At 39.6% G+C, this 259,787-nt stretch overlaps 2 protein-coding genes across 5 annotated transcripts; both read right to left on the minus strand.

Annotated features, from left to right (window-relative positions):
- Positions 1-15,597: 15,597 nt before the first annotated feature.
- LOC121330914 (ubiquitin carboxyl-terminal hydrolase 22-like) lies at positions 15,598-203,570 on the minus strand. 4 transcript variants are annotated; one of them, XM_041277881.1, is made up of 15 exons: positions 202,356-202,394; positions 201,329-201,361; positions 152,611-152,731; positions 130,164-130,296; positions 102,082-102,195; positions 101,327-101,428; positions 41,563-41,729; positions 40,264-40,411; positions 37,994-38,099; positions 34,644-34,802; positions 21,830-21,956; positions 21,434-21,525; positions 20,746-20,808; positions 18,298-18,447; positions 15,598-16,664 (listed from the first exon to the last, which is right to left on the minus strand). In XM_041277881.1, exons 4-15 carry the CDS (start codon positions 130,273-130,275, stop codon positions 16,622-16,624), a joined length of 1,383 nt encoding a protein of 460 aa, XP_041133815.1. In that variant the 5' UTR covers positions 130,276-130,296; positions 152,611-152,731; positions 201,329-201,361; positions 202,356-202,394; the 3' UTR covers positions 15,598-16,621. The 4 variants fall into 4 exon arrangements, with proteins under 4 accessions (XP_041133815.1, XP_041133814.1, XP_041133818.1 ...); XM_041277880.1 differs by lacking the exon at positions 152,611-152,731 and having other exon boundaries at positions 202,356-203,570; XM_041277884.1 differs by lacking the exons at positions 130,164-130,296; positions 152,611-152,731 and having other exon boundaries at positions 202,356-202,442.
- A 47,946-nt stretch (positions 203,571-251,516) lies between these two features.
- LOC121330979 (transmembrane protein 11, mitochondrial) lies at positions 251,517-257,233 on the minus strand. Its single transcript, XM_041278027.1, has 2 exons — positions 257,131-257,233; positions 251,517-252,371 (listed from the first exon to the last, which is right to left on the minus strand). The coding sequence occupies exons 1-2, from the start codon at positions 257,175-257,177 to the stop codon at positions 251,858-251,860; spliced, it is 561 nt and encodes a 186-aa protein (XP_041133961.1). The 5' UTR covers positions 257,178-257,233; the 3' UTR covers positions 251,517-251,857.
- Between the last annotated feature and the right edge of the window lie 2,554 nt (positions 257,234-259,787).

The following is a 259,787-nucleotide window of genomic DNA, read 5'->3' on the forward strand; positions in this document are numbered from 1 at the left end:
GCCATGGTGTATGACTTTTGACAGTAAACTGTCTTCAGCAACCTCATCTTGTTAGCTGAGTTTGGCTGTTCCTCACCCAGTTTTATTCCTCCTTGTGGTCAGGTGCAGTGAATGAATCAGGTCCACACAATCTTTCTCCCAAAAACAGTCTGTGTGTTTTTAATAATAACAACACAAATAAGTCCACCCCTTTACCAGAGATGGTATTGGGGAGTACATGGCAGCTCTCTTAATTGAAATAAAAAGTAAACAAAATGGAACTTTGTCCGTCCCCACGTTCTCCGTGCATGCAGTGCTCTCGGTCCTGAGAAACGTGGTGCCGTGAGTGATGCAGTGCGGTGCTGTGATGTGCTGTGCAGGGACGTGCTCTGTGTTTTACCGGTCCGCGGCTCACTCCTCCTCTGCAACACAAAACACACGTAATCCCCAAACAAACAAAGCAATACAGGCTCCGGCCATCTGTTTTCATTCTCAGCGCAAGCCGGAGGTTTTGACGTAGCTGCTCCCCTTTGTACCCAGCAAACTCCTCCCTGCAGTCACCGCGTCGCCATGGTTTCCCTAATAGAGGGCTGCCCCACAGCTGACTGCAATGGAATCGTCTTGAGTACTTGCAGCTACGCGCCCCTCCTAATATGGTCACCTTCCGGTTTCCACCTACCACCGAGGCGGCAGCTCTAGGAGGCAGCTTACCTTCCCCCTTACACAGCGCCCTTTCTAATCGGGAGGGAGATTTATAGCATCGATCCTTTCTCTCTCTATCACACTCCTACACAGCTGTTTCTGTTTCAGTTAATGATCGTGTTTCAACCTACATATTGAATTGATGATTATTAGCACCTGTTTGGTATAATTGTTTAATCATACACCTGACTATATGCCTACAAAATCCCTGACTTTGTGCAAGTGTACCTAGAACAATTGATGCTGTTTTGAAGGCAAAGGGTGGTCACACCAAATATAGATTTGATTTAGATTTTTCTTCTGTTCACTCACTTTGCATTTTATTAATTGATAAATATAATCTATTAACATGTCTATTTTGAAAGCATTCTTACTTTACAGCATTTTTTCACACCTGCCTAAAACTTTTGCACAGTACTGTGTGTGTATGTGTGTGTGTGTATATATATATATATATATATATATATATATATATATATATATACACACACACACACACACACACACACACACACACATATATATATATATAGTACCAGTCAAAAGTTTGAGTACACTTCCACTTGCTGGAAACTAGGTTTTTTCATAATTGACAATGTTTTACATTTCTGTAAATACTTGAAAATGAAAACACATGTTACAATATTCAAAACAAAACCTAAGGAGTATCAAAGCAATGTTAAAAAAAAATGAAAATTGTCTCTAAATCTTGGATTCCTCAAAATAGCCACACTTTGCCTTAATAACAGCCTCACAAACACGAGGCATTCAGTTAACATGTTTCAGTAGGAAATCACCCGACATGTCTTCCCAGCTCTTCTGCAGCAATTCCCAGAGATGACATGGCCCAGTCTCCAGACCTCAATCCCACAGAAGTTTGTCCCATACAAGTTCTGTGGGATTGAGGTCTGGAGACTGGGCAGGCCAGGTCATTAGATTGAGTTGTCCTTCACTTTCCTTCTTCGCCAGATAGTTCTTGCACAACTTTGAGGTGTTTTAGGTCATTATCTTGTTGAAGAATGGACTCCCAACTAGCCGTAATCCTGATGGAATGGCATGCCTCTGAAGTATACTTTGATAGCCATGCTGGTTGAGCTTGCCATGGACTTGGTAAAGATCACCAACAAAGCAACCCCAGACCATGACACTGCCTCCTCCATGCTTGACAGTGGGAACCACACATGCATAACTCATGCGCTCACCCTCTTTGCATCTTACAAATACTCAGCGGTTGGACCCAAATATTTCAAATTTTGAAAAGATTTACATTTTCATTTAAAAATTACATTTTTGAATGCAGTTCATTCATGATTATCAGCTCATATAAGTACACGTATCATATAATGAAATATTAAGTGTGAATAGACAAGTTTATACAGTTAAAAGATAGACAATCATGAAAAACCTAGTTTCAAGCAGGTGTAGTCAAACTTTTGACTGTGTGGTGTGTGTGTGTATATATATATATATATATATATATATATATATATATATATATATATATATATATATATATATATATATATATATATATATATATATAGTGCCTTGCAAAAGTATTCAGACCCCTGACCAATTCTTTCATATTACTGAATTACAAATGGTACATTGAAATTTCGTTCGGTTTGATATTTTATTTTAAAATACTTAAACTTAAAATCAATTATTGTAAGGTGACATTGGTTTTATGTTGGGAAATAGTTTTAAGAAAAATAAAAAACTGAAATATCTTGCTTGCATAAGTATTCAACCCCCACATTAATATTTGGTAGAGCCACCTTTCGCTGCAATAACAGCTTTAAGTCTTTTGGGGTAAGTATGCTTTGCACACAGTGTTGGAGTGATTTTGGCCCATTTTTCTTGGCAGATTTGCTCCAGGTTTTTCAGGTTGGTTGGACACTTGTGGACCGCAATTTTCAAATAGTGCCACAGATTCTCAATCGGATTGAGATCAGGACTTTGACAGGGCCACTGTAGGACATTCACCTTTTTGTTCTTGAGCCACTCCACTCCAATCAGGGGTCAGAGTAGTCCAAACAGTCCAAGTCATGCACAGGTATTCAATAATTTCTTTGTTCTCCTTCTCTCTCAAACCGATCCAGCAAAAGCTGTCTCGCCTCCAATCACACACTGTCTTAATGGGTTTTAGCTGTCCTTTAAATATAATTGGCTGGGGTTTGATTGCTCTATTAATGCCCTATTAACAACCCATTAGCACCTCATCACATTCCTCCAAAAACACCTGCTGCAGGTAGTTTTCCTCGTCAGGCTTTTGTGATGTCGGCCATTTTGTGTGAGGACACAACCCCGACAAAATGTCTACCCGCACATACCTCCCATTTATTACCTCACCCTTGAGATTGCCACACATCCTCCCCCTCAGCTTCGACCCATTTGGAAAAAAATGCATGTACCCGAGATAAACCATCAGCATTGTTCATCTCCTTTCCTGTCTATGCTTAAGGGAAAAATTAAATGGTTCAAGACTTAAAAACCAACGCATTACTCCTGCATTTTTGTCTTTGGATCGGTGCAGTCATGTGAGGGGGGCATGGTCACTGATCAGGGTGAAGTGGCATAACCTGCTTTTATTAACTGGTTTTGGCCAGTCTCTTATAGCCTCCATCGAGATCTGCGGTTTTACTACTCCCCTTCCTATTACATACCCGAAGTATTTTGCTTCCTCCCTACCTAGGCTACACTTGGCTGGGTTGGCTGTTAGCCCGGCTTCATGTATGGAGTTTAATACGGCTTGTACTTGGGGTAGATGGGACTCCCAGTCAGTGCTGTGAATAACTACATCGTTAAAGTATGCTGCAGCATAGTTTTGGTGGGGCCTCAGTATCTGATCCATCATCCTTTGATATGTTGCAGGAGCACCCAGTAACCCAAAGGGCATCACAGTATATTGGAACAAGCCATCTGGCGTGGCAAAGACTGTCTTTTCCCAGGATCTCTTAGTGAGTGGGATTTGCCAGTAGCCCTTTGCTAAATCTAGGGTAGAGATATATCTATCCTTTCCGATTTTCTCTAGCAGTTCATCTACCCTTCCCATGTAGGCATCAAATTTTGAGATCTCATTCACCCTTCTAAAATCATTTCAAAACCTCCAGGACCAATCTGGTTTGGAGACCATGACAATGGGACTGCTCCACTCACTATTAGATTCCTCAATTACCCCTGCATTCAACATTTAAGAACATAAGAAAGTTTACAAACGAGAGGAGGCCATTCGGCCCATCTTGCTCGTTTGGTTGTTAGTAGCTTTTTGATCCCAGAATCTCGTCAAGCAGCTTCTTGAAGGATCCCAGGGTGTCCGCTTCAACAACATTACTGCGGATTGCCTCTCGTGTGCCTCTGGAACTCAATAAGGCCTCATATTTATCTTTACCCCTCGGTCGGAGACAATATCACGTGCCACTATTTGTGTTCGACTGGGTATACCTGAAAACACCTCCTTATTGTGCTCCACCAGTGTTTGTACCTCTCTGTTCTGCTCAGGGTTGACTTTTAACCTCTGGTTTCCCTTGTGGTGGAGTGGGGTAGGTCACTACTAATGTCTCCCGCTCAGGGGGTCGACGACCTGGCTGTCGTACCCTATAATTCACCTCCCCTACTTTCTCCAGTAGCTCATAAGGGCCTTTCCAGGTTGCCAAAAACTTACATTCCACTGTGGGAATTAATAATAACACTAGATCCCCTGGATGAAAGGTGCATAGGGTAGAGAATCTTTGGTGTTCTTGAGCCTGCCATAGATGATCTCTAACAATTGGTGTGACTGTGGCTATCCTGTCGTGCATAGCAGTGTTGTGCTCAGTTACACTGTGAAGTGATGTAGCCTCATGTTCCCATGTTTCCCGTGCAATGTCCAATATCCCTCAGGGGTGTCTCCCATACACGAATTCAAATGTTGAAAACCCCAGTGACACCTGTGGTACCTCCTGAATCGTGAACATCAGATAGGGCAACAGATAATCTCACTTCTTCCCATCCTTTTCTATTACTTTTCGGAGCATAGACTTAGCTTTCTTTTGAACCTTTCAACTAAACCATCTGTCTGAGGATGACAGTCAGAGATTCGAAATTGGGTAATGCATAATAACTTGCACAGGTCTGTCATTACTTTTGACATAAAAGGAGTCCCTTGGTCTGTCAGTATTTCCCAGGGAATACCCACTCTAGTAAACATCAGCATTAACTCCTTGGCAATCCCTTTAGAAGCCATGATACATAATGGGATTGCTTCCAGGGTACCTGGTGGTGTAATCCATGACTACTAAAATGTATTGATGGCCTCTAGCGGACTTGGGTAAGGGTGCCACTAGGTCCATCGCTATTCAATCGAATGGGGTTTCGATAATCGGTAAGTTAACAAGAGGGTTCCTAAATGCTAGTTTGGGTGCCACTAATTGACATTTGGGACAGCCCCCACAATGCTACCTGGTATAACAGGTAATTCTTTACCATAAAATAGGGATAGGTTTTGGGCATTTCCTCATTATTGATGGAGGCTCTGTTAACTACCTTCACACTCCCTTTGGCGTGATGCAGTATAGGGTCCTGCGCTTGCGCAGTTCCAAATTTTGTGGGGCATTCTCCTTTCAACATCAAGGGGGGAGAAATCAACAAAAAAACAGAAGGGAGACCGCATCAAAACAAGAACAACAACTCCGGTAAGACAACCATTAAATGTATTTATCTAAATGCTAGAAGTATCAGAAACAAAATTCTAGAACTTGAAGCTACTGCACTAACAGGTAACTATGATGTGATAGGTGTTACAGAAACGTGGTTATCTGAGAGTGATGGGGACGAATATAATATTTGTGGGTATACACTGTATAGGAAAGACAGGCAGGACAGAAGAGGAGGAGGGGTAGCTCTATACATAAGAAACAGTCTTGAAGCCCAGGTGTTAAACCTGGACAAAGAAAATAAAACCGAATCAATATGGGTCAGAATAACAGACAAAAATTCAAAAGGCATAATAATAGGAGCATGCTATAGACCGCCAGATTCAGACGGTGAGCACAATAATCTGTTATACAATGACATTAGAAATGTGTGTAGCAAAGGAGAAGCCATACTAATGGGGGATTTCAACTTCCCCCAAATAAAATGGGAAAACCCGGTGGGTAGCGCGAAGGATGAAATAGAAATGGTGGAAATGACAAATGACTGCTTCCTAACACAATTTGTGAAGGCACCCACTAGAGGGGAGGCATGCCTTGATTTAGTCTTTTCAAATAACGAAGATAGAATAACTAAAACAGAGGTCAGAGAACCACTGGCAAACTCAGACCACAACATGGTCTCATTTGAAGTGTTTTTTAAATCCCCAAAAGTAAAGACTAAAGCTAAGGTTTACAATTTTAGAAAAGCAAACTATGAAGGCATGAAACAGAGACTAACAGAAGTAGATTGGAGTAAAATAGAGAAAACACCCACAGAAGAAGGATGGTTGTTCTTCAAAAATGTAGTACTAGAGGCGCAAAACAATTATATCCCTAAAGTAGACAAATCTAAATGTAAAACTAAATTGCCAAAATGGTTTAATAGATCAATTAAAAAAAATATTCAGCGAAAAAAGGCACTTTACAGAGCATTAAAAAAGGACCAAAAAGAAAGTACACAGAAAGAGTACACAGAACTGCAAACGCAAGTCAAAAAGGAAGTTAGAAAGGCCAAGAGAGAAATAGAAATGAACATTGCTAAGGGAGCTAAAACCAATTCCAAAATGTTTTTCCAATATTACAACAGCAAGAGAACATTCAAAGAGGAGATTAAATGTTTAAGAGATACAAATGGCAAAATCGTAGAGGAAGAAAAAAAAATAGCAAATATGTTAAATGATTACTTTTCACAAGTTTTTACAAAGGAAGATACTGACAACATGCCCCACATGTCATCCAGTTCCTATCCAGTTTTAAATAACTTTAGCATAACTGAGGCAGAAGTGTTAAAGGGACTAGGAGCTCTTAAAATAAACAAATCCCCTGGGCCGGATGAGATCCTCCCAGTAGTACTCAAAGAAATGAAAGAAGTAATTTACAAACCGCTAACCAAGATCATGCAGCAGTCTCTTGACACAGGGGTGGTACCGACAGACTGGAAAATTGCAAACGTAATACCGATCCACAAAAAGGGAAACAAAACTGAACCAGGTAACTACAGACCAGTAAGCCTGACTTCTATTATATGCAAACTTATGGAAACTATAATAAGATCCAAAATGGAAAATTACCTATATGGTAACAGGGTACTGGGAGACAGTCAACATGGTTTTAGGAAAGGGAGATCGTGCCTAACTAACTTGCTTGATTTTTTTGAGGATGCAACATCGATAATGGATAATTGCAAAGCATATGACATGGTTTATTTAGATTTCCAGAAAGCTTTTGACAAAGTCCCGCACAAAAGATTAATTCTCAAACTGAACGCAGTTGGGATTCAAGGAAACACATGTACATGGATTAGGGAGTGGTTAACATGTAGAAAACAGAAAGTACTGATTAGAGGAAAAACCTCAGAATGGAGTGTGGTAACCAGCGGTGTACCACAGGGATCAGTATTAGGTCCTCTGCTATTCCTAATCTACATTAATGATTTAGATTCTGGTATAGTAAGCAAACTTGTTAAATTTGCAGACGACACAAAAGTAGGAGGAGTGGCAAACACTGTTGCAGCAGCAAAGGTCATTCAAAATGATCTAGACAAGATTCAGAACTGGGCAGACACATGGCAAATGACATTTAAGAGAGAAAAGTGTAAGGTACTGCACGCAGGAAATAAAAATGTACATTATAAATATCATATGGGAGATATTGAAATTGGAGAAGGAATCTATGAAAAAGACCTAGGAGTTTTTGTTGACTCAGAAATGTCTTCATCTAGACAATGTGGGGAAGCTATAAAAAAGGCTAACAAGATGCTCGGATACATTGTGAAAAGTGTTGAATTTAAATCAAGGGAAGTAATGTTAAAACTGTACAATGCACTAGTAAGACCTCATCTTGAATATTGTGTTCAGTTCTGGTCACCTCGCTATAAAAAAGATATTGCTGCTCTAGAAAGAGTGCAAAGAAGAGCGACCAGAATTATTCCGGGCTTAAAAGGCATGTCATATGCAGACAGGCTAAAAGAATTGAATCTGTTCAGTCTTGAACAAAGAAGACTACGTGGCGACCTAATTCAAGCATTCAAAATTCTAAAAGGTATTGACAGTGTCGACCCAAGGGACTTTTTCAGCCTGAAAAAAGAAACAAGGACCAGGGGTCACAAATGGAGTTTAGAAAAAGGGGCATTCAGAACAGAAAATAGGAGACACTTTTTGTCTGGAATCAACTCCCCAGTAATGTTGTTGAAGCTGACACCCTGGGATCCTTCAAGAAGCTGCTTGATGAGATTTTGGGATCAATAAGCTACTAACAACCAAACGAGCAAGATGGGCCGAATGGCCTCCTCTCGTTTGTAAACTTTCCTATGTTCTTATGTTCTTATGTTCTTTTTCTAAACTCCATTTGTGACCCCTGGTCCTTGTTTCTTTTTTCAGGCTGAAAAAGTCCCTTGGGTCGACACTGTCAATACCTTTTAGAATTTTGAATGCTTGAATTAGGTCGCCACCTAGTCTTCTTTGTTCAAGACTGAGTTTCATTAACTCCTATATTCCATAAATCTTTACTAACTTTTTCTTATCAAACCTCTTACGAGTTCACGTCCTGTTATATATTCCATAAAGAGCTGAAACTTACGTTTTCCTTTATCAAACCTCTTAACGATCGAGGCCAGACAATATACTGTTGTGCATAAGACTCTTCCAATTTCTCATCCCTTTGGAGAAACTCGTAGAAAAAAGTAGAACTCGAAGCAGCAGGTATCTCCAGATTTCCTCCTCGCTCCTGGCTGGCTTGCCACTGTAAGAAATAATGAAAGTGATAAATAATATTAGTTTTGTCAACTATATATGTTTATTGGTATAGCGTAGAATAGACAATTGTATTGAACAGAGTTGTGTCGCGTCACTCTGGGTAACTGCAAAAACAAAATCTGGATCACAAAATATCATTACCTAAACTTGCAATATCACAACTTAAACAGAAAAGAATGCAGCAATACTGAGACTGCCCAAGAAAACTGCACGCCACTTGCAAGAAAGCAAGCTGGCAACAACTGCAAAGGGCTTGTTACGTGCCAAATACACACAAAAAACTCCCCCAACTGCAGAAACAAATCAGACAAGGGAATGCTAACAAGAGCATCACCAAAATTCCTTACAAGGTTCAGAAGTTCTTTGACTGCAATGTAAGACACATATTGAGTACAAAAAGAAGGTAGGGGGTAAACGAATGTCTGACTCGCGTTACTGCAGCAAACTGCAGGCAAGACAAAACTGAGATTTTACAAGTATGGAAAACAAAATACTGCAACTGCCATAAACAACCTGCAGGGGAGCTGCAGAACAAGGCAGAGTGCAAAGGAAAGGTATGGACAACAAATGGTTTTTATGGGGTGAATTCGAGACAGGATTTAGGAGCGGCGTGTAACTTGAGACATTAGAAAGACTCTGCAAAGGCATCAATACCCTGCAGAAAAAACACAACTGCACGCAAAAAAAAATTCCACAACTTAAAAGGAATGGTTCACAACCACAACTTCTTCGACAGTCTTTTGGGTTTTGGTAGATGTTAGGGTCATGAAACAAGGCATATTGTCTTTCAACCACCCTGTAATTCTTAACATCTTGTTCTACAGTCAATCCACAACACTTCAATCAACGTGTCACCTCACTACAACCTTTGCTAATATGTTCAAACACTCTACTGTAATACAAATATACCCGTCTGCCTCATCAACTTCTTAATCACTCTCTCCCCTAGATAGTCAGACTTACCATCACTCTTCACACTCTCACCATGCGTCACTTACTCCTAAGAGTACTCCCCACACCGCCAACTCCTGATTCACCTCACACAACTTTTCACTGGTGTGTGACTATAGATTGTTTCTTATTAGTTGATATAGGTAGAAATAGACAATTGTTTGAGTTGGTGTCACTCCTCTGGGTTGACACCCCGAACAATGCATTCACTTTAGTTTTGTAGATTCCAAAACACACCCTTTTAATGATGTCATTTATGACCCCTCCTCACTATACCTGTGTACTCGTGGCAAGTTTCCAAGCCTCACAGACATTCCTTTACATCTGTTATCTCTGAGATTCTCCCATCCCCCATACAACCAAGAAGAGCAGAACAGACAACCAACAGACAATAAATACCCACAAATGGTCATATTTGCTCTCCCTCTAGTCAATCTGCAATTTATTGGGACATACCCTGCATTCCAAAATACCCCACCTAAGCTCTGTGCTCAATATCTCTCCATTGAAAGTAAGCCTGTCTCCCATACATTCCAAATATTCTAACAATATGAATATGGACTATCAAATTTCCTTACAGTCCTGAACTCAAAAACCCAAAATACCACTCCCAGCTTCTTTGTTCAATCTGTAACAGAAAATAACATAATAATATTAGAAAAGAATGATCAATTCTAACACAAAAACGATTACAAAATTCCTTACACATATGCAGACAGGCTTAAAGAATTAAATCTATTCAGTATTGAACAAAGAAGACTACGCAGTAATCTGATTCAAACATTCAACATTTTAAAAGGTATTGACACAATGTCAACCCAAGGGACTTTTTCAATCTGAAAAAAGAAACAGGACCAGGGGTCACAAATGGAAATTAGATAAATTCAGAACAGGAAATAGGAGGCACTTTTTTACACAGCGAATTGTGAGGTTCTAGAACCAACTCCCCTGTAATGTTGTTGAAGCTAACAACCTGGGATCCTTCAAGAAACTGCTTGATAAGATTATGCGATCAATAAGCTACTAACAACCAAACGACCAAGATGGGCCGAATGGTTTGTAAACTTTCTTATGTTCTTATCATCTATACAGGTATTCCATCCCCGGCGAGGTCCCCAGATATATGAAATATGTGACATGGATAGGTATGACTACCTCCAGAATATAATAACTAAATGAGCCTTTTCAACACATAGTAGCACAACAGAGAAAAAGACGTCTTTGACGGTAAACTGCAAGTCTACCTTCAGAGACCTAAATAAACAGAGAAAGTTCTAAAATGGGTTAAATAACCAGATTGAACAAAAGACAGTGCTGCTCCCCAGTGGTCACTCTAAGTGGATCATTCAGAACTAGAATATAGCACTCTTTTCCTCAAAAAATAATGTAATTGATAACGTAATTCCTGAAGTTCTTAAATAAAAGTACACTGCATTAAAAACAGGGTATTAGAAAACAATTGAGTGTCATCAGCTTCCAGCTCTAGAGGGCATTAATAAACATTAGATCCCTGCTGGAATGTAACCCTGATCAGCCAATTATATTCTGTCAGCTCGACTGGAGCTCAGACACTATCTATCAACAACAACAAATGGACTATTCAGTAATATTACTTCTTTCAGGTATCTGGCACTTTAGATAAATTATAAGCAGCTCTGGCAATTAAAACAGTTATTTGCTTAATAAAGTGTATATGGATATGTATACAGAGCTGTGTGTGTGTGTGTATATATTATATATATATATATATATATATATATATATATATATATATATACACACACACACACAGCTCTGGAAAAAATTAAGAGACCACTGCAAAATTATCAGTTTCTCTGGTTTTACTATTTATAGGTATGTGTTTGGGTAAAATGAACATTTTTGTTTTATTCTATAAACTACTGACAACATTTCTCCCAAATTCCAAATAAAAATATTGTCATTTAGAGCATTTATTTGCAGAAAATGACAACTGGTCAAAATAACAAAAAAGATGCAGTGTTGTCAGACCTCGAATAATGCAAAGAAAATAAGTTCAGATTCATTTTTAAACAACACAATACTAATGTTTTAACTTAGGAAGTGTTCAGAAATCAATATTTGGTGGAATAACCCTGATTTTCAAGCACAGCTTTCATGCGTCTTGGCATGCTCTCCACCAGTCTTTCACATTGATGTTGGGTGACTTTATGCCACTCCTGGTGCAAAAATTCAAGCAGCTTGGCTTTGTTTGATGGCTTGTGACCATCCATCTTCCTCTTGATCACATTCCAGAGGTTTTCAATGGGGTTCAGGTCTGGAGATTGGGCTGGTCTTGATCTGGTGGTCCTACATCCACACCTTGATTGACCTGGCTGTGTGGCATGGAGCATTGTCCTGCTGGAAAAACCAATCCTCAGAGTTGGGGAACATTGTTAGAACAGAAGGAAGCAAGTTTTCTTCCAGGACAACCTTGTACTTGGCTTTATTTTTTTCCCAGAGCTGTGTGTGTGTGTGTGTATATATATATATATATATATATATATATATATATATATATATATATATATATATATATATATATATTATTATATTTTTTCCGATTAGGTGTGTGATCTTTAATGAACATTTTCCGAAAACTTTTCTCAGCGAAAGGGTACCCTACAAAAAGGTAAATGTAGGTTTCAAATTGTTGTTTTTTAAAAAAAAAAAAAAAAAGAATGAGAATATTGTTTTGTTATAGCGACAGTGCCCTTCGAAGGCCCTCGACTTTTGTTAGCGTGCTCTCCTTGGCTCGGGACGCATAACTCTAGTCGTGGTCAATTAACACACAGTAGAGCCTTCATGGACAGGTTAACCATAAAACCTGACTATAACAGGGTCTTGCTTCTCGTGTGTGTGCATTCGCTGCTGAGTGACAGGCAGGAGATTAAGACAAGGGGTTGAAGTTGAAACACCGGCACAGGCGCGCAGGATTTATTAACAAACAGAAAGTGAAAGTAAATAAAAATGGTCATGTGACGCTACCAACGATGGTAACACACAGAGGACTACTACAGGAAGCTCTACAAAAAGTGCAAAATAAAACACAGCACAAAAAACTATCAAAATAAAGGTGCCGTAACAACGGCATGTGCTACACCCTAAGGCATTGAGGTCCCGCTTTATACACCTTGCTAACTATACATTAGTGGGATTTACAATCCCTGAACTAATCTTCTCTGTTCAACCACACCCAAACCCTGACTCCGACTACTAGCAGGGCCGTCGGCGGTTTCTCTTCTGTGCCGGGTCACTCTCACGGCGATCAGGATTACGCAGCCAGGTGTCCATGTCCAGGTAGCACGATCTTTTGCCCGTTGTCCGTGGATTTGCAGCAGCCCCTAGATGAACAAACAGGACCTCTTTATACCTGACGCTGTGCTGGAACACACCTACCTGCTGATTATCCCCAGCTGGCAATCACACACAGCAGGCAGGCTATCCCAGGATCATCAGGTACTTCATTAAATTAATTACAACAATGTACACACTTATTTACAATATATACACACAAAACCCACTCTTCATGTGCAGGGCTCCTGCCCTGCTACACTGACATTTGCATGAATTTAGCTTTTTACAGTTATATTTCGAGCCTCCTGTTTTTCGCAAACATGAAATAGCACAAAATAAAACTAAATGCAACATATAAAATGAAATGCAACCTATAAAACAAAAAATGGAGAGCAAAATTGCTCAGGTGAAGTGCTTGTGTAGGAGGCCGTCTTTATTGTCTTCCTCATCATACTCTGCATCTCCTTCATCTTCTCCTCCTCCTTCTCTGTGGAAGAGGAAGAGACAGAACCACCAAGAGATTGGTGAACTCCGAGCAGCAGGAGAAACTCTGGGCAGATGTTTCCCATCAGGGCACAGTGCTTGTTGAGCGAGTGGGGCAAAGGGAGTAGGGAACCTCCACATAAATATTTTGGAGCTGCAGGCAGTATACCTGGCCTTGCAAAATGTTTTGTAGGATGTTCAAGGGAGATGTGATTGAACACTACTGTGGTGGCTTATATAAAACCACCAGGCCGGCCTCAGGACTCCCAGTCTCCATTGTGTGGTCTGCAAGCTTTTGCTCTGGGCACACGAAAACCTCCTCTCGCTGCATGCAATACACTGTCCAAGGTGACAAAGAGGGCGGCGGACCTCCTCTCAAGGGGAGGTCCCAGCACCTCAGAATGAGGCTTCACCTCCAGGTGGTAAGCTTCATTTGGAGCTCCTGAGCAACCAGCAGTGGAGCCGGCCCGAATGCCGCAACCTGCACAGTCAGGTGCGGGGGACATTGTGACATCCCGATCCATTGAGCCTACAGCTCTGGGTCTGGACCTGAATGGCTGCATTTGAGCTGTCTGGGGCTTTCTAATATGGTAACTGACACCCTGAAAAATGCCAGAGCAGTGTCCTTGTGTTCCCAGTGAGGGTACAAGGGGCGCGTCTTTCAGACGTGGTGCCTGCCTCCGGGTTTTGACCCCACGACATGTCCTATGGCAGTATACTGCAATTTTCAGGACCTGTTTGACAAAGGGAAATCCCCTTCTACATTAAAGGTCTACATTGCAACTATATCAGCTTGCCATGTCAAAGTTGACTCCTCGGTAGAGGCTTAACATGGTGTTTGAAGCACTCACGAAGCCTCCATTTGAGCCCTTGCTGTAAAGCTTTGTAGGGTATTTTAATATTTGTCTTTTTTTATCGTTTATTTGCTATTGCAATGTAAGCAAAGGCAGAAGCTAAAGAACTGGAATTTTTTACACAATTTTCCATTTTTTAATGCAACAATAATTGCAAAGTAGAATTTAAAAATTGCAGGGCCTACATAGAATTCAATAGACAAAGAAAATATTTAAGAAATATTTCAAGAAAATATAATAAATTGTAGATCTTTGTCCTTCAGCACCTGCCTTGGCTATTTAAATGTAAATATTAAAACAGACATTTTTGTCTCTATAGCCTTGTGACAGAAATATGAGTTCTGGTGATAAATCTTCCTCCCGACCTGTGAGGGCGCTAAAGAACGAGAGGAGAAGTATCTGGAAGGGCTGGCCTGACAGTTCGTTTCCAGGACCGGGAAGTGGGTCAGCCTAGAAAGAAGCGAGACTCTGTTGTAAGACCGTATTGACTTGAAAGGTAAATGAGAGGCAACTGCAAGTAATAAGGCAGCTGCAACAGTTTACCTAGATATCATGCAGGATTACATATAGGGGCCAGGGTAACGCTGATCTTTTCCTTCGTTTGGGTTAATGCTAGGAGAGAAGGACTGAGAGAGGAGCTCTCAGAGAATAAGAGAAAAAAGTGTTCCGTGTTGTGTGTTATTTCTGTCTGTCTGTAATTGTCTGTCTTTGTCGCACCACTAAACAGTTAAAGCACACCTCCGGAGCTGTCGCCACAAAAGCACTATCCGGAGCACCACTGCACAGAGCACCTGCACGTTTGGATTCATCCAGGACTGATGACCGTGCCTTTGTTTTCTGTTCAGGACTGTGTTGTGTTATTCACGCTCCCCGCGCTTTACACATTGTTGTGTACTGCTGGGGATTTATTATTTGACGGTCGCCAGACCTGGAAACGGCACAATAAACACTTGTTCACTAAATTACCGTTGTCTGCCTGTCACTCCTGCATCGCATCACCGCTACACCTGTTCCCCTTACCAGCCACTTTGCCACAAGCCTGCACATTTTTTATTTCTTAACCTGGTCCTTCTATTACCTGGATAGAATAGTGCAGATGTCCTGACAGTCCCAACATATTGATCATTAATCTTTGGAAAATTCAGCATTTACTATACTGCAGAAATACAGCTTTGATATACATTATAAAATGAAACTACAAATATAAAATAGCTGAAGGTAGCAACACTAAAGTATCAAGTTCCTTTTCGTTTAATGACAAGGTCCTATTTATAACAATAGTGTGTGTGTGTGTGTGTGTGTTTGTGTGCATGCGCGGGGAACAGGGGGAGAGTGATCACAGACAGAAACTTAAACTATTAAAAACACAAGCCTTCAGCTGCTCTCTTATCCAGTTTTAATTGCATGCCTGTTTTACAAGTACTGATTCAGTACAGCACTGTATTGTTGTACTGCATATAACACACAGATAGATACACTGGTGGGATTAATACTGATCAATCAAGCAAGAATGCACCATTCAAAGCATGAGCAGCCCTGGTTCCACTGTAGTACAAACTGTAATAAATGGTGCATTTGAAACAATAATACAGTTTATTTTTTCACATCCAAGTGATCAAATTGCATTGTAATACCAATATGAAGACTTTTCACGATGAAAACAATGCCAACTCATTACAGTTTTTACCATGACAGTACACATTTGAAAATCTCTCCTGAAAAGGGGTAGAAAAAAGTAAACAAATTCAAATGAAGCTCTCCCACCTCCCTCCGACTTAAAAAACTAAAAAAGCAAACAAAAAAACCAAGGGCCCTCCACAGTGTGAATCTGCAGTCCATCGGAACATGTCAATATTGAAAGCCTGTCCGAGTTCAGCCTACATTTCGGGTTCCAAATTAGTTTTTTTTTAAAAAAAATAGATGTCTTTCTACGAGTTTCATATAGTATTTCATTACTAAATTCACAAATAAAAAGGACTTGCAAAGTCTTTAATAATACCATTGTTTTTCTGATTTCAGACCCATATTCATAAAAAAATATTTTTTTCTTATTATTCTTAAATGCTTGGCGAGTTGGAGATGGAGTACCTTGGGGAAAGAAAGTAAAAAATAAAAACAGAAAAATCAAGTCTGTGATTCATGAGATGTGCCACTCCCAGGGTCTGTCTCCTCTTATTTCTCTTTCTCTCTCTGTATGTCTCTGCAGTGAAGGTGAGGGTGACCATCTTCTATCAACATGCGATTTAGTCTCCCAACCCTGGCAAAAACCAGGCATCGTGTTCTTGCTTTCTTTCCTTCTCTACTGTCAAGTAGGTACTGGTCGCTCAGTGCTGACTTTGTTTTCTTTTTCATTAAGAGTTTCAGGTAGGTTTGTGTGTTGTTTTGAAGGCTTTCGCTTTCTCAGGTTAGGCTACTCGTATTCAAGGAACTGTTTGTGATAAAATAACAGATACCTGTAAAAACATAAAACAATGTATAGAAGTTAGTATGCGAGTCGTAAAGGTATTCTACTGCATTTAAATGAGTGCAAATTAGCATGCGAGTCGTAGAGGTAATCTACCAGAATTCAAAAAAAAAAAAAAAACGGCACACTGCTTGTTCACTTATTTAGGACCTGTACTTCATACCAGGTTGGGCAGTCGTCTGCCCTGGCCAGAGCCTTGACACTGGAAGGCTCGTCATGAAAGGTGCTATATAAAAAATATTTCATTGATTGACTGATTATATTTAACATAACTGGTACAGAGAGGAAGGCAGAGGATCGCTCATCAAGTTCAAACCAGGATTGTCCTTACTACTGTGCCCCTGCTTGACATACATCCACTATCATGTCTCTCTTGAGATCTTTCCCCATTTCTGGTAGGCTATTTGCAATTGTGCAGCTCCCACAGCTTTGCACCATATCACATGATCTACCTAGTTTGAATCTCCCATTCAGTGTGATGCCAAACACAAATCGTGTAGACAGGACCCAATAAAGTGGCCAGACAGTTTACATAGTCATACACCGAATCTAAATCGCTTACCTCTCAACCTCATTTTACAGGTGTGTTTTCTTTATTTTTTTTCTTTTATTTTTTAAAGGCTTTTAGAAAATCAAATACAATATAGTGTATGACATTTGCTTCAGTGTCATCATAAAGCCAGATGAAGTCTTTCTTCCACTACACTAAATTTTCATCATTTTTTTTCATCATTAATACTGTTAATTTCAGCACTCTCCTTTTGGCTTAATGGCTTATTGGTTGCTTAGTTGTAAAAAAAAATAAAATAAAAAAAAAAATACCTGAATTCTAAAACGTTGCCATGTTGAAGGAACGAGTCTTACAGCGCTTCAGTACAGATTCAGTCTCAGATTCTGACTACAACAAATATGATTCGCGGGGGGAAAGTTCAGACTAGTTCAATTACCACATTATCAGAGTGGGGGGGGGGGAGTTTATGTTTTAAAAAATGGGTTTATGAGGGGCTCCTGAGTGACGCATCCAGTAAAAGCACTCCGTGCAGATGTGCCCTATAGCCTGGAGAATCCAGGCTATGTCACTGCCGACAGTGACCGGGAGTTCCTAGGGGGTGGTGCACAATTGGCCAAGCGCGGCCCGGGGCAGGGAGGGCTAGGTCGGCCAAGGCGTCCTCAGCTCTCCGCGCACCAGCGACCCCTGTTGTCTGGCCGGGCGCTTGCAGAATGCCTGTAAGCTCCCCAGGGCTGCATTGTCCTCCGATGCTGTAGCTCTGAGGTGGCTGCACGGTTAGTTTGCCGGTGACCCCGAGGGGGGCATCACATTGGCTCTGACGGTCATACTGTTGATTTTATTGCATTCTAAAAACCTAGAAGTGGCCCTTGTAAAGGTTTTCCCTTAGTAAAAGTACAGGTAAAGTGTAATAAAGCATAGTGAAAGCATGGTAAAGTATAGGTAAGCCTTGTAAAGCCCAGAGAGGAAAAGTAAAGCATTTTAAAAAACATGGCAAACCATGTGAAACTATAGTAAATGCATAGTACAACCATGAGAAAACTACAAAATTATCATGCACATTTACTGTGGTAAACTTCAATAAGGAAAGCGTCTAAGAACAAGAAATGCCTACCCTTCACTGTCTAACACATCCTTGATGCTAGCCTTGGTGATGATTGCATCGTCACACTTAAACCACTGGTCCTTGTGCTGTCGGATGAAGCTGGTATAGTGGCCACTCTCTAGTGTTCCCTGATGATTGACGACTGCAAACAAGGAATACCTGAGAAGAAAAAGTTATAATGGAGCAGTGTATGCAGGTAACATGCCAAGGAAATCAACAACACATGACAGGTTTCCTTGGTAAACCAATTGAAATGCGACATAAGATCTGTAGGTTATTTCAAATAATATCTAAAACTTAAAGTGTAGAAGCATGTTGTGGCAGTGTGGCAGGGTTATAGTTCTGCCAAAGCACGGTTATGTGTGTGGGCAGATAAAATCCTCCTCGCAAAAACATGTAGGAATGTTGCTGGAGTCAGGAATTGAATAAATTATTAAATGATTAATTAAGGCTCCAGCCACAGGTGTATAACCAGGGTGATCACAGGTGTTAGTGAGTAATAATTAGGATTGATGTTGACGTAGAGGTGGAGGTGCGTGTTTTGTGTTCTGTGCTGTGCCGTCCCATCCTGTGTTATTTACATCTGTGAGTGTTTTGTACAGAGTTTTTGTTTTGGCCCTTGTGTCTGTTATTTTGTTAATGTGCTTTTGTTTGTGTCTGTTTAGTGTTTTGCTTACTTATTTATTATTTGATTAAATGTGCGCATTAGTGCTTGAAACTTGCAGCTTCTGTGTCAGTCTCCCTTCCTGGTCGTAATAGCCTGACCAGTGACACTGTGCCAGAAGTGGGATAGTGCCCCTAGACCAGGGGACCACGCAGACCAGGACTTAAGTTTTGAAAAAAAAAAAAAAAAGGAAGGTGGTCCGTGGTGCCTCACATGTGTAAATACTGGGCCCTACAGCATGTGCTGCCCCTTTCAGGGTGAAGGGGAGTTACCACCTGCCACAATCAAGAAGGAGGGGAGGAGTGGCCATGGCTGGAGGCGAGCAAAAGAGCCAATGTCATCTCAAAGGCCAGAGAAAGAGAAGCTGCCTGCCCAAGTGCCAGAAAGGGAGGAGCTGCCAACCTGCCTGCCAGAAAGGGAGGAGCTGCCTTTCTGTCTGCCGAAGGGAGAGGAGCCGCTGCCATCTCCAGGGCCACAGAGGGGGTGCCACCATCGCCATTGCTGGAATACCCCGTCCCCTGCAAACTACATGGCAGGAGGGCCACTGGGACGCCTACTTCCGCATTTTCGAGGTCTCGAGTTGGTGACCCACCTGTGGAGAATGGGGGCACTTTGTGGTCTACTGCCCCCTCCCAGGGGAGGAGGAACCACGGCCAGAGGGCAGCTTGGACGCCTACCTCATCGCTCTCAAGGTCTCAAGTGGGTGCCCAGTCTGTGGGGAGTGGGGGCACTTCCCGGTCAACCGCCCCCTCCTCCAGGAGGTGAAGGAGAAGGAACAGCTGTTGGAGGGCCCTGCGCTGATGTCAGCATTGCCGCTGTGAGTGCCACTGCCGAAGTGCCCAGAGCCGCTGCCATTGCCGGAGTGCCTTGCGCTGATGTCAGCGCCACCACAGCTGGAGTATGCAGCACCACCACCACAGCCGGAGTGACCCGTGCAGAGGGCAGCATTGCTACTACCAGCGCCACCGCTACTGTCGGAGTGTCCTGCGCTGACAGCATTGTCGATGCCACCGCCACATCCGGAGTGCCCAGTGCCGCTGTCTCCAGCACCACAGGAAGAAGCGCTGTTGTCTCCAGCATCACAGGGAGAAGCACCGCTGTCTCCAGCATCACAGGGAGAAGCGCCACTGTCTCCAGCGCCACAGGGAGAAGCTAAACAGTCTCCAGCACCACAGTGAGAAGCCCCGCTGTCTCCAGTGCCACAGCATTGCCGCTGTCAGTGTTGCCATGGCTGGCTACAGGTCCGGAGAAGCCAGCCTTTCCGCTGTCAGCATTGCCACTTCTGTGTCTGAGTCTCCCTTCCTGGTCATAACAGCCTGGCCAGTGACGCTGTCATGCCACATATGTATTCAACAAGTATGCCAGTGGGGTGTGGCATGTGGAATTTAGTCTAAAGTCACATGTACAAGTTAAGCTGTAAGAGTTAAATCAAGGTCTGTTCAATTACTTTCCAGGATTTCTAACACTGACATTCTCTGGACTTTTTCATGGGATATGTCAGTTGGTAATAATCAGTGTTGCACTTACTCTGTTAAATACAGCTAATTCATGCCAGTATTGCCACTTTCTGGTACGATAGGAAAGTATAAGTAAAAAAAAAAAAAATGAATTCCCTAGTTGATTTACCTATTATATGTGAATAAAAGTATATGAATAAAAACAGGATTATATTGAAAATATATATTGCTGCAACATGAACACCACAGGATACAGCAAGTAAAGAAATGTGTTTCTTATAAAGTCCCTTTTATGTTATAAAGCACTTAGATAAATCCAAAATAAATGGTACATACTTATTGTCATTGCTTAAAGTGTCAATTGGTTGTTGATACTGGCCATTCATTCGGCTTTCTTTACTGCAAAAAAACAAACAAAAAAAAAAAAAAAAAAAAAAAACACAACAATAAAGTGTGGTTCAGTGGCTTGAGATAGACAGCACACCAAGGTTTTAATTTCCAAGTTTTGCCTACCAATTGTAAAAGCTAACAAAGTATATAAGCACAGTGCCATTTCCTCCATCAAAGAACACAAGCACATTATTAAATATCAAAGTAATACTCGGGCCGATCAGGGAAGCAGCTGCTCTGCTTCTGCTCTTTGTGAATCCACACCGTGTAGAACTGGGGAACTTAACCTGTACCTTTGTCACATATGCAAAAACAGACATTTCCATATTACACTAAAACAAGTTTTCTATTAATAAATGTATGTACCAGATGATAACTCCTGGGTGTAAGTCAGTATTTTCAGATGCTTGCCAATTTGGTTAAAAAATTAATAAATAAATAAATCAGTAAATACTGACTGACAGCTTTTATAAAACCTTGGAACTTTTGAGTAAAAACCTTGCATATAGTACCCTTAAATCTTTAATTAACTCCTATACTAGACAAAATATTAGCAGAAAATAAAAAATCAGTGCTAGCCATGGCCAATGGAAGAGTGTTTCAGCTTCTTAATATCACAGCAGCGACACCCCACCTAGAAGCCATGAACGGAGTCATATCCAGCTCGAGCGGAAAGGACACGTAGGTGGTGATCTTCCGTCTCAGTTTTGCAGAGTGTTCGAACCGCTGAAATACAGAAAAATCATTAAGTCAGAGATTTCACTCAAAGAAAGAACTCTACACATACCCACAAACAACCATCTTGTTATCAAGGATAGATACATAAACTAGAATGGCAATTCAATGAACAATACAGTTAGCCTAACATTCAATTCTACCATAACAAAATGGTCTTCAATTATTCCGAAATTGGGATTTATAAAGCAGTTTTGCTTAATCCTTGTCTGTCTTGTTTAACGAGAAGATTCACTTTGAAATGATCATCATATTGCTGTCCATGTGCAGAATGAAAGTGTAATCCAATACTTACCTTGAGATGAAAACAGGCTACGATTGGTAGCTTTTTCATTGTGAGCTGTTTGGTTGATTCTTGGTAACTATGGCAACCACTACATTTGATTTTAGCACTACTTCCTAGATGCTCTGGCCTTGTAAACCTGGAAAATGAAATGATAAAGCATTTATTGATGCGAAGCAGGCAATATAAGGATTTTCAGATCTACAGGTCGTAGACAATATATTGCAGCCCAAGAGACAGATCACAATATAATAAATTGCATGGCCCGCAAGCTTTGGCTCTGGGGCACACGAGAACCTCCTCTCACTGCAGGCAGTACATTTGCCCAGGGCCCAGGTAAATATGGACTGGAGAGGAGGCGTATAGTAGGAAACTATGGCCCCTGAGGGAAGAACTATAGTTACCAACAGGGGACGATGATGCCCAAAGCCGCAGGGTGAAAATGTTATGCACTAAGTTTTATTGCCATCCTTGCGCTTGGTTGGCAGTTGTTTCTGTGTCCAAGGTGGCCATTCTGGAGAAAGAGAACTGCAGATTTAAATCCTTGTCTTCCTTGTAGCAGTGGCTATCAGTATTGGCTGTACTATGCCTTGTACTGGCAATTATGTGCCCAATCCTTGTAGGTTGTCAAAAATAGTTACATTTTGGGGTTCAAATTCCAATACAGCATGTATTAAAAAAACAAACAAAAAAACTATTATAAACATTAGAAACCACCAGAGAACAATAAAAAGACCAGCTGCAGTACGAAGGCATATAGAGCCAGAGGGGGTTGTAACTGAATATTACAGAAAGGTGCCATTTAGGAGACATTTGGAACACCTGTGCTTTTATCAGGTGAACCACTCAGGGACCCCTGAATTATTTTTCTTTTTATGGAAATTTTTACACAGTGAGTTGATTCTAGGGAGGCAAAGAGATCTATTTCTGCTCTTATGAACCTCTCCCAAATGAGGCTCACCACCTCAGGGTTAGCCTCCACTCTGAGGCGCTGGGACCTTCCTTGAGAGGAAGTCTGCCATCCCGTTTATGACCCTTGTGTACTGCCTGCAGTGAAAGCAGGTTCTCGTGTGCCCAGAGCAAAAGCTTGCGGGTCATGCGAGGGACACTGGATGATCTGAGGCGACCCTGGTGGTTGACGTAAACAACCACTATTGTGTTTTCTGTATGGACACACACACACATGCCTCCCTCAAACCCTGAGCATAAAATGCTGCAAGGCTAGGTAAAATGCCTGCAGCTCCAAAACATTTATGTGGAGATCCTGCCAAGGGTTCCACATCCCCTGCACCCCCCTGTCACTACACACAGCACCCCAGCCCAGACTGGAAGCATCCTTGGTAATGCCCTCCCTTCTGGTGACAGCCCAGTGCTACGCCGAGGCGTAGATAGGCAGGCTGTTTCCACCAACAGCGTGCCTTTAGACAGTGACAAGACACTGTCAATAGGTGGTCACAGGCTGAAAAACCATGCTGTTGAACCAGGCCTGCAGAGGGCGCATGCACAGGAGACCCAATGGTAGGGTCTGAAAGGCTGCTGCCATCAAGACCAGAAGTTTCTGGAACTTCACTACCGTGAGGGATCTGTTGAGCTAAATAGCTTTAAACAGATGGCTATTCTCTGCACTCTGCTGCCCAACAGTGAGGACAGCATGAACCAAGCACACTCCTAGCTTGGAGGCTCTCTGAGAAGGTGTGAGGTGCCTCTTCACATGATTCACCATGAGGTCCAACAGAGGAAGGTAACAAGTACCGTGTGGGCGTCTGCTTGTGCTGGAGATTAGGCACAAAAATGGAGTACTCTGATGCCTTGAGTCTCAGTGGGGCCAGGATAGCTTCCATGCACTCTGAAAAGGCACAGGGAGTTAGAGAGGCCAAGTGACAAGAACAGAAAGAAATGAACTACATAAGAACATAAGAACATAAGAAAATTTACAAACGAGAGGAGGCCATTCGGCCCATCTTGCTCGTTTGGTTGTTAGTAGCTTATTGACCCCAAAATCTCATCAAGCAGCTTCTTGAAGGATCCCAGGGTGTCAGCTTCAACAACATTACTGGGGAGTTGATTCCAGACCCTCACAATTCTCTGTGTAAAAAAGTGTCTCCTATTTTCTGTTCTGAATGCCCCTTTTTCTAAACTCCATTTGTGACCCCTGGTCCTTGTTTCTTTTTTCAGGCTGAAAAAGTCCCTTGGGTCGACACTGTCAATACCTTTTAGAATTTTGAATGCTTGAATTAGGTCGCCACGTAGTCTTCTTTGTTCAAGACTGAACAGATTCAATTCCTTTAGCCTGTCTGCATATGACATGCCTTTTAAGCCCGGAATAATTCTGGTCGCTCTTCTTTGCACTCTTTCTAGAGCAGCAATATCTTTTTTATAGCGAGGTGACCAGAACTGCACACAATATTCAAGATGAGGTCTTACAAGTGCATTGTACAGTTTTAACATTACTTCCCTTGATTTAAATTCAACACTTTTCACAATGTATCCGAGCATCTTGTTAGCCTTTTTTATAGCTTCCCCACATTGCCTAGATGAAGACATTTCTGAGTCAACAAAAACTCCTAGGTCTTTTTCATAGATTCCTTCTCCAATTTCAATATCTCCCATATGATATTTATAATGTACATTTTTATTTCCTGCGTGCAGTACCTTACACTTTTCTCTATTAAATGTCATTTGCCATGTGTCTGCCCAGTTCTGAATCTTGTCTAGATCATTTTGAATGACCTTTGCTGCTGCAACAGTGTTTGCCACTCCTCCTACTTTTGTGTCGTCTGCAAATTTAACAAGTTTGCTTACTATACCAGAATCTAAATCATTAATGTAGATTAGGAATAGCAGAGGACCTAATACTGATCCCTGTGGTACACCGCTGGTTACCACACTCCATTCTGAGGTTTTTCCTCTAATCAGTACTTTCTGTTTTCTACATGTTAACCACTCCCTAATCCATGTACATGCGTTTCCTTGAATCCCAACTGCGTTCAGTTTGAGAATTAATCTTTTGTGCGGGACTTTGTCAAAAGCTTTCTGGAAATCTAAATAAACCATGTCATATGCTTTGCAATTATCCATTATCGATGTTGCATCCTCAAAAAAATCAAGCAAGTTAGTTAGGCACGATCTCCCTTTCCTAAAACCATGTTGACTGTCTCCCAGGACCCTGTTACCATATAGGTAATTTTCCATTTTGGATCTTATTATAGTTTCCATAAGTTTGCATATAATAGAAGTCAGGCTTACTGGTCTGTAGTTACCTGGTTCAGTTTTGTTTCCCTTTTTGTGGATCGGTATTACGTTTGCAATTTTCCAGTCTGTCGGTACCACCCCTGTGTCAAGAGACTGCTGCATGATCTTGGTTAGCGGTTTGTAAATTACTTCTTTCATTTCTTTGAGTACTACTGGGAGGATCTCATCCGGCCCAGGGGATTTGTTTATTTTAAGAGCTCCTAGTCCCTTTAACACTTCTGCCTCAGTTATGCTAAAGTTATTTAAAACTGGATAGGAACTGGATGACATGTGGGGCATGTTGTCAGTATCTTCCTTTGTAAAAACTTGTGAAAAGTAATCATTTAACATATTTGCTATTTTTTTTTCTTCCTCTACGATTTTGCCATTTGTATCTCTTAAACATTTAATCTCCTCTTTGAATGTTCTCTTGCTGTTGTAATATTGGAAAAACATTTTGGAATTGGTTTTAGCTCCCTTAGCAATGTTCATTTCTATTTCTCTCTTGGCCTTTCTAACTTCCTTTTTGACTTGCGTTTGCAGTTCTGTGTACTCTTTCTGCGTACTTTCTTTTTGGTCCTTTTTTAATGCTCTGTAAAGTGCCTTTTTTCGCTGAATATTTTTTTTAATTGATCTATTAAACCATTTTGGCAATTTAGTTTTACATTTAGATTTGTCTACTTTAGGGATATAATTGTTTTGCGCCTCTAGTACTACATTTTTGAAGAACAACCATCCTTCTTCTGTGGGTGTTTTCTCTATTTTACTCCAATCTACTTCTGTTAGTCTCTGTTTCATGCCTTCATAGTTTGCTTTTCTAAAATTGTAAACCTTAGCTTTAGTCTTTACTTTTGGGGATTTAAAAAACACTTCAAATGAGACCATGTTGTGGTCTGAGTTTGCCAGTGGTTCTCTGACCTCTGTTTTAGTTATTCTATCTTCGTTATTTGAAAAGACTAAATCAAGGCATGCCTCCCCTCTAGTGGGTGCCTTCACAAATTGTGTTAGGAAGCAGTCATTTGTCATTTCCACCATTTCTATTTCATCCTTCGCGCTACCCACCGGGTTTTCCCATTTTATTTGGGGGAAGTTGAAATCCCCCATTAGTATGGCTTCTCCTTTGCTACACACATTTCTAATGTCATTGTATAACAGATTATTGTGCTCACCGTCTGAATCTGGCGGTCTATAGCATGCTCCTATTATTATGCCTTTTGAATTTTTGTCTGTTATTCTGACCCATATTGATTCGGTTTTATTTTCTTTGTCCAGGTTTAACACCTGGGCTTCAAGACTGTTTCTTATGTATAGAGCTACCCCTCCTCCTCTTCTGTCCTGCCTGTCTTTCCTATACAGTGTATACCCACAAATATTATATTCGTCCCCATCACTCTCAGACAACCACGTTTCTGTAACACCTATCACATCATGTGCACTGGTTTTATGGGGATGTGGAAATAAGTGTTTTTGAGGTCCACCGTGGTAAACCAGTCGTCTGGCCTGATTGACTGCAACAGCTGTTGCATCGTAAATATTTAGAACCTCCTTCGGCTCATATACAGGTTGACCAACTGGGAGGGGGTCTGTCATGTGAATAGTCTGTTTTTGCAGCAGAGCTGCTACCTCCTGAGACACCACCGTAGTGTCCTGTGGGTCCATAACTTAAGTTACTGTCACGCCCCGAAAGGGAGGGGGATTGTGCCTGAACTGCAGTGAGTAGCTCGTCTCCAGATGGGAGAGCACGTCATCATGCTGCCAATCTGCACTCGTAGCCGCCTGGGACCCCAAGGTGACAGGCCGGGCAGGCGTTGCCGATCTTTCACGCAGTAACTCTGAGAGCACCTGTTGGAACATTTTATTTAGATATGAATCTGGTCTGAATTTGGTCTTACAATACAACTCACAGAATGGGATAAACATTAAGTCATGTTCTGGTTAAATTCCTACTTCGACAGCACGTTGACAAAGATCTTGCTGGTCACTTTGTCCTTGCTAGGACAAGGCTGACCTCCAGGACATTTTGGCCTCTCCTTTGATGTCCAGTTCTAACATGAAAGGCATTTGCCATTTATGGTGGATCATTGTTTTTGTGTTACAGGTACCAGCATATTGTTAAACATCTTTACAAAGTAGATATAAAACAGGTTTTCATAGGAAATTACAGTCAATGTTATGGAGGGTTATAAAAACTAGCTACTTCAAGAGAAACTGGGTTGATCCAGATGCTTTGAAGCTAGGGTTAATACAAATGGACAATTAACAAAGAGATTTATGTCTTTTTCTGATTGGTTTAAGGAAAAATCATGATTTCATTGAGAGACTGCATTTAAACTGAGAATACTAAAATGTTCTTTGTATTGCTCTGATCTGTGCTTGGAAAGAGGATACCTGCAAACTGTTGTCACCACGTAACCTTTAAGATGTCTGGTTGTAACTTTGCAACTCAGAACTTTTATCTTCAATAAACGATACTTAGCTGTACTCGAAAAGAAAAAAGCGACTTCTCCTTCCTTTCTTCTTTTATTTCTTATCTCAACAGCACCGTCCCTTGGTGGGAAACTGCTGCCCAGAGCTTCTCCATCTGCTCCAAGTTCACGATCACTTGGAATGGCGACTCTACTTCCAATTCCTCGCAGGAGAAGGAGAGGCAAAGGAAGATGACGAAGACCTGCGTGGGCTACTCTCCTGGGTGCATTGTCCACTCTCCCTTGACACAGAGCCATGGGAGGGGGGGGGGGGGGGTGTGATGTGGAAAAGCGCTGTGCAGAAGTGAGGGACGTAGAGAGCTCTGTAGAGCTGCAGGAGAGTCGGTTCTCCAGCGTGCACTTGGAGAAATGTGCACGAAACTGCGGTTCATCAGTGCCTCCTTTGCGGGCTCTGGCCCAAGGCAGGAAGATCATCTGCTGTGCTTGTCCTCAACAGGCAGGCTGGCCTTGCATGTCACGCAGGGATAAAACCCAGGCATTATGCAAATAGCAATGCAGTGTACAGTAACACTGCCTCAGTCTGCTTAAAGACAGCAACGGGGCGGATCAAGACCTGAACAAGAGTGGGTTAGTGACCTCTGTACTGGTACAGGTCCACTGGTTTGCAGTTACTGTGGGTAGCACTGTACAGGGATCCCCACCTGTGCAAGCTAATGGCAAAGCCAATCAGTCAGTACTCACACAAGACTGAGGGAAGCCTGCTTGTTAGAATAAACTAACAGCTCTGTTAGAACCGGGACGATACCGAGTCGGTCCAATACCGGGTTTGGTGACTTTAGCGCTGGGTCAGTACTGTACTGGTGCTGCAACCTGGTCCCGGTTCTAGCGCCTGGGTCAGTCATGCATGACCACGACCTTGGACCAGGGTCCCAAGTGTTCACTATGACCCAACCCTTGGGTCGACACTAGAGACATGTCATGTCATCTCTGTGGCCAGTACATAACGGGTCCCACCGTGTTCGCAGTCCCTACGGGTGGACACGTTGATGCCCACCGTTTGCGGCTACTGGCAAGTCAGTCAAGGAGTGTCATTATGTTAAGTTTGATGGTATACATATATATATATATATATATATATATATATATATATATATATATATATATAGTGCCTTGCAAAAGTATTCAGACCCCTGACCTATTCTCTCATATTACTGAATTACAAATGGTACATAGAAATTTCGTTCTGTTTGATATTTTATTTTAAAACACTTAAACTCAAACTCAATTATTGTAAGGTGACATTGGTTTTATGTTGGGAAATATTTTTAAGAAAAATAAAAATATCTTGCTTACATAGGTATTCAACCCCCACACACTAATATTTGGTAGAGCCACCTTTTGCTGCAATAACAGCTTTAAGTCTTTTGGGGTAAGTATGTACCAGCTTTGCACACAGTGTCAGAGTGATTTTGGCCCATTCTTCTTGGCAGATTTGTTCCAGGTTGTTCAGGTTGGTTGGACGATGCTTGTGGACCGCAATTTTCAAATAGCGCCACAGATTCTCAATGGGATTGAGATCAGGACTTTGACTGGGCCACTGTAGGACATTCACCTTTTTGTTCTTGAGCCACTCCAATGTCGCTTTGGCCTTGTGCTTGGGATCATTGTCCTGCTGAAAGGTGAATTTCCTCCCAAGCTTCAGTTTTTTAGCGGACTGAAGCAGACTCTCTTGCAGTATTTTCCTGTATTTTGCTCCATCCATTCTTCCTTCAATTGTAACAAGATGCCCAGTCCCTGCTGATGAGAAGCATCCCCACAGCATGATGCTGCCACCACCATACTTCACTGTAGGGATGGTATGTCTTGAGGCATGGGTAGTGTTAGGTTTGCGCCACACATAGCGCTTTGAGTTTTGGCCAAAAAGCTCTATCTTGGTCTCATCTGACCACAAAACCTTTTCCCCACATCACAGCTGGGTCACTCTCATGCTTTCTGGCAAACTCCAGACGTGTTTTCAGATGGTACTTTTTGAGTAACGGCTTCTTTCTTGCCACCCTCCCATACAGGCCAGTGTTATGCAGAGCTCTTGATATGGTTGACTGGTGCACCATTACTCCACTCCCAGCCACTGAACTCTGTAGCTCCTTCAAAGTGATTGTTGGCCTCTCTGTGGCTTCTCTCACAAGTCTCTTCTTGTTTGAGCGCTGAGTTTTGAGGGACGGCCATTTCTTGGCAGTGCCTGGGTGGTGTGATGCAGCTTCCACTTCCTGATTATTGATCCAACTGTGCTCACTGGGATATCCAAACACTTGGATATTATTTTGTACCCTTTCCCTAATCTATGCATTTGTATTACTTTATCTCTAACTTCTGTAGAATGCTCTTTGGTCTTCATTTTCCTTCAGATTCACAGCCTTACCAATGATCCTTCAACAGTGGGGTTTTTATCTAGAAAATGTGACAGGAACTTTAATGGTTCACAGGTGGAGGCCAATGGTAAGGTAATTGTGTCCTCGTTAGGGCAATTTCTTTCATCGGTGCAAACTGGGAGCTTCCACAGCACAGGGGTTGAATACTTATGCAAGCAAGATATTTCAGTTTTTTATTTTTCTTAAAAATATTTCCCAACATAAAACCAATGTCACCTTACAATAATTGATTTTGAGTTTAAGTGTTTTAAAATAAAATATCAAACAGAATGAAATTTCAATGTACCATTTGTAATTCAGTAATATGAGAGAATTGGTCAGGGGTCTGAATACTTTTGCAAGGCACTGTGCACTGTGTGTGTGTGTGTGTGTGTGTGTGTGTGTGTGTGTGTGTGTGTGTGTGTGTGTGTATATATATATATATATATATATATATATATATATATATATATATATAATATATTTGCGAAAAGAACGATCTTTTCTAATTTAGACAACAATACATACCAGTAAGGATTGTTATGTATGTATTTGTCTGCAGCCAACAAAACTGTATCTCTCAATCTTGTATTTAAAGAGGCTGCAGCCAACAAAACAATTCCATACCAGGTTGTGCACTTCCATCAGTATGGAAGACTCAAATGTCCAGTTTTGAAAGGAACACGTATTGTAGTAAATTCTTTAATTAAAGAAAAAAAAAACTGTATAGTACTACACCTGGTTAAAGAAATCTGTTTGCAAGCCATTCTTTAGGTCAAAGTTGCACTTGCTTGCTCACCTGGGGCCGGTTTTTCCAAACTTTTAATCGTGATAACAGTGATCCAGATTTGTAATCCTATATTTTGTGATCAAGATTACTTTTATCTAGATAATTTTCTGGTTTTTCAGAAAATGTCACTGCTGGATTACATTTATCCAGACAACAAATAATCACGATTACAAAATCCAGTTTTTTGAAGTGGGCTAGTTCTTAATTGTGTATAGTTTTATTAGGCTTCCAAACCAAAGACTGGGAAGCCTATTGTTACTGTTAAAGTTTTTTTTTTTTTTAATTATTTAATTATTATTATTATTATTATTATTATTATTATTATTATTATTATTATTATTATTATTATTATAATTATTAATTAATGTTATTTTTTTTCTTCCCAAAACTTTAAACTGCTGCTGCTTCAAGGCTGTGTGCCTGATCAGGTTCTGAATTGGCAGGTAGCAAGCTGGACACATTGGCTGTCTGAGGCTGAAAAATTTTTGCTGCTGCGTCCCTGCAATTGGCGTCGTGACGCATTTTTGACAAAACCTTTCGAAATCTTCTTCTTGGGAACCGGTGAAGCGATTGATCTGAAACTTGGCATATATCATCAGCATCCAAACTCACATCAAGTTTGCGAAGCAGAAGTTTCTGCGATAAATTATGTCAAAATGGCAGCCACAAATCTTAATGAAAACATGCCCTTAACAGCAAACTGCTGCTATTTGAACACCATTTGACCAATGAACTCCAAACATGGTAGTTATTGTCCCAGTAACAATGGAATACAAATATGTCAAAATGGTTATGTTTTATAAAACAAGATGGCCACCAGGTGTATTTTTACGTCTGAAATTTAATACTCTCTGTTGACAAACTGTTTACTTGACTAACTCCAAACTTCACAAGCATCATCCTTGACTTTTAAGAAACTGGTGTTAAACCGAAATGGCTGTAAGATGCATTTCTTCTTGAAACCTCATGAAATCTTCTTCTTTGGAACCATTCAAGTGATTGATCTGACACTTGGCATATATTGTCACCATCCAAACTTGCTTGCAAAGCAGAAGTTGCTGTGATACAATTCATTAGTAAAATTGCTGCCACAAATTTCACTGAAATGCGCCCTTAACAGCAGATTGCTTTTATTTGAAAACCGTCTGACCAACAGACTCCAAACTTGGTAGACATCGTTCCGGCGACAGCGGAATACAAATATGTTAAAATGGTTATGTTGTGTGAAACAATATGGCTGCTAGTCTTACATTTTCTTCTTATATACTGCTTCAGTTTAAAAATGGTTCACTTGATTAACTCCAAACTTGAAAACCATCGTGCCTGTGTCGGTAAAACTTACATTTTCAAAAATGGCATTTGTGCGTTAAACAAGATGGCTGCCTGATGCATTTGTTGAAGTTGCTGATTTTAAACTTGGCACATTGAGAACTAAACACGCTTAGATGGGTACTGATACTGGGGCTTGGGAGCCATAACACTGCCTGCAAGCTAAAGGCCGGGAAGCCTATTGTTATTGTTAAAGTTTTTTTTTATTATTATTATTATTATTATTAGGCAGCGACCCCAGGCGAAGCAGAGCCCAGAGCAGAGGAGAGACAGGCAACTCCAGGCAATGCAGGACCTTCGGCACCCCCAGGCAAAGCGGGACCCCCGGCAACCACAGGCGATGCGGAGCACCAGGCAGCCCCAGGTGATGCAGACGTGGCATCCTTGGGTGGTGCGAGGCAGGGTAGCAACAGTCCCTCGGAAGGGGACAACGGCAGTGAACCCTCGGGAGGCGACTGCAGGAGAAGAGCCAGGACTAGTGGTGCTGCTGGGGTTAGCCCTCTTCGCAGCTGCTGCGACCCAACGGTTTTCCCCCATGCTCCCCTCAGCAACCTATGCAGGGGATGCTGAGGACCAGCATCAATCTGCCCTGGTCCCGCCAATGATGAAGGGAGAGGCAGCTCCTGCTTCTCTCCCTCTAGCGGGGGTGGAGACAGATGCAGCTCCTGCTGCTCTGCTCCTAGTGGTGGTGGAGACAGAGGCAGCTCCTGCTCCTCTTCTCCAAATGGTGATGGTGGTAGAGATAGAGGCAGCTCCTGCTGCTCTGCTCCTGGCGAAGGCGGCAGGGGCTCCTCACCTACTGGCGGCGAAGACGGCAGGGCCTCCTCCCCTTCTGGCTGCGAAGGTGGCAAGGGCTCCTCCCCTTCTGGCTGCAGTGGGGGAACCAGCAAGCATACTCCCTCTGCTGGTAGAGGTGGGAGCGGCAAGTAGTCCTCCCACGGCGGTGGAGGTACCACCAGCAGGTATTCTCCATCTGCTGGTGGAGGTGGGAGCTGCACGCAGTCCTCCCACGGTGGTGGAGGCTGAACCAGCAGGTACTCTCCCTCTGCTGGTGGAGGTGGGAACGGCATGTAGTCCTCCCATGGAGGTGGAGGTGCAACCAGCAGGTATTCTCCCTCTGCTGGTGGAGTTGGCAGGCAGTCCTCCCACGGCGGTTGCAGGTGAACCAGCAGATATTCTCCCTCTGCTGGTGGAGGTGGGAGTGAAAAACAGTCCTCCCATGGCGGTGTAGGTGGAATCCAGCAGGAATTCTACCTCTGCTGGCAGGTACCTGGGCAGTGAACGTTCGGCCTTCCCCTTTTTGGGCTGTGGACGCACCGCCCCCCCCCACCTCCTTGGGCTATGGATGCACGACTCCCCCCTCTTGGGCATCTCCCACTCAGGCGCAGGACATTCAGGCTCCTCCCACTCAGGCGCAGGATGTTCGGGCTCCTCCCACTCAGGCACAGGATGTTTGGGCTGCTCCCTCTTGGGCTGTAGTGGGGGTGGGCACAGCACGCGTTTCTCTGGTGGGAGGGGGCAGTTCGCTGGGAAATGTCCCCTCTCCCCACAGATGCAGCAGCAATACTGCACTCCCATGCTGTGGAGGAGGGCTTCCCAGGTTCCCAGCTAACCTCTTGTGGTTGTGGCTCCACCTCCTCTTCCTGAGGTGGAGAGTGGTAACCGTCGGCCAACACGTGGCCCGCCTTGCCAACCTCAAAGTACCACTCCTCCCCACTCAAGCATGTCAGACAGACTTGCTGTGGCTGTTGCTTCCTCCAGCTCCTCTTTCTTCTTCTTCCTCCCATCTCTCCTCACCCTCCTCACTCCAAAAAGTTTATAACAAAAAAAAAGAAAAAACTGCGTACCTCTTCTGCAATACCTCTTCCAGCCTGTGTCCAGGAGGGGCTGGTGATCCCACGAGTGCCACCACGTGTGGCAGAAAATGGCATTGCGGTGACGTCAGGCCAGAAGCCGGAAGAATAACAAACAGGCAGGTAAGTACTGCAGTTGAAAAAAAGAGACACGTGGTGCGCCGTTTTATTTAGAACACAAAAATAAAATATTTAAACAAAACAAATTCACTGCTCACAGAGCACAAAAATAACAGATTTAACAAACCAAATAACAAACACAAATAGGTCAGGCTGCGCAAATCACCTTCACTGTTCCTATAAATGTTTTAAAATTAATCTCTCCTCTCGCTCTCCCGTTCTCCACTTCTCAAACCTGGAGTGCAGAGAGCTGCAGGTATTTATACAGGTGACCATCTCCCGATTAGCAACAAATTAATCACTTAATTCAGGAGATGGCCACCTTCTGCATCAGTTTTTAATGTGGATGGGACCATCCACGCTGCAAAACATATACAAAACAAAACAAAACCGCACAGCTATCCCGTCATATTTACACATACAAAAACAATAAACAAAACACACGTTGGTTCGCCGTCATATATACAACTACAGTAAATAAATCATAATAAACAAACCACATGGCTTTCACCGTCATTTAAATATATATATAAAATAACTGAATGCTCGCCCTGTTACAGTCCTATAACACATGTTTCTTTCAAAACTTTGAGACCTGTGCAGCAATCGGAAGTGCATGATGGTTAAGACTTCTGAAATTATGTTGTGTGTGAAAGGATAAAGAAGTACCTTCGGAGACAGTCTGTGAGTGTGGTGGTTCCTGATGCATGGCTTTCTCCATTCACTGCACTCCCATCGCTACCCGGGCTCAGTGGCCAAAAAGGGGTGGAGGAGCCAGGCAGGTCCAAACTAATATCCCAGAAAGGGTCTATGGTAGTGGAAACACCACTGAAAAACAAAGCAAACAATACTGAGTGTGAAGGGTCTGTATGGATTCAGGGCAATTCTACAGAAAGTAATCCCCACGGTAATCAAATGATAGAATCTACCTGTGAAATCCGTCATATTTTTCTTTGCACACATATTATATGGGATGTATATTTTGCTATATAGGAGCAAGGTGAAGGCACTGCAATCTGTTGCAATACATCATCCCTCCACAAGGGGGCCTCCCCTTTAGTTTTACCAGCACTGTAAAAAGAGGACATCCCTTTTGAAATCCACACTAATTCTGCCTATGACTGCTTTTCTGAGCTATCTGAGTAGGTGGGAGCTCTGTTCAGATGAACACCACATAACAATCTCAAGAGGGAACACATTTAAACAGCGCTGAAAACTGCTGTGCTTAAAATCCAGGGTACTCAATCTAGGGCAATAAAACAACTAATAGTAGGACATTTGCCTGAGAGACAATTTTTTTACAGAACCCAAGTAATAAGTAGCTGTTGTGCTCTCTGTACGGACAAGCACACACCTTCTGCAAAAAATGCTGTAAGGTTAGGTAAACTGCCTGAAGCTCCAAAACTATTATGTGGAGACCCTGCTATGGGGGGTTCCACACCTCCTGCCATTCCACACAGCGCTGCAGCCCAGGCTGGACATGTCCGTGGTGACGAACTCCCTTCTGGTGACACTGCCTAGCAGTACGCCTGTCATAGATGGGCAGGCTGTTTCCACCAAGAGAGTCCCTTTAAACAGTGACAAGACACTCAACAGGCGGTCGCGGTTCAACGAAAAACTCTGCTGTTCAACCAGGCCTGCAGAGGGCACATGCGCAGCAGACCCAATAGCAGAGTCTGGGAAGCTGCTGCCATCAAGCCCAGAAGTTTCTGGAACTTCACTACCGTGAGCGCTCTGTTGAGCTGAAAGAGCTCTAAACAGGCAGCTATTATCTGCTCTTTGCACACTGCAGTCCGACAATGTGGACAGCATGGACCTGGAATCTGAACACACACCTAGACAGGAAGCTATCTGAGAAGACTGACTCTTCGCATGATTCACTGTAAGGCCCAACCGTTGAAATGAGCCAGTTGTCCAGATAACTGAGCACACTAATGCCTTTGAGTCATGCACTTTTTAGAAGGCACAGGGAGCTAGGGAGTGGCCAAATGGCAAGACAAGGAACTTGTACACAGGTACTTCTTACGGGGATGTGGAAATAGGCATCTTTGAGGTCCACCATGTTGAACCAGTCACTTGGCCTGACTGACTGCAACAGCTGTTGCATTGTCAACATTTTGCTCCTTCGACTCAGATACAGGTTGACCTGTCTGAGGTCGAGGATCGGTCTGAGGCCATCATCCCACTTTGGCACTAGGAAGTACCTGGAGTAGAACCCTTCCTCCAACTGGAGGGGGTCTATCATGCGAATAGCCCATTTTTCAGCAGAGTTGCTATCTCCTGAGACACCACCCCGCCGTCCTGTGGGTCTGTGACTTACCTTACATTCATGCCCTGAAAGGGAGGGAGACCATGCTTGAACTGCAGGGAGTAGCTGGTCTGAACGGTAGTAAACACCCATATGGCTCCCTGCTGCATGGTTTGTGGCTTGGCCTGAGGCTTCTGTCTCTGCACCGGAAGGCAGAACCTATTAAAGCCTCTGCACTAACAGCTGTGGGCCGATTCTGAATATCACCTCTGGAATCAGGTGCAGCCAGCTAGGAAGTAAGGCTGGCCTTGCATGTCTCGCAGGGACAAAACCCAGACATGATACAAGAAGCAAGCAATGCTGCCTCAGTCTGCTTATAGATAGCAACCGGATAGGACAAGATCCAAAAAAGACGGATTTGGTACTGGACCGGGGGTGTGAGCACCGGTCGATAGCGGGCTGTGTAGGACCGGGCAGAAACCGAGTTGGTTCCATATCAGTTCAGTGACTTTAGCACTGGGCGGTACAGGCATGGTACCAGGTCAGTAGCAGTTCTGTGATTTTAGCACCGTGTCAGTACGGCCAAGGTCGGCACCGGTGTGGTAACTTTGGTCCCAGTTCAGTACCGGGTCGGGAACAGAGCGGTAACCTCGGTCCCATACCGGCCCACCGGTTCATTGTCAACGTGGGTAGCAATGTACAGGGATGCTTTCCTGTACAAGCCACACACGAAACCGGGGAAGCCTGTTTGCTAGATGTTACTAACAGCCTACGTAATGGTAATGCTAAAAGTAGTCACCAAAGCAGCATCAAGACACTGTGGATGAGACTGCAAGCAATCAACACCCGAAGTGCATATCGTGGTCCTGCACAGTGCTGCTGAGCCCAGCAGCTGCTCATACTGTGCAAATAAGACTTATGTTGCTGGATCTGTGGGAAGGAGCGACTAAGCGCAGTTTCATGTGGGGCACAAGGCCGCAGTGGGACTTCACAAGCAACAGGCTGTAGTGCACAAATTACGCATAATTCGTGAAAACTATTACAGCGATTTTAATATCACATACATTTTGTGTAAAAACCCAATAAATGTGAAATATATTGCAGACAATGGTTACATTTCGTACTTGAAAGGGATCCTGATGATACAAAAACATGGATTTGGCAAGGAGTTCCCATCAAGTCGACACCCCACCACACGTGAAAAAAATCTCAACACAGACCTGCCAGAAAAGAAGCAAGGCACTCGGGTGTAGGGGTGCAGAGAATCATTGTGACACTTTCTTTACATGATATATCTTACAGTAACAGAGGTGTGTATCGTTTCTTTCGTGATGCAAGACCAAAAGCACAGCATAGCTCATTGTAGTTCACCAAATTGCTCTTGAATGTGTGTTTTTATAGTTGGTATGAATATATACTCTCCCTATCCCATTTCATTGTTGTCTTTTAACAGAAAAGTCCATCATTAAATGATCATTTGATCTTATTAGGTGTCATACAAGTAGCCCATCAGGAGCATGACATGTATCATGACAAATATCTTATCACGACCTGCACATCGTGAAATATATTGTATTGGGACATTAGCGTATCGTTAGACCCCTACCAAATACTGTACTGTTAACTGTCAATGAAGAAAAAAAAGTCAAAAAATAAGGTTCTATAGTAGAAATAAAACAAACAGTGGATTAAGAAATAAAAAGAATGAATGCATTTTAGCTGCAAGGCTGATTAGAGGCCCATCAGTGCACAAGTTAGAGTACATTCTTACTGGCAGACTTGACAGGTGACATCAGACTGTAGCCCACCAGTGAAGATTTGGTCAATGATGCAGTTACAGTGGTTTGGGTTGTTGGCCTTTTTCCCACTGTCATCATCTAGGCCAAAAAAAAAAAAAAAAATACAGGTTGAAAACAGATCATTTAAAATAATTTCAAGCATGTAAATAAATTGGACAAGCCCATTTCCCTTAATGAATAAGAATTGCCTTTCATTCCATGCACTTGCCCGAGCTACATTTTATTAGCAAAATGGAAACTGACAAACCTGAATGCATTCCTAGTGCTAAAGCAAAGCTCCAGGAAGCTGTATATTCAAATTATTTTTTGTACACCAAAGAAGAATTCTGTGGCTTGCCTGACAATAATATGAAGCTCCTTTCACACTGGCATGCTCTACCCGGGTCGGAACCTACCCGGATCAAGGCCCGGTGTTGACTACACGATTTCACACTGCTTTTGATAAAGCACAGTTGACCTGGGTGACATTCGCAAATAAAAAATACGCATATCAAAGCCTGTTACAGACACTTCCATCCAAGTTGCTCTGGACTGAACCATCAGCCCAAATGTTGATTAGGGCAAATGTTTCTTCGTCCCTGCTGCAATCTGGCTCACGATGTGTCAGATGTGTCTCAAGCAACAAAAATATGGCTTTCCTTTACTGTGGCCCATTTGCAAATAAGAAATAATAAACAGTATAGCCAATCCTAATGTGATGTCATTTACACTGATATAAACTATAATACAATCCAATTGATACAAAATACCTGATAAAAAGGAATTTGAGATGATAGAAATCAGACAGTAAGATACTAGAAAGTCAAATCAAATTAAAAGTTAGACATTTTCATACAAAATATTTAGCAGATGCATCTCATCAGATGTGAAAGCAGAAAATCTCCTTCCTATATTGCCACCTACAATCATCTTTGATTATTCAAAGGCTTTTATTTGAAAAATTAGGAAGTCTGATGTCGTCTTTTAAGTGTCACCTTCACAACAAAAAAAAAACGTAGTGTGGATCTGCCCTGCTTGAATCAACGGAGGGCAGTGCATTAATCATTAGGGAATATCAATGGCACCTGATGTCTGATATTTAAAAGGGCAGGGCTATTGTAAAAGCAACAAAGGCAGTAAAACGGCAGGATTTTTAAATAAAAGTACACATTTTTTGTATATACTATTAAGCACTCAATAGTGCTGAATTAAAAAATACTTCATCAATTCAATGACAAACACTAAGACTTCCAGTCAAAACATTTGTCATTTAACTTAAGTTTCTTTTAGTACTTCTATTTCTGTAATTGTCCTATATCATTTTTTATTTATACTGCAGTACTTAAACTGCTCTGCCCTTTACAAATTGGCAGGGATGGGGTTAAATTCCCCTACCCACCTGGGTTTATTGTGTTCAAGTGGCTGGAGTTGATTGGAGTAATTAATGATCAATCAGCACCCAGCCACCTACATAAAAGGAGGCCTCAGCTTCCCATTAGGGAGAGGAGGGAGCTGAGGGAGCAAGCTGGTGTTTTGCTTGCTTGCTGTTTTTTTGGTTGGGGGGGGGGGGGGGGGGGGGGGGGTTAAATACCTTTGTTTTGGCCCTTGTGCCCTTTTATTTTGTGCTTATTTATAATAAAAGTATTATTTTTTTGAACTGCAGTCTGTCTCTGGGCCTCTATCCACTCGCCAGCCTGTCACACTTGGTGTCAGCAGTGGGATTATAGCGCCGTCGGCAGGCTCGGAGCAGTACTGCAGGGTTGTTTTTTTTTTTTTTGGAACTTTTGGGACAATTTTTTTAAATAAATAAATAAATAAATAATGGGAAAGAAAATATAAAAATAAACCAGCAAATAAAAAAAACAGCAAGCACAAACAACAGCTTGCTTCCTCAGCTCCCTAATGGGAAGCTGAGGCCTTCTTTTATGTCAGGTGGCTGGGTGCCGATTGATCGTTAATTACTCCAATCAACCCCAGCCACCTGAACACAATAAACCCAGGCAGGTAGGGGAATTTAACTCCATCCCTGCCAATCTATAAAAGGGCAGAGCTCTGCTCTGCCACATTGCACCTGAGTGTTTCAAATTAGTTTAACTAAGATTTTCCTTTGAGAAGATTTTCCAATGGAGCAAAAAACTTTGATAAGAATAAAAAAATCTAAACAATCAAAAAACCCTTACCACACAACACCTTCCATGTTCAGATATTAGTAGTGATTTTTTGATGCAGTCCATTGCCCCACAGTAATACAGCCTGTTTTTACCTTTGCAATGTCTGTGTAATACGTCTAATGCTGCAATGAGGAACTCGTGTGCGTCTTGCTGCTCGTACCCTGCTAAATGCCGTGCATGCGTCCACACCAGGTGCAATAACCTAAAGGGAATGTGAGGGGATCGATGTCCAGAGTAAAACTACAGAGGAAACAAAAAAGACAAAATGTTACACAAAATTGTACTTTATAAAATGGCAAGAACAGCAACAGCAATCTCATTGGCTAACAAGTGTTTCAACCTGTCACCATAGCAACACAGCTTGAAACTTTCTGAACTCTGCGATTCACTGGACAATCACTTAATTTTGGTTCCTCACAATCTGCAGGTCCAGGCTGTGTAACGGGCCGAAGGGTGTAGATATTGGACCATATTTGAACATCCTGTCACATGTTATTGTTTTCTTCTTCAAATATATTTGTGCCATGTTATAACAAGAGCTTTCTAGATTGGTAAAAGCTACACATTATTAGATACAATAAAATACATCATATATAAATAAAGGAAATAAGACGCTATTATTAAAAACAACCCCTTGCATACAAAGTCCAATATATCCTTAATGCTTATCCAATCTAGATGCCTTGTAAATTAGCTGCGGCTTTCTAGATATAAAATGATGGATTGCTTATGCAGACAGCCAGGATGCAAGATGAATGACTTCTAGTTAAGGGCCGAGGTGAAAGCTGCAGTAATCCTTGATGTAAAATTGTTGATGAAAGTGCTCTTCACCATAACTCTGGAAAGCACTGCAGTCACTGTGGACTGGTTTCCTTTAGGTAGGTGCAGCCAGAGCGCTGAGTCATCTCCATTCTGACTCTCAAGGCAAGGTGTTGGCTACTCAGGCTGCAGACAATGATATTTTGATTTATAAACTATTCCCATTTGCAATTGGATTGTTTTCAGTGTAATAAATAGTAGTGTAATAATAAGACAACCTGAGAAGAAATGCGTGCACTTTAAAAAGTAAAGAAAAATAAAATAAAGTCTAATATTATCTTTAAACTAATCTATTTCGGAACAGCAGAAGAGCGTAACATTTGTTGAATTATTCAGTGGCTTAATTGCATTTTGGGAACAAACACACTTAAAACGGAGACTAAACTTGCCTACAAAAAAAATAAAATCTTCACTTGGACAGTCAGCGTTTTGAGACTACAAAATAAATGCTACACTTAAAGCTAAAAGGTTTTACTAATAGAGGATTTTGTTTTACTCTTAATGCGTTAGTCAGATAGAGATTTGTCTAGGAGGCTTTGAACATTTAAAAAGTACAGTCCTTAAACACTTACCTCTTGAAAAAGCTGGGACATTTCACAAACCAGACAGGAATTGGATAGCATTTTACATTTATGTCTGTCCGAGAGGAAAAAATCTCGAAGTAGTGGGGTATGGGTAAGTGCCTGGACAATACAATTCATAAAGCAAGTGTTCCCTAGGTTTATTAGGCCTCGAAGACCTAAAACAAACAGAGACAGAAACAGAAACAACAGGCAATGAGAGTGTGTTTAAACCACATTTTACAATAAAACAGAAAAAGCAATAACAAATGGACATGCTGTACACCCCCGCTGATAGTACATGTATTCACAGGCAGATTTAGTGCATCCTCATCATGTTTCATCACAACTGGATAAGTGGTTCTATAGTCACTGAACAGCGATGGAAACAAGAACTCCTACTGCATAGCAGTTTCACCCTTTCCATGTTTTACTACTAGCTTGATTAGACACAGTGAATAGGTAACAAGCTCAGGTGTGTCATACTGAACTCATAGTAAAACCAGGAATTGATCAAACTTCTATGCAATGAGAATCTTATTTCCAACCCTAGTTACTGTATATAAAATATAAGTGTGACATAAATAGACAGTGTCCATATATTATACACCACACCATATATATTCTTTATATACACTACCCATAACTTAAGCCATAGTGTTTTGTCAAAATTTGATTAAAAAATATCTAGGGGTGTGTGTAAAGAGGGAAGGACATGTAGCCTTGAGGTAACGCCCTCTTGAGGATCATGATCAATGGATGAGAACTCTGAGGCTTCTAATGCTTAATATCCTGAAGCACCCAAGCAATCAATAGGGACTTGTGGTTTATCCCCTCTATATAACATTTCATTCAATGAATGAATTCACATTCGCTGGTAAACTAGTAAACTACAAAAACTATTGTACAATAGTGTGTTGGCAACGATCAAATAATAAAAGGGGCATTTGCGTACATATTTTTCTACCTGCATTACACAGTAGCAGCACATCAAGGCTTATTGTTACATATGTACCCACTACAGAGAGACTATATCTTTTCATATTTAAGGCATGAAGACAGACAGCACAGAGGCTATAGAGGAATTTAATTTAATTTATATGTTCCAATTACAGCTGTGCCAGAGTGAAGGAATAGACACACGATAATAATGCAGAGTAGCTAAACATGGACTGCACATGTTTGTATGAATTGAATGTTAAAGTTTTCTTGTTTTAATACTAAAGTGCAACTGAATAAGAGTTTCCCAGTGGTTTATAGAGATTTGGAGCAAAAGTCTACATCATCGGAGTTTACTGGAAGTGCTCCTTTAACATAAACAAAGACACATAAGAGGACAACATGCCAGAATTGTTAAAAAATAAACACTTACATATTGTATGCATTCGTTTGGTTACAGTAGTCTGAATTGATTAGGCTAAAAAAAAAATGACAATAGCTAACACAGCTAGATAGTAACTCTTTAAGGTCACGCTTTATTTTAACAGCCTTTTTTAAAGTTTATTGACTGTTAACAAACACTGTTAATTTGTAGCTGAGGATTAGGGTTAATAGAAACCTCATTTAATTTGCTAAACATTACTGCAGTAACAATTTAAACCAATTTCAAGCATATGATCAATTGGGTACTGATCATCTGGTGTTTGATTGATCTTCCATAGGGCTCTGGTGTTTGCAGTTTTAGCTGGCCTATTATATATTAACTAACAGTTACAAGAAAATAAGCAATGTACATTAACATGTTTATTAGCTGCCTGTTAACAATTAATAAACAAAGAAAACGGCCCTTAAAATAAAGCGTGACCCTCTTTACTGCTAAATAAGCCTGTCCGTAACATCCGTCCCCTGCCACAGCTCTAAATTCAAAACCATAGATAGCAGTGTAATGAAAAAGTTGATGACCGTGGTTTAAAAATATATATACCGTATTACTTCAGTTTGGTGCCACCCTCGTATTGACGCCGCAGTCATTTATCAATAATAGAGGCCGCCCTCGAATAGACGCAGCTATCAATAAATAAGTATTTCTCCCCCCTACTAAACTGATGTACGTGTAATGCTCCCGAACAGACGAGAGCCTCAATCTAGCACGTAAATGACAAACTAATGTACACACACATAGTAAGCATATAGTTTATGGTAGTACAGTTCTGAAAGAAAATGCAAGATAAACTACATACAGATCAGCAGTCCTTCTAAAGTTCTTATAGGTGTTTGTTTTGTTTTGTTTTTTGTTCATGTAATTCCCGTACTCAATCCATACAAATAAAGACAGTTGGCTTACTATCTATGGAAGATTTAGTTTCGGTTTCTCATTCAGAGAAATTACAAACATGTAAGCTACAGTGAGAAAACAATAACCGAGTAAGATATATTGACAGAAATCAAGCTGACATTGGTGCAGAAAAACATCTACGTAACACTCTTGTACTTAACTGCTTCACCAGCATTGTCCCGCCCTTTAACAACTAATAGACAATCCTGATTCGCTGGTACAGTACTCCCCTGTCCTTCCAACTCCAACCTAATAGGCTCTAGGTAACTGTCACCAATAAATATACTGTAGTCAAAGTAGGTTAGCCACACATGCTGCTACATACAGGTAGGCTACCGTATTACAGAAAATAAGCAACCGCGATACTTCTAAAATCTCATAAATCATGTAATAAAATATTGCAGCTTTTGAAAATCGTAGTATTATTAATAAAGGTCACTCTCATATAACGGCCGCCCTCTTTTAAGCGCTGCAGTCATTTTGATCAATTTATAATAAACACTGCAGTGCCAAATTAAGAACGTATTAGATGTCAATCTATATAATATATACGGTCTTATATAATAATAGTATATTTATCGTATTGTCTCGAGCACTGTAGAACAAAGATTACAAAATTAAATGTTTAAATCACAACTTCATAAGCAGTTCCCCCGATGTATGCAAACATGTATGACATATAAACAGCTGGGTGGTCTTAGACACCCCCTATATTTTTCCAGAATCTGATGTTCTCGATAACTTAATAAAGTCACTAACATGTTTCCTGACAAGTGGATAAGATTTGTTCTCTCTCTCTCATGTATACTATATATATATGGGGCGTCACCTTAATAAAAAAACATATATGATATATGCGCAAAACTGTGTTAGTGTGACGTACATATGACTGTCTCAACTATACCCCGCAGTGAATTATTTTTTTTGTTTTACTGATCTACCCCTTTTTCCATTAATTTGCAGCATATTCAGAGGAACGGTAGTTCCTCGGAACCAAGTTAGAAAAACTTGTTTGTTGAACCTACAAAGAGTCTCTATACCTCGGAAGTTGGTTTTGCTGTTGTCACCATGTTGCAGCGGCAAAACTAAATCACTTAGAATTACCATCTGTACCAGTACCAAAACCTTTCTTACATCAAATGTGAAAAAAAAAAACATAAATACCTCTTATACACATTGAGATATAAGTCATCAAACCAAAGTAAAATTGTTATTCTCTCTTCCGTTTACTTTTTTAAGAGTGTGTAGCGACATTTCAAACAGAAAAGCTAAATAACTGGACATCTACCAATCATGTGATTCCACATGTTGGTCAACGTCAAAATAAGCCAGGGAATGCAAGCAGTTTGATATCCACACCATTTATATGAAACAATGTATTTATGTTTTAAAACAGCACATATCGCAGAAAAAAAAAAATACTGTTGTTTGAACTTGCAACATGACATCCTTGAAGAGCACACAGCCTTAGACCACTGCGCTGTTGTTGAAATGTGTTCATTTTTTAAGCTTTCACCCATGTCTGACCAGCTTTCACTGAAAACCTGAAGGTTCTGCTCGATTCTAGAAATGCTCTATTTCCTGTTTGAAAAAATCTAGTTTCCTGTTTGGTAGATCCCATAGAATGGAATTGTACACAAGAGTGGTATGCAGCTTCCTTGTCTAAATCTCTGATTTCTAATAAATTGTAGTTCCTTGTTTAATTAAAAATAAGTAAAGGAATAATTTATTAGGTAGAAATAAAAAAAAAATCTTAAAAAAATGCAGAGGAATAAATATATTTAGAAATAAATATTTTTTTAATAGAAAATAATAAATAAATGTAGAAATTAATGTTTATATTATATATATATATATATATATATATATATATATATATATATATATATATATATATATATATATATATATATATATATATATAAATTAATAAATAGCAAGCCAGAAAAATGTCATATTAATTGATTTGGCTGATGCTTTTATCCAGAGCAATATCAACATTTGTATATCTATACAAAAAGTATGTTTCATATAAAATATATATTGCTTCTCTCTCTTCATGTAATCCCAGACAGACTCGATGATGTTGAGATCAGGGGTCTGTGGGGGCCATACCATCACTTCCATGACTCCTTGTTCTTCTTTAAGCTGAATATAGTTCTTAATGACTTTCGCTGTATGTTTGGGGTCGTTGTCATGCTGCAGAATAAATTTGGGGCCAATCATATGCCTCCCTGATGGTATTGCATGATGGATAAGTATCTGCCTGTACTTCTCAGCATTGAGGACACCACTAATTCTGACCAAATCCCCAACTCCATTTGCAGAAATGCAGCCCCTAACTTGCAAGGAACCTCCACCATGCTTCACTGTTGCCTGCAGACATTCATTCGTGTATCGCTCTCCAGCCCTTCGGCGAACAAACTGCCTTCTGCTACAGCCAAATATTTCAAATTTTGTCTCATCAGTCCAGAGCACCTGCTGCCGTTTTTCTGCACCCTATTTCCTGTGTTTTCGTGCATAGTTGAGTCGCTTGGCCTTGTTTCCACGTCGGAGGTATGGCTTTTTGGCCGCAACTCTTCCATAAAGGCCACTTCTGACCAGACTTCTCTGGACAGTAGATGGGTGTACCAGGGTCCCACTGTTTTCTGCCAATTCTGAGCTGATGTCATTGCTGGACATCTTCCGATTGCGAAGGCAAGTAAGCATGATGTGTCTTTCATCTGCTGCAGTGTTTCCTTGGACGACCACTGCGTCTACAGTCCTCAACGTTGCCCGTTTCTTTGTGCTTCTTCAAAAGAGCTTGGACAGCACATCTGGAAACCCCTGTCTGCCTTGAAATTTCTGCCTGGGAGAGACCTTGCTGATGCAGTATAACTACCTTGTGTCTTGTTGCTGTGCTCAGTCTTGCCATGGTGTATGACTTTTGACAGAAAACTGTCTTCAGCCACCTCACCTTGTTAGCTGAGTTTGGATGTTCCTCACCCAGTTTTATTCCTCCTACACAGCTGTTTCTGTTTCAGTTAATGATTGTGTTTCAACCTGCTTATTGAATTGATGATCATTAGCACCTGTTTGGTTTAATTGTTTAATCATACACCTGACTATATGCTTACAAAATCCCTGACTTTGTGCAAGTGTACCTAGAAGAACTGATGCTGTTTTGAAGGCAAAGGGTGGTCACACCAAATATGGATTTGATTTAGATTTTTCTTCTGTTCATTCACTTTGCATTTTGTTAATTGATAAATATAATCTATTAACAAGTCACAATTGTAAGTTGGCCTGGATAAGGGTGTCTGCTAAGAAATAAAATAATAATTTTCAGGCCTGGTTGGTATAGGATGGGAGACTGCCTGGCAATACCAGGTACTTTAAACTTTTCTTTGGAGTTTTACTCAGTGGTGTAGTCGAGGGTATATGCAGGTAAACGGCATTTACCACTTTGAATTTGGGAAATATATCGTTTACCCACTTCTCATATAAATGATACAGAGTTTACTCACTTCTACTCTCCTGTATTAAAGACAATATATTTTAACGGCAAGAGTCTGTGCTGTGTTCAGAAAATGTGAGCGGAGTGAAGCGGTGACAATTCCGCTCACCGCTCATAATATCCTTCACTTTTTCTTTGCTCCACTCCATGTGATTCCTGCTCCGCTCCCTCGCTCCAGACAAAAAGATATTTAATAATAAGTAAATAAACTACCTATTTTGTCTCCATCGTGTTGCCAATTGCAGATGAAAAGATGTATTGTACATTCAGAAAGGAATACCATTTAATTGTCCTTATTAAATCGTATACACTGACCCAAGTAAAAAAAAAAAAAAAATCCCCAGCTATGCAAGAAAGCCGACATAAAGTAATCAGAGAAGTTATCTAATTGAATTCGAATACGCTTTCTCATTATTATTGTTTTGTACTGAAAACATGCGTACATTTCAAACTTTACATAAGATTCGTATCAAATTAGCTTCAAACAGGGCTGATGGAGCACCCTGGCTGTACTAGTGTATGAACTATGCTCACATTTTTGATACGGTGTTATCCCTTGAAATATATATATATATATATATATATATATATATATATATATATATATATATATATATATATATATATAAGAGTTTAGATACAAAATGCGATATATGCTATTTGCACCAAAACTGAGCTACAAGCAGGATCATTCATCTCACAGCGCCTACTTTCTGATGCTCAGTGTCCTTTGTCCTCAAAACACTATATACACCACGTCAAATACAACTGAAATGATCGCATAACTCGCTATACGCCAGGCTTCTAATTTAGCAAAATCTGACACATCCACTGAGCCAACCGTCATGCAGTATCAGTTGTGTATTATGGCAGAGCCCAGGAGAAGTACAGTAGCGTATTTAATCTTATAAATTGTGATTTTATGATTAAATGATGAATAATTTAAAATAATGCAGGGAAGTCAATTTTCTAACAGGGTGTAGCAACTGAAAAATGTCCCTTCATCTCCCTTGCAATGCCAACCCCACTTAATTGTGTCTTATGTTTGTGTTCTCCCTCTGCATGGGATGTGAAGCTTACTGTTTAAATTTAGTGAAATGCGTTGCATCTTTAGAAGTGTAAAGTCATTTTACAAAAATGTGGAGATTTATTCTTGGTTACGACCCTAACTGAAGATGTCATTAGCAAAGGGGGCCAGTTGAACTAACAAGGTCAAACAATAGGTCACATTTTACTAAACATATTCAAACTAATGAACAAACAATGACCATAATGAACACTATCGTAGTATGTTGCTAAAACATAATAACACAATATTCATAATAAAGTTGAGTTCTTATTTATAAACAGTAACACATTTAAAGATTGGGACTCCCTGTCTGTAGCTTGGTGTTGTTTACATTATCTTCAGCATATTTTAAGTGATTGGAAGCTGAAATAACTTTTTTAAAAACGCACTTTTCTTAAACCAATACAGTATTGGTAAGTGATAATCAGTTTGTTTGAAAACCAGGCTTTTAAATCACTGATAATAGGTGCACAGGCGGTGACTCCGTGAGTGATGTGGGGCTCAAGCACCAGGGGGAGAAAATAAGGTCCTGCACAGTGCAAATAAATCACCTGTTCTGTCAAATTATAGGGTGAATGCTTCACAAGCAGAACTGTTATTAACTGTTATTTGTTTTGCTCCCATTAGTATCTATAGTAGATACAGCATCCGTCAGTTCTGGCAGATTCTACTGCACTTGCTGAAGTGGTTTTCTCCCACTGCTAATTAAAAAAAAAATAGCCACCTAGCTATTTCATCCCAAGGGCTCAACCTGCATCATGCCCACTGTAGATGCCTGTAAACAGATAACCAGACTGCCGTGCTTGATCGTATGCCTAGAAAGGACATTCATCTTATGGACTGTGGACTGCCCTTGTAACTTCCAGAGAAATGTGCTTAAAAAATTAACGCCTACAAGGCTGACTGCAGTCGTACAGCTAGACTGGAAACTACTATATGTGTCAAAATAGGCTGCAAACTGGTGCTTCGCAAGAACATTGACATTGCCACTGGTCTCATCAATGTGGCAATAGGGAAGCGTCAAGCTGTTTGCTACTATCTGGAAAACACAAGTATGGTCAAAACCATAACCATCTCATTTACCAATGGAGTCACCCATACCTTTGAATGTTTACGCTCAAAGTTTGAAATCATGGACAGAGTTTACATTATTCGAGAGCTGTTCCCAGTCATTGGTGCTCATGCAAACACCAGTCACAAATGCCAGGGTTAGACTCTAAAAACAGTTAGGATGGATCTTGGTAACTCCATTTCCTCCTATGGACAAAGTTTTGTCCACCTTATTAACTTTTTAACCCCACCTGCATTAAGGCATCTCAAACTGCAGTTGCAGAGTACAATAGGCGCAGAGGGATTTATTGCCCTAAGTTGATAAGCTTGAAGGAGACTAACAGGCACAAGGGGCACAAGGTAAAAGAGTGTATTTCATTCACCGAGCCATCACTAATGTTCAGAAACAGCAAAAGCCTCAATCTTCTAAGTGAACACTTTCAGTTACACATTGTTCAGAGGCTTGAGCAACCCGAATTTCACCTCATGCTATGCAAATGCAACATTTCAGTGCCTTCTTCACTTGCAGCCTCTGAAGGATTCATTAAAACACAGTCAATAAGAGGCTATCAGGAGCTTTGTTCACAACTATGATCACTTGCCATCCACTGCATCTCTAACTACTGTGGACATTTGTCACTTCTTAGGAGAACCCTTCAACAGAGCTGAGCAGCAAGATGTTGCAGTTTCTCACCAAATTGTCTGAAATTTGTTCTGAAGTATCTCGTATTGTTTCAGTCACAATAAGTCATAACATTCTACGTACTAGATGTAACTCATCAAACCGACAGGTGTTGCTTGTTTACCCTCTACATGTACCTGCTGGTACAGATTCCATGTGTTTGGAAGAACTCATTTATAGAAATGACAAATGGGCAATGATTTTTGGTAGCAAATGTAGGCAATGGAAAACTTTTCCAATCATGAAACGTGAACTTATTCAGTCAGCAGGAAGAATAATTGCAGTCCAAACCAGACAGGACCGTTACAAAGCTTCACAATGCCAAGTTTACTGCTCTGCAGAAGAGCAAAATTACTGTGGACAACAGGAATGACCCATTATCATACACCAAGGATGGGGTGTTACTTCAGGACACTATGTGTCTCTTCTTGCTGTGGGTGCTACTGGAAAATGGGTGCATGCAAATGATGCACTCAATTAAGTCAAATCATGGCCAAGAAATTAAAAGGGCATGGATATGGCCTTTTATGAAGAGATCGAATACTTTACAAATGCCTTACATTGGCCTAAGTTCATAACATCTCTATAACAAGGAGAATGTGTTTTGTTTTGTTTTTTAGCATTAAAATGTGTTAGTATACTACCCTTTAGCAGATATGCATATATACCTTTTTAACCATTCATAACATTGTTGTTTTGTATATCTCAATACCTACCAAAATAGACATACTGTTTTCACCACTCATGGATGTACATTTGCAACTAAAAGAATAAAATGTTTACTCTTTCAATACTGTCCAAAAGTCCCTCCTACTTCTCTGTCTGTCTATTTACCATACACATTATCAAATAGCTTTCCCTCGCTTTATTCGTTATTTGATCAAGTAAAAAATAACTGATATCTATAACAAAAACATTGTCAATGTAAAAAAACGTAACAGCCTTTAAAGTGGTGATATCAACCACAAAAGCCCAAGTTAAGAGAAGCAATTGTGTGAATGTTGGGCCCCAGCACCTTTCCAATTGTGCCTATTTGCTTGATGCTTGACAAGGTTGCCCCAATTGCGTCTCTTTGCAACACTTGGGTTTCTGTGTTTGATATCACCACTTTAAACAGCTGTTGCGTTTTTCTAACTTGTTTTCTTTACATTGTTTTTGTTATAGATTTACATATACTGTACAGAGGATGGAGTACAGAGACAGCTGACTCTGCAGCTGAAGAATTAAGCCTCTGGTGATAATTCTCAAATCTAAGCAACATCTTTTGAGCCATTCAAATGTTATTAGGATTAAAATAAAACTGATTTTCATTTCAAACGAATCATGCGAGTTACAATCGCTCAGCCCACGGTCAAGTTTGACTAAATACATTTTTCTTTTGTCCTTGGAGGAGTGGACAAGATCATATTCATCTGTTTTGGTAGATTCGGTTTAAAAACTTACAGTAAATAGCATTTTAATTCTCAAATGAAAGAGGCAATTTTCATTTATTTAAACTTAAAAGCTGTTTTTAAGCAACAATTTATTAAAACAGATCTGCACTCACCAAGTAACTTTGAAGAACAAAACAACAACAAAACTAAAACAGTAACTTTCCCGTGCTCCACCTTAAGTTTTTCTAACTGAAGAAAAAAAGAAAGGAGGACATTATTATATGTTGTTTACTTAAATACAAAAGTTTAGTTAACTGTTTTTTTTTCTGAATAACATACTATTAATTTTGAGTACCTGAGGTTCTAAATTTGCAGGACCTGTGTGGTTTTGTAGAGTGCTTATAAGTAGCTTTTTCTTTGTAGCATTCAAATTCAATATAAAAGAAAATAAGAAATGTAGCAATGCCAGAATATTTGTTGTAGACACTATACTTTGTTTTAAATCCTAATTTATAAAACAAATCGTTTTAACAGTTTTATCATTTTCCAAATACCGAGAAGACAAGTGCTTACATATAACGTTTTGTGTGACCTTAATTATAAAATCACATTCAACAATAAAATTAGCTTAAGCGGGTTGACATAACGGAGAGAATTTAGCTGCATAAGCACATCGTAACCAATGAGGGTTGCAGCGCATGCTTTCTGGCTGACCAGTCGATTTGATTGGTTATTTGGCTGTGTTCTGATTTATACTCATGAATATGCATTTGACTTCTACTAATGTGATTGGCCAGCTGCGAGGCTCCTTGCAAACCACAGCCCTATGAACTCGACATAACCCTCAAAACTACCAGTGTCACCCACTATCTGAAATAAACCTTCAAATATCCCACTTAATTCAAATGCAAAAAGGGATGAAATGCATTTTTATTTGCAGCAAAGCAACGTGTAAAAGGACCTAAATAAATACTTATTAGTATGATTTTAAGTGAGGCCTGTGTCTCGCGTGCCTGAAAGCTGACTATGGCCTTGACTATAGTGATTGTTGTAGATCAACCCATCTGCAAAGTTGTTATACAAAATGAAATTATTTTCATACTTCAATACTAAATGGAATAGTATAGCATGAATAACTGGATGGATGTAGGGGAAATTGAACAGCTGTGTTGGGTTATGGGCATCTTGACATCTGATTTAGCTGTCTAGACATAACGTACCTTTTGTGCATTTCCATAAGCTACATTCTCAGCAGTGTCTTCTTGGGCAAAGTATGTTTGGTTTACAGCCTAGGATAATTGAAAGCATGGTTTGTAAACAGACATTTCATTAACATGTTTCAGAATGTTAAAATGTGTTTCTTTGTTGGACATTTGAGACCTATATGGGAAGGTAGATCAGCCTAAATGAGTGCAGACTATTGAAATGGCTGAGGTGAGCTACTGAAGTGCAGCACAATCCTCTCACTGACGCACAGGATCACCTTGGGTAGCTCACTGCTTCACACCTTCCATTTGGTGCCTGTAGAAATACAGTATACATCCTCGCCATCAAGGGGAATATGGACTCATAATAAACAAGAGGTTTGGGGTTATAGTAAATTAGAGCAAGGCAATTAAAAGTCAAAGCTGACAATGACTTGGAATGCAGAATCTACAGTGGCTTGCGAAAGTATTGACCCCCCTTGGCATTTTTTCTATTTTGTTGCCTTACAACCTGGAATTAAAATGGATTTTTATTTGGATTTCATGTAATGGACATACACAAAATAGTCCAAATTGGTGAAGTGAAATGAAAAAAATAACTTGTTTAAAAAAATTCTAAAAAATAAATAACAGAAAAGTGGTGTGTGCATATGTATTCACTCCCTTTGCTATTAAGCCTCTAAATAAGATCTGGTGCAACCAATTACCTTCAGAAGTCACATAATTAGTTAAATAAAGTCCACCTGTGTGCAATCTAAGTGTCACATGATCTGTCACATGATCTCAGTATATATACACCTGTTCTGAAAGGCCCCAGAGTCTGCAACACCACTAGGCAAGGGGCACCACCAAGCAAGCGGCACCATGAAGACCAAGGAGCTCTCCAAACAGGTCAGGGACAAAGTGGTGGAGAAGTACAGATCAGGGTTGGGTTATAAAAAAAATCCGAAGCTTTGAACATCCCACGGAGCACCATTAAAGCCATTATTAAAAAATGGAAAGAATATGGCACCACAACAAACCTGGCAAGAGAAGGCCGCGCACCAAAACTCACGGATCAGGCAAGGAGGGCATTAATCAGAGAGGCAACAAAGAGACCAAAGATAACCCTGAAGGAGCTGCAAAGCTCCACAGAGGAGATTGGAGTATCTGTCCATAGGACCACTTTAAGCCGTGCACTCCACAGAGCTGGGCTTTACGGAAGAGTGGCGAGAAAAAAGTCATTGCTTAAAGAAAAAAAATAAGCAAACACGTTTGGTGTTCGCCAAAAGGCATGTGGGAGACTCCCCAAACATATGGAAGAAGGTACTCTGGTCAGATGAGACTAAAATTGAGCTTTTTGGCCATCAAGGAAAACACTATGTCTTGCGCAAACCCAACACCTCTCATCACCCAGAGAACACCATCCCCACAGTGAAGCATGGTGGTGGCAGCATCATGCTGTGGGGATGTTTTTCATCAGCAGGGACTGGGAAACTGGTCAGAATTAAAGGAATGATGGATGGCGCTAAATACAGGGAAATTCTTCAGGGGAACCTGTTTCAGTCTTCCAGAGATTTGAGACTGGGACGGAGGTTCACCTTCCAGCAGGACAATGACCCTAAGCATACTGCTTAAGCAACACTCGAGTGGTTTAAGGGGAAACATTTAAATGTCTTGGAATGGCCTAGTCAAAGCCCAGACCTCAATCCAATTGAGAATCTGTGGTATGACTTAAAGATTGCTGTACACCAGCGGAACCCATCCAACTTGAAGGAGCTGGAGCAGTTTTGCCTTGAAGAATGGGCAAAAATCCCAGTGGCTAGATGTGCCAAGCTTATAGATACATACCCCAAGAGACTTGCAGCCGTAATTACTGCAAAAGGTGGCTCTACAAAGTATTGACTTGGGGGGGGGGGGGGGGGGTGAATAGTTATGCACGCTCAAGTTTTCTGTTTTTTTGTCTTATTTCTTGTTTGTTTCACAATAAAAAATATTTTGCATCTTTAAAGCGGTAGGCATGTTGTGTAAATCAAATGATACAAACCCCCAAAAAATCAATTTTAATTCCAGGTTGTAAGGCAACAAAATAGGCAAAATGCCAAGGGGGGTCAATACTTTCGCAAGCCACTGTAAATGTGTTATTAGAATGGAGCCACACAGGGCCCTCTTTTCAAACACTATACAACAGAATCACACAACAAAAGAGAGGGATGAAAAAGTGGTGGAGTCCTTTCGCATTAACACAGTACATACCACAGTTTTAAATTGACTGTATATTACTGTCCTAAATTACAACTATTGCTGGTGGATTTTCTGGAAAGTGACTGGATTGGACTGGAAATTTAATTTATGTGTTTATTGCAATACCTCCCTTGCATGCAATATTGCATCATCAAATCAATAATTTATTTATATAGTGCCTTCCATACAAAAAACATATCAAACTTCTGAACAGGACAAAACAGAAGAACATCTAACTAATACATTTGTACAAAGACAAATGAAAAACACAGTTTAAATTCAGTCTAAAAAAGTAAGTTTTCAATTTTGACTGCAAGTTATCAGCATATGTAGCACTTCTGATGAGGTGGCAGTGCATTCTATAATCTGGGAGCACAGTGACAAAGCTCTCACTCCCTTTATTTTTGTGTACACTTGTAGGAGGCACAGAAGGCATCAGCTGACCTTAAATCACAAGAAGGTAGACCACAGTCTCCCTTTCCACAGTCTCCGCAGCTAGTTTCTCTGCATCTGTAATGCTCAGTAACAGTGCCAGCTGCTAACTGCGGTTGAGCTTTAAAATCAATGGAGCCCAGCAATGAGCTGCATTAAAATGCTGAAAAGAAGCTTGCAAGAAATGCTATGAAGCAAAGCACTGCAGTTAAATGTTTGTTTATTAAACCACATTGTGACAAAGTGCTCGCCCCTGTGTATATTATCTGTTATATGTTGCGTGTGGTGTGTTAAATGTTGGTGTATAGTCATTGGTATACGGGATATAAACGGATCTGTGTAACACGAGTATTTAAAATGTATATTTGTATTTAGGCACAAGGATTGCACAGCACTTCACGTGCAAGTTAAAAGTAATAATATGTGAGCACGGGGAATTGCACTTTATTAATTCACGTGCAGGTGTACCGAGACTCCATCTGAATGATTGATTAGCAATCGAGTCTTGGTACAGCTGCATAAAAGCAACATGTTTTCAACCACTCGGGGTCGGGTGTTCGGTGAGTGGAGAACGGGAGAGAGAGAGGAGGAGAAATTTAATAACAATTGCTATTGCGTGCTGGTGGGACCAGCACGATACTCGTGTATTTAAAACTCACTGTGTTTGTCAGTGTGTCTGTCCGTGCACCGTGTTGTTAAGTATAGTCCGTTTTTTTGTTTATCTATTTATTTTGGCGAATGTGCCGTGTCCTGCCTTTTGTCTGTTTAAAACCCTTTTTTTTTTTTTACAATAAACCAGCGCAAGCAAGAGTCTCATCATTTCACTTCATCTGTCCTGTCTGTGTGTATTCCCTTCCTGGTTCTGACATCACCCACCCTGGCCGTCTTTGTGACACACATACAAGGTTTTTCACTTGCAAGATGAGGTCTCACAGAAAACATGAAATATCCTTCACTAATAATGTGTTAAACTTTTATTAAATACTACATTGGACGAATAAAATAAAGCATATGACTGAATGAAACAGCCTGAAAACCAGGCAGGTAAAAACCATACAGAGACAAGCTTGTTCACACATCGCTTGTTTTTTTTTGTTTGTTTTTTTTTGGACAGTAATTCAGACTTTTTCTGGGGTGAAATAAATTGCAATTAACAGACCAAAAGCGAGTGGTGATATGATCACCATAGCATGACCAAAGGGGTTGGATAAAAAAAAAAAAAAAAGGCGAGAACATTAGGAACGTTATTTCAAACTCTCTTGAAGTTTAATGTTTAGGGTCACTATCCTCCTAAATTGCTTACCTATGACCTCCTTGCAAATGAAGCCATGGTCTTAATGGATTAAATTCCCAGCGTAAATAATAAACAAATAAATAATGAATCAATAACGTGTATCTTATAAATATAATTTACTGATTTTATGTTTATTCAATAAAAAACTGCTATTCACAGATCTTTCAAATCTGCTCGGGAACTGTACATTTGCTCAAAGCACATTTTGCACTTTGAGTATATTGCTTTACTGAAACACTGAAGAAGCCGTCTCTTCTTTTCTGTTTTGTTCTTTGCTTGTTTTGTATTTTACATTTCGGAATTTGATTATATCGCTTTACTCAAATGTTCTTTGCTTGTTTGATATTTTCTATACCACAGATTTGAGCAAAATAATTTGCTCAAACACTAAAATAACCTTTCATTTCGTTCTTTGATTTCGGTCGGTCAGTGCTCAAATCGTGAAATGGTTATTTTTGTCGGTCATTTTGAATGTTTTAGTACTGATGTTTTTATTTTTATATTGTATACTTGTTTTTACTGTGAAGTGCTTTGGGATGCCTTGGCATGAAAGGTGTTATATAAAATAAACGTGATTGAATTTTGATTGTTGAGATTATAATTTCAGTAATTTCTCAAAAACAAAGAATTTTAGGAAAAATCTTTTGTAGCAAAAGTTTTACTTTTGTGAATGAAGAAAAAAGTTAAAAGAAATAGATGTCTACAATATTTATTAAAGCAATGTTTTTTCCACATTCTAAAAATGCTAATTCAAAAGTAGTCATACCCTTTAATGCTATGATATTATTGTCTACAAGGTGATAGAAATTTCAATATGATAATGAAGAACCTAAGTCTAGAAAATGCTGGATTGTAGGTGAACATTCTTAGAGCTTGTGGCAGGTCGATTGCCCTGCACAGGTGGGGATTAGTGTTGGTATAATTTGTATATGGAAATGGGTTTATTGCGTGTGGATTTTGGAGTTGATTTGTGTGATTAAATTATTGTTTACAGACGGGCGCTCGATTGAGACTTGCTGCCTGCTAGGCTTGGTTGAGGGGAAGGGCAGTAAGTGATTGGCTGTGCTGGTCCTCAATCAGCAGGTGAACGGGTCTTGACAGAGTGTCCGTCATTTTAAAAACATCCGGTGGAGATCATTCTGGGCGACTGCCACACCATGCTATAGAGGGGAGCTGTGTATACTCAGGAGGAGAGAGTCCGCTCTGCAGGAACAACAGCTATGCAACCCTGAAACTGCAAGCGGTGCTTGTGAAGGCAATGCACAGCCAAGGTCGTATGAAGCAGCAGGAGTCGTGGTATGAATACCGGCTCATAAGTAGGTTAGTTTAGAGGATAATGATCCCAAGTAATGTACAGCAAGGGTTACATTGTGTAGCCGGTTCCGGGAGTGGGACACCTCAAATATAAGGCTAGCGCTCTAGCACTGTGTTCTATTTTGCCTTTCATACAGCTTGCTGTATGTGTCCTCTGTGCGTTACCATCGCTGCTAACGTCACATGACCCCTTTGTTTACTTTCTTTTGTATGAATAAATCCTGCGCGCATGTGGTGGCGTTTAAACTCAACCTCCCATGTCTCTGTGTTGTTTAAGCAGTGGCTATCCACACACGTGACATGAGCACCCTGTCACAGAGTATAAGAGGGTTAGACATAAGATGGTTGCTGTCACTACCAATAAGTCAATATGCTTTTTCATTTTCTCGATTGACTTCTGGAAAAATTTTTAATAAATAACTTTTAATTAATATTTAACAGTAATTAACCTCCTTTCTAGATTCGTCTAAAGGTTCGTGAACTCATAGGGTTAAAGTTAATAACAAAGATTACAGTTTCATATGTCCATGACAGTGTGGCGTAGAGAGTCACAACGCTCTCTCAGTCTTGAAGATGATGTTATTTACCAAGAACATGTAGAAGAATTGTGAGGGTGGTTAATAACAATACGAGATTGACTGCCAAAAATATTCAAAGTGAACTGGCTGCAAGTGGGACTGGTTCACCCATCCGAAACCATTCAAATGCAATAAAAAAATCAATTTTGTTAAGGTAAAACAATTCCAAAATGCAATAAAAAATCAAATCAGTTTTCACTGTACATTTTAAGGATTTTAAATGGATTATTATTATTATTATTATTATTATTATTATTATTATTAAATATGTTGTTTATGTAACCCTAGAGAGAGTGTATCAAGCAGAGTCGTATATAGAGTGAGTTCAGCCAACTGCCGGTCGGCACAGGCCAGGCGCCATGTTGTCACCAAACCAGTGTGGGCGTGCATTCTCCGCAATGTAAATCTATGAGGAAATCTGTGGTACGGAAATGTTTTGTTTGTTGTCATAAGTTATTAAAAACGCATAGAGAAATTGGGTTAATTAAATAAAAACATTACTTATGATGAAAACCGATTCATCATCTATAAACTGAGGGTTAAACCTTAGCTAAATTGACTTTGCTCCTTACTGCTAGCCAGCATCACAATGGTTTTCAAGAACATAGAAAAACAAACAAACAAAAAAACACCGTCTCCAGTATTTATTTATTTTTTATAACTATTTTAAAGTTTATTTTTCTCTTGTATTTGTTGATAATACATAATCTCTCGATCAAATTATTATAATGATCAGCTGTTCACTATCCCTGTTACCAAGTCAGTATAAATAAATCCTAGTCAGTGAGGATTAGGACATATTACTTTCAATTTAAGGGCAAAGTGAGGGAAATTTATGTATGCTAATATAATTTTATATTTTCTTGTATCTGCTGAGTTCTTCCTGCATTCTTTCTCTCATCTCCCCTCACCAAACTTAAAATACAAGCTTCAAAAGAAACTAAGAAAGCAGTCTGCAGATCTGCTAGCCAAGGCCAATTGTGTTGATTAGATAAGAATACTAGGCCAAGTGGCTCAAGAAAGTGTGTCTGTTTTTCTAAATGGTCAGACTTGGATAAAATGGCTGTCTCTAGCCCAGGTGTTAAAATGTCTATTGAAATTTATGAGTAACTCTAAGTGAGTCAGAGAATGTCTTTGAAGTAGCTTTGAGAGTCAGCAAACCTTTAAAATGTTTAGATGAGTATACATAGTTTTCCTAAAACTTTCTAAATACAAGATTGACACTAACATTTTGTTAATAAATTTCTTAAACTAACAAAACCAAACACTATACACATTGTGATGATTGTTGTCTGTCAAAATGTATTTTGATAACTGTCGGTATGATATTAAGGATTGAAAATATTTATTTTGTGCCTTACAATGTAATTTGGAACATACATGGTTAAATCTGTAAAGAATAAGTTACAGTTTAAAATGAACAAATAGTACTTTATAACCAAATATAATTTGTGTTACTCAGGCCCTGAGTAGCCATATATAATAAGGTATGGAGTTATAGGAAGGAAATTAAAAGAGAAAACCAAAACTGTGGTATTTTCTGGTATACTACCGGCACCATGCAAAGGACCATATGGACAGCTGGAAATAATTAATCAAAATGCATGGCTGAAGACGTAGTGCACACAGGAAGGCTTCACCTATCTTGATCATTGGACCACATTCTACAACGAGGACTATCTGTATAGACGGGACGGACTGCACTTAAATAACAAGGGAACCAGTCTACTTGGAGAAAAGATCCTCGAGCAGGTTCAGAAGCATTTAAACTAGAAAGGAAGGGGGGAGAAATCAACAAAAAAACAGAAGGGAGACCGCATCAAAACACGAACAACAACTCAGGTAAGACAACCACTAAATGTATTTATCTAAATGCTAGAAGTATCAGAAACAAAATTCTAGAACTTGAAGCTACTGCACTAACAAGTAACTATGATGTGATAGGTGTTACAGAAACTTGGTTGTCTGAGAGTGATGGGGACGAATATAATATTTGTGGGTATACACTGTATAGGAAAGACAGGCAGGACAGAAGAGGAGGAGGGGTAGCGCGATACATAAGAAACAGTCTTGAAGCCCAGGTGTTAAACCTGGACAAAGAAAATAAAGCCGAATCAATATGGGTCAGAATAACGGACAAAAATTCAAAGGGCATAATAATAGGAGCATGCTATAGACCGCCAGATTCAGACGGTGAGCAAAATAATCTGTTATACAATGACATTAGAAATGCGTATAGCAAAGGAGAAGCCATACTAATGGGGGATTTCAACTTCCCCCATATAAAATGGGAAAACCCGGTGGGTAGCACGAAGGATGAAATTGAAATGGTGGAAATGACAAATGACTGCTTCCTAACACAATTTGTCAAGGCACCGACTAGAGGGGAGGCATGCCTTGATTTAGTCTTTTCAAATAACGAAGATAGAATAACTAAAACAGAGGTCAGAGAACCACTAGCAAACTCAGACCACAACATGGTCTCATTTGAAGTGTTTTTTAAAACCCCAAAAGTAATGACTAAAGCTAAGGTTTACAATTTTAGAAAAGCAAACTATGAAGGTATGAAACAGAGACTAACAGAAGTAGATTGGAGTAAAATAGAGAAAACACCCACAGAAGAAGGATGGTTGTTCTTCAAAAATGTAGTACTAGAGGCGCAAAACAATTATATCCCTAAAGTAGACAAATCTAAATGTAAAACTAAATTGCCAAAATGGTTTAATAGATCAATTAAAAAAAAAAATATTCAGCGAAAAAAGGCACTTTATAGAGCATTAAAAAAGGACCAAAAAGAAAGTACGCAGAAAGAGTACACGGAACTGCAAATGCAAGTCAAAAAGGAAGTTAGAAAGGCCAAGAGAGAAATAGAAATGAACATTGCTAAGGGAGCTAAAACCAATTCCAAAATGTTTTTCCAATATTACAACAGCAAGCGAACATTCAAAGAGGAGATTAAATGTTTAAGAGATACAAATGGCAAAATCGTAGATGAAGAAAAAAAAATAGCAAATATATTAAATGATTACTTTTCACAAGTTTTTACAAAGGAAGATACTGACAACATGCCCCACATGTCATCCAGTTCCTATCCAGTTTTAAATAACTTTAGCATAACTGAGGCAGAAGTGTTAAAGGGACTAGGAGCTCTTAAAATAAACAAATCCCCTGGGCCGGATGAGATCCTCCCAGTAGTACTCAAAGAAATGAAAGAAGTAATTTACAAACCGCTAACCAAGATCATGCAGCAGTCTCTTGACACAGGGGTGGTACCGACAGACTGGAAAATTGCAAACGTAATACCGATCCACAAAAAGGGAAACAAAACTGAACCAGGTAACTACAGACCAGTAAGCCTGACTTCTATTATATGCAAACTTATGGAAACTATAATAAGATCCAAAATGGAAAATTACCTATATGGTAACAGGGTCCTGGGAGACAGTCAACATGGTTTTAGGAAAGGGAGATCGTGTCTAACTAACTTGCTTGATTTTTTTGAGGATGCAACATCGATAATGGATAATTGCAAAGCATATGACATGGTTTATTTAGATTTCCAGAAAGCTTTTGACAAAGTCCCGCACAAAAGATTAATTCTCAAACTGAACGCAGTTGGGATTCAAGGAAACACATGTACATGGATTAGGGAGTGGTTAACATGTAGAAAACAGAAAGTACTGATTAGAGGAAAAACCTCAGAATGGAGTGTGGTAACCAGCGGTGTACCACAGGGATCAGTATTAGGTCCTCTGCTATTCCTAATCTACATTAATGATTTAGATTCTGGTATAGTAAGCAAACTTGTTAAATTTGCAGACGACACAAAAGTAGGAGGAGTGGCAAACACTGTTGCAGCAGCAAAGGTCATTCAAAATGATCTAGACAAGATTCAGAACTGGGCAGACACATGGCAAATGACATTTAATAGAGAAAAGTGTAAGGTACTGCACGCAGGAAATAAAAATGTACATTATAAATATCATATGGGAGATACTGAAATTGGAGAAGGAATCTATGAAAAAGACCTAGGAGTTTTTGTTGACTCAGAAATGTCTTCATCTAGACAATGTGGGGAAGCTATAAAAAAGGCTAACAAGATGCTCGGATACATTGTGAAAAGTGTTGAATTTAAATCAAGGGAAGTAATGTTAAAACTGTACAATGCATTAGTAAGACCCCATCTTGAATATTGTGTGCAGTTCTGGTCACCTCGCTATAAAAAAGATATTGCTGCTCTAGAAAGAGTGCAAAGAACAGCGACCAGAATTATTCCGGGCTTAAAAGGCATGTCATATGCAGACAGGCTAAAAGAATTGAATCTGTTCAGTCTTGAACAAAGAAGACTACGTGGCGACCTAATTCAAGCATTCAAAATTCTAAAAGGTATTGACAGTGTCGACCCAAGGGACTTTTTCAGCCTGAAGAAAGAAACAAGGACCAGGGGTCACAAATAGAGTTTAGACAAAGGGGCACTCAGAACAGAAAATAGGAGACACTTTTTTACACAGAGAATTGTGAGGGTCTGGAATCAACTCCCCAGTAACGTTGTTGAAGCTGACACCCTGGGATCCTTCAAGAAGCTGCTTGATGAGATTTTGGGATCAATAAGCTACGAACAACCAAACGAGCAACATGGGCCGAATGGCCTCCTCTCGTTTGTAAACTTTCTTATGTTCTTATGTTCTAATAGTAATTTGTGAGGAAACCACGTTGTGATATGACCTTAGATGTAAAAACGTAAATATACATGACAGCATTTAATTATTGATTAAAAGTATAATATTATTTTAATGTATGAATACAGCTCTCCTCACATATATGCTTCTGAATTACTATTAAACAATAAAATATATTTGAAACAATAACTACCTGGCTGGTTCCGTATGTTTTTGCAGCTTCCAGTAACCCTCCCATCTCAGGTACCAGAAGAACTTGGGCAACTGAAGGATCCATCATGGTTGATGCTGCAGGAATTACTTCAAAGTTTTGGGAACTCGAGTACTTAAATCTTGTCTTCAGAGACAGCAGCAAGGCCTGAGCCAAAGTTTTATTCTGCACACTTTCTTGCAAGGGGTACTGCAGATCCAGAAAAGCAGGCACAATGTTAGGGAGGATAAATGCATCTTTCTGAAGCAAATCTGTATGCTCAGCAAATGGGCCAACAACTGGCACAAATCTTCCACCTTTGCCCATTTGCTGGCAAGCAATGAATCCCATTTAAGGTCATTGAGAACTTCGATTAAAGCATCCTGGACATGTAGCATCCGCTTTAACATCCACAGAGTGCTGTTCCACCTTGTTGTGCAGTCTGGGATCAATGTGATTCCGCATTTGCTCAATAGCTTTTCCGTAGTAAGTGAGGATTTGCAAATCTTTCTGACGATCGTGCGTGCTTTTCTAACTCATTTAATGTAGCTATTGTGTTTATTTAGGTCTTTCACCACAAGCTGAAGTGTGTGTGGAAGGCATGCCAAACCTCTGAAATGAACAGCATCTACAAGGTCTTCAAAATGTTATGTTCCAATTCCAAATTCACTGTCAGAGCTATCTGCCTCTGAGTGAGATTCCGATTCTGTTCTATCATCACCGCCATCCGCATGCATGTTTTCAACAGCTTAAATTATGTTACTGCCGTTTGTCAGTAACAACCACCAACACTTTCTTTTGGTCAATGTTCCACTGACGAAGCCTTGTTTCAACTTATTTGATGATCATTTCACCGGTACGTGGGTGTTCAATTTGGTGGAGAGCAAAACATGCTGTGGTTCTTTCTCTACCGTGTTGAAAAATCAGCATAGTTTTCTGTGATACATTTTCCATTAGTGTTGTAATGTCAGAATTGACTTTAGCCGAAGAAATTTCAAATAAATTGCACTTACTATACTAACTAATTTATTTATAAACACATACACTGTCTTTTTAAACTAAATAGTATAAATGTATTTTTTATTTTATTAAAACTTCAATTTGATATATTAAAAATCTGCAACATATCACTGGTTCTGTTCTGGTCATAGCTGGTCAGGGTCGCTAAACTGCACCCCATGTACAGTACTACAGTACTAAAACAAACGTTTTTCTTTTTTTTTTTTTCAGGCAATAAAATGTCTGTTAGTTTTTAGTCCAAAACCCATACTGCTAAGGGTGCATTTTACCGGCCAACTTGACCTGGTCGTGGAATTAAAAAAAAATATAAAGTTTTAGAAGAAGTAAAGTATTTTTAAACAGAATAGTTGTATACATTTCTGATAAAGAACTTCAATTTGATATATTAAAAATTGACTAGACATCTGGTTGTGTTCTGGTCAGAAACTTTTAAAGAAATCAAACAAATCTCCACACTGCAGTAATCTGAAATTCCTCACATTATGTTACTTTCCTGGTATTTTGTAATAAGCCTGAGGGGTATTTGTTTTCTGCAACAGTTTTATAGTGAAATAAGGTTTATTAATAAAACTAAACAGTATTAAAACAGTTTGTAATACATCAATGAAAACAGACAATCTGTCAAATAATTGTAATGGTTATTTTACTAAAGTAGACCTGCCTGCCACCATTTAAGTAAGGAATAAAAGAATGTAGCTTTCAATTTTTGTAGACCTAGTATAACTTGAATGAGTAATTAGACATACAGTATTTCAAATTAATAGGCATATTAAAAAAGTATTATATTTTTTCTTACTTGGCAACTGGAATTTTGGGTCCAGAGCTCTGCAGAAGTTATGAATGATGGCTGTTCCACAAGTCTTGTTGGTAATGACGTCTGAATGAACATATTTGTGGAAGCCTTTGTTTTCAGAACATGTTCTATGGAATTGTTGCTGACAAAGCAGATTTATTTGTGCTCCATTTCTACAGGAATTCACCTATACAGCTCAATGACTGCACATTTCATTTCTTCCAATTTATTATTATACTCAACTGGGTGAAATTTCTTAAGATGTTTTTTTCAAGTTAGCAGGGTTTTTGCCCAGGTGATTTTCCGTTTTAACAGCTTCTATAATTTCAACATGACATGTACTTTTGTTTGATGTAGTATATTCCCAAATTATACTACATCTTTGCCATCATGTGTTCTACTTTGTACTGTTAATTGTATGCACATAACCAAAAAGATAGGTATCTAAAAACTAAAACAAATGGCAGATGTTTTCGCCAACGACCCGTGCACGCAGAAAGAAGCGTTTAACTACCGGTATTTATGCACTTCGTTAATACAACATTGTACTTGATACCAGAGCTGCATATAGAGAGAGTTTGGCCAACCTGTGATCGGTGAATGGCCGCAGGTGATTGGTCAATCCCTTTTACGTGACCTAAATCGGCGGTGCTGTCGCCACTTTTTGCAGTGCTGTACACTTATTTACATTGACAGTTAACAAAAAACAAACAAAAATAGTTTATATATGTGTTATGTCGTGCAGTTGCCGAAATGCCCGGGCAGTTTGCGAAGTGCACAGCTGCGGTGGGCAGATGCCGCCAAATTAGCATAGAATTTTATGTCATTTTTGTATCTGCCTGAGCAAGCACCTGGGTTGAAGGCCTACCTACTACTATAGGCCTACTACTAATAGACAGTGAATTACCTCTGGCAAAAGCGCACCGCTTAAATACTTTGACAACACAGTTTAGAGCAACAAAATATCAAGTCACAGGTTATAACAATTAATATTGCTATGGTAAATAATTTGTTTGGCACTGCATTCTTCCTGAGTTTCAGGCAACTATATTTTTAACTGGGTGGCTTTTACATGTTTAAACTGTGCTTATTAGTCTCTTGCTAATATTGAATGATCTCTTATTCAACAGAACTCTGCACCGATATCTATATTGTATTACTGCAATAAGAATACAATAAAATATTATTGCATTTTATTCCAGACTCGTTTTTTCCCCAAATTATTCTAACCTCTATATCTAACCCACGATGAAAATAACCTTGTACATTGATATTTTGTTTGCACTTCTGCACTTAAAGGCAACAGGTAATTCACTCTCTATTAGTAGTGTACTGTATCCATTCAAAAAATCTTTCTTCGCCATCAGCCAGGGTTGCTGTAGACGGTTGATGAACTGCCCACAGACACCCGGGCTAATTGCTAACAAAGATTTAAAATTTGATGCTAATTCAGCATCTGCCCACAGTAGTTATGCATTTCTGCAAACTGCCCAATTTTGGCATCGGTCCAACGATTTTGAAGTTGCTGTCGTGTATATTTACATTTTTACATCTAAGGTCATATCACAACGTGGTTTCCTCACAAATTACTATTAAAGAACTTAGTCACTATAGTTCACCAATTATGCTCTAAACTACAGCAATACATTACTCCAATAGTAATTCACAGTTCTGGCTTAATTTTAAATGATTAAATCATGAATGTTTACTCTCTGTAAAAGTGCACCTTGTTTCAAACAAAACCACAGACAATTTAAGAAATAATGATTTTTAACTAGTTTTATTATATAGCACACATGGATAAGCAAAGACAACACATAGATATTCTAAATCTAATAGCTATAGGCAACTCTTGATAGGTTAAGAATTATATATTTACCCTTGTGGAGCTTGAAGAAAGGTTTTAAGAGCAGGAATGTTTTCAAAGTCCAGTTGTAAAAAGAGTCCATTAATGTGCAAAATTAGATTTAAGAGTCCTGGAATTTCGTTGCAAATTGTTAGATTTCCAAGAACAATATGTGAAAATTTTCCTTTTACAATCCCACATAGAAAGTCACTTGCAGTTAATCCTCTTCAAAGATATTGTCTTTTGGTTGCAGTTCAATTCAAAGTTTAGTTCCAAGGCAGATCGAAGTTCTTAAGTTGAAGAAGGTTTTCTCCAACCAGGCTCTTCTGTAGCTTCCAGATATATAGATGATTCCTCAAAGAATAGGTCCAGAATAGATCCTGAATGGATGGAAAAATCAAGACCCAGAAATCATTTGATTTCCAGTCTTTTAAAATTGGCATGAAATGGGTGTTCTGAGACACCAGCCAATCATTTGGGATTGACCCAAAATGTAACCTCATTGGCAGTTGTCCTTAGAAAAAGGTGTGTCTTTGATCTTCAAAGAATTATTGTCCACGCCTTGGACAAGGCTGTCCATCAAATATCTTCTTAAAAGGTAAGTTAAGAAAAGTCTCTTTTATTAATAACTCCACTGTGCTCCTTCCTTCGTGCTGACAGTGAGGCAAATCTCTCCTCCCGCTGTACCACTGGTAGCGGAAATGCTGCCAATGGTGCGGCTGTCAGCAGACGTGCTGACAGCTCCCAGACTGACTTCTTCAGCCGGGGCAAGTCCAGCAACGGAAACGATGCTGGGGTTGGTGGTGGTCTACAGACCTCCACCAAACGAAGTTAAACGAGGCAGTCTTCCCAGCGACAGCGAGTGGGAGAAGTACAGGCGTGGAAAGGTACAGAGCAGTTTCGAAGCAGTTTGAAAGCAGGTTGACGGCTGCAGAAGAAACTAAACTTAAAAAAAAAAAAACCTCAACATGGTCTTCAAGCCAGTAATCTGTGACACCTGCTTGATGTGGGAAATCCGAGAAAACCCAGCGGAGCTAAACCAAGTGTGCGTAAAGTGTCGCGCGATCCAGGATTTCCATAAACTAGTAAGTATGCTAGAAATGGAGCTGGAAGAAGTGAGACAGCAACAGGATCTTGAGGAACTGGCACACCCACAATTCATGGAAGTCTGCATCACCCCTAACAGACTGAAAGCCACCAGGGAGATAGAAGGTCAGAACAGCTGGGTTCAGGTAGGCAGAAGCAGGGAAAAAAAGAAACTTCGTCAAACACAACCACCAGAAATCAAAACAACCAACAGATTTGAGTCACTTCAGAATTTTGATGAGCAGAACCAACAACAAGAGAATGAAAGGAACAACATCCAGGACCCTATTGACAGTGGTGACCAGACAGCAAAAAGAAGGGAGGTCATGATTGTTGGGGACTCAATACTGAGAAACACAGCAAGTTCAATTCGCAGTTTGGACCCCCTTACTACAACAGTGTGCTGCCTTCCGGGAGCCTCGGTCAAGCACATCACTGAAAACGTGGACAGGCTCCTAGAACGAACAGGAGACGACCCGGTAGTAGTCGTCCACATCGGTACAAACAACATTGGAAGAGACAGACCAAAATCCCTGCAAAACAAATTCAGAGAGCTAGGAAGGAAATTAAAAGAGAAAACCAAAACTGTGGTATTTTCTGGTATACTTCCTGCACCTTGCAAAGGACCATATGGACAGCTGGAAATAATTAATCAAAACGAATGGCTGAAGACGTGGTGCACACGGGAAGGCTTCACCTATCTTGATCATTGGACCACATTCTACAACGAGGACTATCTGTATAGACGGGATGGACTGCATTTAAATAACAAGGGAACTAGTCTACTTGGAGAAAAGATCCTCGAGCAGGTTCAGAAGCATTTAAACTAGAAAGGAAGGGGGGAGAAATCAACAAAAAAACAGAAGGGAGACCGCATCAAAACAAGAACAACAACTCAGGTAAGACAACCATTAAATGTATTTATCTAAATGCTAGAAGTATCAGAAACAAAATTCTAGAACTTGAAGCTACTGCACTAACAGGTTTACAATTTTAGAAAAGCAAACTATGAAGGCATGAAACAGAGACTAACAGAAGTAGATTGGAGTAAAATAGAGAAAACACCCACAGAAGAAGGATGGTTGTTCTTCAAAAACGTAGTACTAGAGGCGCAAAACAATTATATCCCTAAAGTAGACAAATCTAAATGTAAAACTAAATTGCCAAAATGGTTTAATAGATCAATTAAAAAAAAATATTCAGCGAAAAAAGGCACTTTACAGAGCATTAAAAAAGGACCAAAAAGAAAGTACACAGAAAGAGTACACAGAACTGCAAATGCAAGTCAAAAAGGAAGTTAGAAAGGCCAAGAGAGAAATAGAAATGAACATTGCTAAGGGAGCTAAAACCAATTCCAAAATGTTTTTCCAATATTACAACAGCAAGAGAACATTCAAAGAGGAGATTAAATGTTTAAGAGATACAAATGGCAAAATCGTAGATGAAGAAAAAAAAATAGCAAATATGTTAAATGATTACTTTTCACAAGTTTTTACAAAGGAAGATACTGACAACATGCCCCACATGTCATCCAGTTCCTATCCAGTTTTAAATAACTTTAGCATAACTGAGGCAGAAGTGTTAAAGGGACTAGGAGCTCTTAAAATAAACAAATCCCCTGGGCCGGATGAGATCCTCCCAGTAGTACTCAAAGAAATGAAAGAAGTAATTTACAAACCGCTAACCAAGATCATGCAGCAGTCTCTTGACACAGGGGTGGTACCGACAGACTGGAAAATTGCAAACGTAATACCGATCCACAAAAAGGGAAACAAAACTGAACCAGGTAACTACAGACCAGTAAGCCTGACTTCTATTATATGCAAACTTATGGAAACTATAATAAGAGCCAAAATGGAAAATTACCTATATGGTAACAGAGTACTGGGAGACAGTCAACATGGTTTTAGGAAAGGGAGATCGTGCCTAACTAACTTGCTTGATTTTTTTGAGGATGCAACATCGATAATGGATAATTGCAAAGCATATGACATGGTTTATTTAGATTTCCAGAAAGCTTTTGACAAAGTCCCGCACAAAAGATTAATTCTCAAACTGAACGCAGTTGGGATTCAAGGAAACACATGTACATGGATTAGGGAGTGGTTAACATGTAGAAAACAGAAAGTACTGATTAGAGGAAAAACCTCAGAATGGAGTGTGGTAACCAGCGGTGTACCACAGGGATCAGTATTAGGTCCTCTGCTATTCCTAATCTACATTAATGATTTAGATTCTGGTATAGTAAGCAAACTTGTTAAATTTGCAGACGACACAAAAGTAGGAGGAGTGGCAAACACTGTTGCAGCAGCAAAGGTCATTCAAAATGATCTAGACAAGATTCAGAACTGGGCAGATACATGGCAAATGACATTTAATAGAGAAAAGTGTAAGGTACTGCACGCAGGAAATAAAAATGTACATTATAAATATCATATGGGAGATATTGAAATTGGAGAAGGAATCTATGAAAAAGACCTAGGAGTTTTTGTTGACTCAGAAATGTCTTCATCTAGACAATGTGGGGAAGCTATAAAAAAGGCTAACAAGATGCTCGGATACATTGTGAAAAGTGTTGAATTTAAATCAAGGGAAGTAATGTTAAAACTGTACAATGCACTTGTAAGACCTCATCTTGAATATTGTGTGCAGTTCTGGTCACCTCGCTATAAAAAAGATATTGCTGCTCTAGAAAGAGTGCAAAGAAGAGCGACCAGAATTATTCCGGGCTTAAAAGGCATGTCATATGCAGACAGGCTAAAAGAATTGAATCTGTTCAGTCTTGAACAAAGAAGACTACGTGGCGACCTAATTCAAGCATTCAAAATTCTAAAAGGTATTGACAGTGTCGACGCAAGGGACTTTTTCAGCCTGAAAAAAGAAACAAGGACCAGGGGTCACAAATGGAGTTTAGAAAAAGGGGCATTCAGAACAGAAAATAGGAGACACTTTTTTACACAGAGAATTGTGAGGGTCTGGAATCAACTCCCCAGTAATGTTGTTGAAGCTGACACCCTGGGATCCTTCAAGAAGCTGCTTGATGAGATTTTGGGATCAATAAGCTACTAACAACCAAACGAGCAAGATGGGCCGAATGGCCTCCTCTCGTTTGTAAACTTTCTTATGTTCTTCTTATGTTCTTATGTAACTATGATGTGATAGGTGTTACAGAAACGTGGTTATCTGAGAGTGATGGGGACGAATATAATATTTGTGGGTATACACTGTATAGGAAAGACAGGCAGGACAGAAGAGGAGGAGGGGTAGCGCTATACATAAGAAACAGTCTTGAAGCCCAGGTGTTAAACCTGGACAAAGAAAATAAAACCGAATCAATATGGGTCAGAATAACAGACAAAAATTCAAAAGGCATAATAATAGGAGCATGCTATAGACCGCCAGATTCAGACGGTGAGCACAATAATCTGTTATACAATGACATTAGAAATGTGTGTAGCAAAGGAGAAGCCATACTAATGGGGGATTTCAACTTCCCCCAAATAAAATGGGAAAACCCGGTGGGTAGCGCGAAGGATGAAATAGAAATGGTGGAAATGACAAATGACTGCTTCCTAACACAATTTGTGAAGGCACCCACTAGAGGGGAGGCATGCCTTGATTTAGTCTTTTCAAATAACGAAGATAGAATAACTAAAACAGAGGTCAGAGAACCACTGGCAAACTCAGACCACAACATGGTCTCATTTGAAGTGTTTTTTAAATCCCCAAAAGTAAAGACTAAAGCTAAGGTTTACAATTTTAGAAAAGCAAACTATGAAGGTATGAAACAGAGACTAACAGAAGTAGATTGGAGTAAAACAGAGAAAACACCCACAGAAGAAGGATGGTACCGACAGACTGGAAAATTGCAAACGTAATACCGATCCACAAAAAGGGAAACAAAACTGAACCAGGTAACTACAGACCAGTAAGCCTGACTTCTATTATATGCAAACTTATGGAAACTATAATAAGATCCAAAATGGAAAATTACCTATATGGTAACAGGGTACTGGGAGACAGTCAACATGGTTTTAGGAAAGGGAGATCGTGTCTAACTAACTTGCTTGATTTTTTTGAGGATGCAACATCGATAATGGATAATTGCAAAGCATATGACATGGTTTATTTAGATTTCCAGAAAGCTTTTGACAAAGTCCCGCACAAAAGATTAATTCTCAAACTGAACGCAGTTGGGATTCAAGGAAACACATGTACATGGATTAGGGAGTGGTTAACATGTAGAAAACAGAAAGTACTGATTAGAGGAAAAACCTCAGAATGGAGTGTGGTAACCAGCGGTGTACCACAGGGATCAGTATTAGGTCCTCTGCTATTCCTAATCTACATTAATGATTTAGATTCTGGTATAGTAAGCAAACTTGTTAAATTTGCAGACGACACAAAAGTAGGAGGAGTGGCAAACACTGTTGCAGCAGCAAAGGTCATTCAAAATGATCTAGACAAGATTCAGAACTGGGCAGACACATGGCAAATGACATTTAATAGAGAAAAGTGTAAGGTACTGCACGCAGGAAATAAAAATGTACATTATAAATATCATATGGGAGATATTGAAATTGGAGAAGGAATCTATGAAAAAGAACTAGGAGTTTTTGTTGACTCAGAAATGTCTTCATCTAGGCAATGTGGGGAAGCTATAAAAAAGGCTAACAAGATACTCAGATACATTGTGAAAAGTGTTGAATTTAAATCAAGGGAAGTAATGTTAAAACTGTACAATGCACTTGTAAGACCTCATCTTGAATATTGTGTGCAGTTCTGGTCACCTCGCTATAAAAAAGATATTGCTGCTCTAGAAAGAGTGCAAAGAAGAGCGACCAGAATTATTCCGGGCTTAAAAGGCATGTCATATGCAGACAGGCTAAAAGAATTGAATCTGTTCAGTCTTGAACAAAGAAGACTACGTGGCGACCTAATTCAAGCATTCAAAATTCTAAAAGGTATTGACAGTGTGGACGCAAGGGACTTTTTCAGCCTGAAAAAAGAAACAAGGACCAGGGGTCACAAATGGAGTTTAGAAAAAGGGGCATTCAGAACAGAAAATAGGAGACACTTTTTTACACAGAGAATTGTGAGGGTCTGGAATCAACTCCCCAGTAATGTTGTTGAAGCTGACACCCTGGGATCCTTCAAGAAGCTGCTTGATGAGATTTTGGGATCAATAAGCTACTAACAACCAAACGAGCAAGATGGGCCGAATGGCCTCCTCTCGTTTGTAAACTTTCTTATGTTCTTATGTTCTTATGTTCTTCTTTATGTTCTTATGTTGTTCTTCAAAAATGTAGTACTAGAGGCGCAAAACAATTATATCCCTAAAGTAGACAAATCTAAATGTAAAACTAAATTGCCAAAATGGTTTAATAGATCAATTAAAAAAAATATTCCGCGAAAAAAGGCACTTTACAGAGCATTAAAAAAGGACCAAAAAGAAAGTACGCAGAAAGAGTACACAGAACTGCAAACACAAGTCAAAAAGGAAGTTAGAAAGGCCAAGAGAGAAATAGAAATGAACATTGCTAAGGGAGCTAAAACCAATTCCAAAATGTTTTTCCAATATTACAACAGCAAGAGAACATTCAAAGAGGAGATTAAATGTTTAAGAGATACAAATGGCAAAATCGTAGAGGAAGAAAAAAAAAATAGCAAATATGTTAAATGATTACTTTTCACAAGTTTTTACAAAGGAAGATACTGACAACATGCCCCACATGTCATCCAGTTCCTATCCAGTTTTAAATAACTTTAGCATAACTGAGGCAGAAGTGTTAAAGGGACTAGGAGCTCTTAAAATAAACAAATCCCCTGGGCCGGATGAGATCCTCCCAGTAGTACTCAAAGAAATGAAAGAAGTAATTTACAAACCGCTAACCAAGATCATGCAGCAGTCTCTTGACACAGGGGTGGTACCGACAGACTGGAAAATTGCAAACGTAATACCGATCCACAAAAAGGGAAACAAAACTGAACCAGGTAACTACAGACCAGTAAGCCTGACTTCTATTATATGCAAACTTATGGAAACTATAATAAGATCCAAAATGGAAAATTACCTATATGGTAACAGGGTCCTGGGAGACAGTCAACATGGTTTTAGGAAAGGGAGATCGTGCCTAACTAACTTGCTTGATTTTTTTGAGGATGCAACATCCATAATGGATAATTGCAAAGCATATGCCATGGTTTATTTAGATTTCCAGAAAGCTTTTGACAAAGTCCCGCACAAAAGATTAATTCTCAAACTGAACGCAGTTGGGATTCAAGGAAACACATGTACATGGATTAGGGAGTGGTTAACATGTAGAAAACAGAAAGTACTGATTAGAGGAAAAACCTCAGAATGGAGTGTGGTAACCAGCGGTGTACCACAGGGATCAGTATTAGGTCCTCTGCTATTCCTAATCTACATTAATGATTTAGATTCTGGTATAGTAAGCAAACTTGTTAAATTTGCAGACGACACAAAAGTAGGAGGAGTGGCAAACACTGTTGCAGCAGCAAAGGTCATTCAAAATGATCTAGACAAGATTCAGAACTGGGCTATGAGATGGAATCTATGAAAAAGACCTAGGAGTTTTTGTTGACTCAGAAATGTCTTCATCTAGACAATGTGGGGAAGCTATAAAAAAGGCTAACAAGATGCTCGGATACATTGTGAAAAGTGTTGAATTTAAATCAAGGGAAGTAATGTTAAAACTGTACAATGCACTAGTAAGACCTCATCTTGAATATTGTGTTCAGTTCTGGTCACCTCGCTATAAAAAAGATATTGCTGCTCTAGAAAGAGTGCAAAGAAGAGCGACCAGAATTATTCCGGGCTTAAAAGGCATGTCATATGCAGACAGGCTAAAAGAATTGAATCTGTTCAGTCTTGAACAAAGAAGACTACGTGGCGACCTAATTCAAGCATTCAAAATTCTAAAAGGTATTGACAGTGTCGACCCAAGGGACTTTTTCAGCCTGAAAAAAGAAACAAGGACCAGGGGTCACAAATGGAGTTTAGAAAAAGGGGCATTCAGAACAGAAAATAGGAGACACTTTTTTACACAGAGAATTGTGAGGGTCTGGAATCAACTCCCCAGTAATGTTGTTGAAGCTGACACCCTGGGATCCTTCAAGAAGCTGCTTGATGAGATTTTGGGATCAATAAGCTACTAACAACCAAACGAGCAAGATGGGCCGAATGGCCTCCTCTCGTTTGTAAACTTTCTTATGTTCTTATGTTCTAAGATCTCCAGCAGCGAAACTGCTGCCAGGGAAGGTGGTCTCCTGACCTCTCCCCTTTCATAGCCGGCAGCTCCCTCTGGGGGTAACCCCAGGTGATGCGGAGCAACAGGCAACCCCAGACGATGCCAGGCAGGCATCCTTGGGCGAGGCATTCATCCTCTGCTGTTGGGGGAAGTGATACCAGCAGGCATTCATCCTCTGCTGGTGGGGGAAGTGATACCAGGAGGTATTCATCCTCTGCTGGTGGAAAGGGACCCAGCAGGCATTCACCCACTGCTGCTGGAGGTGGCGGAGATAGAGGCTCTGCTCCTGCCGATGGAGGCAGAGGCAGCTTCTGCTGCTCTGCTCCTGGCGGTGGAGGTGGCGGAGGCAGAGGCAGCTTCTGCTGCTCTGCTCCTGCCGATGGAGGCAGAGGTAGCTCCTGTTGCTCTGCTCCTGCCGATGGAGGTGGTGGAGGCATGTAGTCTCCTCGCGACGGAGATGGGAGTGGGGTGTAGTCTCCTGGCGATGGAGGTGGAAGCGGCGTGTAGTCTACCCTTGTTACAGGGGACTGGTGCGCCTCTCCCTCCCGCTCTGGAGATAGCAGTGAGGACCTCTCCCTCTGGCGCTGGAGATGGCAGCAACGGCTCCGCTCCCTCTGGCTCTGGAGGCGAAACCAGCAGGCATTCTTCCTCTGCTGGTGGAGATGGGAGCTGCAAGTAGTCCCCCTCAGCCCAATGAGGATGCAGATAGGCGTGGCTCCTACCACTTGGAATGCAACCTGCTGGGGCAGTCCCATATCAGCAGCCAAGTAGTTGATCACCACGGCTGCCGGGTTCACGAAGGGCACTGGGTAGTATTGTTGTGCCCAGCGTTTCCAACGTTCCCCATCTCTGGCCCACAGCAGGTCAACAACCAGTGGGAGGTCCTCCCTGCTCCACTCCGGGTCCGACACCCAGTCCAGCATCTCCTCAGAGGATGGGAAAGGCTCTGTCTCCTCCCCCCGGGCTCTATTTCCTCCTCTTCATAACTGCCGAAGGGACAGCTTGAAAAGCGATGCCCCTGTTCGCAGAGGGGGCACACCGGCGACGGCTGGTTGTATCGCCCTGGGTTCCTAGCCTTCAGGTGGAACTCCTCTGTGTCCTCCTCCTCCTCCTCCTCCTGCAGTCGTTGCTGCCCTTTTCTTTATTATTTTATTGATTTATTTTTTTCCCCCCATAAACTGCTCTGGTCAGCGTCTAGGAGGCGCTGGTAATCCCGGTTCTGACACTTCGTGTCACAAAGACGGTTGTAATGGGTGATGTCAGACCAGAAACAAGAACCAGGAAATTAACAACAGAGAGGTGGAGTTGGGTGGAGCTGAGCGATTGGTTTCGCTCAGCATTTAATGAATGAACAGAACAGTAAATAAAAAGGTTGTAACAAACAAAAACACAGGACACGGCATTTTCGCCAAATTAAAGAGATAAACAAAACGGACTACACAGACAAACACGGTGAGCTGATATTTTAACTATTATTATTATTATTATTATTATTATAACCTCTGTCTCCAATCCCGTTCTCCACTCACTGAACATACAACCCCGAGTAAGTGCAAACATGCTGCTTTTATGCAGCTGTACTAAGACTCGATTGCTAATTAATCATTCCATTGGAGTCGCAGTACAACTGCACATGAATTGATAAAGTGCAATTCCCTGTGCTCACATATTATTACATTTTACTTGCACGTGAAGTGCTGTGCAATCCTCGTGCCTAAATACAAATATACATTTTAAACACACAGACCCGTTTATATCCCATGTACCAATGACTATACACCAACATTAACACACAACATACAACACAAAATCACACAGGGGCGGGACACTTTGCCACACACGTCATAATGCCTCTGGCAGTGAAAGCATTTATGCTTTCATGAACAAATTGCTTGCTCACCAAGAGAACTAACTCTGCATGGAGAATTAAGTAATCATTGTATTGATGGATTCATATCTTAATGTTACATTGCATTGTTTTGCACAAGTCAGTCTCATAATCAAACTATCGAGAATATCAGTTGTACAGTGGTAAGTCCCTTATTACAGCATCCCTCACAAACACCTCTGTATTGTTCAGTATATTATGTTCAATAATTTTCAGAAAATTATTAAATGGTTAATTTCTACTTTAGTGAGGAGTGTCCCTGACTGGTCATGTGTCAGGGGGGGTGTTGCTGCCTAGCTATTGTAACCTGATTCACATCTGCCTCTGGCAAGAGAGAGCGTGCATCTGTTTCAAAGCCTGCCCCAGCCGCGCCCAGGTCATATTGACTGGCTGCAGACCCTTGGAGGCTTTGTAAATGTGTATTGCATGTTTCAATTTTACCTGGGGCTTTTTGTCTCGATTTAGTGCGGCGATTACTCCAGTTGTGGAGATATGATCGCACTAAACTCGAGGGAGGGTCCCCTCTTCCTTGATGGGTTGCTAACATAGCATAGTTTTGCCCGTGTTTCCACAGGTAGATGCCATTTTTCGAATTTCTTGGCTGCTAGTGCGGACATAATCTACAAGTAGCATATTGTTTTCCCTGTCTGCGGGAAACAAGTTAGCAAAAAAAAACCTTTTAAAGAAAATGTCCTCTTGCATGCCTGTACTCCAAGTGAAAGCAACTGCATTGAGTGTCATTCGCAAATAGTAACTTGCAATTTCTCACTGTTAACCTGCCGGAACCTCAAAAAGTCACAAACCAGATCAATATGTCTTCCGATATTTGAAGACTCCTTACTAGAATCATACTTGCCACCAATGTGATTCAACAGATCTTTGAACTTAAACTCCTTAAGGTAAGATGCATTCCCATCTAACTTTTTAGGACTTTCAATTCCCGGAGACCAATCAGAACCCCTAGTAGGAAAATGATCTCTCCCAGGAGAATCAAATTGAACCCTTTGTCCAAGGTATCCAGCTCTCTCAGATTTTACATCACTGTACTCATCTCTCCTAGTCTGACCATGAGTATGCCTCTGAAATGGCATGTTACTCATGTTCAGCCTGCTTACAGAAGGGTTCTCAGGAAAGTGTGAACTCTGAAAGTGTGAATCACCAACAGCATTCTAATTGTTTCAATTTTCTTGTTGACCAACTCAGTTTGTTCTCTTGAAACCTTTGTCATTTCTTGAATTACAAATTCCTGATTTTTGTTTACCTGCCGACATTCATCTTATTGTCTATTTGTTCCTCTAAAGCATGCTGCTCTTCTGCCAGAGTGTTCTGTAATTCATGATTCTCAAACTCAACCTCTCGATAGTCATGCAACAATCTGGTATTTTTCTATTCCAACAGACCAACACTTTGCTTCCACTTATTCTGAGCATCTTCAAAAGACTTTTCATCCTCTTTTGCTTTACAATCTTTATCAGCTAGCTGATCGTGATGCACTCTCTGACACTTCCTATTCAACTCCTTTTCTTTTCAACTTCAACTTCCAACAATTTCTTCTCATGTATCAATCCAACAACCTCATCTCTAACAGATCTCAAATCTGACTCAAGTAATTTATGTTAGACTTCAATACTTTTATTTCCTGGTTGCATTTCTCAATCTCAACAACAGTTTCCTCGTCACTATTTAAGCATTTACTTCAGCTTCCAGTTCAGTTATTCTAGCTTGCAAAGTATTCACCTTAGTCTCACACTCACTTTTCAAAGAAGACAATTCAGAGCACAAAGTTTCAATACGACGTCTGCATTCCATGTTCAACAGAATTAAAGTAGCACTTAGCCTACAATCATGACATCTTTTATGTTTAGGCTGGGACACCTCCAGAATTCTCTCACTGTAACAATCTACCTCAAGAGAAGTACTCTGGCCTAACTCTATTGCTAACAATTATTCGTTGATGATCTTAGTCTGTGTTGTACCCCAGGCTGTAAAATCATCTGAGTTTTCTGACTTTTCATAATAAGTCCTCAGCAATTTAAACACCACTGAATCCTTAGACTCCATGATTACAATTTTAGTATTTATCAAACTACGGGAATTTTAATTAAATTACAACCTAGAATTTCCAATCACAATTGTGCAATAGTTTTGTTTGAATAAAATATACCTTTGTTCACAGAGAAACACAATTCAAAATTCAACCTAAGATTCTTTAATATCACTATTAATGAAATCACAGCAGGGCTAACTCAAATAAATGAGTACAAAATTATTTAATTTTGCTTATGATTATGAAATATTGATATTAATATCCCAGTCGAGCCCCCATTATGTTGTGTATATTTACGTTTTTACATCTAAGGTCATATCACAGTGTGGTTTCCTCACAAATTACTATTAAAGAACTTAGTCATATAGTTCACCAATTAAACTACAAACTACAGCAATACATTACTCCAATAGTAATGCGCAGTTCTGGCTTAATTTTAATTAATTAAATCATGAATGTTTACTCTCTGTAAAAGTGCACCTTGTTTCAACCAAAAAAACCACAGACAATTTAAGAAATAATGACTTTTAACTAGTTTTATTATATAGCACACATGGATAAGCAAAGACAATACATAATAGATATTCTAAATCTAATAGCTACAGGCAACTCTTGATAGGTTAAGAATTATATATTTACCCTTGCGGAGCTTGAAGAAAGGTTTTAGAACAGGAATGTTTCAAAGTTTTGCAAGTCCAGTTGTAAAAATAGTCCATTACTGTGCAAAACTTGATTTAAGAGTCCTGGAGTTTCGTTGCAAATTGTTAGATTTCAAAGATTTCCATTACATGAGAGTAGATGTTGAACTTCATGCTGATTTGAACTCGGCTCATGCCAAGATAAGCACCAACTAAGATGCAGCTTTGCAGTAAACTAATGTGATCCATCTGCATCTCCATCCATTTGCATTGTTTTCCATCTGATGATGTAGATATCCTTCTGTCTGGTGTTGATTGCTGAAGTGTAATGTTGGCTCCAGGGATCAGCTCATTTTGCCTCCCCAGCGCATCAGCACACACAATGGCTGCGATGCTGGCTCCAGGGATCAACCCAGTGCAGTCTCCCCAGCGCATCAGCGTGACAACCGTCTGGATTGAGTGAAGTAGGGTACATCCCTGGGGTCTTCAAGTAGGCACCTGCCATCCTCAGTGTTTTGTTGACTAGCCCATGGCACCTCAAGAGGGCTCAACAGTGGTTCTGGCATCCCAACATCACCCCCCTCAGCTCAGCCCAGCTTACTTACCTGTAAATCAGTGTTGCTTTCTTTCTATTGTGCTTGAGATCCCCATCCAGAATCTTTCCATCTCAACCACAGCCAGTTGCTGCTCCTTTCTGCTGCTTCTCTCTCTGCAACTCTTGACCACTGAACCTGACGTCTCTGAGAAACCAGGTTGTAGAGTGTGCCACAAATCCTCGACAACACACCTCCACTGGGTATACTCGGACTCTCCATCCTCGCTGTTCCGCTTCAGCAGCTAGTGGAGCATTCCGAAGTTTCTTCCTCTCATACACCTCATCCACAGCATCTTCCCACGGCATTGCTAACTCTACCAGATGAACAAGGCGTGCTGATCCAGACCACAAGACAATGTCTGGTCGAAGGTTAGTGGTGGCAATCTCAGGTGGAAAAATAAACCGTTGACCAACATCTGCCAGCATCTTCCAGTCTCTAGCAGCTTCCAGTTGTCCTGGGCGAGGCTTGGTTTTAACACCTTTTCTTGGTGGTTACTCTCCTGGACGGAGGAACATTGTCTTTTGTGTGTAATGCTTTGATGGAACTGGTGGCAACTTATTGGTCAGGTTATGCTTGTCTTCCAATGCTAAGGCCAAGCATCGCAGCACCTGGTCATGGCGCCAAGTAAACCGTCCTTGGCTAAGACCCACCTTACACCCTGTCAAAATGTGCCTTAATGTTGCAGGTGATAAACACGAAGGACATGAGGGATCCTCACCCACCCAGAGGTTTAGGTTCTGTGGTGATGGGAGAACATCAAATTCTGATCTGATGAGGAAACTGACCCTCCTCTGTTCCATTGTCCACAGGTCTTGCCAGCCGATATTGCGTTTTTCCACACTCTCCCATCTCATCCATTCTCCCTGCTTGGCCTGGGAAATGAACTTTACACACCTGATCTTTTCCTCCTGCTTTTGCACCTCATTGACTACCAACTTCCTCCGTTGAGCTGGGGTTGCCTTGTGTCATGTAGGAGGAGCTGAACTGAGACCAAAACCTCCTTTTCCATGCTGAACTTGCCCCATAATATCTCCGATTCGAAGGGCAGCCTTAGCATCTTCCACAGCTTTCTTTGCCATCCATTTTCTTCCAGTTTTCAACACAGGTGCTGCCTCCCTTACGCATTTGTCGTGTGAATCTACTAATGTAATTTCCAGTTGGACTTTGGCGCACTTAAACTCCTCAGTTAGAGCAGAGATTGGTAGCTGCAGTATTCTTTTACCATAAAGTCCCACTCTGCGTGGAACTCCCAACCTGACGTATGAACTGATTAAAGCTTCCAGCTTCTCAGCTGTTGTCAAGGAAACCTCGTACACAGTCAGCGGCAACAGCAGTCTTGGCAGTAGACCAAACTGAAAGCACCAGAGTTTCAGTTTGCCTGGTAAAGCGCTGCTGTCTATGCTCTTCAACCCTTCCACTGCTTGTTGTCTAATTTCTCCCACACAAACTGTGTCCCTACACGTTTCACTGGCTTCTCGGACACTGTTGGTATTGCTTCACCGCTAATGTAGAACCTTTAATCTTCACAAAGCCTATATACTAATAATGTAAATACATTTAACGGTATAGTGGCTGAAGATGCCAAATCCATTTTATTAGCCTAAATTAGATTAAGAATAGAATAAGATTTGGGCATAAACTGTGCATTATGCAGGTTGCTATGTACCTTCCTTCTGTTAACTGTTATCTTAAGCCTTGTAAATGTAATAAAGCACTACTGCAATACATTAATTTAACAATCAGCCTTTCCTAGGCTGTTATAAATAATGCTGTGTATCATAGATAACATAAGATGCAGACTTTGCAAATATAATAAAGTTTTTTTCAATTTAAATTTCTCAAAGGTCTCTGGATGTGTAGAAGAAAACCGTGCAGTTGTCAGTCCAGAAGAGGGAGAGCCAAAACACCAACACTGAAATGGTTCAAGTTTCACTACAAGGAATGCTGCAACCCACAAAGAAAGTTGTGAAAATGAACTGGCTAGATATATACTGTCTGTCAAGGATGGATTTGATGTAACAGCTGACAGTGCTGTTCAATTTTGGTGTGACCCCAGGCTATACTACATGTATTGACAGTGCTTTTATCTGAATATGGAACAGTAATGTAAGCCTATAGAAAAAGTACATTTTAATGTTTTTAAGTTTTTTTTTTCAATATGGTCCATATTCATAAAGCATTTTCAACAAAAATTAAAAGTAAACATCTGAACTGCCTGTAGGGACTGTTAAATTAGCACGTGAAAGATGTATCTGACACTACAACTTCTTTGTGTTGTTTTCTAATTAGGAAAAAAAGGTAAATGCTTTATAAACATGGCCTTACAGTATGTTTTCTCCAGCACTCTCGGAAAGCCTGTGAGTCAAGGACATTTTGTACTGTACAGAAAAAGGCAAATGTTTAATTTTTATTGTTTATTCCTTTTTTTTTTTTTTTGCACGGACTGATTCAGGCAAGTTGCTTATATATTTAACCCTTCTTTGTGCCTTGTTTTCATTAGGCCTTGAGGTTCTACTTAAACATTTACAACTGCAAATTAAAAGGTTTAATTATTTTTCCTCAAGTTAGCTTAATGTAAAAAAAATAAATATAGCTTTTGTAAATTGTTATGTATAACTCAAGCTGAAATAAGCAACCTAATTTGTACTATTTGTTTCTAGCATACAGAACGTTGGGTTATTACCATAACCCTGGTTCCCTGAAAGAGAATGACAATCATTACCGAATGGGAAGAGCCTCTCTGGCTGTCAGTTACTGAGCATATATAAAAAAGATGCCCTATCAGGGCCCTGCTGTGAGGAGGAAGTCCCTCCCACCTCCTGCTGAAGAGGGACGTCCTCACAATAGCACATCGCCATTTTCTTTTGAAAACAGAGGTTAGCTGGGGACACGACCTCGAAGGTTCTCTTTCAGGGAACCAGGGTTATGGTAATAACCCGAAGTTCCCTTTTAATTGAATGACAACCATTACCAAATGGGAAAGCTGTACCAAAGCTGTCGTGGCTCTAGATTACCGACAGTATAGCCCCATGGCAATAGCCTCAGAGCCCACATGACACCTAAGGGCATGCTGCCTGCAACACCCTAGAGCCCAGAGAGGGTCTCACTCGGTTTGCAACATCATGGCAGTAAAATCACACAAATGTCTGACTACCTGTCCATGTAGCAGCATTGCATAACTCATCTAAGGAGGCGCCATGAAGGAAAGCCCACAAAGTTGCCTGGCCCTTGGTAGAATGGGCCGTAATGTCCCCCGGTAACGGGGTGTCCGTCTGTTCATACTGCAAGCGTATCGCATCTGCTGCCCAGTGCGCTAGACGTTGCATCGATAGGGCCTGAACTCTAGAGCGGGACACAAAGCAGACAAACAGCTGGTTGGACCATCTCCAGGACACCGACCTATCCAGATAACAGTGCAGAGCCCGAACTGGGCATGGCGTATAAGAACATAAGAACATAAGAAAGTTTACAAACGAGAGGAGGCCATTCGGCCCATCTTGCTCGTTTGGTTGTTAGTAGCTTATTGATCCCAAAATCTCATCAAGCAGCTTCTTGAAGGATCCCAGGGTGTCAGCTTCAACAACATTACTGGGGAGTTGATTCCAGACCCTCACAATTCTCTGTGTAAAAAAGTGTCTCCTATTTTCTGTTCTGAATGCCCCTTTGTCTAAACTCCATTTGTGACCCCTGGTCCTTGTTTCTTTTTTCAGGCTGAAAAAGTCCCTTGGGTCGACACTGTCAATAGCTTTTAGAATTTTGAATGCTTGAATTAGGTCGCCACGTAGTCTTCTTTGTTCAACACTGAACAGATTCAATTCTTTTAGCCTGTCTGCATATGACATGCCTTTTAAGCCCGGAATAATTCTGGTCGCTCTTCTTTGCACTCTTTCTAGAGCAGCAATATCTTTTTTATAGCGAGGTGACCAGAACTGAACACAATATTCAAGATGAGGTCTTACTAGTGCATTGTACAGTTTTAACATTACTTCCCTTGATTTAAATTCAACACTTTTCACAATGTATCCGAGCATCTTGTTAGCCTTTTTTATAGCTTCCCCACATTGTCTAGATGAAGACATTTCTGAGTCAACAAAAACTCCTAGGTCTTTTTCATAGATTCCTTCTCCAATTTCAATATCTCCCATATGATATTTATAATGTACATTTTTATTTCCTGCGTGCAGTACCTTACACTTTTCTCTATTAAATGTCATTTGCCATGTGTCTGCCCAGTTCTGAATCTTGTCTAGATCATTTTGAATGACCTTTGCTGCTGCAACAGTGTTTGCCACTCCTCCTATTTTTGTGTCGTCTGCAAATTTAACAAGTTTGCTTACTATACCAGAATCTAAATCATTAATGTAGATTAGGAATAGCAGAGGACCTAATACTGATCCCTGTGGTACACCGCTGGTTACCACACTCCATTCTGAGGTTTTTCCTCTAATCAGTACTTTCTGTTTTCTACATGTTAACCACTCCCTAATCCATGTACATGTGTTTCCTTGAATCCCAACTGCGTTCAGTTTGAGAATTAATCTTTTGTGCGGGACTTTGTCAAAAGCTTTCTGGAAATCTAAATAAACCATGTCATATGCTTTGCAATTATCCATTATCGATGTTGCATCCTCAAAAAAATCAAGCAAGTTAGTTAGGCACGATCTCCCTTTCCTAAAACCATGTTGACTGTCTCCCAGTACCCTGTTACCATATAGGTAATTTTCCATTTTGGATCTTATTATAGTTTCCATAAGTTTGCATATAATAGAAGTCAGGCTTACTGGTCTGTAGTTACCTGGTTCAGTTTTGTTTCCCTTTTTGTGGATCGGTATTACGTTTGCAATTTTCCAGTCTGTCGGTACCACCCCTGTGTCAAGAGACTGCTGCATGATCTTGGTTAGCGGTTTGTAAATTACTTCTTTCATTTCTTTGAGTACTACTGGGAGGATCTCATCCGGCCCAGGGGATTTGTTTATTTTAAGAGCTCCTAGTCCCTTTAACACTTCTGCCTCAGTTATGCTAAAGTTATTTAAAACTGGATAGGAACTGGATGACATGTGGGGCATGTTGTCAGTATCTTCCTTTGTAAAAACTTGTGAAAAGTAATCATTTAACATATTTGCTATTTTTTTTTCTTCATCTACGATTTTGCCATTTGTATCTCTTAAACATTTAATCTCCTCTTTGAATGTTCTCTTGCTGTTGTAATATTGGAAAAACATTTTGGAATTGGTTTTAGCTCCCTTAGCAATGTTCATTTCTATTTCTCTCTTGGCCTTTCTAACTTCCTTTTTGACTTGCGTTTGCAGTTCTGTGTACTCTTTCTGCGTACTTTCTTTTTGGTCCTTTTTTAATGCTCTGTAAAGTGCCTTTTTTCGCTGAATATTTTTTTAATTGATCTATTAAACCATTTTGGCAATTTAGTTTTACATTTAGATTTGTCTACTTTAGGGATATAATTGTTTTGCGCCTCTAGTACTACATTTTTGAAGAACAACCATCCTTCTTCTGTGGGTGTTTTCTCTATTTTACTCCAATCTACTTCTGTTAGTCTCTGTTTCATACCTTCATAGTTTGCTTTTCTAAAATTGTAAACCTTAGCTTTAGTCTTTACTTTTGGGGATTTAAAAAACACTTCAAATGAGACCATGTTGTGGTCTGAGTTTGCCAGTGGTTCTCTGACCTCTGTTTTAGTTATTCTATCTTCGTTATTTGAAAAGACTAAATCAAGGCATGCCTCCCCTCTAGTGGGTGCCTTCACAAATTGTGTTAGGAAGCAGTCATTTGTCATTTCCACCATTTCTATTTCATCCTTCGCGCTACCCACCGGGTTTTCCCATTTTATTTGGGGGAAGTTGAAATCCCCCATTAGTATGGCTTCTCCTTTGCTACACACATTTCTAATGTCATTGTATAACAGATTATTGTGCTCACCGTCTGAATCTGGCGGTCTATAGCATGCTCCTATTATTATGCCTTTTGAATTTTTGTCTGTTATTCTGACCCATATTGATTCGGTTTTATTTTCTTTGTCCAGGTTTAACACCTGGGCTTCAAGACTGTTTCTTATGTATAGCGCTACCCCTCCTCCTCTTCTGTCCTGCCTGTCTTTCCTATACAGTGTATACCCACAAATATTATATTCGTCCCCATCACTCTCAGATAACCAAGTTTCTGTAACACCTATCACATCATAGTTACTTGTTAGTGCAGTAGCTTCAAGTTCTAGAATTTTGTTTCTGATACTTCTAGCATTTAGATAAATACATTTAATGGTTGTCTTACCTGAGTTGTTGTTCTTGTTTTGATGCGGTCTCCCTTCTGTTTTTTTGTTGATTTCTCCCCCCTTCCTTTCTAGTTTAAATGCTTCCGAACCTGCTCGAGGATCTTTTCTCCGAGTAGACTAGTTCCCTTGTTATTTAAATGCAGTCCATCCCGTCTATACAGATAGTCCTCGTTGTAGAATGTGGTCCAATGATCAAGATAGGTGAAGCCTTCCCGTGTGCACCACGTCTTCAGCCATTCGTTTTGATTAATTATTTCCAGCTGTCCATATGGTCCTTTGCAAGGTGCGGGTAGTATACCAGAAAATACCACAGTTTTGGTTTTCTCTTTTAATTTCCTTCCTAGCTCTCTGAATTTGTTTTGCAGGGATTTTGGTCTGTCTCTTCCAATGTTGTTTGTACCGATGTGGACGACTACTACCGGGTCGTCTCCTGTTCGTTCTAGGAGCCTGTCCACGTTTTCAGTGATGTGCTTGACCGAGGCTCCCGGAAGGCAGCACACTGTTGTAGTAAGGGGGTCCAAACTGCGAATTGAACTTGCTGTGTTTCTCAATATGGAGTCCCCAACAATCATGACCTCCCTTCTTTTTGCTGTCTGGTCACCACTGTCAATAGGGTCCTGGATGTTGTTCCTTTCATTCTCTTGTTGTTGGTTCTGCTCATCAAAATTCTGAAGTGACTCAAATCTGTTGGTTGTTTTGATTTCTGGTGGTTGTGTTTGACGAAGTTTCTTTTTTTCCCTGCTTCTGCCTACCTGAACCCAGCTGTTCTGACCTTCTATCTCCCTGGTGGCTTTCAGTCTGTTAGGGGTGATGCAGACTTCCATGAATTGTGGGTGTGCCAGTTCCTCAAGATCCTGTTGCTGTCTCACTTCTTCCAGCTCCATTTCTAGCATACTTACTAGTTTATGCAAATCCTGGATCGGGCGGCACTTTACGCACACTTGGTTTAGCTCCGCTGGGTTTTCTCGGATTTCCCACATCAAGCAGGTGTCACAGATTACTGGTTTGAAGACCATGTTGAGGTTTTTTTTTCTTTTTGAAGTTTAGTTTCTTCTGCAGCTGTCAACCTGCTTTCAAACTGCTTCGAAACTGCTCTGTACTTTTCCACGCCTGTACTTCTCCCACTCGCTGTCGCTGGGAAGACTGCCTCGTTTAACTGCGTTGTTCTGCTGTGCTGTTGGCTCCTCCCCTCGCCCGTGTCTCAAAACGGCGCTGAATTTGAATCAGCTGCTCCGAGTTTCAGCTTGTTTGTTATCAGAAAAACACACGCGGCTGTTTGACTTTGAGCTGCTGCTGTGTTTCCCCAATGTCCTCTGTTTTCTGATTAAAGCAATTCAAGATGCAATTCCTCCTTTCTGCTTCGAAACTGCTCTGTACTTTTCCACGCCTGTACTTCTCCCACTCGCTGTCGCTTCCACTCGCTGTCGCTGGGAAGGCTGTCTACAGTCCTCCTCTGACTCGTGCGGGGGAGGTCTGAAAGTTTCCAAAACCATTGGTTGGTCATATGGAATGAGGATGCCACCTTTGGCAAAAAGGATGGATTTGTTCATAATGTTACCCACAAGTCCTTTCCCATAAAAGCCATGCATGTGTCATCAATGGACAGCACAAGAAGCTCACTTACTCATCTGGCAGACGTAATGGCTATTAAAAATGCCACCTTCAATGAAACAGGGCGCAGTTCTGCTGATGTCATGGGGTCGAATGGGGGACCCATAAGGGCCCACAGTACCAGTTCTAGATCCCACTTGGGGACCATACTTTTCATGGGGGGGGACGAAGCCTCCTAGCCCTTTTAAGAAACTGCTCTGCCAGGATATGTGCCCCAGGGGACACCGAGTCAATCTTGTCATGGCACACTGATATTGCTGCCAGGTATACATTCAAAGTGGACGCTGATTTTCCTGCGTCAAACAAGTGTTGTAGGAAGGTTAATATTGTCTCAATAGGGCAGGTCACAGGATCGTGACCTTCGGCAAGGCACCAGTCTTGGAAAACTTTCCATTTGTTTGAGTACTGGGCTCTAGTGCTCGGCGCCCTAGCAATCTGCAGTGTTTCTACTACCGCATCTGGCAAACCTCGTCTGAATAGATGGCTACGTTCAACGGCCAGACCCAGAGTTGGAGCTGGACTGGGTTCTGGTGCCATAATAGCATCTCCGCTTGGCTCAGGCGGTTCTTGCGCAGCAAACCAGGAGCGTCTCAGCCATCTGGGTGCAACCAGCAAAACCTGTGCTCTCTCCACCCTGATCCTCTCTAGTGTCAGGGGTAATAATGGTAGCAGAGGGAATGCATACAAGAGTCCCTGTGGCCAGGAGTGAGCTAGCGCGTCTGCTCCCAGGGGGCCACTGTCTCTCTCCATGGAGAACCATATGGGGCAATGAGTGGACTCGGCTGTGGCAAAGAGGTCGACTCGTGCAGGTCGAAACCTCTCCCAAATCTGTTTCACCACTTGAGGATGCAGCCTGCATTCCGAGCTGTCTGGAGCTCCTCTGGACAGGAGGTCTGCTGCCTTGTTGTCCACACCAGTGAGGTGAACCACCCTGATAGAACACAAGTTTCTGTGTGTTCAGGACAGGAGTCTGTGCGCTGCGGGATGAAGGCCCGGCGAGCGCAGTCCACCTTGGTGGTTTATGTAGGCTACCACTGTAGTATTGTCCGTCCGGACCAGCACATGTTTGTGCACTAACTGCTGGCGAAAATTATATAACGCCAGGTTCATTGCTTGCAGCTCTTGGGCTTTTAAGTGCACTTGCTGCCAATGTTGCTTCCACTAACCGCTTATTCCTCTCCCATTCCAGACTACTCCCCAGCCCAGGCTGGAGGCATCTGTAATGATCACTTCTCTTCTGTGAGGGGATCCGAGAGGAGATCTGAGGCGCACATTGCCAGGTTGGAGCCACCACTCCAGTGTCTTCCAGCATTGTCTGGACACTCTCACCAGCCAGTACCGATCTCGGACCAGGTGCACCTTGAGTGTATTTACTCAGGCTTGAAGCAGGCGCATTCTCAGCAGCCCTAGTGGAAGGATTCTCGAGGCGGCTGTCATCAGCCCCAACAATCTTTGATATACTCTGACCTGTACGAGAGCGTCCTCTCTGAATAGGGAGAGTGTGGCCTCCAACAACCGAATCCTGTCTTCCGACAGTGAGGCAAGCATACTGAGTTCAGTTTTATCCCCAGGAACACTGTGGACTGAGACGGTACGAAGTTGCTCTTCTGTTGATGTATTCAGAGCCTTAACTTCGTCACATGATCTATGATCTGTTTTGTGTGTGCCTCTGTGTGTCTTTTTGAATGCGTGCAAATTAGCCAATCGTCCAGATAGTTCAGAATCCGAATACCCCGCAGCCCGAGTACAGCCAGTGCTGCATCCATGCTATTTGAAAATGTGCGGGGCACCAGCGAGAGGCCAAATGGCAGCACGCAGAATTTGTACGCGTTGCCTTGAAAGGCAAAGCGCAGATATTTTTTGTGCGCGGGATGGATCGGGACGTGAAAGTAGGTGTCTTGCAGGTCAATCGATGTGAACCAGTCGCCCGGTTGGACGGACTGGAGGATAAGCTGTGCTGTCAACATATTGAAATTCCTGTCTGAGGAACAAATTCAGGACCCTGAGGTCCAGAATAGGTCTGAAACCCCCGTTCCTTTTTGGCACCAGGAAGTACCTGGAGTAAAAGCCGCTGAGAGCATTGCTTGGATCAAGCGCACAGTGTTCTTCTTTTGAAGATTGACTGTTAAAGGAGTATCGCTTTCGCTGGCTCGACAGTGGTGGGAAGCACACCCTTGAAGGGTGGCGGACCTGTGCGAATTGTAGAGCGTATCCGTGTCTCATTGTCGATAGCACCCAGGAGTCCTGGGAGCAAAGTCTTGCCATGGGTCGTTGCCTTTGGTCAGTCCGGTTGTGAGGGGGGTTGGTGGCAGCCAAGGACCCTCAGGGGCGGTCTCCCTTGGCCTTAGGAGGGGGTGGGTGTTTCTTATGCCCTGGCCTCGGTCTCCAGCCGGAGAACCAGTTAACCCTGGCTGGCGGTGGTCCTTTGCCACAGGCTCTGCAACTGCCTGCTTGTCTGTTTTGGTGGGCGGTGTTACGACCCTGTTGCCCCCACAGACTGTAATGTGTGGAGGGCTGTAAAGCAAGCAAGTCTTGGCTAGTAAATGCTAATCTCTGATCAATACATTTGCGTGGTTGGCTATTCCAGTGTTTCCCAACCCTGTTCCTGGCAGCACACCGTGTCTGCTGGTTTTTGTTCCAACACAGCTCTCAATTGCTTAATTGAACCCTTCATTGAACTAATAAAGTGATTAACTGGGCATTTTCATGTTATTTTCAAGCTCTTCGTTTATTGATACGGTTCAATTAAGCAACTGAGCGCTGCGTTGGAATGAAAACCAGCAGACACAGTGTGCCACCAGGAACAGGGCTGGGAAACCCTGGGCTACTCTAAGTAGTGTACTGTGAAGAAGTGTAGAGCCTGGCATTACACAAGTTATTTTTACCTCGACTAATAGATTTCAAGGTCATCACCACTCTGTAATAATAACTCAATATTAACTAAACTTATATTTAGTTAACTGTAATAATAACTATAACTGAAATTAAACTAATAACTATAACTAAAATTAAAAAAATCATAACTAAGAAAAAGCCATAACTAAAAAAACACTGGTTCCAACACAACAACAGTCCAAAGCACATTAAAATCTACTTCAGAATGGTTAAAAGAATAAAATCAAGGTTCTGGATTGGCCAAGTCAAAGTCCCGATCTAAATCTGATTGAGAATCTTTGGTATGAGTTGAAGATCATCGATGGACTGCAGTCTTCAAGTCTCACCATAAATTTCTGACTGGATTCAAGTCAGGACTTTGACTGGGCCATTCAAAAACATTAACTCTGTTCTTGTTTAACCACTCCAGGATGGCTTTGGCTTTTTGCTTCAGGTCATTGTCCTGCTGAAATGTGAATTTCCTCCCAGTTCTCAACATCTCTGATTATAATGCATGAGTAACTTTGCAAACACACATTTGACAATCACTGAAAATCAACGTAGATAAACATTCCAGTTCCAAATACATATGGACATCCACAGCACACTATCAGCAATCTTTCTACAAAACAAGTCAGCAATTATGACTTTTACATTACTTTAACCTCTTTTTATACCCGCTTAAAACCAATGTCCAGAAGAGAGAGGATGCATTTCAGCACTTCTAAATAGCAGCATGCACTTCTCCATCTAGTCAGAATGCATGATTAAATTGTATTAAAAAAAAAAAAAAAATGTAAAAAAACTGAGATCAAATCTTTAGTTGATTAATCGGTACGATTAATCTGTTAATCTGAACAGCCGTGATAGATAAATAGAGATATACAGTATAGTTGGTGAACTGGATGTCATGAGCCAGCTTGATCGCCCAAACCAGCACAACAACATCCAGCAAGTTGTTGATGCCCTCTCAGAACTGACCAAATAAAATTGCAAATGAACATACTGATTGTGTTTTGTTTGCATCATTAACATTTAACACAACAGTAAATCCAAGAGACTCTCTGACAGCATGAGCCTCCTCAGATCGCTGCTGTCCAACTGAAACTGGCGGCTGAGGTAACCTTCACAGTTGCCAAGTCCGCTTATAAGTGGGACTGTGCTTGTTTTTTGAGAGTCGCAGGTTGGAATTTGCATAAACACCCATACTCTAACATGGGTTGCACTTGTTTTGGGCTGTTTTGAAAGGCAGTGCCGCTTTCTTTTCTCGTGAGACTTGGCAGCACTGGTAACCTTCCCCGTCTGTCTCACAGGCAGCCACTGATTCCTGAACACCTCATATTGTTCTTGAGTTTGTGCAATATACAGCAGGCAGTGGCAATTCTGGGAAGGAACTAATGCTGCACTTCAATCCGTTTCATCAGCATCTGCCACCTCCCTTTCAAGTGCCCACTACTCGTATTTGCCCAAGCGAGGTGTTTAATCCTTCCTCAGCAGCTGTCAGCTGTCTGGAACGGTAGGGTTTGTAGCCCAGGGTAGTATATGCAACGTCACCTGATCCTATATGCTGTACTGCCTGAATGAAAGGGAATATAGCATTGTGACAGGGTTTTCCTCATGTCACACGTGTGGGTAGCCGCTGTTGAAGCATACAGAGAGACAGACGTGGTGTTGATGTTGAAACGCCGGCACAGGTGCACAGGTTTTATTAACAAACAAACAGAAAACGAAAGTAAAATAAAGGTGGTCATGTGACGTTACCAGCGATGGTAACGCATAGAGGACTAGTACATCAAGCTGTACAAAAAGTGCAAAATAAAACAATACAACAAACTATAAATCAAAGGTGCCGTGAAAACGTCAGGCCTTGCAGCAGCCCCGAGCTATCTCCCGTGGATGTTTTTAAACTGACGGACACTCGGTCGAGACCCACCCACCTGCTGATTGAGGACCATCACAGCCAATCACTTGCTGCCCTTCCCCTCAACCAAGCATATCAGGCAGCAAGTCTCAAATCGAGCGACCGTCTGTAAACAATAATTCAATCAAACAAATCAACTCCCAAAACGACACAAAATAAACCCATTCCCACATATAATTCACCCCAAAACTAATTTACCAATGTGCAGGGCAATCGCCTTGCAACATATCTCCCTCCTTAGGATGAACTCTAAGGGTTCATCCGACAACACCATTCACTTATTTAATTTTTTTTTTTTTTTTAATACACTTCATATGGGTGGGTGGGAGGGAACATTTGAGCCCAGCCAGCCTCAACCAACCACCAAACAGCTAACTGGCTCAATGTTATCACCACATTATCATCAATTTAATTTATCACCTTTATTTTCTCGATGATTTATCATTACCATCACTATTATCATTTCCCATCACCATCATTTATACAATACATAATTTAACAATAATCTACTAACATGTAACAATTAACACAACAACAATTATTAACCCCCAGGGCTTCTATAAGGGGGCGCCCATTCAACCCCGCTTACCCCCTAAACCCAGTGTCCCTTCCCGGGGCTCCTCTCCGGAGAATTACTCCACCTCCTTCTGAGACGATCCCCCATAAACGACAGGCTCCTTCGCTGACGCTCGGCAGGCAGTTCCTCCCACTGGCTTCCAGGCAGGTAGTCTCTCCTCCTCCCTCACCAGCTTCCAGGACCGGAACTCCTCCTTCTACAGCTCTCAGGAACAGACCCTCCTCGGCCTCTCTGGCGTTCAGGCGGGATCTCTCAGCTCCATTACAGTGCCTTTACAAGGACCACGGCGTGTAGCAAAGGAGAAGCCATACTAATGGGGGATTTCAACTTCCCCCATATAAAATGGGAAAATCCAGTGGGTAGCAGGAAGGATGAAATTGAAATGGTGGAAATGACAAATGACTGCTTCCTAACACAATTTGTCAAGGCACCAACTAGAGGGGAGGCATGCCTTGATTTAGTCTTTTCAAATAACGAAGACAGAATAACTAAAACAGAGGTCAGAGAACCACTGGCAAACTCAGACCACAACATGGTCTCTTTTGAAGTGTTTTTTAAAACCCCAAAAGTAAAGACTAAAGCTAAGGTTTACAATTTTAGAAAATCAAACTATGAAGGTAAAACTAAATGGCCAAAATGGTTTAATAGATCAATTAAAAAAAATATTCAGCGAAAAAAGGCACTTTACAGAGCATTAAAAAAGGACCAAAAAGAAAGTACGCAGAAAGAGTACACGGAACTGCAAACGCAAGTCAAAAAGGAAGTTAGAAAGGCCAAGAGAGAAATAGAAATGAACACTGCTAAGGGGGCTAAAACCAATTCCAAAATGTTTTTCCAATATTACAACAGCAAGAGAACATTCAAAGAGGAAGTTAAATGTTTAAGAGATACAAATGGCAAAATTGTAGAGGAAGAAAAAAAAATAGCAAATATATTAAATGATTACTTTTCACAAGTTTTTACAAAGGAAGATACTGATGCAGTAATTTAAATTGTTCACCCGCTCAGCAAGAGAAGGATTTTACTCCAGCTACTTCTTGGTGCTGAAATGAGATGGTGGCCTCAGACTGATCCTCGACCTCAGACATCACAATCTGTACTTGAGAGTTCAAGATGCTGACAACGCAGCAGCTGTTGAAGTCAGCCAGATGCAGATGCAGATTGGTCCCTGGAAGTCTTTAACTGCATCCTCTGCATGCTCCCCTCCCAGGCAGTGGATGCACTTGTCGTGCTTATCCTCTGCTGGAATGCTTCTCTGCAATCAGCACAAGACTGAAACCCAGGCATGGTGCAAGGCTGAAAAAACAGTTCAGCCATGCAATGTATGTGCACAAAGTACAGACAGTAAGCTGGCTGGTGCCGAAAACTGTTGAGTACACAAGAGTACGCAAAAAATGGAGCACTGGTAACTGCCTTAGTGTCAAACCAGACCGAACCAGGTCACTGGTACAGATTCTGGTATGAACCAATGGTATTAACCTTGGCACCAATAAAGGTGACTGTTACCTACGTTGGTACCGATCAAGTCATTGGTACTGGCTGTGGTACTGCCTGGTGCCGAGGAACCGACTGTGGTACTGACCAGGTTGGTGGTACAGGCTCTGGTACCGACCAAATGACTAGTACTGGTGCTAGTACTGGCTCTAGGTAAAGGTTGTGGTATATGCTCCAGGTTGTGGTATATGCTCTGATAAAGGCTGTGGTACCGGCTCTGGTAAAGGCTGTGGTACCGGCTCTGGTAAAGGCTGTGGTACCAGCTCTGGTACCGGCTCTGGTACAGGCTGTTGTACCAACTCTGGTACACGCTCTGAAGATTGCTCTTGAAGTTTACTGTTTAGAAGCATTTCAAGACGAACTTTCCCTGGCAAAAAAATTACAGATTTTTTTCTTTCAATTTTAGTGTTGCTGAACTAGTTTGCTATTTATCATATTTACAGATTTTTTTTTTTATCTTTAACCCTTTCATGACCAAGCATTTTCAGTGGGATGCTGCCCCAAGACCAGACGTCTTTTGGCTGTATCACTAAAAATCAATTTTTTTATAGTAGCATCTTGGAAATGGTGTCCTTTTTTCAGAACACTCTGGGGAACTATTACCGAAGGGACCTTACAATACTGATGTTTGGGCAAATATTGATGTTTGGGAAATTACAAGACATCGTTTCACCCGAGTGATTGCATTGACATAACACATGTTTATTCTTTATAAGCAATAATGGACACAAATCTCAATTATTTTCTCAAAATAAATATTTACAAATACTATAGTTACTCATTCCATTCCATTATTTAAAAAAAAAAAATTAAATAACTGATAACTTTAATTCATGAAATAGTATCTGCTTATAGCCACTCTTTTCTTGATATTTATAAATGTTGTAAAAACATATATACTGTATTACAACACATGGAGACAGAATAAATGCTAATATAACCATATCAAATACATCAGATTTTGAGTGTTTTTCCATGTCTTTAGCAGGCTGTGATGTCTTTTCTCTCCGCCCTTTAGACACTAAATGCCCCCCTCAGTGACACTTCCTGAGAAATGAACAGACCAATTACTGAACAGTCTGTGTACGATGGAGTCTTAACTGCTTGTTAATGGAGTGTCATTTGAGCTGAAAGTGGGTTGGCTGGTTGCGGTAGTGACAGGAACAGGATTCACTGCTTGATTGGTTGGTTTTGAGTCTTGTTTGGAGGATCCAGCCGAGAATAGTATTGTAGACCAACTGTGTTTTTGCTAAACTTTTGCTGTCCTATAGTTGTAAATTGAGCTTTCATCACAGTGTCCTGTTAGACATGATTTCTCTTGTCTCCAGACCAGCGTCAGATAGAAGTTGAACAGCTGTGGCTCTCACACATTGATTTGTGTACATTTTGGTGACTGGCTTTTTCACTGAGGGCAGCCATTACATTTATCTGTAAGCAGGAATGATTCACAGTTCACAGCATCTACCATCTATTAGAGCCCACTAGAGCTGAAAGCTGATTGGCTGACAGTACTGAATCGAAATGCTTATATGAGATTCTCTGTACAACAGTTTATTATTTTTAAATAAAATACACTATAAATCTCATTGTAATATATTTATATATTAATTAATGTATGTATTTATTTTTCAGTGAGAGTAGTGCAGGGAAAGAATGTTGCCCTCCCCCCCAAAAATGTAATTAAATTAAAAAATTCACAGCATGAAACTTGGATCGCCCTGCTGCAGCAGTGTTCCAGTTAGCCATCATGTGACAAGAGAAAAATAGCTGTAAAATGTTGTACATGGTTTAAAAAAATAATAATAATAATGTGATAGAACCTACTGTAAATATTGGGTGCATTTTGGTAGAAAAACAGTAATAGTTGGCAATGAACTTGTACCTGTGCTGCAACAAACTAAAACACCTGTACATCATGAGTTGAATTTAGCTTATAGGGAGAGATTGGAAAAATAACAGGCAGAAGCTATTTTTATATTTGAATAACTCCAAGTATTGCTTATTATAGTTGTACTTTAGTGTGTTACTTAAATTTACTAGCAAATATGTTCCAAACTGCACTGAACAGAGCATTTCCTTAAAAGTATGTTATACATTTGTTGAGGTGGAGTCACAGGGAAACTTATGTGTATCTTGAAGAATTTAGTGAACCCGTCAGGCTAGTAAGGCTTTTGTATTCGGTGTTAAATAAAAATAAAAATCGAAAAAAAAAAACAGGTTATATTTTACTTTTTTGTTTGTTTTGTGCGACAGGGAGGGGACAAGTAGATTTTTAAGAAGGATAAGTAGATTTTCTGGCACTTTGTCCCTTGGACAAGAAGTGTTTTTCAAAAATTGCACACCCGATATGAAAAGGCGCTAGAAAGAATTTAATATCGACTCACGAAGAGCCGAGCAGCAAGGGAGAGAGTGTGAACTCGCCGAACAAGTTACTGAATCCCAGGCAAGGGGCGGGGAGAGCCGCCGGCTTCACACAGGGCACACGGCCACGGAGGGGACTTCATCACAACCTAACAGAGAAAAAAGTGAATTAATCAACTTCCCTCTGTAGTTATGACAAAGTCAGAGCTCACTCTTTCTTCAGGCAAGGCTGAAAGAGAAAATGGCACTGAGCCTTATGCATCACTCGTATTTATCTCCTGGGGGCAGAGACGACATAAGTGCTCAGGTATTTCGGGCTGGAAGAGGTTATAGCCCATTAGGTAATGGATACATTTCAGACTTGAAGGGAACGGATCTCTCCCAGTTTGGATGTCAATTTCTGTTTCAAAGAGCTTTTAATCTTGTCATGGGTAATGCACATCAAACAAATGCATATAAAACAGACTAGAGTGAACCGCCCCTACCACAGCACAGAAAAATGTAACAATGCAAGTGAAAGCCTGGAGAAGCATAGGGAAGCACAGATGGCAGAAATGGAAACGATAAGTAGAGTCTGCAGGGTTGCGTGACAATACGCAAAACTTGAAAAGCAAGACCAGCGGGTGGACAGTGATGGCAATTTGAATTTTAGTCTTGAATGCGGGTGAGTAGCCCTTTCAAATCTAAATTGAGAATCAGATTTAAATGATTAAGTTGGAGTCTGCAGGGCTGTGTAGCGATACACGAACACAAACAGAAAACACAAGACAGAGAGCAAGTGCATGACTTGGGGTTTAAATAGGGGTTTAGCAGATATTGCTGGCAGGACGGAATGGGGGGGAGGAGCCCTTGCTCCTGCCCCTCCAAACACACAGAAGGCTATAATAGAAATCTCTTCGTGTTAATTCAAAACTTTATTTAGATACACTATGATTTGATTAGCAAAACAACAATGGTTAATTGGAGTTCACAAAGAAAACTTTTTTTCAGCTTGATACGGTAACCTTTTCACTGCCGTTAAATATTGACCTTTTGCTGAGTTTCAGCCCTTCATTATCATTATTTTCTTTATTTTTAAGGCATTTCTAGCCACTTTGTTAATGGCATGTGTGCAATATAAAGACCTTAAGTGTATTTTTATTTATGTTTTTCATTGTTATTGTTCTAAATTTCTTGACTGTATCGTTTCATTTTAAGCAACATTTTTACAAAACAGTACTCATCATTACATCATCACTACAGCTGTTGCAGGAACCTGGGGTTACCGTATTCTGCTGGTGTTAATACAGCATCTTTGGACTTCCAGACATTTTGTGTTCGACTTCGATCAGATTGTTATCATCCCTCTTGTGGTTCAGTTTCAAACATGTGATATGCCGGCTTTTTTTCAGTGTTCTATATGGAATTGGTGCGACTTAACCATGCAAAATCACATAATCGTATTTTTGTTTGAACCCAAACCCTTCCTAATACAGGCGTGTCTCTAGTTGCTGTAGCTGAAAGGGCGTTGCAGCCATAATGGCCGTGTATAGACATACATTTTGAGAGGCCTTGCAGCAATTGAGAAGGGCACACATGCCACTTACCCAAAAAGTACAGTCACAGAACAAATATTTTCTTCAGACCATCCTTTCCGACACCTTTACCAGATATGGGGAGAGACCCCCTTCCTCACACATAGGGAGACCCTCCTTCCCTATACCTTTACCAGACAACTACGCTTGCAATTGATTCAGATATTTATTGCCTGTCAAGAGCCAACATTCATGTCATCAATGGTCTAATTTGAAAGGTGATTGCTTTTGCATTTGCCCACTTATCCATGTACATCAACAAACAGTTCAATCCAATTTTCTCTCTCTCAAGCGATACACTGATATTTTTTTTGGGGGGGGTGGGGGGTGGCTGGATGGGAATTTAAAAATGCCTGCTCATACTGACAAGTTAAACATTTTTGTTATTTATCTGTTCTACTGCCACTAGAGACTCATGCATTCCTCTCACATACATCTAACATATCCCAGAATGAAGGTTTTTGCCCAGCTGCCTTTACCACCTGTCTCGGATATACTGCTACTCACCGCCACCACCCTTTCCTTATTCACGTTTCATACTTTGAGAATAGGGATTCTAGCAGGCTCTGGCTAATTATCCTGCACTTTTAAAACCTTATTCTTCTCTTTGTCTCTCTATGCAACTGTTGCCTTCTCGAGCCCCACAAGTCAGTTCAGATGCTACCGAGGAAGCTAATTGCCAGCCTATACTGACTAACACTGCTCTACTGACTAAGGAAGACAGATTACTCATCTGATCAGCTGAAAATAAATACTATCCTCTAAGCTTCTTCTAGACATAGCAAATCTTCAAAACGCTCAAATTAAAAAGAAGGAATGATCCATGCAGAAATCCTAGAAAGGCAACTGGGCTTACAATTTTTTTCTCTCATCCAACGTTCACAGAAATATCTAAGCATCAAATAAATACATCTTTCCACAACTATTGATTAAAGTGATTGTAGTTAACAAAATAACTCCATAACTTTACCTGGGCAGTTTTAAAATCAACACATGTTGTAACAAACATGTATTTTTGTGTCCAATTACTTTAACCCTGATTTTCTTAGAATAGCCAATTATGTTCCCACACCGCATCAATTCCCCACACAGGCTGGTATGGTCCGCTGTACCACAATGAGGAGAAACAGTCCCAGCCAATTTTACCTCCCTAAACTTGTCTTGTCCTGGTGGTCATTTTGCCCTAGCAGTGGACTATTTCACTCTAGGAGAAATGCCCCAAGAAGAGAAAGACAGTCAAGACACATAGCTTGCAAACAGAGATTTATTTAACCTATTGTAGTATTAGGTAACATGATTTAAAATTAACATACTTGTTTGGTAAAACATGTGTTTCTTTCAAAACTGCACATCTGGGAACTGATATTGTGAACTGATGTGCATGGCTGATCATTTATGGAACTATTTTGTTAGCTTCCATTACTTTAAGCACTGATTCAGTTACATTTTTAGACATAAGTTACAGAGCTCTCTGACCCGTGGTAGTGATTTCATTATTAAGCAGTAAATCTCCACAGAAGCATTACAAAGAGGCACCGACTTTCACTCTATACTTCCCTCAACAACTAACACTCTCCTAAACACTTTTCACTACATTGCTAAAAGATTCAAGTTGATAAAAAAATTAATTAGTAAGAATGCAGAGGTAGATTTAAAATATGTAAAATTCGGTTACTGTAACTGAAGCTGCACCAATATGTGAGAAGTACATAAGAAATAGTAAAAATGCCTGCCCTAAAGCAACCAACTATGAGTGCAAGTTAAACTTAACATCTTGTGTTAAATTTATGTAATGTAATTAACATAGTAATGATTTGGGCTACTTATAAAGAAGTTGCTCTGCCACTCTGAACTTCTACAAATTCTACCATAATTCATTGTAGTGGTCTTGAAAGCCACCCTGGGTACACTGGGTCCTCCCTGAAAGTAGCTTTGACTGAGGACCACTGTTTATATGCACGAAGCAGCAGCACTGCAACACACTTACACTCTACACACAAAGACCTCCGGTCCAATAAATTAATCTTTCTTACCAATAGTGCAATTTGTAGTTATTTTCCTACGTTTGGGATTGTGCCGTAGTAATTCCAATTCACGTTTGGTTGGCTCCCATGTTGAATACTTTTCACCGACACCTAGAAATTCAGAGATAAATGTATGATGGATGATAAATGTGCAAAGAAAGAAAGATCAAATTGGAGATAGATTGGAGATGCGGTTTGACATGAATACATGAATTACTTCACAGTGCAAGGAAATGACATACATTTTAAAATGTACCATAATCATCGGGAATAAAACCAGGACTGTTTCCAGATTCCTGATCAAATTAAAAAGACCCCACAACAAAATATGTATCTATATTCCAAGGAGTAGAATGAAAATGAAAAGTAAATGATATTAATTTAGCAATGTGCCTAAATACCCTTTAACTGTACATTAATCCTGCCTATGCCAACCCCCCCTCCCTCCTTATTAGAACTAAATACAAAATTACATTACTGCAATTGTCTTGAAAAAAATGTACTCATGTTGTACCCATAGGACAAAAAACAATATACATTTTTTAACAGTCTGTGTCAATTGTTTCTATCAAAATGAACAATAAGTTAAACTGACAGATGCAAAATTTTGGAAGATTACAGTGAGGAACTTAGTTACCCCAGTTCACATGTGTTACTGCTGAAAAAATGGGTCTGTCTGCATAAAGCATGAGCATGCTGGTTAAGCACACCACACATTAATTCACAGTGGAAAGTTCGACATCTCTTGAATTCATTCTGCATACCTTGTATTTTCCATGCTTTTCTTTGTTCTTCTTTGGCAATCTGCTCCATATCTTTGTCATATATGTAGTCTTGACATATAAAACAATATATACCTCCATATAATAGATCTATGGCTGAAAAGAGACAGAAAAAAGTGTTTTTAATGTATGCAAGGCAAATCTAAATGTAAAACTAAATTGACAAAATGGTTTAATAGATCAATTAAAACAAATATTCAGCAAAAAAAAGGCACTTCACAGAGCATTTACAAGGGACCAAAAACAAAGTACACAGAAAGAGTACAAACTGCAAACCCAAGTCAAAAAATAAGTTAAAAAGGCCAAGAAAGAAATGTTTTTCCAATATTACAACAGCAAGAGAACATTCAAAGAGGAGGTTAAATGTCTAAGAGATACAAATGGCAGAACCACAGATGAAGAAAAAAAATAGCAAATATTTTACAAAGGAGGATAGGGACAACATACCCCACATGTCAACCAGTCCCTATCCAGTTTTAAATAACTTTAGCATAACTGAGGCAGAAGTGTTAAAGGGACTAGGAGCTCTTAAAATAAAGAAATCCCCTGGGCCGGATGAGATCCTCCCAATAGTACTCAAAGGAATGAAAGAAGTTATTTACAAACCGCTAACCAAGATCATGCAAAAGTCTCTTGACAAAACAGGGGTTGTACCGATAGACTGGAAAACTGCAAAAGTAATACCGATCCACAAAAAGGGAAACAAAACTGAACCAGGTAACTACAGACCAATAAGCCTGACTTCTGTTATATGCAAACTTATGGAAACTATAATAAGATCCAAAATGGAAAATGACCTAAATGGTAACAGTATCCTGGGAGACAGTCAACATGGTTTTAGGAAAGGGAGATCGTGTCTAACTAACTTGCTTGATTTTTTTGAGGATGCAACATCCATAATGGATAATTGCAAAGCATATGACATGGTTTATTTAGATTTCCAGAAAGCTTTTGATAAAGTCCCCCCATTAAAGATTAATTCTCAAACTGAACGCAGTAGGGATTCAAGGAAACACGTGTACATGGATTAGGGAGTGGTTAACATGTAGAAAACAGAAAGTACTGATTAGAGGAGAAACCTCAGAATGGAGTGTGGTAACCAGTGGAGTACCACAGGGATCAGTATTAGGTCCTCTGCTATTCGTAATCTACATTAATGATTTAGATTCTGGTATAGTAAGCAAACTTGTTAAATTTGCAGACAACACAAAAATAGGAGGAGTGGCAAACACTGTTGCAGCAGCAAAGGTCATTCAAAATGATCTAGACAAGATTCAGAACTGGGCAGACGCATGGCAAATTACATTTAATAGAGAAAAGTGTAAGGTACTGAACGCAGGAAATAAAAATGTGCATTACAAATATCATATGCGAGATACTGAAATTGAAGAAGGAATCTATGAAAAAGACCTAGGAGTTTTTGTTGACTCAGAAATGTCTTCATCTAGACAATGTGGGGAAACTATAAAAAAAAAGGTTAACAAGATGCTCAGATACATTGTGAAAAGTGTCGAATTTAAATCAAGGGAAGTAATGTTAAAACTGTACAATGCACTAGTAAGACCTCATCTTGAATATTGTGTGCAGTTCTGGTCACCTCGCTATAAAAAAGATATTGCTGCTCTAGAAAGAGTGCAAAGAAGAGCGACCAGAATTATTCCGGGTTTAAAAGGCATGTCATATGCAGACAGGCTAAAAGAATTGAATCTATTCAGTCTTGAACAAAGAAGACTACGCGGCGACCTAATTCAAGCATTCAAAATTCTAAAAGGTATTGATAATATCGACCCAAGGGACTTTTTCGACCTGAAAAAAGAAACAGAACAGGGGTCACAAATGGAGATTAGACAAAGGGGCATTCAGAACAGAAAATAGGAGGCACTTTTTTACACAGAGAATTGTGAAGGTCTGGAATCAACTCCCCAATAATGTTGTTGAAGGTGACACCCTGGGATCCTTCAAGAAGCTGCTTGATGAGATTCTGGGATCAATAAGCTACTAACAATCAAACGAGCAAGATGGGCCGAATGGCCTCCTCTCGTTTGTAAACTTTCTTAAGTGAACATTCCATCTCAACCTTAAATACCTTTGCAGGCACTGATATTGAGAGCGCGTCAGAGACCACCAGCAGTGTTATGACTTGTATCCCAATCGTCTTTTGAAAGCTGAAGCTAATTTTCATTATTTATTTTTTTTATTATTTTTTTTGCAGTGAAACAATGATTATCTGGTCTAGAGATGACAGCGTCAGGTAGCTCTTTTTATCGCCAGGACGCAGCCTCACAGTATAAGTACAGAAAGCCCAACTTCTGCATAACTTCCGAACAGCAATTGAAGGCAACATAAGAACGTACAGATTACAGTGAATCAATAAAGGAGCTCTTCATTAGACAACTACAAAATATAAATACATCTTTACACTAAGTAACATACCATACTAATACAGTATATACCTTTGGGTCTTGGTATATGTTCTGCTACATAAAGCCTTATAAATAACGTAGTACACAGTAGATGTTAAATTACTGAACGTCATGTACTAGGTCACCATTATAACGGAACACATTAAAAGTACAAAACATGTTTGTTATGTATTTAATTGATTTAACCATGTCCTTCAATAGTGCTTTTAAGCAGTGTATCTTTAGAGATCATTTCAGCTATTAGATTTATTATTCGCTCCTTTGTGAGTGCATTTGGTGTAGCAAGCTGTAATGGGTCATTGTGATGGACCACGGCTTGCAGCTGGCCTCTAGACTGAAGGTACAGTAGGTGGATACATGCTTGTTTCATAGGTGGTTTAACATTGTCCCTATGCTGTTAATGTAGCTCAGTCATTTATTGTAGTGTGAACTTTAATGTTTAGCAAAATGTTCCCAAACCAAACTTTTTTTTTTTTTTTTTTAATCACAGGGATTTTTCAAAAATTGCGTGGCTGCAGTCTCATTCATTTTCTGTTTGGTATTATTATTATTAGGCTTCCAAACTAAAGGCTGGGAAGCCTATTGTTATTGTTAAAGTTTTTTTTTTTTATTATTATTTTTTTCTTCCCAAAACTTTAAACTGCTGCTGCTTCGAAGCTGTGTGACTGATCGGGTTCTAACTTGGCAGGTAACAAGCTGGATACATTGGCTGTCAGATGCTGAAAAAAATTTGCTGCTGCATCCTTGCACTTGGCGCCGTGACACATTTTTCAATAAAAAACCTTTCAAAATCTTCTTTTTAGGAACTGGTGAAGTGACTGATCTGAAACTTGGCATATATCACACTATGTAACACAATTTTTTTTACTGGGTAATAAGTGTTATTTCCTAATTGCTTATGCCTCAAAAGTATAGAAAATGGCTATTATTCCCCACAAACTTTGCTTTTGTGACCAGGACAGTGATATTTTGAAATTTACCTATTTCCAATGAGAAAACGGGCGAATTTGTGTCTTTTCGTTCACATAAAGTCAGAAAGAAACAACATATGAAACAAATTAACATGTATTTATACTAAAGTAATACAAAAATGACTACAAAAGATTTAGAAGTGAGTAGTTTTTCGAGATTTACGATTATACAGTAAATCACTTTCACGAATCAGCCCCCAAATGTAGTCTCCCATCATGTTCTCGTTATACTGTCCTTGGTAGCGCCGTTCAAAGTCCAGTATATCCTGGTGGAAGCACTCGCCTTGCTCCTCTGAGTACGCTCCCATGTTCTCCTTGAATTTATCAAGATGAGCATCAAGGATATGGACTTTGAGGGACATCCTACAGCCCATTGTGCCGTAGTTCTTCACCAGAGTCTCAACCAGCTCCACATAGTTTTCGGCCTTGTGATTGCCCAGGAAGCCCCGAACCACTGCGACAAAGCTGTTCCAAGCTGCTTTCTCCTTACTAGTGAGCTTCTTGGGGAATTCACTGCACTCCAGGATCTTCTTTATCTGTGGTCCGACGAAGACGCTGGCTTTGACCTTTGCCTCAGACAGCTTAGAGAAGAAGTCTTGAAGGTACTTGAAGGCTGCCGACTCCTTATCTAGAGCTCTGACAAAATGTTTCATAAGGCCCAATTTGATGTGCAGAGGTGGCATCAGCACCTTCCGGGGGTCCACCAGTGGCTCCCACTTGACGTTGTTCCTCCCCACAGAGAACTCGGTCCGCTGTGGCCAGTCCCGCCTGTGGTAGTGCGCCTTGGTGTCCCTGCTGTCCCAAAGGCAAAGATAGCAGGGAAACTTGGTAAAACCGCCTTGGAGACCCATCAGGAATGCCACCATTTTGAAGTCTCCTATGACCTCCCAGCCGTACTCATCATACTTCAAGGCGTCCAGCAAGGTCTTGATGCTGTTGTAATCCTCTTTGAGGTGCACCGAGTGAGCCAGGGGAAGAGACGGGTACTTGTTACCATTATGGAGCAGCACGGCTTTGAGGCTCCTGGATGAGCTGTTAATGAAGACAGGCGATTCCGATTGACTCAAACAGACTGGTCACATTGTGGCAGAAGCAGAGCCCATCTTGACGGGTGAAGAAGCTGGAAAAAGGTTGGTGACGCTTCCTCTGATCTGCGACTTGCACACTTTCATCCAACAAGTTCCACTGCTTGAGCCTAGACGTCAAGCTCAGCATTGGACTTGGTGAGACCAAGATCTCTAATCAAGTCATTGAGGTCTTTTTGGTTGGGGTAGTATGGGTTTCTCTCCTCAGCTCCACCTCTGAAATTGTCATCTGGATCTACAACGTCTTTGCTCTCTGACTTGCTACTCTCTTCTAAAGACGGCTGCTCTCTCTCAGGAGGAGTGAGTACGGGGAGCTCAGTGTGGCGCCGGGGCGATGGATGAAGGAAGGTCCGGATACGTGATAGCAGGTGCATTCTTGCCAGTCTGACATTTGGAAGGGTCCACCATGCAGAAGTAGCAGTTGCTTGAGTGGTCAGTGGGTTCCCGCCAAATTCTTGGGATAGCGAACTTCATGGCTCTCTTTTCCTCTCTGTACCATCCTACAAAAATACATTTATTTCACCCATGACTAATGTGTAAGAGATTCTCGCAACATTTTTCATATATGATATATTTTTTCAATAACATTGAAAATTGTAAAACATTTTAAAATTAAAAACTTTTACAATTTTAAAAATTTTAACAAATTTTATAACATAAAATTCCAAGCAACAATTGTCCATCTTACCTTCCAGAGTTTTTTTGCAGTGCTCGCAGGTGAAATGAGGTGCCCAGGGTTTGTCTTGATCCCCAACAGGCATGCCGAAATGTGCCTTGTAGGCCTCACACATTTTAGCAGATGCTTCCACGGAGTACTTTTTCGCTCTTGTCTTGATAAAAATTGGCCGCAGACATAGCAAAATGCGTCTGCCGGATGCTTGCAGCCTCTTGATGCCGTCTCAGAAAAATGCAGAGATGTATCCACTTAGGAAGCTGGAACTAAACTGAACTGGTGGGCTTAAGGCCCCTGTATTTATACTACTGTTTATATTACTGGAAAGTTCAAGAAAGTTCTAGAAGTTACTCCAAGTTTACTCAGCACTGAATCTATCCGGAATGTTCTGGAAAATAGGTACATTTCAAAATATCACTGTCCTGGTGACAAAAGCAAAGTTTGTGGGGAATAATAGCCATTTTGTATACTTTTGAGGCATAAGCAATTAGGAAATAACACTTACTACCCAGGAACCAAAAAAAGAAAAAAAAATTGTTACACGGTGTCATCAGCATCCAAACCCGCAACTTTAAACCTGCGTTAGTTGACAAACAATTTACTTGACTAACTCCAAACTTAATAAGCATCTTCCCTGATACTGTATCAACAAAACTGACTTTTTTTTAGAAATCTTTCGAAATCTTCTTCTTGGGAACTGATGAAGCGATTGATCTGACACTTGGCATATATGATCAACATCCAAACCTGCATCTTTGCGAAGCACAAGTTTGTGCGATAAATTTTAATGTCGAAATGGCTGCCACAAACTTTAACGAAACGCACCCTTAACAGCAAACTGTTGCTATTTGAACACCGCTTGACCAACGTCATCCAAAATTTTAAACTGCCTCAGTTGACAAATGGTTTACTTGACTAACTCAAAACTTCACAAGCATCATCCTTGACACTGTAGCAATACAACTGACTGAAATGGCCGCGTGACGCATTTCTTATAGAAACCTCCCGAAATGTTCTTCTTGGCATTGTTGAAGTGATTGATCTGACACTTGGCAGATATTATCAGCATCCAAACCTCCTTGCAAAGCAGAAGCTGCTGTGATACAATTCAATAGTAAAATTGCTGCAGCAAATTTCACCGAAACACGCCCTTAACAGCAGACTGCTTTTATTTGAAAACCGTCTCACCAACAGACTCCAAACTTGTAGGCATCGTTCTGGTGACAGCGGAATACAAATATGTTAAAATGGTTATGTTTCGTGAAACAATATGGCTGCTAGTCCTACTTTTTGTTCTTATATTTAAAACTGTTTCAGTTTAAAAATGGTTCACTTTATTAACTCCAAACTTGAAAACCATCATTCCTGTGTCGCTAAAACCTAATAATAATAATAATAATAATAATAATAATAATAATAATAATAATAATAATAACTAGAACTGCCTGGCATTTCCTGTATTTTGCTCCATCCATTCTTCCTTCAGTTGTAACAAGATGCCAAGTCCCTGCTGCTGATGCCACCACCATACTTCACTGTAGGGATGGTGTGTCTTGAGGCATGGGTAGTGTTAGGTTTGCGCCACACATTGCGCTTTGAGTTTTGGCCAAAAAGCTCTATCTTGGTCTCATCTGACCACAAAACCTTTTCCCACATTGCAGCTGGGTCACTCTCATGCTTTCTGGCAAACTCCAGACGTGCTTTCAGATGGTACTTTTTGAGTAACGGCTTCTTTCTTGCCACCTGCCCATACAGGCCAGTGTTATGCAGAGCTCTTGATATGGTTGACTGGTGTACCATTACTCCACTCCCAGCTACTGAACTCTGTAGCTCCTTCAAAGTGATTGTTGGCATCTTTGTGGCTGCTCTCACAAGTCTCCTTGTTTCAGCACTGAGTTTTGAGGGACGGCCTTTTCTTGGCAGTGCCTGGGTGGTGTGATGCAGCTTCCACTTCCTGATTATTGATCCAACTGTGCTCACTGGGATGCAACATCGATAATGGATAATTGCAAAGCATATGACATGGTTTATTTAGATTTCCAGAAAGCTTTTGACAAAGTCCCGCACAAAAGATTAATTCTCAAACTGAACGCAGTTGGGATTCAAGGAAACACATGTACATGGATTAGGGAGTGGTTAACATGTAGAAAACAGAAAGTACTGATTAGAGGAAAAACCTCAGAATGGAGTGTGGTAACCAGCGGTGTACCACAGGGATCAGTATTAGGTCCTCTGCTATTCCTAATCTACATTAATGATTTAGATTCTGGTATAGTAAGCAAACTTGTTAAATTTGCAGATGACACAAAAGTAGGAGGAGTGGCAAACACTGTTGCAGCAGCAAAGGTCATTCAAAATGATCTAGACAAGATTCAGAACTGGGCAGACACATGGCAAATGACATTTAATAGAGAAAAGTGTAAGGTACTGCACGCAGGAAATAAAAATGTACATTATAAATATCATATGGGAGATATTGAAATTGGAGAAGGAATCTATGAAAAAGACCTAGGAGTTTTTGTTGACTCAGAAATGTCTTCATCTAGACAATGTGGGGAAGCTATAAAAAAGGCTAACAAGATGCTCGGATACATTGTGAAAAGTGTTGAATTTAAATCAAGGGAAGTAATGTTAAAACTGTACAATGCACTTGTAAGACCTCATCTTGAATATTGTGTGCAGTTCTGGTCACCTTGCTATAAAAAAGATATTGCTGCTCTAGAAAGAGTGCAAAGAAGAGCGACCAGAATTATTCCGGGCTTAAAAGGCATGTAATATGCAGACAGGCTAAAAGAATTGAATCTGTTCAGTCTTGAACAAAGAAGACTACGTGGCGACCTAATTCAAGCATTCAAAATTCTAAAAGGTATTGACAGTGTCGACCCAAGGGACTTTTTCAGCCTGAAAAAAGAAACAAGGACCAGGGGTCACAAATGGAGTTTAGAAAAAGGGGCATTCAGAACAGAAAATAGGAGACACTTTTTTACACAGAGAATTGTGAGGGTCTGGAATCAACTCCCCAGTAATGTTGTTGAAGCTGACACCCTGGGATCCTTCAAGAAGCTGCTTGATGAGATTTTGGGATCAATAAGCTACTAACAACCAAACGAGCAAGATGGGCCGAATGGCCTCCTCTCGTTTGTAAACTTTCTTATGTTCTTATGTTCTTATATCCAAACACTTGGATATTATTTTGTACCCTTTCCCTAATCTATGCATTTGTATTACTTTATCTCTAACTTCTGTAGAATGCTCTTTGGTCTTAATTTTCCTTCAGACTCACAGCCTTACCAATGATCCTTCAACAGTGGGGTTTTTATCCAGAAAATGTGACAGCAACTTTAATGGTCCACAGGTGGAGGCCAATGGTAAAGTAACTGTGTCCTCGTTAGGGCAATTTCTTTCATCGGTGCAAACTGGGAGCTTCCACAGCACAGGGGTTGAATACTTTTGCAAGCAAGATATTTCAGTTTTTTATTTTTCTTAAAAATATTTCCCAACATAAAACCAATGTCACCTTACAATAATTGATTCTGAGTTTCAGTGTTTAATAATAAAATATCAAACAGAACAAAATTTCAATGTACCATTTGTAATTCAGTAATATGAATTGTTCAGGGGTCTGAATACTTTTGCAAGCCACTGTATATATAAAAACACATACACACACACACACACACACACCATTAGTCAAATCGTGACTACGTCGCCTCGCTCACTTGTGTACAGTGTGCTTCAGGAGTGAGCAGAGGCGGGTCATAGTGGCTCACGTGACTTTGTAAATGTTCGTGTTTTTGAGCTGACTTTGTTAGATCTCCCAGGGCATTCTCTGTTTCAGTTGAAGGTCTTCAGTAAGTTTAACCAATAGGTGAGTCGAAGAATGTCCTTTTTTTTTTTAGGCAGGTGACCAGTCAGGACTGAGCAGAGGTGGGCCATAAATCTCGCAGGGGATTCTCTGCCTCTCTTGAAGGCCCTGCGTTAGCAGGCAATGGGAACGTCAAAGCTCTGACAGCTGCTGTCCGCAAACAGGAATATTCTATGGTAACTATTTTGCGCGATATTGAAAATAGGCCTACAAATACCTTTACAACATAATTTGAATTATTATTATTTATTTTACTTAAAAAATGTTTTAAAAATGTCACCTGACAACAGAGACATCATAGTCGATTTGTTTACAAATACTTTTTCAAGGAGAATTTATTCTGAAAAATTGGAGATTGTTAAAAAAGGGAGTTATACACCACAGATCCCTGAGCTGACACAGGAAGGGAAAGGATATAATCGGTACTTTCAGCATTCAAATTATGAAAGATATCAGTGGCTTTTGTTCCATACAGAAAATGCGTTTTGGAACAGTACTGGCTACAGCAATCTGGAATGTCTAACAAAGTCAGCTCAAAAACACGAACGTTCCCAAAGTCACACACAAGCCACTGTGACACACCTTTGGGTAAAGCCGGATTGATGTTAACTGGATGAACCGATACGTAGGGACACAATACATCACAACGAGCAAGTATGGAAAAATCGTGAGGTTCTTAAATGCTTGATCGATTCTGTTTTCTATCTTGGCAAACAAGAATTGGCATTCAGAGGGCACAATGAAGGCACACATTCCTCAAATAGAGATCATTATGTGGAATTACTTTCTTTGATTTGTGACTATTACAGTGTGTTAAGTAATCACTCGTCAGCAGCCATAGTATTCACGGGTACTGCTAAGATACAGAACAACATTATCTATGCGGTGTCTCAGGTTGTGCAAGATGAAATAAAAGCAGAAGGATCCCAAGTACATAGCGGTAATGGTTGATGAAACAACTGACATTGGAAACAGCTCAGCTATCTTGTGTTTTCAGATATGTGACTGACCTTGGTCCAGAAGAACTTTTTCTGAATTTGTGAATGTGACTGAAAATAAATGTGCATCTGACATCTCAGATTTAGTGTTTCGTTTACTGGAGGAATTTGACTGTTCCAACAAGTTAGTTGCACTGTGCTGTGATGGGGCTTCAGTTATGCCATCTGAGCTTAATGGTGTGCAAGCACGTGTGAAACGATCTATACCACAAGCACTTTTTGTTCATTGCTATGCTCATGCACTGAATTTAGTGTTGCCCCTAAGCATTTAAAAAAATCAGGCAGTGCAAGATATTTTTTTTGCAATCTTGGAGGATTGGCAACATTTTTTTTCCAAGATCCCCAAAGCGCACACAATAATTCGATGAAATCTGCCAAAGAGGGTGATGTTTTCTCTCACTCTGGATTGTGTGTTCGGTGAGTGGAGAACGGGTGTGGAGAGGAGAGAATTAAAAACGAGAAAAGTAAACAAAGTAAAATATATATAATCGTTGTTTTCACTTGCCGTGTTTGTTTGTTAGTCCACTGTTTGTTTAAGTGTTAGTCCGTTTTGTTTGTCTGTTTATTTTGGCCTCACGTACCGTGTGCTGTTTTTGTTACAAACCTTTTATTTTCTGACTGTCTGTTCGTTTATTAAATGCTGAGCGAGACCATTCGCTCAGCTCCACCAAACTCCACCTCTCTCTCTGTTTATTTCCTGGTTCCTGTTTCTGGTCTGACGTCCCCCACTCCGGCCATCTTTGTGTCAGGCACTTATGCATTTTTCTAAAGATTTAAATTTAATTGAAATTTGGCTCACACAAAATCCAACGGCCAGAGATTATACATTATACATACTTCTCACCTTACCATAAAATATTTTCAAGGATTGATTATATTCTTTCCTCCTCTAAACTAAACCCAGTAGCTGGGAACAGAGCGTTTTCTTCCTCATAGTCTTTCAGATCATAATGCAATTTTAACCATATTCAATTTAGCATTGATCCAGGGTAAACCGTCCAGGTGGAGATTCAATATTACACTTCTTCAAAATGACAAATTTCTCTCACAACTTAAACCAAAACTGACTGAATTTATTAACATTAACAAGGATTCGGTTTCTGATCCAGCACTGCTCTGGGCAGCTATCAAAGGTTTTGTATGCAACAATGCGATTTGGTTTTCCTCTCATCTTAAAAAATCTAAATTACAATTAATTTCCCAATTAGAGCCAAGTTGCAGTAAACTGGAAAAGGCTCTGAAATCTAATTACACCAGGGATACAGAACTTAAATTAAAGGCAGAAAAGGCAGAACTAAATAATCTATTAAGGCAGCGAGTTTTTTTTTTTTTTTTTTATGCATATCACCAAACATAAGTATAACTCTGAGGGAAGTCGATCGAGCTGCCTTTTGCCCTAACTCTTAAGCGTCAAGAAGGCAGATGTAATATTCAATCGGTTAACTGCTCGGTGAAAGGCCCTACCTCAAACCCAAAAGATATCAACAAAACATTAAAATCCTTTTTTGCTAAATTATACTCCTCTGACAAACAGCCCTCCCCTGGCCACTGCCAAGCCTTCCTACAGGATTTGAATATTCCTAATATCTCTTCAGAGGAGTCAGAGCAGCTAGATTCTCCAATCTCATCTAGCTGTAAAAACCACTAAAAAAGGCAGCTCCTGGAATCAGCGGTTTGCCAGCTGAACTATATCTAGCATTGTGGGATACTCTGAGCCCAATCTCGTTATCCACCATGAACTCTGCAATCACAAAGGTTGTTTTCACCGAGGCTGTAATACTGCACTAATTACTGTGCTCCCTAAACCCGGCAAGGATCCCCAAGTTACAGGCCTATTTCCAATGTGGTCATTAAAATGTATGCTCGGGTTATTGCTCTCTGTTTGGAGAAGGTTATCAATGGTTTGATTAATCCTGACCAAACTGATTTTATTAAAGGTCGATTAGCATCCGACAATATTCATCGCTTATTGCATGTTATTGAAGCTGGAAAATTGAATTCACTGAGTGAGCTATTATTTCTCGATGTTGAATAAGCTTTCGACCATTTGGAATGACATTATTTAGGGTTTGTTTAAAAAGATTTGCTTTCGGTCCAAATTTTATTAGAATGATACAAGTTTTGTACTCTAACCCATCTGTGAGAGTTGCCACAGGTGGAATCTTTTCAGACTTATTTAGTATCTTTTGTGGATCCAGACAAGAGTATCCTCTCTCCCCTTTACTTTTTGACTTGTCACTAGAACCCTTAGTCCAAATTATCCACCAAGCTCCTTAGTTTCACCAGTAAAAATTGGATCGTCCTGCCACTCATTTTCACTACTCGCCGATGACACACTTTTACACGTGTCTGATTTAGAGTGCTCTCTTCAAAATATACTTAAGATTGTTGAAGATTTTGGTTTAATAGCTGGTTATAAAATTAACTGGTCAAAATCAGTGTTAATGCTACTTAACGCAGAGTCAGGCAGAGTTAATATCCCCCCCATCATTCCAGTCTCACATCAAGTAACTTATCTGGGTATTGAGATATGTTATCAACAATTGCTAAAAATAATTACACAAAAGTGTTAAAAAAAAAAAATGAGGGGGATTTGAACAGATGGATGCTGCTACCAGCATCAGTTTCTGTCAATTAAAATGAATATTCTCCTGCATATTAAAATTAATATTCTCCTGCATATTAATTTTATTAGTTCAATGCTCCCATTACCTCCACCAGTGGACTACTGGTCAAAACCTGATTCCTCGCTGAGAAGATCTGTCTGGAAGGGTAAGCACCCTTGTGTTAAATGGTCTTTATTACAACGCAATAAAGCACAAGGCGGTTGGGCCTGCCCAAAATTAAAGTTTTACCACTGGTTTTTCTTATTACGTACACTAAGCCATTGGATGAACCCAACTGTACACTCTTCTTGGAAGGATATAGAACAGGAAATATTCTCGACAATCAGAATACAAGATATACTGTTATCTGGTCTTACAAAAAGTGTTATATAACAAATATATAAACATCTCACTGCACACTCCCCTGCTATGGGAAAAAGACATAGCACAGTTGGAAGGGACTATAGGTTGGGAAGCGGTGTGGGGTAGTGTTTTTGTAGCGTCTAAAAATAAAAATCATCAATTTATTCACTTTAAAATATGCCACAGATCTTACTTGACCCCTCATAAAAGACATTTTATGGGGCTAGCCTCCCATCCTCGTTATACTTTGTGCAACCTATGAGTACCAGGCACTCTAATGCATATACTATGGGACTGCCCAGATGTTCAGCTTTTTTGAGGGCAGGTAGCTGATTCCATTTCTGCTATTATCGGAAGGCACGTCCTACTGGACCCTGCACTTTTTTCTCCCGGATGATGTTTCTAAATTTCCTCTTGAGAATGAGCGTAGATTGTGGCTGGCAAGCACGACTGCTGCAAAGAAAATGATTGTGCAGCGCTGGCTCCCTCCTCATCAACTCTCCATGCGGCACTGGCTACAGGTGTTTTTAGACATTATTTTATTAGAAATGTCTTCAGCCACAGTCAATGGAGCCAAAGTTTCCACCCTGCTGATTTGGAGAGATACGGCAACTGCAATTAAGTTACTACTCTGATGATCAATATTCACTGCTCATTTATTTGTTGTCAACCCATGTAACAAGGAGGTGAGGGGTGGGGGGTGAGGAATCTTTCCAATGTATTTTTGTATTTAATTTTTCAATAAAAATTTAATTACAAAAAAAAAAAAAATAATAATAATAAAAGGTCAATTACTGAATTGTTCCTACATTAACATTAACTGGTGCCAGGTTTATGAACATACAGACACAAAGAATTAAACTTGGAATTTAATTTCTAGTAGTTGTTTTACCCTTCCAATTGCGTAGAACAAACGCGGTTGGAATTAAAAACCAGAGTGGTGTAATGTAGTTGCTTTTCCCTTCTAACAGCGTATAACAGTGTTGTTAGAACAGAAAATCACAGAGCAGTAAAGCAATCTTTCCGCAAACCACATTTATCAACTGTTTGATTTCTTGTGCATTTTTAACGGTGTATAACCGCGGGTTGTTTAATTTTGACTTAAACCAGGTTAGAAAGTATAGCCACGTCTGTAGTTTCAGATTCAGGCACTGATGCCATGGTGGAGATGCCTAGATTTGAAGTTGCTTCCGAGCAGGGGCTATAGGAATATTTGGTAGAGGTGATTAAACAGAATACACTGGGGGCTCCAGTTTCAGGGGATCTTGTTGTTTCTCCCACAGTTGAATCTCAGGAGAGCTCAGGAAAATATGTTTCAGCAACTTCAAGTTAAGGCTGTGAGACTTATTGGTGCAAATGCTACTATAGCGTGTCTATCAACTAAAAGGTTGGACCTGGCACAGGACAAATGTCAGGTGGTGCAGGAGAGATGTCAGGTTTTGAGGAGCAAATATCAGAATTTGGTTGGAGAGCTTCAGGCTGTAACTGGAGAAAATCAGGCTTTGAGGTGAGAGTATGCTAAGCTTAGAGATGAAACCAAAAATCAAGACCTGAGGAGTAGCCTGGATAGGTGTCAACTGCGTAACACACAGCTTAACAAGCAATGCATAGGAATAATGAGGTGAATGGTGTTTTGATCAGTGAGAAGGCTGCATTGAAATATAGAATTGAAGAGCTGGAACATGAGAGTGCAATGGTAACATGGGATAGAACTAAGACTGATGCCGAGGAGGCAGAGTGTGTAGCACTGCCTCCCCGAAACCCACAGGCTAGCACTATGGGTTTTCAATATCCCAGAGATAACCGCAATACATACGCAGAGGAGGCTGCGTCCACGAGACACACACAGAACGCAGTTAGGATCTAGAATGTGTGATAAAGTGTGGGGTAAAGTGATGAAGGGCAGGTACATATGGCCACACCTGGAAAGAAGCATATACCCTTTCTGACCACTGAGATAAGAAATGTAGTTCAGCAAGATAATGTTGGTGGGCTAAAAGACTACATTTCCCAAGGGGCTTTGAGTGGTTAGAATACAGGAGAATTGGTTGCACCTGTGCAACCAATGATTAATGATGGGTATTTAAACACCCCACCTGAAGGGTTCTCTGGCAGTATGGGGCTAACGTCTGAACAACCGAGGAGACTGGAGTGGAGGAAAATAAAAACAAGGTAGCAACGTTAACTACTGTAGGTTTTGTGGAAATGACAAATGGTATTTTGACGGGGAACAAATACAGCTTCCACAGATAATACAGTCAGGCAGAGAGGAGCCACTGAAACTGAAAGTGATAGGAAAATAACTCAAGCAGACCCCCTCAAAACCAAAACAAACAGTAAGACCCCGCAGGGGCAATTAATGTCTCCAGTATCCGTAGCTGACAGGATGGAAGGCAGTAGGGAGGCTGAAGGAGGCTCAGCGCTAATGCATGTGCCTCTTGACCTCAGAGCCGACAGGATGTGTGCGTGTGTGAAAAGTAGAAGCCACTGAAGTAGCTAAGGCTGTAGTAACTCCACAGTATGAGAACACGTTGGTCAATGAGCATCTGTTTGATCAAGATTCAAGAGAATAACCCACAGCTGCTACAGGTAAACAAAAGAGATGTTAAATGATATCCCCCATAGTAAGCACCCCATCCTCAGCACAGGTATTAACACTATTAGTGTTGGGATTGGAGATAGGATGTTTACGCATTATGTGCATGTGGTCAGAGGTTTGCCAGTAACTGTGTGGTTGGAGATGACTATCTCGTAAGGATAGGGGCGCAGATTGACTTTAGATCAGGCATACTTCATGCAAGGGGTAGAGACATACATTACACAGACGTAGGCATGGTCATGAGTGAGTCATTTTAGGATTTTGAATTGACCCTTCTTATTGTGGGACCTTGTCCTGAATACTTGGAAAGGGGGGACGAAGAAGTTAGTTATACTAAACCCTGTCAATGGATTCAAGTACAGTATATTAGTGAGAATGAGTCAAAGCCAGGTCCTGTTCTCTCCTCCATAGTACAGGATGCCATGATGACTCTCACAGCTATACAGCAGCAACACAATAAACTGTACAGCAAGTGCATTTAGCGTACAGTTTAGGAAGTGCCATCCCAATATATGTGGATACAAGGGCAAGAGAAGCCGCCTTTTTGCTTAAATTGCCGGTGGTGGAATCAGTGAATGCCTATCGATTGAACGCTGTCTCTTAATTGGAGCTCTTAAACAATTAATTTACTGAAAAGTCTGAGAGTAATGAAAAGAAAGGGAATAGTTGTCCTGCGATTGCAGCAGGTCAGAGTGAAAATGCTGAGGCAACAGTGTAACGCAAAAGTAACAGGAACAAGCATGAAAGCAGATATATACCAATGTTGCTATCTTCCTATCCTTTTAGGATATATATAACCTTAGTGTGATATACACATACTGTTAGGGATAAGATATGTATACATATATCTATACAGCAAATGCTATACAGAAATTCATCAAGTTTCATTAAAAAGGATTAGTGTGATTTTGAATGTACAATAATACAAGTCCATGTGAGGTTTATGTTGTTGTTCTTGAACTTCAGAAATAAGTTCCCAAACAAAAGGGGGGATGATGTAGGACATATTCCCTGAATATGATAATACATGAATGTGTATTAATGATATAACTGGACTAATTAATGAAACTGCTGTGTCTTAGGAAAAAGAGCAAACTGTTGTGTCTTAAGAAAAAGGGCCCCTTGGTTCCTGGCAGGAATACTGAACTGAAGATGACCAGGGCTAGGAGGGGGGCATCTGGACTGGGTGAGGCTGAAAGGACAGTGAAGAGACTGCAAAACTGCAAACACAAGCGGTTTGGTGCAAGGAAGACATAAAGTATAGATGTCAACAATTCCCAACTGCAACAACATACTGCTGGATGAAAAGAAGTGGACAAATGACAGTTCTCGAAGATTTGCGAGTTAAAGGCAAGATACACAAATGATCTCATGAAAAGTGGCAACTCAGCAGAGGAAAAAGACTATAAAAATCAAAGCGAAATTGAACATTTTGCGCTGCACATCGAATGCTAAACAAGGTGCTGTCACTCTGCTAAGGAAAGCTGCAATTCCGGGACTCTGCCTAAAAACGGAATCAAGAATGGACTCTGCCTAAACAGACCCAAGACGAGGAAGCAAATTGCAAGCGAGTCAATGACCACAAACAAAGAGACTGAGGCCCAGCTAGAAGACTGCCGTAAAACTTACAGCGACTTATCAGACAAACCAGTCTGGGTCTGCTGTACATCTAAAACCACAGTATCCAAAAGAAACTGTGCCCTGCTACCTGCATAGCTAAAGATTCAGCGAAGAGCACAGAACGGACGAGCACTGTTGTGGATCTTATACCGAGGACTGAAGACTTTGTTGCAGCTGTTTATTCATTCTATCAAGATCTGAAAGCTTTGTTGCAGAGTCTGATCCAATGTGGGATTGAAGACTTTGTTGCTGAGAGGAGAGTTTTGTACTGGACACTTCAATAGATTGAGTTTCCAAACCAGCAGACCAAAAGTCTAAGCTTCAAAGAACCGTTGAGTATAATTCCAGTTGCATTTTCCTTTCACAGAACTAAATTAACTGATTGTAACACATTCACATAGAACTGAACTATTAATTATTTAATTTGTACACTTTGCGTGTGAAATAACTTTTAGTGAAACTTGATGAAGTAACTATAAGTAATCTACCTCATATTGTTGTATAAAGAATTTCTTTAAAAGTAAACTTGCCATATACTTAATCTATATACCATTAACTCTTTGCGGTCCTATGTTGGACCAGGTCCGACATTACAATTTTCCCTTTCCTGTCCGACATCATCAAAAAGACGTAAAGCACAGGTCTCTAGTGTTTTTTTCCTCTGGAAAAAGCCAAGAAAACCTTTCAATGGCCTAGTGAGACTGACAGGAGCTGAATGAAACCGGAAAAAACTCATAGCCCCATGCATTACAGAGATAACACAGACATAACAAAGGAAATACAGTAGCTGCTTCTGCATCCAGCGCTCAAAGAATATCATTGACATTTACAGAGCTTTTATTTGATGTTATAGTAATAAAATAATGACTTGGATCGCATTATTGCAGAGTTAAAATTGTTTTACTCTGAACATTTTTTTTTAAAACAGTGCATGTAAAATAAACAGTGAAAATAAACTGGGCCTGACAAGCACTGAATAAATGGACTGCAAAGGGTTAATTAGCTTAATGTGATATATTCTAAGATTGTCTGCATCATCTCACTTGAGGCTGTGTGCTTGGATGTGGGCGTGTGTGTGAAAGAACGTCACAGCCTGCTTGCTTGCTTGCTGTTGAAGCTGCTGCTTGTGTATGAGGAGACAGGTAGTGTCATATTTCAATTGCTTGCTAGTCAAGCATGAATGTAGTGAGAGCACTGGAATTGTGTTTGTGCTTACAGACTAAGAGATTTACTTTCTGACTTTTCTGTTTATTATTTGTGTACTTAATAAAATATTACTATTGATTAAACATTCCTTGTGTCTGCGCGTGAATGCGTGTTCATAGCAAATCCTCAATCTTCAGAACACGTCAATTTAAATATTGTTCGTAAGAGAACTAATCAACCCAGATAAACATTAAATTATCAATTATTGAATTGTTCCTACACCATTTAATATGTATATCTGAAGTGTTTTAAAAAAAATACTGTAAAAGTTACGATGTGCAATTTCATTATTTGAATTCGTTTGGATTTAAATTGTAAGGCAAATGTTCTCAGCATACTGCATCAGACATAACTTGTAACTTTTAAAGTATTTTTTAAAATGCTTCAAAATTTACATATTAAATGGTAAAGAAAGGTAAAAACACATGAACCAATCAGCAGCTACACTGACATCTGTGTCATTCAAAGGAAGCACTGAGCAAGCAAGTTTTTTTGCTGTTGTTTGATTGGGTTATTCAGACAACTCCGTCCAACCCTTCATGTTCCCCCCCAAAAAAAAAAATGGACTGACTCGAGGAGGGATGAGGACTGATACCTGATAACTGACTAGAGGAGGGGTGAGGCTAATGCCTGACCTCGAGGGGTGACGATTGACTCAAGGAGGGCTGAGGTCTGATGTCTGACAATTGACTCAAGGAGGGGTGACAGAGGAAGTTATTGATGTGTGAGACTTGAGTGGGGGATGCCCAATACTTGACTCCAATAAGGGTGATGTCTGAGGATGTCCTAAAATGGACAACGTAAATATAAATTTTTTATTGGTGTCATTGCACTTTTTACTACATTTACCTCCATCACATTAACATCGAAAATAAAACTGTATATCATGTATTATGCATTTCTCTGTATTTAAAGAATTATGGATTTTCCTGTTGCTACTGCATCTTGTAAAGTGCTTTGTGATGGTGGTCCACTACGAAAGGCGTTATATAAATTAAAGACTGATTGATTGATTCTTCCTATAGCACCTCCAGGGCCTCCGATATGCAACATCAAAAGAATGAGACAGCAAGGTTGGGAAGATCACAACATTTTGTCCATTTTGTGTGGAAAGACCAATTAAGGGTCCTCCTATTATTTTTCCAACAGAGCATAATAGATGACCTACAAATCTAGGTTGAGAATGTATTGAATTAAATAATGTCCTACCCCGTCAAACCTATGATTGCTCTGCTCTATCAGAATACCTTGCACTCCAGCTGTGAATAAATGCCAGATGACCTTCTACAATTCCAGTTGCTATTGTGTCAATGAATTAAAATAGTCCTAACTTCTGTTCCTTCCCACTCCACCCTCGTTTCTTTTTGGTCTGGTAAGTAAGCATTCCATTTATATGTGCCAATGTTACTTCTAAGAGGACCTGAACTTCATCATCATAAAAGAAAAAAAAAAGAAAAAGCAGCCTACAAGCTGTGTCACAACATCTCCTGCTTTTAATAGCTGTGCTTTCTCAATTCCATCACTGCTACCATACCTATTTGCAGTTGCCAAGACAACCTATTTATAGTCAAAGAAGACATTGCACATATTATGACACAGTGTCTTGCATATCGGTAGAAAGTATGTAATATACAAAGGTTAGGGAACATGATAGATAGAAGCGACAATCCAACTCTAAATCCACAGACTAAATGTTTGTTAAAATGTAAGTGTGGCGTACACAGAAGGGACCCTCCATATATTCCCAGATTCTTGTACTCGCAAAAACTAAAGAATGTTATGACACATTTAAAACTCTAAAGCGTGATATAGATGCATCCATTTACAGTAACACTATTCCAAGTTAAAGCAGCGAATGGTATAGACAGTTACTACCGTGTGCGGATGTTTTTTTGTAACCCTTATGTACTTCATAGAGCTGCTCCTTAAGACAAATTTTCGTCAAACACAATTTCATTTTGATACATTTAAAATTATAGCATCTTTCTGGTCCTCTACACATTATACTGAGCTGTCTCGTATTTAATCTTCTATAAAAGCATCAATAATGCCAATGGTAAATCTCTAACTAGGCTACTCACTGTCCTATTCACTGAAAAAAAAATGGAGAAGTGTTTGATGCAAGGTCCTTTTAAAAGAATCTTGGACAGACAAGCTTTTCAGTTAAACAGCAGATGGCATAGCCTTCAGCGACCAGACACCATTCTCACTGGTGACAACTTGGATCAAATCACAATCCCAGCTATCTAGATTTTTTGACAACATGGTCTTATTACTTTTACTTTATCTACAGGTCATATACATCAAAATGAAATCTTAGGAGACAAAAAGGAGTGGTGAAGGAACTACATTACCACCACAACTCATCATATGTGATCTTGGCCATTGCCTGGTCTCTTCAAATAGAGAGCCAAGGTGTGACACTTAATGTTGATTTGAACAATAAAGCTTAAAAAGCTTGCTGTTTGCAATAGAGTATTGGCAGCTGCCATATAAATCCTATGCCTACGATCTTTCTTACGCCCGGATTCTAAATGTCTCATAAGAAGTTAAGAGGATTAACATGTGGGTTGAATGGCAAATGAAAACCACACTGAAAAAAAAAATATATGCAACATGTAAAGTGTTGGTCCCATGTTTCATGAGCTGAAATAAAAAATCCCAGAAATTTTCCATATGCACAAAAAGCTTATTTCTTTCAAAAATGTGTTTACATCCCTGTTAGTGAGCATTTCTCCTTTGCCAAGATAATCCATCCACCTGACAGGTGTGGCATAAGAACATAAGAAAGTTTACAAACAAGAGGAGGCCATTCGGCCCATCTTGCTCGTTTGGTTGTAAGTAGCTTATTGATCCCAGAATCTCATCAAGCAGCTTCTTGAAGGATCCCAGGGTGTCAGCTTCAACAACATTACTGGGGAGTTGATTCCAGACCCTCACGATTCTCTGTGTAGAAAAAGTGCCCCCTATTTTTTGTTCTGAATGCCCCTTTGTCTAATCTCTATTTGTGACCCCTGGTCCTTGTTTCTTTTCAGGCTGAAAAAGTCCCTTGGGTCGACACTGTCAATACCTTTTAGAATTTTGAATGCTTGAATTAGGTCGCCACATAGTCTTCTTTGTTCAAGACTGAACAGATTCAATTCTTTTAGCCTGTCTGCATATGACATGCCTTTTAAACCCGGAATAATTCTGGTCGCTCTTCTTTGCACTCTTTCTAGAGCAGCAATATCCTTTTTGTAGTGAGGTGACCAGAACTGAACACAATATTCAAGATGAGGTCTTACTAATGCATTGTAAAGTTTTAACATTACTTCCCTTGATTTAAATTCAACATTTTTCACAATGTATCCGAGCATCTTGTTGGCCTTTTTTATAGTTTCCCCACATTGTCTAGATGAAGACATTTCTGAGTCAACAAAAACTCCTAGGTCTTTTTCATAGATTCCTTCTCCAGTTTCAGTATCTTCCATATGATATTTATAATGCACATTTTAATTTCCTGCATGCAGTACCTTACACTTTTCTCTATTAAATGTCATTTGCCATGTGTCTGCCCAATTCTGAATCTTGTCTAGATCATTTTAAATGACCTTTGCTGCTGCAACATATCAAGAAGCTGATTAAACAGCATGAGCATTACACTGGGGACAATAAAAGGCCACTCTAAAATGTGCAGTTTTTTTCCCATACACACAAAAAGCTTATTTCTTTCAAATTTTGTGCACAAATTTGTTTACATCTGTTAGTGAGCACTTCTCCTTTGCCAAGATAATCCATCCACCTAACAGGTGTGGCATAACAAGAAGCTGATTAAACAGCATGATCATTACACAGGTGCACCTTGTGCTGGACACAATAAAAGGCCACTAAAATGCTCAGTTTTGTCACGCAACACAATGCCACAGATGTCTCAAGTTTTGAGGGAGCGTGCAATTGGCATGCGGACTGCAGGAATGTCCTGATCAACTCTATGCGAAGGAGATGTGTCGCGCTGCATGAGGCAAATAGTGGTCACACCAGATACTGACTTCTGAACCATGCCCCTACCTTTTTTTTTTTTTTTTTAAGGTATCTGTGACCAACAGATTCATATCTGTATTCCCAGTCATGTGAAATCCATAGATTAGGGCCTAATGAATTTATTTCAATTGACTGATATCCTTATATGAACTGTAGCTCAGTAAAATCTTTGACATTTTTGCATGTTGCATTTATATTTTTGTTCAGTGTAGTTGAAAACTAAAGGTCACCGGTTTCAAGCCAGCTGCCTGACATTTAGATAAATACAAGCAACTCCCAATTCTAAAGGACTAGTCTAGGTAGTGTACAAAATCAATACGAATTAACTTTCTAACTGCGCGGCAATCGATTGACGCTTTATTAAGCTGCAGTAAAACAAAACTAATATCAAACCTAAAAATGAGCCTACCTTTGCATTATCTTCATAAACCACCAAAAAAAAAGGTATCAATTCATATTTCTTAATTTTTTTTTTTTATTATTATTTTATTGTCATTTTCCAATTTTTCTCCCCAATTTTGGAATGTCCAATTATTATTATTCAACCTGGCTCACCGCTGTAACCCCCGAACTAACTCGGGAGAGACGAAGACGAGCACTAGCGTCCTCCAAAACGAGTGCCGTCTGCTGTCTGCTTTTTTTCGCTCTGCAAGCCCGCCGTGCAGCCAAATTCAGAACTTACAGCATTGAAGGACTACGCAAGTGTCGCTGGTGTGCGGTAAGCCAAGGACTCCCCAGCCGACCTAACCCTTACCCCGCCCGGGCAGCGCTTGGATCATTGTGTGCCGCTCCATGGGAACTCCCGAACAGCACTGGCATGGCTTGGATTCGACCCGGTGATCTCCAAGCTATACAGTGCATCCTGCACTCCGGGTGGATTGCCTTTACAGGATGCCCCACTACATATTAAGTTTGATCCCAAATAATGAATATGTGCAGTTTGACAGCCATATTGCTAACCCACTCATTAATAACATACAGCAGACCTGTAAATGTAAAATTAGAGCAATCAGTACCTTCAGTAAAGTAGACCACCATGCATCGTATAAACCATGGTTTTATGGATCTTTACCGAAATATGCTAAAGGAAGTACTCCATGCCCACGATGTTTTGTAAGGTACAGTGCAGATGCTGTGAGGATATTGTCTACAGTGGCTCTCAAAAGTATTCACCCCCCTTGGACTTTTCCACATTTTATTGTATTACAACATGGAATCAAAATTGATTTAATTAGGAGTTTTTGACACTGATCAACACAAAAAAAGTCCATAATGTCAAAGTGAAAAATAAAATCTACAAATTGTTCAAACTTAATTACAAATACAAAACAGAAAATAATTGATTGCATAAGTATTCAACCCCTTGAGTCAATATTTGGTAGAGGCACCTTTGGCAGCAATTACAATTCTATTTGGTTAAGTCTCTATCAGCGTTGCACATGTGGACACTGCAATTTTTCCATTCTTCTTTGCAAAATTGTTCAAGCTCCGTCAAGTTGGATGGGGACCTTTGGTGAATAGCAATTTTCAACTCTTTCCACATATTCTCAATTGGATTGAGGTCTGGGCTTTGACTGGGCCACTCCAGGACATTGACATTTTTGTTTTTAAGCCACTCCAGTGTGGCTTTGGCTGTATGTTTGGGGTCATTGCCCTCTTGCAGACTTCAGCAGGTTTTCCTCCAGGATTTCTCTGTACTTTGCTACATCCTTTTTGCCCTCAATCTTCACAAGCTTTCCAGGCCCAGACGCAGAGAAGCATCCCCATAGCATGATGTTGCCACCACCATGCTTCACAGTAGGGATGGTGTTCTCAGGATAACGTGCGGTGTTAGGCTTGCGCCAAACACAGTGCTTAGCGTTGAGGCCAAGAAGCTCTATTTTGGTCTCATCAGACCATAGAATCTTTCTCCACTTGGTCTCAGTCTCCCACATGCCTTCTGGCAAACTCTAGCAGAGATTTGAACTGAGTTTTTTTCAACAATGGCTTTCTTTTTGCCACTCTCCCATAAAGGCCAGTTTTGTGAAGCACCCAGGCTATTGTTGCCGTATGCACAGTGTCTCCGAGCTCAGCCATGGAAGACAGTAACTCCTTTAGAGTTGCCACTAGCCTCTTGGTGGCCTCCCTGACTAGTGCCCGTCTCGCCCGGATATAGTTTTTGAGGACAGCCTGTTCTAGACAGATTCAGAGTTGTGCCATATTCTCTTCATTTCTTAATAATGGACTTTACTGTGCTCTGGGGGATATTCAATGCCTTGGAAATGTTCTTATATCCTACCCGATTGATGCTTTTGAAGAACCTTATTCCAGATTTGCTTTGAATGTTCCTTCATCTTTCAGAAATGAAAGAAGTAATTTACAAACCGCTAACCAAGATCATGCAGCAGTCTCTTGATTGCAAACGTAATACAGATCCACAAAAAGGGAAACAAAACTGAACCAGGTAACTACAGACCAGTAAGCCTGACTTCTACTATATGCAAACTTATGGAAACTATAATAAGATCCAAAATGGAAAATTACCTATTACAGGGTCCTGGGAGACAGTCAACATGGTTTTAGGAAAGGGAGATCGTGTCTAACTAACTTGCTTGATTTTTTTGAGGATGCAACATCCATAATGGATAATTGCAAAGCATATGACATGGTTTATTTAGATTTCCAGAAAGCTTTTGACAAAATCCCGCACAAAAGATTAATTCTCAAACTGAACGCAGTTGGGATTCAAGGAAACACATGTACATGGATTAGGGAGTGGTTAACATGTAGAAAACAGAAAGTACTGATTAGAGGAAAAACCTCAGAATGGAGTGTGGTAACCAGCGGTGTACCACAGGGATCAGTATTAGGTCCTCTGCTATTCCTAATCTACATTAATGATTTAGATTCTGGTATAGTAAGCAAACTTGTTAAATTTGCAGACGACACAAAAGTAGGAGGAGTGGCAAACACTGTTGCAGCAGCAAAGGTCATTCAAAATGATCTAGACAAGATTCAGAACTGGGCAGACACATGGCAAATGACATTTAATAGAGAAAAGTGTAAGGTACTGCATGCAGGAAATAAAAATGTACATTATAAATATCATATGGGAGATACTGAAATTGGAGAAGGAATCTATGAAAAAGACCTAGGAGTTTTTGTTGACTCAGAAATGTCTTCATCTAGGCAATGTGGGGAAGCTATAAAAAAGGCTAACAAGATGCTCGGATACATTGTGAAAAGTGTTGAATTTAAATCAAGGGAAGTAATGTTAAAACTGTACAATGCACTTGTAAGACCTCATCTTGAATATTGTGTTCAGTTCTGGTCACCTCGCTATAAAAAAGATATTGCTGCTCTAGAAAGAGTGCAAAGAAGAGCGACCAGAATTATTCCAGGCTTAAAAGGCATGTCATATGCAGACAGGCTAAAAGAATTGAATCTGTTCAGTCTTAAACAAAGAAGACTACGTGGCGACCTAATTCAAGCATTCAAAATTCTAAAAGGTATTGACAGTGTCGACCCAAGGGAATGGAGTTTAGAAAAAGGGGCATTCAGAACAGGAAATAGGAGACACTTTTTTACACAGAGAATTGTGAGGGTCTGGAATCAACTCCCCAGTAATGTTGTTGAAGCTGACACCCTGGGATCCTTCAAGAAGCTGCTTGATGAGATTTTGGGATCAATAAGCTACTAACAACCAAACGAGCAAGATGGGCCGAATGGCCTCCTCTCGTTTGTAAACTTTCTTATGTTCTTATGTTCTTAACAAAAGAACATTGTGACTTGGAGAGTAGTCCCACTCCGCTCGTGAGGCGAGAGTGTATTAAATGGAATGTCCAGACAGTAATTTATGTGTACAGAAATAAAATAATTTATTTTTATTTTCTATACACAACAAAAGGATTAAATAACAAACGAAAAACAAAATGGTGTGAGGGAAGGAGTGCAGGGGTGAAATCCAAAACAAACTGATGACTCGTCTTTAATTTGTCTTCGTGGTGACCATAAACAAAAAAAAGACAAAAGAAATGTTAGTATTTCAAAAAATCCCGCTGCACAAAACCAGTCTCTCCCTTCACCCGTTACTCCTCCTACTTTACTTTCGGACCAACCCCGAACACAGTAGTACGTTCCCTTTAGTATGTAATGTCCCGCCTCTGTAGTCAGTGGAACACCAATCCCCAACCGACACGTGTCCTTCTCCTTCACTTGACTCCAGTGGCTGGAAGTTACATACTCGTACTTCCGCCCCTCACCAAGGTGCCGCCCCTCAAAAAGATGACTTTTGCCATGGTCACGAGATCTTGGTAAGGGAAGTCCCGAGTTGGTTTGATGCCATCTACTGTCGGGAGGCTGAATCACAGACCGAAACCCCTTTGACTCATCACAGAGAGACTATAGTGAAGAGCAACTAGCCTAATAATAGGGCTAAAAGAAATTAACTATTAAGATATTAAGGGGGAAGGGGGACTTGACTGGAGTCTTTAAAATTTGAAAAGGAGTTTACAGTTAAGCCTAAACAATAATTTATCCTGAGTACTGTTCAGTCTCTTACTGCTTCCTCTTCTCAAAACCCACTTATTCAACCTTTATTTGTAAAGTCCTATTTATATATCTTTAATATTTTTTTATTATTTATATTTATTTTGTATATATTTGATGTATGTGTTTGTTTTGCATTTTTATTGCCTGTAACTTATATACTTTGTTCAATTTCTGTAAGTCGCATTGGATAAAAGCATCTGCTAAATAATTAAAAAAAAACCAACAAAAAAAAAACTTTTAAGCACAGAAACCAGTTCCAGAAGACACAGCTGGAAATTAAGTGTAGACAGAGTTAGGACAGAGGGAAGGAGACACACAATGGTGAGGGTATGGTATGGGTTACTTAGACATGTTGGTGATGCTCAATCACTTGGATCCTTTAAGAACCAACTTGACAAGATTTTGAGATGGGCTACTAGGAACTGGACGAGCACTGGTGGGTCTCCCCTTGTTTCATATGTTCTCATGTTCTAATGATGAATTCAAACATAAATGTATCCACATGCTCTCTGTTTAGTTAAATTCAAAACCAAAAGGAAACTAAATTGGGATTTTAAATTGGCTTTGGTAAATAGTAACACTTGGACCTGATCTGGTATGCACCAAGAAGTAATTTGTATGTCATGAAGTGGTCATTATTGTCCTGGAAAGTTACAATTATCCAAATATCACCTCCTCCTGTTATCAGCCTTTAATTTGGCTTACTAAATGAACATGGTAGATCATTATAGTCATTATTTTGTAGTTCGCAATTCAGAGTTTAACAAAAAGTTTCCCCAATGTTAGTTTTTTCAATGTGTAAGTTGGCCTCTAAAGATTCTCTCTGAAAATGTTGTGTCAATGATAAGTGTACATATTTACAAAATTGGTTTATTGGTGCAACATCATTTTGGCATTTGAGCTCATAGTAGATGTAACAAATTATACAAAATTCTTCTTGTCAGTATTCATCACACAATAGGAGTAACAGTACTGGAGAATGAAGCTTTCTTTTTTGGGTTGGCTAGATGAACCCATTACTGTTATGCACATCAAGGCTTGAGATACAAAGACAAATAAGCCCAGCGTTTGAAACAGCTTATGGGCTGCTATTCTTGACTCTTACCTAGGTTATGCCGTTTGTTTTTAGCATGTTCATGAATGTGTTTCTTGGTAAAGCAGCCAAAGAAGACACAGTAGAGGCAGGAATGAAGTCTGTTCAAGTGGACGCCGCACATGTGACAAACACAAGATTTTGCCTGTGCAGAAAAAAGAAAAAGAAAAAAAGAAGATCTCAATATTATCATAATTTGCAGCAATTGGAGCAGTAAATTTACGTAATATTAGAAATGGCCAAAGCCTCAAACAAAAAACTGATGAGAATAAAAACAGAAATCCCCTTCTCCAGGTGTCCTGGCCTGCAAGGACATCTCTATCAGCACCTCAAATCATTAGCTGTGCAGCTACATTCAATATGTCAAAGAGAACTGTCCTGTTTATGTTTTTATGAAAATTAAGAAAATATGGAAAGCTCTCAAAGACATAAAACAAATGCGATACAAAAATAGCCACCACCTGCTCCACCCACACAAAGAGCAGTCATTCTTATCACTTTGAGTAATATTTACCCGCAACTTCAAGATTTTAAGCACTACTGAAATAATCTAAAATTAATTTAAATGTCTTAAAAGAACACAGAGCTAAATTCTAGTGAATCTTACCAAAAATGAATTCCAATCACTCTGTAGGACTTGTGTCTCTTTATGAAAGATGTAGACATCATAGTAAATATGCATTTGATATATTTTTATTGGCCGTTTTTGTAGTAATTCAAGTAAAATAAAAAACAATCCGAGCTCTTGAAAATTTTAAGACTTCCCAGATCAGGCAATGAGTCATTCGTTTTCGGTTATTACTAAATAAATATGTAATTTGGATTACGTTCAGAGACACCAAAAATTGATAACGGAAAACTTATCACATGCCGAGCGAAGCAACAAGAAAACCCTAGCAACCCCTAACACCGCCCATTTGGTGACAGTCCCTTCCGAATCATCAGTTTCACACACTCTTAAGAATAAAATAAACAATAATTAATTGTACTTGTATAGAAATGTAATTCTGAGCCAATTATCTAACTGTAATAAAACAAAATAAGTCTTATCAAAATCATACTTTTATTGTCTTTGTCCCAGTAAGCCCTACCTCTCTCTTGCCGATTAATCTGTGGCACAAATGACTGCATACAACACGACTTATTTTATTACAGTATCTGAGTTAAATGGAACAGCAAGGCGAACATGTTGCAGAAATGAAGACTTACACAAAAAAAAAAAAAAAAAATTTAATTGCTTTAATCAGAAAACACAGGACATTTGGAAAACACTGTAGCTCAAAGTCAAACAGCTGCGTGTGTTTTTCTGATAACAAACAAGCTGAAACTCGGAGCAGCTGATTCAAATTCAGCGCCATTCTGAGACACGGGGGAGGGGAGGAGCCAACAGCACAGCAGAACAACACAGCAATAAACAAGGCAGTATTCCCAGCGACAGCGTGGGAGAAGTACAGGCGTGGAAAAGTGCACAGCAGTTTAGAAGCAGTAAGGAGAAATTACATGTTGAATTGTTTTAATCAGAAAACACAGGACATTGGGAAAACACTGCAGCACAAAGTCAAACAGCTGCGTGTGATTTTCTGATAACAAACAAGCTGAAACTCGAAGCAGCCGATTAAAATTCAGAGCCATTCTGAGACACGGGGGAGCAGAGGAGCCAACAGGCAGGGGTAGCGCTATACATACGAAACAGTGTTGAAGCCCAGGTGTTAAACCTGGACAAAGAAAATAAAGCCGAATCAATATGGGTCAGAATAACAGACAAAAATTCAAAGGGCATAATAATAGGAGCATGCTATAGACCGCCAGATTCAGATGGTGAGCAAAATAATCTGTTATATAATGACATTCGAATGCGTGTAGCAAAGGGAAAGCCATACTAATGGGGGATTTCAACTTCCCCATATAACATGGGAAAACCCGGTTGGTAGCACGATGGACAAAATTGAAATGGTGGAAATGACAAATAACTGCTTCCTAACACAATTTGCCAAGGCACCGACTAGAGGGGAGGCATGCCTTGATTTAGTCTTTTCAAATAACGAATACAGAATAACTAAAACAGAGGTCAGAGAACCACTAGCAAACTCAGACCACAACATGGTCTCATTTGAAGTGCTTTTTAAAACCACACAAGTAATGACTAAAGCTAAGGTTTACAATTTTAGAAAATCAAACTATGAAGGTATGAAACAGAGACCAACAGAAGTAGATTGGTAAAATAGAGAAAACATCCACAGAAAAAGGATGGCTGTTCTTCAAAAATGTAGTACTAGAGGCACAAAACAATTACATCCCTAAAGTAGACAAATCTAAATGTAAAACTAAATTGCCAAAATGGTACAATAGATCAATTAAAAAAAATATTCAGCGAAAAAAGGCACTTTACAGAGCGTTAAAAAGGGACCAAAAACAAAGTACACAGAAAGAGTACATGGAACTGCAAATGCAAGTCAAAAAGAAAGTTAGAAAGGCCAAGAGAGAAATAGAAATGAACATTGCTAGGGAGGCCAATTCCAAAATGTTTTTCCGAAATTACAACAGCAAGAGAACATTCAAAGAGGAGGTTAAGTGTCTAAGATACAAATGACAAAATCATAGATGAAGAAAAAAAACTGCAAATATATTAAATGATTATTTTTCACAAGTTTTTACAAAGGAGGATAAGGACAACATGCTCTACATGTCATCCAGTTCCTATCCAGTTTTAAATAACTTTAGCATAACCGAGGCAGAAGTGTTAAAGGGACTAGGAACTCTTAAAATAAACAAATCCCCTGGTCCGGATGAGATCCTCTCAGCAGTACCCAAAGAAATGAAAGAAGTTATTTACAAACCACTAACCAAGATCATGCAACAGTCTTTTGACACAGGGGTTGTACCGACAGAATGGAAAATTGCAAACGTAATACAGATCCACAAAAAGGGAAACAAAACTGAACCAGGTAACTACAGACCAGTAAGCCTGACTTCTATTATATGCAAACTTATGGAAACTATAATAAGATCCAAAATGGAAAATTACCTATATGGTAAGAGTATCCTGGGAGACAGTCAACATGGTTTTAGGAAAGGGAGATCGTGTCTAACTAACTTGCTTGATTTTTTTGAGGATGCAACATCGATAATGGATAATTGCAAAGCATATGACATGGTTTATTTAGATTTCCAGAAAGCTTTTGACAAAATCCCGCACAAAAGATTAATTCTCAAACTGAAGCAGTAGGGATTCAAGGAAACACATTTACATGGATTAGGGAGTGGGTAACATGTAGAAAACAGAAAGTACTGATTAGAGGAAAAACCTCAGAATGGAGTTGGTAACCAGTGGTGTACCACAGGGATCAGTATTAGGTCCTCTGCTATTCCTAATCTACATTAATGATTTAGATTCTGGTATAGTAAGCAAACTTGTTAAATTTGCAGACGACACAAAATAGGAGGAGTGGCAAACACTGTTGAAGCAGCAAAGGTCATTCAAAATGTCTAGACAAGATTCAGAACTGGGCAGACACATGGCAAATGACATTTAATAGAGAAAAGTGTAAGGTACTGCATGCAGGAAATAAAAATGTCATTCAAATAGACATATGGGAGATACTGAAATTAAAGAAGGACTCTATGAAAAAGACCTAGGAGTACATGTTGAAAAGAAATGTCTTCATCTAGACAATGTGGGGAAGCTATAAAAAAAGGTTAACAAGATGCTCAGATACATTGGGAAAAGTGTTGAATTTAAATCAAGGGAAGTAATGTTAAAACTGTAGTATGCACTAGTAAGACCTCATCTTGAATATTGTGTTCATTTCTGGTCACCTCGTAATAAAAAAGGATATTGCTGCTCTAGAAAGAGTGCAAAGAAGAGTGACCAGAATTATTCCGGGCTTAAAAGGCATGTCATATACAGACAGGCTAAAATAATTGAATCTGTTCAGTCTTGAACAAAGAAGACTACGCGGCGACCTAATTCAAGCATTCAAAATTCTAAAAGGTATTGACAATGTCGACCCAAGGGACTTTTTCGACCTGAAAAAAGAAACAAGGACCAGGGGTCACAAATGGAGATTAGACAAAGGGGCATTCAGAACAGAAAATAGGAGACACTTTTTTACACAGAGAATTGTGAGGGTCTGGAATCAACTCCCCAGTAATGTTGTTGAAGCTGACACCCTGGGATCCTTCAAGAAGCTGCTTGATGAGATTCTGGAATCAATAAGCTACTAACAACCAAACGAGCAAATGGGCCGAATGGCCTCTTCTTGATTGTAAACTTTCTTATGTTCTTATGTTCATGATGTAGTCAACTGTGGGACCTCCCAGAGACAGGTGTATTTAACCTGAAATCATGTGAAACACCTTAATTGCACACAGGTGGACTCCATTCAACTATTTATGTGACTTCTAAAGACAATTGGTTGCACCAGAGCTTATTTAGGTGTGTCATAGCAAAGGGGGCATATGTAATCAATTATTTTCTGTTTTATATTTGTAATTAATTTAGAACAATTTGTAGATTTCTTTTTTCACTATGACATTATGGACATTTTTTGTGTTGATCATTGGCAAAAACTCCTAATTAAATCCACTTTGATTCCATGAGTAACACAATAAAATGTGGAGAAGTCCAAGGGGGGTGAATATTTTTGAGAGCCACTGTAAAATACATGATTCTAGTATGTATGATCCTTTACAAATTTACCAAGTTAGAGAACACCTCTACTGTATATGGTGCAAAATATACACACACACACACACATGCCAGTACTATTGAATTCCCTTTATCCTTAAGCAAATGTTGCCTTTACTCCAAGTCTCTTTTCAATGAAACTCCAGAAATGGTGTTAACCTAGTTTTTGTACTGCTGCTGTGTTCAGGGAATAAGCTCACCCCTTCTCATGGCTAGGCTAGTAGTCTCGATTCTCTCCTGATGGTTTATTAATGTTTCAGCCCATTCAGCTGACATAGCAATTTCCTCGGTATTCTGACTTATTGTGCATTTTTGAATGGCTTTTAACAATACAATACACAATGTAAAACACAGATATAACTCAAAGATATCAAGTCACTTATTTTATGGTTACAATTCCACAAAACTGTATCAAGATGTCTTCACTTTTGCTGTAATGCACTGATGAGACCACAATTAAGAGTGCTGGTCCAGTCCTGATCATCACAGTACCAAAAGAACATTGTGACATTGGAGAGACTATAGTGAAGAGCAACTAGCCTAATAATAGGGCTAAAAGAAATTAACTATTAAGATATTAAGGGGGAGGGGGGACTTGACTGGAGTCTTTAAAATTTGAAAAGGAGTTTACAGTTAAGCCTAAACAATAATTTATCCTGAGTACTGTTCAGTCTCTTACTGCTTCCTCTTGAGATGATGCTCGGATATATTGTGAAAAGTGTTGAATTTAAATCAAGGGAAGTAATGTTAAAACTGTACAATGCATTAGTAAGACCTCATCTTGAATACCGTGTTCAGTTCTGGTCACCTCGCTACAAAAAGGATATTGCTGCTCTATAAAGAGTGCAAAGAAGAGAACCAAGAATTATTCCGGGTTTAAAAGGCATGTCATATGCAGACAGGCTAAAAGAATTGAATTTATTCAGTCTTGAACAAAGAAGACTACACGGCGACCTAATTCAAGCATTCAAAATCCTAAAAGGTATTGACAATGTTGACCCAAAGGACTTTTTCGACCTGAAAAAAGAAACACGGACCAGGGGTCACAAATGGAGATTAGACAAAGGGGCATTCAGAACAAAAAATAGGAGGCACTTTTTTACACAGAGAATCATGAAGGTCTGGAACCAACTTCCCTGTAATGTTGTTGAAGCTGACACCCTGGAATCCTTCAAGAAGATGCTTGATGAGATTCTGGGATCAATAAGCTACTAACAACCAAATGAGCAAGATGGGCCGAATGGCCTCCTCTCTTTTGTAAACTTATTTATGTTCTTGTGTACTTATTTTAAATCAGTAATGTTTATTAGGCAGTAAGACATTGTCTAGATCTGCATAAAAGAAAATTCACAATTCAAATTTCCTCTTGTGGAGGTATTTAATCACAATGTATACTGTATGTTCTACTTCATGAAGATTAGTGACTCTACTAAATACAAGTTTAAAAAAATTAAATGTGGTGAAAATATGCTTTCTGTGTGCTAACAGCCTGATTTTCAGGAGTCAAAACAAAAACTTGGTTGCAAAGGTGGATAGGGTATCTTCAGTAATACAGTACAGTTTACACATGTAAAAACAGAATTTGATTTATATTTTCCCAGTATTACTTAAATATTACACATAACAATAAAGTTCAAAAATAAACTGATCATGAGCTACTTCTCTCGCGTGATTTTTTAAGAATATATTCTGTAGTAGAAAGGTATAATTCTTACGCAGCTGATTTTCTTTATGATGCAGTAGCAATATGGTACGATCTTGTAACACAATTGTTTTGTTTAGCACTGGGACAAATTACGCAGCGCCAATTAAAACATATTCTACACACGTGACAGAATTTATAAATGACAGTATAGAAACTACCATGCAAATGAAACCATGCATTACTATACATGTACTTACTTCAAATTGGTGTTCAAACTATTTTCTTGGAGGGATCTGCTGTTTGCACAAAAGTTTACCTGGAATTTCTGCTGTAATGTAATCCTAGAGTTTATGCACATGCTGTCGGAGCCACTGAGTCTCTCAGCTACTACTGCTACGAAAACATAGTAAAATATTTTATTCTCAATTGTTTTAAATGTGGCGTACTACAAGTTAGAGATTTATTTTTATTTAAATGCAGTCTCTCGCAGCAGGTGCTGATATGATCAGCGATAGGTTGAAACCATGAGCGCCTGCCCTTGCATAGTATTGTTTAGTCCCAATTGGTTAAAATGCTAAATGCCAGCACCCGCACGGCAATTGGCTGAAACAGCTGCATCGCTGTCTTGCTCATTCATAAACTAAAAATTATCGGGAAACAAACAAACAAACAAAACCCCAAAATGCCAGTGCGGCTCACCAATGGACAAATAGTGAATAAAAAAACGTTCCGATACCATGAACTCGGTAATCATGGTATAGAAAAATGGTTGCGGTTTCAAAACCGTGGCAGTGTATACCACGGTTTACCATAAAACTGGTATACTGTGACATCCCTATTTGATACCCTTTAAAAAGGAGCTTAACTGGAAACATACTGTACACTGAAGAAAACTGCAACTTTGAATTTCAAAATCATACTTAAAACTGTTCCAGCCTTACATTTTATTATTAGCGTAAAACCCATTTGTGGCCATAGTAATTTTTTTTCCCATGAAATGTGACTTACAATTTATAGGGGTTGTTCATTGACAGGGCACTTGACATCCAAACTGCAGCGTTACTGTGTAGTGTAAAGGAGGTGTAAGGTGAAAGTGAAGCGGACACTCCTTTAAAGGAATGCATTACTCCCAGACAAAGAGAAGGAAGTTAAAAAGCAGCAGCCTAGTTCCACATGCTAGGCCCTCTGGTTTACAAGAATGACAGGTGAAAACACAGATCCATTGGACCTCTTGTAATATTTCCACATAACGATGTTATTCTGTCACAGAGACGGCTGTAGTGAGTGACGTCAGTCTAGAAACGAACCAATACAGAACAGGACAGACAGAGACGTGTTGTAGCTGAGCACTTGGTTGCGTTCAGCATTTAATAAACAAAATAAAAGATTTAAATAAAAACAGCACACGGCACTTGAGGCCAAAATAAACAGGCAAACAAAACGGACTAACACTTAAACAAACAGCAGACTAACAGACAAACAAACACGGTGAGTAAAAAAAAAATTGTATTTACGTTATTTTACTTTGTTTTACTCTCCTTCTCCACACCTGTTCTCCACCCACCGAACACACAACCCCGAGTGAGTGAAAACATGCTGCTTTTATGCAGCTGTACCGAGACTCGATTGCTAATCAATCATTCAATTGGTCTCAGTATAACTGCATGTGAATTAATCTAGTGCAATTTCCTGTGCTCACATATTACGTTTTACCTGCACGTGAAGTGCTGTGCAATCCTCGTGCCTAAATACAAATATAAATTTTAAATTCACTCATGTGCATAACCTACATTACATCCCGTGTACCAAATACAACACACCAACATTAACACAATACATACAACATATAACACAAAAATATGCACAAGGCGGGGCACACTACCACATATCCATATAAAATACATAAATAAAACTCATCCTGTAAATGTATATTAATACAACAGTTAAAGACTCCCAGATCTTAACAGCCCCTGGTAGCCAGTCATGTTAGGTGCAATGCTCTTCTGCCCAGTTGGGACTCAGTATACACACAGCACACAACTGTTAAATGCTTGCCAATATTTCTTTGGGAATGCCATATTAATAATTTAAATCATTTTATATTATAAAAACAAAAGAAAAATTACCAAAATAAAAAAAAATGCAAAATATGTATAATAATGTATAAAAATGACTTAATTCTGGTATAGAAAGAGAACTTGTAAGCACACAGTACCAGTCAAAAGTTTGAGTACATCTGCTTGAAACCAGGTTTATCATGATTATCTATGCTTTTAACTGTATAAACTTGTCTATAAACACTTTTAATATTTCATTATATGATACATGTACTTATATAAGCTGATAAACATAAGCGAATTGCACTCAAAAATTTAATTTTTAAATGAAAATGTAAATCTTGTCAATTTCAATTAAATGGTCACCCAAAGCAAGGGGATTTCAGCCTGAAGCCCAAGTCAGTTAAAAGTCTGAAATGTGTATGACACAGTGTTAGAGCACTGGCCTAAGTATAAAAGTGTCTTTGTTAGATGTTCTCTGAGATAACTAGCATGTTACCTAATTAACCTTTTGTCACCAATTATTGTTAACAGGTGAGGGGCCATGATTTCTATAAATATAGGTAGCATAGGCACAAGTTTGTCATTCCTGAATGTAAGGGATCAGAAAATGGCAAAATACGCTCAGTTAAGCAAAGAAATGAAAGTCAATCTTTAAGACAAATCGCAAGAACTTTGCAAGTGTCTGTAACTGCTGTGGCCAAGACCATCAAACGATTTGAAGAAACTGGCACTCATGAGGACTGAACAAGGTCAGACAGGCCAAGGGTGATCTCGGAATCAGAGAACAAGTTAATTCGAGTCACAAGTCTGCAAAACCGGCGATTAACTGCCCCTGAAATACAAGCTCAGCTAAATCCTACTAGAAGTACAGATGTTTCAACATCAACTGTTCAGAGGAGATTGCATGAAGCTGGCTTAACTGGAAGAATTGCTGCAAAGAAACCATTGCTAAGAGTGCAGAATAAGAGGAAGAGACATGCCTAGGCCAAAAAACACAGAAACTGGACGTTTGAGGAGTGGAAGTCGGTCTTATGGACCGATGAGTCAAAATTTGAAATATTTGGGTCCAACCGCCGAGTATTTGTAAGCTGCAGAGAGGGTGAGCACATGAGTTCTGCATGTGTGGTTCCCACTGTCAAGCATGGAGGAGGCAGTATCATGGTCTGGGGTTGCTTTGCTGGTGACTTTACCAAGTCCATGGCAAGCTCAACCAGCATGGCTACCATAGCATACTTCAGAGGCATGCCATTCCATCAGGATTACAGCTAGTTGGGCAGTCCTTCATTCTTCAGCAAGATAATGACCCGAAACACACCTCAAAGTTGTGCAAAAACTATCTGGCGAAGAAGAAAAATGAAGGACAACTCAATCTAATGACCTGGCCTGCCTTTTAAATCTTGTGACGCAGTCGTGACCCCGCCCCCAAGGGATCAAAAGTACTGCAGGTCAGAGATCAAGAGTAATTTTTCCTTCAAGCCTGCTACAAATAATGGGACCAGCGACTTTGAAGATTAAGGGTTACATTTCTAATTCAGGGAACCAGGGTTATGATGATAACCTAACATTTCCAACCATTACCAAATGGGTGAGTGTACTTAAGCCGTCGCAAGTGTATGACTGCAGAATGACCAGAAAGCTACAAGGCTAAGCCGAGAGGTTGCCTTGTGCGTTACCATTCGGAACCCCATTAATAAGTAGCTACAGTGAACAAAGAGAGAGAATTTCACCTCTATGTCTGCGTTGTAAGGATCGACTGGGAAACCACCCTTAACCCTTTGCAGTCCATTTATTCTGCGGCTGTCAGGCTGGTCCTGTCCAATTAATTTTTATGAATAAAATAAAATTTCAGACCATGTGCTGTTCAAATTGAAATAAAGTGACTTTGTTTGCTTAAAACAAGTAACAAAGCAGTGCAAGTCCAAAGGGTATCCTATACAAAGACAACAGTAACAAATTTTTTAACAAAAAACATGTTTATCTATATATATATTATATATATATATATATATATATATATATATATATATATATATATATATATATATATATAGGCGAACATTAAAAAAAAGTAACAAAATGTCACAAAATTTGAGTTTTTGCTTGATTATATTTTAGAATAATCAGACAGGTACAAAACTTTTTATAAATCAATTACATACTACGACAAACAAAAAAAATAACAAAAAACTATTTTTCATCGATGTTGTAACTATTTACACCAGGCGAGGTTTGCAAACAAAAAAGGCATTTAGTGACAGAAATTATCTGTATGTGTCCATGCTATGGTATCTTTCAAAACAGTCACCTGGGTGTAACCCTGGCTGCCTTGAGCATGTTTTGCAGAAGCATACAGTCTTTCTCCTCCCCCCCTTTTGTCTTTCTGTCACTGCACACTGCACAGTCTTTGGTGCTCTTCGATTCATTTTTGGAAATGAAATGTGGCTTTCCATTCCATTTCAATTCTTGATGAAAATGGCATGTCAGGTCTCAACATGGAGTCTGTTGTTGGGCTACCAAAGTAAGGAACAATAGCAGAGACATAACCAGTTTCAGAGTCAGCTAAAACAAACACACACATCCCCCACTTGGTAGGCTTCTGAGGATTGTAGCACTTGAAGATAATCCTTCCTTTGAAGCCAACGGTGCTCTCATCAATGCAAATGTCTCTACCTGGGATAAACAGCTCACAGCATTGTGTGTCTATGTAGCTGACCACATTCCTGACCTTTTGTCCTCTGCTAACAAAAGCAGCCTGGGGCACCTGGGTGGGGGGAGGGCAAAGGTGTAGCATCCAAAAGATCTGCAAGAAACATGATCTGTTGAATACATCTTTGAAAAACTGCATTCTGTTAGCCCATTCCTCTGAGAAATATTCTTTTATGTCCATTTTTACATTCAGTCCCATATTCAGCAGAACACCAAAAAATGCCTTCATCTCTGGTAACATAACAGGTTTCCAAGAGTTCCAAATAGAATTATGATGCAGCGGTCCCGTTAGTTTTACACTCACATAGCTATTCGTTTCATTTACAATTTCAGTAAACAAAGCGTTCGTGAAAAAAAGGTGAAAAAACTCCAGTGCAGTTCTCAATGTAGTACTCCCTTGATATCCCCTATTTACCACAGTAAATTGGGGTTTTGTGAAAGCGTCTGCACTTACCGATGAGCGTCTCCATTCGCCCTCCGGCTGCAAGTCTGGTTCGTGGTCACTTTCCTCAGAGTCCTCAGTAAGAGAAATATTTACTTCTTCATTACTAGATTTATCAAAATCATTATCTTTTGTCTGTACTTTCTGCCTCATCCATCATCTGTGCAAGTTCTTCAGGCTGCCTTGACTTTCTCTATCTTCTATGCGCCATTCTCACTCTGCGTCTCAGTCTCCATCTGTTCAGTTCGGCTTTGCTCAGCCTGTACATGGTCTATTTGGCTGTCTCAGTCTTCTTTCTGATGAGAGATGATTAGGGAACGCCTCATCTCGGCTTTTTCCAGCTTAAACGCAACACGTGCTGTGTTAGATCATGACAGAGTTCGACATAGGACCGCAAAGGGTTAACACTCTAGTTCTAAAACCAGCATTTAGCCTGTAGAACCTAGCAAAGGTACGGGGAGTAACCAACACTGTCACACTGCATAAGTCCTTGACAGATGAACCCTGGAATAAGCCCATAAAGCTGCAAGGCTCCTGGTGGAATGAGCAGAGAGCTTTTCTGGAGGGGGCAAGTTGACCAGCTCATAGGCAGTCCTAACCGTGTCTGCTATCCACTAGGACAGCTGCTGTTTAGACAGGGCTTGACCACAGGACTTTGCCCCATAGCAGACAAAAAATTGTTCAGACTGCCTCCAACTTTTTGTCCTGTCAACATAATACGCCAGGGCCGCACTGGGTACAGCATATGGCGCTATCGCTTCCTGTCAGACTGGAAAGGAAGTGATGGAAAACCTCCAATTCCACAGACTGGATGACATGGAAAGCTGAGATGGTCTTCGGTAAGAAGGCCTTTGTCCTGGCCTCTGTAAAAAATAAGCAGGCTTTCGATATAGAGAATGCCTGCATCTCACTCACCTGCTTTCCAGAGGTGATAGGAAGCAAGAAAGCCACTTTAAAAGATAGCAATTTCAGCTTAGCAGAATGCAGGGTCTCAAATGGAGGCTTCATCAGTGCATTAAGCAACACGTATAGTCTCCAGCAAGGGACAATGTCCGTCAGGAAGGGAGCTTCTGGGGAGACAGTCAGTCTTGACATGGTAAGCTGAAACAGCTGCCAGATAGACCTTTAACATGGAGGGGGATTTCAAAAAGGTCCTGAAATAATTGCAGTATAACTGCCCTGGGACAAGTAGGTAGGCACCACGTCTGGAAGACGCCCCCACTTGTAGCCATACTGCGAATGAGTGGACGCTGCCCTGGCATTCTCAATGGGTCGGGATGCCATAAAGTCCCCCCGCACCTGGCTGAGCAGGATGTGGCGCATCAGCAGTCTCCACAGCTGGTCGCTCAATAGCTGCATCAGTGGAAAGCCAGATTCTCCTGGAATAATATGGGGCCTGATCCTGCCTGATTTTCTCCAGTGGGAGCAGCGCAAGCAGTGGGAAGGTGTATAACAGATACCTCAGCCACTGGTATGCAAAGGCATCTATTCTGCCTGCAGCTCCAAAACACTGATGTGGAGACCCTGCCAAGGGAAGTTCCACACACCTTGCCCACCCCTGCCATTCCACACAGCACCCCAGTCCAGGCTGGACGCATCCGTGATAATGATCTCCCTTTTGGTGACACTGCCAAAAACACAAACGCAGTTGTTAGTGACAGTAATAAGTGCTAGTGGTGTATTACAGATCTCCGTGAAATGCATAGGTGAAAGTTATGTCTGGGTTTATGCTGGCTTTCGCTACAGCTCTGGATCGTGCTACTGGTAGTCTATTAAGAAACAGACAACAGTTAACAAACACTAACAGACACAAGACAAAAACTCACGGTTCACAATATGGCAACATAGACTGTAGGTTTAAGACTAACCATTTAACAAGGAACATATCACTTACACTGTGCCCCCTATTTATACCCTCACTCATGACCCCTAGGTTAACGAGCGCATCCGCTCCTCCAATCCTCGGATGCCACACCGTTTCCCATCCAAGTCATTGAGCTTGGGTGCCGTAGATCTGCCCCCTTCCTAAATGACTGACTTCCACCTACCCTAAGGAATAAATTGTCATGCCATTTAATTAAGGGTACTCTGTTCCTTTTACACAGTGCCCTCACAGGTCAAGACGGATATCTAACACCAAGAATCATTCGATCTCTGTCACAGGTCCTCTGCCTGTGCTGGCAACTGGGCACAAATGAGCTGGTCATCCAGATAACTGAGCACTCTGATGTCTTTGAGTTTCAAAGGAGCCAGGATAGCTTCCATGCACTTTGAAAAGGCACGGGAAGCTAGGGAGAGACCAAACGGCAAGACAAGGAACTCGTACGCTGTTCTCTGAAAAGCGAACCGCAGGTACTTCCTGTGCGCTGGTTTTATGGAGATGTGGAAATAGGCATCTTTGTGGTTCACCGTGGTGAACCAGTCACCTGGCCTGATTGACTGCAACAGCTGATGCATCGTCAACATTTTGAAACTCCTTCGACTCAGATACAGGTTGATTGGTCTGTGTCCACCATCCCGCTTGGGCACTGGGAAGTACCTGGTGTAGAACCCATCATGCGAATGGTCCAGTTTTGCAGCAGAGCTGCTACCTCCTAAGACACCATGCAGTGTCCTGTGGGTTCATGACTGATGTTACATTCATGCCCCAAAAGGGAGAGGGGTTGTGCTGAACTGCAGTGAGAAGCTGGTCTGAATGGTAGTAAGCACCCAGATATCCATGGTGCACTGACGCAAATACTCCAGATGACTCGCTGAAAAGGGCCCTGGGCCTGTGGCAGCAAACCCCTAGAGCTGCTGCATGGCTTGTGGTTTAGCCTGAAGTTTCTGTCTCTGTGGCGGGCGGCGGAACCTATTAAAGCCTCAGACGGGAACACCAACTCCTGTTAGCCCCCCACCTCCGAGGCGGCGATAGACAACATGTCCTCCTGTTGACAATCTGCGCTCGTGGGGGAAGAGGAAGAGAAGCAGATAAAGATGAGAAAGACCATGAAGACGGTTTCCTGCATGGGCTACTTTCCCTGGTGCATCATCCGGTTTCCCTTGGCACAGAGCCATAAGAACATAAGAACATAAGAAAGTTTACAAACGAGAGGAGGCCATTCGGCCCATCTTGCTCGTTTGGTTGTTAGTAGCTTATTGATCCCAGAATCTCATCAAGCAGCTTCTTGAAGGATCCCAGGGTGTCAGCTTCAACAACATTACTGGGGAGTTGATTCCAGACCCTCACAATTCTCTGTGTAAAAAAGTGCCTCCTATTTTCTGTTCTGAATGCCCCTTTTTCTAATCTCCATTTGTGACCCCTGGTCCTTGTTTCTTTTTTCAGGTCGAAAAAGTCCCTTGGGTCGACATTGTCAATACCTTTTAGAATTTTGAATGCTTGAATTAGGTCGCCGCGTAGTCTTCTTTGTTCAAGACTGAATAGATTCTATTCTTTTAGCATGTCTGCATATGACATGCCTTTTAAGCCCGGAATAATTCTTGGTTCTCTTCTTTGCACTCTTTCTAGAGCAGCAATATCCTTTTTGTAGCGAGGTGACCAGAATTGAACACAATTTTCAAGATGAGGTCTTACTAATGCATTGTACAGTTTTAACATTACTTCCCTTATTTCAAATGTATCCAAGCATCTTGTTGGCCTTTTTTATAGCTTCCCCACTGTCTAGATGAAGACATTTCTGAGCCAACAAAAACTCCGTTTCATAGATTCCTTCTCCAATTTCAGTATCTCCCATATGATGTTTATAATGCACATTTTTATTTCCTGCATGCAGTACCTTACACTTTTCTCTATTAAATGTCATCTGAATCTTGTCTAGATAATTTTGAATGACCTTTGCTGCTGCAACAGTGTTTGTCACTCCTCCATTTTTGTGTCGTCTGCAAATTTAACAAGTTTGCTTACTACACCAGAATCTAAATCATTAATGTAGATTATGAATAGCAGAGGACTTAATACTGATCCCTGTGGTACACCGCTGGTTACCACACTCCATTCTGAGTTTTCTTCTCTAATCAGTACTTTCTGTTTTCTACATGTTAACCACTTGCTAATCCATGTACATGTGTTTCCTCGAATCCCTACTGCGTTCAGTTTGAGAATTAATCTTTTGTGCGGGACTTTGTCAAAAGCTTTCTGGAAATCTAAATAAACCATGTCATATCCTTTGCAATTATCCATTATCGATGTTGCATCCTCAAAAAAATCAAGCAGGTTAGTTAGACACTATCTCACTTTCCTAAAACCATGCTGTCTCCCAGGACTGTGTTATCGTATAGGTAATTTTCCATTTTGGATCTTATTATAGTTTCCATAAGTTTGCATATAATAGAAGTCAGGCTTATTGGTCTGTAGTTACCTGGTTCAGTTTTGTTTCCCTTTTTGTGGATCGGTATTACGTTTGCAATTTTCCAGTCTGTCGGTACAACCCTTGTGTCAAGAGACTGTTGTATGATCTTGATTAGCGGTTTGTAAATAACTTCTTTCATTTCTTTGAGTACTATTGGGGGGATCTCATCCAGCCCAGGGGATTTGTTTATTTTAAGAGCTCATAGTCCCTTTAACACTTCTGCCTCAGTTATGCTAAAGTTATTTAAAACTGGATAGGAACTGGATGACATGTGGGGCATGTTGTCAGTATCTTCCTTTGTAAAAACTTGTGAAAAGTAATCATTTAATATATTTGTTATTTTTTTCTTCATCTATGATTTTGCCATTTGTATCTCTTAGACATTTAACCTCCTCTTTGAATGTTCTCTTGCTGTTGTAATATTGGAAAAACATTTTGGAATTGGTTTTAGCCCCCTTAGCAATGTTCATTTCTATTTCTCTCTTGGCCTTTCTAACTTCCTTTTTGACTTCCGTTTCCAGTTTCGTGTACTCTTTCTGCGTACTTCCTTTTTGGTCCCTTTTTAATGCTTTGTAAAGTGCCTTTTCTCGCTGAATATTTTTTTTTAATTGATCTATTAAACCATTTTGGCAATTTAGTTTTACATTTAGATTTGTCTACTTTAGGGATATAATTGTTTTGCGCCTCTAGTACTACATTTTTGAAGAACAGCCATCATTTTTCTGTGGACATTTTCTCTATTTTACCAATCTACTATCTTCATAGTTTGCTTTTCTAAAATTGTAAACCTTAGCTTTAGTCATTACTTTTGGAGTTTTAAAAAACGCTTCAAATGAGACCATGTTGTGGTCTGAGTTTGCTAGTGGTTCTCTGACCTCTGTTTTAGTCATTCTGTCTTCGTTATTTGAAAAGACTAAATCAAGGCATGCCTCCCCTCTAGTCGGTGCCTTGACAAATTGTGTTAGGAAGCAGTCATTTGTCATTTCCACCATTTCAATTTCGTCCATCGTGCTACTCACCGGGTTTTCCCATTTTATATGGGGGAAGTTGAAATCCCCTATTAGTATGGCTTCTCCTTTGCTACACGCATTTCTAACGTCATTGTATGCTCACTCACCGTCTGAATCTGGCCGTCTATAGCACGCTCCTATTATTATGCCCTTTTAATTTTTGTCCGTTATTCTGACCCATATTGATTCGGCTTTATTTTCTTTGTCCAGGTTTAACACCTGGGCTTCAAGACTGTTTCTTATGTATAGTGCTACCCCTCCACCTCTTCATTCCTGCCTGTCTTTCCTATACAGTGTATACCCACAAATATTATATTCGTCCCCATCACTCTCAGACAACCAAGTTTCTGTAACACCTATCACATCATAGTTACTTGTTAGTGCAGTAGCTTCAAGTTCTAGAATTTTGTTTCTGATACTTCTAGCATTTAGATAAATACATTTAATGGTTGTCTTACCTGAGTTGTTGTCCTTGTTTTGATGCGGTCTCCCTTGTTTTTTTCTTGATTTCTCCCCCTTCCTTTCTAGTTTAAATGCTTCTGCTTTATTTTGGTCTGTGCAGATATGTCAAAATATACAGTATACTTAAAAAGCTGCTGCAGCTTCTTGGTACTGAATCTCCTCCTCTGCTGTAGGTCTATTTCATTTCAATACTCCAGTTGCAATCAGGCCATGTGTTTTCATTATGGCTGTAGTTTTTTTTTTTTTTTTTAATGGGACAGCATGGAACTAGCATGTTTTCAAGGACTGCCATTTTCAAGGGCTTCTGGTACTGGTAAAAGTCTTCAAGTGATCAGTTGACATATGCAGACAAAGACTGGCTTCTTTTAAAAAATGAATTTGTAGAGGAAGCTGCAGCTACTGCAAGACTGACAGGTACCATCTAACAGCAGGTACCGTCCAACAGCAGGTATCGTCCTTTACAGCAGCATGTCCCAAAGGCCCTGGTATGTGTTACACTAGGAATTTTACTGTAGTAGACTGTTAAATATAGACAAACAACAATATATATTCTGAACTTGAATCAGCTGCTCCGAGTAGAAGAGCGACCAGAATTATCCCGGGCTTAAAAGGCATGTCATATGCAGACAGGCTAAAAGAATTGAATCTGTTCAGTCTTGAACAAAGAAGACTACGCGGCGACCTAATTCAAGCATTCAAAATTCTAAAAGGTATTGACAATGTCGACCCAAGGGACTTTTTTGACCTGAAAAAAGAAACAAGGACCAGGGGACACAAATGGAGATTAGACAAAGGGGCATTCAGAACAGAGAATAGGAGGCACTTTTTTACACAGAGAATTGTGAGGGTCTGGAATCAACTCCCCAGTAATGTTGTTGAAGCTGAGACCCTGGGATTCTTCAAGAAGCTGCTTGATGAGATTCTGGGATCAATAAGCTACTAACAACCAAACGAGCAAGATGGGCCGAATGGCTTCCTCTCGTTTGTAAACTTTCTTATGTTCTTATGTTCTTATAATATTTATGAGCAGCAAGGCCTATACACAGGCTTAAAATGGATTTGACAAGGATGAATTTATGAAGCCGAAGACTAGACTTTTCGCTATCCTTCTCAACCCTGTATCACTATAAATGGATGCTGGAGAAAATGTATCATAAATAAGGCTTCTGTTTTTCGTTTTTTTATTTTTAGCTATTTTTTTTGTTTTATGTAAAATCGTTTTTTTTTTTCTGGGCTTTTGCTTTTTATATACTTGTAACAGAGATCACATGATTCTTGGTGTTAGATCTCCCATCCAACCTGTGAGGGCGCTGTGTAAAGGGAACAGAGTACCTTGGACTAGTTGGCCCGACAATTTATTCCAAGGGTTCGGTGAATTCGTCCATCTAGAAAGGGGACGAAGCTACAGTACACTAAACAATTGACCCGGAAGGTTAACAGCGTGACATTCGTCGACTGGAGGAGATGTGCTAGTTAATCAAGCGGTCAAGGTCGACAGTATAAATAGGTGATGTAGCAATACAATCTGTTCCTTTATTAATGGGTACGCTCAAACCTAAAAAGACGGAGTACTTGTTTAAGAAGAACCATGTGCGTTTTGTTTGTTTTGTCTGTCTGTCTGTCTAACTGTTGTTCATTGTTGTTTGTTAACATAGACTAGACGGCTAACATGATCCGGAGCTGTCGCCCACTGCCAACACTAAAACCCGGACAACATTTCACCACTTGTTCACCAGTAATAGCACATATTGTCTTGTACTTCACCACATGCACCAAGAGCTCTTTGGACTTGTGAACGTGTGTGTGTGTGTGTCTATTTGTGTGTTTAGTACTGTGCTTACTAGTTACGGGACTGCTAACCCTGCTTTCACTATCACTGCAATACACATAGCTGTGTATTGCAAAACTGTGTTATTTTCTGCTTGGATTACAAAATAAAAACCATTTCACCCGTAGTTTGTTGTCTGTTTGTTATTGGATTATTGCACCTGCTCTACTCATGAACTCTTTGCCACATGTGGTATCAGAAAAGGGGATGGACAGCGCAACACTATCCACGCTGCTGGGAGAGCAGGATAGCAAACAGGAGATTACAGGGAGAAGGAGGAGAGAGGAATGGTACATGGCGCTAATAGAACGGGTTGGTCTGGCGATGCAGCCCGCAGTACCAACGGCACCCGTGGTGACGGCCCTAAAGGCGAGATCATAAAAGATGAAGGCGGCGGATGACCCTGAGGCTCACCTCGTCACGTTCAAGCAGCTAGCTACCACCGTGTCATGGCCCAAGCAGTTCTGGGCAAGCCAGCTGGGACCCTGCCTGATCGGGGAGGCTCAGGCAGCCTACCAGGCCATGACGGACATCAAAGCCACCGACTGTGACCTGGTTAAGCGAGCCATCCTACAACAGCTTAACATCACGGGGGAAACACACAGAATACGGTTCCTGGAGTACCGAAGATCCCCAGATGCATGCCTCAGGGTTGTTGCGCAGCAGTTGTGTGACCACATGGTGCACTGGCTAAACCCCACCCTGAAAACGGGTACCCAAATGGGCAAGGTTATTGTAATGGAGGAATTTTGCCATGTGGTCAGCGCCGAAATGCAGGCGTGGATATAGCGCCACAACCCCGCCACCCTGGAAGCAGCAGTAACACTAGCTGAGGACTTTGAGGATTCCCTGGTCTCAGCCAGCACCAGCATGCTCCCAGCCCACCGGAGCAGCCAAACACCACCTCCTCTCTCTGCTTCTCCCGCAACACCGAGACCAAGACCTGCTACATCTCCAGTCCAAATGGGCCACCTTACCTCCCCTCCATGGAGGCCAAGCTGGGCCTTGTATTATTGATGTGGTTTTAGGAAAGGTGAAAACACACGCATTAGTGGACACCGGGTGTGGGCAGACCTTAATTAAGGCAGCTCTCTTGGGCAGTGTGTCGTGGCAGCCACAAGGCCAGGTGGCGATCTCCTGTATCCATGGAGACACGGCGACATACCCCACAGTAAAAACATATTTAAATCGGTAGGACCGATAAAACGGCACCTAGTAGTTGCAGAAACGCTACCACACCCAATAATTCTAGGTCGAGACTGGCCAAATTATGTTTTTCCTTTCCACAGTGAAATGTATTCTCCCCTCTTTTGTCCTAGAAAAACAAATAGAGACACGGACCGGAAAGTGGGAAGGACAGAGTATTTGTTTAAAGAGAACCATGAGTGTTTTATTTGTTTTGTCTGTGTCTAATGGTTGTTCATTGTTGTTTGTAGACTAGATGGCTAACACGATCCAGAGCTGTTGCCCACGGCCAGCACTAAAACCCTCGACAACATTTCACCACTTGTTCACCAGTAATATCACATATTATCTTGTACTTCACCACATGCACTAAGAACACTCACTTCAGACTTGTGAACGTGTGTGTGTGTCTATTTGTGTGTTTAGTACTGTGCTTGTTATTTAAGGTTCTGTAAACACTGTTTGAATTATCATTGCAATAAACATAGTTGTGTATTGCAAAATTCTGTTATTTTCTGCTTAGTCAACAGACCCTTGGATTACAAACTAAAAACAATTTCACCTTGTCACGAAGACGGCCGGAGTGGGTGACGTCAGACCAGAAACAGGAAAATAAACAAAGAGAGAGGTGGAGTTTGGTGGAGATGAGCGAATGGTCTCGCTCAGCATTTAATGAATGAACAGGCAGACAGAAAATAAACGGTTGTAACAAACAAAAACAGGACACAGCACATTCGCCAAAAGAAACAGACAAACTAAACGGACTAACCAAAACACGGTGAGCAGATATTTAAATACGACTACTAATATTATTATTATTACTTCCGTCTCCAATCCCATTCTCCACTCACCGAAAACACAACCCAGAGTGGGTGAAAACATGCAGCTTTTATGCAGCTGTACCAAGACTCGATTGCTAATCAATAATTCAATTGGAGTCTTGGGACAACTGCATGTGAATTAATAAAGTGCAATTCACCATGCTCACATATTATTACTTTTTACTTGCATGTGAAGTGCTGTGCAATCCTTGTGCCTAAATACAAATATACATTTTAAACACTCGTGTTACACAGACCCATTTATATCCCGTGTACCAATGACTATACACCAACATTAACACATAACATAAAACACACACTGCGCCACACACCTGTACTTTGTTGTCTGTTTGTTATTGGATTCCTGCACCTGCACTTCACCTGCTCTATTCCTTACTACTTTGCCACAATATTGTATGAAATTACGTTTTCAGTTACTTTCCAAAATGCTTTTTTCTGTCAAGTAGTAACTTTTTTGTATCGGGAGTGTTTTATCCGGTAAAACTGAAAATCAGAAGCAATAATCATAAAATAGAATGAAAACCCAAGTGAGTCTGGCTGCATGATATTGTCTCCTTCCAATATGAAACTGCCTTTGGTTCCACCTTCAACCTACCACAGAGATGGGAATGGTGGGTGAAATCACCACGACTGTACCTTCCTCAATGCCTGAATGATTAAATCACTCCTTGTGGCAGAGTGTGCTGCCCCTTTGTGTTTACTAGTGTTTTATATTGTCTGTAGTGTGTTAATGTTGGTGTTTATGTATAAAATACACAGGATATAAATATAGGTTATGAGCACAAGTGTTATAAAGTGTAATTTGTATTTAGGCATGAGGATTGTACAGCACTTCACGTGCAGGTAAAATGGAATAATATGTGAGCACAGGGAATTGCACTTCATTAATTCACGTACAGTTGTACTGAGACTCCAACTGAATGATTGATTAGCAATCAAATCTCGGTACAGCTGCACAAAAGCAACATGTTTTCACTCACTCGGGGTTGTGTGTTCGAGAAGTGGATAACGGGTGAGAGAGAGTAGAGTTAATTTAAAATAATATAGCAATTGCTACAGCGTGCTGGCTAAAAACCAGCAAGGTACTTGTTTGTTGGGTTCGTCCACATCCGTTTTGCGTTTTGTCTGTCTGTTTGGCCAACACGCCCTTTTTTCAGTGTTGTGTGTTTTGTTTAAATCTTTTGTTTGTTTATTATTTAATAAAATGCTGGATGCCGTAGTGTCTCAGGTTCACCACCATTACCTGTTTTGGTTTCTGTGTTCTTCCGGGTAGGACGTCACCACTACAGTCATCCTGGTCACATATGGTGTCTGAAGAGGGATAAACCCAGCCTCCAAGTCAGACTAGGGAAGACAGCATTTTTCTGTATATTTAAAAAAAAAAAAAAAAAAAAAAAAAAAAAAAAAGGTGTCCTTTTGGGAAAAAAAAAAAAGGATTACAAATATTTTTTTGGAAAAAAATAAATAAAATAAATAAATAAATAATAAAAATGGGAAGAAGTGGCAGGATAAAGCAGCAGCAACAGTGGCAGCAGGAGGTGCAGCAACAGCAGCTCGGGGCTGGTCGCAGGTCCTGTTGCATCTCTACCACGCCGGATGTTTGCCTCGCCTGTCTGGATGAGGAAGGGTAGAGTCGCACAACTCCCCTGCAAGTGAGGGAAAGCCGCAGCAGTCCCCTGCAACAGGGGGAGACTACACGCTGCTCCCACCTCCACCGCTTCCACCACCAGGAGCAGAGCAGCAGGAGCTGCCTCTGCCTCCACCACTGCCAGAAGCAGAGCAGCAGGAGCTGTCTCTGCCTCCACCACTGCCAGGAGCAGAGCAGCAGGAGATGCCTCTGCCTCCGCCACCGCCAGGGTCCGTTGCTGCTACTGTTGCTTTCCGAGGGTCCGCTGCTGCTGCTGCCGCCGCCTCCCGAGGGTCCCCTGCTGCTGCCGTCACCTCCCGAGGGTCCCCTGCTGCTACCGTCACCTGGGGTCATCGGCTCTGCTTCGCCTGGGGTTGCTGTCAGCCCTGCTTTTCCGCAGGAAATACTGTGGCTGGAGCCCAACAAGGGGGAGCTGCCAGCTATGAAGAAGGGGGGATTGGTCAGGCGACTACCTTCCCCCGCAGCACTTTCGCTGCAGGAAATTTGGTGGCCAGAGCCTCACAAGAGGGAGCTGCCAGCTACAGAGAAGGGGGGTGTAGGTCAGGAGACCACCCCCACAGACAGCCATGCAGTTGGCAGGATTGCCAGGATTGCCTTGGCCGCTACAGCTGTTGGGGTGGGAGGACCTTTTTCAGTGTTGTGTGTTTTGTTTAAATCTTTTGTTTGTTTATTTAATAAAAACACTGGACGCTGTAGCGTCACAGGTTCACCGCCATTACATGTTTTGGTTTCTGTGTTCTTCCTGGTCTGACGTCACCACTAGTCATCCTGCTCACACTCCTATATTTCTGATTACATTTTCAGGGTGACTGTTACAAGTTGAATACATTCCTACAGCCTAGTTTATCATCATGTGTTGAACTAGAAACAGCAGAGCAATTGATAATTCTGATTGAACTGAATTTCCTTGCTTCTTTGAACAGAGCTTATTTATTTGCATACAGCTCATTTAATATTTTTTTTTCCATCACCATAATTAAAGAAAGTGATTCCAGTAAACTGACACAGTCTACTACTTTTATTCTACTACAGGTTGAAACCAGACTGATTTTTAATCTGTACAAAGATAGCAGATGGAAATGTACCAATAAATAATATATTTCTAGTAAACCCAATATATATTGCTCAGATTTTCCCTATATGAGAATTGCACATATTCTGGTAAAGGTGACTTGGATTTTTCAATGGCAATGTATTTGAAGCTAGAGAAGAATATTTAAAACCAATACTTGCAGATACTTCAATGTTGTACATCCCATCAGCTTTGCATGAAAGAATTAGTTTGACACTGAAAAACACATCAGTCAATGCAACAACAATTTCAACTATACCAGTACCACTATCCAGACTCGCCAATGTTTACTGCAGGTCCACTGGATAGACTTTAGAATTTTTAGTGATACTGGTGAACCACATCTTGTAAACTGTTGACTGAATTATTAGGGTTTCATACAGCTACTCAAATTGTGAAATACTAATTCCATAACATTGGTTTCAATTAGTCACACAAGTATTGAATAGCTGTCATGAAAGAGACAGCAAGACAAAGCTTTAAAACAGCAACTGGGGCTTTTGTGAACCCTTCTTGCATTTTGTGTTTCACATGCAGCAACACACAGTATCATAATAGCCTTGCTATTTGCAATATATTACAGGAGGGCTGGGCTGAATACACACAGTGCATAGTAACCTTGGTGCCATTAGCAATCTGTTTACAACCTTTTTCAATTCCTGATTTCTACTAGCAAACGTATTTAGACCTTATAAAATGGGTTTATTTAATGTCTATTTTCTGTAACGCACCACTGCAGCACCATTGAAAAAACAAGGTCATTACCAATACTGCAGTAGTATTCTACAGACCCAGCCTAAAAATCAGTTTCACTTCTTTTCAGCCCTCCATTCTCCAGAGTCAGCATTCTTAGTGATGGCTTTAATGTCCGATTACGTAATGAATTGATCTGCTCTTGGCACGTGGTATGGTTAACAATAAGACAGCCCTATTAAATGTTACAGCATTCATTTGTAATTGTATTTCCTCCAGGCATCATTCACACAGACACACAATCCTTAGGTGCTGTTTACAGGCCTGGGATTTCCACAACATCCACTGCTGAAACCGACGAGCTCTGCTTACAGAGTTGGAATAAAGAATCTCAGACCTTGCAGAGCGTGTATAATACAAGCGCACTTCACCTGTCCTTCTCACATTAACATAGGCCGCCAGGTACTGTAGTCACAGTCACACTTACAAGATGTTACTGGTACAGTACTGAATTTATTAATGGGTTATGATTAGGGCTTCTGATTTTTGGTTTTAACCAATAAAACCTGATAAAACAGTTCAGATACAAAAAATATTTAAATCGGTGGATAGCAAATAAACACTGGAGAAATTGTGAAAATGATGAATCAATTCACGTTGACGTTACCCTTTTCCCATTAAAAAATAAAACCTACAACAAAAAAAATAATAAATAGATTTCCCAGTGCTGCTGGGCAGCGTCCCACCTTTCTGTCTTGTATCTATCATTGACGTTCTGAATACTCTAAACCCGCCAACTACTGAGTGACAGCACATTCCTACATTTCTATTGGAGTCTCCGCTTGCAAGATTTAAAACAAGATTACAAATCAGGAATGGAGGCTTGTTAGATGGATTTAAAGCTGTATTACAGTTAAGATACAGAGGATTTAAAACAGAATTGTGGAGAAATGTAAAACAATGCCTACACACAAAAACCCCAGAAGAATGTTGTTATGGAAGAGGAAAGAAGGCACAACTTAAGTGTGCAAGTAAGTGTACCACAGGGATCAGTATTAGGTCCTCTGCTATTCCTAATCTACATTAATGATTTAGATTCTGGTATAGTAAGCAAACTTGTTAAATTTGCAGACGACACAAAAGTAGGAGGAGTGGCAAACACTGTTGCAGCAGCAAAGGTCATTCAAAATGATCTAGACAAGATTCAGAACTGGGCAGATATATGGCAAATGACATTTAATAGAGAAAAGTGTAAGGTACTGCACGCAGGAAATAAAAATGTACATTATAAATATCATATGGGAGATATTGAAATTGGAGAAGGAATCTATGAAAAAGACCTAGGAGTTTTTGTTGACTCAGAAATGTCTTCATCTAGGCAATGTGGGGAAGCTATAAAAAAGGCTAACAAGATACTCGGATACATTGTGAAAAGTGTTGAATTTAAATCAAGGGAAGTAATGTTAAAACTGTACAATGCACTTGTAAGACCTCATCTTGAATATTGTGTGCAGTTCTGGTCACCTCGCTATAAAAAAGATATTGCTGCTCTAGAAAGAGTGCAAAGAAGAGCGACCAGAATTATTCCGGGCTTAAAAGGCATGTCATATGCAGACAGGCTAAAAGAATTGAATCTGTTCAGTCTTGAACAAAGAAGACTACGTGGCGACCTAATTCAAGCATTCAAAATTCTAAAAGGTATTGACAGTGTCGACGCAAGGGACTTTTTCAGCCTGAAAAAAGAAACAAGGACCAGGGGTCACAAATGGAGTTTAGAAAAAGGGGCATTCAGAACAGAAAATAGGAGACACTTTTTTACACAGAGAATTGTGAGGGTCTGGAATCAACTCCCCAGTAATGTTGTTGAAGCTGACACCCTGGGATCCTTCAAGAAGCTGCTTGATGAGATTTTGGGATCAATAAGCTACTAACAACCAAACGAGCAAGATGGGCCGAATGGCCTCCTCTCGTTTGTAAACTTTCTTATGTTCTTATGTTCTTAAGTATTGTCGAGTTACTGTACATATTTTGACAGAAAAAAAACGCTCAAACATTTTGGAAAGTAATCAAAAAAGTATATGAAAAGCAAAAGCCCTGGAAAAAAACGATTTACATAAAACTCAAACAGCTAAAAATAAGCACTAAAAAATCCAATTAATAAAAACCAAAAAACAGAAGCCCTAGTTATGATTTATGTTCTAGGTTTGCATAAATTTTTTTCTTATAAGCAATCAAATAAGAAGCATTATTAATTTTTAGAACCTTGTGTAAAACATCCAACAAAAATTTATGTTGGGCCATGCTTAAAAATGTAGCTGTAACCAGGCTCAAGTTTTTGAAGCTGTGATGACAGCTCTGCTTAAAATACATAAGTGTGTTGGTTTTTAGAAGCTGTATTCACATCAAAAAACAGGTCATTAGAAGTGGGTTGAACTAGAGTACACATAGAAATATAAAGTCCTTACACCTATAAACATGCACAGAATGTGTAATAAAAATCAGAAACGAGGGTTCTATCAACACAAAGGCTGAACTGGACCCTTCTCATCTAGCGATACACTGGTTATACCATTACATGACCATACAGAAATTGTTATTATTTGTACATTGTCAAATTAATTACTGCAATATTACAAGAGAATGGCATGGATAATGTTAGTAAGTCAGAGATATGTAGCAATCCATACTTGGAAACCTTCCTTGCTTGACAGATAAACAATGTGAAAGCCTTATGGTTGAGTCTAGTTCCCATCAGAGAAAAGGACCTTTGTGTATCAAACTTAAAATAAGCAACTCTGAGACAATATTGACTTTATCTCTGGCTATTCAATATTAATGCTATACATTCATATGCTGCAGCTACAATAAGATCCAAAATGGAAAATTACCTATATGGACACAGTATCCTGAGAGACAGTCAACACGGTTTTATGAAAGGGAAATCGTGTCTAACTAACTTGCTTGATTTTTTTGAGGACGCAACATCGATAATGGATAATTGCAAAGCATATGACATGGTTTATTTAGATTTCCAGAAAGCTTTTGACAAAGTCCCGCATAAAATATTAATTCTCAAACTGAACGCAGTTGGGATTCAAGGAAACGCATGTACATGGATTAGGGAGTGGTTAACATGTAGAAAACAGAAAGTACTGATTAGAGGAGAAAACTGAGAATGGAGTCTAGTAACCAGTGGAGTACCACAGGGATCAGTATTAGGTCCTCTGCTATTCCTAATCTACATTAATGATTTAGATTCTGGTATAGTAAGCAAACTTGTTAAATTTGTAGACGACACAAAAACAGATCAATTATTACACCGGTAAAAAATGTTTTTATGTCAATAGGGCTTTTCAAAATACAACTGGCCTCTAGTAGTATTACTGTAAGCTTGCGCACTTTAACTACATCAATTGTGCCAAGTACAGATGGTTAAAGGGTTTATGATACAATGTGTTCTGTGTGGAATATTTTCGCTATTTTTTTTTAAACGTATCAGTGAACAACCCTATTTTATCTGTGAAAGTAAGAATTTGTTAAATCTTTACACATTATTCTAAACTTAAGATACATTTTTTTCTGTAATATTAAACCAATTAGTTTGAGTTTATCGACTGAACTGGAGCATATATGTGTGAGTATGTAATGGTTTTAAAGAGGAAGAGAAAAAAAAAAAATCACTGCTGAATTGACACTAAGAGCAGTGCTGTACATGCATTTAGCTCTCAGCGCCAGTGCTCCAGAGCAACCCCCTCAATGCTGAAGTGATACTCTGTAAAGAGCAGTGCTGTACAAGCATTTAGCTTTCAGCGTCAGTGCTCCACAGTGCCCCCCTCAATGCTCCTCAACACTATCTCAATGCGTCCCTGTGACAAAGTGCCTGCCCCTGTGTATATTATCTGTTATATGTTGCTTGTGGCGTGTTAAATGTCAGCGTATAGGCATTGGTACACGGGATATAAACGGATCTGTGTTTCACGTGTATTTAGGCACGGGATTGTACATCACTTCACGTGCATTTAAAGTAGTTCATATGTGAGCACCAGGTTGCACATAATTAATTCACGTGCTGGGATTCAAGTGAATAATTGATTAGTAATTGAATCCCAGCACAACAGTATATATAGATGCACGTTTTATTCACTCAGGGTTGGGTGTTCGGTGAGTGGAGAACGGGATAGGAGACGGAGGTAGTAATTGTGATCATAATAATATTAGTAAAATATCTGCTTACTGTAGTTTTGTTTAGTATTAGTCCGTTTTGGCTGCATGTGCCGTGTCGACACTGTGTACCTTTTAGTTTGCTTGAACCATCGCCATTTATTTTCTGTTCTGTTTATTTATTAAATGCTGAGCGAAAGCATTCTGGTCGAGTCCCCTGACAGTGACTGTCACGGAACACAATTTTTAGATGAGCGAGAGTGGGTGGAACTAGGAAGACCAGAACTCCTAGTCAGATTCCTTCCAAAACAGAAAAATAAACCAAACTCCACCAAACTCCACCTCTCTGTGGCGTGTAGCAGTTCATATGCGAGCACCAGTTGCACATAATTAATTCAACGGGCTGGGATTCATAATAATGATAGTAATTGATCCCAGCACAACAGTATATCTAGATTGCACGTTTTATTCACTCGGGTTGGTGTTCGGTGAGTGGAGAAACGGGATAGGAGACTGGGCATAATTGTATCCATAATAATATTAGTTAAAATATCTGCTTACTGTATTTTGTTTAGTAGATTAGTCTTTTGGCTGCATGTGCCGTGTCCTTGTGTTTTGGTTTGTTACCATCATTTATTTTCTGTTCTGTTTATTTATTACATTGCTGAGCGAAAGCATTCGAGTTATTTTCCTGTTTCTGGTCTGACACCACTCACTCCGGCCGTCTTTGTGACAGTCCCTCACTCAAGTGTCACACAACTTTCACGGACCATTACTGCAATGTCCACATGGTGCTCAGTCTACATTAATGCAGGAATCCTGCGTCAATCGTGTTACAATCACACTGCATGTACTGTAGTCCTGTAATGTAGAAGGGAATTCCTCTCAACGGGTCCTGCAAAACTGCAGTATTACTACCATGGGACAAGCTGTGGGGTCGAAGCCACGAGGCAGACACCACGTCTGTAAGACTCTCCTCTTGTACCCATACTGGGAAAGTGTGGACTCTGCTGTGGCATTTTGCAAGGTGTCAAAAACCCTATTGGACAGACCCAGATGGCTCAATGCAGCCTTTCAGGGGCCAGAGCCAAAGCTACAGGCTCAATGGATCGGAACAAGGTCCCCCATGCCTGGCTGAGCAGGTCTCCATGGCTGGCTGCTCAGGAGCAGCATCACAGTTTGGACCAGTTTCCTGGGCCAATAAGGGGCTACTTGGAGCACCTTGGCCCGGTGCCTAATTTTCTCCACACATTGCGGGAGCAAGGCGAGCAGTGGGAAGGCATATAACAGTTGCCCCTGCGTTGGGCAGTGGTCTGGTTGCAGGCGCAGCTAGCTGTACCATTCCCGGAGGTTGATGGCACAGGAATAAAAATCCAGGCATTATGCAATGTACAGTTGCTGCCTCAGCTTGCTGAAAACAGCAACTGAACTGTCAAAAGGCCCGCTTGGTATCAGATTGGGGATTGTAAAACCCTTGTCGGTAGCAGGTCGGAACCGGGACTGCACTGGAACGGTATGGGATCGGTTTGGTACCAGTTCGGTGCCTGTAGTACCGTGTCAGTACAGTAGTGTACAGTATTGTTGCTACCCTCAAGGGGGCGTGTGCTCAAGCAGCAACGCCGGTGTACAGTAATGCAACAGGGTGGATGCTCTGTAAACGAGGGCACCTGCAAGACTGCAGTGGCCCTCTTGATCAATGGCATAAGTTCTGCTGTTACAGGAAGAGCTTAAGCGCAGGGAATGCGCTATCTGACTCCACATTCTCAGACAGGAACACCAGCGCCTAGATAAGCACAGAGCTCTGTAAAGCTGCAGAAGACCAGTTTCTCCAGCGTACACTTGGAGAAATGTGCACAAAACTTACAGAAATGCGGTTTGATACAGACAGCAGCTGGATTGTCAACAAATCCTGCTCGGTATCAGACAGGCAGACTGGCCTTGCATGCGTCACAGAGATAAAACCCAGGCATTATGCAACTAGCAAGCAATGTACAGTAAGAATGTACAGTTGCTGCCTCAGCTTTGCAAAACTGGACTGTCAACAAAGCCTGCTGGGGATGTAACACCGATCAGTAGCAGGTCGGAACATGACTGTGTGATGTTGTCATGCGATTACATCGTCAAACAACAGAATGACATCCTTTTGGCAGAGCAACTTTAAGGGGAGGGTCAATCCCTTTCTCACGATAAAAATAGCTGTAAAACCATGTAAACCAGGGCAGGAATCATGCTTGTGGCTCACAAGATATCAGCAGTCAAGATCCAGTTCTTCTGACTTAATATCACGTAATCTCCAGCAGAAAGGTAGTACAAAACACATACACACAAAATGTACATTTATGCATTTATGAAAACGAGAACTGCCGCGGTTATAGTCATGCCTACAACCGCCGATGGCAGTCATTATCACTGTACATTTTAAACATCAACATTAAAATGAAATACAAGCTATCGGATACAACTCAAAAGTTTTATTCAAGCATATCATATCAAACATCGGCATAGCTGAAACACTGTATTTAAATGAAAAATTAAACAGAAAAGTGGTTATGTTCTAACTTACCACATATAAAATACTAAAATGACTTCAAAAAATGAAAAACTATAATAAACATTTCAAAAGAAATTAGTATGGAAACAGGATTATGTACATACAAAACTGTAAAAACAAAAAGTAGTTTTTAATCTAAAATGAACATAACATGATTTCTCTTGTGTGTGTCACTCAAACCACAGGATCCAGGTTGAGCTGCTGCAGCCTGCAGCTTTGCAGGTTTCTGATAGAAATGTTTCTGCTTCAAGATGAAATCTCTCCAAACAATATTTTCCCAGGTGCATTTATTATACAAAACGAACGAATTGCTGGCTGCTAGGTCGAGTAGAGATAATAACAGGACTGTGTGTGTGTGTGTGTGTCTATATATATATATATATATATATATATATATATATATATATATATATATATATATATATATATACACACAGTTCTGGAAAAAATTAAGAGACCACTGCAAAATTATCAGTTTCTCACATACCTATAAATAGTTAAACCAGAGAAACTGATAATTTTGCATTTTTTCAAGACTGTAAACGCTGCCATTGTATACAGAACCATCAGCAAGAGTTAGGATTAATGGCCACCTCTCAGACTTCTTTTAAAAAGAGGTACAAGACATGGATGCTCCTTAGCCCCACTTTCAACGGATAAGACAAAACTCATAAAATGAATACATTCTTCAACTAATGAGATTTTTGGAGGCGTGTCCGACTATAAATGAAATGTAGAAAAAACTCAAATACTGATATACAATTACAGCCCATCTGATCAGCTGAAGAATAAATATACATTGAAGTGGCACTTGACCTCTATTAAAATTTACCAAAAGTAGTATCAGGACTGTATAAAATAAATTACTACCCTTTAACTTTTAAAATGAAAGGAGCTATAGTAAGGTGGAATTTGATTTAAGATGCAGAATAGTCTATTAAGATGAATATTCTACCAAGGCTATTATACCTATTCCAGAAATTCTAGTAGAAATTCTGATAAAAACAATTTAATGATTGGTACAGGGTTGTCTCGAAATTTATATGGAATGGGAAAAAGCCAAGAATCAGATTAACAATTAACAAAGGAAGCAGGTGGCATGGCTTTACCTTGTTTAAAGGATTACTATTATGCTGCCCAGCTGAGACCACTGATATGCTGGTGAAATGCTATAAGGTTATAAGGCTAGATGGAAAGATCTGGAATTTTCAATAATGAGAAGATTACCATTACAAGCACTTATAGCAGATAAAATACTAGCAAAATAGATTAACTTTGAGAATCACTTCCAGTGAGATTGTGGTATAAGATTATAAAGAAATACCGGTTAGAAAATGAGATAGTAGTATTAAAATGGTGTGCTTTTGACTCTAGGTTTGAACCAGAGATTTAAAACCTGGGCTGGAAAGGGTCTATAGCTGCTTTCTGCACGGCGATGCATAGGGTAGAAATGGAGAGCTTTGAAATTGTGAAAGATATAATTTAGAAAGTCAGGATTTTTATAGATACCGTCAGATGCACCAGTACGTTTGTAAACTGATAAGACCGGATAGGAAGCAATTAATTACTAATGAAATAATTCAAATGATCGTTTCTGCATTTAAAGGAAAATAATCTAGAAAAATACTGTCCAAATTATATAACAGTATTTTATCATCTAAATCAGACTCAACAAAATATATAAAAGATAAATGGGGAAAAGAAAACAATCTGGGGCTCCCGAGTGGCGCATCCGGTAAAGGCACACCGCGTGGACAGAAGAAAATATAGTTCTTGCAAAACCGATTGCGGATCATCGGCGCATATACAGTACACAGCAGTCTGCTTTCCCTCCAGACTGAATGTTTCTCCTCTGTCAAATATATTTCAGTTCACAGGGCGGAGCTATGGCCCCTGATAGTGTTTATTGACAGAGTTAGTAAACATATACACATGGAGAGAGGGGTTCCGCCTCTTCAAGGCCCAACATTTACTTGATCGATAGACACGATAAACAGGAGGGGGGCCACCATCTTTGAGGTGACCCGACATACAAGAGGGGCACCGTCTCTGAGGTTACCCGACATACGAAGAGGCTCGCGAACCGGAAAGAAAACATAGTGTTGTTAACACAAAAGAGGTTCCGGCTCTTCCTGACCCAACATATACGGTAGGGGGATTCCGTTGCTGAGGAGACCCGACAAACAGGAGGGGGACCACCGTCTTTGAGGTGACCCGACATACCAAGAGGGATGCCACCACTTGGGGACCCTCACATAGAGGCATCAGACCTGAAAGAAGAATCCCAAAAGAAACACACATGCAGATGGAAGGGTTTGGCCAGGGGTCCCCTCTGACTCATGGAGAACCCTCCTCTATGAGGTAAATGAAGCGGAGCTTAACAAAGGGTTGGAGAAAGTGGAATCACTAACCCCCCAAAAGATGGACCCCCGGCTCCCCGCTGACTCAACGTGAAGAAGAAAAAGAGAACCGCCAATAACGTGACAAAGGGGTTAGTAGACTGTACCCTAATGACTATGTGAAGACCCTCTGCACAGTGGAAAGAAAAAAAACCCTTTCTTTTAATTTTATTTTTTAGGGGGAAATCTTTGGTGGCTCAGGCAGAAAAATCGTCCCCACTCCAGACATACTAGCAATGGACTGATGTGCGGAGGATATTTCAGATGATGAAGAACGAATATAAGTTTCAACTGCTGATGAAGTCCAGCGTGCCATATTTTTAATTAAATGCTGGTTAATGTTGGCTTTTGCAGCTGAAGTAGCTGCCCCTATTCTAAATGAATGAGGAGTATAGAATTGCAAAGGAAGACCTGCTCTGGACACCACGGTGGAAAGGTGTGTTGAAAACCAATGCCTTGATACAATGGACCGGCTTGAATTGATAAACAAAGGGTCAAAGGATGAAATGACCTTGCATTCTGCAATGTACTTCAACATGGAAGTGAAGGGACACAGAGGAGAGTTGATCTTAGAAAGCTGAATACATTGTCCTTGCCGCAGTTGATCTGTTTTTGAAATGCGAAGAAATAAGATGAAATGAGAATCTGGGATGAGCTTGAGGTCACTGCAGCGGATACCGAGGGTAGGAAAGCTGGCAATAGAAGGAACTGTATATTCAGAACATCTCAAAAACCCGAAAAATGCAGATAGACATATGACTTCCATAGTTAAATCATCAAATGGAGAAAAACAGCCATGGCGCAGAATTGAAATCAAGTTACTGAGAAAGTCTATAGAAATAGGCAGGAGAGTAGAAGAAGGAGCCGGACAGCACTTGGAAATTCCTCGTAAAAGGAGACGAACCGCTGGAATTGATAATAGAGTTGGGGAATTGATGGACATCAAGCAAAATTGATGCTGAATTCCTGACAAATATAGTCTGACTGTAGCTGGTGCCAGATGTAGAGAGTCCTTTGCATGCACTATGAACGCCATGATCCAGTCCTGGTTGAAAGGAGTAGGATTAATCCTGCTTTGTAAACAAAAAGTTACATAACATGCCCAACCTGTAGAGTACGAGGATCTGGTAGATGGGGCAAGTGCTGATGCCATGTAATCTTGAGCTGAATTAAGAAGTTTATTAATAGTTGGATTTAGTTGAAAATCAGCTGATTGAACTGTGGCGTTGCTGCTGGATATTGCAGAGCGGTGGGCAGCAAGCTGTGGAATTTGGAAATCTGTAAACGAGATAGAGCATCAGCTGCATTATTAAAAATGCCTGGTAGGTGGCGAGCTTGTATTAGGAAATTATAGAGACTGAAATCCGTACTAGCCGCCGCAGCAATTGCATGATAAGAGGGGAAGAGGGACGTCCTTTATTTATAATATGCACTGTAGTTGAATTATCACAGTAAAATAGTATTGATTTCTTAGACCAGAGACGATCCCATAGCTGGGCAGCTGCTACTATTGGGTATATCTCTAGCAGAGCTGTGGATTTTAGATGAGGAGATATGTTTTCGATTTCCTCAGGCCATGTACTGCAAAACCATTGACAGTTAAATAGACCTCCGAATCCCAGAGATGAGGCATCAGTAAATAGCCATATCGTGTGGAACTGAAATTAAATCATCATAAAAAATAGAGACCGTTCCAGTGCTGAATAAGCGCAGACCACATTTTAATGTTTTTCCTAGCTTCTGAGGAGATATTTATATAGGAGTCCAGATATTTTGCTGTTGATGCCAGTGCTAGCAGTCGAGATATAAACGTCCTCCCCTGTGGAATACGTATTGCAAAGTTAAAATAACCCAGCAATGAAAGCAGTGCCTGTTTTTTTAATTGTTTTACTGATCTGAAAATCCTCAATGAGCAAACGAATATGGTTAAGTTTAGACTAAGGCAGGCTGGCTTCAAACTTTTCTGTATCTAGAATGATTCCAAGGAATTCCAAAGAATGAAGGGGACCGACTGATTTCTCTTCTGAAAGTGGAACGCCAACTTCAGAAAATAAGCTTTTAAGATTGGAAATCGCTTCTGCTGGTGCATCTGAAGGAGGAGAAAATCGTCCAGCAAGTGGAGCAAGAATGGGACAGGATAGACATTAAGAAGAATCCAGCATAGTGCTTCCGACAGGGTATTAAATATTTTCGGGCTGCTGCGGCAGCCGAAAGTCAATTGGGTGGAAAAATAAAATTTCCCATCCCAACATATACCAAACAGGTGACGGAGAGACAGATGGATTGGCATTACTTTAAATGCGTCTGATATATCTGCTTCTGCTAACCAGGAACCACGACCTGCTAATTTAATTGAATGTATTGTGTCTACAATAGTGATGTAATGTAGGGAAAATTGATCTTGGGGAATTAATGAGTTAATGCTGCTGGTGCTTGATCCCAGTGGTGCTGATAAACCAATAATGAGATGCTTTTTTCCTGACATTTTCCTCGTGGCAATGCCGATAGGATTAATTCTATATACTGGAAAAGGAGGAGCTAAAAATGGACCGACTATAAATCCTTTTATAATTTCTTTTTTGATGAGAGATTGCACTAATTGTGGTTCTTGAGTCGCTGAATAAAGATTTTTGCTTTTGAACGAGGAAGAAGGAATTTGAGTCAGACCGGTTGAAAAAACATTTTTTAACCCGTCGATCAGGTAATTGATTAAATTACTGTCGGGATGATTCTGTAATTTACTTGATAATGCTGGGATGTTTATAGGAGTAAAGACTGTGAGCATCGGGGAAAGACACTTGCGTTTTAAAGGGCAGATTGTATTATTGTGAGCGTCTCCGCAATTGCTGCACATGTGGATAAAATTGCATTGTCTATTCGAACAGAAGCCAGTATTGAAATTGTTGCAGATTTGTCTTCCTCCTGAAAATCTAATACTGCGCCCGTATTTGTCTTTCCTTGTGGATTGATCGAGGGGAGCTGAAGCAAAGGTCATTCAAAATGATCTAGACAAGATTCAGAACTGGGCAGATACATGGCAAATGACATTTAATAGAGAAAAGTGTAAGGTACTGCACGCAGGAAATAAAAATGTACATTATAAATATCATATGGGAGATACTGAAATTGGAGAAGGAATCTATGAAAAAGACCTAGGAGTTTTTGTTGACTCAGAAATGTCTTCATCTAGGCAATGTGGGGAAGCTATAAAAAAGGCTAACAAGATGCTCGGATACATTGTGAAAAGTGTTGAATTTAAATCAAGGGAAGTAATGTTAAAACTGTACAATGCACTTGTAAGACCTCATCTTGAATATTGTGTTCAGTTCTGGTCACCTCGCTATAAAAAAGATATTGCTGCTCTAGAAAGAGTGCAAAGAAGAGCGACCAGAATTATTCCGGGCTTAAAAGGCATGTCATATGCAGACAGGCTAAAAGAATTGAATCTGTTCAGTCTTGAACAAAGAAGACTACGTGGCGACCTAATTCAAGCATTCAAAATTCTAAAAGGTATTGACAGTGTCGACCCAAGGGACTTTTTCAGCCTGAAAAAAGAAACAAGGACCAGGGGTCACAAATGGAGTTTAGAAAAAGGGGCATTCAGAACAGAAAATAGGAGACACTTTTTTACACAGAGAATTGTGAGGGTCTGGAATCAACTCCCCAGTAATGTTGTTGAAGCTGACACCCTGGGATCCTTCAAGAAGCTGCTTGATGAGATTTTGGGATCAATAAGCTACTAACAACCAAACGAGCAAGATGGGCCGAATGGCCTCCTCTCGTTTGTAAACTTTCTTATGTTCTTATGTTCTTATGTTCTTAAGAATGTATAGGATTAGGTACTGAAGATCTGTATGAATTAGCGGAGAAACCGGGTGCTTTAGAAGTTAATGCAATTGCAGCTTTAGGGTAGAGGGATGCTGAGTGAACTGCTGAAGCGCAGATCCCACATGCGTTAGCTCTAGACCACCAAAAATTCTGTTAAATAGATCTGGGTCAGGTTGTGCCCAATTGATGATGTGATTATCTGCTGCCAATATCGCTGCTGCTTTTGCAGAGAATGCTTTATGATACTCAAAAAACATAGTCCCTCCGTATCTGACAGACAGCTCCACGATGTAGTATTCGTAGGAGTCCAATTCAGCTCTGCGATTAGGATATACCGAGCATAACACATCTCTGAATATGGAGAAAGCAAGGACAAATTGTAAGATTTTTAAACAGTCTGGGATCTCTGGATTTTAGAGTTACTGCCAAATCGCCGCAATCCACTACTCTATGGTCCAAGAATTCCGAAGTCGTCATTAATAGTGAAACAAGATTAATGTCCTTACCTTCGAGAATGTTACGTCTGATTTGTGAAGATATAGTGTGATGTCTAGCTGCAGTTGGAGAGGAGGATCCGTATAGCGAGGCTGTATATTGGAGGATCTGCTTCGCTGGCTGAAATTAGGACTGGACCGGAAGAAGCTGTAGGCGGCACTGCAGTATTTGATGCTGGAATTAATGGCAGCGCTGTAGATTGTTTTCCCTGTTCCATATTAGATACCCTTTTATCTAGATCCAACAGTTGAGAACTGACCGAAGATAGAGTATCGGCAAAAGGCTGCATAAATGATTTTATCTCGTTAAATATTTGCGAATGTTGGATTTCAATGGCTGGCTGCTGGTTAGCGGTGCTAGTTGTGGGGGTGATTTGATCCGGAATAGACTGCCTGCTGTCTGTTTTAGGACGCTGAATGGCTGGGCGCAGCTGATTATGTTTTTTTGGAGGAAAGACTGGTTCTGCTGAGACTGAATTGCAATAGAGAATAAAAAAAGACTCTCCATCACTCCCTGCTGGACAGCTAGGTAGAGGTGATTAATGTTTAAATAAGGTAGATTTAATTGATGACAGGAGATGATAGGTTGTTGGTGCCTAGCTCCGCCCCTTGAACCCCACCTATAGGTTAACATTTATTTTGTTTTATAAATAATACATAAAGTGTATAAATTTTATAACAGCTAAACATAAATACTAATCCTATAATAGTAAACAGAATGATATATTTCTAAATGTCACGGCTGAGGCATTAACAATGACAGAGATTATTAATAGTTGCTAATGCTTATCTGGCAAGCTTCTGTTTGGTGAAGCGGTGGACAGCAGCACCCTCTCATTAATCTGACATTCCATTTTTTATACTGTTACCAATGGGGCATTCCACAAAATTTTGGGCAAGGACATTCAGAGGCAGCTTTATCATCTTAAAGTTATTCATAATTGCATTTGTAATAAACAAGTACTTACTAGACTGTATAACATACAAAAACTCAGAAACCTTTTTTTATGTCAGCAAAAAAAAACTCGTCATACATAAATTAACTGCATAAGACTTAAAAGTATTATATCAGTTACAAGCAAATTATATTTTTTAGTGTAACAAATTACAGTGCTATAGGGCCAAATTGTGTTTATGGACCAACTAAGAGAACATAAAATATAAGGATATATGGTTTCATTCCAACAGAATGAATATATGTGTGTGTGTGTATATATATATATATATCTATATATATATATATATATATATATATATATATATATATATATATATATATATAATTTTATGTTTTAGCATAACTGCCACAACAATTAAAGATTATCTTGACAGATATCATTAAAGTGGGTCAGTCAATATCCAGACATATTTTGGTAAATATATCATCTTTGACATATGATTTACACAATACAATACTTTCCTTCATCAATTTCTCTCTGGTAATTTATTCTGCGGCTCAAATTGGAATTTCTTCCAGAAATACATGGTACCTGTACAACATGACCGCTAGGTCAAATTAAAGCAGAATTGCAGCAAAACTTGGGCATATTATGATGCTTCAAACTATATACAATGATTCTATAAGAAAAATGCTTTTGATTTCCGGTAATGTACAGCTGTTCCTACCTAAAGGAAAAAAATATCAGTTCTAGATGAAGATGATCATTTATCATGATATAGCTGTAGCTCTACGTCCTTGGCATTTTATTACACTCAAATAATTAATCGAGATGCTACAATCTGTTAATTGTATTAATTTATTGAATGAAATAAGAAACAAAAAATAAGAAAAAGAAAGATATTCAATAGCTTGACACAGGACTGTAGCCTACAAAATTCAATTTCCGCAAATGGTTATTTGCATGTCTGAACTGACTGGTCTGCAGTGACGGGTAGGCTACATTGTAAACTCTGCTGCTTGAGGTGCCAAAGAAATCCGTCAGGAGCCAGATGAAGACTACTTTTAAAATGACCATTATGCATCATACAAGAAGCTCATCAGGACCATCACATGTCATGCACTGTGATACATATCTTACAGTGACCTGATTGTTGTGACACACTTCGTGACATTAGTGTATTACTTATTTTAACAGAGAAGTTAAAATTTAAGAAATTATTCCACAATTGACAATGAACATATGTTTTTTGTATGCATGTATCATTCCATTAAAAAAGGTTCATTTCTCATAAATTAGATACGCTGCTGTAGAAATAACATTTAACTTAGTTTTGCAAGATCGTGTTTATTCTTGCCATTTCATTCACAAAACCAAAAGATCATTAAAAACACACAAGTCACCAACATGAGAATTACTGTATTCCATTCCTGGAATATTATTTAACACAGAAAATCTGGACTTACATGGAAAACAGACAAACAGGAACGTTTCCATTGCCTAATGAAAGAGAAAGAACCGGATGCATCCTTTTCCAGCAAGAAGAGTAATTACAGGGTATGGTAGTGCCAGTACTGCAGACCATTTGCTGTGATTCAAACTGTCAAAAACAAAGAGGGCAAAGCACAATTAGGCCACTTGTTTGTTTGTAAACCTTCAATAAAACCATCACATTTTTGCCCAAATCCATGATGTGACATTGTACCAAATTAACCAAGCTTTTGCTCTGCTGCTGTTTCAACAATAGAAGTCAACTCAGAATGCTATTAATGTGGGCTCCTACTTAATTATTTTAAAGCATCTTCCTGGTTGCGTGAACATTAACAGTGTTTCTCTCTTAGAAACTTTGCAGCAAACTAAGGAGGTTGTTTTCTGTTGTTTTGTTTGTTTGTTTTCTGAAAGTAGCTAATCAGTAGAGTGAAAAAGACTATAAAAATCTAAGCGGAACTGAACATTTGCCGATTCACATCAAATACCGAACAAGGTGTTGTCACTCTGCTAAGCAAAGCTGCAACTCCGGGACTCTGCCTAAAAACTGAATCATGACGGGACCTGAAACGGACCCAAGACGAGGAAGCAAGCTGCAAGCGAGTCAACTACTGCAAGCAACGAGACAGAGGCCCGGCGAGAAGACCGCCGTAAAACTTACAGCGACTGTTATCAGACAAACCAGTCTGGGTCTGCTGTACATCTAAAACCACAGTATCCAAAAGAAACTGTGCCCTGCTACCTGCATAGCTAAAGATTCAGTGAAGAGGACAAAGCGGACGGGCGCTGTTGTGGATCCTATATCGAGGACTGGAGACTTTGTTGAAGCTGTTTGTTGATTCTATCGAGAATTGAAACCTTGTTGCCAAGTTTGATCCAAGGTGGGACTGAAGACTTTGTGGCTGAGAGGAGAGTTTTGTACTGGACACTTCAACAGATTGAGTTTCCAAACCAGCGGACCAAAAGTCTAAGCTTCAAGGAACCATTCAGTATAATTCCAGTTGCATTTTTCCTTTCATGGAACAAAAGTAATTAATTGTAACACATTCACATAGAATTGAATTGTTATTTATTTAGTTTAGACACTTTTCATGTGAAATAACTTTTAGTGAAACTTGATGAAGTAACTATAAGTAATCTACCTTATAGGGTTGTATGTAGGGATGCGCCGATTCCAAGTTTTTGGGATTCGGCCGAATACCGGATCCATCTCAAAAGATTCGGCCGAACACCGAACCGAATACCGAATCTACAAAAACTGAAGTAAACTGTTGAATAAAAACAGACTGTGCACGTGCCTAGTAGCTGCCAATCTATAGTTTTGAGCCTTTTATTTAACAGTATTTTTATTACCAAATGGAAATATATCCCTGAATAAGATTTCAGTTTGAAACGTACACAATTTACCGCTAGCCCCCTCCCCCCACAATAGAAATGTCAAAATACAGAACTGTTTACTTTACCGTTACAAGAAAGGAGAGCACCATTGTTGCCATAACCAGTCGTGTACTCCAGCCGGAACGCTCCCGGAAAAAAACGTTCCGGTACTTTTTTTCTACAGGCAGAATCTTGACTTAAGAATTAACTAAGAACATTTACCTTTTTTTCTTAATGAAAATGCTTATATAGAGCCAGATCGCTCAAATTTCGGTGGCTGGGCATCAATGAAGATATCTATTTTCTGTCTTTCTATTGAATAAGCACTAGAGCAAACAAATCAGTGACTGATTCCCTACATACCAGTTTTGATGGTCCGTTCAGAGTCTGAATAGCGCGTATTTTACATGTGTGCAGTAAAATCTCCTGCACAGTTGTCTGATTCAGTCGTCCTTGTGATGCACTGAAGGGAAAGTTAGTACTTATATCACAAACTACAGTACTACTTAGTTTAAGAAGGATAACATTTTTTTTTTTTTTTTGTAAAAATGCTGACGACGACAGCTGACAGTAGAAGTGCATGTTACAATTGTGGCCATAAACACAGGTTTAAGCTGTTTGTACATAGGTCACAGACCCGGGGATTGGAGTGAACGACTGCCCTTGCATTTAAGATTTAATATATATTACAAAACCATAAATAAGTGCTACACAGGTATTTAAAATTAAAAAAAAAAAAAAAAAAAAAAAAACACTGGTAGGTAATGTTAGTCACAACTTACAATACCAGAACCGCTGTTTGTTTATTTAATTTTTTAGATAATATTCAGAATGTAGTGTACAATTAAATTGTTCAAAACTGTCGGCAAATAGTCTTTAAAAATACATAAATACTTAAATACTTAAATTGGTGACGAATAAAAATATTGAGCATTAGTGTGATTCGTAATTGTACTGGATGCAGAGCTCCAAAAAAAAAGACTGGGGGGGCGTGGGGTGCGTGATATACTAGTACAGTGTTGTGATTCAAGTTCTGCGTTGGAGATGACACAATAGAAAAGAAGTGGAAAAAAAACATGCATGATAAAAAGTCAAAAAAATAACCAAACCACCAAAGACAACATTAACCCGCTAGATGCTTTCAAAACAGGACAAATTTAAATGTACAAATAAAACGTGAATTCCAATAATTTGTGTTAGAAAAATATTGGTAGTATTTTAACTACCGTTCTGGTACTTTAAGATTTAGGACTAAATCACTGGTCATAACCCACAATTTTTTTTAATGACGTTTCAACCTGTGTCAGCTGATCCGACACTGAGAGCTATGAGGAAAAAATTACCGTGATGAGTGACCTGAATGATCTCCCTGCAAAATAAAACCCACGTTGATTTAAATGCGCCGTGTGTAACACATATCAAATAAGCTGTGACAGAGTATTAACATATTTTAATAAAACACAGCAGCTCCCAAATGGTTCAACTTGTATTAGCACATTCCAATAACGTAAAATTGTATTTACTAAAGCATATACTATTCAACATCTTGCACACCTGACAGTTGTAAAGTTACAAAAAAATGTATATTTCTGTGCACCGTTTTTTTTTTTTTTTTTTTTTTTTTTTTTTTAATCTAATCTCAGTATTAGTCTCGTATACAATATCGTAGCATTGTACAGAACACTTGTAACTGAATCTTAGAAGGTAGACTTTGAAACGTATATGTTAATATAGTCCAATTAATTCAGGTTAAGTCTTTATTAAACAAAAAATATCACTATATGAGCTACAAGATGTACCGGTCAAAGCTTTTGCTGCATAATTAGTTGCTGTAAAACTGTGGTCTAGTAATATTAGTGACCATTTACACACAAAATATATATACAGATAAAATTTACACCAACACACACACAAAAAAAAACAACCCATCACACACAAACACGTACGTATAAATATACATAAACACATACTGTTATCTATAAATGTTTAAATAGTCACGGTACTAAAGATGATTAAAGACAAAAAGGTTCTTTATTTTAGATGAGTATCTAAATTCCCTTTAAGAAGTTCAAGTCAACTGGAAAGATATGCTCAAGAATCTCTTCTTCCTCCTCTTCTGTTGATGTCACAGCTTTCCATGTATTCCGAAAACATAGCCATATTTTCATTGGATTAGGTAAGAGCAACAATGGGGGGAGTGATGGTATTTTTGCACTGAATGTAATGTTATAATTTTTTTTTTTTTTTTTTTTCCCCGGGAAAGGGAACTGATGCACTGTCTACTGTGAAAAAAAAAAAACTTTGGTGTATCCAGGTAATTAGGCTGCTAAGGGCATGGTTCAAACAGAGTTTAAAAAATTGTAGGCTTAATGAATGGGTTAACTCTGCGTTTGCTTTTACCTTGACAGTTTGTACTCTCACCAGCTGTATAGTTGGCTCATCGATCTGAGTGCCTCTCGTGGCGACACATTCTGGCAAAATCGAGCTACAACAGTATTACACTGAAAGTCTTAAATGGAGTGTATACATTCTACATTAATAACTTTCACCCTTTTTCAGGGTCCTACATAAACATTAATGTGATTTCGAGAGCAAGTGGTCATACTAAACTTAATACAAATTAAAGCTAGTAAGCCGTGTCTTGGAGTGTTTTGTGGCAGACTGCAACCACTAGCCAAAAAGGGAAGCTTCCCCAGATTTCCTATAGTAATCTCCTAAGGAAGTATGCTAAACTGTATTAATAAAATTAATAAGAAATATCCAAAGTCATTTGTGTATATAAATGTAATTTATAGACCAAAGTGATTTTCCGTTTCAATATTACTCTTTATATTTATAAGAACATAAGAAAGTTTACAAACGAGAGGAGGCCATTCGGCCAATCTTGCTCGTTTGGTTGTTAGTAGCTTATTGATCCCAAAATCTCATCAAGCAGCTTCTTGAAGGATCCCAGAGTGTCAGCTTCAACAACATTACTGGGGAGTTGATTCCAGACCCTCACAATTCTCTGTGTAAAAAAGTGCCTCCTATTTTCTGTTATGAATGCCCCTTTGTCTAATCTCCATTTGTGACCCCTGGTCCTTGTTTCTTTTTTCAGGTCAAAAAAGTCCCCTGGGTCGACACTGTCAATACCTTTTAGAATTTTGAATGCTTGAATTAGGTCGCCACATAGTCTTCTTTGTTCAAGACAAGACAATATTCATAGATGAGGTCTTACTAGTGCATTGTACAGTTTTAACATTACTTCCCTTGATTTAAATTCAACACTTTTCACAATGTATCCGAGCATCTTGTTAGCCTTTTTTATAGCTTCCCCACATTGTCTAGATGAAGACATTTCTGAGTCAACAAAAACTCCTAGGTCATTTTCATAGATTCCTTCTCCAATTTCAGTATCTCCCATATGATATTTATAATGTACATTTTTACTTCCTGCGTGCAGTACCTTACACTTTTCTCTATTAAATGTCATTTGCCATGTGTCTGCCCAGTTCTGAATCTTGTCTAGATCATTTTGAATGCCCTTTGCTGCTGCTGCAACAGTGTTTGCCACTCCTCCTACTTTTGTGTCATCTGCAAATTTAACAAGTTTGCTTACTATACCAGAATCTAAATCATTAATGTAGATTAGGAATAGCAGAGGACCTAATACTGATCCCTGTGGTACACCACTGGTTACCACACTCCATTCTGAGGTTTTTCCTCTAATCAGTACTTTCTGTTTTCTACATGTTAACCACTCCCTAATCCATGTACATGCGTTACCTTGAATCCCAACTGCGTTCAGTTTGAGAATTAATCGTTTGTGCGGGACTTTGTCAAAAGCTTTCGGGAAATCTAAATAAACCATGTCATATGCTTTACAATTAACCATTACCGATGTTGCATCCTCAAAAAACTCAAGCAAGTTAGTTAGACACGATCTCCCTTTCCTAAAACCATGCTGACTGTCTCCCAGGACCCTGTTACCATATAGGTAATTTTCCATTTTGGATCTAATTATAGTTTCCATAAGTTTACATATAACAGAAGTCAGGCTTACTGGTCTGTAGTTACCTGGTTCAGTTTTGTTTCCCTTTTTGTGGATCGGTATTACGTTTGCAATTTTCCAGTCTGTCGGTACCACCCCTGTGTCAAGAGACTGCTGCATGATCTTGGTTAGCAGTTTGTAAATTACTTCTTTCATTTCTTTGAGTACTACTGGGAGGATCTCATCCGGCCCAGGGGATTTGCTTATTTTAAGAGATCCTAGTCCCTTTAACACTTCTGCCTCAGTTATGCTAAAGTTATTTAAAACTGGATAGGGACTGGGTGACATGTGGGGCATGTTGTCAGTATCTTCCTTTGTAAAAACTTGTGAAAAGTAATCATTTAATATATTTGCTATTTTTTTCTTCATCTACGATTTTGCCATTTGTGTCTCTTAAACATTTAATCTCCTCTTTGAATGTTCGCTTGCTGTTGTAATATTGGAAAAACATTTTGGAATTGGTTTTAGCTCCCTTAGCAATGTTCATTTCTATTTCTCTCTTGGCCTTTCTAACTTACTTTTTGACTTGTGTTTGCAGTTCCGTGTACTCTTTCTGCGTACTTTCTTTTTGGTCCTTTTTTAATGCTCTAAAAGTGCCTTTTTTCACTGAATATTTTTTTTAATTGATCTATTAAACCATTTTGGCAATTTAGTTTTACATTTAGATTTGTCTTCTTTAGGGATGTAATTGTTTTGCGCCTCTAGTACTACATTTTTGAAGAACAACCATCCTTCTTCTGTGGGTGTTTTCTCTATTTTACTCCAATCTACTTCTGTTAGTCTCTGTTTCATACCTACATAGTTTGCTTTTCTAAAATATTAGTCAAACTGCTCTATACTTTATCACGCCTGTACTTCTCCCACTCGCTGTCGCTGGGAAGACTGCCTCGTTTAACTGCGCTGTACTACTGTGCTGTTGGCTCCTCCCCTCACCCGTGTCTCAGAACAGTGCTGAATTTGAATCAGCTGCTCCGAGTTTCAGCTTGTTTGTTATCAGAAAAACACACACGGCTGTTTGACTTTGAGCTGCAGTGTTTCCCCAATATCCTGTGTTTTCTGATTAAAGCAATTAAAGATGTAATTAATCTCCATACTGCTTCTAAACTGCTCTGCACTTTTCCACGCCTGTACTTCTCCCACGCTGTCGCTTCCACTCGCTGTCGCTGGGAAGACTCCTAACACAATTTGTCAAGGCACTGACTAGAGGGGAGGCATGCCTTGATTTAGTCTTTTCAAATAACAAAAACAGAATAACTAAAACAGAGGTCAAAGAACCACTAGCAAACTCAGACCACAACATGGTCTCATTTGAAGTGCTTTTTAAAACCCCAAAAGTAATGACTAAAGCTAAGGTTTACAATTTTAGAAAAGCAAACTATGACGGTATGAAACGGAGACTAACAGAAGTAGACAAGTAAAATAGAGAAAACATCCACAGAAAAAGGATGGCTGTTCTTCAAAAAAGTAGTACTATAGGTGCAAAACAATGACATCCCTAAAGTAGACAAATCTAAATGTAAAACTAAATTGCCAAAATGGTTTAATAGATCAATTAAAAAAAAAATATTCACTGAAAAAAGGCACTTTACAGAGTGTTAAAAAGGGACCAAAAAGAAAGTACGCAGAAAGAGTACACAGAACTGCAAACGCAAGTCAAAAAGGAAGTTAGAAAGGCCAAGAGACAAATAGAAATGAACATCGCTAAGGGGGCTAAAACCAATTCCCAAATGTTTTTCCAATATTACAACAGCAAGAGAACATTCAAAGAGGAGGTTAAATGTCTATGAGATACAAATGGCAAAATCGTAGACGAAGAAAAAAAATAGCAAATATATTAAATGATTACTTTTCACAAGTTTTTACAAAGGAGGATACGGACAACATGCCCCACATGTCATCCAGCTCCTATCCAGTTTTAAATAACTTTAGCATAACCGAGGCAGAAGTGTTAAGGGACTAGGAACTCTTAAAATAAACAAATCCCCTGGGCCAGATGAGATCCTCCCAATAGTACTCAAAGAAATGAAAGAAGTTATTTACAAACCGCTAACCAAGATCATGCAGCAGTCTCTTGACACAGGGGCAGTACCGACAGACTGGAAAATTGCAAACATAATACCGATCCACAAAAAGGGAAACAAAACCGAATCAGATAACTACAGACCATTAAGCCTGACTTCTATTATATGCAAACTTATGGAAACTATAATAAGATCCAAAATGGAAAATAATCTATATGGTAACAGGGTCCTGGGAAACAGTCAACATGGTTTTAGGAAAGGGAGATCGTGTCTAACTAACTTGCTGGATTTTTTTGAGGATGCAACATCAATAATGGATAATTGCAAAGCATATGACATGGTTTATTTAGATTTCCAGAAAGCTTTTGATTAATTCTCAAACTGAACGCAGTAGGGATTAAAGAATACACATGTACATGGATTAGGGATTGGTTAACATGTAGAAAACAGAAAGTACTGATTAGAGGAGAAACCTCAGAATGGAGTGTGGTAACCAGTGGAGTACCACAGGGATCAGTATTAGGTCCTCTGCTATTCCTAATCTACATTAATGATTTAGATTCTGGTATAGTAAGCAAACTTGTTAAATTTGCAGATGACACAAAAGTAGGAGGAGTGGCAAACACTGTTGCAGCAGCAAAGGTCATTCAAAATGATCTAGACAAGATTCAAAACTGGGCAGACACATGGCAAATGACATTTAATAGAGAAACATGTAAGGTACTGCACGCAGGAAATAAAAAATGTGCATTATAAATATCATATGGGAGATACTGAAATTGGAGAAGGAATCTATGAAAATGACCTAGGAGTTTTTGTTGACTCAGAAATGTCTTCATCTAGACAATGTGGGGAAGCTATAAAAAAGGCCAACAAGATGCTCGGATACATTGTGAACAGTATTGAATTTAAAAGAAAGGAAGTAATGTTAAAACTGTACAATGCATTAGTAAGACCTCATCTTGAATACTGTGTTCAGTTCTGGTCACCTCGCTATAAAAAAGATATTGCTGCTCTAGAAAGAGTGCAAAGAAAAGCGACCAGAATTATTCCGGGTTTAAAAGGCATGTCATATGCAGACAGGCTAAAAGAATTAAATCTGTTCAGTCTTGAACAAAGAAGACTACGCTTAAGATTCTGGGATCAATAAGCTACTAACAACCAAACGAGCAAGATGGGCCGAATTGCCTCCTCTCGTTTGTAAACTTTCTTATGTTCTTATTTGAGACTGAACGCAGTACCCCGTGCAAATTCACTTTCTTTGTCATTAGCCCAAATACATAAAGGGAAACCATTTTTAAAAAATGTATTGATTTTTTGGATTGTCACATTGCCTGCAATGTTGAGTGGTGCAAGTAAATATTAGTACACATAGTTATACAAAAAAAGGTGTGTTCACATAAACATTTTGAAAAATGTAAATAACTTGTTGAAACAAACTCAAGAGAACAAGCAGGCAATCCTAATTAGACACAAAATAAATACATATCAAAACACTAGGATTAGCTTTTTCAATTTTTATTCACTGGAAATGATTTACAAGCTACCTGAGTTATCATGTGTGTTTGTTTACCAAGGATGAACTGCAGAATGCAGCCTTTTGGGCTCACTTGAACTTGCAGCAATTTTTTTAGGTTGTCCAACAGGTCAACCTAATAATTACGCTCCAAAAAAATGAATGTGTTAGTCGCAGACGTTAACTGCGATTAATTGACAGCTCTAATTGCAATAGTCATCTAGACAAGTGGTGCGCGCCCCCCAGAAGGGCTCGGAGAATCAGTAAGGGGGGTGCGATAATGAAATGGGCAGTACTGTAAAAATAAAATAGCTTTTTCTTTTTAAAGGCTAGAACATTTTAAATAAACGCAGAGAACAGCTAATTAGTCCAGGTTCTTACCTTTCAAATGAGCCCTTGATGGTCACGCTAGGACTTGAGAAATTACATTTGGCAAGTGTCAGTGAAACTGCAGTGAACATAGCCAAAAAAATAAAAATGAATATGAACTTATTTTCTTTGCATTATTCAAGGTCTGACAACACTGCATCTTTTTTGTTATTTTTCTGCAAAATAAATGCTCTAAATGACAATATTTTTATTTGGAATTTGGGAGAAATGTTGTCAGTAGTTTATAGAATAAAACAATGTTCATTTTACCCAAACACATACCTATAAATAGTAAAACCAGAGAAACTGATAATTTTGCAGTGGTCTCTTAATTTTTTCCAGAGCTGTGTGTATGTATATATATATATATATATATAAACAGCAAGCATTCCACCATGTGAATATCATGGTACTGTGTGGTATCGTATCGAGGCTCCCTAAATGAGGTATCGCAGAACACAAGGCTGCTTTTTTAGGGAGGATTTTAACACCCTCCCAGCCACCCAGTATTCCCCCCACACACCTGTGCACCGGCAGGGCTTTCACCCTACCACACTGCCACAGGATGTTAACAGTGGAATTACAGGTATGTTATTTAAACAGTTGTAGCAACACATTACTCTTTAATGAAACAATCCCTACCTGATACCGCATACCAACAAGTCTCACTGCAGTAAGAAATATAATCTGTGTATGAGGAGCATCTTCCTATTCTGCACTGTAACATACTTTGAATAGTTATTTGAGGGATGCAGGGGTATATAGTGGAGGTGGCTGTACACTTCAGGTTTTACGTATGTCTAGAGCACTTCATACAATTCTAATGAAACTTAGGGGATGGCAAACTTGCATTCCTTCTAAACCAACGCAGATCTAATTATTTTTTTATTATAGGTTTGTTTAATCTGATTACCGGTTTAAATCAAATATCAGAAACCCTACTCCTAGTCATAACTAATAGTAGATAGTATTCTTACTTTTGGTTAAAGCCATATGTCCAAGCAGTCTGTATCTTACTTTATTGATGCAGTGATTTTATAACAAACTGAATAAGATAATGAACATAAATATCTAAAGTGGCGTAGCTGTTTGATTCCTAAATTAAGGACATTTGTTAATTACTTTGAAACAATCGTCTAATTATTCTGAGCAACTGTATAAGCATAATGAGCACATTTGGTTAATCGTTTTTGAAAACTGTAATTCATGGTTTGGATTATATTTGGCAGATTATTTTTCCTGCGATGACAATGCAGTTGTATCAGAGTTCAGTTGCTTTTAAAATAAGTTTGTATCAAGGTATTATGTGAACTCAGGGTATTTATGGATTACCTCTGATATTTAATGTTTCATGATAAAGATAATCTCATGTTCAAAGAAACCTACTTCAGTAAATGCCATGTTGAACTATAACAAATGCACTTTTGTTTGGGTGTAAAACACGGTATTATAGGAGAGTTTAGCCTTCTGTTCTGTACAGCGTTGTAGCATGTAAGTGTTTCCTAATTTCCTTACTGCATTGATGTAGTCTTTATTTTTAATGCAACTAAAAGTAACTGTTTTTTGTCATGTAAAATGGAATTTGTTGCCACATTTTGTTTCCTGTCTGAAAAAGGAACCATTACAGTCACAAATTACTGAAAGGTGTACTCCCCAACACTTCTCTCACTGCACAAGGCTACACAGCTGCAAAAGTATCTGAAACCAAAAACTGATCCCAATGCACAAGGCTATATAGTCGCAAAACTGTGAAACCAAACGGTGCCCACAATGAACAAGGCTACACCTGTAAAACCAGGACCCCACTCCAAACAAAATGTACTATTTCAGCTTTGGCTTTCTTTGTGCAAAGGTGGTTTAAAACATATAGCGACTTTGCATATATACACTTCAGTAAAATAACGGGACACAGGTATTTTACTTTTCTTTTCTGTTTGGTCCCAGTTGTTTTTGCACATTAGCAGTTTCGATGGACCTGTCTGATTTCTGTTCACTAGAACACAGCAGTGTACAGTGCACACAGTGACAGCTCAGTTACTTTAGCCAGTAATTCATGATTCAATTCAAAGGTTTCCTTGGCTACCGCAGTATGCCAGCCGATAGCAGTTATTGTTGTCTCTCTGTTGGTTTCTATTGAGACAATAACAATGAGTTGATTCATATCTGCCCAGACACTTCAGAAGTAGGAAATGGACCAATGTATAGTTAATGTCAAAGTCAGAATGCTGTTTCAGGTTAAAAGCAGCACAACTGAGAATATTTAAAATGCATATATTCCAGCATACTACAACCTGGAATACTATAGCTGTGCTCAGGTGCAGTATGCAGCTTTCCATTGATCTCAGTTGAAGTTCTTTCTGCAGTGCCCTTGAATTCTGTCTTGTGCTTGCAGAATCTATACTTCTGCATCATAATTTCAAAAGAAGAATGCTGATGTTAAATATCAAACTAGGCTTTATGGTAAGGTAACTAATGTACTAGCTTTTTCCATTTTTATAATGGAAATGGCAGTTACCGTCTGTATATCATAAACCTGCATTTGTATTTTAGGAACTCGCTCAAACTGCGCTCCTAATGGCCCATTTGACCTATACAAGAATGTCTTGACATGGCTAGTGCAGCAAAAACATTTAACTTGGCCACAGTTTACATTTTACAGAGATGTGTTTTCATTTTGGTTAAGCAGTAGGTTGGAATATTCTTTGAAGAACCAGCTGTCAAACCCACGTTCCTTCATCTGGCGCTATTTTCTAGTGAGATGATATGAAAAGCCTCTACATGTGACATGTAGAGTTTGACTTGTACTGTTCAAGTGCTTTCTGATGTTCTGCATTAGCCATACTCCTTTTTTTATTTTTACATGTAACAAAGTAACTGTTTTTTCTTCATATAATTGTTATCTGTTGCTTGTCTGAAAAAGAACCATTACAGTTACTGAACAATGTATTCAGATTACAGTAGCATGTTGCATGAAATGTGGAAATCACGTAAACAAAGGAATAGGTTACAACTTTAGTCAAAACTGTAACCCGATTTGGGGGAAACAAAGTGGTAACGCTGCCAACAGCCATCATTGTACAATGCTATGCTGGAAAAAAAAAAACATACAGTACATATGTTCATATGTATATCACGCATACATTATTGCATTTACATATGGAGGATTTGGGCCACGTGAAGTGCAAGGTTATGCCACGGACATGACTGCTTATTTATATTTTCCAAAAAGGGTGCATTATATTTAATAACAGAATAGAATGTAGAACAAATCCAAGTCTTGTTTTTGTTGCAGATGTAGGCCTACAGGTTCTTAAAGAAAGAAAAAAGAAAATGATGCACTGCAGTTTTATTTGTCTGTGTTGTCCAGTGGTCAGCGTTTTGCCTTTGTGATGTGCCAAGAAAGTGAGGATAACCAGAATTAACAGAGCGATCCTTGCTGGCAGCGGTTTTAGTGCAGCATATTTAATAAACGGCCTCTATAGGCTTTCATGTCTTGAATGTATGCAATTTGAATGGTTAAAGAAACCCTGTGTGCTGCTACTTCAGTCGTGCTCCTTAGCTCGGGAACCTGGGAAATGGCTGCAATGAAACTGCCACAACTTATACAGGTCTCAAGTCCTTGAATCAGATGGATCTGTCCAAAGACCTGTTTGGAGATGGCAAGTTTAAAATGAGCCCTGATGTCCATACTTTTAAGACCTAACTGTACCAAATACCAACAAATGCTGTCAGAGATGTTGTTTTTCATAACCTTGGTACACAAAAAAACGTTAAGATAATCAAATGACTTCAAACTGTCTTGATTCTTCATGTGAAAATACAGCTTGCTGCTAATACTTGGATTTTTTTCTTTTAAATGTACAATTGCCTTGAACTTTGTTTTTATAGGCATATTTAAAAATTGTTGCTGGTTGCTCCATGTGCAAGTTATTTACCACACTGATGTGTCTTTGAACCATACATAGTTTACACGTGCCACCTGCCAACTTTTCTATGTAGGTTTAATTTTGAAGTTTAGTGTATGAGGATTGAGGTTTTCTATCAACCTTTCATTAAAAAAAAAAAAATCATATGAAATCATAGGTTTGTATGGATTACTCCCCAGTATTTGTGGGATAAATACCTAATTTTCTGTAGTCCAGTGGCAGTCCTTTTTCTAATCTGTTTGTGTAACTTTCTTTTTTTAAATGAGCAAAGTTAGTGAGTAGCTTTTCAGGATGTAACTATTCAGCAGCAGACCTGTCGACTCTCCCGTATTCAACGGGACTTTCCCATATTTTGGACCCTTCACCTGTACATCTCCTGGGACAGATTTTCTCTCGTATTCTACGGTTAAACCCCTTTATGTCAGCAAACCTTTAATGTCTACGAAATTCATGGCCGGTGTGCGATTATTGCAATCCCTGTCTGTACATAGCAGGGTTTAGGACCCGGGGGAGTCCTGTGCAGGCATGCAATCAGTGCACGAGGCAAGCTCATACTTTAGCATTCACCTGCACCCCCCCCCCCCCCCCCCCCCCCCCCCCCCCCCCCCCGCCCCGCTATCGCTAGCATTATGTTTATTTACAAAAGTTTACAGGTATGAGATTTCAGTTTACAAAAGCTCCTGTATTTTGAAAAATCAATGTTGACAGGTATGCAGTATGTATCAATGAATTGTGATTCTTTCATTACATGTATAGTATTATGATACAAACTTTCTCTTACAAGACCAAAAGCACAACAAGGCTCATTTAACAAAATAGCGCATCATTAAATAATCATTTGATCTTCTTATGCATCATAGCGTACAAGTAGCCTATCAGGATGTATTGTATTGTGATGCAGTTAGCTACTGAAAGTTAGTAATGAAAATGTGATGTTAGTCACTTTATAATATATCTCAATGTCAGAAGGTTTAGAATTTTTAACTTGACTGACAACTGTTCTCAATCAACTGGATCCAACTACTGAAGGCACAAATACCCTATGAAATACCCAAAGTGTTTATTTTTCAGTTTAGAAGTGCAGACAAGGGTTTGCTCTTGGAGGTTTTGTTAAGTCATATGAATGTTAAGAATTACAGTTTCATTGTGCTGTTTTGGGTTCATATGAATTTAAGGTCCACTTGTCATCGAGCTGTTGTAAGTTCACCAGTCCTGTCCCATTAACTGACTTGGTGGGATTTAACTGATGAGCGAGTTAACAGAAATTGTCAATAAACTTGTTTAACTATTTACCCATGGGTAAATAGAATTATATATATATATATATATATATATATATATATATATATATATATATATATATACACACACACACACACACACACACACACACACACACACACATATATACATATATTCCCCACCCCCCCTGGGTTTATGGTTGTGAATTTAAGGGGGATTTGGTGTTTTTTCTGCTTTGTAAACTGAGATGGCATGGGGCCCACCAAAATACCACTGCCTGTAATGTGGCAGTCATGGTCCGGCTCATCATGCGTAGTGTCAATTTTTTAACGTTTGATTCACAGGCCACAAAATGCACACCTTTTACATATACACATACATTTTAATAGATGATATAGAAAACGCACGTTTATAGTCTCAGTTTTTAATAAATATACATGTATGTTATTTATGACTTACTAATTTAAAACAAGTTATCTATTTTACCTAGTTGCTGACCTGTGCATTCTCATTTACTGAAGAAATCTGGCACATTTTTCTGAGACAAGCTTGTCAGTATCGGGATTCATGTTTTGTGCTGAAGCGATCTTTAGCACGGAGTGTAGATGCTTGTCATTCATAAGAACATAAGAACATAAGAACATAAGAAAGTTTACAAACGAGAGGAGGCCATTCGGCCCATCTTGCTCGTTTGGTTGTTAGTAGCTTATTGATCCCAAAATCTCATCAAGCAGCTTTTTGAAGGATCCCAGGGTGTCAGCTTCAACAACATTACTGGGGAGTTGATTCCAGACCCTCACAATTCTCTGTGTAAAAAAGTGTCTCCTATTTTCTGTTCTGAATGCCCCTTTTTCTAAACTCCATTTGTGACCCCTGGTCCTTGTTTCTTTTTTCAGGCTGAAAAAGTCCCTTGGGTCGACACTGTCAATACCTTTTAGAATTTTGAATGCTTGAATTAGGTCGCCACGTAGTCTTCTTTGTTCAAGACTGAACAGATTCAATTCTTTTAGCCTGTCTGCATATGACATGCCTTTTAAGCCCGGAATAATTCTGGTCGCTCTTCTTTGCACTCTTTCTAGAGCAGCAATATCTTTTTTATAGCGAGTTGACCAGAACTGAACACAATATTCAAGATGAGGTCTTACTAATGCATTGTACAGTTTTAACATTACTTCCCTTGATTTAAATTCAACACTTTTCACAATGTATCCGAGCATCTTGTTGGCCTTTTTTATAGCTTCCCCACATTGTCTAGATGAAGACATTTCTGAGTCAACAAAAACTCCTAGGTCTTTTTCATAGATTCCTTCTCCAATTTCAATATCTCCCATATGATATTTATAATGTACATTTTTATTTCCTGCGTGCAGTACCTTACACTTTTCTCTATTAAATGTCATTTGCCATGTGTCTGCCCAGTTCTGAATCTTGTCTAGATCATTTTGAATGACCTTTGCTGCTGCAACAGTGTTTGCCACTCCTCCTACTTTTGTGTCGTCTGCAAATTTAACAAGTTTGCTTACTATACCAGAATCTAAATCATTAATGTAGATTAGGAATAGCAGAGGACCTAATACTGATCCCTGTGGTACACCGCTGGTTACCACACTCCATTCTGAGGTTTTTCCTCTAATCAGTACTTTCTGTTTTCTACATGTTAACCACTCCCTAATCCATGTACATGTGTTTCCTTGAATCCCAACTGCGTTCAGTTTGAGAATTAATCTTTTGTGCGGGACTTTGTCAAAAGCTTTCTGGAAATCTAAATAAACCATGTCATATGCTTTGCAATTATCCATTATCGATGTTGCATCCTCAAAAAAATCAAGCAAGTTAGTTAGGCACGATCTCCCTTTCCTAAAACCATGTTGACTGTCTCCCAGTACCCTGTTACCATATAGGTAATTTTCCATTTTGGATCTTATTATAGTTTCCATAAGTTTTGCATATAATAGAAGTCAGGCTTACTGGTCTGTAGTTACCTGGTTCAGTTTTGTTTCCCTTTTTGTGGATCGGTATTACGTTTGCAATTTTCCAGTCTGTCGGTACCACCCCTGTGTCAAGAGACTGCTGCATGATCTTGGTTAGCGGTTTGTAAATTACTTCTTTCATTTCTTTGAGTACTACTGGGAGGATCTCATCCGGCCCAGGGGATTTCTTTATTTTAAGAGCTCCTAGTCCCTTTAACACTTCTGCCTCAGTTATGCTAAAGTTATTTAAAACTGGATAGGAACTGGATGACATGTGGGGCATGTTGTCAGTATCTTCCTTTGTAAAAACTTGTGAAAAGTAATCATTTAACATATTTGCTATTTTTTTTTCTTCCTCTACGATTTTGCCATTTGTATCTCTTAAACATTTAATCTCCTCTTTGAATGTTCGCTTGCTGTTGTAATATTGGAAAAACATTTTGGAATTGGTTTTAGCCCCCTTAGCAATGTTCATTTCTATTTCTCTCTTGGCCTTTCTAACTTCCTTTTTGACTTGCATTTGCAGTTCTGTGTACTCTTTCTGTGTACTTTCTTTTTGGTCCTTTTTTTAATGCTCTGTAAAGTGCCTTTTTTCGCTGAATATTTTTTTTAATTGATCTATTAAACCATTTTGGCAATTTAGTTTTACATTTAGATTTGTCTACTTTAGGGATATAATTGTTTTGCGCCTCTAGTACTACGTTTTTGAAGAACAACCATCCTTCTTCTGTGGGTGTTTTCTCTATTTTACTCCAATCTACTTCTGTTAGTCTCTGTTTCATACCTTCATAGTTTGCTTTTCTAAAATTGTAAACCTTAGCTTTAGTCTTTACTTTTGGGGATTTAAAAAACACTTCAAATGAGACCATGTTGTGGTCTGAGTTTGCCAGTGGTTCTCTGACCTCTGTTTTAGTTATTCTATCTTCGTTATTTGAAAAGACTAAATCAAGGCATGCCTCCCCTCTAGTTGGTGCCTTGACAAATTGTGTTAGGAAGCAGTCATTTGTCATTTCCACCATTTCTATTTCATCCTTCGCGCTACCCACCGGGTTTTCCCATTTTATTTGGGGGAAGTTGAAATCCCCCATTAGTATGGCTTCTCCTTTGCTACACGCATTTCTAATGTCATTGTATAACAGATTATTGTGCTCACCGTCTGAATCTGGCGGTCTATAGCATGCTCCTATTATTATGCCTTTTGAATTTTTGTCTGTTATTCTGACCCATATTGATTCGGTTTTATTTTCTTTGTCCAGGTTTAACACCTGGGCTTCAAGACTGTTTCTTATGTATAGCGCTACCCCTCCTCCTCTTCTGTCCTGCCTGTCTTTCCTATACAGTGTATACCCACAAATATTATATTCGTCCCCATCACTCTCAGACAACCACGTTTCTGTAACACCTATCACATCATAGTTACCTGTTAGTGCAGTAGCTTCAAGTTCTAGAATTTTGTTTCTGATACTTCTAGCATTTAGATAAATACATTTAATGGTTGTCTTACCTGAGTTGTTGTTCTTGTTTTGATGCGGTCTCCCTTCTGTTTTTTTGTTGATTTCTCCCCCCTTCCTTTCTAGTTTAAATGCTTCTGAACCTGCTCGAGGATCTTTTCTCCAAGTAGACTAGTTCCCTTGTTATTTAAATGCAGTCCATCCCGTCTATACAGATAGTCCTCGTTGTAGAAAGTGGTCCAATGATCAAGATAGGTGAAGCCTTCCCGTGTGCACCACGTCTTCAACCATTGGTTTTGATTTATTATTTCCAGCTGTCCATATGGTCCTTTGCAAGGTGCGGGTAGTATACCAGAAAATACCACAGTTTTGGTTTTCTCTTTTAATTTCCTTCCTAGCTCTCTGAATTTGTTTTGCAGGGATTTTGGTCTGTCTCTTCCAATGTTGTTTGTACCGATGTGGACGACTACTACCGGGTCGTCTCCTGTTCGTTCTAGGAGCCTGTCCACGTTTTCAGTGATGTGCTTGACCGAGGCTCCCGGAAGGCAGCACACTGTTGTAGTAAGGGGGTCCAAACTGCGAACTGAACTTGCTGTGTTTCTCAATATGGAGTCCCCAACAATCATGACCTCCCTTCTTTTTGCTGTCTGGTCACCACTGTCAATGGGGTCCTGGATGTTGTTCCTTTCATTCTCTTGTTGTTGGTTCTGCTCATCAAAATTCTGAAGTGACTCAAATTTGTTGGTTGTTTTGATTTCTGGTGGTTGTGTTTGACGAAGTTTCTTTTTTTTCCCTGCTTCTGCCTACCTGAACCCAGCTGTTCTGACCTTCTATCTCCCTGGTGGCTTTCAGTCTGTTAGGGGTGATGCAGACTTCCATGAATTGTGGGTGTGCCAGTTCCTCAAGATCTTGTTGCTGTCTCACTTCTTCCAGCTCCATTTCTAGCATGCTTACTAGTTTATGCAAATCCTGGATCGCGCGGCACTTTACGCACACTTGGTTTAGCTCCGCTGGGTTTTCTCGGATTTCCCACATCAAGCAGGTGTCACAGATTACTGGCTTGAAGACCATGTTGAGGGTTTTTTTTTTTTTTGAAGTTTAGTTTCTTCTGCAGCCGTCAACCTGCTTTCAAACTGCTTCGAAACTGCTCTGTACTTTTCCACGCCTGTACTTCTCCCACTCGCTGTCGCTTCCACTCGCTGTCGCTGGGAAGACTGCCTCGTTTAACTGCGTTGTTCTGCTGTGCTGTCGGCTCCTCCCCTCGCCCGTGTCTCAAAACGGCGCTGAATTTGAATCATCTGCTCCGATTTTCAGCTTGTTTGTTATCACAAAAACACACACGACGCAGGTGTTGGGCAAAGCTGAAAATTGGACTCATTAGAGAAGATGACCTTACTCCAGTCCTTACGGTCCAATCCTTATGGTCTTTTGCAAACCTCAGCCTGGCTTTTCTTTGCTTCTTATTTCTAGCTTTGCACGACTTCAGCCCTGCCCATAGCAGCCTGTTTCGAACCGTCCTCGCCGTGCACTTCACCCCAGCTGCCATTTGCCATTCTTTTTGTAGGTCACTTGATGTCATCCTATGGTTGCTGCGTGACATTCGAATGAGTTGGCGGTCATCCCGGTCAGTGGAGAGTCGTTTTCGCCCTCTGCCGATCTGTAGCTTTGTTGTCCCCAATGTGTGCTGCTTGACCTTGTTCTTATGAACCGCGGTCTTTGAAATTTTAAGGATGGAAGCAACCTGACGCTCACTGTATCCCTCTGCCAATAAAGCCAGAATTGAATCCTTCTTTTCCTCACTCAAAACTTTCCTTTTCAACTCTTTGGGCATGGTCAATAGTTATTTTTTATTCCAATTACTTTTGAGGTACTACTAGCACTATTTTGCCATCCAGCTGGTCCTATTGCAAGAGGACAGTGATGACCACAGGACTGGTTTTTATACTTTTCCTCGTTAAATAAGATTTGGTTCAGGTGATCCCCTAATCAGTACCTCATTCAGTAGAATGAGGTGTGCCTGTGTTGGCATTCAATAGACACTGGAATGGAATGGCTGCCATACATGTAGAGATGCTGATTTAAGAAAAATTTGCAGTGGTCTCTTAATTTTTTCCAGAGCTGTATATATATATATATATATATATATATATATATATATATATATATATATATATATATATATATATATATTATATATATATATATATATATATATATATATATATATATATATATATATATATATATATATAAAATGTTGAGGAAGACTTTTTTCGTTCCTATTTGTTTTTTTTCAAAACTGTCCAGCCTTCTCATTTCGCCGTAGCCGCGTATGCCGGCTACATCGCAGTCTACTTTTCCAGAAGAGCTGCCTAAAATGGTTATAAAATTATAATGCTCAGATGTTCCAGTGAATAGTATTAAAAATGTTTATTTTCTTCCAGTCAAATAGCGGCAATCTGTAAGTTGAGTAAAACATTCCTTCTCTGAGGGCATTTCGTTTGCCCTTGAGATTGCAGACTGTGGACCAGCCTTCTCATTTCCAGCCGACGACTGGCTACATTGCCATCTACTTTTCCAAATATGCCGGCTAAAACAGTTTTCAAAAAAAAAAAAATAATATTTTTTTTTTTTTTTTTATTAAAAAGTTTAATTATAAAAGGTTTTTATAAATCTCATATGTTCCAGTGAAAAGTATTCAAAATGTTTATTTTCTTCCAGTAAAACAAGGGAAATTTCCAAAATTCATTATGTATGTAAGTCGAGTAAAACATTAGTTCTCCGAGGGCATTTAATTTCCAGACTTACATTTCCACAGACACCATGAATCACGATGGACCAATCAGTATTAACTGATGTGATGAAGGCAGAGCGATGAAGTGGTTAAGGATCAATCATCAATCACCACCCACAAGAAAACAGTGGATGACAGTGTAGATGAGTAAATTAATGCCACAACTTTGCTATTCCTAATTGTTATTGCAAACATTCAGTAACTGTAACTAAGCTTATGCGTTGACTCTTCTTTTTGAGTGCACGGTCTCTCGTTGCCATCAAAACTATGGTTACCAGATTTCCATAGTAAAAAAAAAAACTTTTTGTTGCAAACCAGTTCGCTATTTTGATTATAAACGAAGCACTGTTTTGTTTTAGTATTTCAGTACATACCAGTAAAGTTCTGTGACGTCAGTTGAATCCTGTTGCCCAGAGGCGTAATTTACAGGAGGGACATATCTCCCTCATTTTTTCATTATTTCAGATAGAATAAACTTTATGCATGGATCAGCTACAGAAACTGTCAGAAACTACAGAAGCTACATTGATATGCGTATTTTTATGCATTCATTTTTAATTTAGTGCGCATTTCGGATTTTTTAATGCACAAAAACGGTAGGTACGCAGCTTATCTGGACCGCTGCATAGTAGTAATAATTGAAAATAGTGAAATTAAAGAGTCAGAATGTGCTTTTCCAAATGCAAAAGTAAATTAAAAAAAAAATAGAAAATGTCAAATTCCTACACATTCAATCTTAGGGTGTTAAAACGCATGGTGCAAAACATACATACAGTATAAAATATGTAGGCATTAATGGGTTAACTCTACATTTGCTTTCACTTTGAAACTTTTTACTCCTAACATTCACCAGCTGTATAGTTGGCTCATCGATTTCAGTGCCTCTCATGGCGACACATTCTGGCAAAACTGAGCTACAACAGTATTATTGAAAGTCTTACATAGACTCTTCACAATCTAATGTCTAATCTAATGTACATTATTTATTGTTATTTTTATTTATTTTAATCAAGCAACAGTTAACAGAACTGAATATTAAATGCAAGCAAAAATACAGCTTAATTTAGAAATTGCAACAAACAAACTTCTGAAAACTGTAAAATAAAGTGTTCGAAATCATAGTTCTCACTTGTGCTTTTTTTTATTTATTTGTTTATTTATTTATGCACTTGTGCATTCGTGGAGTCGGTAGGTAATGAGAAACGGCGCCATGGGAAAGTACATATAGGCATTCCTCGCACTTACGACCCAATTGGTTGCTGAAAGTCACGTTGCAAGTCAAAGTGTCGAAGCACATTTTCCCATAGGAGCAATGTTATAAATTGGGTTTACGTTCCTGACTCTTTAGCCAGACAATATATTTTTCCAAAAATGACCCGTTTTAATGTACTCATGCAAATATTTACTTAACTCTTTACATTTAGCCCGGTGGGTACATGCACATTACTCAGTGTAATGTGTACTTCTCTGGGTAAAAAAGTGCCTCCTATTTTCTGTTCCGAATGCCCCTTTGTCTAATCTCCATTTTTGACCTCTGGTCCTTGTTTCTTTTTTCAGGTCGAAAAAGTCCCTTTGGTCGACATTGTCAATACTTTTTAGAATTTTGAAAGCTTGACTTAGGTCACCACGTAGTCTTCTTTGTTCAAGACTGAATAGATTAAACTCTTTTAGCCTGTCTGCATATGACATGCCTTTTAAGCCCGGAATAATTCTGGTCGCTCTTCTTTGCACTCTTGAGCAGCAATATCTTTTTTATGGCGAGGTGACCAGAACTGCACACAATATTCAAGATGAGGTCTTACTAATGCATTGTACAGTTTTAACATTACTTCCCTTGTTTTAAATTCAACACTTTTCACAATGTATCCGAGCATCTTGTTAGCCTTTTTTATAGCATCCCCACATTGTCTAGTTGAAGACATTTCTTAGAAAACAAAAACTCCTAGGTCTTTTTCATAGATTCCTTCTTCAATTTCAGTATCTCCCATTCATAACGTTGTTGAAGCTGACACCCTGGGATCCTTCAAGAAGCTGCTTGATGAGATTTTGGGATCAATAAGCTACTAACAACCAAACGAGCAAGATGGGCCGAATGGCCTCCTCTCGTTTGTAAACTTTCTTATGTTCTTATGTTCTTATATAATATTTATAATGCACATTTTTATTTCCTGCATGCAGTACCTTACACTTTTCTCTATTAATGTGGAAAAGTCCAAGGGGGGTGAATACTTTTGAGAGCCACTGTATAAGCAACTTTTACTTGCCCTTTAAATCTCGCCTAAAATCATAAAAAATGAACAAAGTAATACACTTATTTTTAAATTTGGTGCCCTGTTAAGGCATATATTTAGGCCCAGGATAGGCCCAGGATAATTTTATACCCCTGCAAAACCCCAAAATTATTTTTCGGTGGGGGGCATTGCCTCCTGCACCCGCACTATCACAATGATCCTGTTATCTGTACGGAAACTGATAAGCTAGCAATGAAATCCTGGTCTTTCCACCGCTCATGCAATCCATTCAAAACACAGGAGTTTCACTGCTATCTTACAAACACATAAAATACAGGCTACCACAAAATCTAAAGAATATAAAAACATTGCTAAAATTGACATCTGGTAATTTTAATGACACGTCTGCAAAGTATATTTTTTCAGCTTCTAGCAAATGCACTGTAATGACGAAATAAACAAACATCAATGAACTCCCTTTTGATCAGCTCTAGCGCACTCCTGTTTTACGTGTTTTCCTTGCTGTGCCTTCTTTTTGTAATACAGAATGTGTAGGGGTTCCTGAGTGGCGCATCTGGTAAAGGCACTCCGAGTGGAGTGGAGGATGCGCCCTATAGCCCAGAGGTCACCGGTTCGAGTCCAGGTTATTCTATTGCCGGGGCGGGGCTTAGGTCAGTCTGCAGTGTGAAAAAAATGATCAGCTAATGGCACACTTCAGAGGACCGCGTGTGTTCGTCTTCACCGCTCCCAAGTCGGTGCAGTGATGGTAGCGGTGAGCTCAGCCTAAAAATAACTGGATATGCCAAACTGCGTGTCTGAAAGTTAAGTGGTTGTCCGTTTATGTCTTTTCCTACATACATGTACTAAATCCCAACGTAATACATGTTTTTATTTTGAATATAACCTACAAATGTTCTATTTTATTTTTATATACAAGCCTGTTGTTATCTCTATTGGACCTGGTAACCACCAATTCCTTCGTTTTGTATAAGGAATGCACCAGGACAAATATCAGTAGGAGAAATTTCATCTTGATGCTAGCCACAGCACTTCAGCAGAAACAATTCGGTCAGAAAACTGCAAAAGCAGCAGACTGCAGTAGCTCAACCTGGACTCAGTGCTGCACCAAGTGACACATGCAAAAGAAACATGCTACTTTCATTTTTACAGTTTTGTATGTACATATACCTGTTTACACACTAGTTACTTTTGAAATGTTTAAATTTATTATAGTTTTTCATTTTTTGAAGTAGTGCTTTATATGTGGTAAGTTCGAAAATAAACCCTTTTATATTTAACTGTTCATTTAATAGGGTGTTTCGGCTGTGCATTTGTTTGATATGATGTGCTTGAACAAAACTTTTAAAAAAGGCCATTTTAATATTGATGCTGTTTAAAATTAAACCATCACTGACTGCCAGCTGCGGTTTTAGGTATGAGTATAACTGCGGTGGTTCTAGTGTTAAAACACTTGACATTTTGGCTGCAGATTGCCGTTGCCAATTGGCTGAAATCCAAAATAGTTACACACCAAGCTTCTCTCCGGCATTCGCCATTACTGCTGCAGTAATTAAATTTTCCCAGAACGCACAGGGTAGTTGGTCACTTCCGGCAAGCGGAAATGAGTAAACTTAGTTCATATTGTTTTTAAAGCATACAATTAGAGCTTTGCTTAAAAGCTCAAAAAAAAAAAAAAACTACCATACACACACACTATCAAAAAAATCTTGACACTTGCATATTTTTCTTTTACCCAGATATTAGGTATAGTAGGAATTTAGTATACCGTAGGTATCGATATGGGTTGGATAGGATTAGAGTTAATGTTGGTGAGAGGTGGCAGTACGTGTTTCGTGTGTGGTGAAATATATTGAAGAATTACCGTTGGCGTTGAGGGGAGTTTCAAGAAGCCGTGGATACTGGAAGGAGCGGCTCGGCCCAAAATCACAGAATTTAAAAATGTAACCTTTATTTTGTTACACTTGTTTATTTTGGCCACCATGCCTTTTGTTTTGTTTCTGTCTTTGTGTTTAAACTGTTTTGTTATTAAACGTGCACATTAATGCTTTACCGCAGCTTTTCTGCATCTCTGAATCACTCCTCCTGCCAGTAACAGCTTGGCCGGGATGCGATCCAGTCACACATCATGACAACTTTTACACTTGAAACTTTAAAATCTGAAACATTAAAATTTAATTTCACTGCCTTCTTGTTTTTTCGTGTGCAGTCACTGAGACAGGCTTTTCATTTTTAAAAGGGCAGATACATTTTTCGCAGCACACAGAAGCAAAAATGACACAATAACTTGTTTACAGCTAAGAAGCAAATCATATATACTATGTCATTGCAATCATTGAGGTGAAACAATGTCTTGTAATTTGCCCAAACACTATTTTCCAACAAAACTTTCAGGTAGTATTGTAAGGTCCCATGGGTCATAGAATAACACATTTTTATACATGTACCGCTAAGCTACTGTAAAAATGTGATTTTTAATGAATTTCTCAAATACAGCCAAAAGAAACCTGGACCTGGGGGAGCATCCCACTGGTCCTTAAAGGGTTAACAACATTATATCTATAATTATATTACAGCTCCCTTGGAGGCAATACCAAGCATCGCCTTCAAAGCCGCCAATAATTGAAACAGCTTTCTAATGTGAAATAAATACTAACACCATACTAATAAATTACACACTTCTTTTTTGTAGCCAGCATTATTTTATTTTTTTAAATCTATATCTAGCGTTCACGTAAATGAACATCTTTGTAATCCGTGCTCATTCTACTGCTTGTGTTCACGGTTTAGGGGGAAAAAAAAAACTAATCTGGGTGTCCTATCAAAGCAGCACACTGCTACCAAAACCAGTTTTGGTACTTTTCATTTTCAATATAAAATATGTGTTGCCAGGGTATAGGAATATCCATATTATTTCAATATCATAGGTTTTTGGAGAAGTTACCTGCATATACAGTGCCTATAGTAAGTATTCACCCCCCTTGGATGTTATCAGTTTGTTGTTTTACAACCTGAAATTAGATTTTTTTTTTGTCTTTGATTTACACAACCTACTCAACACTTTGAAGAGGCAAGACAATTTTTATTGTGAAACAACAGTTAATGAAAAATAAAAAAACTGAAATGTCTTGGTTAGATAAGTATACCCCCCCCCCGAGTCAATACTTGGTAGAACCACCTTTGGCAGCTGTGAGTCTTCTGGTGTACGTGTCTACCAGGTTTGCACATCTGGATCATCCAATATTCGCCCATTCTTCTTGACAAAATTGTTCAAGCTCTGTCAAGTTGGATGGGGATCATTGGTGGACAGCAATCTTCAAGTCTTGCCTTGCCCGGCTTTGACTAGGCCACTCTAAGGACATTCACTTTCTTGTTTTTAAGCCACTCCAGTGTCACTTTGGCTGTGTGCCTGGGGTTATTGTCCTGCTAAAAAGTGAATCTCCATCCCAGTCTTAGGTCTTTTGCAGACTGAAGCATGTTTTCCTCAAGGATCTGCCTGTATTTAGCTCCCAGTCCCTGCCGATGAAAAGCATCCCCATAGCATGACACAGCTACCACCATGCTTCACAGTAGGGATGGTGTTACCTGGGTGATGTGCTGTGTTGGGTTTGCACCAAACACAGGCTTTGCATTTAGGCCAAATAGTTCAAGTTTTGTTTCATTGGACCACAGAATCTTTTGCCACATCTTTTCAGTCTCCCACATGCCTTTTTTGCAAATTCTAAGTGGGTTTTTTTACGTGGGCTTTTTTCAGAAATGGCTCAGACTGGGTTTCTCCCATCTCAGCCATGGAACGCTGTAGGTCTTTCAGAGTTGTCACTGGCCTCTTGGTGGCTTCTCTGACCAATGCCCTTCTTACCCGGCTGATCAGTTTGGGAGGACGGCCTGCTCTAAGCAGATTCTGGGTGGTGCTGTATACCTTCCACTTCTTAATGATCAACTTGACAGTGCTCCAAGGGATATTTTATACCCCTCCCCTGATCTGTACCGTTCCAAAACTTTAACCAGGAGTTGTTTTGAGAGCTCCTTGGTCTTCATGGTAGTATATTTGCTTTGAATGCACTACCCAACTGTGGGACCTTACAGACAGGTGTATTTAATCTGAAAACATGTGAACCACTTTTGTTGCACACAGGTAGACTCCATTTAACTTATTGTGTGAATTCTGAAGGCAATTGGTTGCACCTAGCTTATTTAGGAGTCCATAGCAAAGGGGGTGAATACTTCTGTAATGAAGACTTTTCAGGTTTTTATTTTTAATTGATTTGTTCTTTCACACCCCCCCCCCCCATTTTTTCCACATATTGACAGTGTTGAGTAGGTTGTATAAATCAAAGGAAAAAAATCCCATTTAATGCATCAAGATTTCAGGCTGTAACACAACAAACTGTGAACATGTCCAAGAGGGGTGAATACTTCCTGCAGGCACTGTAGTAACAGAAGTTAATGTGAATCAAAGAGGCTGTATTTGTCACTTAACTAGATAGATTAATTTGTTACATGAGGTAATTGTTGCAGGGACCAGCACTGGTATCAACATTTACTGGATCCAAGGGCAACCCAAGCCCCAGTGTTCTCCTTAGATACAGTAAATGTGGTTGTCAAAAAATGTGTGGCAAGTGGTCTGTATGAAAAATCCAAACACCAAGGTGGTCCCTACACTGAAAAAGGTTGAGAACTACTGCCCTATAGGTTTCTGAATTCTCATTAGTAAGCTTCCTGTGTAGCAAATCTTCTGCCAGTGAAGATGCAAGCCTGTCCAGTCGATCTGCTGTCTGGAGTAAACTAACATTTCACCGATAAAAGAAACAAAGTGTCCCGTTTCAGACAGATTTGTACTGCAGCTTATCCTGCAGAATAAATATCACTCAGATCTTGAACTGTACTGGTAACAAAGAGTATGCTTTACTGCTGCATTACGTCAGAAACAATACTTTGTTCCTGCTTTACATTATTTCTCAAAGTTGAAAACAAGATTCCATTCCATGTGCTACTCCAGGGATGTGTGTGGATAAGTGCAATAGGATTTCAAAAGGAGGCTCACTGCTGCAGTATGTGACTAGCCAACCTTTCTCCCTTTAGGGTTTCTACAGTATGAATCTGCTTTGAGTTCAAATTTTAAGAATCCAGAATGGATTTGTACTGCTGATTGAACATATAAAACAATTAAACACTTTAACCTACAATCCAAACTGCAACACTCCCTCTACGTCAATGTCTTTCATTAGGCAGTTGTTGTAAAGGGGGTTATTAATGTGATGATTTAACTGTATTGGGAGTAAATAGCAGAGCACTGCTTGTGAGCATACGGCTAGGCCCAACTACTTGTGGGCTGTTCCTTCCAGATGTCAGTTAAACACCTCAAATTATATCTCGTACACGTGCCAGAAATAGTAAGAACTGGTACACTGAACAGTTTGGAATTACCATTAACAGCAGTAAAGCAAGTTTTAATCTATTCATTTAAAAGAAAACGACTGCAGCCTCAACTTGGAAGTACTATGCAAAGATATCAATTTGCTTTGTTGCAATTAGTCATCTCATTTTGTAAAAATGGATCTGACTTCTGGCACCTAACAATTTAAAAAAGGTATAACTATCCAAATAGCTACAAAATTTTATTGCAATACATATATGGTTGCAGGGCAACTAGATTTGTCCATCCCACCAAAAATGTACATATTGCATGTTGTCTACACAACCCACACTTACAGTATTTGTAGCTAAAAATGTCCTTAAATCTTCCATTACCTATGTAGGTCTCAAAGATTCATTCCATCTGAAAGAAACACGTTACAGCAAACACCTATTTTCATTTGAAAATGTGATATCTGTTACTAAGTAAAAAGGTTAAACATCAGACAGTTTCATTCTCCTATTCTTTTTTCACAGAAAATAAGTTATACTTGCACGTCCTGGGTGATTTCACCTAGGCAGTGTCCTCTTGGTCATAGAATGGTACTAACAGAAAGCATTATGTCAACACAGAAAGCAGTTGGTTATTGATAGGAATAGCAAGAAGCCATTGCAAGGGTGAGAACAATTTCACCCTCCAGGTGATCAAGAGAGTTAACACTAGCTGAAAGCATTGATATCAAACAGAGGTTTCTGTAACCAAGCTCAGTACCAGATATCAAGTTTTCAAATAAAAACACATGTTAACAAAATTGTGTTTCTTTCAATACTGGACATGTGAGCCCCTCCCACCTGTGTCTGCCCATACGATCCTCAATCTTGCCCTGGGACCAGCTTTAAAACCCTGCAAAAATGCTGGAAGATCCTTAAAAGGGACACATGTATTACTGCTTCATTATATGAAGTGGTAGCCATGGAAATTGCATTACATTAACCAGAAATTCCTAAAGTTTTGCCAATAGTGTTTGCTTCAATACAATTTCATGTAATGGTCTTTCACCAAATAATAAAAAAAAGCATGAAAAAACATTATATACATTGTTTTTCTTTCTTTTAAATGACTTTTTTTTTTTTAAATGCAAGCCACTGACTGCTACTCTGTGGGTTCCTCCCAATCAGTGGCTGACACTGGTGACATATGGGCTAGGATATTCTCAGTTAATGACGCCATACCCAAAACAATCTGTTTTAGCTTTTTACAAAGAACCCTGGAACAGCTAATTACATTTCTTTAAAAAGGGTGATGCAATACTCATAGTTGCCACTTTATATAATTCAACACATTTTATAGCTTTCATTTAAATGTAAGTGAAAATTTTATCGTCGTTTATCGAAGGTTAAGTTCAATTCGTTTCTGGACTGAATACAGATGTATAAACCCAGCAGGGGCTGGGGAGGGGGGGGGGGGGGGGGGGGGGGTGCAGGAGATGTCAAATACTCTTGTCTTTCTTTATATTCAATTTAAATAGATGTTGGGACATGCATCTGAAAATCATGCACAGAATGTTGTTTTTTTTACTATTGGGTCTTTGAATGCATGATGTTTTCACTTATATAGCCTCAGCACCAAAATACTGTGCAGGATTCAGAACCTCCATTTAAATCGTTCCAGGGATACAGGAGATACAGAACAAAGTCTTGTAATGTATGCAGGAAACTTAAGTCTCTGAATTAAATTCCCATGACTAGCTTGTTCAACAACAAACATGTAAACACACATTGAGTCAGTGGGATGATTCCATGTTGAGTGCTGCTCAGCTTAGTCCCACTTGTACACTCTTGCAGTGTCAAATACCATCATTTTAAACTGCTGCTCGATTGTGGCCATCATACATTTAGTGAAGTCAATAAGAGTGACATCAGAGTTAGAAGATGGCATCATTTAGGTCATTAAAGTAGAGCCCTTTCAGGCAGTATCTACAGATCAAGAGCAATGACTACAAAACTGTAACACAATCTGTGATCGTTTAGCATGCAGAGGAAACAGCATCTAGGAAGATGTTAAACGTAACCCTTGTACAATGTGCAGCACAGCCCGAAATCTTTAATGGTTGTTATTGCATGGAATATGATTTCATTCTTTTGTAGAATGAGAATATGACATTAGATAATCATGTGATGTTAAACAAGTCACAAGCAGGAAATTCTGTTTGTGTCACAGCAGTAGAAGGGTTAATACAGTGAACACTTTGCAGGCAATGAATCTTTCAAGAGAAAGGCCAAGGATTGGATAGTTATGGATACCGTCTCATCTCTGGGCTAGACGGGGCTCCGTTGAGAGCAGGATTGTGGCACATAGACAGAAGAGGCCTGGAGAGCACTGCAGGTCCCTGTGCCATAGTGTCAATACATATAGGATAGCACTCACCATTGTCGTCCATCCAGCATCTTTCTGAAGCACCTATTTTAACACAATGAAATAAAAATGTATAACAGGTGTAAAAGACAGGCTTTGATAGACTTGAAGTTAACTAGCAGTCACATGCATCAGACCTACAGGTACTTAACAGTTAAATGTCCTGCTCTCTATGGAAACACAATTTATGCTGCCGTATAGAAAATTCATTCAGTGTTAGAATTAACTTATGTAGGTTCAGTTCCTAAAAGATGCATTATAAAAAGACCTAGAAAGACTCATTACCTTCAAGGACATAGTGCAATAACACAGTCATCACAAGGAACCAGTGGTATACCAAATATATGCATCATGTGTACAGCTCAGAACCCCCTACTGAAATTGGCTAGTATGCTAGACATAGCATCCAATGTGAAAAGAACAAGAGGTTTCCCCACCCTCAACCTGGCCTGGCTTCTGAGTCTGTGACAAACAACTGACTCAAAAATTCACAGATGAGATAGCAAGCAGTTAAAGACAAATGATGGGAGTGTGATTTATATATATATATATATATATATATATATATATATATATATATATATATATATTAAAAATCCACAATACATGGTTTACATGTGAAAATACATTGGACATCATAACATAACACTATACATTTTCCCTCAGCACTTCCTGGGGCTCTTTTTTACAGTGCATGTTTCCCACAAATCACTGCTATTTTGAAGATCGCTCTGTGCAATGACCGCATTTACTGCGTACTCACATCTACATATCCCGGGAAGCAAAACACTAAGCTGTGTGTACGAGTTCTGGGAGAATACATTCTGTACGTTTTGCTACTCAAGTTGTTTATCTTCCGATATCTAGTTTAAATACCAAATTCAATCCTTGTACAAGTCCACCACACAAAACAAGCGCTAGCAGTGTAATTTATGAAGCTGCTGTGTATATATAAATTGCATACACACTCCCTCTGTGTGGTGATGAAACACAGGTAACTGTTGAATAAATTACACGTATATATTATTTTTTTTTTTACCTTTCGTTTCCTGGTTTCGGCAGTCCCGCTCCAAACAAAGCACTGGTATATCACTCGCAGATTCTGTTTCCAATTATCCACCTTAAAGCTATTCACATGGGAGCACCCGGCCGGACTCATGACAGAAACAACATTCACTTTATTGTTTATATAATAAAACGTTTAGTAAGAATTATCCAGAATGGGTTCCTATTTAAAGGGGCAGCCAGACGAAATCCGCGGTGCCCGCCTTTTCAAATTAATCCTTTTTTTTTTTTTTAATTAATCTCTGTCTCTTTAAATATCTCTATCTGTCTCACTCTCTGCCACTCTCCTGATTCATTTAATGGTCGGCAATGGAATTCAACAGCACACCGCGAGCGTTACAAGTCCCGCCTGCCGCAGATTTGACAGGTCCTAATTGGCCGTCGGTGATGTTAAACACACGCCCTTGTGCAGAAACAGGCAAATTTGTATTGGTTCCCATCGGCATCATTTCCCATTTGAGAATCTGTTGGTTGATACGAACAGTAAGTAGACTCAGTAAATCCTTTGTAATGTCAGTCAAAAATGAATGTCACACAGTGAAGAAACCCGTCTATATTCTTAACTACTTGGAGACAAAGTTGTTCATAAGGTCACGGCGATAGGAGAATATCATGTTAGTAACAGGCACGAAATCCCCAGCCCTTCACTAAACCGCTACCAGCGATCGGGGTTACAGCGCTGGTTCACATAGACAAGAAGGTTTGGGTGTTCCGTGAGTTCTAGCACTGCGTCATTTCCGATTCTAGTTGCGCGTTCTCAGTTGCCTGAGAGATTTCCTGTGTCCACGCCGGATCTTCAAAACAGAAGGGCGGGGAGTGTCAAGTTGTCACACTTGTGAAACTCGCAGTGCTGGTGACCCAGAGGCTAACAGCACATGAAAATGGTACAGTGTAATAGTGAAGCTAATGTCAGGCAAGGTGTACTGTCTGTAAATCCAACTGTTCTACCTTTACTCTTTTTTGCCACATATTAAAACTACAGTGCACCACTATCAAGAACATACAAGTGTGTTTTCATATTCTACTAGGTAGTGTCGTTTAAAATGAAAAACCGACTGTCCGCTGTATAGTCTGTTTACATATGCACATACAACTTTAAAATCTTGCTACTTGCTGCTTGACTGAGAAGTAGGATATTATAAATGGCATAATATAAAGCAAGACAGATAGTAAAAAGAAATTCCATGAGTTTTTATTCTTTTAATAATTGTTGAGTTAAAACTAGGTGAATGTGTGTTTCAAATTATTGGTACAGCAATATAACAATTATCATGTAAATGTTATTGTTTTAGCGTGAATAAAACATAAAATCACATACATTTTCAATAAAAACTACACTTTATGTAACATTTATAGTCATATTTGTATTTCATGTTTGTATTTGTCTCTCATTTAACATTATTTTCACACAGTAGAGTATTCACAGTGGTTTACGAAAATATCTTCAAAACATGACAAATGTGGATTGATAATGCTGCCAATGCCTGTAAGAGGCCATTTGATTTTAAAGGCTTGGTTAGCATTTTACTTTGCCGTTTTAGTTACAGGTTTTGCCCATAGCACTTCATTGTACCATTGCTTTGGGATTCCTAATGCTTTCATTCTGTTCTCAGTATGCCAGATTTGGCTTCCTAAAATGGACTACAGTTAATACATATCACGGAAATGAGATAGTGATGTAGTGATGGTGAATGAATTCAGTCAAAAAGTGCTGTAGTGATGATGAATCAATTCAATCAGAAAGCGCTGTAGTGATGACGAATCATTTCAATCAGAAAGCGCTATAGTGATGATGAATCAGTTCAATAAGAAAGCGCTGTAGTGATGGTGAATCAATTTAATCAAAAAACTCTGTTGTGATGATGAATCAATTCAATCTGACAGCACATGGTACGCTAAACTGAAACACATTGACCTCCCATCATGCTGATAATGACTTTGCATCAACATGCTGCAAAGTGTTTCAGCCTATCAGAGTGCTGCATTTCTGTTCTTTCCTGAGTTTCACAGCACCTACACTGTCACATTAGAAAACTGCAATCAAATTGCATCAGTTTCCCTTTCTAAAAATGAATAAACACAGCGCCCTGCCATCGAAACAGAATAGCAACTACGGTGACAGCCAAATAGTCCACAACAACAATAACAGGTACAGATAAACCTATTTGAAATGCAGACTTAAACAATGGGAAAATTAACTCATAAATCTGTTATGCTGGTTCCATTTCTAATGATTACTCTCACAATCACTACAACTCATGTAATCATTACTCACCCCTAAGCATGGCGTATAAACATAAACTTTTTTTTTTTTTTTTTTTTTTTTTTTACATCTTACATGTTGTGACAAAGCAGGCACTAAAAAAATTAAAACATCAATAATAATAACACAACTTGGCAATTATGTGTTAATCATTATGACATGTATTATTAATTTGAATATAAGACAATGATAAAATTAAACAAATGAAACTTGTATAAATGTGCACTTACCGAGCTCAATCCTGGAAGAGCAACAGAATTCAGATCATGCAGGACAACAGCGCTTAAAATTCTTCGTGCCAGAAACAGACCCTTCTGTGCTTTTACTGATTTTTTTCCCTCTGGCATTCTGATCATCAGAAGAGAGATTTTCACTCTTTTTCAAGGCTTCGAACAAACTTATCTGCTTCCATTTGCTCATTACTACCACTAAATAAACAGTACAGTCCTATAAGCTTCAATGTCTGGTTCACTTCAACCAATCACACAAGATTATATGCAAGTCCACAGTTATGAAGCCGAAATTTTGCAAACCACCGGTACAAATCAGTATAACCATAGAGCTGTAGTGATGATGAATCAGTATGACCATAAAGAGCTTTAGTGATGATGAATCAGTATAACCATAAAGAGCTGTAGTGATGGTAAATCAATTTATCAGCACTACAGGAACTGGCCACCCCTCAAAAGTAAGTATTTGTAACTATAACTTTTTTTAAAAGTAATGAGATACTTTAACCAGTGTGGCAAAGTGGCTGGTGGAGGGGAATAGGTGTAGCGGTGATGCGATGCAGGAGTGACAGGCAGACAACGATATCCAGTGGAAAAGTGCTTTTATTTGTAATCCAGGTCTGGTGACCGTCAAATAATAAATCCCCGGCTATACACAACAATGTGTAAAGCACAGGGATAACAAACTTGGCACAGTCCCGAACAAAAACAAACACACGGTCACCAGTCCTGGGTGAGTGCAGTTGTGCTGGTGCTGAGTGAAAACAACGGTACTTCGTGACGATAGTGCAGTGGTGCTCCGGACAGTGCTGACCCTAGTCGACAGCTCCGGAGGTGTGCTTTAACTGTCTACAAGCGAAGAACAGACAATTAACAGGACAAACACAATAACACACAACACGAATTATTTTTCCACACAGAGAGCTCTCTCTCTCTCTCTCTCTCTCTCTCTCTCTCTCTCTCTCTCTCTCATCGTTTTACCCAAACGAAGGAAAAGATCGGCGTTACCCTGGCCCCTATATGTAACCCCGCATGGTATCTAGGTAAGGTTGCAGCTGCCTCTCAAATCAATACGGTCTTACAACAGAGTCTCGCTTCCATCCAGGCTGACCCACTTCCCTGACCCGGAAACGAACTGTCAGGCCAGCCCTTCCAGATACTTCTCCTCTCGTTCTTTAGCGCCCTCACAGGTCCGGAGGAAGATTCATCACCAGAACTCATATTTCCGTCACACCAGTTACAATTTTGTTTGACTAACTTGTAAGAGATGACTTTTTAAAAAAATAACTTGGCCGGTAAGACTGGCAAGTTATCAGACCCCTTTAATCTTTTACTGTTAATATCACACCATGTCAGAAACATCAAAGGGCGGTCTTTGTTTAAATTAGGGCTGATTAAACATTGTAGGCATTTGAGTTCCTAACTAGCAGTTTATGAGCCATTCCAAGGTGAGGCCAAGCTGAGGGTGTCACCTCTACCAGCATTGTTTGTTTTTATCTGTAGCTTTCTATGAGAAACTTTTGAATCCTGAATTGCATTTAAAAAAGCAAATAAAGAAATATTTGTTTTCAGAGCAACATAAAAGGAGTTATTAGTGATAATGTTAGTAACGGAATTTAAAGACTTGATAAAACAACCTACAGTTAAAGCAGACAACTAATTGCTTACTGTGACCCATGCACAAGGATAATTTTATAGACTTAAATTGTAGTGCCCCCTTGTGGTTTTAATACTTTTTGCACATTTAAGAAGTAAGCATTTGGGTGTAACCAATCCGGACAGCCAACAAGGTCTCGTTTGTAATCAAATTGAGTCTTCAGTGGGATGTACAGCCTATTTGTTTCACGTTTGTACTTTTTTAAAATACAACAGCGACCTCTTGTATATTAATCAGGATTTGCTCAAAATAACCCTCTCCCCCCCTCCTCTCTCTCTGTGTGTATATATATATATATATATATATATATATATATATATATATATATATATATATATATATTAACATAGTAGATGAAGTGCTAGACCAGAGTTAGTATATTCTGAAGTCAGAAATAAATGTATTTCCTACAACCATCGCCATCTCTCCTTACACAGGTATTTAAAATATCTTAAAATATTTTAAGATGTCTTAAATGGCATTTTAAGATGTATCTAAATGGTAATTTGGCTTGCCATATCATACTACAGTACTACTGTTCAACGAGACTGGTCAAAAATATGGAAACACCAATGTAAAGTTACTTAATAGGGCGCTGGGCCACCATATGCGTCCAGTATGGCCTGTATGCGCCATGGCATAGTGTCTACCAGCCTCTGGAATTCTGCAGGCGGGATGCAGCACCATTCTTCCACGAGAAAGTCAATCAACTCATGCCTGGTTGATGGAGGTGGAAAACGCTGTCTCAGGCATTGTTCCAGAAAATCCCATAAATGCTCCATTGGGTTCAGATCTGGTGACTGAGAAGGCCATGACATATGGATAACATCAGTGTCATGCTCATCTGGGTGAAACATGTCCTCTGTGGATGACCATTGTCATCTAGGAAGACACCCCCCCCCCCCCCCCCCCCCCCCCCCGTCAACCCCCCCCCTCCCCCCAACCCCCCCCCCCCCCCCCCCCCCCCCCCCCCCCCCCCCCCCCCCCCCCACCCGGCAAGAAAGAAATGCTGCAACATGGGGTGAAAATGATCACTCAGTACCATTAAGTAGCGATTAGCATTGACCTTGCCTTCTAAGGAAATGAGTGCACTCAAAACACGCCAGGAAAATGCGCCTGTTGTGTGAAATTTAATTACTTTAAATTTAAAAGGAAGTTGATGTGGAAGTAAATAAGACAATTACTTCACAGAGTAATTTTAAAAGGTCCTTTATTATTTCACACACACACACACACACGCAGTTACATACACAGATGCTATACTGCGAATAACGATATCCCTAACGGGACACAACCCAACAAGGTTACATACAAAGATTATATTAATCACAGATCAATACAATCCATGAGACGCAACTGAACTAATTCTTACCCTTCCAAGCGGATCGGGAGAGCCCTTCGACCCTGGTAAGAGAAAGCAGCTGTCTCCAAGGAATTACCGAGCAGGACTGCGCGCTAATCCTCACGGCTGACTCTCATCAGAGCAGAGGAGAACCCCGTCCTTTATAACTTACCAAGTTAGGCTTTTGCATGCGAGAGAGTAATTGGCCAGATCACTCCCTCGAGGCTCGGCCCTCTGAATAAACCATTCCTTTCCCTAGAACATTCTAACCAAAACAAGTTATATAAACGTGATAAAAACAAGTTATATAAGATATGGGGTTATTATAGGGCAAGGGCAAAGATGAACTCGAACGCATTTCTAGAACTTTCTAGAACACACTTTTTTTTTATTGCATTCGGTCCTTCGGTCGAGATTCATCTGTGCACTGCCAAATACATTGTTCGCTATGTAATTCTGTGAAGATAGATACATAAACATATTTGCCATACACACAGAAGAAATACAATTCCCAATAATATTAAGATGGGATGGATTAATATATTTAATGTTCCTTTAGCCTTTGGTGACCATCCCTCAAATATGGACCACCACGCATCTTGTGCATTACGTTCAATAACTTTCCCTAACCCTAAGATGGTATTTTGTGCCATTATCGTTCTAATTTTTAATACAGTAGCATTGTGTTGATGTTGTTTTGCTAAGTCAACTAATTCAGACGATCGATTCAGCAATACTTGATGTTTTTGCAGGGAAATGTGAATTCCTGAATGCAGAACTTCCCACTGGATCCTGGTGAGAAGCTCTTGCTGAGAATGATTGGTTAACAAATAAGTATCATTTCCCCAATGCCAAAGATATATGTCTGATAAACACCCAGAATAAGGCACATAAGTAAGTTGTGGATGGGCATGCACCGTACTTACACATAATTTATGAGGGCCAACTTCGTGCAAAATTTCCCTCAACGGCTCACGTCTCCATTCACACAACCCCTGTCCGTCTGTAAAACACGGGTTAGTATATCCTGTCCTTAATAAGCAAACCATGCCTTGGTCTGTCTTGTCACAATCTAGTAAATCATATGTCTGATTAGTATGTGTATCCAACCACATGCCTGTAACCTGAAGATACCAGTGAGCTCCCCCAGCAATTATAGGATGCACATAGTACTTACATACAGGCGTCACTCTCGTTACATTATGCGTAACATATCTCCCTATACACATAGTTTTGTTACACATAGTAGACTCTTTTACCACATTCACCCATAACTCTGAAATATTCCAAAATTTTTTATATTCATGATTACTTTGTCGTAGAATCAATAATTGTACTTTGGTACGTTGATGAGATGCATATAACATTTGTAATGTACATTCTGTCCAGTTCATCCACTTGGTAATGTTCTGCCACTGTTGTAGAGTTACGTCAGTTATGTCCATGACCAGCTCGGATGCTACTCGGTCCCAGTACGCTTGATACACATGCATGAGCGCACCGTCGGGCATCCACTGTACAATTTTATCCAGGGCCATCCGAGTATTATAGCCCACATTTTGCAATTTATGTGCCGTTACTTGTCCGTCAATTGTGTTCATGAGTCCTAGTCCAGTCCCTGTTCCCCCCAGTAGGGTATCATACCAGGCACGTTTAGTACGCCAGGTACATTCAGGAAGTAGAGGAAACTTAATCGTAAAGTGCACGAGTTGAGACTAGAGGATGTGCCATACGAGTACATATATGTATGAGGGGTATTACATGAGCATTCATATTCTTTGGTCGATCAGGCATAACCCAGATGTCATACAAATATGTGGTGCGATTAGTTATCTTGGTAGCGTTCATTATCCATATCGTCTTATTAGGACATATTTGATCAGTAATGTTTTGTAAGCATGTGAGGTACGATTTGCCACACAGAGGGAAACGTGACTTGATACATTCACACAGGTACCTGCCGTCACCACACACGCCGGTCGATTGTCGACATTGCAATTTTTACAGCACCACAGTGTCCCAGTGACGTTGGCGAATGAACACTTTGTATTACCATTGCAGGTGAAGTTATCTTGGGTTCGGGTTTTGGTGTAGTTATTCCAGCTCAGCGTGACCCGATCCAGCTTTGTTAATTGATGTCCTGGAGACCAGGCCTGCAGCATCCCCACCACTGCCAATATCGCCTTCGTTCGCCATACCCAGTGCTTCATGGTGAATCTGCAAACAAACATACACACTCACAACTCATTAGTTTTCTCTTATATAACATTTAGTAGCTGGGACATGTTCCCAGCCCTCTTCACCAGGTTTCATTATTGCTACCGTATTATCTTTTCCTACTGCAATCACATCTGCCGATTGTGGCGGTCCTTCCGCCTGTACCCACACTTTAGCTCCATTAATGTCCGTGGACCCAAACCCTCCTATTCCTCTAGCTGTGTTAGTTAAGGGTTTATTTACTTCTGTGACATCATTCATATTATATGGTTTTATCAGTAATTGTGCTATCTTGTCTCCTTTGTTTAGGACAATTGGGACCTCTGACGTGTTTTGCAATACCACCTGTAGAGGTTCTTGATAATTTCTGTCAATAATCCCTGCCATTACAATCACTCCTTTTAATGCTAACCCTGATCGAGGAAGAACATGTCCGTAAGTTCCCTCCGGACATTCCAATCCTAACCCTGTGTTTATTTTCACTACTTCATGTGGTATTAACGTACAAGTCTGCAAGCTTTTTAAATCAAGCCCTGATGATCCTGTGATTCATATCACATTTCTCCACTGCTCGATAGTCCATTGCCTGTGCTCTTTACACCAGTGGACTCGCAAACGTGCATTGCCAGGTGTGATGAGCACTTTGTGCACTGCAACCTGACTATGGTATCCTGCTCTGTGGAGTTCTCACGGACCGTTTTTGATGAAACTGGATGCTCGCGCCCCAGGTTGAAATTTGCAGTCAATTAATCTGCAGTTGCTTGCCTGTTTTGACTTGCACTTTGAATTAATGCACGGATATCACGATCCTGTAATACGCACTTCCGCTCACTGTTGCCCTTTGCTGATGATGTCTTTCCTTCGGAGTTCCATGCCAACATCACCTTAAACGTCGTTGCTCGCGAAACATCATCAAGTTGAGCTGTCTTGGTCAGTGAAGCACCCAGGCCTGTCCAGCATTTTTATACATGACCCTAAGCATGCCGGGATGTTATTTACTAAATTAACGCATGAGCCACACCTGTGTGGAAGCCCTTGCTCTCAATATACTTGGTGTCCCTCATTTACCCATTTCCATTTTTTTGTCCACTGCATGCATATATATATATATATATATATATATATATATATATATATATATATATATATATATATATATATATATATATATATATAAAATACACACCGTATTACTTAAATTTGGAGCCACCCTCGAATTAAAGATGCCCTAGTATTGACGACGCAATCATAGATCAGCTTTATAATAGAGGCCGCCCTTGAATAAACGCCGCTATCAATAAAGAAATATTAAGGTATTTTTTTGGAACCACCTGGAAGTTGGTTACTTATTCCCGGTTCCTTATTCACGGTGTAGTTGACAAAGCAGTGTTAAAGTGTTTTAACTCACTTACACATCTTGCTCAATTAATATATTGCTACTATTTAAAAAATAATCGTTCCTTCTTTAAAAAAAAAAAAAACTAAAATATTAATAAAAAATCTGTATCAGTAGCATAGTGGTACGCTATATTACGTGCTTCTTTTGCCCCATTTCCTCCCTTAGACGTCTTGCTCACTAAATATCGAAGTATCCCTAGATAGGTTATCACCCCATCTTTTCAAAAACACAAAATATTTTAGTGAGCAAGTCGTAGCCCACGAGCAGCAGCATCCCAAACTGTAACCAATAAAAATGCATAGGAATCCCTTTGCTCTTACTTATTGATAAATGGGGTCCACAGCATGATGCTAAATTTGGCTTCTTATTCGCCAGCTTCTTATTCGGTCAGCTTCCTATTCACATTCCAGCTTCCTATTCATATTCCAACTTCCTATTTACATTCCAGCTTCCTATTCACATTCCAGCTTCCTATTCACATTCCAGCTTCCTATTCGCATTCCAGCTGCTTATTCGCATTCCAGCTGCTTATTCGCATCCCGCAAATGTAACACAAATTGAATAAGTAATTGGGGTATTTCAGAGGTTAAATAGGGCAGAGGTTTCAGAGGTTAAACAAGGCATCTAAGGGGGTAAATGGGGCAAAACAAGTGAGTAATATAGCGTACCGCTATGCTGCTGACACATATTTGTTATTAATATTGTAATATTTGGGTTGGATGTGGTGAAGAAATAACTCTATTATCAACAACTCAGTTGGATGCAGACGGATTACAATCTGACAGTTTTATTCAAACAGCTCACACGATGTCAACTGACCTCCCTGGTCTGTGTGCAGACTTTGAGGAATACCATGCTCCCTAATGTAGTTCTCAAACAAGCATTTTGCTACGGTCATAGCTCGTTGGTCTGGGAGAGCAAAGAGACTCACATACTTTGTGAAATAATCTTGTACTACTAGGGCATATCGGTTTCCACAATTGGTGATGGGAAGCTCTAGAATGTAAGCAGCCACTTTTTGAAATGGCTCATTAGTGACTACACTCTTCATATGTGCTCATTGTCTTGGCATGGGAGCTCTCCTAGCTTGACCAGATGTACACTTCTCACACCATGCTTGTATTTCGTGTGACATGAATGGTCAGTAGCATTGCTGATATGCACGTTGCAGGGTCTTTTCAGCACCTAAGTGTCCAGCAACCGGGTTACCATGTAGGAACCAAAGCGCTTCCTCTATTAAGGCACTGGATCTGTGTTTTTCATTTGCCAATAAGAGGGTCTGTGGCTTTCCTCTGTTTTACAGTGTATGACTTCAGCTAAAATGGGGTCCTGCTGTTGCTGAAGTCAGATGTCTTGTCCATCATTTGATAGTGCAAAGATGAGTTTGGATGAATGGTCCTCTCTTAGTGGCTCTGAGTTGGGAGTTGGAGTAAGCACTTCATCACTGTTGTGGTGGTCTGGAGGTTGATTGCTGGTGCAGTCGTAGCTAAGAGGTAGTGCTTGGATAGCTGATGTGCTTTCACAGGAGGTAGATGTAACAGGACTCTGTGATGTGACTGCTGAAGCGACTGCTGTTGTGAGTGCAGGTGGGCGGCGGGTCAGCGCATCTGCATTTGCATAGCTGTGTCCCTCACGGTGGACAACCACCCAGTCGTACGGGTCAAGTTCAAGAGCCCATCTTGCGTAACGTCCTGTCCGGGACCTTTCTTAAGCCCAACAGTGTATTGTGGTCGGTAACAATGACAAAAGGCTGTTTGTACAGATAATGTCACAAATAACGAACAGCCCAAACGATAGCCCAAAGTTACCTATCATATGTTGACCACTTCCTCTCTGCTTTTGTTAGAGCATGGATGCAATGACTGACTGTGGCAAAGTGCCTGCCTCTGTGTGTATTTTGTGTTATCTGTTGTGTGTTAATGTTGGTGTATAGTCATTGGTACACAGGATATAAATGGGTCTGTGTAACACGAGTGTTTAAAATGTATATTTGTATTTAGGCACGAGGATTGCACAGCACTTCACGTGCAAGTAAAAAGTAATAATATGTGAGCACTGGGAATTGCACTTTATTAATTCACGTGCAGGTGTACCGAGACTCCAATTGAATGCTTGATTAGCAATCCAGTCTTGGTACAGCTACATAAAAGCTGCATGCTTTCACCCACTTGGGGTTGTGTGTTCGGTGAGTGGAGAACGGGATTGGAGACGGAGGTAAAGAGAATAATAATAATAATTGTTAAAAGAAGCTCACCGTGTTTTGTCTGTATGGTCCGTTTTGTTTGGCTGTTTATTTTGGCTACCAGTGCTGTGTGCTGTTATTTTCTGTTCTGTTTATTTATTAAATGCTGAGCGAAAGCATTTGCTCAGCTCCACCAAGCTCCACCTCTCTGTTGCTTGTTTCCTGCTTCTGGTCTGACGTCACCCACTCCGGCCGTCTTTGTGACACGTGGTGTCAGAAGAGGGATTACCAGCGCCCCCTAGACGCAGACCAGAGCAGGAACAGCAATTTCTTGTTTAAAAAAAAATTATAAAAAAACAACAAAAACAACAACAACAAAATAAAGGAGGAGGCAGAGAAGGGGAAAGGGGAAGAGGAAGGCAGAGCGTCCACCGCACCCATCTCCACCAACAGAGGAAGAATGCCTGCTGGTTTTACCTCCAGATCCAGAGGGAGAGCCGCACCAGTGCCCTGCAAGAAAGGGAAAGCCGGACCAGTCCCCTGAAACAAGGGTAGACTACACGCCGCTCCCACCTCCTCCGCCAGGAGACTACACGCCGCTCCCACCTCCACTGGCAGGAGCAGAGCAGCAGGAGCTGCCTCTGCCTCTGCCACATTCACCGACAGGATACTACATGCATCCGCCACCTCCACCGGCAGGAGCTGCCTCTGCCTCCGCCACCCCCATCAGCAGAGGATGAATGTCTGCTGGTTTTACTTCCCCCGCCATCACAAGGAAAGCAGCAGGAGCTGCCTCTGCCTCCGCAACCTCCACTGCCAGAAGCAGAGCAGCAGGAGCTTCCTCTGCCTCCACCATCTCCACCAGCAGAGGGGGAATGCCTGTTGGGTCCCTGTCCACCAGCAGAGGAGGAATGCCTGCTGGTATCACTTCCCCCACCAGCAGAGGATGAATGCCTGCTGGTATCACTTCCCCCACCAGCAGAGGATGAATGCCTGCTGGTATCACTTCCCCCACCGTCATGAGGAGAGGAGCAGGAGCTGCCTCTCCCTTCACCAGAAGGACCAGGACTAGATGCTGGCGGTCCTCAGCAGCCCTGGGGAAGAACCGCCCGGCCGCAGTGGCCGAGAAGAGGGCGAAGAGAGCCGAGAAGAGGGCCAAAACCTGCACCCCAGCTTGTCCTGACTCCCTGCCTCGCTTCGCCTGGGGTTGCCAGCCGCTCCGCATCGCCTGGGGTCGCTGGAACTGCTTCGCCAGGGGTCGCAGTCGGCTCTGCTTGGCCGCAGGGGTCAGTGTAGCCGGAGCCCCACCAGAGGGAGCGGCCGGCTATGAAAAAGGGGGGAGTGGTCAGGAGACCGCCTTTCCCTGCAGCAATTTCGCTGCAGGAGTTCTGGGGGCTGGAGTCCCCCCAGAGGGAGCTGCCAGCAATAAAGGGGGGAGAGGTCAGGAGACCACCTTCCCCGCAGCAGTTTCGCTGCTGGAGATCTTGGGGGGGTCTGGAGACCACCAACTCCAGCAGCTTTTCCGCTGCTGGACTTGCCCCGGCTGAAGGATTCAGTCTGGGAGCTGTCAGCACGTCTGCTGACAGCCGCACCATTGGCAGCATTTCCGCTACCAGTGGTACAGCGGGAGGAGAGATTTGCCTCACTGTCAGCACGTCTGCTGACAGCATGGCCAGTAGCAGCCTGGCTACTGGCAACATTGCCGCCCATCCACCCCTTAAAGTCCCTGTTCTTGGCCCAGGACTTCAAGTGAAACTTGTGGGATTTTAAGGGGGGAGGTGGCCATTAAGGCCATGTGTGCTTTGCACGGGGGGGGGGGGGGGGGGGGGGGTATATGTGGCAAAGTTCCCGCCCCTGTGTGTATTTTGTGTTATCTGTTGTGTGTTAATGTTGGTGTATAGTCATTGGTACACAGGATATAAACGGGTCTGTGTAACACAAGTGTTTAAAATGTATATTTGTATTTAGGCACGAGGATTGCACAGCACTTCACATGCAAGTAAAAAGTAATAATATGTGAGCACTGGGAATTGCACTTTATTAATTCATGTGCAGGTGTACCGAGACTCCAATTGAATGCTTGATTATCAATCCAGTCTTGGTACAGCTACATAAAAGCTGCATGTTTTCACCCACTCGGGGTTGTGTGTTCGGTGAGTGGAGAACGGGAGGTAGCAATTGCGATCATAACAATATTAGGAAAATATCTGCTCACCGTATTTTTGTTTAGTATTAGTCCATTTTGTTTGTCTCTTTGTTTTGGCTGCATGTGCCGTGTCCTTGTGTTTCTGTTTGTCACCACCGTTTAAATTCTGTTCTGTTTATTAAATGCTGAGCTCAATCAAACTCCACCTCTCTGTTTATTTTCCTGTTTCTGGTCTGACGCCACCCACACCGGCCGTCTTTGTAACAAGTAGCAATATATTAATTGAGCAAGATGTGTAATGAGTTAAAACACACAGAAAAATGACACAGTGCTTTGTCAACTACATCGGGAATAAGGAACTAAATTCTAGGTGGTTTTTTTCTACCTCTACTAAAAAAAAACACAAAAAAACTAATAAACGCGCAACACCAACTTTGTACATGTACAGTGGCTCTCAAAAGTATTCACCCCCTTGGACTTTTCCACATTTTATTGTGTTACAACATGGAATAAAAATGGATTTAATTAGGAGTTTTTGCCACTGATCAACACAAAAAAAAGTCCTAATGTCAAAGTGAAAAATAAAATCTACAAATTGTTCTAAATTAATTACAAATATAAAACAGAAAATAATTGATTGCATAAGTATTCACCCCCTTTGCTATGACATACCTAAATAAGCTCTGGTGCAACCAATTGTCTTTAGAAGTCACATAATTAGTTGAATCTTGTGCAATTAAGGTGTTTCACATGATTTCTGGTTAAATACACCTGTCTCTGGGAGGTCCCACAGTTGGTTAGTACATTTCCTAACATAAACTATATCATAAAGACAAAGGAACATTCAAAGCAAATCTGGAATAATGTTCTTCAAAAGCACCAATCAGGGGTAGGATATAAGAACACTTCCAAGGCACTGAATATCCCCGGAGCACAGTAAAGTCCATTATTAAGAAATGAAGAGAATATGGCACAACTGTGAATCTGTCTAGAACAGGCCGTTCTCAAAAACTGAGTATCCGGGTGAGAAAGGCACTAGTCAGGGAGGCCACTAAGAGGCCTACGACAACTCTAAAGGAGTTACAGTCTTCCATGGCTGAGCTCGGAGACACTGTGCATACGGCAACAATAGCCTGGGTGCTTCACAAAACTGGCCTTTATGGGAGAGTGGCAAAAAGAAAGACATTGTTGAAAAAACCATCAAATCTCGGCTACAGTTTGCCAGAAGGCATGTGGGAGACTCTGAGACCAAGTGGAAGAAGATTCTATGGTCTGATGAGACCAAAATAGAGCTTTTTGGCTTCAACGCTAAGCGATATGTTTGGCGCCAGCCTACACTGCTCATCATCCTGAGAACACCATCCCTATTGTGAAGCATGGTGGTGGCAGCGTCATGCTATGGGGATGCTTCTCTGCATCAGGGCCTGGAAAGCTGGTGAAGACAGAGGGCAAAATGGATGCAGCAAAGTACAGAGAAATCCTGCAGGAAAACCTGCTGAAGTCTGCAAGAGACCTGGGACTTTGGAGAAGATTAATCTTCCAGCAGGACAATGACCCCAAACATACAGCCAAAGCCACACTGGAGTGGCTTAAAAACAAAAAGGTCAATGTCCTGGAGTGGCCCAGTCAAAGCCCGGACCTCAATCCAATTGAGAATATGTGGAAAGAGTTGAAAATTGCTGTTGTAAGCATATTTGATTTTACGGTAGTACAGTTCAGAAAGAAAATGCAAGATAAACTACGTACAGAACAGCAGTCCTTCTGAAGTTCTTATAGGTAGTTTTGTTGTTTTGTTTTTAGTACAATTGTAATTTCCATACTCAATCCCGTACAAATAAAAACAATGTGCTTACTATCTATGAGAAGATTTAGTTTCGGTTTCTCATGCAGAGAAATTACAAACAAGCAAGTTACAGTGAGAAAAAGAATAACCGAGTAGGATATATTGTAGTTTTTACAGAAATCAAATTGATATTCTGAGGTAATTTTTGGTGCAGAAAAACATCTACGTCACACTCTTGGATTTAAGTGCCACACCAGCATTGTTCCGGGGGGCGGCGCAAGATGGTGGCCTCAGTGGAAGGGAATATTGAAAGCAAAAATACAATTTTCTCATTTAAAATGACTTAATTATCAGAAAATTCTGTTTCCAACAGGTAATTTAAATAACATGTAGCTAACTGATCCGAAATAAGTGTATAATATACCTACCATTGGAAGATAATAGCATGCATAAATTAAACGAAATCTGAAGGAGTAAAACAGCAGATTGCTTGCATATACTGCAGCACATGGAGAACTCTGCTATCCTCTGCTATTCCTAATCTACATTAATGATTGAGATTCTGGTATAGTAAGCAAACTTGTTAAATTTGCAGACGACACAAAAGTAGGAGGAGTGGCAAACACTGTTGCAGCAGCAAAGGTCATTCAAAATGATCTAGACAAGATTCAGAACTGGGCAGATACATGGCAAATGACATTTAATAGAGAAAAGTGTAAGGTACTGCACGCAGGAAATAAAAATGTACATTATAAATATCATATGGGAGATATTGAAATTGGAGAAGGAATCTATGAAAAAGACCTAGGAGTTTTTGTTGACTCAGAAATGTCTTCATCTAGGCAATGTGGGGAAGCTATAAAAAAGGCTAACAAGATACTCGGATACATTGTGAAAAGTGTTGAATTTAAATCAAGGGAAGTAATGTTAAAACTGTACAATGCACTTGTAAGACCTCATCTTGAATATTGTGTGCAGTTCTGGTCACCTCGCTATAAAAAGATATTGCTGCTCTAGAAAGAGTGCAAAGAAGAGCGACCAGAATTATTCCGGGCTTAAAAGGCATGTCATATGCAGACAGGCTAAAAGAATTGAATCTGTTCAGTCTTGAACAAAGAAGATTACGCAGCGACCTAATTTAAGCATTCAAAATTCTAAAAGGTATTGGCAATGTCGACCCAAGGGACTTTTTCAGCCTGAAAAAAGAAACAAGGACCAGGGGTCACAAATGGAGTTTAGAAAAAGGGGCATTCAGAACAGAAAATAGGAGACACTTTTTTACACAGAGAATTGTGAGGGTCTGGAATCAACTCCCCAGTAATGTTGTTGAAGCTGACACCCTGGGATCCTTCAAGAAGCTGCTTGATGAGATTTTGGGATCAATAAGCTACTAACAACCAAACGAGCAAGATGGGCCGAATGGCCTCCTCTCGTTTGTAAACTTTCTTATGTTCTTATGTTCTTAACTCCAGAAAACGGAAAGGGAAGAAAACTTCTCAGATAAGAAATAGTAGTGTACACCAATCCGTTATATACAGCATAAACAACAGAAATACAGTCTGTCAAGAAGACTCGGTGACAATGAAAGGGGACGAAGAAAATGTGTTGCCATGCACAAATAATATTGCTGAAATGCATTCACATGCACGGTCATATAGCCCTTCTCTTGTGCCGCTACCTGCAGATGGATGTGAATTGGCTCCCGATATGCCATTAGAAGCCCTGCTCCCAAAAGAGGGAAAAACAAGTCAACATTGCTAGAATTACAGGAAAATATTATAGGAATACTCCTATAATAAGCAATGAAAGAGCAGAGTCTGGAGGGAATGATCAGGAACAACACAGTGAGTATAGAGGCATTAAATCAATAGACTTTGTTTTCAAAGAGGTACAGGACTTGAAAAATAATGTTAAAGAAGTTAAACAAAAAAGTAAGAAATACGAAAAGAATATATCTGAACTTGAGCAAAAAATTAACGAAGCAGAAAGATACAATCGGAGATGGAATCTTAGGCTTTATGGAATTCCCGAGCAAGCAAATGAGGATATTAAACAAAAAGTTATTGACATTTGTAAAACAGTTCTTCCAGACTCAAAAATGGCACTATAAAATGCAATCAATGTTGTCCACCGCTTGGGAAGAATTAAACTTGCTGGAGACCTGAGACCTACAGCGGTAATCATCTAATTCACTGCAAGAACAGCGAGGGACCTGCTGTGGAAGACGGCGAATGGGAGTGAATATCTGAACAACAACAAGCTAAGATTCAGCGAAGATTTAACTTCATTGGATGAAGCAGCCCCAGTCAACTGGGTCCAATGGTGGAGTCTGCACGGAAGGAAGGGAAGAAGGCATACATTGTCGGAGTAAAAGCATACATTGATGGCAGAGAAATCCATGTGAATGTATTCAACACTTGAATTGAATTTGGAACTGGTGGTATGCATGGGTATAAGAAATTGAAATTTAGCAAGCAGAAAAGTGTTTTATACTTGTCTTTTTTTGTAATGAAAACCTGTTACATTTGGATAATTTTAGAAACCAGTAGAGAAATGATATGTGGTTATCCTATGGCAGCAATCATTCAGCAGGGGTAGCTGTTTTGAAGGGAAACTTTAAAGGGAAAATTCTCAATAGTAAGATTCATCATTCTGGCCAGTGGGTAATTTTAACAGTTGACAGTAAGTCAAAAAACAGGGTGTTGTTTCAGAATATTGAATTATTCAAATTTTGGGTAATTTTTAAAGATAATTCTGGGAGGAGATTTTAACACAGTTCCCAATGAAAATTTAGATAGATACACCCATAAAAATATACCTATCGGACAGCCCTCTGAGTTTAATAATTTGTGTTTGGGATTAGGTATCATTGATATTTGGAGAAAAACGATGACAAAATACAATTTTCCTGGTGTAGTAAAGATTTGTCAAAACAGTCAAGAATTGATTTATAGTTAATATCTGGCGCTTTGGAAAATCGGATTACTGATATTTATTGAACCCTCTGTTCTTACTGATCATAAAGCTATATATTTATCAATTAATGTATCTGATTCCATAGTAGTTAAAATGAATAAAAGTTACTGGAAACTTAATAAAAGACTCTTAGAAGACCACACATTTAAAGAAGATGGTAATCATTGTTGGAGACAACCCAACTCAATGAAAACATATGGGAAATATTGGAAAGTTATGAAGTTTAAGATAAGACTAGCAGCAATAAGAAGAGGGAAAGAAATATCTGAAAAGAAAAGATTAAAAGAAAGAAATCTAATTAAAGAAATTGTTATTCTCACTGAAAAACAAGACCGAGGTCAAGAGAAAGCATTATCGTTATTACAGTTACATTTAGACAGAATGTATGAGGAGAAGGCTAAAGGGGCATTTGTAAGCTCGAGAAGAAAATGGATGGAAGAAAAGAATACTAAATGTTTTTATAATTTAGAAAAAATAACTCTGAATATACTTAAATATTAATGGTAATGCTACACAAAATTCAAAAGAGATCTCTACATATGTTGCAAAATTTTATCAAAAACTGTATACTCCAGTACAACAACATTCTAACATGATTACATATTTAGACTCCATAAAAGAAAATGCAAAATGTATAAATGAGGAATTTAGGGAACTATGTGATAAAGAAATTACTACAGATGAAGTTAGGGTGGGTATTAATAAACTTTAAGAAAACAAAACCCCTGGGAAGGAGGGCTTAACTAGTGACTTTTATAAGACATTTCAAGACAAAAGGTTTAATCTCCCTTATACCAAAACCCAATAAAGATACTCTCATATTGGAGAGCAATAACTTTAATAAATAATTAGCTTTAATATTTGCAGATAGAATGAAGAAAGGATTGGATCAAATTATTGATGAATCACAAGCAAAAAAATGTCAATGTAGCAGGAAATGGCTGAGCAGTGACGTCAGACCAGAAGAATAATGAACAACCACCAAGGTATCAGCAGTTTCAAAAAGACGCTCTGTGGCTCCGTTTATTATTTTAAATACAAAAATAAATAAAATATTTAAACAAAACAAACATTGCTCACAGAGCAAAACAAAAAGATGAACAAAAACAAATCATGAACACAAAATAACTATAACTAAGGTCAGGCTGGGCATTTGCCTTCACTGATCCTATACTTATTTTAAATATCCTCGCTCTCGCTCTTTCCTCCTCTGTACACACACCCAGAGCAGGGAGAGCTGCAGGCTTAAATACCATGGCCGAAGGGGTTTAACTAGTTCGGAATTATTCTATTACCCCCCCGGCCACAATCTGTATGAGTTTATTAATTTGTGTGCCTGCCAGCTAGTTTAACAAATGCACTGGCCGACAGTCACACATTAACACAAGGTTTTTAAACATTCCTGGCAGAGGACTTTGGCAGAGTTTACTAACCTCGCCTCTGCCAGAACACACTTTAACAAATAAACCACACGGCACTTCGGAGTCATACAATAAATATATACACAAATATAAAACAATACAATAAACAAATAAACAAATACAAAATAACACAGGGGCGGAGGGGGAGACCCCATTCTAAAAGTAAACAATACAGTTAAACAGTGGGGCTTTCCTACCGCCCTGCTACAGTCGTAAATCATGTAATAAAATATTGCAGCATTTGAAAATCGTAGTATTATTAATAAAGGTCGCCATCGAGGCCACCTTCTTTTAAGCACCACAGTCGTTATGATCAATTATATATATATATAGAGACACACACACACACACACACACACACACACACACAGTGCCTATAGAAAGTCTACACCCCCTTTTAAAATGTTCACCTTTTGTTGCCTTATAGCCTGGAATTAAAATGCATTCAAATAGATTTTTTTTTCATTTATCTACACATCATACCCCACGACTTCCAAGTGAAAAAAATATTCTAGAAATTTGCAGAAAATTAATTTAAAATAAAAATAGCTTGGTTGGATAAGTGTCCACCCACCTTGTAATATCAATCTTACATTAACTCACGTGTAACCAAACGCCTTCAAAATCACACACCAAGTTAAGTGGACTCCGGCTGTGTTAAATTGTAGTGATTCACACGATTTCAGGATAATTCCAGCAGTTCCTGTAGGTTCCCTCTGCTGGGTAGTGCATTTCAAAACAATGACTCAACCATAAGCACCAAGGCGCTTTCAAAAGAACTCTGGAACAAAGTTGTTGAAAGGCACAGATCAGGGGATGGGTAAAAAAAATATCAAAGGCTTTGAATATCCCTTGGAGCGCGGTCAAGACGATTATTAAAAAGTGGAAGGTGTATGGCACCACTAAGACCCTGCCTAGATCAGGCTGTCCCACCAAACTGGATGACCGAGCAAAAAGGAGACTGATCATAGGCCTACCAAGAGGCCAGTGGCAACTTTGCAAGAGATACAGGCTTTTATGTCCAAGACTGGTCAAAGTGTGCATGTGACAACAATATCCCAAGCACCCACAAATCTGGCCTGTATGGTAGGGTGGCAAGAAGGAAGCCATTACTCAAGAAAGCCCACCTTGAATCCCGTTTTGAAGTATGCAAAAAAACACTCTAGATTCTGTAGCCATGTGGTAAAAAGTTTTATGGTCTGACGAAACTAAAATAGTACTTTTTGCTTAAATGCAAAACGTATTGTTTGGCACAAACTCAACACATCACCCAAAGAACACCGTCTCTACTGCGAAGCATGGGGATGTTTCTCATTGGTAGGGACTGGGGCACTTGTCAAGATAGAAGGGAAGATGAATGAAGCAAAGTACAGAGAAGTCCTTGAGGAAACCCTACTGCCCTCTGCAAGAAAGCTGAAACTGGGACGGAAGTTCACCTTTCAGCATGACAACGACCCAAAGCACACAGCCAAAGCTACACTGGAGAACAAAAAGGTAAATGTCCTTAAGTGGCCCAGTCAGATCCCCGACCTAAATCCAATCGAAAATTTGTGGCATGACCAGAAGATTGCTGTCCATCAACGCTCCCCAAGGAACTTGACAGAGCTTGAACAATAAAGAATGGTCAAATATTGCCAAATCTAGATGTGCAAAGTTGGTAAAGACCTATCCCAAAAGACACACAGCTGTAATTGCTGCTAAAGGTGCTTCCACCAAGTATTAACTCAAGGGGATGGAGACTTATCCAATTATGATCTTTCAGTTTTGTATTTTTAATATATATATATTTTTCTCACTGTTGTCTGTGCATTGTTTTGCACAGAAAAAAAAAAGAAGAAAATGCGGAGAAGACCAATTTGGACGCGGAATTGGCTTAATAGACGTGGCCAGTACGGACTGATGATGCAACGGTGCAACAAAAATAATAAAATCTAATCTGTTCAAAAAGCACAACACTCGCTCATAGTACAAAACATTTATTAGATTAAAAGACCGCCGTCAAGCGATCTTCATCAGAATACCAAATTCTAATGAATAATTTGAAGACTTTTAAACTAATAAATATTTTGTACTACAAGCGAGTGTTGCGCTTTTGAACATACTAGAATACAACTTTAATAATAGGCTACTACAAGTTTATAGATTTAAATATGCAACAATGTAATCTACATTCTCTCTATTTCTCACACACGCAGACCCGCACCCTTCCTCCTCGTATTTTGAATAAATTAGCAATACAAGCATACAGTAGGGGTTTGAAAGGGATATCGAATACGAGTGACTGTAGAAATTGATTGCCAGGAGAGCACTCACTGCCACACACAGTATCTGCTTTGGCATTAACAAGTTATAACAATTATTTACTTACCAGGTACCTTCAATGAGCGATCATGACAGGAAATGTCACTTATGACAAAGAGGGACACAATCTTTCTCTCCGTCGCTATTGTTGTATTGGCGGCTGGCAGCATTCGTCAAGAAATCAGCCCGTAGCCCCTCACACACTTCACAAATTGCTTTGTCGGGGACTAAAGTTTTCTGACATGTTAGAAATTTGTCGGGACGTCGTAGAAGCGTCGGGAGATCGCAGAAGCTAAATGGGGCAATATAGACCCTCTCACAGTTATCGACCATTTTGTCCCCGACAACCTCTTTTTGTCTTGTCCCAGATTTTAAGAAATTAGTCGCTGACTCCTCAGCTCGTCGGCGATCAGCAAAAATCATGCAGTGTAATGTAATTGTAATGTTGTAAGGTAGCAGGGAGAGGACCGATTTTCCCTGCTAAAAACAGGTGCAAATGCATGTTTTGTTTAATTTTATTGGTATTGTTTTATTGTTAATTATCCCCTGTACCTGGAGGTCATTGTAAATTAGAGCCAGGTGCAGCGTACTTAAAGAGTGCACCCAGTTTGTTTAGTTTGTTCAGGGCTGCTGTGTGGACAGCCAGCTTGAAAGTGTGCACAATTGCATCTATTTATTTAACAATATTATCTCCCTCCCCCCCAAACCTTATTTTCAATTCAGTTTCCTAAAACTGAATTAAGCTTGTATGGGTCAAAATGCATTTCCGCTTTAAATACTCCTCGTCTTGGCGAGTAAATGGTTTGGTTTCATTTTCCGGTTCTCTGGAGCATGTTCTTCCAGTCAAGCAGGTAGGTTAAACAAGGGTTTTCTGGGGAATTTTTTTACATACAAATCTCGGGTCGCTGATGGCATAGTAATGCAGTAATAATTTCTAAGTACAAATGAGGGCAATTATATACCTGGCAATTTTTTAAAATACAAAATGTGGTGTGGGGGGGCAATCAGTGATACCGATTTTACCCTGTAGAGGAGAGAGGAGGGAGGCGCAGTGCGTGAACTTCATAAACTAGGTCACTTTAGATAACGGGTGCCCAATCCTGGTCCTGGAGAGCCGGTGTCCGTCCTGGTTTTTGTTCCAACTGTACAATAAATAGCTTAATTGGACCAATTAAGCTTCTAATAAGTGCTTTATTGGTCCAATTAACTAATTTAGGGGACAGTTGGAACAAAAACCAGGAGGGACACTGGCCCTCCAGAACCAGGATTGGGCACCCCTGCTGTACGTGGTCAAGAACATGAGCTTGCCTCGCGTACTGAATGCATGCCTGCCACAGTGCTTCCCTGGGTCCTAAACATTGTTATGTACAGACAGGGATTGCAGAAACTGCAGAACAGTTTCATCAAAAATGGTCCGCCAAGAACTCCACAGTGTGGGATACCACAGTTGGGTGGCAGTTCACAAACCGCTCATCACACCTGGCAATGCACGTCTGCGAGTCCAGTGGTGCAAGAGCACAGGCAATGGACTACCGAGCAGTGGAGAAATGTGATATGGTCAGATGAATCATCCTTCATCATGTTCTCGACAAATGGACGAGTGCACATGTGGCACCAGCCTAAAGAACTCTACAGCCCTGAATGCTTGGTTCCAACAGTGAAGGGTTCTGGTGGTTCCATAATGTTGTGGGGCACATTTTCATGTCATGATTTGGGTGCATTTATTCCCTTAGAAAACAAGGTCAATACTAATCACTACTTAACGCTACTGAGTGATCATCTTCACCCCACGTTGCAGCATTTCTTTCCTGCCGGGGGGGGGGTTTGGGGGGGGTCTTCCAGGATGACTATGCCCCCATCCACAGAGCACGTGTGGGCGCCCAATGGTTTGATGAGCATGACACTGATGTTACCCATATGTCATAGCCTTCTCAGTCACCAGATCTGAACCCAATAAGGCATTTATGGGATATTTTGGAACGACGCCTACGACAACGTTTGCCACCTCCATCAACCAGGCATGAGTTGATTGACTTTCTCATGGAAGAATGGTGCCGCTTCCCCTCCTGCAGAATTCCAGAGGCTGGTAGACTCTATGCCATGGCGCATACAGGCCGTACTGGTTGCACTTGGTGGCCCAGCGCCCTATTAAGTGACTTTACATTGGTGTTTTCATTTTTGTGTCCACTACCTGTATGTGTGTGTATATATATATACACACACACACACACTACAGGTCAAAAGTTTTAAAACACCTCAATTTTTCCAGAAAATATTGAAATTTACACAGTTTAATGTCTCAATGTACTCTGAAATTAAAGCATAGAACAAATAAACAATTGGAGATAAAAAAAAGAAATCATGGAATCATTTTGTTTAACAAAATTTAATCTAAATTTTTTACTCATCAAAGTAGCCACCTTTTGCAGATATAACAGCCGCACACACTCATTCGTGGCATTCTTTCTACAATGGAAATCAAATATTGTTTGGAATGTTCTTCCCAACACTGTTGCAAAAGTTCCCACAAATGTGTTGCACTTGTAGGTTGCTTTGCTTTCACCCTTCTGTCCAGTTCATCCCAAACCAGCTCAATGGGGTTTAAGTCTGGAGACTGTGCTGGCCACTCCATGATTTGAAGCCTACTGTCTTGTTCTTTTCTTCTAAGGTAGTTCTGAAATAGCCTGGAGGTATGTTTTGGGTCATTATCTTGCTGTAGGATGTACCCCTGACCAACTAGGCGTATACCAGAGGCTATTGCATGACACTGCAAAATGCTGTGGTAGCCGTTTTGGTTCAGGGTGCCACTCACTCTGTGCAAGTCGCTGACTCTGGATCTAGCAAAAGAGCCCCAGACCATCACGCTTCCTCGTCCATGTTTGACAGTTGGTGTCACACACCGAGGAACAATCCTTTCGTCTACTCGACGGTGTACAAAAACCTTGCATGATGAACCGAAGATTTCAAATTTTGATTCATCGGTCCATAAGACCTTTTTCCAGTCTTCAGTAGTCCACCGGTGGTGCTTCATGGCCCAGGCAAGCCTCTTTTTCTTATTTTGCCATCTTAGCAATGGCTTTCTTACTGCCACTCGACCTGTCAAACCTGCAGCTCGAAGTCTTCTCTTCACAGTTGAAACTGAGACTTGCTTACGTCGACCAGTGTTAAGCTGTGCTTGAAGCTGTTGTCCTGTGAGCTGCCTATCATGCAAGGTGTTGACTCTCAGAAACTTGTCTTCTGATTCTGTTGTGGCTTTGGGTCTGCCAGACCTCTTCCTGTCAGAGTTTCCTCCAGTTTCCAAGTGCCTTTTGATGGTGTAGTAAACTGTACTCACTGACACCTTGGCTTTATTTGCAATTTCTCTAAAGGAAAGACCTACACTTTTGAGGGTTATAATGGTCTGTCTTCCTTTTTTAATTGCCTTTTTATCGCCATTATGATAGCAATATACTACTTCCTGCAGTACAATACTGTCCAAATAATGCTTAAGAGGGTGTAGTAACACAGTCTGTTCCAACACTGCTTTTATACAGACAGAGGGTTTGTAAGTAATCAACAAAAGTTGGGACACCTGTAGGAATTGTTAGCATCAACTTTCAAGGCTTAATTTACTTCCATTGCTGCAGAACAACCCATTACTTGTTCCCTGTAAAAGGCATTTTTGTATAACTCTGAAATGTACATTATTTTTCAGTTTTTGGTAACCTAAACTTTTTCTTTAACCTCTATCAGTTTACCGCTTACCTTTGTACCATTTCAGGTTATTCACAGGACTTGAACTGATTAAATTTCAATAAAAAATGGAAAAACACTACTTTGACTAGTAGTGTGTGTGTGTGTGTCTATATATATATATATATATATATATATATATATATATAACTTATTGTAAAGTGCACGGGGGAAGGCAGTAGTAGGGCTGGTAAGTGACATAATCACACATGAAGACATAAGCCCGATATAGGCTCCTTGCAAGGTAGCCCACTCTTTTGTACAGTGATATCGGTGCTATGCTTTAAGGCGTGCCTGCCTGCGTTAACCGAGATGGCTACTATATATATTCAGTTGCTTGCAAAAGTATTCAGACCCCTGACCAATTCTCTCATATTACTGAATTACAAATGGTACATTGAAATTTTGTTCTGTTCGATATTTTATTTTAAAACACTTAAACTCAAAATCAATTATTGTAAGGTAACATTGGTTTTATGTTGGGAAATATTTTTAAGAAAAATAAAAAACTGAAATATCTTGCTTGCATAAGTATTCAACCCCCACACATTAATATTTGGTAGAGCCACCTTTTGCTGCAATAACAGCTTTAAGTCTTTTGGGGTAAGTATGTACCAGCTTTGCACACAGTGTCAGAGTGATTTTGGCCCATTCTTCTTGGCAGATTTGCTCCAGGTTGTTCAGGTTGGTTGGACGACGCTTGTGGACCGCAATTTTCAAATAGTGCCACAGATTCTCAATGGGATTGAGATCAGACCACTGTAGGACATTCACCTTTTTGTTCTCGAGCCACTCCAATGTTGCTTTGGCCTTGTGCTTGGGATCATTGTCCTGCTGAAAGGTGAATTTCATCCCAAGCTTCAGTTTTTTAGCGGACTGAAGCAGACTCTCTTGCAGTATTTTCCTGTATTTTGCTCCATCCATTCTTCCTTCAATTGTAACAAGATGCCCAGTCCCTGCTGATGAGAAGCATCCCCACAGCATGATGCTGCCACCACCATACTTCACTGTAGGGATGGTGTGTCTTGAGGCAGTGTTAGGTTTGCGCCATACATAGCGCTTTGAGTTTTGGCCAAAAAGCTCTATCTTGGTCTCATCTGACCACAAAACATTTTTCCCACATCGCAGCTGGGTCACTCTCATGCTTTCTGGCAAACTCCAGATGTGCTTTCAGATGGTACTTTTTGAGTAACAGCTTCTTTCTTGCCACCCTCCCATACAGGCCAGTGTTATGCAGAGCTCTTGATATGGTTGACTGGTGCACCATTACTCTACTCCCAGCCACTGAACTCTGTAGCTCCTTCAAAGTGATTGTTGGCCTCTCTGTGGATTCTCTCACAAGTTTCTTTCTTGTTTTAGCGCTGAGTTTTGAGGGACGGCCTTTTCTTGGCAGTGCCTGGGTGGTGTGATGCAGCTTCCACTTCCTGATTATTGATCCAGCTTGCTCACTGGGATATCCAAAAACTTGGATATTATTTAGATAACTTCTGTAGAATGCTGTTTGGTCTTCATTTTCCTTCAGATTCACAGCCTTACCAATGATCCTTCAACAGTGGGGTTTTTATCCAGAAAATGTGACAGCAACTTTAATGGTTCACAGGTGAAGGCCAATGGTAAGGTAATTGTGTCCTCGTTTGGGCAATTGCTTTCATCGGTGCAAACTGGGAGCTTCCACAGCACAGGGGTTGAATACTCCGTGACATTTGTGGGTTTTCAAGCATAAACTGCTCGTTTTCAGGTCCTGCCACAACATCTCAATGGGGTTTAGGTCTGGAGTTTGATTAGGCCATTCCAAAACTTAAAATTTCTTGTTCTTCAACCATTCTGATGTAGACTTGCTTGTTTACTTCGGATCATTGTCTTGCTGTATGACCCAGCTGCGCTTCAGCTTCAGCTCATGGACGGATGGCCTGACATTCTCCTGTAGAATTCTCTGTTACAGAGCAGAATTCATGGTTCCTTCAATGATGGCAAGTTATCCATGTCCTGATGCAGTGTAGCAGGGGGAGATCTGTGCTGACTCTGCTGGCGTGTACACAATGCTGCAGGAAGAGGGCAGCAGTCGTCCAACAACCGCCTGTGAGTCATGGCAGTGACACAGGGAGGTTGGAAAGTGAGTGTGTGGACTTTTCCTCTCTCTGAATGGCTGGGAGTCGGGTCTTGGGGAGATTGGTAGCCCTATAAGATAATGCTCTACTGTTTCCTCAGGTCTGCCCTTTTAGATGCGCTGTGTGTGCGGAAGCGCTGGTCTAGGACCGAGAAACCAGCTAGGAGAAAGACAGCAACTAACAAGCCAGAGAGTGACAGCAGGGAACCCTTGGGCAGACCCCCGAAGTATTGTTTAGAGCAGGCAGGGAGCCGCTAGAGTGAGGTCGGTAGCGGTGACCGGGATAATGCTGCCGAGTGCAGCACCTTTTATTTGTAGTTTTATTACTGTTTTATTTTGTCATGTTCTTGTCGCCTTCTGTTTTCATTATTATTTTGAGCACCTGCGAGTGCCCCCGCAGTTCTTTGGTATTTCCGTGGTGCAGTCTATCATCGTTGATAGGCAGCCCAGAGTGCCCTCTGCGGAAAAAGTAGAAAAGTTGAAAATATAAAACTGGGCACCTGTGTGGTGTTCCAAGTACATCGGTTCTGTCTCCCATGTCAGTGAATCACCCACCACTAGGTCAGCACCTGTGTTCTTTGTGGAGGTCTGTCAACACTGTGTCTGAAAGACAGGCGGGACAGACGAGGAGGAGGGTTAGCCTATACATAAGAAACACAGCCCAGGTGTTAAACCTGGACAAAAAAAAACAAAGCCAAATCAATATGGGTCAGTAACATACGGAGGGGTGTATAATTAATAGCGTTTTCCTATTTAGTTATCCCTCAGTACGTATAGATGCTGGGAGGACGGTCGTAAGTCTGCCACTCGTGTGATATTACGGAGAGGCAAGTATTGTGTAGCTGAATGGAGGAATTAGAAATGTGTGTACATAGTAGAAGTACTAATGGGGGACACTTCCCCCAAATAAAGTGGGAAAGAAGTAGCACGAAGGATGAAATGGAAAGGTGGTGGTGCAAATGACTTTCCAAACACAATTTGAAGGCACAAACAGTCATGTCTTGATTTAGCTTTTCAGACAGAATAACTAAAACAGAGAACAAAGAAAATAAAACTCCGACCTCAACATGGTCTCATTTGAAGGACAGCTAACAAAAGTAGAAAAGCACCTGCTATAATTGGAGACTAACAGTTTTAGAACTGTTTTATTTTTAACCAATTGTGCAGCAAAATTCTGTTTTCATAATAACAGACATTATTTTGAGCATGCTGCGAATGGAGCCCCACAGTTAATTCAACTACCAGACTTTGGTAAATTTCCTGTGGTACACTGTCTATCATCGTTGATAGGCAGCCCACGGACAACAGTGCCCTCTGTAAACTTCAAAGAGGAGAAAAGTAGGTGGGTAAGCAGGTCTAAAAATAAAACTGGGCACCTGTGTGGTGTTCCAAGTACATCAAAACTGTCTACAGCCTTGATTCAGTCTTTTAAAATCACCCACCAGAGATTCCAACAGAGGTCATGCAGCAAACTCAGATCAAACAACACGGTCTCATTTGAAGGACTGGAAAAATGCAAACACCATACAAAAGTAAAGACTAAAGCTAAGGTTTACAATTTTTTAAAAGCAAAAATGAATGACCTTTGGTCATGAGACTTCCTACTGATTGGATGCAACATCGTAAAATAAAAAAGTCAGCAGCTTTTGGATCCCGCACCTCAAACTTCTTCAAAAACGTAGTACTAGAGGCGCAAACAATTGGTAACAGCGGTGTCCCTAAAGCTCAGACAATCTAAATGTAAAACTAAATTGCCAAAACGGTCATTCAAAATAGATCAATTAAAGAAAAATATTCAGCAATTTAATAGAGAAAAAAGGCACTGCATTAAAAACAAAAAGCAAAAATCTATGTACCCTACAAACAAATGTCAGAGATCAAGAAGGAAGCTATTAGCACTGTGCTACATTGTTAAAACAATTACTTCAATCAGGTGGGTACATGTCGCGAAATATAGTCAAGTGGTGAAGGTCAGCAGGCAAAGCCAATTCCAAAATTGTTTTTCTCTGTCACCACGAGAAGGCTTGAGATTAAATGTTTTAAGAGATACACCGTGCAAAACTGAACAGAAAAAATAGCAAATATATTAAAATGCCACTTTTCACAAGTTTTTACAAAGGAGCTGACTGACAGTCATGCCCCACATTGCCAGTTCCTATCCAGTTTTAACTAACTTCTAGCATAACTGGGCAGACGTCGTTACAAGGGACAGCTGAAAAAATAAACAAATCCCAGACAACCATTAAATGAGATTCTCTAAAAGTACTCAAAGAAACAAAAAAGAGAATTTTACTCGAACTAACTAACCAGTAATCATCAGCTACAGACACAGGGGTTGTATCGACAGACTGGAGAAATGGAAATGTATTACCGATCCACAATGTATAGGGAACAAAACTGAACCAAGAAGGGGAGGACAAGTAGCCTGACTTCTCATTATATACAATGTTGAATGTAAGTGCTGCCACTGAATTGTAGGAAAAGTTCACATTTTGAGTTGACAGTAACTTGATGCAGTTAGGTAGTATTGTCACCTGCCAGAACAACTTTTCTATGATTGCTGTCCAGAGGGGGACACACTTGACCTGATCTAAGTAACATTAGAAATACGTGTTGCAAAGGAGAAGCCATGACGTCACTGCCTGTGGCTTTTGCTAGTGCATTGCTGCCACATGTGAACACCTGCTGGGGATAAACTGATGAAATTGAATTGGTGGAAATGATATTTCATTTGCTTTGTGTTATTGTGCGATGAGTGTGTCTATGATAACAGTACGATATTAATGCTTTGTTTTTAATTGTTTTGTATATTGTTGTTTATGATTTGCAGTGTGAAATAAAACAATCAGTAATCTAGTATCTATGTATATTGCAGCTAAGGCAAGCAGTTAGATAGTAAAAATAGGGAGCCAACTACAGGACCGCAGTATTTCTGAATATATAGCAAGGGGCAATATAACTTCAATCACTGCTGAATTGAGCCAATTTTCTGGGTCTAGTGATTGCACACGATCATTTCGAGGAAGATATTTCAAGTTTAGGCATGTCCCATGGAAAGCTATTTTTAGATGGCTTTACTTTGATGTGGAATGTTTGGCAACTGGATTTCCATCTTCATTACTGAAGCCAAAGTTCCTTTTGCTCCAGTTCCTTCCACGAAGAATCTGTGTTTAGACTCATTTTTATTCTGCTTAGGTTTCCAACAATTATCTACAAGGTCATCTAGCATTGTATCTTCAGAATTTTTTCTCTTGTTTGCACCTTTTGAAGAGTCTGGTGCTGGTTCCACATCATAATCATAGTCGTCTTTCCTGGGGAAAGCCAGTGCAGCCAAAATATAGTAGCATTTACCAGTACATGGACAAGAGCAAGTTGAAGGCTCAGGTAGTGGTTTTACTGCATGAAAATATGTTGTATCTATGCTTTTCACTACAAAAGTATACTTTGTGCACAGAGTGAAACGTATCCAGAATCCACAGTATCACATGCCACTTCAATGATTGTTTCCAGAGGATAACACACTGGAAGTGACATGTGAACAGGACTTTATGGCTTTGTGCATTCTTTCACTTATATTGTTTGTAGCGGCTATGTTGTTCTGGAAGGCAGCAAACTTCTCAGTAATAAATTTTGCAGCATGCTGTGCTATGGGAGCCTTAATCTGTCAGTCAAAATACTGTTGGAATGGATGCTGCATTCCAGACAACAATTGTCATGCAGCTCTTGAAAACAGGCCAATGAAGAGCTATTGATGAACTGCTTTACATGGTCTTTTAAAACTTTTGTGTCATTGTGACATGGCACAAGAGAGCACTGCAGGTAAATAGCGGCAGTGAAAATGTATTGTTTATGTTTATTAAAAACGGGTGATTGAATGTATTGTGATGTAAAAAAAAAAGTGTGGTTAAGAAAACAAATGTGTTATTGTTGGTTGATTTAAAAAAGAATGGGTTATTGTTGTATTATAATTTAAAAGGTACTTTATGTTTATTTAAAACTAGTGTTTGTTATTATTTGGCAAAATGGGTTAAATCCCTGTAAACGTGTGCAGAATGTGTCCGTCTCCGGATTGATTCATTGGTGTTAATCTGGAGCTGGCCACGTGTATATAAATACGTGTCTGTTTGTGTTTTCAGGGTGGGGTATGAGAGAGAGAGATTTTTTTTGAGGATGCAACATTGATAATGGATAATTGCAAAGCATATGACATGGTTTATTAGATTTCCAGAAAGCTTTTGACAAAGTCCCAAATAAAAGTTCAATTCTCAAACTGAATGCAGTTGGGATTCATGAAAACACATGTACATGGATTAGGGAGTGGTTAACATGTAGAAAACAGAAAGTACTGATTAGAGGAGAAACCTCAGAATGGAGTGAGGTAACCAATGGAGTACCACAGGGATCAGTATTAGGTCCCGTGCTATTCCTAATCTACATTAATGATTTAGATTCTGGTATAGTAAGCAAACTTGTTAAATTTGCAGACGACACAAAAATAGGAGTGGCAAACACTGTTGCAGCAGCAAATGTCATTAAAAATGATCTAGACAAGAGTCAGAACTGGGCAGACACATGGCAAATGACATTTAATAGAGAAAAGTGTAAGGTACTGCACGATGGAAATAAAAATGTGCATTATAAATATCATATGGGAGATACTGAAATTGGAGAAGGTATTTATGAAAAAGACCTAAGAGTTTTTGTTGACTCAGAAATGTCTTTGTCTAGACAATATGGGGAAGCTATAAAAAAGGCTAACAAGATGCTCGGATACATTGTGAAAAGTGTTGAATTTAAATCAAGGGAAGTAATGTTAAAACTGTACGATGCATTAGTAAGACCTCATCTTGAATATTGTGTTTAGTTCTGGTCACCTCGCTATAAAAAAGATATTGCTGCTCTAGAAAGAGTGCAAAGAAGAGCGACCAGAATTATTCCGGGTTTAAAAGGCATGTCATATGCAGACAGGCTAAAAGAATTGAATCTGTTCAGTCTTGAACAAAGAAGATTACGCAGCGACCTAATTTAAGCATTCAAAATTCTAAAAGGTATTGGCAATGTCGACCCAAGGGACTTTTTCAGCCTGAAAAAAGAAACAAGGACCAGGGGTCACAAATGGAGATTAGGCAAAGGGGCATTCAGAACAGAAAATAGGAGGCACTTTTTTACACAGAGAATCGTGAGGGTCTGGAACCAACTCCTCAGTAATGTTGTTGAAGCTGACACCCTGGGATCCTTCAAGAAGCTGCTTGATGGGATTCTGGGATCAATTGGCTCCCACTTGTTTGTAAACTTTCTTATGTTCTTAAACACAAAGAAAGCAATTGCTACTCGTTTGGTTGGGTGTCAGTTTTATGTTCGAGATTTGTTTTTGTTTACTCTTATTTTGCTCTGTGAGCAGTGCTTTTGTATATCCTTTGTATTTATTTTTGTTGCAATAAAAACATGCAGCCAGCACTTTCAACCCTGCAAGTACCTGCCTCTGTGTCAGTTTTCTGATCTGTATACGGCGAGACTCGAGCCATCCTGTCACAGTCATCCTTTAAACCCGTGCTGTTTGATCCAATTATTTACATCTGCAATGATGTGATTGGAGTAGAAGACATGCAGGAGTTTAGGATAATTTTGCTGAGTTGTTTCCACAAAATGTTAACTTTTGAACTTCACAATCAAAGTCACATTGCAAATCACAAAGGGTGATCAGCAGAAATCACCAAGATTAAATGCAGTGTCACATGCATGTTCACGTGTTCAGTGTGTTCCCATTGACCCGAAGTGTGCGGCTGAGGACCAATGGGATGTGTAAGCTTTGAATAAAGGGGTGGGGCTGGGGTTATAAGAGGCGCTGCGACACCCTGTTTTTGTTGTTGTTGTTTTGTTGTGGTTGCCATGGTTCCTGAAAAGCTGACTGAGAGCTGCGGACTCTGTGTGTGGGGAGAAAGGGACAATAAAGTTTTGGATCAAAGAACAATCGTGCCTGTCTCTCCTGTTTTCTGGCTGCACTGTGAAACGCTACAATATTTTGCCATTTACTACAATGTTAATTTAATTCCAAACTGAACCTAGGAGTTTTGTTGACTCAGAAATGTCTTCATCTAGACAATGTGGGGAAGCTATAAAAAAGGCTAACATGATGCTCGGATACATTGTGAAAAGTGTTGAATTTAAATCAAGGGAAGTAATGTTAAAACTGTACAATGCACTAGTAAGACCTAATCTTGAATATTGTGTTCAATTCTGGTCACCTCGCTATAAAAAAAGATATTGCTGCTCTAGAAAGAGTGCAAAGAAGTGCGACCAGAATTATTCCAGGCTTAAAAGGCATGTCATATGCAGACAGGCTAAAATAATTGAATCTGTTCAGTCTTGAACAAAGAAGACTACGCAGCGACCTAATTCAAGCATTCAAAATTCTAAAAGGTATTGACAGTGTCGACCCAAGGGACTTTTTTGACCTGAAAAAAGAAACAAGGACCAGGGGTCACAAATTGAGATTAGACAAAGGGGCATTCAGAACAGAAAATAGGAGGCACTTTTTTACACAGAGAATTGAGGGTCTGGAATCAACTCCCCAGTAATGTTGTTGAAGCTGACACCCTGGGATCCTTCAAGAAGCTGCTTGATGAGATTCTGGGATCAATAAGCTACTAACAACCAAATGAGCAAGATGGGCCGAATGGCTTCCTCTCGTTTGTAAACTTTCTGAGTAAACTTTCTAACATTCCATTGCAGTTGGGCATAAACTAGCAATGTGTCCAGGTTGTTGGCACCTAAAACAGACAGGAGGGGCAGAGGGATCAGAGGTTAAGTATCTGTCCCGTTGCTGGTATGGCAACCGGGCATGGGCAGCAGATCAACACCATCTGGGGGCCAACCGATGAAGAGATACTGGCAGATCCCCTTAACCCACAGATCACATGAGAACTGCATTTTCTACCTTTCATTTCACAACCAATGTTGTTTGGGCTACATGGTGTGTCTGCTGCCTTTTGGAGACTTATGGACCTCTTAGTCTTGCAATATTTCTTAATTGAAAAAAAGATGTTTGTGACATTTTTAATGTGTGCTTCTAAAGAAAGTTCTGTATCAAATATAATACCTAGGTTTTTTACTTCTGCCCTAAAATCTGTACAGAGTCCATCAGATCAAAACATCAACCAAATGTGTATCTTCATGTTTTCTCTGAGACCCCGGTATCATCAGTTCTGTTTTGTCTATAACAATAGTTATTAAATATCCAATTCTTAATGTCAGCAAGACAGGTATTCAGCATGTTAGCAGCAGATACATAGTTCTGTTTGAGGGACAAGTAAAGCTGAGTATCATCAGAATAACAGTGGAAACTAACTCCGTATCTATGAATAATGTCACCCAAGCGTAACATAGAAAGAGAAAATAAAATTGGGCCAAGAATTTAATTCTGAGGGACCCCACAAGTAACCACTGATAAAAAGGAGGTCTCCTCTTCAATTTTTATAAACTGAAATCTGCTTGAGAGATAGGACCGGAACCAAGACAAGACAGTGAATGACAATCCAACCAAATGTTCAAGACAACCAATTAAGAGAGTAATCAGTGGTGTCAAAAGCTACACTTAAATCAAGTAAAACAAGAACCGAAGGTGAGCCCAAGTCAGAGGACAGCAGAACATTATTCACTACTCTGAATAGTGCTGTGTCAGTACTGTGATAAGGCTTAAAGCCAGACTGAAATTTCTCAGAAATATTCTGTGCATCAAGAACTCTATTGAGTTGATCAGCCACTAGTCTTTCTAACACTTTGGACAGAAAATGGAGATTGGAAATAGGTCTGTGATTATTAGGAGCAGTGGGATCAAGGGTGGGCTTCTTGAAAAGGTCTTACTACTGCAGTCTTAAAGAGTCAAGCACAATGCCTGATAAAAGTGAAATGTTAATAATATTTGAAACAGTGGAATTTTATTTTTGGATATTTTAAAAGTATGGCAGGAATAGGATCTCATGTGCAAGTTGTGGGTTTCACTTTTCTAAATGAGGAATCCAGCTCTACTTCAGACGTCAAGGAAAAAAAAAAGTCAAGGATCTGTTTGGTTCAGTATCAGTAATTTTGTTTGCTGACAAGTCTCGATTTAATACAGTTACTAATCTGATTTCTAATGTCAGTCACTTTTTTGTTAAAGTATTCATAAACTCATCACTGCTTACTGAGAGAGTATTCTGTGTAACACATTCCGATTGAGTTGTTAATTTTGCTATTGACTTAAAGGGAAATCTTGGGTTATTCCTTTTTTTAACTAGTAAGATTTGATAGATAAACTGATCTAGCTTGAGACAGTGGCTCTCCATCTACGTTCTACTTTATGACAAATAAGTTTGTGTATGCGTGTTGGACCCTTTAGGCCATACTCTCCCAATCTCAATTTGATGAATTAATTTAGCACTAAGTAAACCATTGAGAGAAAGTAAGGAGCAGTGAAACCCCTTAGCTTGTATAATACGTTTTACAGCATCAGGACATGATTGACCTGCTTCTGATTTGGAAATGAACACTTCATTTACCTTTTGATTTAAGGTTTGCGTAGAATGGTAGAATGAAAATGTTCACAGTATAAGTTGTAGCATGGGAGGAAATAAGTGAACCCTGTTAACATTGGTTGTGATTTTTATACTGCATTTAGGAAATAGCTGTACATATTCATTTCAGAACAAAAAATTTGAACAATTCTTTAATGCATTTGACAGAGCCATGCCAATGAAGGAACATGATATATATTTTGGGCCATGGCCTTCTCTATTGGAGCTCTACAGCCACCCCCTTTGCTGGCTGAACTGTGATGCAATGACCATTGGTTGGTGACAACTATAGCCAGCGGGCTGGACAAGTGACATGCTGGCCATGTTCCCCCACCCCATTAGCTGGCTGAACTTTAATGCAATGATTATTGATTTATGACAGTTATAGCCAGTGGGCAGGACAAGTGCTACTATGGGCCACCTTCCCCCAAAAAGGGAAAAGGCCACCTCTGGCCAAACTACCTAAAAAGAAGATCATAACAAACATATCTTGCCAGTGGTTAGATGAGTGGCACTAAGCCATCTACCCCCAAAGAACAAGGGGCTGTCTGGCCTGCTTTGTAATACGAATTAATCACACAGCCCAAATTAGTATAATATTTTTTTGTAAATAAAAATTTAGATAAAAAGTGGTTTGTCACTTACAACCCCCCACTCCCGTCCCCACCGAACCATCCACCTCGCCCTCCTTTGCTTGCAGAATTAAACTGCTCAGCAGTGAAGAAAGGAAAAAAAACCTACTCGTTGAAAGACACAACAGGAGAAAACTTTAGAAAACTTTAGGGAATCTATGGCTGGGTTACCCTTCCTCTGGGTTCAGAACAGAATACATTTTTTTTTTTAAATAGACATGGTAGATACGGTTTGTGTGCCCCAGAAATCCATTGCCCGAATGACTTGATGTGTTGAGAAATGTTCTTGAGTCCGGAGAAGCAGATCAGTGTCAGGAGGCCAGATATCTCAGTATGGAAACGTGGGGACAGAAAACATAATTAGTGCAAACAATGAGAACAGTTTCTTCTTCCTTTAATTTATCAGATTTGACTTGTTTAAGATAGAAAAACACCCTTTGAACTGCAATAGCATCTCATTAGGTGGTTAGAGGTAGCAGAAAAAGCAAATAGAATTAGTATGAAATTTTACTTGCTTTAAATGTATATAATTCGCAACCTGAGACAAACGAGAGGAGGCCATTCGGCCCATCTTGCTCGTTTGGTTGTTAGTAGCTTATTGATCCCAGAATCTTATCAAGCAGCTTCTTGAAGGATCCCAGGGTGTCAGCTTAAACAACATTACTGGAGAGTTGATTCCAGACCCTCACGATTCTCTGTGTGAAAAAGTGCCTCCTATTTTCTGTTCTGAATGCCCCTTTGCCTAATCTCCATTTGTGACCCCTGGTCCTTGTTTCTTTTTTCAGGCTGAAAAAGTCCCTTGGGTCGACATTGCCAATACCTTTTAGAATTTTGAATGCTTAAATTAGGTCGCTGCGTAATCTTCTTTGTTCAAGACTGAACAGATTCAATTCTTTTAGCCTGTCTGCATATGACATGCCTTTTAAACCCGGAATAATTCTGGTCGCTCTTCTTTGCACTCTTTCTAGAGCAGCAATATCTTTTTTATAGCGAGGTGACCAGAACTAAACACAATATTCAAGATGAGGTCTTACTAATGCATCGTACAGTTTTAACATTACTTCCCTTGATTTAAATTCAACACTTTTCACAATGTATCCGAGCATCTTGTTAGCCTTTTTTATAGCTTCCCCATATTGTCTAGACAAAGACATTTCTGAGTCAACAAAAACTCTTAGGTCTTTTTCATAAATACCTTCTCCAATTTCAGTATCTCCCATATGATATTTATAATGCACATTTTTATTTCCATCGTGCAGTACCTTACACTTTTCTCTATTAAATGCCATTTGCCATGTGTCTGCCCAGTTCTGAATCTTGTCTAGATCATTTTGAATGACCTTTGCTGCTGCTGCAACAGTGTTTGCCACTCCTCCTATTTTTGTGTCGTCTGCAAATTTAACAAGTTTGCTTACTATACCAGAATCTAAATCATTAATGTAGATTAGGAATAGCACGGGACCTAATACTGATCCCTGTGGTACTCCACTGGTTACCTCACTCCATTCTGAGGTTTCTCCTCTAATCAGTACTTTCTGTTTTCTACATGTGAACCACTCCCTAATCCATGTACATGCGTTTTCATGAATCCCAACTGCACTCAGTTTGAGAATTGATCTTTTATTTGGGACTTTGTCAAAAGCTTTCTGGAAATCTAATAAACCATGTCATATGCTTTGCAATTATCCATTATCGATGTTGCATCCTCAAAAAAATCAAGCAAGTTAGTTAGACACGATCTCCCTTTCCTAAAACCATGTTGACTGTCTCCCAGGACCCTGTTACCATATAGGTACTTTTCCATTTTGGATCTTATTATAGTTTCCATAAGTTTGCATATAATAGAAGTCAGGCTTACTGGTCTGTAGTTACCTGGTTCAGTTTTGTTTCCCTTTTTGTGGATCGGTATTACGTTTGCAATTTTCCAGTCTGTCGGTACCACCTGTGTCAAGAGACTGCTGCATGATATTGGTTAGCGGTTTGTAAATAACTTCTTTCATTTCTTTGAGTACTATTGGGAGTTTCTCATCTGGCCCAGGGGATTTGCTTATTTTAAGAGCTCCTAGTCCCTTTAACACTTCTGCCTCGGTTAAGCTAAAGTTATTTAAAACTGGATAGGAACTGAATGACATGTGGGGCATGTTGTCCGTATCCTCCTATGTAAAAACTTGTGAAAAGCTTCATGACAAGCTTGCAAGATGTTCAGATTTATCAAGGGAAAATACATAAACACGATTACTACCCATCATGACGTGCTTGTCCAGGTGTATGAAGTGTGATAATAAGAGGTTACAAATTTCTGACTGGCTCTACAGTGTTCTGCAATTTGCTTGTTTCCCTCTTGATGCAGCCTCTAAACATATGACCCAGGTCTTTTTCAACTCCCTCAGAGCTGAGTTTGGGATTCTATACCTTGCTGTATTTTACTGCTGCTGTGTAATTATAACAACTTCCTGTATATTGTATTTGACTTTACTCTTATAGGTATCTGTACTTACGTTTTTATAGTGGCTCTTATTTGAAATCGTTCTCACCCATTTATTATACTCACTACGTGCTCTTACTGGACTTTACTCGTAAAAGCAAATATTTTCTGTACATGTTAACTGCTCTTAAACTCGTTCATCTTTACTGTACTTTATTTTACTCTTATTCGAATCTGATCTTATTTGCTACTGATTTTACTGTACTTTATAACTGCTGTTACCTGTAATGTGATATTCTGTACTGTGATATTTTATAATGTTATATTTTGTACTGTGACATTTTGTAACAATTGTAAGTCGCCCTGGATAAGGGTGTCTGCTGAGAAATAAATAACAACCAGAGTTGCAAGCAACTTTACGGCTTCCAAGCAGTTATTGTGAAATTTAACTGCATTGGTTGTTAGAGATCAAACGTTTCATCACAAATCATTTTGGACACAGCTGACTGTCAATTTTGGCAAAAATATTGGAAGCATTGGTTAGCAGCAAATTAAAATGTTATTTGGATGTAAACAATATTCTAACTAGCTTTTACAGTGAAATGTATTTAAGCAATTGGCTTCATTCAATTGCTGGCATAAGTTCCCTGAGGCCTGCACAAGCAGAAGTTTGAAAAATTTATATGCAGCTGTGTTTTTGTTACAAGCAGTGCAAACATTTGGACAAAACATCACTATGTTCATTATGTGACCAATCAGCACTCTTGCACGGTAAGGAAATATCATTTTTGCATGGTTACTGTTGCAGGGTAAGGCAATATAATTTTTAATCAGGAATTACGAGTTCTCATGGTCATAAGAGGTCTCTTGTGGTGAGATTTTCAAAAACAGTATTTGTTCACCAAGACTGCATTCTAAAATTTCACCACAATAGGGCAAACATGCACCACAAATCCAAACCAATTTATATCAACACACATCATATGTTAAATAATAAAACATAAATAAACAAATACATTAATGAATCCGTGCATACACAACACACAACTGCTATTATATAACGTTTACCAGGAACAGTAGTACAGTAGTAATTAGTCCTGGGTTTTAAGAAATTACTTCAGTTAAATGCTTTATAAAAAGTATTTACAAGTCAGTCACCAGATATACAGTATAAAACAATGAGTAAGGAGAGAGAAATGTTGTGATTTAAGAGATGTTCTTAATAAACTTTATGAACACAATGAAAACTGAACAGTGTATTATGATTAGCAATAACACGTTGCCTACCAGATGTCTAATTAAATTACTTTCACTAATACATTTAGGTAGTACAAAATACAGTAAGTTAGGGTCTACTGACACCTCACAAAAAACACGCTCTGACATATGTACAAAAAACGATAGTTTGATGGTTTAACAGGTAGACTAGTTTAAAATAAACAGTTGACAAACCAGGACAATTTTTAAGGTACATACACTGTGTGTAAATTAATAAGAATATTTTTCTTACTTGCTGTTTACTGCACCGCTGGAATACTGAACCGAAGCCTGAACCGGGTCTAACCACGCATGGAATTCACAGTAAACCACGTGGAACCACAGTTTGCAAATTTGAGCCGGGTGTTTAGCTGTACGTTCAGCTAGTGTATCTGTACGTTCTACTGTGCCCCCAGTATTTGAATAATGCATTAGATTACACCGATTAGCATGTGGTTAAATACATAACCTTTACAGTAAAATTACTTATGACAACGGTAATTAAACAACATATATGCGTGCTTGTATGTATAAACATTGCATATTTAGCGGTAGCCATTAGCAACATTGAAAAACCCAAGTAAAATTTGAGCAAATGTTGATCATTTTGTTTCTTTTTACAGACACACAATCAATAGTGCTGTCGTTTTGAATGCCTATTTATAACATTTGTTAATATTTAAAAAGTCTTTTCATGCTCAAACCATTTGCAAAAAAAAATAAAAAAAAAAAAAATAAAACATTTCGCTTCAGAAATTGTATTGATTTACTACAGCGTTACTCCTTATCACAGTTACTTGTCTCAGGTAAGATTAGCCTCTAATCCACCCTGATATTTGTTACTATTTTTGTGGCTTGCAAGTTCAATTGCTAGAAATATCAAGGATGACTAAACAAACTATATTCGTGAGACTTGTATAGCTCACGTATTATTCACTTTATTGTTTCGATTGTCTTTAAAAAGCATGATGCGGTATTTGTTTTGAGTGGCATCTGTTGAACTACAACATCGTTTTAAAAAACTAAAAAACAAAACAGTCTACAGAACATTTATGTACAGCCCGAGATCAAAGTATTTTTTTTTCTAGTACAGTGTGTGTGTCAAGAGCAAGCGATTGTGAAGAGTTCTGTCTATACTTTTCATTACCTAAAATAATTAGATCAATTAAAAACAGTCAGAAAGTTGCGGCAGCACTTTTATGTCTCTTAAACGGGTTATACGCGCGGCTTATTTACATGCAAAACATTCAGGATCTGTGATTGCTGTTAACACAGTCGTAATAATAACTTAATTCCGATTTTTAAACAAAATGTACTCGTGAGGCTTGTAAAGCTCAAGTATTGTACATTTTATTGTTTCGATTGTCTTCTGGTTTAAAAATCATGTTGCATTTCTTTTTCTTTGTATGGATGCTGTACAGCTGCAACAGGACTTCAAAATTCAGCCTTTCCACTGTAATTACTGTGTTTTAAGTTACACCAGTTAGTGAAACTGTTCTTAGTAGACACCAGTGAAAAATGGCTGCTTCAAGAAAATTTTTTTATACTAGACTGCTGTTTTCCATAGCAACAGTTCTTCCAAGTGGTATGGGAGAACGGTGGTAATGTGTCATTTCAGGGTGAAAAATGTGCAAAACTGGCATGTCACCCATATTGTTGGCTCTTGAAGGCCTTGTTTGTTCATGTAGGAACTTTTCCTGAATATGTTTTTTAGAGGACACTAGAAAGGTAACGTATACCCAAGATTCACATCAGTCAGCCAAAGGATTCATGAGGACTTGTCGTTGAAGCTTTTTACGCAAAATCCAACACGGCCACCACACCATGCGACTGATCCATTTTTCTTTAAGTAGAATCAGTCCTGGATATGAGCGCCTTATGTACAAACATACTCACAGCTGTACTATTTACCATTCATGAGAAGACTTTTGAATATTGTCCAAAATTTTCAGTAAATCCAAAATGGCTGCCACACAATGTGACCAAAGGCCGCCATATTGACCACGGCACAACATCCCATAGTCCTCTACATCCGTGCCCAATTTCGTGAGGTTTGATGCAGCTGTTTAAAAGTCATAGGCAGTTTTATAGTCAGTTGCGTATGCAGATGATGTCACCCAGCATGGCCGCCATGATTTTCACAGTAGCAACTTCTCTTGAACAAGCGTAACAGATGACCATACTGAGATGTATTATTCCAATTTTTGTTTCAATCGGATAAGAGGTTTCAGAGAAGATGTTTGAATTTTGACGATTTTATATTTTTATGGTAATTTTATGGCATTAATCAACATGGTTGCCAAACCACAGTACCAATCAGCTTCATACAGTTAATCAGGGACTATCCCTCAACATGTGTAGCAATTTTCAGAACTCTGCAGTAATCGGTTTCCAATATATAGACATTTTAAGAAATTCCGCAAAATCCAACATGGCTGCCAAACCATGTGACTTATGCAAATTTGCCAAATATCACAGACTATTGCCCATAGGCATCTATCAGCATACCGAATTTCAGGAGTTTTTGAGCAACTTTTGGAAGAAAAAAATAAGACGACAACGAAGAAAAAGAAGAATCCAACAAAAAAAATAGGCTTCCCCAGCCTTCAGTTTGGAAGCCTAATAATAATAATAAGAAGAAGAAGAATCCTAACAAAAGCAATAGGCTTCCCCTGCCTTCGGCTTGGATGCCTAATAAATTGAGGTGTCTGTGTTCAGCCCCACATACATTCAAACCAACCTCTCCGTTAATGCAGTTACTGGAAGCATATCCAAATACAGTGGTGAGGCTCACATGAAATAGCATAAACTGCTTTGTGTACAGCAGGATGATCCTTCATTAGAAAAACAGGAGAACATGACTGAGGCCTTTCAGGCCATCTAAGCTTGTCTGGTTCTGAATAGCTGATTGATTTAAAAGCTTTATCAGTTTAGGCCTTAAAAGATCCAAGTGTTTCAGCATCAACAATATGACTAGGTAACCCATTCCATTCCATCACCTCACCTCTATGTGAAAAAGTGTCTACCTCCACTTCATTTCCAGCAGTATGCTGTGGACCTGGTTTCTGTGCTAAACATATTGGTTTGGGTTTGTCAGCTCCTTTAAGATTTTAAAGTATGTAAAGTGGCAAATAGTCAAATTATTGGACCTGTCGTCGAACCGCTTAAATGGAGTGCTGTACATATACCCCCTTAATATCAATCCATTTAACATCACTCTGCTTATTATCACCACACAGAAATGTCGTGACCACAGTATAACAGAAGTTAATGGAAACAAGCTCCTGATAATATCACTGTGGTTAATATCACACTCAGGTTACTATCAAGGAAATGTAACAGATTGATTTCCACCTGTCTTAATATCTCTTCAGAATGCCTGCATCACTGTCCTGTATTTTGACACATTCTGTATACACTGTGCTTGACAGCCTTGTGCTCACATGATCACCCAGCCTGAGCTTACAAGTGTGTGTGTTCAGTTTTTTTTTTTTTTTTACCATTGCATAATAAAATTACAAAGTCTCAAACAAAGATTTAAACAGAGCCGCGAAGGCTGAAATAACTGCTCTATCCGAGGAGAGAAAAACAAACCAATATTCACTTACAAATTTTCTTTGCACCCTTCAATGATCTCAAAAGTTCTTAAAAACAGGAACGCAATTTTGAGGGCCTGTGATCATAACTCTCATGTGGCCTCTATTGAAAGAATGCATACAGGAAAGTAAGACTTAGAAGAGAAGTTACATTGGTTTAAATTTGTATTTGGTTATTTGGTTTGTTAGGTAATTGATGAACCCTGATAATGTCACTCCACTTATTGTCCCAATGCATCCTCAGTCCCTTTTGAAGCGATATGTATATTACAATATGCCCAAAGGAAAGCATAGGCATGGTTGAACTTGATGCTGCACTTTCGTTTTTTTTTTTCCTGTTCTTTCCAACGTGAAGGCAGGGATTGCAATGGTGATGCTGAACTGTGTGGACAGGAAGATTTCCTGCTGGCCAGGGTCCTTCCCACACTGGATGTCTACTTATTTGTCAGACTACACTGGAATATGGAGAACATTTTTTAAATAACTAGATGGGGAATGCATGGCTGTTTAATACTAGTAGACACATTGTAAATTAAAAACTACTGATTTAATGGAATAAAGTATTTGTTGATTTTATAAGCAATGTAATAGTCTTAATACATTCATTTATACAGTGCTTCACTTTTAGAGGTAGCCCATTTTACTTCAGAGACAGTTATAAGGTGGCAAGTTGTGGCTCCCAGTTGCACCATCATGCATCTTCTTAATGCATTTTAATAGTCATGCATGTGGACAGTTTTATTTTGATCCAAGGTGGAATCTATGTGACATATTGACTATGTGCTTTGTGATGAGGTTATTTTTCATCAGTAATTTATGGGACAAAATCTCATGCTTTAATAGAAATCAGCAGAAGCCATGGTTGAGCAAAAAATCTTCCTTGGGTTAAAAACAACCATGTTTTTTTTTAGTTTTTTGTGGCAAAGTTCGGACAGAGACACGGCATAAGTTTCCAGTACAATTTTACCTTTCAGCAGAATCTGAAGATAATTTATAAGCAAAAGAGAAGTAGTTGAAATGACGTATTGCTCTATAAATGTGACATCATGGGCCAGTTATATCAACACATACACGACACATCAAGGCTGATTATGCTAGTTAATCACAGACATAAGTTTTCGCACCTTATGTTTATTATATCATAATTTAAGGTAGCAGATTAAGAACAAGCACTTAGGAAACTTTAACCACTTTAATAAAAACAAAAAGCAGCTTCTAGTGTTTAAACAAATAACACTATGTAACACAATTTTTGTTCCTGGGTAGTAAGTGTTATTTCCTAATTGCTTATGCCTCAAAAGTATAGAAAATGGCTATTATTCCCCACAAACTTTGCTTTTGTGACCAGGACAGTGATATTTTAAAATTTACCTATTTCCAATGAGAAAACGGTCTTTTCGTTCACATAAAGTCAGAAAAAAACAACATATGAATCCAAATTAACATGTATTTATACTAAAGTAATACAAAAATGACTACAAAAGATTTAGAAGCGAGTAGTTTTTCGAGATTTACGATTATACTGTAAATCACTTTCACGAATCAGCCCCCAAATGTAGTCTCCCATCATGTTCTTGTTATACTGTCCTTGGTAGCGGCGTTAGTCCAGTATATCCTGGTGGAAGTGCTCGCCTTGCTCCTCCATGTATGCTCCCATGTTCTCCTTGAATTTATCAAGATGAGCATCAAGGATATGGACTTTGAGGGACATCCTACAGCCCATTGTGCTGTAGTTCTTCACCAGAGTCTCAACCAGCTCCACATAGTTTTCGGCCTTGTTATTGCCCAGGAAGCCCCGAAACACTGCGACAAAGCTGTTCCAAGCCGCTTTCTCCTTACTAGTGAGCTTCTTGGGGAATTCACTGCACTCCAGGATCTTCTTTATCTGTGGTCCAACGAAGACACCGGCTTTGACCTTTGCCTCAGACAGCTTAGGGAAGAAGTCTTGAAGGTACTACAGCTCTGACAAATTGTTTCATAAGGCCCAGTTTGATGTGCAGTGGTGGCATCAGCACCTTCCGAGGGTCCACCAGTGGCTCCCACTTGACGTTGTTCCTCCCCACAGAGAACTCGGTCCGCTGTGGCCAGTCCCGCCTGTGGTAGTGCGCCTTGGTGTCCCTGCTGTCCCTGCTGTCCCAAAGGCAAAGATAGCAGGGAAACTTGGTAAAACCGCCTTGGAGACCCATCAGGAATGCCACCATTGCAGCCTCTTGATGCCATCTCAGAAAAATGCAGATATATATCAACTTAGGCATCTGGAACTAAACTGAACTGGTGGGCTTAAGGCCCCTGTATTTATACTATTTATATTACTGGAAAGTTCTAGAAGTTACTCCAAATTTACTCAGCACTGAATCTATCTGGAATGTTCTGGAAAATAGGTAAATTTCAAAATATCACTGTCCTGGTCACAAAAGCAAAGTTTGTGGGGAATAATAGCCATTTTCTATACTTTTGAGGCATAAGCAATTAGGAAATAACACTTACTACCCAGGAACCAAAAAAACATGGTGTAATCTTTATAAAAAAAAACAAAAAAACAAAAAAAAAAATAGATTTCATTTAAAGTATTTGTTCTAACAAAAGTAGTGTGCCCTCCTTTTGCTTTTATAACAGCTTTCAGATGTTTATGATCATTCTTAACCTTATTCCATCTCAGTGAAATCTGGGCTTGTTCTGTCTTGCATATTTCTTTCAGCTCAGACAGATTGCATACACAATGCTTGACTACAGCTTTTTTTCTATCAGTCCAAAGCATTTCTATCTGGTGATTGCAAAGACCATTCCAGAACTTTTATCTTCGTTTTCCTTCAAGAATTCCAGAGTTGACTTAGCCACACGGTTTGGGTCAGTGTCGTGTTGGAAGATAAACTGTCTGCCAATCAACCTACAAGCAGCTAGTATCCTTGTACTGTGCAAATGTTTTGATATGCGGCTGCATTCTTTCAATCTTCAATCACATCAACGTCCTCAGTCCCCGAACTGCTAAAACATCCACATATCATAACTGAACCACCTCCATGTTTAACTGCAGCTACAAGGTTTTCTTTACTGAAGTCTTTCCCTTTTTTCTCCAAATATAATGTGGTCCATTTTTGGTGAAAGATATTTTATTCTCATTAGACCAGAGCATTTTGTTGGAAGAATGCTTCAGATTCCTGTTCATATTTCCTGGCAAATTTTAGACAGTTTGTTTAATAAATGTTCTTAGTAGTTTGCAATCAACCTGGATACAACTCTTCTGTGATCAGGTGCCTTTGTAGTTTTTTTGTGCACTATTATACCTGCTGCTCCTAAAAGTCCTTTAATCTTGTATTTTATTTTTTAGCTGCTCAGACAATTCTGCTACCTGCAGTACCGATCACTTTCTTTGGCTGTCCACTTCCTTCAAGCATTTCGGTTGACTTTGTTCGGTGGTACTTCTTGATTATTGCTCTGATTGTGGATTGTATATTCCATATTTCTGGGATACTGTTCTGTAGACACTTCCTTTGAGAAAAGACCTGGTAAACTACAACAAGTGTGAATCCAACTCTGTTGTCTTAACCATCATCTGCAGTTTTGGCAAAACATTCTTCTTCAATAGATGTTGGAAATAATTACCTATTTTGTGGCTACTGACATTATAATGCAGCTTATTTACTGAGCAGTGGTTTTCAATCAATAGATTTTTTTTTTTAGATTAGTTCCATTACATTTTTACAGACTTAAATGTAAAGGTGCCATTACTTTTGTCATGAACAAATATTAAAGTGCTTTTTTATGTAAAGATTATTTCTTAAAACTACCAGAAACCAGTATTTTGGTCTTTGTCATTAATTAGTGGCTAATGTTCACTAAACTTTTTTTTTTCTTGAATTACCTTAAATAGTAAGTGTAGGGTGCCAATACTTTTGTCTTTAACTGTAATATATATTTCTGTGAAACTTAAACTAACACATTTTGTAGACACACACGCAAAAAAAGTTTGAGGCATTAAAATAGCTCAGCATCAAGTCCTAAACTCTGAAAGTACATGAAGTAAAATTACCAGCACTCAGAAATGTGGGTGTCCAGATGAAATATGGTTCCAAAGCACAAACCATTGTATATCCCAGTCATTGAATCAGGTACACATATCCACTATATGGAAGGCACGAAAACACAATCATGCGTGCTTATTCTTGGCAACCAATAAGTGGAAAGCTACACAATTCAAAACAGACCTAGAACACAGCTTGAACTCAGATTGGGGGATTTATTTTTTGATAACTGAATTTGAGATACAGTATTGGGCTACCTGAAAAGAGTACGGAAGACGTTTGCGGCATAAGGGCTGCTTATTAGTGTGATGGAAAGATAAAAGGTGTAAAATCAGCTCCATCCAACCAGAAAAAAAGCAATAGTTCTGTTTATCAATTAACAGCAACTACATCATCAATGCAATAAACATCAACGATCTGATTTGAAATTTTCTTGATTATTAGCTTGTTAAATATTGCAACATTCACTCAGTTTATGGTTTGCCTAAAATTCCTTCCCAGGATACTGAATGGGCCCTAAGGAAGTTCTGAAGTAACAGCCACTAAATGCAGACTCTAAAGATTACTTAATTTCATTATGTGAATACTCCATCTAGTGCTTTAGTGCCCAGCACTATTCACTACATTTTCCAACACATTAGGGATGTCTGCTCAACATCACCAAGTTGTAAACAGGGATAAGAATATTTCAACTTTTTAGCTAATTGATTTTGTATGAATTTGGTTTTGATAAAATATTTATATTTTCCTGTGAATTGCAGCTCTCAAGATCTGTTTATGGAGATGTACGGCACCTGCGTACCCCACATTCTCTGCACTTCCAGCATATTCATTTGCATATTGACTTTCATCCTAGAGCCAAAACAACAAGCATAAAAAAGTAAGAGATGCAATGTGAAAAAAGAAAGAACATTTTCTAATGTCCTAACGTTTAATGAAGTGATGTCTTTCAGACCAGCAATTAAGGGTACAATAAAACTACTAGGAATATAGATGCATTAGGCCTTTGTTAATACTTAAAATGCTATGAAAAAAACAGTTTGTCCATTTAAAAGGTCTTTTAATTCTCAAATATTGAATTCAATCCAAACCCACAGTTTAGTGTACGGAGAACTGGAAAAAGAAATATGTAGAGTGATATATAATCAGTGCACTGGTGATATTACCTCAGATAAAAAGAAAGTGTGCCAAAACAATACTAGAAGCTTAACATTCTATGTCAGTTTGTTCTCGAAATCAAACAACGTAAAGTTCATAAATCTTCTTTACACAATACGCCAGGGCAGCTAGCGCTATCGTGTTGTGGAGTCTCTTTCTGTGAATGTCGTCCTTTCTCACCAGCACCACAGGTGTAGAAGTAGTGAGCGTGTGCAGTGGCAAGCGGGACAGTTTATAGGTGTCGTACTCAACTTGGTACTTGCAGCAGGGGTCAAACTGCCAGGAGATGCCATAGAGGGCTGCGCAGGCCACACTGAGAGCTCCGGCGGGCAGAGCGATATAGCGCGAGTACTCCTGGGGCAGTGACAGCGGGGTGAGCAGGCAGGCGCTGCCCGATAGCACGGCTGTTTTGTGCAGGCAGTTCCCCACTGCGACCCAGCGGGCCGTCTCGTCCCCAATGCGGGTGGGCTCAATCACGATGTACTTGTACTGCGCCTCCAGGGCTTGCTCTAGCTCATACTCAAACTGCTCCTGAGCGTTTTCCCCATTGTAGATCTCATGCACGATGTAACAGTCTGTGGACGACACGACTCTGCAGAGGGAAGACAAAGGAGGCAACATCAGTCAATAGACAGACAGCAACGAAGACAATGTGCAGTTTAATCCAGGGCAGACCTGGGGTCAGTTAGAATTACAATGACTATTACAGCAGAATTGTTTGATCAAATTGCAATTACAATGCTAATTGTAGAAATTACAATAATAATTACACTAAAAAGTAAGAAACTACACACTAACGTTTATTCAAAATAAAGCAATAATCACAAGTACAAATACAGAAGCATATTACATAGCTTATTTTATTCAAACAAATGGTCACGAAGTGGTTGAATACACACGAATATACAAGAATGATGATCAAATGACAAATAAATGTATAACTGAACTGTAATCGACCAACTATATGGTATAATTTACACAGGTGTTCCAAGATTCAACTACAATTACATTCGAATTTATCCCAGGTTTGGTCCAAGGTGTGTAACAAACAAATTAAATAATCTAACATCTTAAAGAGCATGCAAGCCTCTTGAATCATATATTTACAGAAAATGCACTCATTGCGTAAAACATAGGGCTCAATAGCCATTATTTAAACTACTGCTTTATTTAGATCAACTGAATAGTCTGCACTGAACTAGAACATTTTAGAAATTGACCAAATTTTTATACACTTCTAACTGCAAATAAAATATATACCATAGGAACAGTTCTCCATAGACTCTCAGGACTCTAAACTGGCAACAAAAAAGGACAAGGCCAATATGGCCTGCAGTTCAATAAATCTGTAGAGGGGTTCCCAAAAATATAGCGTTACACGTCCCAACGTGTTTCTACAACTGTTTAAATAATGTACCTGTAATGTTTATTTTCATTGTTAACATGATTTTTTTTTTACTGCACTCAAGTAAGCTACAGTATATTTAATTTCCTAAACGTTTTTTTTTCTTAGTAATACACTTGATAAATTAGTCAAAGTATTTATACATATTCTGCTGTCACCTTTCTTAAAATGGTCAGTTGAGAAATACTTTTCCCTGCTTTTGTATAAAACCCAGACTACATGTACTGTTTTTCAATATGCCAGTCTTACATTACCCTGCTCAACCCTTCTAACCCGTACATTACCCTACTTAACCCAAACATTACCCTGATCAACTCTAACCCTTACCTTACCCCGCGCAACCCTAACTCTTACATTACCCTGCCTAATCCTACTAACCCTTGCAATACCCTGCCTAATCCTAACCATTACATTACCCTGCCTAACCCTAACATTACTATGCCTAATCCTAACATTACCGCTCAGTCAAGAGGTATGATCAGCTCACCATGTAACAAGGCAAGTTGCTGCGCAATTCAATCACCCTTGGACTACTGAAGGGAAGCAATGTAGCCTATTCGAATTTAAGATGATTGTTTTGAAGTATTGTTAGCTTCCTGAGGAATTCAAAGAGAAGCTTTTACAATTTCAGCCCCTGGAATTTTGACATGCCAAGCAATATCACAGTTTACAAACAGAGAAAAATAGGTGTGAATAATCACGACTGCAAATGTCAAGCAGCATATAACTGTAATGCTCTGTGTTATAGCAGATGGCCTCAAAATCCCTCCATATGTGTAACTGAGGTTGTACCTTTGTAAATGCATATTTATTTGATGTTTTTTTTTTTTCTTTTTCCCTCAAATTGAGGGTGGGAAATTCAAAGGCATCTTAAATTCAAAGGAATATGATAATAACAGAATATATCTGGGATAGATTCAGCAGCTAAAGCAGCAACAAATGATAAAATTCTGTTCATATTAACTCAAAACTATTTAGGCAATCTACAATTTGAGTGGCAAAAGACAACATTAGTTTACTGGTGTTCACAAATAAAACTTTTTCAACTTGATACGGCAACCTTTTCACTTGCATTTTTTTTTTGGACCTTTTGCTTTGTTTCAGCCCTTCCATATAATTATGTTCTTTATTTTAGGTTTTCAGGGCATTTTTGTTAATGGCACGTGTGCAACACACAGACCTTGTGTATTTCTATTTTCGGTCTTGTTCTAAATTTCTTGAATGCAACGTTTCATTTTAAGCAACATTTTTACACAGCAGTACTCACACACATTTGGTCACCATCACAACTACTGCATGAACCTGGGGTTACTGTATTCTGCTGGTGTTAATACAGCACCTCTGGACTTCCAGGCATTTGTGTTCAATCAGATTGTTGTCATTGTTCTTGCGCTTCATTTTAAAACATGTGATCTGCTTTTTTCTCCTTTACAGACAGATGTCATCGCACATTCAGAAATACTGACAAGTGTTTTGAATGGAATTAGTGGGACAACCATGCAAATCATTTTATTATTTGGACCCAAACACTTCCTAATAAAAGGTGTCTCTCTAGTTGCAGTAGATGAAGGGGTACTGTGGCCATAATGGCAGTGTATAGACATATATTTTGAGGGACACTGCGGAAATTGCTGCATGGCTGGCACTACTTGAGCCCTGAACTCCCATACCAGGGGCAAAGAGCTCCACTTGCTGTTTTCTAACAGCCCATAACCTGATTTGCCATATCCTAATTTCATTATAGTCATTAGTTCATTAAACAAGTTTGGAATTGGAATTGGTGGCAATCCTAAAGGAATGTTTGTAAATCTGGCATTTTAGGACAGCTTTCTCTCTGTTCTGCAGACTTTGCAATACTGTCCTTTTCAATAGGTTTCAGCTGTTGGCAGTTTCTAAAGTTTATCTTTTGTATACCTTGTTTCACATTTAGGCGAGTTATTTTTGTCCCAGACTAATTTGCATAATTTCTACAGCTGTATGCAAGTCTTGCCTTGTATCCAAAAACAGTTGAGATAATCCTAACATTTGACCTATTTATGCAAGACATGAACATCATTAGTGTGTTACATTCCCAGACCTTGCTTGTAAATTGCATTGACAGACACCTGAACAATTACATACAAATATATTGATGTTTTTTAATGGATAGAAACATTTAAAAAAAATAATAATAAAAAACCATGACTAACAAGTAGACAGTAGTTCAGCTCATCTAGTGATCTTTGTGGGCTGCTGGATTAGGACAGCAGTTTAAGGGATTGTAAATACACAAGAAGACTACATGTAAAATGTACAAGTCCCAATAGATAGCAGTTATTTGCAGTTTAAGTATCAACTCAACAGTTTAAAAAATAAATTGTGGCCTCTGGGACACCTGTGTCTAATATAAATAAGCCAAGGGCGAAATCACTAGCAAACTGCTACTTATTTGTAACACTAAATTGGAAAAAAGGATGGCTACAGCATGGTCAATTTTACATAAATTATGGGCTAAAATTATGTTGTACATACTAAATAAGTATTAATATTATAATTATTTATTAAAATGTACACATCAGCTACTAACATGAGGTGACTAATTAAAAATGTGATTAGAAACATGCTTAGCAAGTGAAAAAACAATAAATATATAAGATTTATTTTACTAAATGCCGAACACAGGCTGACTTTAGCTGTAGTGTTAAGTGGGCTGTTTGGGTCGTTGAATTGACTGATAGGATTGTGGAGGTATTTATTTTTACACCAGGTAGGAAGTGAGGTACAAATCCATTGCACTGTGGAAAACACAATGAAACTGGTTATGAAGAAACATTTAGACTTTTTTCCAAAACTATGCATATGCATTTCTCTGTTCTAGATAGCTTAAAATGGTCATCCTGCATTTTACTTTATTTTTCTATTAAAACGGTTGTTGTCAAATATTGTGTAGCTATTTAGCATGCTGGTCTGAAGGCGTCATTTAAACACGGCTGACAGAACGATATCCACAATGTGTATTTCCGCGCTGGAAGTTAATATATAAGTGTAATAACTCGCGTTTATTTGCTACAAATACGAGTAATAACTAGCTATAAAATAGAAGGAAAATGTTGTTGTTTTTTTTTTTTTTTGTAATTTGTTTGCAGTACTTCCAAAAGCAAAAAAAGAAAAGAAAATGGGTTCATCTGCGGCCTGCGCTAATCTCTCAACCAGCATCCACGAGAGAGAGTTAATTCACCGCACACTTCTTTTTAAAAGCGCGATTGTAGCATACTACTGATTTACACCGACTAGAATCCAAAACATGAACAAAACTGGCCTGGCTGGCACAACCGTTGTATGGAATACCTTGACAGGAAAGAAAAAAAAAAAGAAAAAAGTAAAAAAAAATATATATATATATATATATATATCTATATATATATATATATATATATATATATATATATATATATATATATATATATAAATATATCTATATCTATATATCTCAGAACCCCTGTTTAGAGCTTATACAAGGAACCACATAAATATGTATTTATGTATATATGTATTCATGTATATCAGTTTACAAAAAGGTTCGACCTTTTTACGTTTTGGTATTTACTCCACCATTTTTAATGTACTTTCTATAAGTCTTAATAATCCTCTTGCGGAAGCCTGCCACTTGAAAACGAAACGTCCCCACTTCTTGGACGATTACTAAACAATTATTACAGTTCCCAACATCGCAATACGTAAATAACGGCTTTTGTGCAAGTCTGTAATAGTATTGCTGCACATTATTACTAGTTCTGCCAGGGGTAACCGAAACAAAAGCAGAGATGAAAAGGCACCAACAACCGTCAGTAAACATGGATAAACAATGGCCGTAAAAAATATTACAAACAACTGTAATGTATATTATTAACCGTATGTTAAACGGAGGTTGAAGTTTGCTTAGCGGTGTAAATAAAGTAGCACTGACCTCTCCCTGCTGCCTGGGACACCGCGCCTCCTTCCCCACGCCGCCATCTTGGAGACCAACACACTGCTGTCGTTCAAACGTGAGCCGATGCATCATGGGAAATGTAGTTCTAGCCGGATGCTTTTACGTATACACTGTCGACGAGTCTACACAGACTACGATTACTACGGCAAGCCAAATGATCATTTAGAGATATCTCAAATTGCATTTTATATTGAAATATTTAGAAATATATGTCAGACATTTCGAGATATCTCAAATTGAATTCCAGATATCTTTAATTGTGCAGTTTTTAAGATATCTAAAATTAATTTAAAGATATCTGTGAATCAATTTGAGATATTTAAAAATGAAATAAAGATATCTCAAATAGATTTACAGATATCTTTAAATACTATGGAAACCATATGGATCGTGCTAGCATGGCACTCCAAACTGTCATTTAGAGATATCTTAAAATTAGGGTTTTAAAGATATCTGTAAATCATTTAAAGATATCTGTAAATAACTTCCTGTTCATTTGACGATATCTTTAAATGGACAGGAAGTCCATTGAAAACATAGAGCATTTTCACAGGAAGTCATTTTGAGATACTCAAAAGTGCTTCCTGTTCATTTGACAATATGTTCAAATATTTTAGAGATATCTCTAAATAAATGGGACGTTATTTTAAGATATCTTAAAATGATTTACAGATATCTTTAAATGAACATGAAGTTATTTGAAGATATATTCAAATGATTTATATCTTTAAAACCCTCATTTTAAGGTATCTCTAAATAACAGTTTGGTGCACCATGCTAGCCAAATCCACATATTATTTAAAGATATCGCTAAATTATGAAGATATCTTCAAATGAACAGGAAGCCATTTCGAGATCACTTCCTGTGAAAATGCTCTATGTTTTGAATGGACATCCAGTTTATTAACTCAGAATGAACAGGAAGTTATTTTGAGATTTCTCTAAATGATTTAGAGATATCTCTAAATGAACGGGAAGTTATTTGAAGATATCGTCAAGTGATTTAGAGATATATTTAAATAATATGTGGATTTGGCTAGCATGGTGCGCCAAACTGTCATTTAGAGAAATCTTAAAATTAGGGTTTTAAAGATATAAATGATTTGAATATATCTTCAAATAACTTAATGTTCATTTGAAGATATCTCTAAATCATTTCCAGATATATAAACATATTTGAAGACATCTTCAAATATTTAAAGATATCTCTAAATCATTTTAAAATATCTAAAATACATTTTGAGATATCTCTAAATGTATTTTAGATATTTTAAAATGATTTAGAGATATCTTCAATAGGAGCTTCAATATATATAAATTCATTTGAGATATATCTAAATGATAATTTGGCTTGCTATACAGAAGACTCGTTTTCACACTGTAAACTACCCAAGTAAAAAAATAACGGTGGAGAAAAAGACTACATTTTCCACAACCTGGTCGGTAGCAGCCGTTATAGCCTATCAAATGCAAGGACAACATTACGGTACCCTGTGTAGGACAAATTATGCCTGTTACTTAATATGAGCTTGTGGAAGGAGAGAATGTGGTCTTCGCCATTATTTAAAAGTTGCAATACATGATTAAATGTATTTTTCCAAAAAGTTCTGCTCTGAAAAAAAGGTGTATTCTCATCTTTAGTTTGTCATATACTTGTCTGACCTCAACGCAGGTATTAGGTAGCAAAGAATGACACATATCGTATGCAACCTTGCGTTCAGCGTATGGATATATCAAAACCTGTCTGGCGTGCTATTTGCATAATTAATTAGCCAAGGAACTTGCAGTGTTCACAACTTATAAAGGAGCTCTATTTTTTTATTCAGCCCCTGTACAGTGAGGCAAGGTGGTCCGTGTACATTATAGCCAATTGTTTTTGCATTCATAATCGGAAATCGGAAAACCAGAAGGCTCGTTTTTTTATTTTCCAATTTCAGAGTTTAAAATACAAAAACGGATTCAGGCTTGTTTTCCCATTTTTCATATTGTTTTTGCAACAAAATATTCAAAATTGAATAATCTGTAATACAAAATTAAATAATCAACTGTAGGGATGAAAAATGAAATCAATCTCCAAGAGTCGGTGATAAAGAAGGTAGTCTTTATTCAAGCAGATATCTGGAGAGACAACACTTCACAAGCAATCTGATAATGGTTCTCTAACAGGTACGCACTTAAACAATGATAGATATACTAACGTACTGGGAGAGGGGCAGACCTATTCAACCAAGAATGCTAGACCCTTTTAGTGATCCTATGGGAAGCTCTGTAAGATGCTAACATTTCCTTTCTCCCTGTGGTTTGCAGCTCTACAAAAGGAACTGCAATACAATGCGAAACTGTAAGCAGAATTCACCCCCACCCTTCACCATATGCTGTTACAAAAGACACTCCCACTGCAGCATGAAAACACTCCACAACATTTAATCTTAAAAATGATTTAGCTCCTTCAAGACCATTACAAAAAAGGTCAGACTGACACGACCAGCTCTCTGTGTCCTGCTGTTATGATGATGCAATAATTTTGCGCCTGTGCTTATTGTCGTGGAAGTGTACTGTCTATTTACTAACATTATTTATGTATTAATTAATTTAGCATTTGTTACAAAGTTCTGTATTACAACACAGCCGCA

This window comes from Polyodon spathula, chromosome 18, assembly GCF_017654505.1.
Source record: "Polyodon spathula isolate WHYD16114869_AA chromosome 18, ASM1765450v1, whole genome shotgun sequence".
Lineage (NCBI taxonomy): Eukaryota > Metazoa > Chordata > Actinopteri > Acipenseriformes > Polyodontidae > Polyodon > Polyodon spathula.

What these genes read in the sequence shown, in the direction of transcription:
- LOC121330914 (XM_041277880.1), bottom strand. Translation starts at nt 202,475, where the DNA reads ATGAGTCCGGCCGGGTGCTCCCATGTGAATAGCTTTAAGGTGGATAAT. An exon ending in CTCACAGACTGTCTCCGAAG is followed by an intron (nt 21,957 to 34,643) that starts GTACTTCTTTAT and finishes TTCATTTTCCAG; the next exon opens with GTTTACAAGGCCAGAGCATC. An exon ending in ACTTTAAGCAATGACAATAA is followed by an intron (nt 18,448 to 20,745) that starts GTATGTACCATT and finishes TTTTCTTCTCAG; the next exon opens with GTATTCCTTGTTTGCAGTCG.
- LOC121330979 (XM_041278027.1), bottom strand. Translation starts at nt 257,177, where the DNA reads ATGGCGGCGTGGGGAAGGAGGCGCGGTGTCCCAGGCAGCAGGGAGAG. An exon ending in GTCCCAGGCAGCAGGGAGAG is followed by an intron (nt 252,372 to 257,130) that starts GTCAGTGCTACT and finishes TTCCCTCTGCAG; the next exon opens with AGTCGTGTCGTCCACAGACT.